The sequence below is a fragment of the Trematomus bernacchii genome, unplaced genomic scaffold (assembly GCF_902827165.1).
Source record: "Trematomus bernacchii unplaced genomic scaffold, fTreBer1.1, whole genome shotgun sequence".
NCBI lineage: Eukaryota > Metazoa > Chordata > Actinopteri > Perciformes > Nototheniidae > Trematomus > Trematomus bernacchii.
Window position 1 is genome coordinate 3,494,571 of NW_022987593.1, and position 213,230 is coordinate 3,707,800.

Below are 213,230 nucleotides of genomic sequence, written 5' to 3' on the forward strand. Positions count from 1 at the left end.
GAGCATCTTTTGGTTCTCTTCACAGTCGTTTAATACTTGTAGGCCTTTGATGTGTGGCATAGCATTGCTGCATGCTGTCAGAAAATCACTGAATTGTCTTGGTTTGATAGACTCTCTTGAGCCGATTTCGGGCCAGTTTTTCAGTTTTTCTCGGAAGGCCTGCTGGATTACAAAGGGGTGGCCATATCGTGCATTCAATGCTTTTCATGCTTGGTAATAAGCTTCATCGTCCTTTCTGTAGAAGCTTCCTTCCAACACAGATTGCGCCTCTCCACTGATGTATTTTTGTAGATAGAACAACCTGTCTGCTGAATTTGTGCAACACCGTTCTATCAAGGTCTTGAAACTTGTGCTCCACTCCAAGAAATGTAGTGGGTCTCCTGAGAAGACTGTAGGCTCAGGTGCAGGAAGCCTGGTGAGAACCATTGTGTCATGTAAGACTTGTGTCAGCAATAGTTCGTTGTTAGCACTGTTTGTTTGTATCTTTTTGCTGTTCTCACATGTTTGTTCTATTTTTAGCTCTTTATGAGGTACCTGAGAAGAGTAGGACACCTCACTGTGCACTGGTGAACCTTTGTCATGGCTTTCACTTGAGTCAGCCTCAGAGTATGCCTTTAGCTTGGCAGCTATTATTTCAATCTCTCTCTGATTCTCCAGTCGTTTAAGTTTTTGCCTTTGTGCAGCAATTACATCTTCCATCTCAATTTCAGCCTTTTTAGCAGCAAGCTTTGCAGCACAGTCTGCTCTTTTCACGGTCATTAATTGTGATTCTGATGAAAGACTTGAGCTGTGACTACGATTCGTAGTTTTGGAGGCTGAGGACTTACTATATATTGACTGTGCATAGTCTCGGTCAAGCACCATATGAAGTCTTGCATTTTCTGCCTTACCATCAAACTCCTCTTGCCCGACTTCACTCATGCGTACCTTCATTAGCCCCATTAAGTCTGCTGTTACAGCTATGCAGGAATCAATGTTCCTTCTAATGTTAGTGGAAGGTGCTGAAATGAACCGTAATTTGTCATACACATCTTTAACTCTTGTCTCCTGCTCTTCAACAGTGCCCATCATGTCACTCAAGTCATTGTCTGAGCACTCATCCTTTAGTTTGGTGCGTGTGTCTCTAACTCGATCTTTCCAATGTGTATATTGCATATTAAATTTGCTCTCTAGTTGAGACACTTCCTTTTGCTTCAACTCCAGCATTTTTGGGGTCAACGTTCTCTCTCTTGACGATTGTCTGAGTTTGGCACATTCGGAAGTGACTGAAGTGGGTTCCATTGTTACTTTCTGGATTTCAATGCTGGCATGAATATCACCAATGAGCATCTCCAATCTTTCCTTTTCAGCATCATCAGTTTGGGATTTTAGTTGCTCACTTAACCTAGTCAGTTCAGACTGAAGAAACTCACTTTGTTCCCTTAATTCACCACTGTGTGATTGTTCTCCGTGCACTGACATTTTACACTTTAAAGAAAACCCACTGTATGTGAAAACTATTATAAGTCTAACCCAGATACTGATACTGATTTACTCTAATAAAACTCTCTTTATATTATGCATAGAAATCTCAGATGAAAAACCTCATTTGACCATTAGTAACAATAATAAGCCATAAACAATGGGCTATTATTATGAACCAATAAACCAATATTAAACAAGTCTCTGCTTTTTTGTTACACATATAAAATGTCCAACACCCTGTAGGTAACACAGTCAAACCTGTGGCCGTTTGCAGAGCCGCACTCTTCTGTCTGACGCAGCGATGAGATGAAACTGATACTGCCCGTTGCAAGTCTGTAGTAAGGATGTTTGTAGAGTGAAGTCCTACACTGCCCTCTGTTGGTGAAGCCGCGCCACTCTCAGTCGGTGACAGCCAGCCTCTTTTCCGATGTCTGCCCTGGTAACCGTCGACGCGCTGTTTTAGCGACCCCTCACGGACTTCCCTTGTTTCTCTCGTTGCTCTTTACTTTCGGCCATGTTGGCGGTAAGTTTACACTGTAGCTACACCGGTCCAATAAATAAGGCCACGAACATACTGATGTCTTTTTGACAGTTTATTCTCTCCCTCTCGCTCTCATTCTCCGAAGACAACGTGTAAACTATAAGAAATGAACAGTTGAAAGTTTACATTAAATCGTAACACCTAACACATTAGCAAAATCAAAGCACACACTAAATATTAACACACATATCACAAAAGAGAAACATTTACCGTGTGCGCCTCTTGAACCCTGTAGATTATGCCAACGGCATGCGTTGCCATGGCAATGCCTTCTGACCTGACTGTGGTCATGCGACTCACCGACCACATCCCAAATGTGAACCATTCTACATTTCGCTATCCAGATAATACTCTACATTTTACAATTGTCTAATTACACTCACATTTACTAAATCATAAATTGATAAGCAAGGCACACAAATGAACATCCAAATATAAACACTTCTCAGACCGTTACAGTAGGCCTACACTAAAACTTGCACGGTTGTGATTGAAAAAATCTGTCCACATGCATTTAAACACTACACTGTAAAATGTTTGGCTGTAAAATTACAGTAAATTACTGGCTACTAGCATGGATTTCACAGTAATTTACTGTAAATATTTCACAGTAATTGACTGTAAATACTTCACAGTAATTGACTGTAGATATTTTACAGTAAATTAGAATAAAAGAACAACTAAATACTGTGACTTTACAGTTGCCATGCCCATGGAATTACTGTGATATAGCAGTACAGATCTCTGGTATTATGGTACCTTGCTGTAGGCCTACATAAATTACAGTAATTACCTGTATTTTCACACTATTACTGTAGAAGTAATGCAACACACTAGTCAGTAATTTACTGTAAATATACAAATGTAAATAATACGATAATATATTGTAAATTTGACTAGTTAACTGGGATTTTACCATAACTACACAATTCAATCAGCTCAATCAACAAAGAAAAACAAAGAAAATGCCCATTTTAACTTTGTATTACTCCATTGAAGTGCAAAGTACATTTCACAGTGTCTTGGACATGTTGTTACGGCCCCAACCTCTACTCCGCGGTAGTGGCTAGTGCTGAGACCCGCAACATGGAAGAATACACACAATAACCGGTACTTGGTAACGAGCATTTATTGATAATCAGCCGTTTGCTCACACAAGCGAAACGGGAAACAAAAAGATGTCTGGAGGACTGGCCAAAAGGAACAAACAGAAGGAGGGAACCCGAGCCAGCCACACCACGGACAGTAGGACCCAGAGCTCCCCCCCCCCCCCTAACCAGAAATCAATTATAAACCCTATGGGAAACAAAATAAAGCCGCGAAAACTGGACTACCAGAGGCCTGTACTACGAAGCCGGATTTTCCTAACCTGGATATGTTTGAGTTAGCCGGTTGGCCTAATCCAAAACATACGCGCTGTCGCTAAACTGTAGCCTACTACGACGCTGGTTATCAAGTGGATCGCTCAAGCCAGCCGTGTCCTATCTAGTTAGGTGCACGTTCACATAAAAGGGGTGGTATTTGGAGCATTCGACCAATCGGAATCATGGAGAAACCACGAGCTACTTATTTCACGGCCGAGGAGCAGACAGTGATAATGAGCCGCTACGAAGATCTGAAGCACATATTAAAAGCCAAAAGCAGTACCCTTGCGGCTGCCAAACGTCGCCAACAATGTTGGCAGGACATTGCAGACTCCGTGAATGCGTAAGTAAAATAAGTATATATATATGCAACAGCGTGCAGAGCTGCACATCTTTAAAAGTCATGTCAGGCAGTCATGTACAAAAATAAATCCGGCGCTTCCAGATTAATGTTCTAGTTTATTGGATAAATAGTCATTCAAATACCAAATTGATCATTGAGTGGCAGCCTTTTTTGCATTATAATATCATCGACCGAGGGTCACAAGTGGACTTTAAGCCTAATATTTTTGTAATCCTTTTCATTTATAGAACTTTTTTTAATTCAAGCTGTACATTACGTTATTTTTTCGTTTTTCAGATGTAACCCTAAAAGGACTTGGGAGCAAATTAGAGTAAAATATAAGAACATCATTCAATCTGGTAAATTTCCCTCTTTTGAGATCTTAAAAATAGAACTACATGTTTTGTATTGCTTCAATTAGTCTGTTTCATAACTGTATAGGAAAGCGGTCACATTTTTTCACAATTCTTGCAGCCAACAGGAAAAGAAATGAGCAGAGGAAGACAGGAGGGGGCCCTCCTCCAGCAGATATCACCCCTGCCGCTGGCCCTCAGCAAAAATGTGGGTCGGCCCTTGATGGTAGGGGTGGAAGGGGGGGGGGGTCTCTACAGACCCTGGTGGCAGCAGCTCACATCACCTTTTTATACAGGGTAAGAGTCAGGGAGCTTTAAACAGCTGGGATGCTATACAACACAATTATATATCTATTTTTGTGGGAGTAAGTGACATGTAGGCCTATTTTATTGTTCTGCAGATGATGGGGAGAACGTGGTGTTGCTGCCCCCCCCAAATCACCCACTACCTCATACAGAGGTAACGTAACCTTTGGTATGTCGCCCTATATGGTCGCTGAATATGGATAACCGACCATTTACATTTCTTCTTTTTTTCAGGAGTGCCTGGATGAAGACGAGACGCTGCGTTCTCAGAGAGCGCTCTGCCGGTACACTTTAGTATTTTGTTACCAATGATATGAACTTCTCAATTTGCCTCTAACACAGACAGAGAGGGTGTGAACACGTTGCTTTAATTGATTAATTTGATTACTTGCGCATGGTGGTGGTCTGCACATGGGACAAATGACTACTCTCTATTGAAAAGATATTTGCTTTGCTCAATTTGCAGGAAGAAGGAACTCTTCCTCCCCCGCAGCCTGGGCCCTCCACATCCAGGCCCTCATCACCACAAGTAATTAATTAAACTCAATTTAAAAGTATAGGCAACTTTAAAATGGTCAGCTTTCTTGCTGTGAGCCATGCTTGAATGTTAAAGCAACATATATGTGTTTCAGGCTGAAGCAGACTCTGAGGGCCCTTTATAAACGGACCCTAGTCCAAACGATCAAAATAAATGCCCAAACGATGGAACTAAATGCCCTACGCATAAGAAAAATGAAGTTGGAGGTTGAAAAATTGGAAAGAGAAAGACAGGTAATGTTGTAACATTGTCATTTATTTTCAAGTCAAATGAAAGGTGCATAAGGTGACCTTTATCTTTTAGGATACCTAAAAGAGAAATCCCTTTTTTCTTTACAGAAAAAGTAAACCAAAAATTATGTTTTTTTCTCTTTTTCCTTCAGGAATGGCTGACAAAATAAAAACCTACATAAATCACCCAAGGCCTCTCTCTGTGTGTTTTTTTAATGTATTATGCAAATAATACTGTGATTGCATCTCTGACAGCCCTGCCAGTAGGGTAGTCTAGGGTGATGGGGTCGACCACATCAGGAGGTTGGGGGTTTGCAGGAGGGGCCCTCTCCTTCCTCATGGTGGCGATGTTGTGCAGCACAACACAGGCAGTTATAATGCGGCAAGCTCTTTCAGGGGCCACTCTGAGCCCCCGCAGGCAGGTGAATCTGGCCTTCAGTATCCCAAAGGTAATTTCTATCCTGACCCTGGTTTTGGCATGGACCACATTGAAACTGGTTTGTGGCCCTTCACCAGGGTCAGGATACGGGGTCATAAGGAATGGCTGGCAGGCATAACCCCTGTCCCTGAGCAGCACTCCACTGAAGAGCCCTGAAGATAAAAGGAATATTTCCACAATAAGTACCACAAAAGGCAGCTTAAGAAGCACAAAACAATAAGAATGTACAGTTGCCATACCCTGCTCGAGTTTGTGACACAGTGATTACTCAGAGAAGATCCTCGATTCATGGACTGATCCAGGCCACTTTGCCTCAAGGCTGGTGATGACACACCTGTGGTCACAGGTGGCCTGCAAAAGCATGTGGGGTTAACAAGCCTACTTCCACAATAAGAGCATCATAGTCAGTGTAGCATCAATGTTCATTTGAAATGAGTTCATGTTATAGATAAAGATAGTCCAAGTGTGAAACATGTACTGTGTGAATATTTAAATGTGTGGGTTCCTTTAATCACCCAGACTTCAATGTGTGTTCTAGTGAATGTGCAAGATTTACCTGAATGTTGAGGCTGTGGATGGATTTGCGATTGACAGTCGCCTTCATTTTCTCCCAGGGACGCAGAGATCGGAATGTGTGTGCAGTAGATACAGCCAACCCTATGAAATAGTAGGCTGCATTTATTATACAACGGTGTACGAACAACATTCACTGTAAAGATATAATCACATATCAATACCTGCCAAGCTGTAAAATCCCTCTTTGATCATCTGCGTGGGACATGTGCCAGGAAACACAATAAAGGTCTGTGCGAGCCCTGTCAGAGCATGTGCGACCTTATGAATAGCACTGCAGACTGTATTCTTGCTTGGGTTATCTGCATCCCCCACGGCATAAAGAAAACTGCCGGTTGCAAAGTATCGCAAAGCAATACATACAGTCTGCGGCACTGTAAGGGCACAACTCCGATGTGTGGCATTAGCAATATATGGCTCGAGGAGCTGACACAGATAAGTCAGCCCTTCTGACGAGAACCTGTATCTTTCATACAAATACTCTTCAGGGAAAGCCAAAGGGTTTATTCTGTCCCTAAATATCCTCTCCAGCCTGTGAGCGCCGAGCTCCACAGTGTCATCCACAAATGCCTACGTCATTTTCACAGAGATTTCATTGGTCGATAGGCGGAGCTTTTATAGGCTGATCTCAGCCTGCCACCTAACCTGCTCCGGAGCAGGTTTGCCGCTCAGCATAAATTACCATGGAAATCTAGCCTGCTAAAAAGAGAACCAGCGTCGTAGGACCGGAAAGCCTGAGCTTTCCCTGAAGTTAAAAGCGAAAATCCGGCTTCGTAGTACAGGCCTCAGGTCCTCCAGGCTAAACATAAACACATCTGCAAAAATATGGCCTACAGCTCAAAATGGCAAAGAGGTATTCTGAGGAGAGTGTCTCCCGGCGTTAGGATAGGCGAGACATCCTTCTCCTCCAGCTTCTCTTTATATATACACGGCTGAGTGGAATTTGGAACACCTGGGCAGAGGCGGAGCCAGGGGCAGACCAGGTGCACCTGGGCAGAGGCGGAGCCAGGGGCAGACCAGGTGCACCTGGGCAGAGGCGGAGCCAGGGGCAGACCAGGTGCAGAAAACAAGGAGGGGAGCACGTAACACATGTCTACACAGACATCGGGTGTTTCTCAATCGCGAGTAAAGCTGCTCCAGAGCCACTATTTCAAGCATACTACGTCATCGAGTGCCGCCGAAGTACTGTTCCAATCTCCAGCATACTTGGAAATCTACCGAGCCCGGCGTACTTCGTTTGGAGAAATATCGAGGCTGCACATGAGTAGACTCCGCGGTCTTAAAATCCCCACAATGCTTTGCGCACGGACCAATTTCCCCAAATCTGTGGCGGAAGTTGTAAGGCGGGGCCTCTCATATGACGCACACCTGCACACTTGCTCGCCTGTTCCACTCTTTGTTTTCCGAATGGCAGGAAGTATTCTTGACTCGCTTCTGAAGCAAGATGCTCGGCAGACATGTGCTACCAAGCAAGCGTACTCGCGATTGAGAAACACCCATCCACTCGAAGTCAACCATTTTTCTGAAGAATGTGCTGACATGGGGGTTTAAATTGCCATGCCTCTTTTTGGCTTTCGAGCCCGTCTCAGGATTAATGCCCAGGAAGCACCTGAAAACAATAAGCCAAGACAACAATTTCAATTTTACATAGATTTATATGTTGCATCGTTTATTTTAAGGCACATGCAGCTGTGCCCCTTTCAATTTAAGTAAAACCTGCACCAAAGAAAGAAATTAGTATTTAAAGCCAAGCAAGAGCGATAAAAGCAAGAAAATCACTTAATTTGTTGTGTTATCACAGAGAATGGTGTGAATACAGTATTTTACTATGAAATAATACAGTAACATGTTGTGAAATCCTGGTAATCATTTATCCTGTACATTCACAGTAATTAACTGTGCCTGTATTGATTTCACTGTGAAATTCAAAATTACAGTATTATATTGTGAACATTACAGGTAAAGACTGTAAAGTGGTAAAACAGTAATTTATTGTAAAATATTACAGCTAAATATTGTGAAATCATGGTAATATTTTACAGTGTACGATTTCAGGATCGGGGTCTAATCGCCAAAGACTTAAAGGGGACCTATCATGCAAAATGCACTTTTGTACGTCTTTTATACATGAATATGTGTCCAGGGAACTCACCAAGTGTCAGAAAACACAACCCTCTCTATTTTCCTCCATACCCAAATCTCTAAAAAAGGGTCTGGGCCAACTCCACCAATCAGGAGGAGACAGCCACGGCCATTGCCGTTCGAAAGCGCTGGAGACACTGTAGTACATATGCCAGGCCTGTAGATGGTGCTGTTCTCACTGAATCTGCCCTTGCAAAAACAGAGCTAAAAAATGTCAAATTGAGCAAAATGAGGCATGGCTAAAATGCATGATCTGTTTGGTATTTTGAAAAAAAAAAGTATAAATATGTCTTATATAGGTATGGTCCTACACTATATTATTCAAATATAGCATGATAGGTCCACTTTAACATTTATCACATGACATGTGTCAATAAATGTTCAAACAAAATGAAGTCTCTCCTGATTGAAATATCATGTGTTGAAATAAACAACTGCAGTTCAAAATAAAAAAGTGAATTGCCTAACATTTTTGTTGTGGAATTAATTAATTTCTTTCTTTAAAGGCAAAAACATGAAAAAGCTAAAAAAAAAACTATTGAATACAATATATTTGAGCAACTTAATTGATAAATGGTTGTCAACTTAAAAACTTGTGTTCACAATGATGGTAATTAAGTATACAACTTAAAATTCCTTTTAAATAATGTGGTAAAACTAGTTGGAACAACTTGATCTTTGGAGTAATCAACTTAAAAACTTGTGTTTATGCTACCAATTATTAAAGGTGGGGTATGTAATTTATTTCAGAAACACTTTTTGTTATATTCCATGGAATGCTCTTAACATCCCGATAGCAATGAATATCTTAAGTGCTTTGACAAAAAATCCATAAAAAAATGTCATCTGTGGAAGCCGTAGTACTGTAAAAAGCACGACCAATCATTTTAGCCGGCCCGGCTAACTGCGACCTATCTGCCTGTCAGCCTTCCATCTGTGCACAAACCTATCTCGTGCCCTCATTGGTCATGTGCGCGTTCGTGTGTGTTGGAGGAGGGGCTCTGTAAGGAAGTGGCAGATTTTTTCCGGTTGTGTATTTTCAAATTCTAGCGCACTCGAGCTGGTTTCTCCAAAATTACATACCCCAAATTAAAAACACCTCTGATTGTAGAAGAAAAGCCTTCTCCCCTAACTCAAATAAGTTTGTTGGTTTAACACAATTTCATTAGATGTTGTCATAACTCAATAAACATTGATGCAAACTGTTGCGTTGATTTTCTTTGTTGAGCCAAAGCATTTGTTTTTAGAGTGTAATAAGAGCCACCTCTGCAAATATGACCTTGCCCAATCAATCAATGCGATTTACATCTGCATTGATCTTTATGTAGACATTTATGTACAGACTTTCACTGAAATATAAATGCACATTTATTAATCACTCTTTCTTTTGCTCAAAACGTATACTAACTAAACGTATATATAGTCAATACATATATGCTATATATATATACAAACATAACAATGTATGCATACACCTATCTACATTGTTGTTTACATTCTGCCTATACTTTTGCAATCACTGTCCATAGAAAATATATTCACATTGATATAATATTTTACATCGACCATCATGTCCGGCAGTAGCTCAGTCAGTAGGGGCTTGGACTGTGAGCCGTAGGGTCGCCGGTTCGATCCCTGAACAGACCTAAATATGGAGTGTGGACTGCTACTTGGAGAGGTCCCAGTTCACCTCCTGGGCCCTGCCGTGGTGCCCTTGAGCAAGGCACCGGACAACCCCCTCTACTAGACTCCTGGTAGATGGGTTAAATGCAGAGGCCAAATTTCACTCTGTGTGCTGTGTACTCTGCATGTGTGACCATTAAAGAGGGGTTTCATCCCTCCGATTCTATGTATGTATTTAACTTCTGCCCCATTTTAAGTATGAAATTAGAGTCTTTTTGATTTCTTACTTCTGGTATTTTCTTGGATAATTATTTAATACTGTAAGCATTGTTGGAGAGAGCGAGAAATCAAAGATCTTCATTAGCAAATCTCACTGTTATTGTTGTTATTAAAAATTTATAATCTGGTATTTGCCTTAGTGTACCACTAGAGGGCAGCAGACGGACTGTTTTTAACGGGCTGAACTACAGACAGTAAAGTTTAAACTGCAGCAGAGCATGCGTCAAGCCAGCACGAGACACCCACAACAACCCAGAGAAAACAGACTGTTATTGTCATAAAAACAAAAGCCTGCATTTCTTCTGGGATTTTCAGTGGGTTATGACAGTAGGGTTGGAGTAAATATGTGGCTAAAAGGTAAATGGTTAAACACAAATGATAATGAATGTATCTTCTAATACAAAAAAGATTAAGACTCAGTAGCTTACTGCTGTTTTTTTTTTCTTAATCATGGCATGGGCAACCTCTCTCTTACATGAAAATTAACAGATTGCAGAGAAAGTGGGAGAAATGGAAAGACATTTTTAATAAAGTGTAAAATAAACCCTATAAAGGCTTTGGCTGGCCTGGACCCCAAAAATACATTCTTAAAGGCAGCAAAACACAGTAGGAACAAAAGACTTGAGTTTGTGTCTTATTTTGAAATGTAACCGGATGTGGGGTGTGTTTGATTCCGTACCTCTTGACACCGGTCCGGGCAGCAGGCTGTCAGTCGCAGTTTCCCTACTTTGCTCGCACCATCCAGGCGGGTAGCTATGTGACAGAGTGGCCGCTGTTTGATCCCGGACTCCCCGCATCTCCACCGTCCGCTCAGGATGGACCAGAGGAGGGCTGAACACGGCCAGAGCACCGGTCCGGTGTCGCTGTACGGGGAATTCACGTTGACCGCTAACCGAAAAGTCAGGTGTGCAGTGAGCCTGACCGAGAAGGACCTCATCGTCCAGAGGCTCAGCTCGGCTCCTGTCGGGAGGAACAAGGTGGTGCTCAGCCTGAAGGACTGCATCGGTTGCCGGGCGTACCGGGGGGATGACACCGCGGACCCGGCTGCTTACCTGACGATTTTCTTCTACCCGCTCAAACGGCGCTGGATGAGTTCCGGGGTCTCGCGGCAGAGAGCGGAGCAGTGTTTTCGTCTCGTGGGGCTCCAGGACCCTCGCGCTAACCTGGAGGAGGCGGAGAAGTGGGCTCGCGCTGTCCGAGAACGCTCTGCACGGCAACAGTATCTAAGAGACGGTGAGTGTTCGTTAGCAACAAGAGTTCACTGTCCTGAGCCAACACTGCAGTTACATTCTACTACATTTTGAAACGTACATAGATACCAATCAACATAGGTGTAACGCTGGGAACATGTCCCCACCACTTGTTGAAATTACCAATTTTGTTCCCAACACTTTAAAAAATGTGTTTTGTAAAAAATGTAATAGATAAATAGAACACGTTAAGAAAGGTTTATTTTCACAAGAGAACAGGTACAATCTAGAGAACAGTTCGTGTGATCACACTTGGTGTATTTTTTGGGGGCCAAGTGGTGCAACTTGGACAAGTGAAACATCTAATATTAGTTATCTTTGAATAGAAAATAGAATATCAAACATAGAGGGATGGTGGTGATGATTGAAGAATCTGAATCAGAGAACTGTTGGATGTGTATGTGTGTGATATGCCATTGAGAAAGCCTACTGTAGATTGCATTATATTTGCAATCAACCCTTTACACAGGTGTTGATTGATATTGTCCTTAAGGTTGTAATGACAGCCTGTAGCCTGTCAGTGTAAATCCTTTATGAATATCTAGGCCTCCAGGTGTTGATATTGTCTGGAAGGGTATGTTTAGGCTGTGGCCTGACTTTGTAAATCCTGTGTTTACAGGTGTTGATAACAAATGGAAGGCTTACAAAAACACATCTGAAAAAAATGTTCCCTACCACTTTTCAAAACAAAGTGACACCACTGTGAATCACCTAATGATTCAATACATATGTGTTCTTGAAGTTAAATGAAAAAGAAAACAACATTGAACACCGTTCAATTTCACCACTACAAAACAAATGTCCAATGTCATCAGCTGTATTGTAAATAATAATTAGTTTCCTTTGTGGTTGATTTGCTGATTGTTTGGATCAATTAAACATGTTTAGTCAATACAAAAATCAGAAAATAGTTGAAAAAGCCATTCATAAGGTAGAAGCACAATCTCAGAAATAAAATCCTGTAAAAAAATACAGAAATCATCAAAATAGTTGTTGATTATATCAGGATCGGCACATTGATTTGTCTTTAACTCTGCTCTTTCATTAGTCACTTTAGGGGAATTCCTTCCATGAAATCAGGAGAATTCCTAGGGCTTCTACCTTTTGATTAAATAACTTGTTAACTGCAATTTTCACAGTGTGCAATTACTGCTGCTATACTACTCTCCTGTGTGCATACTTGTCTTTAACAAATCTTTAGCTGTTATTATGATGAAACTATGAGAGGTAAGGCGAGACACAATAAACCTTTATAGATTATGTGAATGTGTCATAGTGTTTCAAATTAAAGGTAGAAATACTTTTTAGTGCCTACTGACCTGTACAGTGACTGTTTTTAAAGACTGTTACCAGCAGTCATTTTATTGTACCATCCTTATCAGTTTAATCTGACATTAAAACATGTTTAAGTATTACAATATCATTTTAACCTAATCATTAACTTACATTTGAAGGCATAATTAAGGCTTCCGGGGTTATTCTTAACAGTTTTCCTTACAGATATTTAAAAAACAAATAGTATTCTCTGTTTATTTTCTATACAGAACTGGTTTCTTGTAACCTTATAAGCTCACATATACCTTTAACCTACTCCTGTGAATATAACAACAGGACTGATCAGGTACAGAGTCACATTTCAGTTCCGTTATTCAAACAAACCCTTTAACATAAAAGATGCCTGAAAACATGAGATTACTGCCATTAAGTTGACATCATTCATGTAATGAGGTCGCCTATTTTCTGTGTAGACCTGTATTATTATCTCTTATCTGTCACAGGATATCTTTACCTTTAACCTGCTCCTTAGATGAATAAAACAATAGGCGTGGTATGGAGAGTCACGTTACAGTAACTACACTCTGCAAACAAACCAGATTAACATAAAGACACCTGAGAAACGTGAGGCAATGTTACTTCTATTGAGTTCATGCAATGCCAAAAGGTATGATTACTCTGGTGGGAAACATTCTGTAATTGGAGGTTTCTAAAGATAAGTTATCTCATTGTTTGTCCTCCTCAACAAGCTGTCCCAGCTCAATGAAGAAAAAACATGAAATGCAATTTTGTTTTGCCTCACACAAACTTTTTCCTCCGCAAAGCCATGGTATCACTGTGACCCAGATAGCATTTCCCCATTTGCACAAATTTATTTTTAACGAGACAAAAATGCTGCAATTCTATACTGGCTGTCATTATCAGAAGAGGAAAGAGCTGACTTTTAGAGAGACAGTGTTATCTGCTTTGAAACATATTGTAAGTCCACATCCTGACGCTTAAACTTGAGATAGTGACCTAACAAGTTTTCAACCTTGGGACGGACAACCAAACACATCTGACCCCATATCTTCACCTGCTCTGTAGTCTTGTAACACAACTCTTCCTCCAACCAGTTGATCTAGGCTTCAAATCCCTGTAACTGGAGACATCTTTGCAAACACTTTTTTATTTCCTGCTTGTAATAAATTAGTTTATTCCTAACAGGGATGTCAGTAGACAAGTAATTGATTCAAACGTATAGGCTGTATATATTCCTGCTGCTGGGCTACCTGCCAACTGTCACATTTTGTGGCCAGTATTCTTAACTTCAAAGCTGTTTCATGCTGGGTATCTCTGGAATGTGATGACATGATTTCTGTCCTAAAAGCAGTCCGCAGTAAGTTACTCATTACGCCGGCGGCCTTGTGAACCACACTAAATCATGTTCAGGAGCTCTGCATCTTACCCATTAGTCTAAATGAGGTCAGTGCTGCCTGTCTCCATCAATATCGGTGTAATGTGTCTTCATCTTGGCTTCTGGTGTCCTCAGAATTATTCAGAAAAATCAGTTTTCTACTCATCCATTTACCTCTGACAGGTACATGGTGTTCCATTTCAAAAATGTCTTCTTTTATAAATCCATTAATTTTTGCTCGGTCTTGCATGTGATGTTCAAATACAAACAGGTGTTCGGTATGTTTGCACATGCTCAGGTTGCCAAGAGTTGCTCCTTTTCACTAAGAGTTGATTTTATCAAACTGTATGGCAAGATTGACTCCACTATCTTGATCCTTAGGGCTGTGGCAAAAATCATAATCAGGATTATCTAAGTCAATATTGAGATTGCAACTGATTAACACCATGACTTTATATAAAATTAAACTGAAACAGCTTGAAAAAAAAGAAGAAACTGAGATGATTTTGTTTTCATAAAAGTCAAACCCAAACTTATACTTTTAAATAAAATGTAATTAAACACACAACCCTAGTGCTCATGCCATCAATACTGGTTTGCATGACAATGGACATTTCCCCAAGCATCTATTAAGAAACAAGCCGTCAGTTGACCCCGGGGTCGCGTGGCTCTTCTCATGGTTTTGCGCGGCACTTTATGGTATTCGAGGCAGTTGGTGAGAGCGTTGAGTTACAGGTCACTGACAAGACAGAAATTCCATTGCAAGGAAGGGAAAAATGTTACAGCATAGTTGTCAGTTAGTAGTCAGAGCCGACTGACATTGTGTATATGTTTTGTGTTTTTGCCTTCCTTTGATTTTTATGATGACTTTCATTTCCTCACAGTGGGAGGATGTCATGTCATGTCTTCATGTCACAGTCACTTTGATGTTGGCTTTAGTCGTTGTGCTGTGCAGCGTTTAACAGGAGAGGTGAGGTCACATGAGGTGGCACTATTTCTTTGCGTATCAGGACGCTGACTCGAGATCCTCATACATTTCATCCCTTCTCTGACAACCACAACTGACAGTTCAGATGCATTGCCAAGTATCTCTTTAATAGTATTGATCCTACGTTGTCAATAAATGGATTCACTTCAGCTGTGGGCAGCATTATCATTATAATGAGTCAGGTGCTGGCAGCAGGCTGAGGGGCTTCTTCTATTGATCAAATCAATCACTCTGGGTTGTCATCTGGCTTAAGCACTTGGCTGCCACTGTCAACGGACAATCAATTGCAACACAATATGGGAATTAATTAATTGGGGTTATATCCGGTCAATCACACAGAACTGTCACTCAGCAGATACAGACCCACCAACACTGTGGTCCAACCATTTTAAGCATCTGGGTCAAACACAGTAACATTAACATGATATTATCAGATTATATATATTACCCTGCCAATGTTTTCTGTAAATGCTAGGCTTTCTAATAATGCACTAGCAGATGATTGGGATTGATATACCAATGGATTTGAATTAAAACATGTTTACAAAGCTGACAAGATATTGAGACTAACTTCCAAACTTAGAGAAATCACAGATAAGTGCATCTGGGGAGACTTTAACCTCCCAGGGATCATGACTTGTGCCAATGTCATGTAACTCAAAAAGGTTGTAAGTGAATGTGTAAAACATGGAAGCAGCAGTGATGGACACAATGAGATTTGAAACACTTCATTCAACACTCAGGGGAGACGCTGCTGCTCTTTCTGGCAGAGAGATCCAGGCCTCTGTCTGCCAGTCAATGCAATTACTGATACTTTACCTGAGGCAGAGACAGAGCTCAAGCTGGGGCTCACACCATTTCATACATGCAAAAGAAAAGGTTAATGGAAAATGATGTAGAAATGTAAGGCAATTTGAGCCTGCCTTTATAAACCTTATTGACACATTTTGAATTATTTGCACATGCATGGGATTTAAAAAAAGTTTAATCTCCATTTGTTTTGGGCTACAAAAAAACATCCAACATGTTTTGACGTTTGTTTTATAGCCATCAAAAGGAACAGGGCTGTGTCTGAAGTTGTTTTACAATATAAGACCGTGTTTCAGAGAGCCTTTCCAGGGTATTCCCACTGTATGTTCTATGTGTTCTGTGCTTGAGCTTTGGGTGTGGGAGGGTGTGTGAAGGAGATAAGCATGACGTTTGAGGGTGTACCAAAAAGAAAATATGATCATGATAATGACTAGTGTTGCAATGTTAAGTCAACTAATAGATTAGTTGATTGACAGAACATTTCTTAAAAAGCTGTTTTCAACCCTCTTAAATATGATGTAAAATGTCCTACTTTCCTTCATTTTCCATCATATTTAAGGGTACATCTTTGGGTTTTGGACTGACAAATGAAAACGTTTGAATACTGAATGTGTTTTACTTTGTTCTGACATTTCGTAACATTTTAATTTAGAAAATAACTGGCATAATAACTGATAATTTAACATAATCATCGGTATCGGCTCTAACAATGTGTAAAGTAAATACAAACGATGTCACACCCTTGTGACTAATAAGTATTGAATGGACAGAGAATGAGGAAGTGTGTGTGTGTGTGTGTGTGTGTGTGTGTGTGTGTGTGTGTGTGTGTGTGTGTGTGTGTGTGTGTGTGTGTGTGTGTGTGTGTGTGTGTGTGTGTGTGGTGTGTGTGTGTGTGGTGTGTGTGTGTGTGTGTGTGTGTGTGTGGTGTGTGTGTGTGTGTGTGTGTGTGTGTGTGTGTGTGTGTGTGTGTGTGTGTGTGTGTGTGTGTGTGTGTGTGTGTGTGTGTTTGTGTGGGTGTGTGTGTGTGTGTTGGTGTGTGTGTGTGTGTGTGTGTGTGTGTGTGTGTGTGTGTGTTGTGTGTGTGTGTGTGTGTGTGTGTGTGTGTGTGTGGTGTGTGTGTGTGTGTGTGTGTGTGTGTGGTCAGACAGCAGTGGCAGCAGCTCTCTCCCTGAGGACTCCTCCTCATTGGATATTCGCTGTGATCGAGCTTGACGTGCTGTCTAACCTCTGATTCAGCGTCTCTGGAGCTTTCTCCGGGGGCTCACAGCCGCTCTGTAATGACAGTGTCCTGCCCTCTCTCTTTTACCACGAGCAAATCTAAATGATGGAGTATGTCCGTAATATTGGGCAAAATACACTCCAGAGTAAACCCCATCAAACTTTTATATTTACATCCCGAACTGGGGGATGACTTTCTGTGCATTATATCACCAGACGTATGAAGCGTCCGGGACTCACCCAGTGTGCTATTCTCAGAAATGGCCTCTCGAGTCGCTCTATGATACGCCGACAACAACAACAACCACTAATTGAGCATTCAGGCTACAGAGCAGCTGGGTCACCTCAGAGAAAGTCTGCCTTCGCCTGGTAAAAGAACATGTGGTGGGTGTGGGTTTTTTTATGGTGGGAAGTCCATTTCCTCCATACGCTGGTGAACACCACAATGTGTATTTTTTTTTACAGTTTGCAATTATGTCATGTTTGCCCTTCTTGTGTATCTTAACAACATACAGGAATTGAATATACAGTCGACTGTACAGCCATCAGAGCTTACATTCATTCATCATTATAGCTCCAGTTCCCATTAAAGAAAGACCTAAATCAAACATTAAATGACTATCGCAAAGTTTGTTTTCATACAGCAATTTAACCTCCTCTCCCTAATCCGACCCTGCAGCCTAAAATACCCAAATGGGAGAGACAGACGGTGGTTACATCCTCTCTCTGCTCTCCCATCCCGTCTCTCTGTCTCTTAACATAATGCATCTCTCTATTATAAAATGTCAGGGGATACAGTAAAGACAAGTGGTTGACAAACAGCGCAGGATAATTGAACAAAAAACCCTCAATGTCATAAACTCTCTTGCCTTTCCTTATATAGATCAACAGCAAGTTAACCACTGCCACCTCCTCCTCCTCTCCCTCCTCTCCTTCCTCATCCTCCTCCTCCTCCTCCCTCCACACCCTTTGTGGTTCTGGCTGTGCAGAAATGTGCTGTGAGTTGGAGCTGCTTCCACTCTTTGATTTGCAGACAGCTTTAAGAACAAGAGTTGTCACCACACTGCACCCAAATGTTACTGCAGAGGAGTTGGGTAGGCAAGGTTTCTTTAGCTGTAAAAGCCAACACAAAATATTAGAAAAAAAACTCCCAAATTGATTGACAGGTCTTTAAATACAGGTTAAAACATGTTTTTCATCCATGGGAGTTCAGTCAGGTTTTGTGAAGCACAACAGTTTAAAAGGCCCACTATATCCTTGATTTGCAACTAGGGATGTAACGATATATCGAATATCGCGATATCGCGGTAAATAAATGTCTCAATACCGTCGTGAGACTGACAAAATCTACCGCGATTTTTAAATTTTTTTAAAATAATTTTCTTTCTTTTTTTAAAATAATTTTTCTTTTTTAAACCTTTATTTAACCAGATGGTCCCATTGAGATCATCCATCTCTTTTTCAAGGGAGACCTGTCCAACATGGCAGCAAGTAGGTTACAACATGAACATAAAACAACAGATAACACAAAAGGACATCGTATTTACAGGGCTACATGTACAGTACATACCTAGAGACATTGACAAGTACCAACAGTATATTTATATCTCGCCCTGTCAATAACCTCACCTTCTTGGCAAAAACTGTATTGTTTTTGAAGTGGTGGAGAGACAATGCACAGTTTTACCCACTGCTGTCTACCCATGGCCAAAGCATATCTCTCTGTCCCAGCAACATCAGTACCAAGCAACAGAGCTTTTTCCACAGCAGGGGATATTGTAAACGCCCTAACATCCCAGCTTCTACCTGGAAATGTGGACATGCTCATATTCCTAAAAGATAACCTTGATGATACTGAGTGAGTGAGTTTGAGTTGAGTTACTTGAAAAACTAAAGTGAAACTTGATTTATTCTATTGCAGGGTCTGATTATTATATTGTTGACACTTTAAAATACTACTATCCTGCTAAAATGCTGTATAAATCAGATTTATTATTTAATAAAGAAAAAAAAAAAAATTCACATTTCTTTTTCTTTATTTTTCAATATCGCGATAAATATCGTACCGTGGACTTTTTATCGCGATATTATCGTACCGTGAGTTTTTGGTATCGTTACATCCCTATTTGCAACCCTTAAAGGTGGGGTAGGTAATTTTGGAGAAACCAGCTCGAGTGCGCTAGAATTTGAAAATACACAGCCGGAAAAAATCTGCCACTTCCTTACAGAGCCCCTCCTCCAACACACACGAACGCGCACATGACCAATGAGGGCACGAGATAAGTTTGTGCACAGATGGAAGGCTGACAGGCAGGTAGGCCATCCAGTTATTTTAGCCGGGTCGGCTAAAATGATTGGTCGTGCTTTTTATAGTACTACGGCTTCCACAGATGACATTTCTTTATGGATTTTTTGTCAAAGCACTTAAGATATTCATTGCTATGGGGATGTTAAGAGCATTCCATGGAATATAACAAAAAGTGTATCTCGAGCCGGTTTCTCAAACTTACCTACCCCACCTTTAAGTAACTTTGATTACCCTTTATCTGTGTGTTTTGCTTGTGTTTCCATTGCTTGTGTTAATGTAGGTTAACTTAAAATAATTATTTTGCAACCCACACATATATATATACAAATACAAATAAAGTACTCTTTCTTATGAATGTTACATAAGGTCAGAGTTCTGGAAAATACCATGTATTGCACTGATTTATAAATAAACACATTCAAACACAGTCTCATACTGTTTATGTGCATGCACTAATGCACATTGAATCACACTAGCATTGCTGGTCTTGATGATATTGGAGTATAAGATGACTGAAAGCAGAAGTGAACCTCTCATCATGATGGAAACCTCCCAGACATTGTAATGTATCTCTAGATTACTATCATGAGGTTACAGCTGCTATGTAGTTAACTACAGTATGAAGCTCAGTTTAGAGGCATAACACTGCTATCAGATGACAATCACATCACTGCAGAAAATGATGTTTTCTTTCATAAAGTCAGCACAGCTGCTGGATTCAGCTGCTCAGTTAAAAGATGGCTCAAACTAAACGTAAAAATCAGCTTTAGTAACTGATTGCTGGCTTAAATATATGCGTTTGTTTTGTTTTGTTTGCTTAGTACTGAACACAAGATGACATACACACACATACATCAGATTACATTTGATGCAGTATACATATAGTACAGTGTATGAGAGAGTACCTGCCCCCAGCTGGCCTGTGACAAGCTAACATTAAGTAGATTGCAATTGGACATATCTATCATAATAAAGTAGAGGTTTTAAGCACCAGGTCAAATACATGATAATCCAGTAATCCCTTTAACGTGGAAACTGGATTCCCTCCTTATGGGTGTTTTTATGTTTTTAAAGCTTAGTGCCCACATCATCACTGAAACAGAAATAGAGCAGTGGGCCACAAACCAGAGGTGAGTGGGTTGCTCTAGGTCTGCTCTTTTATCAGAATACTTAAAAATATGCATGAATACCCATTTATCACAAAGTCACATGACACAAGGGCTAATTTGGAAAAAACCTTACAAATAAAATGTCTTTATTAATTGTAATGTATGTCCCTGACAGGTTGTAATGCATCCTGGTCTTGAAGCTTGGCAGTGCTCCTGCATTATCGCAATGGAGCCACACAGGTCAAACAGTCTGGACCAGATACTTCTAGCTTGGAGCTGTTTGTTAAAGCTGCCCTGAGCAAACAAGCTTCTGTTTAGTTCTCCTGTTGCTTCACTTTGTGTGCCTAATATGAAGTCAAACAAATGTGTTGATTACATTTCCTTCTTCGTAAAACATCTACAAAGCACTGCTTGCATTCATGATAACAAGTCTGAAGTGTTCTTCTTCAATGCCTTTGCTGCATTCTTTGCTCGCCCTTAGAGATCAGTAGGATAAGGTGAAACCATTCGCTTGAATATGTTTTACATCCCCATGTGCACGCATGAGAACAAACCCATCAGGGACCTGCTCTCAAAAACTCATAATTAGTTGTAATAATCGTATTACTGTTACTATTGGGCTATATTTAGGTGTAATGTCAGCGATGATTTGTTGCCGGTGGTTTGTTGACTCTTCTGTAGTTCATATGATCAATTTAGAGGTGTTCTTGCTGTCAGATTTTCTAGAGGTGAAAATCAATGTTTATATAATATCTTAAAGGTCCCCTATTATACTATTTTTCATATATATATTATAGGTCTCAGATACAGTATATACAAAACATGTCTCTGAATGGTTTGGCTCCAAATACCAAACAGATCGTGCATTGTAGCATCCCATAAACCCCTCTGTTTCAGCCCTGTTTCAAAAGTGCTGATTCTCTGTCTGTTACTTTAGATGAAAATAAGGAGCCACTCCCCACGCCCCTCTGAGAGATATTTGGTTAAAAAGAACACAATGGTGCTCTACGAGGAGATTCAGGTGATAAGGGGGGGGGGGGGGGGGGGGTTACCTTGGTTGGTTATTGGCTAATGGTAACACAAGCCAAAAAAACGTTATGACACAATAAAGTGGCCAAAATCTGATCAACTCATTTTCAGACAGGTTTTTATATAAATGGATCAGGACAAAAAGTGAGCGAATCTTTTTCCCTGAAACTTTCAGAATCTCTTTACACAGAGGGGACACATGTTTATGTATAAAAGACAAGAAAAAGTGGATTTTGCATAATGGGTGACCTTTAAAGATTTATTGTAAAAGTGGATTAACAAACATCGTCCTTTTCTATCAATAAAATTCAATTCCCAAGCAAAACCTGTCCAAATGTCACTTCTATCCATTTAAATCCCCAAATGAGACCAAATCTGGAGAGTGGGTCCCATCTGAGTCCCACATTTGTGCCGGCTGAGTGCAGTTTTGTGGGCTCAGCTGAGTGTAACGAAATCCACTTTTTCAATCAGGATTGCTTCTTCATTCCCTAATCGCAGACAGTTATTGCTATGTCATGCTTCACTGCTGATGGGGAGCTGATTTTGGGAAGTTGAGTGTGACACAAGTTAAACTGACTGACGTCTGCGCAGGTCATCACAATGAGTCAGTGTGAGTCAAGCAACAATGACACTTAAAAAGGAAAGAGTGGCCATGTAAGGTCATGGATGATGGATTTAAATAATGAGGATGAAACAGTAATGTTTGAATTTCACCCTGATTTTATATTAAAAGCCAGCATGATAATACATTGAAATATTCTTAATTATAATAACATTTGATCAAATAGTAAATCTGTCCTGTTTCATGGTGCTGAGCATTACAGTGGTTACATTTAAGGCTTATATTTCATTTCTGTGTCTGCTTAATAGAAGCTGACATCCTGCTGAATGCACTGAATGAGACAAAGCTAAGAAAGCTGTCTATTCTCAGACTCTTTAAACACCCAGATAGCTGTTATGAGGAACCTTGCTAGAAAAAAAGTGTTTTTTCCCCGGCTCGTGGGTTTTCCCCTTTCATTTGCGCTGTCATTTCCTATGGCGAGTACCTCAGTAGTGATTATTTCATTAAGATCAGGGAAAGTTCCCATGCTGTTGGTTTGAAGAGAACACATGAGACGGCTGTAATCACAGATCAAGTTAAAAGTGGAGATGCAGAGCTTTGTTGCTGAAGTGTTGTTTTTCATCCTATTTGTCCTGGCTGCTGTTTGTGATGATGATGATGATTAAGTCAGGATGAAGTAGCATCTTCCACTTTTCACTTCTTCCAGGGCAGTAATTTAAATTTTTTGTCACAATAATTATAGCCTAAGTCTTCGCCATATTTTTGGTTTAGTTAAAAAATCTGTCCATCGCAGTTTCTCAACGTCCAAGATGATGCCACTTAATGTCTTGTCAGTTCACAACCAAATGTATTAACTTAGATATGATATTAAACAGAGAAGCAGAACAAATGTCTCATTTGACTATTTGAAAACTGCATTTCTATTGATTATCAAAAAAGTTTCACTCTACTACCATTGCAGTCCTTAAACTGATAAAGCAGAAACAAACAGTTGTGATGACAAGATTTGTTAAATGATGTGTCTTTGACCTTTAAGTAGCAATGTATATCATGACTTCATAATCAGGACTACGCCCAGTCTTATACAAACAAACCAGACACATTATCTGCTGTCTTAACCCCCCATCCCCAATAATAACCTCCTTTTGGTTAAAAATACACAGTTAAAATCCCTGCATGGTGGATACAGTTTAATTATAGTAACAGTACAGGTTGTAAATTAAAGTTCTGTTGATTCTAGTCTGTCTTATTAGATGTCACTCTTTGGCTCGATGCCATGACGTCGCTGCAGCTAATGACAGGGGAGGAAACGCTGAGCGTGGACGGAGACGAGACGACAGATAGAGCCTCTGGAATGTTTGGAGAAGGGGAGGGGCGGCACACAGGAAGTGGCATGGGGTTGGATTTAGCCAACGAGCTCTGCGTGGGTGTCGGGGGGGGCAAACAGACTGCAGGTCAGCCCCTTCAGTGCCAGCTGTCCTGCCAGCTGATTCATGAGGGCACTTCTGTGGCTTTCCCTCACAAGTCCAGTCATTGCGATTTGGACAATAGCTGAACTATTTGATACACAGAAAAGATGTCGCCAATTATTCTGCTAATTGGGTAAACTTTAAAGAGATTTTTCATGCAAAAATGGCATAAAGGGATGTTTCTAACCTCTCTGAAATTGAGTTTTACTGTTTTTTTAATAATACATATTATTTAAAAAGCGTTTTTCCCAGGGCTCAAAGACGCTTGTTTTTTTATCACTCTTTTTAAAACTGTTTTTTATCATATTAAATTAATATTTTGGACAAAAAAAACATCACACTTAATTAGAGCTGTGTGACATTTTGCAGCCCTACTCTATAGAAATATTCATCATACTGTACAGAGGAAATGGCTAAACCTGTGAACTTGTTTTTGGCATTTAAAAGGTATACATACCATACCTACATCTCACCATGCTCGAAGACCGATGAGTTGAGGTTAGGTCAAGTGCACAGAAAAATGTTGAGGTGTGTTAACGTGTTTCGTTGCATGTTTTACGACATTCCAGTGGGATCCCGGTGAGCCCGCTGTGTAATATCCATTTAAGGTAATCCTGCTAATCAGGTTGAGCAGCTCAGCCCTGACTGCAGTTGATCCCGCCCATCGTTACTCACTTATCTACTGTCAGACTTGTTTGGATGGTTTTTCCTCCCTCCACGCTCACACAGTTTTGATCTTTTTTTCAAAACAGCAGACTGCAAAACCAAGTGAGGAGGAATCTCACTGCGGGTTTTCTGCCTATCCGGCTGCTTCACTGAAACAGTTTTGTTTGTTTGTTTGTTTGTTTGTGTGAGTTAACTAGGCGTGACATGGAAAGCAGTCTCACTGCAGCGTGGCGTTTCTACAACAGAGAGTGTGTACTTTTCTGTAAAGCTGTCCCACCGCTGAAACCTGTCAAATGCGCCTGATGGCTTCCCGTCACTTTTTTTTACTTGAATTCTCTCCCGGCTGAGACGTGACAACAACAGATTTAATGATAATAACTTTGCTTCACATTTCTATGGAGGGAAGGGAAAACATTCTTACATGAATCAATAATTGAGTTTCTTTAATATTTGAGTTACTGTTCATTTATTGTCATATCTTCTTTTCTCAGAACGACCAGTTCCCTGTTGAACATGAACACAGTTTAATCATTGTGCGCTTACCTTTATCATATCCATATATCATCCAATCTCACATCGTCTACTCTCAGATATTAATTTAAAACCTATTTTGGAATGGCAAAGTCTGATGCTTGCAGTTCTCGATGTATCCTCCCCAGACCAGAGCCAGCCTCTTCCAGTTCCTCCTCCTCCTCCAGCCCCCTGCTGTGCCTCTTAAAGACACTCTGGGATATAATATATTAATATGTGAGGGTTTCCATTGCAGCATTTTACCATCATTACCTCCTCTCCCCTGGTTCTGAGTTGAACTGTGGAGCTTCTTTCCTTTGGTATAATATATTCAGCTTTACAGCAACAACAACCTTTGTGCACCTCTGACTTTCCTTTGCAGCAGAATCCATAACGTCTGTTTGAAGATATAAAGGTGTTTACATTTGTGTGTCTGCAAATCCAATCTGCTGTCCTCCACTGTAGAAATGTTCCCTGCTTGTGATGCTTACTAAACCAGCCCTCCTGGGGATTAGCCTTTTTAGTGTTTGCAAACATTACTTTAATAAAATGCCAACTTCTTTAGCTAAGATATGAGATGAAAAAAAAACTTAGGTAAACATAGTCAGGTTTTTGCTGCATAGGAACTTGAGTTCCTTGTAAGAGCAAACACAAAGGTTTTACAAGAGTTCACATGTATATAAAAGACAAAAGTATGGACCTCATAGCCATGCAACGAGATAAAAGGAAAAGTAATAACTCGTAGATGAGCATCTGTGTAACGAAATATAATAATACAAAAGTACGAAAGTAAAATGTTTCCAAAAAAATGGGTGTTTGTTTGAAAAATGAAAAATAACTCTGTAGTTGTTGGAACTGAAAATCTTTAGACCCTGGCTAAGACAAGATAAAAAGTAATAAGAAAGTAAAAAAGTGCAGATGAATCAATGGTGCAAGTAAAATGTTGGAATAAGTAAACTAAATAACATATTATGTAAAATAGAAAAAGAAAACTATGTTTAACAGGAGGCAGCTGTAAGATTTACACTGTGAAGAGAGTCTGTGCCGTCAGTCCAAATGTACAAGAAAGTGTATAAGAAAGTGTTGGGTAAATATTGAATGTACTCTTCTAATATCAGAGTAGCACATGATAACAAAGGCCCTACGTAGCTGTGTATGTAGCCGGATGTATGATTACCTAGAAGAGCGTCAGGACTGTTTTAGACATATGATAGCTACTGTAGTTCCCAAAACAGTGTCCTTCAGATGCTTTATATACAAAAGAGGGTGTTATTCACTCACAAGATGTATACCGGTTCAAAGCAGTATTCTATGCTTAGTTCAGATTAGCTAAGACCCACGTCAGAAATGATCATGCTTGTCATATGTCTATCTCCATAGAGGCTAAATCATCATGTTAATCGTTATCACATACAGTAGTTGTACCATATGCTCTGTATGTGATGACTACTTCCATTCTTGCAAGCATAATAAATACATGTATCCTGATATTGAAGCTCAAGCCGGTGACGAGTGATATTTTTCTAACAGAAAGCCTTGATTTGAAACCCTTGTCTTGTGTCCTGTCCTGTAGGGGTGATGATGAGCGCGCTGTCCCGTCCCAGCCGGATGATGCTGCTGGTGAACCCACAGAGCGGGAAGGGCCAGGCGCTCACGCTCTACAACAACCACATCCAGCGCATGCTCAACGAGGCGGGGGTCACACACACTCTGGTCATCACCGGTGAGTTGGAGGATAACAGCACAGCATGAGAATAACACACAGCAGTGTTGAGCCCAGACACCATCAAGTTTTATTTGTATAAAAGTCTACTCGCACTGTTTTAAGATTCCAGATTCTGTATGAAAACTGTGAGTTAATATTATCAGAAACTAGATTTTTATACCCAACTTAGTCAAATGAGACAAGAACTCAATTTATATCTATTAAGTGGGCTGCAAAAAAAGTCATTAATAAATATATAAAATGAGGCCTGGTTACATTTTGTATGAGTAAGCAAAGATGTTTAATCCCTGCGTTAAAGGGTTGAAACATACCATAGAAATCAACAAATAGTGCAAAGTTGCCATATTAGAAACCACCATTTTCTAATAACCTTTCAAACAAAAAAGACATGTTTTCAGATTCATCCCGTCATAAGGCATGCGCATAAAAGATCTATGTAACCGTAATCTATCATTATTTCATCACCTCGACATTAAAACATTGTTCAATCTTGTCATAAAATATAACCGAGCCTCACGCATAATCAGCACTCACGAAACTCCAAACACACACAGCCCTCAGACAGTTCAGCGAAGAACACAATAACAACAACAACCAACCCCCCCCCCCCTCCAAATCTCAATACCCCTCCTCTAGTTTAAAAGCTCGTCGTGTTTTCATGCTGTCACCATCATTATGCTGATCAAGCGCCTCTGACCCATATGCATGCAGATCTGTTATGTAACAAAGTTTGTCCACACAGTCAGAGACTCACATATGGATAAAGACACGTCCATGATAAACGCACACAATCCTCTTTGGCCATGATTAGATTTGATACGATCTCTATGCATTCATAATCATCGCCATAATCTACACTGGGCTGTAACGATTATATAGTGCAGCATTAGATTTACACGCGGTGCCGTGCTCTCCGCCTCATCGTTTCTGTAACTCGCTGGTGTTCTCCCTTGTTTCACCCCGTGTCTGGCTCTGTTCGTAAATCACTGCAGAGTCAGATAAGAGACAGAAAAAGTCTTTCATCACAGTGTGAGGTGTACACGCACAGAAAGAGGGCAGAGCCGCATGGAGAATAAGCTTACTGGCACCGCTGTGCTGTGGAAAACTCACAAAAACTGATCTTTTTGTGATTTCCCAGATGTACTTTTTGACATGTTAATCCTGGGGAATACATACAAATAGAGTTAATCCCCAAAATCTACATGAAAGAGCATGACTACTGAAAGGGGAATTTAGATGCTACAGTGATAGACAATCTCTGTGACAGACTGACTTTAAAAATAAAACGTTGACTCTAATCTTTCACAACAATGCGGTGTTGGGATTTTAGATTCTTAGATGCAGTCTAGTTATTCCTCAAAAAACCGAATTGAGCTCCAGACCAGACAGAAACAAAACTGTTAACAGGTTTCACTGGACAATAATAATTGTATTTGCCGCAGGTGTAGCTGAGGATATTCTAAGGTTGACTATCGTGCTTTCATTCAATATTTACACAATGAGATTTCTGATAAGCAATCATCAGTGTTGTGGATATAATGACTTGGTGGAAACATGTAAAAAAACGATAGAAAACCACATGACTTTTCTGTAATGCAGCCTTTAAAACCCACACAAATACTGATTCTGCCGTAATATGATATCCAAAATGCATCCCAATTTAGTCTATTATCCCATTGTCAATATAATATTGATATATTGCCCAGCCCTAGGTCTCACCTGTCCATTTGATAACGCCGATAACATCTAAAAGTCTTACTAAATTAAATATATATAGAGAGAGAAATAAATAAGATGTAGGAGAAGTAAGTTTCTAATGAATGTTAATTATTTGCAAGTAAGACCTTTTCTATATGGTAGAACTATGTACTAATGCGTATACGCTCAGTTATAGGACATTCATTACATCTCGATGTTGCCAGTGTTTTGAGTGTTTAGGCAACAACTTGGACACACCCAATTTGACCAATGGAAAAAAGTGTTTTGTTATATTATGTTTGGCCATAAACGCTTGCTAAAAAACATGGCTATCTTTTCTCATGTATCTCTGTGTATCTCTCGAAGTTTATCTAAGCGGATGCTAACTAAAGTGGGCAGACTCATTATTGTATCTTTGGCTGTGCAGCAGCTGCGGGCGCTGCCAGCGGTGGAGGACAGATGAAGGATGACTGCACTGCTGTGTGTGTGTGTGTGTGTGTGTGTGTGTGTGTGTGTGTGTGTGTGTGTGTGTGTGTGTGTGTGTGTGTGTGTGTGTGTGTGTGTGTGTGTGTGTGTGTGTGTGTGTGTGTGTGGTGTGTGTGTGTGTGTGTGTGTGTGTGTGTGTGTGTGTGTGTGTGTGTTGTGTGTGTGTGTGTGTGGTGTGTGTGTGTGTGTGTGTGGTGTGTGTGTGTGTGTGTGTGTGTGTGTGTGTGTGTGTGTGTGTGTGTGTGTGTGTGTGTGTGTGTGTGTGTGTGTGTGTGTGTGTGTGTGTGTGTGTGTGTGTGTGTGTGTGTTGTGTGTGTGTGTGTGTGTGTGTGTGTGTGTCTGCGTCTCTTTGTATGGGCTTATTAGCTTCTGTTCTGCATGTGTAAAGATGGCACACTGATTCCTCTCCGGCAGACTCTGCTCGGGCATCCTAAGATGACTGTCATACAGCATTAATTAAAAGACAGCAACACGACTCATCTGCTCAATACAAATTAAATATATGTATTTAGGTGACAGATATCCCCTCCAACAACTTCTCTGTTGCTCCTTTATTTGTCTCTCAGCCGTTAGTTTTTAATGTTATGGCAACAATCTTGAGAAGTAACACAACACATTAACACAGTGTGTTGCTGTGGGGCTCCTCTGTGCCATGGTTCAAGTTAAGAAACTATTATGTGTATAAACAAGGACAGGGAACTTTGAAAACTCCTTCATCCTAAAGAATAAGCAGAAAATACATAAATAAATACGTCTATAATGCATCCAGTTGTATGAGCATCAACACCATTTCAGAACTACAATAGTGGCTAACACCTATAGACAGTCATAGTCCTTTCATTGTGGGACATTTGACTAGTGTCAAAAGTCCTGTAATTAATCGTGACGCAGCGGCAGTGCAGCGTAGTTGAAAAATGAGATATGCACCAGGCCTGGAGGGGAACATGCTTTCTGCTTCCATCATGGATTTTGAAGGGTCTAAAGTTTTTGGTGATGAGCTTATTCTACGAGGGACCAAAAGTTGGGATACCTCTGCTGCTTAAATATGGATCATCCGAGCATGGAGGCGTTGTGTTGACCTGATTATACTTTTCTAATCGAAAGGTATGATGACTGTGACCAAACAGGCTTTTTTTTAGCCGGTACTCAAGAATCAATATGCTATTCATGCTAATTTCATAAACATTTTTAAAAGGGTACGATATGTATTGGAGATATTTTGGACAGACATCTATGTGAACTGCAGCTAAGTTGACGGAGGAATTCAACTACTGTGAGGTGGTAATTCTAGTTTTAGTTTGACATTTGTAAGTCTGCCAACATTATGAGAGTGCAATACTAGATTATTGGAGTAAACCTTTCACAATATACCAAAGAAAAAAAAAAGGGAATCCTCTTTCCATGACATTTTTACTTAAATACGTATGTATATTTTAGTTTGGTACATCATGTGATTAGAAAGATTCCTGACAGACTGTTCTCTATGTCTCCCCCATTTTGTAATGAGACACAGGTTCTTTTTATTCCCACATTAAAATCTTGCTACAGTGTGACTTTTACACACAGATCACTTGTGTATTTTTTAGAGCCATCGTAGAAAAGTATTTACACCATGACCCGAAAGCAAGCATTTCCATGGTTTCACTCGTTTAATGTGGCTGTTACCACTTCATATAATTGCCACTTGGTGTAAATAAATATACTCTCTAAAGTTGAACTGTATCTGGATTGTTGCTCAATTTAGGTCGTTTTCTTCCACTGGCAGGCCGCAAAACATTTCCCATGTTTAAACTCTGGTTGGCTGATCAGGGATCAGGCCTGGCGGAGGAAACGTCCATCAGTGTGTGTGTCTATTACTGTCCCTCTAACTTCACACTGGGAAGAAATATAACTTTCGTCACATATTTTAGGACAGTGTGCTGAAAGAACACTTCCTCTTAGTGGTGATTTTCAATGGAATACATGTATTAAGAATTAAAAAGGGGCTGTTACTGTAAGGTTAATAATGCAGCGTTTCTGAGTTGAGAGAAATTAGGCTTTGGAAACATGTGCGTACATTTGACCGGTCTTATGTACACTGCGGGAGGGAAAGACGCATGCAAAGCTACTATTTTAGCAATGCAAACATGGCAGATACAGCCAGACTATTCACTGGCATCTCATGTTTACCTAAACATCGTTCTCAAAGATATTTCAGCATCAGTTAGTGAGATGAACCACTGGAAACCAACTCATGGGAAAGAGTGGGCCAAACAGAGAAAATCACACCCCTAAAAAGTTATTACATTTGACAGTGTAAACATTTAGTACAGTCTCACCTGAGGCGCTCCCTGGTGTGTGTGTGTGTGTGTGTCTGTTTGTGTGTTTGTTTGTGTGTATGTTTTTGTGTGTTTATCTGTGTGGGTACACCCTCAGGCACCTCCCTGCAGCTGACCGAGCTGTCACAGTGTTTATACTGATACGTGCGCACACACACACACACACACACACACACACACACACACACACACACACACACACACACACACACACACACACACACACACACACACACACACACACACACACACACACATACACATACACATACACACACACACACACACACACACACACATTCAGAAGGGGGTGCTGTTTAACTGTCACCACCTGCTGTCATTTAGGTGGAGGAGTGCTGCAGTTATTAGTGTGTGTTGTTTGAAGGGAGCCACAGTCAGGATGCTGGTGACAGCAGGGTGGAGAATCATCTGCAGCTGAGCGGAGGACAGAGCTTCCCGTTACCTCACCTTTAATCCATCACAAAGCAAGTGTTTTTTTCATCAATGAGAAAACGATCACCTCACTCTGCAGCTCCACTCAGTTTTTACGGAGCTTCAGAGGACTTTTCAGCTCATCTGATTGATAACAGATGCTTTGTAAAAAAAAATCGTTTTGCAAACATTGAATGTTAAAATAAGTGTTTCCTCTGCCCCCAAGTGGCCAAAAAAACAGTCCTAAGTTCAAAGTATATAAACACACTCATACAGTACATGCATTCAAATATTTGTTGGTCATAGTTGTACCCCCTACTCTCCAAGCTGGCTGTAAAGTGATCACTTTGTACTCTGATTACAATTTAAGAGCTATAGGAAAGAATTACTGTAGCATTCAAGTGCAGCTGAAGCTCTAGCTAGTAACCTGTCAAGTGTCATTCTTTATCATTTTAAACGTTTAACTACATAAAAGGCTACCCAACAAACTGTATGCTGTGCACATTGTAGGGCGAACTGTTAATGATTTATGTAATGATTGAATAATAGTTTGCTTTGAATGTCACACATTTGGAGCTCCTTGTTGCCGAGTGACACAGCATATGCCATGTAAACGTTACATCCTGGGTTCAAATCATTGGTGACCTTTGCCACATGCCACACCCCTCTCTCTCTCCCAAACAAAAACCATTTAACTGTTGCAATCATTTATCAAATGAACCAGCATGTAATCTCCTTTTCATCAACGCTGAATCCCAATGCTTGCATATTGATATGCGTTGGAAGAAGAACTGTAATCCTTACTCTGATGTGCAGTTTTTCTCATCCTCCAGGAGCTTACTCATCTTGAGGACAGTTAGAAACATGCAGCGCTGTTCAGGCTGAGAGCAGAGGCCAGTAATGAAGCAGAGATCTGCATGACTGTAAGGAGTTAGTCACACAACTCGACCCACAGAGAAACTCTGCCGCTCTCCTCTCTTTACCTCGGCAACAGAACTATACAAATAATCACGAGCACAGTGTGACTTATCTCCGACTCTGATATTCCTTTCCTCTCACTGCGACATTTTGCCATTATCAATCTGTCTGACGAGGGGGGGGGGGGGGGGGGGGGGGCTCTCAGCTCTCCTCCCACCCACTGCAGTGCCTCAGTTCTACAGCTGTGCTGCTGGTTGGGGTCCTTCAATCCTTTTCAGTGTACAGCCTCTGCATGGATACTGAAATGTGATGTGACTGGACTGATAAGGAGGAATTGATCCCTTTATTCTGAGTTTAGAGAAGGGAAGGGGAGGAATCAGATCCTCTCCAGAGGAGTGTGTGTGGTGTGTGTGTGTGTGTGTGTGTGTGTGTGTGTGTGTGTGTGTGTGTGTGTGTGTGTGTGTGTGTGTGTGTGTGTGTGTGTGTGTGTGTGTGTGTGTGTTGTGTGTGTGTGTGTGTGTGTGTGTGTGTGTGTGTGTGTGTGTGTGTGTGTGTGTGTGTGTGTGTGTGTGTGTGTGTGTGTGTGTGTGTGTGTGTGTGTGTGTGTGTGTGTGTGTGTGTGTGTGTGTGTGTGTGTGTGTGTGTGTGTGTGTGTGTGTGTGGTCTACTGGCAGCTTTAAGGGTAGACACAAGGTGGTTTCACAGAAGAGAAGACACTAGATTGCAAAAACTTGATCATTGATAGAACACAAAGTAATGAAATACTTCCATATCCTCATATAGAATATACATTTCCTAAACCTGAGGCCTGTACTACGAAGCTGGTTCAACCTAACCTGGATATGTTTGAGTTAGCCAGTTGGCCTAAGCCAAAACATACGCGCTCTCGCTAAGCTGTACTACGACACCGGTTATCAAGTGGATCGCTCAAGCCAGCCGTGTCCTATCTAGTTAGGTGCGCGTTCACATAAAAGGGGTGGTATTTGGAGCATTCGACCAATCTCAAACATGGACAAGCGTACTGACAGCGCAGCGTCATACTTCCTGAATGAAAAGTGAACTTTAATATTAGTCAAATATGAAGAAGTTAAACTTTAAACATCCATGACTTAAACACTTTATCCAGGATAAAAGCCACATAGCTGCACCTGCAAGGTGAATACTGCTGGTAAAAGAAAAAGTGTTTGAATGCGTACATTAACAGGTTTATGAAATCACTGCCCCGTCCAAGACACGAGTGGATCTGACTTTAATTACATTTGACTCGAGTGTTTCATCAACTTAATGTGTTGCTTAAAATAATACTTCTGCATACAGTATGTGACACTGTGAGTGTTGCACGGCCAGATACGGCTCAAGAAGCTGACTCAAATAAGGAAATATATGATACATTATGATGTGATATGATATGAATGATAATGGGACACATCGACGTCTGCACTCACAGTGCGACGGACTGTACTTAATGTTACTCTGATCCGGTTACTTATGTTGTGGCAGATATTTAAGTAAGCTTTCTTAACGCTAATATTATAATAGTCAGATTGCTCTGAAGATGGGAGGGGATATTCTATTAATTTTCACGTTCACACAGTCAGTTGATTTTGGCCGGCCGTCTTTCCTGCAACGGCAGTTTTTCTGTATTTCCTCTATCCTGTAATATGACTTGATAGCTTTAAACTCCGCACACGGAGCTCTGATTGGTCAGCAGGCGGTGCTTTCACTGAGTTGATCTCTTAGCCTGCAACCTAACCTCCTCCCGAGGAGGTTAGCCGCTCAGCATAAGTTACCATGGAGATCTAGCCCGCTAAAAAGAGAACCAGCGTCGTAGGACCGGAAAGCCCGAGTTTTCCCTGAAGTCAGCCGGCTAAGCGAAAATCCGGCTTCGTAGTACAGGCCTCTGTTGTTATTAATAAGTTGTTTTTGTTGTTTTTTTCCCATCCAAGTGCATTTCAGTGATTCTTGATTTTTCTGTTGTAGCTGTCTCATTTATTTTGGCCAATACTATCTATTGATTGGTACTGCTGTTAACAGCTTCCTCCAGGTAGAGCTCCTGTATCCTAGTGTCTACTGTAGATGAAACATCTTGGTTGCCTGCAGTGATTATGATAACCGCCTGCATGTTGTGAACAACAGATCAGAACTTCAGACTTAACAAACTTGAACAAAATCCACATCTGAAAACCTGATGGTCTTGCTCAGTTTAGTCAAAAAATATCAGCAGCAAAATATCTAGTCAACTCAGATATGTTTGTCTTAAATTCATACATTATGCATGAAAAAAACACTCAACGAGTTTTCTGCTTTCCTTACAGCAAGATAGGCTTTGACTGAGACTGTGCTGATAGTAACCACTATTATCCATCACCTTTTTTTTTACCAAATACTGTGTCTGTATATAAAAAATCTCAATATTCCGTCAAAAATATGAATGATGGCTGTTTCTAAAAGTAAAAGAAAATGGGTTAAAATGGTTTGAAAGAGTAGAGGGCCTGAAGGGAAGAGCTTGGGGTGTTTCTGAGCCTCAGCTGGTCAGAGAGAGTGAGAGTTGTGACTGAGTTGTGTGGCGGTCCGCTGCGCTTCACTGACTCGTCTTCACACCTCGCAGCTCTCCTCCTGCCCTCTCACCTGCAGAGAGAGAGAGACATGCATCCCTCCACACACACTGAACAGACCCTGGAGAAAACGTGATGATAATATGTCTGGAATGCAAGAAAGTAAGATGTTTGAATAAGTGACAGGTTCAGTTAAACTTCCAAAGTGAGAAAGGAGTAGCATCTTTAATAATTATATTAATAATAATAATAATACAGTCATGTTGTCATTGAGGTCTGATACAGCCTGCTTGAATGCACTGCTCTGTCCTTCAGTTCAGGTGTGATTATTAGTGATGTGTGCAATTAAAAGATAAAAACAAAGTGAGACATCATTTGAAAGGTTTCACTACAGTAGATTTGTTAACACTATATTTCACGGTTCTGTAGATTCCTAATAAGGTTTTTTTTTTATAAATTAGTAAATATTATACAGTTAAAGTCAAGTACCGGTACCTTTAAAAACCTTATTCCTCACATCTGTTCAACTGGATGATTTCATTTCATGTTATATCTTTTAATGTCTTTCTTTGATCACGTTTAGCTGACATGCCATCCACCGATTAGACCAAGACTCTCAAGCAATTAATTAATTGGAAATAATTCATTAAAAGTATGCTAATTAAAAACTTTCTAATTAGTGCTAAATTACAGAGCTCATTCCAGGAAACTTCTAGGAAATTACAAACCTGTTAAACGAAGCATTACAGTAAAAGCCATGACGCCGAGAAAGTCATGTTAAGAAAAAGTTATATTTGCAACACATTGACTTTCTGTATCTTTATTATCTGTCTCCAATAAACTTCCTCTTGTGCTGTCCACCCTGAGAGGAAGCTGTCACCAGAGCCCCACTCCATCAGATCACTCAGCCCAGGAGTAATTTGACAGAGTGCTCCTGGGTAATTTAGTTGTAACGATCTAATTGGCAGTGTTATATACGCTTCATTTAAGCCCATATATCAGCTTTCCCTCCCACGGTGATGCCTTAATTCAGAGGAGACAAAGAAAGACCATGACCAGCAGGGCTCCTCTGAGATCTTAACGCCAATGTCTTGTTTAGATAAGACACACGTATTAGTGTCATGTGTAACTTGAGGTGCTGATAGCCAACACCCGTGGAAATGTCCTCGAGTGCCTCGACACCGAATATCTTTGACACCTTCGTCAGAGTCGCTGTGACCTCTGACCTCTCTGTGGAGGCAGAGGACTGACAGGACGAGTTTCTCGGTTAATTCCTAGATTCCTTAGACAGGAACTACATGTTCATGTGTGTGTGTGTGTGTGTGTGTGCAGAGCGGCAGAACCACGCCCGAGAGCTGGTGAAGGAGGCCGACCTGTCGCAGTGGGACGCTCTGGTCATCATGTCGGGGGACGGGCTTCTGTATGAGGTAAAGAGTGACGTGTGTGTGTGTGTGTGTGTGTGTGTGTGTGTGTGTGTGTGTGTGTGTGTGTGTGTGTGTGTGTGTGTGTGTGTGTGTGTGTGTGTGTGTGTGTGTGTGTGTGTGTGTGTGTGTGTGTGTGTGTGTGTGTGTGTGTGTGTGTGTGTGTGTGTGTGTGTGTGTGTGTGTGTGTGTGTGTGTGTGTGTGTGTGTGTGTGTGCGTGCGTGCGTGCGTGCGTGCGTGCGTGCGTGCGTGCGTGCGTGCGTGCGTGCGTGCGTGCGTGCGTGCGTGCGTGCGTGCGTGCGTGCGTGCGTGCGTGCGTGCGTGCGTGCGTGCGTGCGTGCGTGCGTGCGTGCGTGCGTGCGTGCGTGCGTGCGTGCGTGCGTGCGTGTCATTATGACAGTGCATTCCTGTTAGACTTACTGTAACAGGAACTGCAGAATCTACTTTGCCAGTAGTCAAGTGTCTATGGATAGATTTTGATACCACTATAATGTCACTACCATGCGCGATGCAGTCAGACAAAGTGACCCTGCTTTGCACCCTGGCTCAGATTGGCTGTGTGATCCAATCAAAACAGGTCTCTAGCTTTTGTTAGTTTATTATTTTAAGTACTAGTATGGCTTAGTTCTTGATATCAGAGCTGAAAAAGGGGTTTTATGGTATTTATATAGTATAGCTCAGTGGTGTACATACATACATACATACATACATACATACATACATACATACATACAGTCTGAATTTGTATTAACACTAGTTATCAGGACTAATACTGATTGAGGTCTGATGCACAGCCCTGTGAGTGCTAGCAAACCCTTTCTTTCTGTCCTGCTGATAAAAGCTGTGATTCCTGTATCCTTCAGGTGATAAACGGTCTGCTGGATAGACCTGACTGGGAGAAGGCCGTCCGGACCCCTCTGGGGATCCTTCCTGGGGGGTCGGGCAACGCCTTGGCTGCATCCATACATCACTACTCTGGGTGAGCCACATGTACTATACTTTATCAAACTTTAACAGTTTATCATCCCTACGCTTTAGAGAAACGTTTGTGTGGTTATTTTATTGTTTCTCTCCTGGCTGCACACACACAGAGCTCTTCTCGCTGGATGAAGCGACAATTAAATTACTGTAGCAGAGCTTTAACGATTGAATATTAAATCACAAATATTGTGATGATTGAAAAGAGGCGTAGTAAATCTTAATTTTGTTTGATTTTGGTCTGCTGGTTAAGTAAAGCAATATATGTGTTTTATTTTATAGGTTAAATAGTCATCAGTTAATGAAGAACATGTAATAATCACGAAAATAATGAGTAGTTGCTGCCCTTTTTCGTAGTTAAGAAAAGGTGTTGCAAAATTGCCATTTTATAGCAGCTCTGCTCCACAGAGACCGGTCTAACCAGTTAGCTCACCTATTTGTGCCAGGTCATCCCAGGTGCGCTGCCCACTTAGGTTAGCATATTATGTTTATACTGCTTTAAATCAGATTATAGTTTCTGAACAACTTGATCGAGGCTCCAGAAATAAATCAGCTAATCCCCCATGAGGCAGAGCTACCTGCGGACCAGAAACAGGAAACTAATGCAGCTGTCAATAAAAGTAGTTCTGTCCATTTTGCCGTAATCCCCCTCGAGTCTGTCCACTCAGAGGAGCCTCTTCTGAGTGCAGATGGTGCACAGTGTCTGTGTGTACAAAATAACAGGTATTTCTGCTGTAGTGCAAAAGGCTGCAGACCTGGAAGGTTTCCACTAATAATTAAAGGTGGGGTATGTAATTTATTTCAGAAACACTTTTTGTTATATTCCATGGAATGCTCTTAACATCCCGATAGCAATGAATATCTTAAGTGCTTTGACAAAAAATCCATAACAAAATGTCATCTGTGGAAGCCGTAGTACTGTAAAAAGCACGACCAATCATTTTAGCCGGCCCGGATAAAATAACTGGATGGCCTACCTGCCTGTCAGCCTTCCATCTGTGCACAAACTTATCTCGTGCCCTCATTGGTCATGTGCGCGTTCGTGTGTGCGGATTTTTTCCGTTTGTGTATTTTCAAATTGTAGCGCACTCGAGCTGGTTTCTCCAAAATTACCTACCCCACCTTTAAATGATAAAAACAAATGAAATGAAGTTTATAAATTAATTTCAAAAGCATTTTTACCGATTACATTAGATAATTACTAAGGACATTTGTTACTCAGGGAGCTTAGTTTGATCTTTAGCATCTGCTGGCTGTTTCTTTTTCCTGTCCAGTCCAACATGGCTTCAAAGGCGGTTCAGAAAACCATCACGTGTATTTGAAAAAATAAATGTTTAAATCAGATCTTTCTTTAAAGAACGCTGCACATTAATATAATTGATGTGTAACAGCAGGAAAAGCGACTGCCACAACAAATACCTCCAAAAACAATTACTGTGTGAAGATATAATACTTAATTTAATTAGATGTAGTGTTTTTTATATATAGATATGGTATCCTTTGTATAACTCCTCACCTCAGAGACACACACATGCCTGCCTTCTGGTGCTTTTCAAATGCACTCATCTCATATTCATTATTAATGATTTGCTCATTTGAGGGATTGTCTGGAGTTTAATCAGCCAGAACAAAGAACACAGAGGAGAAGTTGAAGGACACAAAGAAAAGAAAGGACAACAGATCAGGTGGAGAGACTCCTGCTTAGCCTCAAAATCATCCTTCTTCACTCTTTCAGCATAACCTGTATAACAGACCCGTAGTAGTATATTCAACATTTGTACGTTATGTGTTTCGGTAAAAAGTCAACTGAAAAAAGGAAAGGTTTAGTAGTCTTGTTTAACATCCCTCTATCTACCTTTTTTCCAGCTAAATAAATGGTCCTGTTTTCTTTAGTCTGTTTTAAATACCCTGCCCTTTCTCCTCCGAAGTCACCTAGTGTTGCGTGGGGAATTGAAAAACCTCACAAAGCGCTCTGAGGCTCTTCCTTTTTAAGCTGCTCCTGCTGTGTGTAGGTCACTTTGGGCTTTATCTTGCCCTTTTACTTTTTTATTTATTTTGTCATCTGTCATTTTGTATCTCAGTGTATTTGGGGGCTTTAGCTCAGTGTCCAGTGACCTTTATGTAATCCTTTGTGCTGCAGTGTTTTGCATTCTCAGTGGGATTTCTGACTAGGTAAATGAAAGTCACAGTAAACCTTCCACTGAGGGGTCTGTCTTCACCAAAAGAGCCACATTCAGTCACCCCTTCGTCCGCCATCAGCTTCTCATCAAACAATGGTCCTCACGCCGGAGCGCCAGCAACAATGAGAGGAAGGGACCAGCAGACTCTGTATTGTTTTCTCCTCTCACACTCCGGGTGCATCCAGAAACTCTCTCTCTCTCTCTCTCTCTCTCTCTCTCTCTCTCTCTCTCTCTCTCTCTCTCTCCTCTTCTCTCTCTCTCTCTCTCTCTCTCTCTCTCTCTCTCTCTCTCTCTCTCTCTCTCTCTCTCTCTCTCTCTCTCTCTCTCTCTCTCTCTCTCTCTCTCTCGTCCTGCTGCGACCCTACCCAGAGAGTATCTGGTTATTATTCCCCGCTGAATGAAGGGTTCACTGAGGCTGCGCGGATCAAACGAGTGACAGCTAGAACCTATTTGGTTTTATGCAAAGCAGAGAACAGGTTCGCTGAGCGAGGGTTTAATGTGTTTCTGTACACAAACATAATGAGCAGGAGCTGGAACATCATCCCAGCGCTGACCGTCTCTGAAGGTGTGACACCTCGATGTGAGGCACGGTCTCCCTCCTCTGGTGGATCACAGATACTGCATAAACTGCTGATGTGGAAATATAAGACGCTTTGTGCTATAAGGAGCACAAAATACTTCCCCCCAACACACACACACACACACATGCACACACACACACACACACACACTGACAACACACACACACACACACACACACACACACACACACACACACACACACACACACACGCACACACACGTACACACACACGTACACACACACACACACACACACACACACACACACACACACACACACACACACACACACACACATTTCCTCATTCTCTGTCCATTCAATACTTATTAGTCACAAGGTGTGACATCGTTTGTATTTACTTTACACATTGTTAGAGCCGATACCGATGATTATGTTAAATTATCAGTTATTATGCCAGTTATTTTCTAAATTAAAATGTTACGAAATGTCAGAACAAAGTAAAACACATTCAGTATTCAAACGTTTTCATTTGTCAGTCCAAAACCCAAAGATGTATCCTTAAATATGATGGAACATTTTACATCATATTTAAGAGGGTTGAAAACAGCTTTTTAAGAAATGTTCTGTCAATCAACTAATCTATTAGTTGACTTAACATTGCAACACTAGTCATTATCATGATCATATTTTCTTTTTGGTACACCCTCAAACGTCATGCTTATCTCCTTCACACACCCTCCCACACCCAAAGCTCAAGCACAGAACACATAGAACATACAGTGGGAATACCCTGGAAAGGCTCTCTGAAACACGGTCTTATATTGTAAAACAACTTCAGACACAGCCCTGTTCCTTTTGACCAAATCCCCTACTGAGCAGTATTGTAAAGATCAAGGACCTCAACCTCATACTTTCAAACAGTATATGAGTTAATGTACACTCAGATGCAGCGGGCAGTTTGTAAATCTGGTTGTTTCTTGACCTTTTTACATCACAATTATTAGAGCTGCAGAAAGGTAGATGAGACTATTTGTATAATTTGACTGCTGAGTAAATTCAAGAAGATGAAAATGGAGATATGAGACATCCACCATCACTGTAATTGGCTGTGTGTGTGTGTGTGTGTGTGTGTGTGTGTGTGTGTGTGTGTGTGTGTGTGTGTGTGTGTGTGTGTGTGTGTGTGTGTGTGTGTGTGTGTGTGTGGTGTGTGTGTGTGTGTGTGTGTGTGGTGTGTGTGTGTGTGTGTGTGTGTGTGTGTGTGTGTGTGTGTGTGTGTGGTGTGTGTGTGTGTGTGTGTGTGTGTGTGTGTGTGTGTGTGTGTGTGTGCATGTGTTATCCTGACCTTCCACCCCTGTCTCCACTCTCCCAGATGGGGCTGTTCTTTGTTGTCTGACGGCCCATCAGCTGATTCTGTCCCACCTCCAGTATTTGTCCCTGAGCCTCCTGCTTTATTGACCCCCCCCCGACCCCACCCCTCGACTCACCCCTCTCCCTCCTCTATCCTCCGTGTTATTACAATACCACAGCAAGGTCACAGTTACCCCACTTTGGTATATCACTCCTGTTATAGCTCACTCCCCAAAACACACACAAGCCTCGACCCACTTCCCAAAATACTAAGGCCACGTTTACACGGAGACGAAAACGAAAACAAACCTTAGTCGATATCAAAAAAGTCTTCCATCCACACGGAATCGGCTCAAGAAACTTCCACACAAGACCGCTCGACCCGCTGGAGACGCTGGAGACGCTGTAGTACATATGCCGGGCCTGTAAGTGGCGCTGTACTTCCGCCACAAAATACACCAAAAGCAGCGAAGAAGACCCCCCCGAGCATGGTTGCCATGTTGCTGTTGCCCTTCTGTTTATTCTCCGCGGTGGATTTAGCAACATGTAGTTCATGTAGTTCTCCATGTGCACTTGTTGCTGATGGTTGTGGTAGAGGAGCTGTAGATGTTGCACTAACATCTGTAACATGGTCAGTAGCGTCTGGAGCATGAAAGCAACCCTATGATCCGCCATTGTTGTTGTTGGCGAAACACATCAGCAATGACGCGGGTGACGTGGGGGTGAGCAGCAGAGGTGGGGAGTGGCGGGGCTATGGCGTCATCGTTATCAGGAAATGATCGTATAGGACGTACAGACGGAGCCGTTTGACCCCCCAGAGCGTTTCGTCCGCAGACCTACCCACCTTGGGAGCCGTTATCGTTTGAGGGCTCCGTTTCCGCGGTTCCGTTACGGCCTCGTGTGAACGAACCGTCCATACGATAGAGAACTGTAGCGGATACAACCCGTTTCGTCTCTGTGTAAACGTGGCCTAAGTGCACTTGTTATTTTGGTGTCTGCATCTTATTTTTGCAGCTCGATTCTTACTGACTCCTCCTAGAGGACTGCTGCAGGGCTGAAATGATACATGAAGACATCGTTTATTCACAAACACGCTTATAATGTGTGAATCTGCTTTCATTTGTATTCTACCATTCTGCATTAAATGGGATTTGAAGTTTCAAAGGACAAAACTAGTTATTTTATTTATGTATATATAATATCCTGCTTTATATTTTGTTACTGTAAACAACATATATTTTCTACTTTTTTAATGCTATTTTATTTCTATTTGAGATGTTTACATTTTGGACTGCTTATTTATAGTCTTTTAATTTCTCTAATGTACAATACCTTGTCTTTTTAGGCTCCTGCAACGCAAACATTTCCCAAATTGGGATCAATAAAGTCATTCTTATCTTATCTTATGTAACCATAGGCTAGGGAAAGTATGATGACCATTATCATTTAAAAAAAATTATTTTCTTAACAATAACATCGCCTGTAAAATATACAGATATATATATATATAATATATATATGTAAATCATATCAAACCTCCAGTCCTTGTAGTTCAGATGTGACTTAAAGGCAGTGAGATGTTTCCAGCTCTTCCTAACTCTCCCCCCCCCCCCCCCTCCCTTGCAGAGCCCCCCCGGTGTTCAGCGAGGAGCTCCTGCTCAGCTGTGGCTTCCTGCTGTGTCAGCGCCTGGTGACCCGCATGGACCTGGTCTCCGTCCACCTGTCCTCCAGCCCCCGCCTCTTCTCCTTCCTCTCTCTGGCCTGGGGCTTCGTGGCGGACGTGGACATCGAAAGCGAGAAGTACCGCCACGCGGGAGCCGCTCGCTTCACCGTGGGCACGCTGGTGCGGGTGGCCTCTCTGCGCGTCTACAGAGGCACGCTCTCCTACCTGCCGGTCGCCGAGGACGACGGGGAGGAGGACGACCCGCCGCCGCACCACCAGGCCCCCCCCTCCAGAGACGCGCCCTGCCAGAACTCCTTCCACAACTCCTGCCACTCCAACAACTCCCTGAAGGTGAGGAAGGCGGAGAGCACGCCTTCTCGCAACGCCACCAAAGCCCCCAGGGGCCCCCCCGACTCCTTGCTGCTGCCCCTGGACCAGCCGTTGCCCGGCGACTGGGTGGTGGTGCCGGAGGAGGATTTTGTCCTGGTGCTGGCCATGTACCAGTCCAACCTGGCGGAGGACCTGCTGGCATCACCGGACTCCACCCCTGACGACGGCTTCATCCACCTGTTCTACGTGACGGGGGGGATATCCCGCGCCGCGCTGCTGAAGCTCTTCCTGGCGATGGAGAAGGGGTTACATCTGGCCAGCAGCTGTCAACATCTGGTGCACGCTAAGGTGCGGGCGCTCAGGCTGGAGCCGTCCTCCCCCAAAGGGGTGATCACCGTGGACGGAGAGGTGGTGGAGTACGGGCCGCTGCAGGCCGAGGTGCACCGAGGGCTGGCCAGGCTGATCACTGCATAAACTAATAGACTGATAGACTTCAAGACTCGGTCCAATAAACATATTTGAGCGTTTTTGATTCAGAAATGTCCAGGTACGGGAGCAAAGCAATGTAAGACACGTTCACTGTTAACCGCAACGTTATCTGCCTCATCGGTACAGAGAAGAGGCTTCAGTAGGAAGTGAACCTGTTGGGTATGTTTGGTGCTGATTTATCCCGTTCATGTGAATAACTGGCTTCCTATGACTTGACTGGCAGTGACTTATGAAATTACCAAATAGTTATTAGAGTTGAAGGTGGGCTCCAAAGAAAGTTATTACACTGAGGAAAGAAGACCTCCTGGAGCTGAATTGTAAACATGAGACATCAGAGGCTCCTGGACGGGTGGTTGATGTTTCAGTGCCTCCGTGTGCTCCTCCGCTGCATCCTCCACCCACAGGCTGTCCGTGTGGCAGATTTATTAACCATCACCAAGGTGTCCTTACCATTGAGCCTTAAGTCACGTTAAGCCTACCCAGGCAGCAAAGTCAGATTTTAAAATGTGTTTTTAATTGCGATCCTAATCTCTTCTGAGGTTTGTTTCTTTCATTGGACAAAAAAAAGACGTGAACACAATGAAATCAGTTTGAATCAAAGAGAAATGAACTCTGAGTGGCCTTAAACAGGGAGGGGGGGAGGGAGCTGGCGAAAACAGCATGATGGTGTGTGTAGGGAGGACATGGAGAGGGGAGAGAGAAGAGGGGAGGGGGAGATATCGACTTGTTAAATGCTGCATGAGGTAGACGAGTTATGTTCTTGACACGGCGCCGTTATTCTTCATCCTCACCACAGGAAATCATTTGGGAGCTTTAGCAAAGTGTCCTGACGCTCAGAGAGAGAGAGAGGAGTGGGTTTCACCTCGAGGCCAACGCACAGGGACAGTAACTGTACATTAGGAAATAAGGGGAGGGGGATTTCAACATTAACACCACAGCTTGTTATTTCAGTTATGCATAATATGTTTTATGTAATCAGCATGCCACATGTATGTTTGACACTGTAAAGAATTGACTTGTTAAAGACCAAAAAATATTGTATTTAAAAAGATTATTATTTTACATGATTTTGCACAATGTTAGTTTGGTGCCAAGTTTCAAGCCTTTATGGGACATGGAGGTCCATTTTCTGTTATTTTGTCCAAATGATGTTTACTCGAGTTCAGCAGACGAGCTGGAAGCACATACGATGGAAACCTTACTTGAAGACGCACCTTCCCAATTTGCTTTTGCTGTTTTATGGAGAAAATGTGATCCGTAGCACCAAAACCTGAGGTCTGGCTACTGACTGTTAAAGTGGACTGAGTGTTGATCCATCACAAACCTTTATTTGCATGGGACCCCTTAAAATGAAACGAGTATGCCAACGTGTACGTTCACCCAAAGAGAGAAAAATTACATAAAATGTAGTGGCCTTAAGATGTAAAATCATCCTAAATTAATAATAAATAATCCTTATTAATACAAACAAATGATTGGGTTGAACAAAGTAAAAACATCTTAACTTTGTGTAGGAAAAATAATATGTGTTCGCATTTAGTTTGGGATCCACAGATGTAAGGAAAAATACATGATATTATCACATTTGTTTTACCACAGTGCTACTGACCCCAAACACTTCCATACATTTGATGTTCTATGCAAAGCTAGGTGTCTGTGATGCAGTGATCCTCTGTCTGTGTGCCTTGATGTGCTGCCCCCTGCTGGCCTCAACATGCTGGTGCATCCTTAAGGAAATACACTCATTTTCCCAACATCAGTGAAAAATAAATCCGATTGGGAAAGTTAAGGTAGTCAAACATTTGCACTTATATCTGAAAAAAGGTGTAATTTTGGCACATTTTGACTCGAAAACTGTTATTACTATGGTGACACCTCTTCCTTAATCTTCAGCTTCTCACGAGGAAGAAACTGGAGCGACAGAATGATCCAGTTTCTCTCTAGGTCAGAAAATATAAATGACTTGAATCAGACGGATATGTTACAGATGATGAAGGACCTGATGTTCATTTTGTAGAAGAGAGACATATTAACTCCGTCTGATGGTTGCTCTTATCGTGTTTACCTGCTGCTTATTAACTGTTGTCTTTGTTTGTGGTGAAGGGAGGAACTCCTTTTATTTTTCTGCACACTGAAGATTGAAATGATTGATTCTTTATTCTTGAGAGATCTATTTTTCCATTTGACAAATGTCTGTATTTTTTTCTACTATAAAATCAAACATTCTGCTGGAGTGTTTCGGATTGGAAAATAAATCATGAAAAATGAACCGTCTGATTTGTTTTTTTAACAGTTTGTTTTAAAAGGCACAGTTTCCTGAACTACTGTGCACTGTTAGTTAATCAAACATGAGAAAAACGGTCTGTATTTTGGAGACTATCTTCAGCTGTGGATTCATACACATTTAGGGATATTAGTATTTAATACAAGGCTTAGTTGAATACTGGATTCTGATTGGTCAATTCGGACATTTCAGAATCAAGCTTATTGCCAGGAAAGTTTACACATACAAGGAATTTGCTTTGGTGTCTGGTGGTGCGAACATAAACAATCTATGAAAATAAGTTGTAATGGTAGGTAAAGAAAATATAAAGATAATAAAAATAAGTATTTTTAAGAAACTATTCGGCATAAAAAAATGGATACTATAGAAAAGTATTTACACCAAATTTTTGTTAAAAGCTAAAAAACAAAAACACTTGGTGCAATGAATATATGGGAATATATGGCAAACATAATTCACAGAGGTTATTAATACTCGATAAGCAAATGCTCAATATTGACCGTTGCTAAGGAGGATCAAGGGAGAAGGAAAAAGCTTGAATGGAGAGAAACTCCCTCTGGACGGAAGTTTGGTATTTTAGCTTTTGCAAACCATTTTCATGCACAAAAACCTATTTAACACGTAGTGTGTAGGAAAGGGAAAACCCCAAAAGCAGAATAGGGCCACGTTCGTTCTTAAAATGATTGTTGTTGTTTAGTGTCATCGTGTGATTTCTTAAATACCTTTTATATCACTAACTCACCCGGTTACGTTGCATTTACAAAAATAAAGTTCACTGTGTGTTCAAACAAGAACTGTTTGTCCCTCATACATCCAAGTTAACACTGGGTGAGTCATTTATCAAGAAAGATATTTTAAGTACGAAGTATTCTTAAATAGAGAAAACCTACGTGCTTTCTGCAGGCGATAGAACAGCTGACATGGATCCAAATAAATATAAGCCAGAATCTTCCTACGGTTCTGCTTGCAAAGTTTAATACATCACTATACAGTTGTCTTAACGCAACAAAAGTAAACCATTAAAAAATGAAATCATAAGTACAATACACGCTCAGCATTTTGTACAGGTATGCCCCAAGCATCCACGTGACTTGTTAGAACTCAGGTTTGTGTTAAATATATATACACTGTATGTATTTATATATATTTTAATATAGTCATGACATCTGTACAGAGGGAATCAGGCTACAAATCATAACTTTATTAGTTCTTTTTTTAATATTTCAATAACAGGCCACTGTGGAAATGTAGACATCGTACAGTCAAGTCTTGTGTAGTCCGTTCAGAAGGCTTAAAGCAACATGTTACATGCTTTGGCTGTAAAACAAACTCCTCGCAGTAATAATAATAATAATAACAATGGTTTCAATTTGAATAATATACACACATACACAGAAAATTGTACATCATGTGCTTGATATCCTGCCAGATTTGTGTTGCTTAGAGGTCTAGCGAGATAGCTTCACATTTTCTGTTTCTGCAACTTATGACACATGAAGGAGTAATGTCAGCCGTGCTCCAAACTCTTTATGAAAACACAAGGGGGGCATTTTACAAACAGCAGCAAATGGGGAGGGCAGGATGGCAAGTAAGCAAACAAGGCTACATGCCACAGCTTGGAGCAACACCTCCTGTAGCATTAAAGGCAACACAATACAAATAATAATAAAATAATTTATTCAATTCCAAGGAAGAGGACTAATGTCAGAGGCCTGGTCGCCACATCAGATACAGAAATGCCAGTTTTAAGAGTCAGGGTGTATACAAAAACAAAGTCAAAGCAAACTACCCTCATTCATGACCTTTATATGACCTTTATTCCACTTGGCTCATGGTTTTAATCCTCTCCCATCACTCAGAGCTTCACAACGTGCTCTCATTCAGAAACACTCTTCAAGTTCAAGTAAAACACAGCCAGCGCTCTCCTGTGTACAGATCCTAGCAAGCACAAGGGGTTAGTCTGAGCTGTATTAGCACATGTATATCAATGAGCATCAGAATATAGTGACAGAAAGAAAGAGCATTATGTTAGAGGTGGGATGCAGCTATTTCAAAAAAGACAAATGTAAACAAAGACTGCTCTGATCATTCCCAGGAAGCACGGATGGACCCAAAGGTGAGTTTCACTTTCTTTCACAGTTTCAGCGCAATCGGTGGCAAAGCAAGAGTTTCATGCAACTTGGTAAATAAAACCATGATTTAGTTTATCCAATTAACAAATGACAGATAGAGAAATACATGATGTCGTCTGTGTGCTGTTATTTGTGTCATTTTCTCTCACCATTCACCTTCATGGGATAAGACGCTCAAGCCAGGGTGAACACGGAATGATAGGGAAAAAATAAATAAAGCAAAACAGGATAATATAATCTAAGCTTCAGCAGCATACTTAATGTAGTTTGTAATCTGATGTTATTCAACTCTGCACGTGCAATTTGGAGAGGAACAATCAGGATACAGCTATGACCGCAGTCTGCACTATCAGAAACACTGGAGCGGGGTCTGAGTGGTTGTTGGAGTGTGTCTCGGCCTGTGTGTGTGTGTGTGTGTGTGTGTGTGTGTGTGTTAATGTTTAAAGCGTGACTCTGTACAATGATCTGAAATGATTAACAACAATTCAAGTAAGGCAACATGTTGAAATGAGATGAACGGAATGGATCCTGTATGTTTGACTTCCATTTCATCTTGAAATGGTGGCATTTGCATGTGATGTGGGTTCACGTCAGTCACAGAAGAGTGGAGCATTGTGGGTAAAGCTTGGCTCTGAAACTGTAACACTTCAAGCGTCTGTGTGTAAAACGAATTAAAAAGCGTCAAAAAGCACATGTTGCGTTTTGGTGAGGGAACACGTTTTGCTAAATCCTACGGAAAGTGAAAGGAGCTTTTGAATGCAGTTTTAAGCTTCGAGCACACACACACCTCCACGCAGAGCTGACTGTCGTCCCGGGCCTGGCTGGCTCCTCTACACACACACACACACACACACACACACGCACACACACACAGCCTGACCCCGGAGGTGATCCGTGTGTAAACTTTGTCACTCGGTGTTTGCGGCGTGGTTCAGTGCGGGTGCTTGGCGTAGGAAAATACCAGCGAGTTCACTAAAGTGGAAGAAGCGGTGAAGCTGTTGTGGTTGGCAGTTTTACTGACATTCAGTATGCTCTACTTGAATATTGTGTGTGTGTGTGTGTGTGTGTGTGTGTGTGTGTGTTTTTGGACAGAGAGCATTTGGCAGAAAGCGTACAACCAGTGATTTCTATTTAAAAAGAGTCCTCCTGGTCAGTGCGTCTCCTCTCCCAGACCAGACTGTCCGTTGGGTGTTGTAGTGCAGGACGGTGCAGAGAGGACATCAGTAGTGCTACAGAAAGACCCCCAGGAGGCGCTGGGTCTTCAGTTTTTCAGCCATCTTTGATCTCGTCCAAAATGCAGCAATGATAACAAGTCTGCTTAACAGTTTTCAGGCTGATAGAGAGTGGTTAACAAATCCCCCACACATGTGGCGGATGCTGCTGGAGGCTAGGTGGAAGAGAGTCCATGGCACTGATTCTCCGTCTCAGTCAGTTCTTTATGCGTCCAAATCAGCTCCACTAAAGTCCTGCTGAGGCCAAAAGAGAAACTTTGACCTCTGGTAGAAGCTCGTTGTTTACCTGCGTCCAGATGAGGGTTCCTGTGACGGGCAGCTCCAACAGGTTTGTGCAACTGGGTGAGGCTCGCTGCTCTTTATCCATCACACTCATCTGAAGAGTCACTGAAGGAGAACAAAGACATTATCAAGTCGGGTCAGAACCTGAATCGGTGCACTCTCCTCACCATCAGGTGCTGCTCTCCTGCAGTCATGATCCAGAGGGATTATGGGGGGGGGGGGGAAAGAGGGCAGAACATTGTGGAGTTTGGGGGAGCAGGACAGACGAGGAAAAAACGAGGACATGGACGTGGGCAGTGCTGGGGGCACAGCTCTGGACAGGGGTACAGGAGATTGAAAACAGTCGCCCCCCCCCCCCCTGCAGACAAACACGGATCCTCCTCTACGGCTGGAGGCGGATGAAAAGGTAGAAGAGAAGGAGGAAAGGAGCAGGGGACAGTGCAGAGGTTTGTCGGGGGACGGTGAGGAGGCACTTACTTGTCCTCAGTGTGCTGGGGGACGGCGGCGGCGACCAGCGCGGCGCGGTACTGCAGCAGCACCCCCCGCACGCTCTTCACAAAGCCCTTAGAGAGCGGGAAGAGCGGGAAGCCGAGGTCCGGGTACCCGCCGCCCTCCGGGAGGAAACTCCTGTAGCTCTTTCTTCGTTTCTTTGGTCGCACCACCGGCTGGCTTCCCACGGAGCCCGTCCCTCCTGCGCTGGCCGGGGCGGGCTCTGACGCCGGGCCGCGGACCACCGAGCCCGTCTTGGTCTCCCCGCCGGCAGAGGAGACCCCCTGCTGGCTGTCGCAGTCTGAGTTCTGGCTCAGCTCCTGCTGAGAGGCGGCTGTGGTGGAGGGGCTCAGCCCTGAGTCCTCCAGCTCCTCCTCAATAATACTGGTCACCCCTTTTCCTGCGACCCCCTCCTCCCCAGGCTTACTGGGGCTGCTGTGGGCCACCGCTACGGGCCCCTGCTCGTCCAGAGGCTCCACTGATGAGGGTCGGTGGGCTCTGGAGGCCATGTGCGCCGCCTGGCCCCGCTCGGCGCCTTCGTGCAGCTCCAGCCACGCCTCCAGCCGGTAGACGAGCCGCCAGCCGTTGGAGGCGAAGTGCTCCTGGATCTCCTGCTTGAAGACCTCCACCGGGTGCTGCAGCAGCTGCGTCATCGTCTGCACCATCTTGATCAGGGCCATCTCGTTGTAGCAGCGGCTGTTCTCGTATCCTTCCTGAAGGCCTCGGTCGCTGTCGAAGCCCGCCTCGTTATAGTACGGCTCGTTGACCAGGATAAGGCCTGACAAATACAAGAGACGGCAAACGGCACAAGGAGGTTCAGAGAGGACATTTCACTGTGTGGTGAAGGACTTGTTCACTTAATACACATTTCAGCTGGTCTTAGTTCAAACAAAAAGTACCCCTAAAGTAATACATAATTCACCTACCCTAATTCAATACCCATCATATGAAAGAAAGCATTTGGTTGCACATAATACCGCGAGCAAACCTTACCTATCCAAACATTTTTCAGACAAAAACATTTTTAATTCATAAAATATTTATATATATTGCACTTCAGCACAGTGCATACTTGATGGCCATTAGCTGCTGGGGAACTAGACCTATCATGTGTCACATTAGATTGAAGTGCGCTAGTGATGATTGGCTGTAAGCAAAACCACACTAAAGTGCCCATCTGGGTACAAAACGGATCAAACGAGGACGACAAGAGAAGTTTAAACTCTTATTGCTACTGGGTGGTTGATCAAGTTATTCAGTATCAACACCCAGTCCTGTTGAATCCTAGATACAGATTTGGTTTGACAAAAAGTAGTGAATTTCTGGACTCAGTTTGTCAGGCAGGCCGTATTGAAAGTGGTGTGTGTGTGTGTGTGTGTGTGTGTGTGTGTGTGTGTGTGTGTGTGTGTGTGGTGTGTGTAAGATACTGCTTGTTGAGTGACTGAGCAAAACTGCACTTGGGGGCCTTCTGAGCAAATGAACACATGAATAAAACATGTTTTTGCTGCAGAGTAGAGAAGCAGGATAGTGGAGTGTGTGTGTGTGTGTGTGTATATGTGTATATGTGTGTACGCTCTTACCTTGTATAGAGATGAGGACTTGAAGCAGACTGGACTTGCTGGTCCATCTCTCAGTGCCCTGTGGATCATCACAAACATTGATAATCATTAATCCCATTAACAATTTCTATTCAAATGTAATATATCACTTAATGTTAATTTTTCATCATTTAAAAAAGTGATTTTGAAAAGCCTTCAAATGTGTTGTTTTGTCTAACTTATCGATTTATTGCCCAATCATTTAACCACAATCTGCGCTACATTTAGTAACTATAACTGCAATTTTGACACAAAGCTTTCCAAATGCAGCTACGCATTTAGAATCAAGTCTGGTTGGAAAGAGACTAAGATGTGTTGCTTTAATGATGGTACACACAGACGTGTAAACCTGCAGGTTGTCTCTACATTTAAGTGATAAGAAGAACTGATGGATGTTTATACGTGACCCAGCAGAGCAGCACTCACCTTTCCGATCCAGGTTCCCAGCAGGCTGACGCAAACCTTGCCGTTGTCGTAGAGGTTGGGGTTGAGGCGGCCGCTGCACTGCGACAGGTAGCGGAACAGAGGCGGCACCGAGGGGTAGATGTTGGGCAGCTGGATGTCAAACACGAACAGACCGTCCTCGTAGGGCGTCCGAGTCGGACCTTTGATCAGAGCCGAGAACAGGTCCTGTGTGGAAGAAGGGAAAGAACATATCAAGATTTATGATGTATGTAAATGTGAGTATCTGCATCGTCGTAGATTTGAAATATTCAATGCAGAGATTGTTCTCAGGTTCTCAAAGCATGATATGCTTTGAGAACCTGCATAGTTCACAGGCTATGAAAATATTTCTGGACATCATTTTACAAGCTTAACATCTTGTGGTTTAAGTTTGTAATATGTGCAACTATAAAGTGAATTGTGGCCAGACAAATGTAGTAACTGTTATTGCTGCTTTGAACCCACCATGCGATCTTCAAATGTTTTGACCATGATGCCGTCGGGCAGGGACGTTGCGAGCAGAGCCATTTCCTTCCTCACTGTGCTGAAGAACTTCTTTGCCTCCGCTGGCTGAAACTCCATTTTATAAAACGATTGTGTGTCTGATAAGATGAACAGAGAGAGAACAGACATACGATGATTAAATATAAACACAGAAGGAAAGAGAAATGAAGGAATACAACTTGTGTGTTCAGGGAAGCTAAAGGATGTGTGTGTGTGTTGGTCTCAGTTTGACAAAACCCTCTCTACATGTCTCACCTGGGGCCCACTCCAGCACAGAGAACACCTCCCCCCTGGCGCTGGTGAAGGTGACGCCGGGCTTCCCTCCGCTCTGCTGGCACAGTACCGGGGTGTCACTGAGAAATTCGCTGGGCCACTCCCCTCCTCCCACCGGGGTCTGGGGGTCCTGCTGAGGCTTCTCCTCTCCCACTCGCTCTACCTGAACAGACACACATCGGCACGTGAGACACACTAATGATGCACTTTTGACCACTTACACATTCATTTGGACTGCACTGGTAGTGTTGTAGATGTATTGAGCTAACCTCTGTCGCTGCTCCTGCGCCCCCTGCCTCCACCACAGCCTCCATCTTCTCCTCCTCCACGATGGCGACGTTGTCCAGCGTCTTCCTCAGGTTCTCCTGCAGCTTCTTGATGTCGTCCAGGAAACGTTTCTCCTTGGTCGGCTTCTCTGGTACGGTGGGCGTCACTGAGCTTGCTACGCTGGTGGTGGAGGCGGGTTCAGCGGAGGTCGGGGAGGTGGGAGACCCTCCGGTCCAGAGCTGCTCCACAGTCATGTTCTTCAGGCTCTCCAGGATCTTCAGCGCCTCCTTCAGCTCCCTGAAGCCCCGAGAGGAACCCTCTTTACCGGGCTTCTCCGCTCCGTTCACTGCTCCTGGAGTGGTTCCTAGGCAGGGAGAAATTACACGTTTATTACATTCTGAGCATAATTGGAGTTGGGAACAAATGGTTGTAGAATGGTTATACGTCGAAGCATCACATTTTAATAAGTTATTTGTTGTTTTAGATTCAAGACAACAATGGATGTCATGGCAAAGAGGAATAGGCTTTATCAGGTCAGGGTACACAGGCAATACTTGTTGGTAGGATCAACTTAATGGCTTTTATTTAGGGGGTTTTTTATGATAAAAAAAAACTAAACCTAGAAACATTTAATCGTTGTCTAGAGCAAATTAAGTTTCCCTCAAAACCTAATTGACATTACAGTTTGCGTTGCATGGGACCCGTATTTTTAGAAAACCAGATGGGTTTGCTTAGGTTGATGATTAGTTTTTTTTTTGTATTCATTTATTTAACAGGGACAGTGCACATTAATTAACATTTCTGTAAATGTGCTAGAGTTAGCCAAGAGGCTATTTTTCATCTGTAGTCCCTGGACAGATTTGAAAAGTCAACCTAAAACACATTTCATTTTAAACAAGTAAATACAATACATTTAAAACATGGAACACACATTACTGGAATACTTAAATATATTATGGTGTTCTGACATGGAATCTGCAATGTCTAGGTGTTCATGAAGTTTTTGAAATGTAGCAATATCCATTTATCATTTTACTGTAAAAATGTATTCTTTGTGGTTTGCAATTAAATGCTAATCAATTGTTTTGTATAAAAAAAAATTCCTATGTGTGCCTAAAGATATACATTCCACTTTTTTTAGAGTAGCTATCAGCCGAATGCCGACACAAGATTCAAGAAGGATAATTAATGGTTTGCACTGTGGAGTCAACAGTATTCCCTTAAAGGTCCCATGTCATGGCCATTTCTACTGATCATAATTCCATTGTTGAGGTATACTAAAATAGATTTGTATTGTGCAATTTTCCAAACTGACATTGGTTTCTCATACAGCGTCTCTGTAAAGTATGTGTATTCACTCTCTGTCCTAAACGGCTTGTTGGAGCTCCTGCCCCCCCCTCCCTGTGAGCCCAGTGGCCGTCTGCGAGACAGCGAAACCCAGCCCGAAACACACACACACCCGCAGCCTGGCTGGGAGTTTGTGTGTGTGCTCAGGCTGAGTTCCGCGGTGTCTCGCTGTCTCGCCGATCCCACACCAGTGAGCCAGCTCACAGTGTCCCGCTCCTCGCAGCAGCGAGCCTCGCAACGTCCCACCGAGTGCGTGTGTGTGAGGAAGTCCGCGGATTGGTCCAAACTTAACGGCTCCGCGGACGTTACGTTACGCCACTATACCCGAAATACGTCACTATACCCAAGAAGTAAACAATGGAAAAAGAGAAATCTCCAACAAGGCGTTCTGGGGCAGCATAGACAGGTCTTTTCTGTGTTAGAGTTTTACTCCCTACAGGGTGTACTTTGAGGGTTTGTGACTCTGCAGACCGTTTACATGCAGAAAAACCTTCATAACACACAAGGGGACGGGTAATAACCGGAAAAGCATGACATGGGACCTTTAACACGAACAAGATTATAAATATTTAAAAAAAATAGTCTGCCCACCTCCAGCAGAAGCAGGGCTCGCAGCAGCTACAGACGCCTCCCCCTCCTCTCCAGTGGCCCCTTTAGAGGGGCTGGTGACCCCAGCTTTGCCTCCCTCTAGAGGGGGGATGATGAACATTGAGGAGCCGGTGGGGGTGGGGGTGGGGGTCACCGTGTCGGTGGCGTCTGTGTTGTGGATGTGGCTGTCGTCCTCCGTGGTGAGGCCGTTGTCCGTCTCCCAGCTGTCGCTCTCGTCCTCCCACTCCTCAGTGGACAGCACGCTGCTCGTCTCCTCCACCGAGTCGTAGTCCGTCTCCTCGATCTCAGACTCCACGTTGTAGAGGTGCTGCGTGTGTGATTGTTAGGAGACATTTGTTAGCAACATTTCTAGAATAAAACATTATATTTGACTTAAAGATAAACATTAACCTGTGGCAGGACGATGGTCATGGAGTTATCCGCCCACACCACCTCCACCTTGCTGCTCACATCCACCCGGGACACCTGGCCCACTGACGTCTGAGGGGAGGGTTATAAAGAGAAACGAGCATTATCAGCAAGCCCCAACACGTTATACAACATGAAAACAAGGCTACTGGATATGTTATTGTGTGTTGTACAGATTGTAAAGCCCTTAAAAAAGGTAGATTGCTTTTATCTTTCATAGACACTCTGGACATTATGCCTAACAGATCAGATGACTGAGTCCTTTTGGTTCATATTATTCTTATTGTAAGAATATTTTTGCTTACAGTTTTCCCTTATTATTATTATTTAGAATTCTTTTTTTTTGTATGCCTAATTTTGTTTCTTACCTGAGGTCGAGGCGGGATGGGGAAGGGGATGTTTAAAATAGAAAACTGAAAGTGAGCATTATGTTTCTGTCCCTTTCTTATTCTGCAATTGTATATTTTGTACTTTTAATGCTCAATAAAATATATATATAAAAAAGGTAGATTGCACTGTTTATAACTCCATAATAATAATAATACTACAATTGACATTTTTGATTCCCTTTGACTTAACATATGGTTACATGTCCATCCCTTTTCTCACCTCATTCTCACAGTCGTTGTTTCCGTTCTCCGAGTTCCATATTCTGATGACGATGTCTGTGGTGCGGAAATGGAAATCTGGATGATCTGTGATGTCGTACACGCTGACATCCTCCTCCATACCAAAAACCTGGAAGAAAAACAAAAATGTTCTGAATTATTTGATTTATACGACAGCATCAAGTTCAATTGACACGTATAGCAACACAAGAAGATCTAATGACGGTATACGAAGGAGTGTAGTGAGGTTGCTGTGGTTAAAACATACAGCTTTGCATACCTGCGTAAAAACACCTCACCCCTAAATGATCATTTGTTTATCAATTACTGACCCCGTGTTATCTTAAATTCTTGAAGAAACTGAACAAACGCAGCGAAGGCGTTGAAAAACAGCCTGGATTCTTTGTTAAATCCCAAAATGGAGAATATTCTTGTTGAATTGAAAATAAATGGGGGTCGCATTTCACAACAGCAAAGCAATGTGGTAGTTTGTTAACTGATGTTTTTATAATGTTTTGCTACTTTTAGAAATAAATATAGTTGTAACTATATCAATTCATTGGGATTGTTCTTCCAGGGTGATTCATTGATGTATAATTGGTCATTTTTAGTCATTCTTAAAAGGCCCCCTTTCCTCCCTCTATAACACTCTGTAAATCTCTGTCGTCTCGTTTCCCTGACTGACCTCCACGTCGTCGCTGCTGGAGTTGAGTTTGATCCACTTGACGACACATGTTCTGCCTTTGTGATCACCGGACTGGATCACACCGTACACCCCCGGGTCCAGGAGGGCTTGGGCTGAGAGAGCACACACACACACACACACATCAATTAGAGATACAACAAAAGGCCTTAAAAAGGTAAAGATTTACAACAGAAGGAAATGACCACTTCAGATAACAGCCTTATCATAAACTATAGATATATTTTAGTCCATTTCAAACACACATTGTCTTGGCATAGTTGAAATGACCTAGATGCTTTAGGTACTAGGTGACCTATATAATAAATCTCAATGCGGTCCAAAGGGACAGAATTCTGACACAGTGTGTCTTCACTGGTCTGAATGAGGAAAATAGAACAAAGTAAAACAACCGAATTCTCCATTAAGCTGATTTTCCTTACGTCTTTTGTCGACTACGAAGTCCCCGGGACAAAACTCATGGCTGTCGAGGTGCTGGATGGGGATGAGCTCGTTTGATCTGATCCCTTTCTCCAAGCGCCCGTCCTTCCACATCACATCAGACGTGGTCTTTGTTGATACAACTTCCACTGCAACCCTGTTCTCACACACACAAAGGGAACAGTGTTATAACTCTCCCTTGACTTTTATCCTCTAGAGGAGAGATTCCATCATGGGTTACCTACTTTTACTTATCACAAAGGAAAGTTACTGTACTGTACATTAAGATATTTCTGGTAATATTCTGGCCCTGTTCCCATTCTGTCCTCTTTTCGTATAATTTATCATTACTAAGCCTCTCTCGCTCTGTTCTTCCTGTCATCCTTTTGTCCTACCTCACTGCTATCCAATTCCTTTATGAAGAAACAGGACTGATGAGTAAACATGTAACTCAAACATCTTAGAATTAAATACCAAACACAGAATCAAACTACAGTAACTAATATGTCCCCATTATCCAAACAAGAGCCTTGTTATTTTAATAACAAAAATATATATTTTTTTGCTGCTCTCACACAAGTGTTATTGAATATAGCGGGAGACTTACAGACGCCGTTCCATGAACGACAAATATTATAAGTCTACATGTTTTGATTATGTCATTTTTTACATTACCTACCTATCCATAAATGTTATGCTTAATAAACAAATAATCATTTAACCAAATTTCTTCTAATTGTCCGGTAAATTTAAATCTTCCAAGACAAGTGGACCGGAACCAATTCTTTCTAACGGAAGCTCTGAGAGGTAGAGGGTTTGAATGGATGAAACATAGATAAAACCATTAGTACATTAATTTAGAAAGGCATCAAAGATACAGTGGAGAAGGAAAAAGACACAAATGCTGTCTGTACGGCTGCTAACCCACCGGTCACCAGGCTTGAACTCGCGGGAGAACTTGGTCCTCTTCTTCTTGTGCTTCCTCTTCAGGTTCCGGATGGAGAGAGGGACGCTCTTCTTGCGGTTTGCTCCCAGACCGCCGCTCTGAGAGGAAGCTGTGGAGCTGGCCGATGACGTCAGAGAGCTGCAACCAGGATTACAGTCACAGGTTAATGTATCATTTCATTATACCAACAGTACACACACAGAAAGGATCGTTTTAGTTTAAGATGGTCCTCTTAAGTCAGACAAAGACCCTTCAAAGTCCAAACCGATAGATATTCAGTCTAAAATCATAAATAACCTCTGAACACCTGCAAACATTTAGCAGAGAGAAGCTTGAACCAGAGAATTCTAGGTCGTTTTACTGAAAATTGCTTCAAACATTAAGCAATAATCAAAATTGTGATGCAAATTATTTTCTTTTAATCAACTATAAGCCACGTTGTTTAAGCTATACTGTTCTGTACACAGAGGAAAATAGGCTGATTTGACATTAGTCAAAAAACGGAACTGTAGACATAATTACTGGGAAATAATTGTAATAATCTAACACCCAATACATGTATAATATCAAATGTATATATGAACAGACCAGGTATCGTCAGTGTCCTCTGCAGCCTCGTCGTCAGCGTCCTGCTCGCCGTGTTCAGCCGAGCTGTCGTTGGGGTTCTGGGAGTCCGCAGGGTTCTGACCCGGGACCACGTGGCCGTTGTTGTTGTTGGGATTAGACGGGTCGTCCTGCTCCGATTTGTGCTCCCCTGGTGAGAGGTATAACAGGAGTATACATGAACACTGGTATAAACTTAAAAAACTATATTATATATTTTTTAATATGGTTTTACACAGAGAGAGACAGGGTGCAGTATGTTTCTGACCTGAAGCATAGTGGACCACGTCTCTCTCAAAAATAGAAGTACGTTTTTCACTTATTTCCTTTGATTTGTCTGATGAAAAAAAATCTAATATGATTTTCACTCCATTTGTGGAAGGATTGTGTTATGTCTCAAACTTTAAATGACTCTGCTTTGCTTTACATGGAGTCACTTCTCACTTACTTTTGGGAAGATGTTAGCATAAAGGAAAAATGTGTCATTGTGAAATGATAGAGAAAATATATTTTAAACCACCCTAAAAACCAATCTGAAGACTAACACCCCATAACACATCGGTCAATGTGTGAAAAGAAACTGAGAAGTAAAACTAAAATGAATATGTTCCCAGCTTAATTAGCAGATGAATTCAAAAGGTTATTTGTGTTGTAGTGTTGCAGTTGAATTCTCATTAGCACATCACATCACTGAGTGTTCTTGGCTGAGGGAAATTCTTCAACATTTGAGTCGCGCTGAGCTACTAATAGAGGCCACCCTGACGACATTAGAGAGCAGAAGTGTGTGTGTGATTCTGTGTTTTCTCTGCAGAGTAATGTTTGGCACCTTGTGCGTCAGCGTTCTCCGTCTTCTTCCCCGAATCTTTCTTGAACATCCTTTTCAACTGCAGGCGGCACACCATCACACGACACACAAACACACAGAGGGAGAGTTTGAAGATTATAAAAAATAAACTTGCACTTATACTGTAAAAAAAATACTGAAGTTCTCTGCACCAAATACCACAGGATCAAACATTCAAAGACAACTTTCTTAAAATACACCAGCACCGAGATCCCCCTCTGTTCGTTCACTTCTTGTGTAAAACAGCTGGTTTATTTGTTAATAAGCTCCCGAGGGGATAACAGGCGGCGTCAACTTACACTCTGACAAGTAACAAGCACTTCAGATACTGTAATAGAACAATCTATACTATGACATGTATAACCGAGTACATGTACTTAAGGATACGTTTTAGATACTTGTATTTTCATTTTATGCTACTTAATACTTCTCTGGAATTTGGATCTTTGCCCCTTCGGACTTATAATACATTATTATACACGGAAACCACTATGATTTAGCAAATTGGAAACAATGTAAAACTTTATTTATTCCTTGGTTGAATTTGAAAGCTCCTTGGCAGTGTCTGAGTTACAAATAGGCCGCACCTTTACCATCAACATCAAACTAATGTAGGTTTTTTCCAATAATAATAATAATTAAAAAATGTGATTTGAAACTAGCCCTTTCTCTATAATGAGTAGTTTTGTAACTTTGAGTATATTTTAATGCCAATACCTTTGTTCATGTACTTAAGCACCATTCTGAATGTCGTACTTTTACCTGAGTATTTATACTTACCAAGTAAAATACCTTACTTCTTACACAACAGAGATACATGTATCACATTTTATTGTCACCTTTCTAGCCACGGGGTCTTCAGGCATGACAGGGGCGCCCTCGGGTCCTTCACAGGTGATGCGGGTGGCGTCCCCCTTGGCGGGGAACACATACAGGGCCCGTTCTCCCAGCTGCCTCTGGGTGTGGTCGTAGTATCCTAGACGCCGCACCCTTCACCAAAACAACACAGTAACACCACAGTTTCAGTTTGTATCTGTTCTGCAGATTACATTAGTGTAAGAACAAACAGATGAATGTTCAGACTGACCGGCAGAGACTCTCCTGTGGGATGGTGGAGGGGGGGGGATAGACGCTGTCTGAACCTTTGGGGGAGAAGCTCTTCGTGATCCACGTCACCTTCAGCTCGACCACTTTCACCTGAGGAGAGCAGCACGGAGAAGATTTAGAGAAACACCACAACATATGAACAATTATTCAAGTATATGACCTTAACACTATTGGCCTTGGAAAAAAAAAAGTCATCTTCCTCTCACCTCTTCCACCACCACCCTGAACTTGCACTTCCTGCTGAGGACGGGTTTGACCCCCGACAGCCACTGAACGTTACAGAAGACTTTGGCGGGGCCAATCAGCACCTGACCCGGGTAGAAACCATACGCCTCGTCGAAGAAAAGACCCTGAAGAAAACACACAAACAAGGATACATTAAATATAAAGAACTGAGAACATAACAATACAGCGTTTAGATAGCAAAATGATGTATTATATTCAACAACTAGAACAAATTGATTTAAAATCAAATCCAAATCGTGAAATGTACTGCAACACATACACTTTTTTGTGAAAATGATGAAAATGAAGAATTCAACTCCCATAACGGTTGGTAGAAAAGTATAACTGAAGGGAGGGGAAAGACAGACGCTTACTCTTATTTGGAAAGATAGTTTCATCTTTTCTACTTTAATATAAAAAGACTAACAGATGGGAAGGTTATATTTTAAATTGGGGGGGTGTATTCAATACCTGTACGTTTCCTTCCTGTATAATTATATTCCAAGTGCTTCTAGTATGCTATGTTTATATGTATTGTTTTTCTCATTGCTCATCTTTCTTTGCATCCATTATTCTTATCAATATTGATGTATATTATATGAATTATTGTTTTTAGAACTGTACATTACCGAGTGTTAAAAACAGAACAATAATCTTAAAGTAGGAAGTGGCAACGCTTACAGTACTTTCTCTTGTTCTTGTTCTACACGCATGCAAATATCTTATATCACAAAAAACTAATTACACCCATAAAATAAGAATCATTTACAGACCATGAACCGGCTCTTTTGAGAGTGATCTGATCCCTGACTAACAGCGGCTCTGTAAATGGCGGATGTACCCGAGGTGACAGACAGGAGCTCATGGCTACTCACCGAGTCACTGACATGTGGACAGACGTCGTAAAGCTTCGCTCCGTCCTCCACACTCATGGAGCACCTGGAGGGAGAGAGGAGACAGGCTGACGTTCACTGGATCTGGCACTGAGGGATGTGTGCCAGCAAGCAGACATGCCAACACACTTCAACATGGACACAGTACACGCTGTTTAATCAAAGACACAGACACTCACACGCAGACACATGCAGACACACGCAGAGACACACGCAGAGACACAGACACATGCAGACACACACAGAGACACACGCAGAGACACAGACACATGCAGACACACGCAGAGACACACGCAGAGACACACTCTCTGTCTACCTTGCTCCGTTGGAGAGCTTGAGGATGATGTGATTAGTCAGGTCGTACACTTTCCCCAGCCAGAAGTCGTAGGCGATGTAATCTCCATACATAAAAGACTAGAAAAACACAATCGGGGACAAGAACACATTATATTTCATATTTAATAAAAGTATTATCAGTTACACTGTATGTGTGTACATACTAATGACTTACTGCTATGTGTCAATTAAAAGCATTAGTTTTAATGTCTAAAAAATGTATTTGTTAAAGCTTTATTTCCTTTTTTTTTTTTTTTAAAGTAATTTACTGGAAAGAACTACATTGTCGTCATCAGGCATTTGTTACTGTCGCTGTGTTGAATGCAGTTTTTTGTATGAATCAACCCTAAGTGCTGACAGTGTGTTGAAGCTGATTCTTGTTACTTTGACAATCACCTCTATGTATGAAGGTGTGCAATTTATATACAGTTATTTTCAGGAAGTAATGGACCTGTAAAATGAAGCATCATCTTACATGTATTTGTAGTTCCTGTGTGTGAGTATTAAGACCCTGCAGTCAAAAGTCTTACCCAGATGTGCTGCAGGTCTCTGCTGTTCACTGGATACAGAACACAGTTTGTTCCCACCAGTTTCACCGCACACTCGATGTCAATGTTGGTCACAATACCACACTGGTTATCCTGTAATGCAACATTCATAAGTTCAGTACACCATCATATGAATGATCATCTCTCTGCCACAGTATCCTGTTCGTCAACACTTGATTCTTGCTTATAAGCTTCAAGCCATATAAATAGATTGCCTATTTATTTTTTACTGAGCTGCATACGCAACACTGGATTGACGGTATGTGAACAAGACAACTCTTGAATTTCAACCAAAAGAAAAGATGTTGCATTTGTATTCAGAACAGGAGTTGTTGCCCCGCGTTAACACAGAAAGCCTCTTTGAAAGGGTGGAGCTGCAACAATATTCCAGTCATGTCTGATGCAGCAAATGGAACAGAGCGGTGAGCAGTGACATGACTGACAAAGAGAGAGGCTTGATTGAAATGAAGAGAGAAATAACAAGACAGAAAGAAAGGTGAGGCGAAAAAAAGTGAGAACTTTGGAAGAACGTCGACTTACATTTGAGTTGTTTCGTCGCACGATATCTCTGATGACGATGGATCGATCTTCAAGTTTCAGCTGTAAAAGAAAGGACAACAAGTTTAGAGAAAGTTGGCTAAATCCACATCTTTGAGAAATCATAAACCAACAGAAGCTGCTGCTGGGCGTCGGTCAGTGAAATTGGATCATTATTATTATCTTGTAACTCCAGAGGAGAACTCTTCACAGCTCTGACCCTGTGATAAACCCCTCCGAGAGGGACTTGGAAATGATCCAGCTACACATAAATCACATTCACACTTAGACCGTGACAACATCTCTGATATGATTTGTCACAGCCTCGTCCTGTCCCCGCTCGCAGCCTTGAAGACCGCACAATCAGCAGATCTGTAACGCCCCCCTGAGAGCAGATATATTTATTTTTCAAGTCAAACAGAGACACATCTCACCGAGCCGGCCAGCATGAGCCTCTAGAGTGAAAACACCAACCATATTGTCACCATCAATTTGTAATCAACACATTGAAATAAAAATAGGAGCTGTAAGACGACATGAACCCACAGCTTGATGAGCAGATGGAGCCAAAACAGTATTGATCAAATATTACACGCCCGGAGAGACTCAGGGTAGAAAACAGGTGCTGCTGGCATGAGATCAGCTCCTGAGTCGCAGCGGGACACCGTTTCCCGTGAGCTTAATTTTGCTGTGTCATTATGACTGTTAACAGGCCTAAAGACAGAAATAGCACTGCATTACAAATTGGCCATGTTGCTTCAGGCACCAAATAGCTGATTAAATATGATCTACTGTTTGAAAGCCAGTTTGAGTAATAGATCCATGAGAATGGAGGCTCATCAGACAGATAAACACTGAAAAGGATTTTTTTTACTGCAGTACAAAGCAGGATTTGACAACTCTGGGAAATTATCATTTTATTCTCCGTGGCAATGATCCCTGGGTACACACCAAACTCTGTGACAAATCAGTCTACCTGGTAGCCCCTTGCTAAATGACTTCACATTGCAGCAAAACATGTAGTTATGGTTTTAAAAGGTTGCCAAGGATGACCAAACTTAGACTTATTAAGGTGAATTAGGGTCTGCTTTTTCCTTGCACTGATGTTGTCCTTCTCAACACAACATTAAGCATCTTTAGTCAAAATGAATTTGTTATTAGTCATTTAAAATATGAAGCACAAAGTGTAGTATCTCATTTCACTGAAAGTATTAACTCAAGCATTGACCAGCTTTTCCTGGGACTTTTACCCATGGTTCATGCTCTTTCTTTAGTGGAGACCTTTTGATTGTACTTAAAAGCCCTATCTATTGGCTTCATACTTGATGGGGTCTGTCTGAATAAACCTTTTACTTAAGTCTGAACAGTTTTGTTCTTCTCACTGGTTTGTAGTGTACAGGGCTCAGCTACAGGGCTGGTATTATTCCTAAAAAGGAGGAAGCAGTATGAAGACTGACTCCATCTACTTTACTTGACCTACTTGAAGAAGTCAAGGGGAGCATTTACCCATCACAGAGATGACAACACAATAAGGCCAGATTTGATTAAAAGCTTGATTTCTCACATTATATAACAGACTTAAGTTTAATAAAGTTGAATAAAGCACTGAAAAAGAAAGTCGCACAAATACCATCTTTTGAAATGTACCATTTACTATTAAGTACATGAATTATCTGCACTGCATGAAGGAGGTGGGGTAGAAAATGACTAAAACATTTATTAAAGAATTACATAAACCAGTAAACCAGCAAGACAGAATGTGTGTGTTTTCTACTACTTGTACTGAATTCTAAATTAGTGTTTTGAGTTTCACTGAAAATGTGTCAGTATAATAGCAATTATTTCAAGAAACAAATCAGTTTAACATTTACTGTGTATGGTTTGTCCCTTTTCTGTACACTCTCAGCCACACAAGTGACTGATTTTAAAACCAAGTAACTTTCAAAACAGCTGAACAGACAACACAAATGAAGCCACCACAGGTCTGTGTGGCAGAAAATGAACAATAGTTTAAAAGTGTGTACATGTTATTGCTTATAAGAAGCTACCTTAGGAAGACTTGGCACCAACTCAACGAGCGACAGCACAGTCTGCTCTGCTGGCAGTGAGCAAAGTGTCGGTGAACATGAGCCACAGCCGAGGAGTTTGAGCAGAGACAGATGGAAGTACTGAGGGGGAATGTAATTAGGAGTAAATAGAGGAAAGAAATTAAAAACTCGGCAGTCTGCTGCATGTTAAGTGACTGAAGGGCGAGTGGTTATCTTATTACTGAGCTCACACCCATGTATGGCACATTCCTGAGGACATAACCAGGAGGCTATCAATTATATTCATCTCACACTTTTTTGTTTTCAGATATCAACTCTAATATATTCCTATTTATTTTCCAGGTCTCTTATTCATATCATTTTGGCCGACTATGGGTCATGGACAATTTCCGAACTCACACCATTGAAGAGATTCTGGAAACAAAGCACCGACAAACCAATGTTTGCTAACGCCCTGAAGCTTTTGAAGTAAACTATGAGTTTACATATTGTCTCTTTAGTGTGACCTATAGTATAGTGAGATTAGACACAAATATCTCCATTAAAATAGGATGCAGGTTGAAAAGCAGCAGCATTTCCTATTAAAATGATATCAAAATCAAAAATTAAACCCGTCGTATATTTTTTATGACCGTCCTCTTTTTTCCTATGTTTAAAGATATTCCAATTGTTCTGCCGAGAACAGAATAACAAGCACTCACACACTCCTGGGTACTTGGCATTGTGTGTGGAGGAGATACGATCGATGGGTCGCCATGTTCCTGTGTAATCTATTAAACAGCAGCCTGTCTGCTCCTCATGTCTCTGCTGCTGGGGGTTATCGTACAAACACACACAAGCACACAAAGAAGAAGAAAGAGAGGAGGATAGTGCTATCTCACACATCATAGTGATATGAAATTGAAGAAATATAAAAACAGGTTTTATATTCTATAACAGTTTATATAAGGTGTTTTTTTTTAATGAGATGACAACCTGTATTTACTGCTTGTGCACATGCTGCTGAGTGTGTGAGAAAGTGAGTGAGTGTTCTCGCATACTAGTTCCCTTTTTTGATGTACCCTTGGTTTGAATATTTCTGCTTTATCTGTTTGTATTTATTTTCATTTCAGGAGGAATGCAGAATTTATTTTGAAATCTCTATACTTGAGGCTCACACAATTGGAGATCATGTAATAAGATCATTTATTTCATTCAACTAAAAATCCTCCATATCAAAACTTACTGTGGTTTGTTTAGGTCAAGCTTATTATAATAAGGGAGAGTCATCCCTTGGTCTGCAAATGAAACAGATGCCTGTTGTCTGCAGAGGAGCGAGCAGGGCTCCAGAGTGCAGCCATTTGTCAAGTGTGACCAAACATTTTCATCGGTCACACCAGTGTGCCTGACATTTAACAGGGGTGTGTGTGTGTGTGTGTGTGTGTGTGTGTGTGTGTGAAACCACTCCCTTTACCTCAGCTCGAGCTACACATCAACCGGAAAACATGCCAGTTATTCAAAATGGTTAACCAATCCAGCTGTCCCTGGTCAGATGTCTGATCCTGACCAAAGGCACCGGATTTATTTCAGCAGCGAATTACCAATATGTCTGGGAACTAAGAATTAAGGTAATGCTAAAAATGTAATATTGATGTGGCAAAAGAGGAGGTGAAAATATTTGCGGGAACCTCAAATATTTGCTATCAATGCTGAAAAACAATGACTGGGGACGCTATGTAGCTCACCTATGATACACAACTCCTTGAACACAACCTGATCTGACACATATTCGCTTCCTTCAACAATAACAAAAACACATAGACTGTATGTCTGCACGTGTACTGCAGAATATTTAGAAAACTAGACATATCAGTTTCAACAAACCAGCCGACTGTTGCTATACCACGTGTAGTGATGATGAGGAGTGAGGCGGGAGGGTGGTGGTCAGACGACAAAAGAAAGAAACGGAATGCTCATTTACACAAACGTGTACGTGTGCGCGTGCGTGCGTGCGTGCGTGAGTGAAAAGAAGACAACCTTGGCTGCCTCTCCAGCTGATAAGGTAGAAGGGTCCAGATTGATTACAGGAATCGATGGAGGACAGTATTTGCTTTGACTTCCCGGCCTAATTAACACAAGTCATTATTCAGGTGCCGTACGAGGAGGAGGAGGAGGGGGGGGGGGGAGAAAGAGACACTGCAGAGGACTGCAGCTCGGGGCCACGCCTGTTCTCCACTCTGACTGACTGTGTTCTACACCAGGCTTTCTCCTCTTTCATCTCCATGCTAACAAGCTATCGGATCCCCCAAACACCACAGCAAGTCAGATATACACAAGTGGCTACAGTAGTAACAGGTGCACATAGTTTATATAACTCTACACACACATCTGCCTTTTCTGTAATTCCACCCACAGATTCTATTAAGTATGGTAAAATGAAGGTGCAGTCAGCGTACAGCGCTACATCCTCCACCTCAGCCTCAGGCTCATCACGGTTCTGCTACATCATTAGTTCTGGGGAGTTAATTATATAAATAGGAACTCACTGTTTTTCTGTAAACTATATCCACTAATGGCTTCCAATTATTTTGTATCTCCTGCAAGTATTCTAACATTGCACAGTTTTTCTGGTTATTCTGTAGTATTTATGGACATGAAAAAAACTTGATATAACTATGTACTGGTGATATTTGGGATGTGCATACAGTAGATGTGGAGATGTGGCCCTGCACACCAAAACAAGTGTCTTCAGATGTTGTGGGTAATGACAGGAGGAGAGTTAAAGTGATACTCCACCCACAATCTAAACTATCAGCATTGAATCACCTGCTGACTTGGTAGGTGGCACAACAAGTTATAAGTGTTAAAGCTAGAAATCTTAACACTTCTGTAGAAAATGTCACTTTTCTCCTGTCCATCTGCAACACATTCACAGCAAGATATTTAGACACCACGCTGCCACCATTACTCATTCACAAACCTCTAAAGCTAGTGTTTGTTGGGTTGTGCATGTTAGAGCACCAAACTCTTCCTCATCGACCTGTCGCACTTCCTGAACAAAACAATGCTCGAGGTCGACGCCCTTTAACAAAGCAAGGTTAGACATGTATACAACTCATTTTATATGAAAAAGAGATATGAAGAAGAAAAACTTGCTACATTTCCAGGGGTTTTTCTAGAAAAATATAGTATGAGGGCGCGGATGTTGTATACAAGTTCTTGCGAGAACATGATGCTCGTGTACAAGATGGCGCCACAGACTTAAACAACACATCGGCATCGCTTTAACATTTTACGGGGACACATTTTGGTATGAGTTACCCAGTTAAGACAAAACCATGATTTCCATCCACATTTTACCATAACGATAAATATTCTGCTTTGATAGGATGAAGCAATAAAACTCAAATAAATCAATAGGTCGTTTCAACCCTGGGATGATATGGCAATAAACAACTTCAATCCTGGATCGATCCTCACGCCCCGATACCTTCACCTCGCTGCTCCCCTGCCCGGAGGCTATTGATTCAGACACACGGGGGGGGGGGCACAGCTCTATTAGAAAGAGAGCAGGTACGGGGCTTTTTAGGAGACCACAAGGGAATGACAAGCAGACCACTAGCTCACAGTATCTATTATAGAGCGGGCTTCTTACTGTGGAGAAGGAGAGAAATGAGCGTAAACAAGAAGAATATGAAATGAGAGAGGAAAAGGGAGATCAAGACGCAGAGAGGCAGAGAATATAAGATGGAGACAGACTGTGGTGAAGGATGGGATGGAGAACATTCGAGAGTCAATCATGAAGATGAAGCAATAGATGGAAAAAGTCGGATGAGAAGATTGCTTGAAAGGGAGGAGGGGTAGGGTGTGACGGGGGGGGGGGGGGGGGAGAGAAAATGAAGATGAGCAGAGAACGATGCACAGAGGAGGATGCAGCCCAACAAGTGGGAGATCGAGACGGATCCCAGGAGACACACACAGAGAGTGAGGAAACAAGAAAAAAGCAAGAGCCAGAAATAGACTAGGGCACAGCAAACACAGCAGATAGCGAGATGGAAAAAAAGGGGGAGAAAGTAAAAAGGGTAGAGAGAGAGACAGAGGGAGAGGCAGAGCAGACCGTCTCTGGGTAGGGCCAATACTGCAGAGGAAAGAGAGAGGATGATGGAGGGAGAGAAAGAAGAGACAGCCGGAGAGAGGGGTGGAGAGAGGGATACAGGCTCCTTTAGTGTGTTGTGTGGTGGTGTGTGTGTGTCTGTGTGTGTGTGTGTCTGTGTGTCTGTGTGTCTGTGTGTGTGTGTGTGTCTGTGTGTGTCTGTGTGTGTGTCTGTGTGTGTCAATGCAGAGAAAGAAAGGATCAAATGAGATCCATTATCTCAGGCCAGGAGCCCATCGAGTCAGCAACACATTACGTCAACATTCTCCAACATGCTGGTCTGCTGGGACACTGAGGGGGAGAGGAAGGAGGTAAACACACGGGGAGAGGAGGAGGAGGAGGAAGAGGTCAACTGGAAGGGTTAGGAGGGGAGGAAAGAGTGGGGGAAGGTGAGAAAAGGAAAAAGCAGGGTGAGAGAGAAACAATGTGAAAGGGGGATGGAGATGAGGTTGGAAGGAGGGACGTAAAGGGCGCGGTGGGACGGTCATGTTGCGTCCCTGTCAGATCAGATTTACTGTAAAGACAAGCTGCTGACATCATCCTCTGAGTGTCAACAAGGAGTGCCACCACGGGGAATTTATTTACAAGCTCGGATTTGACCGACATGATGCTGCAGATCAACACATGAAGCCAACACGGCATAAATCCACTGTCAACATCCTAAAAATAACCCGTGATCAATAGTCATTAAGAAAACATCTGCTGCTTCACTGTGCTCTGGTTTTACTGATATTGACTATAGCTGCAAGGATTCTTTTTTTTTATTACGGATTGATCTGCCTATTATTTTCCAGATTAACCAAACGATCTACAAATGTTAATTATTAGTAAACAATGTTCATCCCCAGTTCTCAAAGGGCAAGATGTCTTTGAATGTCTTGTCAGTCCAAACTACATATTTTGATATGATATAATACCGAAAAAACAACCTGAAAATCTCCATATTTGAGAGGCTGACATTTCTGAAAACAGCATTTTCTGTTGCCAGCCAACCCCGAGCACCTGAGCAAACAGCGCTGAAAGATGACATATTAACAATCAAAACCATCTGAGGGTGTTAATGCGGTAAATATGGAGCAGAATGTGCAGTTTAAAATATCTATCAGGGAATAGGTTTTTGCTCCGGCCACTCAAATGCCGTATCTGGATGCCAAAACAGTAACTAGCTTTTCAAAAAGTAGTTCTAATCTAGGGGCATATGCAATGTGGAAGGTTAATAAAAGCATTAAATCATTAATATGATTATTTAAGAGAGAAAAGTGTACCTGGCTAAGGTGCTAAATTGATAAGGGGGCTAAACTAAGCTAAATAAATTGAAATAGCTCACTCTGGTCGGCTCAGTAGAAATCTGCTGCAGCAGCTGCACACTGCTAAAGGCTCATTTATAGGCTACACAGGTTGTGAATATCCAAGTGGAGAAGACGAGCTACAGAGAACAGATACACAGACAGATGATACACACTTCTGTCTGCCATTTTGAGGTTGTGTTTTTGTGTCCGTCTGTCAGCTGGATTACAGAAAGAAAATACTGACCCAATTTACATCACTGTATCACAGAGCAGATGAATGCATTATGTTATACTTTTGTTAACAACACATGATAGGGTATTCCCCTTGAAAGCCTTCTCAAAGCTGACAACTCACATCCTATTTGTAACGTGTGCTTCCATGTTGTTTCCATGTTGTTTTCACACTACAACTTGAAGCTCATGACCACACATCTCATAAAAGAGGAATTACGTCAAAACTCGTGAGATTGGACTTTCCAAAGAGCATGTGAATGCACCATTCACTTTAAACATAATTCAGCAGTCAGCTCTTTTAGGACAGCGATGTTTCTTGTCTGTAGTTGAATGGGGGTGCGACCTGAAGTTAGATGGATGCGGGCGGGGGGCAGGAACAGGTTGACAGACAGGAGTAACCCTGAGGTCACATCATCCAGCACCTCCAGAGCTTCAATATCTTTCCTCGGCTGTATTTACATTAATTTGTGTTATACTCCCCTATTTTATTTTTAAAGCAGATCACTTTTAAATAAGGAAAACAGTCTCTTAATCCCACCTGCTTTATTGTGCACTGCAGAAAAGACCATTTCAATTGGTACAATACCAATAAAGTTATTTTGATTTCACACAAAGATTTGCCCAAGAGCATTAGAAGTGCCAGAGAGATTGATAGCTCATGAATGACATCATGCCTGTCCATGCTTAGGTTACAGGGCAGAGGGCAGGGGTCACACAAGAGTTCATATAAGGCTTCTGCTACTACAGCTGTCCATAAACCCACAACAGACCTTTAATGTCTCCTCAGTTATTTGGCTGTGCACGAGTACTGTATAATCACAAGCTTCCCTAAATGACTTTGGCTGATGTGACAATCGTACTAGCTGAGCAGATGCTGTCTCCTTAAATAAAATAAAAAAATACAACCTCAGGAGTGTCCTTGTTCACTTCATAAAGCTGTGGACTCAATTGGTTTTATCATGTCATATTTTTTTATACCCTTGCTCAAAAATAAAAACGTTAATGCAACCTACTAAAATAAACTGCCCGTGACTTCCTGTATCAGTGGTAACTGACTGAATAAAGTATGAAATGGGCAACTAAATGTTGATGTTGGCTCATGGACCTGATAAAGCTAAGTAGAATGTATTAAACGCAAATCACAGCTATCTCATGGTGGCCAGGAAAATATAGCTTTGGGACGAGGACTGAACAATGTATAGGAAGTATAAGTCAATCACAATACTGACTTTTGCATCACATGACTCGCTGGCCAAGTACGTGTCAATTTTTGATTATTATATAAATTATCGTATATAATAAAAACAATAAATCGTAATTGCATAGTTCTTCCCACATTGTCAGCCATAATCCGGACTGCACTATAGCGCTGCCAAGTTGGGACTTGCTGCTCTGCCAGAAGGGGAATGTAAAAAGGCTCAGAGAGCAGAAGGTGGGACCTTACCATTTCAAGGACTAAAAGGCCACACATTACCATATCAGCCATCTGCTACCAAACTGTCGGCCTGCCCTATTGCATCCTTTCCAGTCAAGATGTTTTATTTAAATATCATTTCACTTTCAACTGGTATTCAATACTTGCTTTCCCCACATCTCTTCCATCCACCTCCTTAGTGTTTCTTTCTCTCTCTGCAGTGAGGGCAGCAGCAGTCAGTCCTGCTGCACCCTCCCAGTCATCATTAGAACCACACCATCCTCCTCCTGCTCCTCCTGCTCCTCCCCCACAGTCACAACGGCTGCTGCTGCCAGGGAGGAGCTGGTGTCACAGTTCACCTCAACCTCTGTCCTGACCTGTCACCTCTCAGAGCTGATCACCCTACCAGGCGTAACAGCAGGTACGGTACAGTACTTTTGGGGGTCTCAGCAGACCATTGACCAGTGTTTTAGTTTCCAAATGACTGATGGATTCCGGGACATCTGACAAATCCCGTGGGTTACTGTTCTGCGGTGCATCCCATGCGAGATACCTGCTGCTGCTGCAATGCACTTCTGTCCTCGTATGGACATGTCAAGGTTGTGCCGGAATCAACAGGGCTCTGCGTGCTGACAGGACTGTGGCGGTACATACTGTAGCAGGCGGTGAAGTCAAAGAGTTTTTCTACAAACCACATTAGTTTTAGAATGTTTAAAACACTATACTTGTTAAAAATGTATAGCAAAATGACTACCGAAAAGAACCTACTCAAAATGAATCCTAAGCATCAAAATCACTAATGGGGGGCAAAAGAATATCTAATCTAATGCCATTGTGACCACAGAATTAAAGAGAATCCTTTACTACACACGCTGCGTGTTAAAAAACTCTCACCTCTTACTACCTACACTGAGAGAAGAATACATCAACACACAAAGCCACAATGTGAAGATGCAGTTCCTCAAAACTTGCTGCTAAATGTCATGTTAGCGTATAGTCTATGCACTCACTCGATGTTTTAATTATTCCTAACTTTTAGGAATGTCTCTGCATCAAAAAGTCAAGTGTCTCAGCTTAATGCATCACTTCACTCTTGGCCATGTCGTGCAAGGTGTAACTAGGGTTGGTGTGGAGTGGAAAACAGTTAGGGGTCTTCTACTAACCTGCCCCTGTTGTAATTAAAAGTGTCAAATCAGTGAGATAACCACTTTAATCCACAGTAAAAGTACTAAGCTGCTGATGAAGCACAGAGTGTCATTTTTCCTAACTGGATTATGTATTAATTACTGTAGCTTGCTATTAAAATGCAAAAGAGGTTCAGATGAATTGATCTTCTGGTCTTCTCTGCCCTTGCCCCACAAGGTTAAAATATCGTAGGTAAATCACTTGAGGTGACAGTTATCCAGTGAGCAAACGATAACTACACCATCCAATATAGGATAATAATCTGGGCGGAGAAAGAGAAAAGGAAATGACTCTGCTAAGTACATATGAAACTAAGAGATACATGGTTATAATATTCAGTGATACTGGCGCAAATTCTCTAAGTAAATGGAAATGTAGCTTCTGACAGTCCTGGTTTGAGTTCAAATGCAAAACTGAACCGACAGTCTTCATTTACAGTGGAAACGTATGAAAAATGTAACATGACAGGTCGTGTCAATGACCTCTTCATTCCGAAAGGATTGTGGTTGTAGTACGTTTTTTGTTTAATTGGGGAAACCAGTGCTCTATTGCTACCACTTTGCCTTGCAGGCAGTGTAAATGATTCCGTCATGTTCCCGTCTGCTAGAGCTGCCCCCCACCCACTCTCTAAAGGGGGAGGGCGCAAGACACACTGTTTTGTTTTGAGTGATGAACTAACATTTGTGTTTTTAGAGAGTCTGCAAAACGCATAAACACTTTTTTATCAGCTTCAGTTGGACACACCTTCTGAATCAGCTCGCCTCAGCAACATGCTGACACATCCTCATTATGCTACTCTTTTTATTCTCTAGCCACTTCTAGAAAATCAAGTGCACACAATCAAGGTTATTATTTTTTAAATTCAAAAAGGCACTGTGTATATATTCACATATCCTTTTGCCAGAAAACATAAAGACAGGTAAATGAGAAGGGAAGATATTGGAAGCAAAGGGAACAACTTGAAACTGAGAATGGCTCAGTTTCATGAAGTGAAAGAACACATTAAGATATTTGGATTATTTATAGTTGCACCTAATTCCTGATGATATGCAAAACTATCAAAATCCTAACTCTGCTGTGAAAATGCTGGTTTTATTACAAGAGAAACTCCAACACAAGTTTCAGATTGAAGCATCAGTTCGCCTCCATAGATTTCTCCAGAGAGAAAACTGAGGTTCCTCCTGCAGAATACATATAGGTCTACATGTTGTAGAAACATAATCTTAAAAGATATTCAACTTTGCATACTGCAGGAAGTAATCATGAATTATTGATTATTCTTCACCACACTCTCAGGATATATGCAACAAGGACGGAGCCTACTGAGATGGCATGTGGCGAACGCAGATAAGCAAATGTCAAACAACCCACAACAAAGCCACATAAAACATAAACAAGAGTACTACATAATGAAATCCATACATGAGCACACTAGCTCGCACTAGATCCTCCACAGTCCACGAGGCGTGTAAACATTGGTGTCATTGTTGAACAGAGCTTTTGTTGTGACAGAGTTTCAATGACACCAGAACTTTACTCATTTAGCACAAAACACAAAGCAGGGCAACAGTGGGACCTAAAATAGGTTCCTTCTGGTCTCATCTTGTGTCTCTAAAACATGCTTTCATGAGCTTTTTCCAGAGCAGTCCTCTTTTAAACCTGGTGACCCTTCTTCACAAAGCCCAGGAGAAATCTAGAGAAGCCCTGGATAATATAGATGACAGCAGATTTCCCCACCTTTTAACTGATTAAAAATGCATTCATTATTTGTTTATGTAATTAAAAACAAGTATAACTCAGGGTGTGGTGTCCATTGATGTAGATGGTGTCTTTTACCAGTAATCTTGACACTGCCTCTCATACACTCAATATTGATGTCTGTTGAGTAGGAGGATTGACTAAAATCTAATTTCCAACAATGTGTTTGTTAATCAAATTAAGTGCTACATGATTTATAGGATGAAAACAGATCCAAGAAGCATTTCCATAACACAGTAAAACACTGAACGGGTATTTTAACATTATGTCTATTAGTCCAGATTCAAGGGGCTTTTGGTTTAACTCTTTAATTATTTGCCCTTTGAGCAGGCTAGCCAACCTAATTGGACCGCCATAATCACCTGCAATTGTTCATGAATATGTGCCAAAATAATTCACTTAACGATATACTCAAATTAGAATACTTGGTGGTTTTGTTAGTCTGCCATTACAGTAAATGAATACATTTTAATTTAGGATTGTTTGTTAGAGCTGAAATTGATGGTGTAACCTTTGGCTTTGGCGAGTTTTTAACATCTTATAAACCAAACAACTAGTCAATTAAATAAGATGCAGATTATTTAATGCACACATAAGAAGTTGCAGCCCTAGAGATTCTAAAAAATGAATACATTAAGACTTATTTTAGACGTAAAACTGGACATTACTGGTAACACTGACAGAACATCAGTGAAGATCTTATTTCTACTCATTTGTGTTGTCACTGAAGATGACAAGTAGGACTGGTTTCAAATAGGATGCATGTACATGTTGAGGAACTAAGATGTTGTGTACATCATATAAAATATAAGCTAATGTTTGACAATGCTTGGTCTCAGGCCAAGTCACACCCAGATGAGGAGCTACACGGAGTCATGGATGAGCTAATCGATGGGTGTAGGGTTGCTACAGTAGCAGAGTGCTGCACCTGCTGAAACCTGTAGTGACACTTGACTTACAGACAGAGAGATGCTACCTGGCCAGTGGTTATTTAATGCATTACTGTGTGGTCTCAGATATTTGGAACAACAACCCTGTTTAGCCTGCCAGCACCAGCTGAAAAACATGAGGCTATGAGCTACACTGCTAGCTAGCACGCTAGTGAGCTAGCAAGCGAGTTTATGCGTTTAAGGCAGATTAAGTGAACCTGAACCCTGACAGGCTAGCAACTAATTTCTTCAACAAAAAACATCATACAGTTCAAAAACACTTGTCACGCTCCGGGAATAACCGGGTCTCAGTGTAAACACATTAGCCAGTGTGTGGTACCTTTGTCTCCTTGATGTCCTGCTTTCCTCCTTCAGGGTACCACTGGACGCGGACAAATCCCCGACACAGAGGCCGACTCGGGATGTCCACAGCGCTCTCAGCGTCCGACCCACCGGGGACTCCTCGTCCTTCTCCGCCTCCTCCTCCACCACCGCCGCCGCCATCGTCATCGAGGTCCGAGTCTGAGTTAAATTCCTCCTCACCCTGGATCATCCGTACGAGGCCGAAACGGACATAGCCGCGATACCGCCCAGAGACCAGGTCGTGGGAGAAGAGCAGCCGCTGGGAGCCGTCCGCCGTGGGAGACAGAGCCAGGGAGGGAGGCTCTGATCCCGGGCTGGCTGCCGGGGAGAGGCCCGGGGTCGTGGAGGCTGCTGTGGCCACCGCATCCGATGCTGCGGGCTCCGCCATCGCTGCTGTTGTCAGGGAGTGATGCTGGAGCGCGAGCCTGACGGTGCAATGAGAAAAACGGTAACCTGGAAGCAGCGATGTGCACGTGTTTACGTCGCCGCTACGGATAGCTGCGTCACTGGCGCGGTACCGTCTGTCACCTCTGAGCGGCGTTGTGGGCCTCCAGCTGTGATGCAAAGACCACATGGTTCCCCTAATATAAATGCCTTTATTTTATTTTTTAACTGCATTTCAAAGTTTTAGCATTGTTGTAAAGTTACTAAGTAGTTTACTCAAGTACTGTAGACCTGTATTTTACTTGAGTATTTCAATGTTTCGTTACTTTGTTCTTCTACCCCACTACAATTCTACTTTTACCCCGATTCATTCATTTAATAACTTAAGTTACTTTGCAGATTTAGTTTATTGATGTGAAATATAATCAACACTTTAAAAATACTTAAGTTATACCTGGAGTAAAATTCACAAGCTACCCTGCAGTATTCAAAGTAATTAAAATTAAAGTAACTGCACCTTTACCAGCTTTGATAACACTTAAATGCAATATTGTATATATCAAAAATATATAATATATATTATTCTGAAAGGTACCAAACTGCACAATAAGTGTATTTTGATGCCAATACTTTTCTACTTTTACTTGAGTAACGTTTTGATTGCAGGACTTTTACTTTTAACAGAGTATTTCTACACTCTGGTACTTCTAGTTTTCAGTATAAGATCTGAGTACTTTTTTCTGAGTTCCTCTACTTTTTTGAAAATAAAAAACACATTACTTTACATACTAACAAATATATATTATTATTATTACATGTAATATTATTTGTATTATTACTATTATTATAATACACTTTTATTTTATTTTTAGAAATGGAAGAATTGGCAACAGACACTAACACCAAAAAAACATGAAGTTTAATAAGCATTCACAATTCTTGAGGGCATCTTAGTTGGACTCTTGAAAAAATGGTGAATCCAAAGAATATTTTCAAGCTTTTCCAAAAATCTTAAACAGTTTAACAGGGAAAGCTTTGCATAAATGAAACTCAGTGTTTATCTGGAGATAGAGATTATTTTCAGCCTTGTGACCCCTACAGGGGGTTTACTTGCATTACATTTCTGTTGATGTTGACTGGACCACTCCTAAATAAAAAGAATATGAGAAATGCAGTAAAATATAGTTATGTTGCTAGATTACTCTACTTTCCAGTTATGTGAAGAGGGTTACACTTTGTGGAAAATTTCATAAGAGAGGAAAACAGCTGCGGCTTCTTGAAATTCCTTATATGTGGCTTATAACACTGAAGAGGTGAAAAACAAACTCCTACACGCCCTGTAATCCTTTTACACATCTGGAAAAAGAAACGAGCAAAAAACGTGCATTCGATGGAAAGTTTTCTTCTGAGAGATCACATCACACATACCTCCAGGCCTTAAAATGGTAACAACCCAAGCAGACTTTGAGACCTCCAACACATGATCAGTCAAATCAAAATCTGCTGCAGGTCTGATGGTGGCATGATTGATTGATTGATTGATTGAAAAGTTTATTAACAGCTTGTATATTGGGTACAGTACAGTACAGCTCAAAACATACAATTGTTAAGGGGATGCAGACCAGAGAAAGACTTTCGTCTTGTTTACATCAGGGTCCCCCATTTCCAATTCATCATATCATTTAAGACATATAAGACATATTAGACATACCGATGGATTATTTACAACTTACATACAGGTGGTTTTTTACATACAGATGGCTTATTTACAATTTTCATTTTAGATTTTGTTCTAATACATCCTAACCGGACATTTAAGACATACCAAGTCTACAGATATACAGTTAGTAACAGAGTCTAAAATGCGAGTATATACATAGATGGGGGGGGGGGGAGCTGTCCATTGTACGACAGGTTGAGATTTGTACCATTACCGGGGCCAGTTTTGCAATGCTCTCCCCCGAAGGTGTTCTTTAAGAGAGGTTTTGAAGGTAAGTATAGTTTTACTTTCCTTTACAGTTGTGGGAAGAGCGTTCCACCTTGATGTGGCATAATTGCGAAACGTGTATTCCCCCTTTTTTGTGCCAAATCTGGGTTTTACATGATTTGTGGAGCTCCCTCTGGTGTTATGATCATGGTATTCCTTGACCTTTGGGAAGAATTTTGACATGTACATGGGTACCATAGAGGTGTAGTGGATCTTGTAGACCAGGCCCATTGCAAGTAGCTGTACTCTGTTGTCTACTCTAAGCCATCCTAGGTTGTCAAAGTGGGCAGAGGTGAGGTGGGTTCTAGATGAAAGGTCAAGCAGTAGTCTGACCAGTTTATTTTGCGATGTTTGAAGTTTTATTTTTAGCACCTTGGAGGTGCTATGGTACCATGACGTGCAAGCATAGTCATAGTACCCTTGAATGAGTGCTCCTGCCAGAGTTTTCAGGGTGTTTTTGTTTACCAGAGAGGAGATCCGGTATAGGAATCTAGTTCTTTGATTGACTTTTTTTATTACATTGGATGCCATTTTGTCACAGGAGAGGTTTGCCTCAAGAATAGATCCTAGGTATGTAATTTCCTTCTTACTTGTGACAATAATGTCACCCACTGCAACTGAGAAGTCGTCGGATTTGCTGAGATTATGTTTCGAACCGAAGAGAATGGACTCTGTTTTACCCAGGTGTAATGATAATTTATTATCGGCGAGCCAGGTGCAGATTCTGCCGAGCTCGGAGCTGAGGGTTTTTTCAACCTGCAATCTGCTCCTGTCAGAGACCAGCAGGGCTGAGTCGTCCGCGAACAGGAACAAGTTGCAGTCACATGCTGATGACATGTCATTTGCATAAATTAGGAACAGTAACGGACCTAATATGCTTCCTTGTGGAACACCACAGCTCACTGGGAGGGGGGGGGACAGAGTACCGTTTACCTCCACCATCTGTTCTCTCCCCTCCAGGTAGGATTGCATCCAGCTCACCGATAGTTTATCAAAACCAATTGCTTTTAGCTTGTCAATCAGAATGGGGTGATTGACAGTGTCGAAAGCCTTTTGTAGGTCCAGCATCACCATGCCGCAGTATTTACCCTCGTCCACCTCTTGTTTGATGTGGTCGTTCAAATAAAGAAGGCATGTGTCAGTGGAGTGGGATGTTCTAAAGCCAGATTGAAATTCATAGATTAGTTTATTTTCCGCGAGGTACTTTTCGACCTGTTCATATACTATTTTTTCCATGACTTTCGAGATGGAGGTAAGTATAGAAACAGGGCGGTAGTTGCCTGGGTCCAATTTGCTGCCCTTTTTGTGCAGGGGGGTTACTCTTGCAATTTTGAAGTCTTTGGGTACTTTTCCCTGTTTTATGGAGAGGTTAATTATGTGAGCTATGACTGGTGAGATGGCAGTTGCTGTGTCTCTGAGGAATTTGGAGGGGATATTGTCGTGGCCAGTGGCCTTGTTAGGTTTGAGGGCGCTCAGTTCAATGAGTACCTCTGCTGTTGTTACCCTTGCTAGACTGAAATCATCTTTGCGTACCCCTAGGTTTTTGTAGGTCATGATGTGATCTACTCCAAAAAGCCCTGAGTGGGAGGGTAATTTATTTACAAGAGTTGTGGCTATGTTTGTGAAAAAAATGTTCAAGTACTTGGCCACATCCAGTTTGTCTGTGATGAGCCTGTTATCTGTTTTTATGTTTAAGTTTGAAAATCTCGTTTTGAGTTTTTTACTGCAGCCAAGCTGGTTATTGAGTAATTTCCAAAGTTCACGGGGTTTATTTTTGTTTTCCTCAGTTTTGACATTGATGAAATTCTTTTTGGCAGTTTTGATCATGGAGCTTACGTCATTTCTTAGTCTGTTTCTTTCAATTTTTAGTTCCGTCACGTGGGCCTGGAGTTCACTGCTCGTGCTTTTGGAAAACATTGACTGACTTTTATGAAACTCAGAGCATTTTTTGTCTCTGGTTTTCATGGCGGTCAGTATGCCGGAGTGCATCCACGGCTCAGCGCGATTTTTTACCCTGGTTGTTCTTAGGGGGGCCAAATCATTGAGTATTGCAGAGAATTTGTTTTTGAAACCAAGCCATGTTTCTTCAACTTGTGTACCACTGAGCTCATCTGACCAGTCCAGGCTCTCCAGTTCTAGGTTAAAGGCCTCGCTAGAGTAGTTTTTGAGGTCTCTAGATATGACTGTTTTGTGACAGCCGGCCTTTTGTTTTAGCTTTTTGCGGGTACAGAATATCATATAATGATCACTTAAACCGCATGCTATAACCCAGGGGCGTCGCCTGGACCTGAAAACATTCGGGGCTTAGCCCACAGTGGCGGCGGCACTACAGTGGCATTTTTCACTGCAACACTCCCCACACGCACACACACAGTACACCCGCGACTGTTACAATGAAGGCTCGATAATCAGCTCATGGCATATAGGCAGGGGTAAAGTGGTATTTTTTCTGAGTGGGGGGCTCACCTCCTCTAGGGGGGTCCGGGGGGATGCTCCACCGGGAAGATTTTTTTTTTAAATATTGAAGTTAAATGCATCAATCTGGTGCACTTTGAGAGCAAAATGAAGAGATCTATGGATACCTCTCTCAACACCCATATGAAGCAGAACTGTAAACAGATGTACTTTTTCTTTATGGATATTTTACTAATCACTCCCCTTTTAAACTCTATTCTTGTTTTACTGCCATATAGTATTTCATAACTGTTTTTCCTTTATTCTCTTATTTTTTTTATAACTATAATGATCATATGAAGGTGTGCCGCAGAAATAATCTTTTGAATAATTTGTGACCAAACCGTTTGAGACCCACTGAGATAACTTAGACTAAAGTTAACTATCTAAACACTCAGAGAGTCCTTTAGCTCACCTGAGTCTCTCAGTCTGAGAGGAGAGGACTCTCCTCCAGCTTGTTGTGGAACAAACAGCTCCTTATGTCCGTTAGTGCAGCTAGCTAACCAGATGCTAACAACACGGTCCATGCTGGCACCGGTCCCTCCCTCCCCCTCTCTCCCTCTCAATCACACTAAATGCGCTATTGCCACACACACACACACACAGAGCCGAGCTTGAATGACACAAGCACACATTTATTTCCATGCAACTCTCTGATTGGTCTGGTGTCATGCCTCTGTTGCATTCACTGAACACGGAAAATTACAGTGCTGCCGTCCTCTCTTGTGTCATGATGAGGTTCACGTACGTAAAGCACGGTTAATGTATTATATTATTGAGGGAGAATTGTCCGGGGCTACAGAAAAAATATTCGGGGCTAAAGCCCCGGATGCCCAGGCCAGGCGACGCCACTGCTATAACCCCTTTACTGGAGATCATGGACCTGTCAGAGGTCAGAATGAGATCAATGGTAGTTTGTGTTGTTTCACATACCCGGGTGGGTTGGGTGATTAGCTGGCTGAAGCCGTGCAGATCACAAATCCTACTGAAGGACTTGAAGACGGACGTGTCTTTACGTTGCATATCCGTGTTCCAGTCTCCAATAATAATTGTCTCTCCCCCACATCAGCCAAACACCCATCTAATGTATCATAAAAGTCACTCTGTTCCGGTGGTCTATAGATTGTCCCGACTATTACAGATTTATCATTGTCAAAAAGAATTTCAACCCACACAGATTCAATATTTTCATGATGCAGGTCAGTACGGTTTTTGAAATTGGTGTCTTTATGTATGTACATGCAGACACCACCTCCATTCACGTTCCTGTACCTTCTCACTACAAAATAATCTTCAATTTCAATCTCTGAATCTGTAATGGAATTGTCCAATTTGGTCTCAGAAAAGCATAATATGCTTGCCTTACTGTTCATGAATAGTTGCCTGAGCATGACGAGGATAATGCTCACCAAACGGATATTCCACGACCTGACCCCGACTAAATATGTGTATTGTTTGATTTACTAATAGGGAATTGCAGGGTTTGGTCATCCAGCTTGCTTGGGGATTATAACCTTGCGCACCGACCGAGGGTATAAATACTGAAGGCGCGCACCTCTCTGCTCAGTCTTAACCCGCAGTCCCTTTACGCACGGATCAGGCTTTTAGACGAGGACCTAGCAGCGTTAAAGGAGAGAGAAGCAGACACGGGTCATCAGGTACAGTCTCCCATACTTTATAATTTTGTTTTCTTGGGGGGAAACACCACTTTATGTCGGTGATGAACGCAGTTCCGTTGACGAGGCCGCTCCACATGCCGTCTCCGGGGTCGAGGGGTCGCCGCCACACGCTGCCGGCCAGCGAGTTCCGCTCCCTGAGCCCCGAGGATGCCATCAGCGTGTTCGAGATTGAGAGAGAAGGTAAACTACACGTTGTGCTTTACTTAATTAAATCACGTAGTTCTGTTAAAGCTTTTAAATAACTTTACGGCAGTTAGCCTTTTCCATGCTCAGTTACGCACACAGAGAGGACATTACATTACATTGAATTTAGCTTACGCTTTTGTCCAAAGCAATACACCATACAGATTCCAACTCGTAACAACAACACAAAAAGTGCTGACATATTCACTTCAAACAAGCAAGACCATTGTAAGTGCTGGTGCTGGTGCATAAGTTAAAGTCTTAAGTGCTACTTATGCCTACTTATTTTAGGGACGTTTTCTTTCTTGTAAAGGAAATTGGGATCATTCATTGTGTCTCATGGAAAAAGCAGCCTAAGGTCATGTTTTTCTTAAACGTTAAACAAAAAACAGACATTATCAACATACCTTTAAACCTATAGTAAACTTTTTTTAAATATAGATAGGATTAATTCTGGCCAACAAATGATATTTTGTATAATTATAAAGGGTGACCTGTGATTATTCTTGTAATTATTGTTAATTAAGGGTTAGGGTTAAATCTATTTAATAATATATATTTTACTTTTACCTTCAATATTGTGTGGCCCACTACAAATATAGTTACCATGGCCATTACGATCTATCCTAAATGTGTGTGTGATATGAGTTCAGGTGTCTTTGACCTGCATAACTTCCCTGGCTGTGATCCAGCATATCCTTATTTATCAAATATGGCAGTCACATGTAAGTAGGGGGACGTTATGCCCACTTTATGTCATCCAGTTTGTATAATATTCTCCTCTCCACAGCCTTCATCTCAGTGTCCGGCGAGTGTCCTCTCCACCTGGACGAGGTGCGTCACTTCCTCACCTTGTGCCCTGAGCTGTCTCTTGGCTGGTTTGAGGGGGGACGTCTGGTGGCTTTCATCATCGGCTCACTGTGGGACCAGGAGAGGCTTACCGAGGTGAGACAGAGAGCAGGACACCTGGACAGAGACTTACCTCAGGCCTAATGGCAGGGAATATGCAGAACGAGGTTCAAAACAGATTAACAGGAGAGATTTAGGGGCATATTTATGGTATAATGTCTTCAGAAAGTCAGATGGTGTGGGTAAATGTTTCACAGATTCTCATAAATGTTCAGATGTCAGAGTACGTTTCAGCATTATTATGGCCTTGAATGTTCCTTTAATATGAAATGCAGGTTGGCACACTCTTGAGGCATATAAAGAATGATAGTTAGAAAGTAAATACCAGTTGTGAGGAAAACTGTGCAATGACGTTTTGCAATAACTCAGAGAGCAAACATTCACAGAAGACAATGTGCTTAACAAGGCCAAAGATATACAGAGTCTAGAGGTTACATTAGGTTAAACATTTTAAAAACTACAAACTATAAACCTTTTAATGCTCCAACCAAAGCTAGAGAAAACACTCTTTATTTCACATGTATACCGAAGCTGTATAGTCTTCTGTCTGTGATGACTTTTCCGTCATATATTCTATGCTAACACATAGTAACAATAGAGAATCGTAAAGTCAGCAAACATTCATCAATCATCAAGTTTGTTATCATTTGCCAACATGAGCTACTGGTCATACCAGTCCAAGTAATGTTGTATCATCAAACATCCTGAGTGTGTTGAATTAGGCAACTCTCCATTTGAATGCATACTAGTTTTCTATTGTGGGAGGAACAATGTTTTATCCATCTCAAATCAAGACTGAATGAAACATCTATCTCCCAGGCAGTAGATATAGTTGGGCACTTTTAGAATTTTTCTTTAGTAAAATAGATTTAATTCAAAGAGGGATTTTTCAGTCTTTCCCCCTATTCACACACATTGATACAGAGGCAGAGGCTGCCTTAAAAGGTGCTACCAAACATTCACACACCATTGGGAATAATTTATAGCTAAGCATCTTGCTCAAGGTCGACATGTTGACAGCAGGGGCTGATGGACGACTGCTCTACCTTTTTGGCCACAGTCTTCCAAGTATATACACTTAAACAGGTTTCTCATCAATTCCACATTTCTTACGCTTCTCCCCTCCCTCTGTATTTCCCAGGATGCCCTCACTCTCCACAAGCCTCACGGGATGACCGTCCACATCCACGTCCTGGCCGTCCACAGGACTTTCCGGCAGCAGGGCAAAGGCTCCATCCTGATGTGGCGCTACCTGCAGTACCTGCGCTGCCTGCCCTACGTCCGCCGCGCCGTGCTGATGTGTGAAGACTTCCTGGTCCCCTTCTACAGGAATTCAGGCTTCAAGGTGCAGGGCCCCAGTGAGATCTCGGTGGGACCCCTTACATTTATTGAGATGATGTTCCCGGTCAGGGGCCACGCCTACATGCGACGTAACAGTGGTTATTGAGGACAGGTGGACTTCATGTGGATTCTCCCTGGATCCTCTGGGACCTGAATCCCCTCATGGACAAAGCATTATGGGACATCTGAGCAGCTTCCAGCAGCAGCAGGGTGTGTGTGATCCTCACTTTGCATAAGACAGCTTCTGAGGAATGTGCTCTGACTGTGAGTCTGCAGACAGCCGAGTGCAAAGAGCTGCCATCCAGTTGCAAGCATCAGCAGTGTGGAAAATAGTTGAAAACTTAAAATACTGCAAGAAAAAAACGATTAATTACAGCAAAGTCCTGAAAGAATGTAAGCACTTATTTATATTTGGTTTTGTATTTAACAATGAATAATTTAAGAAATGTAATATTGTATTCAATAGAACACAGTGGCCTTGTCTTTCTGTTAGTCGTTTTTTTTATATATGTATTATTTAACCAATATAACATGGTTTCATGCTCTCTATGAAACCATTGTGTCATTAAGTATATGCCCAGTACTAATTCATTCTGCCCTTCATGGTTTGGTAAAAACATCATGCCTACCACAGCATTAGAACATTTCTGTGACACTTTGTTTAACTATGATGATGACTTTGAAGGTGACTTGCCAAAGTGAACAGCTAACTTTCAAAGCCTACGAAATAAAGATTCAAAAGGGAGTGATATCATACAATAATTTAATTTAGTAGGTTAGACCCAGCTGATTATTTTATTATATTTATGTACACATGCAATCACTTTATTTAGTATTTCAGTTTTCTAAATGTTTGCTTTCAAATGATCTCGATAGCCTCCTCTTGCCTTTCCCCTCATAGACCATCGCCGCCTCTGCCTCCCGAGTCTTGAATCAAGACAAACATGTTTTTATTTACAAAGTTTTGTTCTTCATATAATAAAGCTTCTATTTTCTAGCATGTCTGCATTGATGTCATTTTGTTTTTTTACAGTTGTTCTTACCACATGGTCCATTTAGTAACTATTTTAAGGCTTTTTATCATATTGCATTTTCTTAATACTTCTTTTACAAGAATGTGTAATTAAGTTTGTGTTGCCTTTGTACAACAGATCCACAAACATATAAGGTCAGTTATTCTCACTTTAATGTATACAAATTCAACTGTTTTTGGGTCTCAATGGTGTGGCGCCAAGTACAGAAAATAATTTGATGACAGACACAACCTCAACGTTCACTAGGTAACTGAGTGAAACTCATTTTTAATAGTGACATTTATTTTAACATAACTGTGTTAACACACATATATTTTCACATATAAAACTGAAGCAAAACAAAACAGTACCTTGAAAATGACCTGAAGTTCATTTAAAATGTTCCTTTTTCATTCCAATAATCAGAATGAGTGAATATATTTGGTCCCAAAGCAAGCACAGCAGTTGTTTCTCTTCAGGTCAAAAGGCACAGTGAAGAGGTTTCCTAAAGAGAGGTGGGGGTCATTATTTACACTGCTAGAGTCCTATGTTTTATACAGACAGCCTTTACAAATGAAATACAGTGGTGTTTGCCCAACATATAACCTTGTTGCACTTAACAACTCATGTTGTCAACATGTTGATAATCAGTGAGTCAGCCCCTTAGACACACTCTCATAATCTCATAACTCACTCAGTAACTCACATAATCCTCCAACAACAGGCTTTCCTAACAGCTCGGGCCACAACAGAATCACCAACAACAACAAACCAGCTCAAAGTGAAAAGCAGGGGGAACTGTGGGAGAAATCTTTCAATTCAGGTAAACAACTTCTGACAACCATTTATCACATTGTCATCAACAACCTAACCTGGGTCATGGATTTGAAAACCAGAGCAACCAGCTGCTAGCTCCCAGACAAAAGGTAAATAGGTGAGTTTAAATGACATGTCGTCAGGACAGTTGGCATTTAAAGAGTTATAAATTACAGTAGAAAACTTTCTTGGATTCAACAAAACGGTCTGTTTAGATGATTACTCCCATGGCAATTTTACAGTAAGCATACAAAAAGGTTTAGGCACCACTGTGTTATGAGACGTTACACATATGAGACATTATGTGGCATGGACGTAAAGAAATCTGAGGGATTGTGAAGAACAACATGCAAATACAATACAAGCATCCGATGTTGTTGCTTTGGTAGGTTTGGTGTCATGTGATCATCAGCATTCAGTTGATCACAGGCAGAATGCAAAAGTCAAATGAGGCATCTTTGTAAAATGGCATAGTCTGTTTAAGGCAACTAGTGGTTTTCGATTGAAATCTTACCTTAGTTGACCACTAATATATTTCCCTTTAACAATTTCAGCTGCACAGTTAATACTTGGAACACCTTGTTAACATTAGCCTAACATATCACGGCTCCAAAAATTAGGAACAAGCCTAGTGCATACTTACAAAAGAGCGAAGATTAAAACGTTATAACTCTGAAAGCCTTTCAAGATTGATAAAACATATAGAAGCAGCAGATCTGATTGACAGCGTTTATAGCGTCACTGAAAACATGAATGAGTGGCAGCAGGAAGCGTCTGATGTGTTTCAGTTCACCGAGGCCACAAGACACCGGAAGACCCGGAACATTCTCCCTCTCATCTCAGCGGTTTGTCCTCCATAGCATTAAAGGGACAAGGGATTGTAGGCCATTGGTGATTCTTTTGGCTTCTTTCGATTGATGTGACTTTGAGCTGAAGGAACCAAAGAGTCTCTGGCGCTGTAGAGCTTTTCCTTGAGGTCAACCCAGCTCTGCACATTTTTGACGCCCTAAGTGTCTTTTCTTGTCCTTTGAATCTGCCAGCCCACTAGCTAATTAACATGCCAGGTAGTAACACACTTGATTGAGGCTGAGTTAAGTTTTTCTGAAGTCAACAAGTCAGCAGGCCGAGGAGAAGAGATTCATTCAGTTCACTTCTCATGGATGAATTGATAATAAAAAAAAATATGATGGTCACATTTTAAAAGGCTCCCGACTGGATCTGGTGACAGCTGACCCACTCATCAGTTAGAAGCTGGTGGTCAGCATGGAGACTAGTGCACCACGTCGTTAATGTCATGGTCTATATCGTACTTTTCACAGAACTTGCTCGTGAAGGGCAGGCAGGTGAGATGCTCCAGCCAGTGCCAGTTAATCGGGTAAATGTAAAACCAAACGACGAGTGAAGACACCAGCCCGATGTACGCCAACATGGAGACAGCGATGAGGATTCGTTTCCGATACTTGTCGAAGGTCCCGAAGGTGATGTAGGGCAGGAAGGCGAAGGAGAGCAGCATGCCGCTGAGGAAGCCAAAGATGTGGGCGATGTTGTCGATCCAAGGCAGGAGGCCGCACAGGAAGAGGAAGAGCACGATGCCAGACAGCTTGAGGAAGGCTTTCCAAGGCTTCTCCAGAATCTGCCAACCTTGAAACAGCTCCACAAACAGGCAAGCAAGGAGGCCGAACTGAGACCCTGCCGGACCCACCTGGAGGAGGACAGGAGAAGACATGTTACAGACTATCCCACAATTGAATTCAAAGGAAGGATTTCAGTCCCGACTAAGGTTTGCGGTCTTTAGGATCAAATTGAGGAGTACCTATGTTTGTAATTTCCTACATTCTATTGGAAGTTTGTCATGGAGAGTAGGATGCTCACAGGTTTAGGTGATCTTAACTTTGACACTCACATAGTGGGTGTTTCTCAATCTCGAGTAAAGCTGCTCCAGAGCCACTATTTCAAGCATACTACGTCATCGAGTGCCGCCGAAGTACTGTTCCAATGTCCAGCATACTCGGAATTCTACCAAGCCCGGCGTACTTCGTTTGGAGAAATTTCGAGGCTGCACATGTGTAGACTCCGCGGTCTTAAAATCCCCACAATGCTTTGCGCACGGACCAATTTCCCCAAATCTGTGGCGGAAAATGTAAGGCGGGGCCTCTCATATGACGCACACCTGCACACTTGCTAGCCTGTTCCACTCTTCGTTTTCCGAGGCTAGGAAGTATTCTTGACTCGCTTCTGAAGCAAGTGACTCGGAAGACATGTGCTACCAAGCAAGCGTACTCGACATTGAGAAACACCCAGTGTATGCTAAAGACTCACATTCTTTAGGTGACGCGAGTTGATAGCATTGTTGCTCAATTATATTTGTTTTCAAAAAGCAATTTGACTTTCGAACAACAATTAATATACTCCCCATTTGGTAGATAACACCGGGTATTACAAAGTTATTGTACTGATTGAGTTTGAATGTGTTACAGTGGAGTTATCAATAATGTTTCGATGTCGAGTACGCTTTTCCAAGCAGAAAAAAAATTAAGAAAAGTTACAATGACAGTAATTTAGGTAACACTTATTTGAACTGAAATATCTGTAGGAGAGTTTTAGTAGCACACAGTCTCCTGTTATTTTCCATCTCTGTGGAGGAACTATACTACGAGCCGTGGTCCGGCAATAAAGTGGAGCAGATTAAAGTGACGTCTGAGTTTGAAGGCTTGGCCTGGTCAAAGGCAGATGGCTAATCTTTGACGCCGTTAACCCAAACAGAACAAACAGGAAAGGAGCACAGCCGGGCGCTCCACCCACACACTCCAGACCTGAGGACCCAGCCCCAACCGTGCGGTCACTCACTCAGATGTTAGAGGATGGCGCAGAGGACACCTAGTAGAAGTTAGCTTGTTAGAAGTGGGAATGGAAACATTATAATTTAATATGTTTTCATTCGTAATGTTAATGCCGTTACCCATTACTTTGTATGGTCTGGAAAATATTATCCTCGTCTGCACATGCTCACCCACTCAATTCAAATTAAGATGTTATTCTGGAAAAACATAATCCAAGTCTCATTTATCCAGTTTATTCAATTAGCTTTAATCGGAGAGTGTTGAGAGGGGGGGATTGTGGGATGACACGTGTAAAGGCTAAAGCTGGCGTTTATTTAAAAAGATTACACATCTCAGCCTCATCCAGTTTTTCACTTTAGCCCACATAACATTATTTGGTTAACTAATAATATTCCTCAGAAATAGTAAGATTTAGGACTAATTTATGAGTTTTAGGAACAGTTCTGTTTTACTTGTGAGGTGTAATTATTACAGTCACAGCTGCTGACACAGAGTCTCCTTAACTCAACAGTTAAAGGATAATCCACTTAAACTGCCTCCTTAAGCGCCTTGACCGCCACAGTTGTGCCTTGCGTGTGCGTCCTCCGGTTATTCCTGGTGTGTGGAGACCTGTGAGTTGGTCAGCACTAAGCAGAGCTGCATGGTGGGATTTCTGGCTCTCACGTGCGTCATACTGAGAGCCACCTCATGACACACCACGCATATATCAGACCAGAGTAATTGGTGATGGCTAATGAAGTAGATAATGACAGCTTCGATGACATCAAGACATAAATACAAGAGTGAAGACTCAAGGGAAAGTGTGTCAATGTTAAATAGTTAGGTTCTTTTTTTGTTGTTCTTGTTCATGTTCATACCAAAAAGACTCAAAGCAAGCGTCAATTCTGCATAAATGTGGTCCAAAGTGCAGTAGCTGTTTACCCGCACAATGGCACAAGACTAATCCCTTAAAAGGGAACGTGTGCTTTACACAGACACAATGAAGAGAACAGACGTGCCAGTCAGAAGTGGGTAATCCAGTTTGTTTCACACGTCCAGTGTTTGTACAGATCAACAAGTGGGTTTTTGCACAGATTCCATTTTGGATTAGAAACAGTATAACAGTAGGGTTACTCATTGTTGTAAAAGCAGATTTGTGGTGCTTTTGGAAATAAGGGCACAACAATATGAATTTAAATATCAGGGGACCTTGTGGTTCATTCTTACATTTTCTCCCTGTCAGAGAAACACTCATGAGTAATTCAGAGTGAGAGAAGATGTAGGAAAAGAGAACAGCATCGATTAATCAGAGCTATTAAAAAGCATGTACAGACACACCTTATTATTTGCAGCTGACTCAGCGACCTCTCTTAATTAATCCACTTTATTAAGCAGATTAATTAAGGTAACTATGTTTAAATATAACAGATGAAGCTTCATTTTGCAGGTTTATGTCAGCAGATTTCATTATTCAGCAAGCTCCTCTTTGATTTTTTTTCAACTGAGGACAGATGTACCCAATTTACATGATGATTAAGCTTTCACCGGAATAAGAGGTGATTATTATAATTTTTCTAAAACTTGCTCAACTTTAGCCACATAAAAATCAAAATATATCCCACATTAATAAAAAACAAATCTGCAAAATACGTTTTTTTGTTTCATGTATTAATGTGATGAAGGTAAAATCCGGATTTGGTTGCAACCAACAGAAGCCAAACCAATGACTGCCTAAAAAGTTAGATCCATTCTCAACTTTAAAGCTATGATCAGTGTTTGTAAATGTCAGCAGAGGATTTACTTCAGGTGATCCAAGATCATTAGGGAATGCTGTACTCTCTAAGGCCCCGGCTCCACGAGGACGAAAACGGGTTGAATCCGCATATTTCTCATGCGTATAGCCCTCTAAGCTCGACGACGCCGTAAGGGAAACGTAGAAACAGACCCCGCAAACGACAACGGGTCCAAAGGTGGATAGATCTGGGAACGGAGCGCTCTGGGGGGTCCAACGGGGCCGTGGAGTCGCCTATACGGTCATTCGTTTTCATAGCCCCGCCTCTCCCTGCAGGGTTGCTATCGTGCTCCAGTCGCTACTGACCATGCTACAGTTCTTTGTGCAACATCTACAGGAGCTCCTCCTTGAATTCAGATTATTTATCTTTATCTCGATATGGACATAAACGCGAGTGAAGTCTAATCTGACAGGACGGAGACACGCAGCTCCTGCCGCTGTGATGCAGCGGGAGCAAAACACACACTTCAAGTCAGATCATCACCCTTAGCTATTTTAATTACCTCTCAAACTACCTAAACTAGTTATAAATATGTTCATTTTTACTGTCGGGTCACTCATTACAGGATCAGCTGCTGCATGAGACAGACACTGACGCTGTGAGAAGAGAGGAAAAAGAGATGTATTTGATGATTATATATCATTATATAGAGTCGTTATTCATTTGTTTTAAAGCTCAATAAATAACAATGAAGACCTTTGACCGGCACTTTTATAATTTTGTCCGGAAGATTTAAACTTTAACACACGCTGACCGGCGAAAAACTCTGCCCGGTTCTGTCGGCCCCCACCGCGGAGAATACACAGAAGTGCAGCCATGACAACCATTCTTCTTCGCTGCTTTTGTGGAGGAAGTTGCTGCTTTTGTGGAGGAAGTTACAGCGCCACGTACAGGTTCGGCATATGTACTGCAGCTTTTCCAGCGTTTGGATGTAAACGGAGCCGTCTCGTGGAGCTTGACACAATCCGGTGTATATTGCGTGGGGACGGAAGGTTTTTTGCGGTTGCATTTGCGTTACTCCGATGCGTTTTGCCGTATTTGTCCTCGTGGAGCCGGGGCCTTAAACATACACCACCTGAGGAACAGTGCTCTTAGTTGGTTGGCAGTGCTCTCCTGATTGGAATTAAGCTCAGTTTCTCCAGGCACTTTAACAGTTAACACTACGAGGCGTTTGCCCCTCCAGACCTTTCTTGATTGGCGTCAGAGCTGCTTGAATAATCCCCAGTATGAGAAATTCCCTTCCAGTAAGGGAGCCAAGGTAATCTAAGGTAAGCTGACTGAGAAAAGCAGGCAAGCAGACCACAGTTACAATGGAAATTCTGATAGTTATGCCTTTTGAAAAACGTTTTGTGACAGCATCAGAAACTGCTGGAATATGGTTCATGTGGGTCATTCAGACCATATTCAGCAGCTATAAAGTCTGAATGTAGAGGCGGCCCGGAGGAAAACTGACCTCAGCTCTGTAGGGCAGGAACAGGGCGGAGGCGATGTTTCCAGTGATACCGCTGAGGATGTAAATGATGGAGATGCGGACCCAGCCTGCCAGCTTCTCCAGGTCTCTCAGGATGGTCATCTGGAAGATCACCGACACCAAGCAGTGCATCAGCCTGCACACACACACACACACACACACACACACACACACACACACACACACACACACACACACACACACACACACACACACACACACACACACACACACACACACACACACACACACACACACACACACACACACACACACACACACCACACACACACACACACACACACACACCACACACACACACACACACACACACACACACCACACACACACACACACACACACACACACACACACACACACACACACACACACACACACACACACACACACACACACACACACACACACACACACACACACACACACACACACACACACACACACACACACAGAATTTAACATACATCCAGTCTGCTGGTATTTCAGCTGGTGCTGGGCAATAATTCAATATGATAATTGATTGACCTCAATGGAGTATACTCTAAGTATATGCACTAAGTATCAGTATTCACATGAGTGAGCAGCTCACGGGCTCTTGGGGCCTCAATTAGTAATACTGCATTCAGTTTGAATCCTGAAGGATGCTGACAATGAAACCTAGTAATTATTCATAGCAAAATGACTGAGGCAGCTCATTGACTCAGCGTAATAGGCTTAACACTTTGTCAAAGCATAATATACATTCTTTCACGGCTCTTTAGCTGTTATGGAAAGTTACATGTGCAGTAGAGACATCTATACTTGAATGGCTGACTCAACTTAAATGATCAGAAAACAAGCAAACAATACTAACAAATAAGAGCCTTATCTATGTTTTGTAAAAATGATAACTTAGGATGTCTACGGATGTTTGTGAGTGTTGCGGTGCGTACCCAGCATGGAGGAAGAGAGAGAGCCAGAGCCGGTAGAACTGATCAGGAACATCAGGGTTGAGGAACGGCAACAAGCCACACACATCATCCAGACAGTGGATCTGCACAAGAGAAGCTTATGGGTTCAGAAATGTACCAACACACTGGCAGAAACACACACACAAACCTCATGCACACACACTACCTGTGAGCAGACTGTGGCTTCCTCATGGAAGTAACCATGCATGAAAGAGCAATACTCTCTGGTCGTGATCTCACATCTACAGGAGGGACAAGTAAAAAGCAATTTAAGTTTCCTCGGAGACTCTGGGATTTCAACGGATTAAGAGGTGGAACAGAGAACTAAAGGTCACACGTCTCACACGTCTCACCTGCCCTTCGTTCCTATGCAGCACGGCCGTCCCTTGATTTTACAGTCCATGTGTCTGTAGCCGGTGTGGTTCCACTGCTTTGGTAATGTACACACCTGGAGAGGGACAAGCAAGAAGCCATTACACAGAGATAATGTAAAGGCTTCAAAACAATCTTTTATTGTATTTCCTGTTGCAGACCTTAGACACAATTGATTCAAATGAGGGCTGGACTGAAAGTAATTATAGTACCGTAAGTTTGTTCTAATTAAATACCATATCTATCTGCATTCACTTGGCATGCCATGAAGACGCCATCACTTTATATATGGTGACAAAACTGGATGTCATTTAAAATGTTTAAAATAGATTTAAAAGAAAAGATAAACTCACTAAACTCAATCTAATGTATTAGTATCGAGGTTTTTCATTTATATTTTAGAGTGACAACTTCATACCTATGATAAAAAAACATAAAAATGATAATACAAAAAACCTAAATGAACCCTTCAAATTCAAAATATACATGTGGTATCACATTTGGTATATGTCTTGATAACACGAAGAACGTAAGTGTAGAAAATAAATTTCCATATTAGTAGCAGTGTGTCCCCTTACCGGCCACTTGGTGATGTCATTCAGCCACACATGAGGCTCTGCAGAGGCGGGCTCTTCACACACTCTGGTCCCAACATGCAACACACAAGACACAAAAGAGGACATTAAATTACAAGCAAATGTTGGCATTCAATTCACTTAAAATTCATAGTGAAAACGACGTGATATTTTTTTGTCCATATATCATGTGGCACAATGACCACATACGCATCATCTCACCTGGGGTCCTGGTGACAGACAGAACCAGACGACCTGTTGATGTCCACTGGCTCATCCTTCCATTTAATAAACGTGGCCAGCGTCTCCTGCATATACAGGATTTTATTTCAGCATTTGTTTACAAAAAAACTAAGGAATTCAATCTTTAAAAGAAGAATAATAATCCCCGTTTAAACCCCAATGTTTAGGGTTAAGGTGTATTTATTGGCTTGGGTTTTGGTTGTTTGCAATCTAACAGCTTTATGCATTTAATCTGTCTCACTGGAGCTTTAAGGCACTCACCAAAAATATAAACATATCAGCTTACAAAAAAATGTGATCCACCCCAAAAAATATTTTTGTATTGAAAAAGGTAATTTTTTACAATTATTACGATTATAACTACAGATTATAATCGGACATTCAAGTGTTTGTTTAGGAGCGTACGCTGTTCTAGTCTGTGTCTAACTTAATCATGAATTTCCCAAAGATGTTTTCAATTGCAATTTTTTGTACAAATTCATAAAATGTTTCTTTCCCTGACTTCTTTCTCAAATCAAAGCAAGGTTTCTTATCCTGCAGGGCTAATTAAATAAAGTTGAAGGATAATGTGCTTACGGAGCAGTCGGGCTTGAGTGTCTGCACGCATCCGGAGTTATCATTCTGAACGCAGCAGCCCGACTCTCTCTCCAGATCTCTGGCCTTCTGGATCAGACTGACTATCTGAGTGTCCTTACGGATGCACGGGGAGAACTTGGCCCCCAGGTGGATCAAGTCGTCCTGAAAAATTGAGGAATTTATTAAAAGATACTGAAACCTGGCAACCCACACAAAGTTAAGTGATTTACAGAGTAGTACAAATTAAAAACATGTTCTATATGTGCATTTTATTTAGGTGCAGATTAACTTCTCTATCTTTTGACAAGTTGTAAAGACATTTCTTCGTAATACTAGCTACTTGAAACTTAATAAAGCGAGACCTTGCATGCGGTAAACAAAAATAATCTGCAACCCATTTCACAGAGGAAGTTTAGAGCCTGATAAGTGCAACAGTGTGACAGGAAATGCAGTACGTGATAAAGTCACAAGCTTAAGGGGGTGTAACCACACATCAGGCGAGGCAAAAAGTGTGTAGTGTTACCAACGATACACAACTCTGTGAACATTTTAGAAAAAGGGTGAATATGTCTTATTTGTTTTACAATCTGGCTGTATGTAAGAATTGCCGTACAACATTTAAGGAACATTTCACTTAAGTTTCATAATCCAAGACCAAGTTTACTGTAAGAGAAATAAGTGAAAATATAGTGAAATACAGCAGCTGAACTGACACCAGCAGCAGACTCACAGAGCTGGGACCAACCCAGAAGTTCTCCTGTTGGATATACTTGACGCTCTCATAAATGCCTTTGTTCTTCAGCACCTACAGAGGGCGACAGAGGGACACCGTTGGGAAATGATCTGCTAAACACACAGCATAATTAGCAGAAAACTAAACATTTAAAATTCTTTGTTCAATATTCATTTATGAGTCTTAAATGTGACGGATTGGATTGCATCATATTGTTGAAGGTATTGCGTGTGCTTTCTTTATTTAATGCATTCAGCCATGTATTGATTGAGCAGATGATATAAGTGCACCCAGACAGCAGGTATTCCTGCATAAAAAACACTTTGGCAGTGCAGATAGCAGGATGTGTGTGTACTCTTGTTAGTCAAATGCAACCAATAATGCAAAAAAAAGTCAACTCAGTCAGTATCTCACAGTAATCCTCTAAGTTTGGAGATTCACTCACCAGTTCAGACGAAGAATGTTGTGCAAACCCCACAGGGGCAAAGCCGTATGTACAGCAGGCCAGCAATGTGATTACTATGTGGACAAACGTGATCCAGTAGGCAAAGTAAGGCCTAAAATACACAGCAGAGAAGCACCATACATTAAGTGAAGCGAACACATGGGCCAGGAGTCAAACATCACATTATATGGAAGACAAATGTATTTCTTTGTTTAAATTTGTGTAAAACTGTTCATATTGTAGCAAATTACAATAACTTGTATCTTTCTTCTCTCCAGAGGTTTAATGTCACTTTTGACTGCAAGAAATCCCCCCCACAGAAGAAAAATAGTTCCCACCAAAGGTTAGTTTTCTCTAGCTGACTGAGGTCTACTAGGTAGTTTCATTCCCGACCTGTGGCTGTGGATGTCCTCCAGCTGCTTCTGGATGTTGCTGCTGATGCTGCGTCGGTAGTTGCGGTTCAGCCACTTCCCCACAACGCCCATGCCGTACTGACGCTTTTGTTTGTCAAAGGCAAAGTGCTTGACTTGGGAGGCGATGCGACCCCCCCCGACGAGGATGGCTCTTTTCGTGGCCTGCCATCGGTGTCCTGGGTGTTCGAGAAATGTCCTTACTGGAGCGGAAGAAAGGCATTCAAGGATAATAGAGGGAGAGAGTTAGTTGTGAAGGGAGCAGTAAGGTGGCGTTCAGACAGATTAGGAAGGAGAAAAAATGGACATGTGAAAAAGAAAAGATGCATTTAAAACGTGATAAAATAATAATTTCTAATATGAAGGAAACAAAGTATGTAGGCATAACGTGTAACTCTTCTTTGTTACTAGAAAGTACTGATAAGTAGCTTCAACACGGCTTTTGTGAATGAGAAAACTAGGGATTTCTAAATATTGCACTCGGGACTAAAGGAGTGTGGGTGTTAACAGTATTCTGACTTTCCTAACGTAGCTTTTTGTGTATTTACTTACAGGCTGGGGAACTTCTGGTCTGGATACTCGCAGGGAGCAAAAGCTGCAGACATGGGCGGAGATTCAAATACGTCATCAGCCATAGAGTACAACTCACCATGGGCATCGACCTACACGGGAAAAACAATGGAGAGCAACAATTATTAGCAGCCAGGCCTCATATGTTTAAACAACAACACCCTGATCCTGCTGAAGCAAGGAGGGTGAAGAAACAGGTTATTTCTGTCAAACATCAGATTTTTGAATAGATTTGACATAAAGAAGGGGTATCAGGGTGATAGACGTTTGACCGTAATAATAATTTAGATATAAACGTATAGAAAAAGGAAGAAAGAAGGATCAACAAGGCAGAAGTGGTCGCTGAACAGACGCTGATATAAGAAATGAACAGTGAAAGTGAAACACAGTGTTGAAGAAGTGCGACTGCTGACATTACCAGAAGAAAAAAGGAAATTGCAAAAGAAAGTTGCAGCAAAGAGACAATTTGTCGCCAAAGCGCCGACAGGAGGATAGAGAGTGTGTGCTGACCTTGCTGAAGAAGAGCGACTCGGACGTGTCTGCAGAGTCCACGGTGTCATCGTCCATCCAGCTGGGCCTGATGAAGCTCCTCTTGGGGAAACTGCGACCTGTCTGCGAGCCTGCCAACCCATTACGACCCTGAACAAAATTTGTGCATTAGTTATTTTACACATGCATAATGTTTCATAAGTTCTGACCATCTTAGAAATAAAAACAATTAAAACACTAAAGGTATTTCATGTATTAGAGGTATTTGCAGAATATGAGATAACAACCGGCCAGGTATATTTTTTGGTAGCCAACCCACCTTCAGCAGGTTGGATGCGGCCCGGATGCTCATGCGGGCGACAGACTCTCTCTTGCGCCTGGGGAGGCGGCTGTAGCCGGAGCGCTGGCTGGTGAAGGAGCTGAGCGAGGTGAACCCCGGGGTGATGGGACCCCCCTGAGTGGCGTAAGGCGTCCTGGGGGAGCGACTGTCCACGTCATCTGGGCAGCGGAAGGCCCGCCCCCGTGCCAGGGGATCAACAATCTACCAGAAACAGAGAATAAATACATATTTGTACCGTCAACTTGGCTAAAACTCTCTCTCGTGTGTGTACATGTTTGTGTGTAAAGCAAATGAAAAAAATAATGGGGCTAAATAAAAACTCTCATCACTGGAAAAGTGTCAAAAAACAGGTGAACGTAGGTATGAGATAAAGAAGAAAAGGAAATAAAATAGTGGATGATTAGTAGATGAGAAGAGCTGGCAGTGACTTGATCCATCTGGAGAACAGATGGTCCACGTCTGTCACCTCACAGCTATCTACTTTATTAAATCCAGACACATTTTCCCTCTTTAAAAACTATCATTGCTATTTACTCCTGTTCTTCCAGAGAGACCTCTAAGCTTCATAAATCATACAGGTTGAACATTGTTAATGTTATGACACAATACCTAGCGAGTGGAAAGACCCCATGATTCAGACAGCTGTGTCTGTAACTTATATCCATGGTAGGATATTTTGGAATCAGGATATTAAAGATATTTCTCAACAAGTTATGTTGAATAAAACCTCACTATGTGAATAATTGGCTGGATATGAAAACGTAATTTGAGAAACACAGTATGTTTCTGTGGACCATAGATTACCTTGGGCATCTTGTATGCTGCTGGTGACTCCAGGCCCTGGTCGAAGCTGGTGGCCGTATCAGGCTCTCTGTACTGGACCTTCAGCTTACCGTAGCGCTGGCTGCAGTGGCGCAGGCTCTTCCTGTGCCATACCTGCTGCTTCGTCTCACAGTCTTCCCCCACCCCAAACCACTGGGCTGTATTCCTACACATACAGAGAGAAAAGGGATGCTGATGAATGCTGACAAATTGCTGTAAATGATTATAAACTAACTCATAATGCTGCTCTGTCCCCCATTCGCCGAATCCCTGATGTTTTCTAGAGCCTCACCGGACTCCACCCGACCTTCTTGTGAGCGTTACTAGCCTAACATGCAGCCACCACTGTAATCTAGATCTGCAAATATAATACTAATATCATTAGCGTAGCCTTATCTTATTGAAAATGCTCAGACATACTGTGTTTAATGAAAAGACATGCATTTTAGCCTTTTTGTACTGAACTCTTTCCCTTCTCACTCAATATAACTTGAGGGCTCTTGTGATCCATTCACATCATGTTTGCTTTTTCATAGACAATTCATCTGTTGTTGATCATGTCTATTGATCAGGGATCCTGAAGAGGATTTTTGCTTAGAAAGGAAAAGCACTTGCCTTTCTTGGATAATACACTTTAGTGACATGTTTTTTGAGTTTTTTTAAAAGAGCTAATGACCACTCCGACAGTTCATATTCATCGTAAGTTTCCAAGAGGTCAGAATTGACTCGAGAACAACATGAATACAAAAATAAAATAAACATGACTTAAACAACAGTTTCTTCTTTTTACCTGCGGATGCTTTGTGAGAGCGATGTTTGTCTTCCAAACTTTGCCCTTCTGTCTCTGAAAGTGAAGCCTCCGTCTCCTGCTCCGTCTCCTGCTCCGTCTCCATCTCTGGCTCCATCTCTGGCTCCATCTCTGGCTCCATCTCTGGCTCCATCTCTGGCTCCACTGATGCTCTCTGACACAGAACCAGGTGCTTGACCACCTGCGCTTTTTTTCAGGGACGGTCGTAGAGGCTGACCAGAGGAAAAGGAGAAAAAAGTAAAACAATTATCAATGTGAATAGTGCCTACACAGAGTGGACAAATGTGCTATTTATTACATTAATCTAAATAAAGCAGCAGCAGTGGGATGGATAATTATGAATGTCTACAGTACTTAACCAGCCAATTAGCAGACTGCAGGGAACACCTCCAACGATAGCATTATTCAAAACCTAAGACTATTACGAAAGTAATCATGTCATTATTGTAATGACTACAATACTCTTTCTCAGATGCAAGACTAAATCCAAGTATTGAGATATTTGGATTAAGTGCACGTTTAATGCACACAGTCGTGTTCAGTCAATATTTTGTGTGGTCGGGTATTGCTAAAAGGGCCCTGCTCTCTTAAACACCTACTTGTGTATGCTGTTTTATAGTGTTCTTCAACTATGTGGGGTGCAGTGACTCCTGTGAGTCCATTATCTTAACCGTCAGTGATTTTGCAGACGGTGAAGCTAATGGTGTTGTCATTCAGAGAGATAATGGGGCCCGAAGCAAGCGGTAAGTGAGCCATAAGCTCAGGTTGTGAAGATACACGGAGCCACTTTCAGAGTACTATGGTTGCAATTGATCAATTCTACGATCTTAGACACTTCATGCAGGATTTGTTCATTTAAATCGCTCTATAGATTTGACATTGACGAGTCAAGCTAATCAAGATGAGCATGAGTAAATCACAGGTAAATGTTGTGTTGGACTCACTTTCTGTAGATAGTCATATTTGGTGAAAGCACCAACAGACAATAAAAGCACACACAAAATAAGACTGTACTGTTATGTTTTATTGATAAGGAAAAATTATAAAAAATGTAAATGTTTTCTAATGTACATTTTAGAAGTAACTACAGTACATTGATATGTGTATTAGAATGGGAATACTACAGTTAGCAGCCTGAGTGTAGGGCCCCTGTTTATGCGTCTTCATTTCTCTTTTGTAAAAACTAAGCTACAGTACATGCCCAAGTCCACACGTTATTTGCATGTTTATTGCACTGGTTGCTCTTTAGTTTAACCATAACATGCTCGATTAAACGTACCTACTCCTTTGTGAGCTGAAATGCCATTGTATATTGTTGTGTGCATGGGGTTCACAGAGGGAAATGTATGGCCTTGTGCCCTTTAACTAGAAGACAGCTGTTTAAAATGCCTCCTGTCTGAGCAGACGGCAAATTCAGAGGTACAGGGGAAGAGAATGCTACAGCACGCTTTAATCACTTTTATACTGCTGTAAGTATTTTTGTACCTCTCTGTGCATATTGAAACTAGGGGTGGGCGATACCACAACATCTGGGTTCGATCCGATACCAAGTATTTCAGGGCCAGTATCGCCGATACTTTTTAAAATGAAAAGCGTCTTATGTACTTTCATGTAGGGGAGAGCTGCATGACATGGTTTTTGAGCTGAATGCATCATAGACTAAATCTGAATTCATTTTCATGATTAAAGACAGGACAGTTTTTATAGACAAATAAACGTTTTACTTTTGCAAATTTAAAGTGACAAACATGAAAAATAACAATACAAAGTGGCCACAGTAGCAAACTGCCTTCTTGCACACTTCACAGTTTGCTAAGTTTTCATTAACAGTTGTGATAGCTCCACACAACGCTCCTCTTTCTCTCAGCCATCATGCACGTGTGTGTGTGTGTGTGTGTGTGTGTGTGTGTGTGTGTGTGTGTGTGTGTGTGTGTGTGTGTGTGTGTGTGTGTGTGTGTGTGTGTGTGTGTGTGTGTGTGTGTGTCGCACTCGCGAGTCGCTGGCTGCTGCTGTCCTGCCCTGCTGACTGCTGATAATCGGCGTTCAGGCAGGGTGCGGCGCTGCGAGAGAAGATAGCGCATATACTTGTGTTCGTCTGCACATAGTTTTTGATGAAATTGACAAGTAGAGGAGAGGGGGGAAACAAGTATAAAAGTATCGATCCTATTGGCTCTAGTATCGATATTTTGAAACGTAACGTAATATCGGAGGTATCAATATTTTGGGATCGATCCGCCAACCCCTAATTGAAACTTGGTTTGACTGATTTGTAGGTATGGCCTCTCCTTCCAAAGAGTCCATCAACCCGAGTGAGCTAAATGACTTATGACAATAACTGCTGCAAGGACGCATGGGAATATTCACTTACATATCACACAAACAGTACAGCTATAGCCTACGATCTCAAAATTACATCACTCTGTCCGTCCCCTCAGTACGCACGGTGCTTGGGAAAAAAGCCATATCATACTCTGCCCCCTCGACCTGGAACACACTTCAGCAGGAACTTAAGCTGACCAGTTTGATACCCATCACAGATTTTAAAAAAGCTGGAGAAATCATCTGTGGGTGTTTGCACCTGCTATATCTGAATACTTTATATGGATTTAAATGACTACTTTTTTTACGATGTTGTATTTTATTGTTGCCTCTGTGTTTAGTGTCCTGTCTGTCTGTAACTTTGTGTGGTAGTGTTACCACTGAACAGGTCTCTCTTGCAAATGAGACCTTGTGTCTCAATGAGATTTTTACACCTGTATAAATAAAGGCTAAATAAAATAAAAATTCAAAAAGTATTAAAATAACTGCTAACTTTAACAACCTTATGATGTCCTGAAGTAAAAAATATATATTTGTAACTTTTCTTTTTTCAAATGTCAGGACTACTTAATTGGGTTAGGGTTAGGGTTAAACAAAAGCATAACACTAAGCACTATATAATGGCCATTTAAATAATGAACAATGAAAGCTGGGCAGAGATTATTTGTGGAATATTACTTAGACACTTTCATTCTGTCTTAAAATACTTTATGAAGAAAAGGCTGAGGTTTTCTCAGGTCAAATGTCCACCAGTTTATAAGGTAAAGACTGTAATTGCAACAGAAACACTTTTTTTATTCGCAGTCAGCAACAAGCCGTTTACTGTACATGCAAATGTATATAAATAAAGCACTATTCTTGCTGTTAATTTAAAATAGCTCAAAGCCTAGTGTCTAGCATTATAGAGGTTGCAGCCTAAGGGTGTTTTTTGATGAATTCAGTATGCATGGGAAAAAGCACCAACACTTTGAGAGGAAGTAGAGAGTCATTGTGATTCTAACACATCTTTATATATACTTTTACGTTTACACCCCAAGGAGGCGAGGCAGTGAAAGACAGGGTCCGGTCAAAACTGTCAGCCCACCTGTTTTGCCGGGTCGTGGAACATCTCTTCCTCAGGTGGAGGGATGGCGATCACAAGGCTGGGCGGCTTCTTGCTCTGCAGACGGCTATCAGACGGACCCCCGTTTGGAGGAGGCACATCGCCCCCCTGTGAGGCCATCCTGTCACAGTGCTGGAGAGGAGAACATCATAGAGGTCAAAGACAAGTATAGACAAATGCTTATAAACTTCAAAACTGAAATAAGGTTGTATCAAGTCTGACTTGTGGAGGATGTGTGCAGAGCCACCCCCTTTACTTTATTAGGCCAAACAGTAACTCAAATAAGACACTATTACTGTCTGCTAAAACAAACAGTCTCTTTAACAACAGCTGGCTCTGCTCCGGTCCAATCTGTTAAAGAAATCATTGCCTTTAAGATTACCGTCATTGGCAATTTCTTAAGTGATTCTTAAAAGGCTCTACATTCACTTCCAGCAGATGAGAAATGGTGTTATATCAAGGATAGCAACTTGCCTTGATACACAGCGCTCAGCTCATTGATCTGAGTTAATGTAATTATAGGAGAAGAGGCTGGAGGGAAGGAAGGGGGGGTGTCTGGTGGACGGTTTTACTGTGAATATGTGTCTAAAAATGGAATAAACAGAAGTTACCAAAACAATTCAAACCTATTATACTTCTGTGATTGGAAATGCTATTCTAATAGAGAAGGGTAAGTAGCAACACCAGTGCAGAAACAGTTCAATACTTTTAAATGTTTAATTCATTTAAATGTATTTACATGTAATTTGCCTCAAGGGATTGAGTGTATTTTATAGATGTATGTATATATTTGTCATTATATATTGAAGGTGCTAAGTTTAAAATGATGTAGGAAATGTTCAGGAAAATGATTAGATAATTCATTTAGTGACATAATAACCAGATGCACATGTAAGGTACGTAATAATAATAATAATGCCAAAGCACTTATAACTCTGCTTATTATTCAGCAGAATTGCCCACAAAGTAATAATAAAAGGGTTCGCTTCTATAGCATAATCCATACAGCACAATCTATATAATAACTGATCATTAAATAAAAGTATGGCATCATACAATACTGTCAATCCCAACCAGAGACCTACAATTAAATACATTTCAAATCCAAGATAAATTCAAGGACACTGGTCAGCCACTTAAATAAATCAGGTATCAATTATGCAGCACCTTATGTATGTTCTTGAACCACTAATGAAAAAGCAACTGATACACCAGCTGTAGAGGGACACCCGATGACATCACATGACGGAGATCAATATTGCTCTCAAATCATCAAGCTTCCTCCAGGAGGTTAGAAATCGACATCCTTGTCCTCCGTTTGAACTAAAAACAGCCTTGCATTAAAAAAGTACCAGTGGGTTGACTGACCAATCGAGATCAATGTGTCATACAGCCACTGTTTACAAACATCATATTTACTGAACTACATCACGTGCTCACGCTGCACACTTTGGACTACACAAATGATATGTAAATCATATCTGCAGTCCAGTTGTAATAGGATTCATAACCAATCCTTCTGCCTACCCAGGCTAAAGACCATTATTAAAACGTACTTATCCTCGTCTACGAGTCTTTACCAATCTCAGTCAAGCAGCCAGTCTATTCCTGGAGCTCAGATTGTCCCGTAGCATTACACTGCACATTTCTAGAGAAATCAAAGGCATTGCAGGCATGAACAGATAATGACAAAGGCCTTGGCCAACACATCCATTACAGTATGTCATTATCCTCTTGAAAGCTTTGAAGTTGTCCACGAGTTGTGATCTATAAAGTCAATGCGAGACCCGGGGTGTCTGTGGCAGGAATGGCAGCAGCTGGGAAATCTGACACCAGCTCAGTCAATAGCGCAGTTTCAACTGCAGAGCCAAGACACGGTCCGACAGGGCTACACATATTGTTCATGTCACTTACTCTGCCCCCCCCCCAAAAAACAGCATTTCAATAATGCCATTATGCTAATAGGGGTGTATGTTTCAATCCTGCTAACAGTCTTTTTGATTGTGTGTGATAAATATTTCACGATTGGGCAGAAAGCCTGATGGAGTCCTCTAGAGACGGAGTACAGGCTTCTGGCATCTAGCCTGTGGTTTAGTTGAGTAGTGGGTACAGGCTGGAACCCCCCCACTTACATAATGAAATAGCAAGGAATTTAGCTAATGGCAGAGCACTCGAGTGCGGGCAGACGGCTGCTGACCAAAGCTTACGAATGTAGACGGGCAACGGACGACAAATTGTATCCTCCAGAGGAAAGATAACAGGGATAGAAACCTACAGGATATGAGGCTGAAACCCGGGACAGGGAATACTTCTACAGATGTTTAGTAAAGATTTAACAACACATGAGAATAAATACTCAGCTATCTTAATGATATACATAGATTGAAACATAATCGTGATGCCAACAAAAGTTGTTGTTTTTCTCCAAAGAAGATTAAAACAATAAGAGACCTGATATATAAAACTAGCAGAGTGTTCATACCACCAAATGATAACATATCTTAGAATGAGATTGGTTATTTTCACTATACATAACCATTATTTCCCCCAGTTGTGTCTGGGGATGGTAGTGCGTCAGCGGCACCATAAGGGCATGTTAGCTCAATACACATGGACCTCTAATCATTAACCATCTGTGCACTCTCTCTGTAAACACGTCTAGCTAATGTGTGTTTCATTTCGTAAAGAATATAACTGCTTCAATAAATCTACTAATAGATGACAAAACAATTATAGCAAAATACTTTGATGCATAAAAGTTGTTGAAAAATGGAAGTAAATGCTGTTTTCAGCCTCTGAAATGTCGAGATTTCCTCTGTTTATATTATATCAAACTTAATATCTTTGTTTTTTTCACTATTTTCTGAGATTGTATATAGACCAAACAATTAACCGTAGCATTCGTTTAGAAGATAATCGTCAGAATAATAGATAGTTAAATAACCAGCAGATTAATGAATAATGATAATTATTGTTCGTTGCAGGCTGGGTTTGAGGCACAATACACACAGTTTATATATAAGATATTACCATGGATAGAATGACAAGAAATAAAAGATATAGTAACGTTAAAAAAACAAGGTAAGTTACAAAAGAAGGAAACATTAGAAACCCCGGGGAAAGATAATCGTATGAGGGATTCTCCATCCTCATGTGTCGAGGGAACCTGTCAGCTCCCTCGCTGCCACCTCAGATCTCAAAGAGTCATGTGGCAGAGGCATGTCCACGATGACATCATACATAGCGAATGTCATCACATGACATGGACAGTACCATTTCCAAGTGTCTAACAATCCCCTGGTTCATTGAAACTATTCATCACTTGACCATTAATCAGTGTCTGTCAGTGTGTGTGAGCCCCCCCCCCTTGTGTTTGGTGAATCACGTGTTCCTCTGATTGCGTGTCACCATGGTTCATCTCTCCCCCCTGAGGGAGGCCTGCCCTAATAATGAATCACTGTGTTTGTTTGTGAGTATTCCCCTTTGACTGATGCTCTGTGAACCTGGAGACGGTGCTCGTTCCCTCGGAGCTCTATAGTAGTGGAAACATGTAACATACTACAGACAAAGTGAGGACAAATTGTCCCTGTTGTGAGAGCCCCATACATAACCAGCATGCAGGGGTCAAGGGAACATATCAGGTTTCATTTTCTGCCTCACTCAATCTAGACAGCAGTGGACCGACTCCACCGCGCACACACTTACTGTGCCTTGTGTTGAGAGTGGGCAGCTCTTGACTAAAACAGGTTAGGACTTAGGAGGCTTTTCCAGGCTTGGCAACCTACGTTTATTAAGACGAGTTGTATTGTTTGTCACGACATGCCTACAGTAAAAGCAAACAAACTTGTTCTCTCGCTGTATATCTTTGGCATTAATCTGAGCCGAGAGAATTGTTGGAAATCTACACTATGCGCCTCCACAGCAAAACAAAGCTGTGCTACTGTGTGGAGAAAAGAGTGGGTGTCACCATTAAGTATTGACATGACTCTTCAGAGCTACTTGTAGTCCAGAAAGCGTAAAAAGTGACTGATTTGAACAGCTTGCAAAATGGGCTTTCATTATAAAAGATCATAAAAGCAGTTATAACTTTGAGTTGAATGATTATCTTGTCGCATGGCGGCACTTCAAACACTGATGTGAATCTGTAGAGACCTGGACTCCAGACAACAGCGCACAACAGCATCCTTTCTTTTGAAGCGGATACTTGAGACTTTGCCTTTTCTTACTTCCTTTAACTGAAGTAATAAGGAATAGGTTTGCAAAGGGCTGGCACATTTTTGGAAGTAGGTATTCATTTGCTCTTCGCTTTAACATTTTAAGTTTGAACACTGTACACATTGTCAGCTTGAAGTTATTTTCCCAATAAGTTAACTTGTAGCTCACTAACTCACCATTTGGCACATTTCACATTGTATATCATTGACCAGTTGTTGAATGAGTTTAAAGATAATGTCTGCTTAGCATATGGTAAAAGTTGTGTTTCTATCTGGATATGACATGGTCCATACAGCCTGAGCAGATAAACATCACATTTTATAGACATTAACTTTTACCCCAACATAATTGTGACCTACACCGATACAAGTCAACATCGATTGAGTCCTTTTGGGATTCGCCTTAAGTGTATAATCTTATGTTGCATGTCTAGGGCAGAAATAGCTGTTGTGGTCAGTGCTGTTAATCATTTATGCAGAAACCCTTGGAGCCTAAATGAGGAACTGACCTTCAGAGAACTGCCTCATCACTTCTTCTTCTTAACATCCACCAAGTCTCCTTTGTAGATCCAGACAATGGCATACAAAAGGATGTGTAAATGTTTGCTCACCGCCAGTGTTTATTCCATGTTCTACTCACAATCAACTTTAAACTACATCCACTCATGTGAAGCTTTTAAGAAATGACGAGAGCTGTAAAGATTTACCAACAAATTGCTTGTTAAAGGTGGGGTAGGTAATTTTGGAGAAACCAGCTCGAGTGCGCAAGAATTTGAAAATACACAACCGGAAAAAATCTGCCACTTCCTTACAGAGCCCTTCCTCCAACACACGAACGCGCACATGACCAATTAGGGCACGAGATAAGTTTGTGCACAGATGGAAGGCTGACAGGCAGGTAGGCCATCCAGTTACTTTAGCCGGGCCGGCTAAAATGATTGGTCGTGCTTTTTACAGTACTACGGCTTCCACAGATGACATTTATTAATGGATTTTTTGTCAAAGCACTTAAGATATTCATTGCTATCGGGATGTTAAGAGCATTCCATATTCCATACCCCACCTTTAAACAGCAGAAAAGCACATTTATGCATAGACACAACAATGCAAAAATCATTCAAAGATGAATTCACATGCAATTGTTCAGAGTGTGGCAAGGTGTGGGGGATTCACATTAGCGGGATTTGTAATTGTTTCATTACCAAGACTGAGGACAGCTTTGAGGGTTGAACAGAGTACACGTGATGATGTTTGGACAATGTTCACATCCTCGCACAGTCAGTCAATGTGTGCACGACTACGTCAAGCACTAATATATGCGGGGGACTTGATTACACAAACAGTGTGAGCTAGAATCGACTGTCAATTTGCTCGACAGATCATTAATTACAAAATGTTGTTGAATCCCCGACCCTCATTCTGGCACAGTCACCAGTCCAAAATGTTCCCTTCCAAAATGTCAAGCTTTGTTTTCGATTCTAATATCAGCTTTTCTTAAAGGCATAAACGCCATTGTGTAGGTCTTTTTGCTTTTCGTGGTTTCGTGACATTATCCCTGTTTTTATCCTGTGTATTTATACCGCTTTCCTAATTATGTTGTTCTCTACAAAGCTACAAGGCCTTTTATTTGTTAAATCATCATTTTCTAATCTCTTCAAAAAAGCTACAACTTTTAAAGTAGTTAAGTGAATTGTGCAAAATTGCAGCAAACAATATTTAACCCCAGAAAATGCAATCACTCGTTTCATGTTCTCCCAAATGAATTTTCATAAAGAATCTTTTCATCTCAACCGGCAGAGATGTACTCCTTTGTTCTCATGGAAGCTCAGAAAGGACTGCGAGTGCCTTCAAAATAAAGAGGAGTGTTCTGCTTTCACAAGACCTTTTAAAAAAAACAAATGTCTTTGATGGCAGCAGTGAAATTACATCCTCCTGATAAACTTCATACATACATGAGGTGGACAACATGTTTGGCCCTGATCATTACTGCACAGTCATCATGCCAGCAGAAGATTATCGGTTGAATGCTACTGAAGGCGTAGGAGTGTGTGTGAGTTTCAGTTTGTGTTTGTTTGTGTGTGTGTGCAGCCAAACAACAATTGAAACTGCCCCCTCATTCTTCACTTGCAACCACAATATTTCATGATGATGATGACTCTCTACACAAAACCTTGTTTCTTTACATATCCCATTACTCATCTTTGTCTGATAATAGCACTTTGGTGTTTCAAACAATCAATAGTTCCATTTCAAAGCTATTAGAAGGAAGACAATTCAAGTTCACTATTGAGGCATCTTGTTTGAAAACAGGGTTCCTGCAGGTTTCACCAACTCAAATTTAAGACTTAAGACCTTTTTAAGACCACTTTGAATAGAATTTAAGACCTATTTCACGGCAAGAAAGTATGAAGGAAAATTGCTATGAAAGAAGAAATACGTACATGAAATGTATTCATGTTCAACATAAGAACAATGACTGAACATAACAGCATAACAGTACACAGAACTGTGTTATCATGTTAGACAAAAAGTGTGTGTGTGTGTGTGTGTGTGTGTGTAGTGCTAGATCGTATACCTCCTGGGTTTTAGGTGGCGGAAGTGACGTAATCATGGATGAGAAGTCGGCAACTTTTGTATTAAAAGTTTAACGTTTAACATTTAAATAATAATGGTTTGATTATTAAATAATAACTTACAGTTCTTATTTGTGTTGCATTTGTGGATAAAGCCCAAAGAACATTTAGGATATATATATAAATACTGGTCAGATATCCACCAGATCTTTTAGTGATTTTTGTCTCTCGGAGAAATTAAATTGCAAAATCAAATACAAAAGTTAATCTGAAACAAACTCAAATACCATAATGAAATGAATCCACAAATTATGATTGTTATAACTTAAATGTTATACCTGGAAACACAAATACACAACCAAAAATAATACATTTAATATGCTCGTCTCTTGTCCTGGGTGGCAGATTACGTCACTTCCGCCGCCTAAAACCCAGGAGGGGATCTAGCCGCTGCTGCACTAGCTAACGCTACATTAGCAAAACAAACGCTATTTTTTTGCAAAAGTTGCAGCGGGCTTCAAACACGTTCCCCTCAACTGGTTTCAACCAAGCACTACATTTGATGTTTTCCAACCAAATATGGTTGAACTTGCACTTCCCCATATTTGTTTGTAAATAGATTCGAAGATACCTTAGTTTCTGACTGCCGCTAGCTTGGTTGCTAGGTTACTAGCTGGGTGTTCTCCGATAAGGGGCCGGGGGAAACAAAGTTAGTGATTACTGGTTCCGTGTTGATTTAATTCAATACAAATTGTTGGGGGTGGTTACTTTGCAGCCCGGACATTTCCCCCAAAACACATTTAGACGCGATCGCAACACAGAAGTACCTTTCAAATCCGATAATTTTTAAGACCTTCTAAATCATATTTAAGACCTTTCTTATTTTTGTGGTCATATTTAAGACCTTTTTAAGGCCTTAAATTCAGATGATCAAATGTAAGACTTTTTAAGACCCCGCGGGAACCCTGTGAAAAGGACCTTGGCTTAAATCCAACCATTCGAGAGACAGTTTGAAACATTGCACCATTTTCCATGAGCGTGCATGCCCAAACGTGCATAAGATGCAGCTACAATACCTGAGTAACTGCTTGGCTCCCGTGTCCAAGAATTCCTCACAGTCCTAAAGAGTTCACCTACAAATATGGTTCATACAGTGTGTGTACACATAAAAGAGTGATTTTATTACTACACTGGACAAGTAGGACATGCTACCCTGTATTTTCTTTTATTTGTGAACTGCTGAGGTGCGAACATGTATAGCAAACAGCTAACTTGTGATCGTTTGGTCAGAGAAAGTCTTGTCAACAGGCCCAGCATGGCTGTTAAAACTGAGAATGCCAAAGTAGTGTACTCTCCCTCACTGTAAGATATGAAATGAGGTGCCAGACAGAACAAGAGGAAAGACAGTTTGTCCCCTTGTGGATCTCACAAGTAACGTGAAGGAAGATTACTTGTTAAATGTCAATGGTTGTTATGACCGACTTCCTGCACTTTTGTCAGAGAATACACAGAAAGCCTTTTAAGGTTTATGAGACTTTGGACTCAAAGCATTTCCGGAGCCTCCAAATCATTTGAGATAATGTGTCATGCTCTGTGGAACGAAGGTTGGCATGCTGGGAGAAAAAGGAAATCCAACCGCCTAGCCAGCAGCCTGTGCTCCTGTTACTAGAGCGGGGTTGTTAATGTGAAAGGATAAAATGCACACTGTTTTTTGGGAGTGTGATTGCTTAGCAGTTAAACAGATAACATCATGGAAGCAAAGTGACTCAGGAAGGTGATGACAAGATTTGACACACAGGAAAACCCTGTATGCAAGTGGTAAGGCACAGGGGTTTCCGAAACCAGAAATTATAAGACCAGGGAGATAAGATATTCATTATTCAGGCACTACATTCTTGTTAGATGTGGTTTGGTATACTGGACTCAATGAGGGTAGAAAAGGAGATGTTCTTTTCTCTGTAAAGGCTTCCTTGTTTTTCTCAGCCTTTAACAAAAATTATATATGGCCACCAACTCCCTATTTCATGTTTTCACAAGGCTATTTTCAATAAATGTCAACGTTGTGTGATTATCCGGGTCATGTGATTACCTTGGCTCCCATTGGTAATTGTTACGATATATGTGAGGCCACACCCGTGTTGTCTGTTTATTTTTAGCCCTGACGAAGAGCTACAGTAGTCAAAACATGACGGCTTTCTTAACGATTTAGCCAATACAATATAGGCTTTTAAAATATGTCCTTCTTTCACTTGTTCTTATAGTTTGCATTAGTATTCCCCGTTTTCAAGGGGTAACTGACACACCGTTGACATACGCTTGAGTCTAGAGAGCAACCAGTCATCTCTTTTTTTCCTTGGATTGTAGTACAGTGTTGATGGGGACGTAACAACAAAGACACTGAAACCTCTGAGTATGCATTCTGTCACTGCACTCTCATTTATATCAAAAGAGGCAATAAGTCCTGTAAACCACTTAAATAAAAAGGACCCTGAAGATCAACATTCCCCATTGTTAGTAACTGGTGACATTTACTACACTGTTTAAAACCAGGTTTAACAACAAACCATAACTATTTTCTACAAAACGGGATCAGAAACAAGAACGTCCAAATATGTATATTTCACATGGCTTGTTTAAAGGTCCCCTATTATACTATTTTTTAGGGATGCTCCGATCGCCAATTTTGGGGCCGATAGCCGGAATCGGTATCGGCCGATACCGATCGCCGATCCGATCGAGTGGGGCCTATGGGGATCTTCCATTCACTGGCGCTTCCACAAACAACAACCAACATAATTATTACATTCAAATGAAGTACATTATTACAGTTTACATTAACTTTGGATAATAACACGGGAGAAATGAGCGGAAGCGCTCTCTTTTCCTCTCTCCCCCTCTCTCTCTCTCCTGACAGCCTGTCAGTATCTCATGCAGCTCACTGATCCAGTAATGAGGGACCCGACAGTAGGGCTGCTCGATTATGGCAAAAATCATAATCTCGATTATTTGGGTCAATAATTGATATCACGATTATTAAAAACGATTATCCATTTACTTTGAAAACATCAATTTATTGGAGAAAAAAAATGTGAACAGTATGTTTTTAACAGTTGATTACCCTGAACTTTAAGTATAATTCAACTGAAAAACTCAAAAAAAAAAAAAAAAAAAAAAAGAAAAATAATAATAATAAAAGAATAATCGTTTTATTTCGATTACGTTGTTTTCGTAATCGTTGCAAGCCATAATCGTAATCGCGATTAAAATACGATTAATTGAGCAGCCCTACCCGACAGTGAAGAATAAATATATTTATAACTAGTTTAGCTTGTTCCAGAGGTAAATAAAATAGCTAAGTGTGTTAGGTCTAACTCTTAGTGTATGTTTTGCTCCGCTCACCGGTCCGTCACAGCGGGTGGAGCTGCAGGATTTCTGCTTCACACACACGTTGCATACCACTATTTTATTGTGATTTTCGGACACCTTAAAATACTGCCAGACTGGTGAAGCCATTTTGGCAAGCTTGTTTTGCCGCGTACAGAGAAAAGTGTCATGTATTTTACGTCATGCGATCGGCTCTCGCGATCGGCATTTTTAGAGAGCACCGATCGATTGGCAGAGAGTGAGTATCGGCCGATATCGATCAGCGGCCGATCGATCGGAGCATCTCTACTATTTTTCATCAATATATTATAGATCTCAGATATATACAAAACATGTCTTTGAAGTGTTTGGCTCCAAATACCAAACAGATCATGCATTGTAGCATCCCATAAACCCCTCTGTTTCAGCCCGGTTTCAAAAGTGCTGATTCTCTGTCTGTTACTTTAGATGAAAATAAGGAGCCACTCCCCACGGCCCTCAGAGATATTTGGTTAAAAATAACAAAATGGTGCTCTAGGAGGAGATGTTACCTTGGTTGGTGATTGGCTAATGGTCACACAAGCCAAAAAATCGTTATGACATCATAAAGTGGCCAAAATCTGATCAGCTCATTTCCAGACAGGTTTTTATAGAAATGGATCAGGACAAAAAGTGAGCGATTCTTTTTTCTTGAAACTTTTAGAATCTCTTAACACAGAGGGGACACATGTTTATGTATACAATACATAAAAAAGTGGATTTTGCATAATAGGTGACCTTTAAAATCAACATGCATTTTGCTTACTTATACTGATGAGTGATGAAGCGTATACCATGAAGTCGTGTTTCCTTATAGTCACGGAGAGTTCACTTCCTAGTTTGCACGGGGTCACAGTTTTCCTTGCGGCAGCCGTTAGCTCAGTGACAGGTGTGCAGGCTACACTAATGTTGTGCCAGTTCAACAAGCAGATGCAGCTGTTGCTTAGTTGCTTGTTGTGCAATGTACAAAGAGCCTTCTATGCTTAGTATGTCGTCTTTTCCTGCATTGACTTCACAGCTGCAGGAGTCAGGACGTATGATGTGTTAAAAAAGGAGTGTATTAAAAAAACATTATGCAATAGTGCTTCCACTTTTCATTGCTTCCTCTTAAACAGATGTGTTTGAACATACAGTAAATGTAATGCATGGTTATTAGATGGGCACTTTATAATGATATAATAATGTTGGGAATTAATCTATGACACTAAACTAAGTTTATGCCCTACAAGTAAAAGGTAATATAAAAACTACCGCAACATAAGCTAAATATTTAGTCTGCATATTTAATTGTTGGTTTAATTGGCAGTTTTCATGTATACTACCATATAGTGAAAGTATAAGATTCAAATTGAGATTGCAAAAAGGACTTGTGAAATACTTTATAAAAAATAAAATGGTCATTATAAACAATGTAGTTAATAGACTAGTATGTATAAATGTTAAAGTGTTATTAAATACACAACACAATTGTTATGTTACTGTTTTATAAACTAAAAATGGTCCGTAAAAAGGAATTGTAATAATGAAACTGATCTGTGTACAGTAACACTGCCTTTGTTCACAGTTGTAATGTTTCCCACCAAACTGTTATCTAACAAGATATGGCTTTATTCATTTGCAATGTGTGACTAGCACCTTCTTCACCAGTGTCTTCTGCTCCTCCGTGTATGGAGAGTTACTAGAATAAAAGACTACTATCACTGTTAAACAAACTAATGAAAAAAGTAAATATGATGAAGAAAACACTGCATTTTTATTGGTAATGTCCTCCACACTGCCCACTTTGGTATTTATTATGTATGGGGCAAGTATCTGAACATCACTCGTTTAAATTGCACATACACCTAGAGTACATCAACTACAACATCAACATCTGCGTGAACTTAAAAGTACAAACTGACCTACTTTTTCCCCCAGTTGGCACAGTTTTAAAATGAACTGATAATTCATCATCTACTACCAAAGCAGGTGTTTCCATTTCCAAATGAAGGACATAGACTGTATGACTGATACACATTTTCGAGTCAGACACAAATCTGATATGGTTCGTTCTAATGAGACCATTCTGAGAACTTATATAGAAAAACACATACAGAATTATGTAACTCTCTGCAGAAGGTGGAGAGGCATTGGGGGACTGACAAATAAATGAAAAGTTATTTCTACATTGTGTACCTGCAGTAACTTTTAAGCAGCAATTAAATGACTAGACTGCAGTGGTGGACAAAGTTCTCAGATCTTGTACTTGTGTGAAAAACGTGCTAGGCTGTAGAAATACTCTGTTACAAGAAAAGTCCTGCAATCAAAATGTTGGTCAAGCAAAAGTACAAAAGTAGTAGCATCAAAATATACTTAAAGAACCAAAAGTAAAAGTACTCATTCTGCAGATTGCCCCATTTCAGAATAATATATATTTAATATGTTCAGCATTAAAGTGTTATCAATGCTTATAAAGGTGCGGCTAGTTTTATTTACCTTTTATTTTGCAGGGTAGCTTGTGGATTTGGTTGTTGGTTAGTGTAACTAAAGTCTTATTTAAGCGTGTTTTAATATTACACATCATTAAACTAAATCTGCTTTTTCTTTTTGTATTTACCCGAATTGAATTTTATTAGCCAAGTAGCCAGTACAAAAAATGTTTCAGGCATAATTCAGAAAGTGTCAGTGTCAGTCATTCCCCGTTAAACACAGTGTGAGAACACTCCCTCCTACGGTGTCTGATAAACAAATGGGAGGGGGTGTAGCAACACATATATTTTTCGGCACATGGTGAATACCATATAACTTCACTGGGATTACTGAGGGAAATGTGAGATGAATCGTGGTATTCGTGTACATTTGTCCCGGCGGGCTGAGCAACAAAGGGCTTGTCGAGGCATGCTTTCAGCGGCTCGTTAGATGAAAACCACCGCTGTAAACTGACAGTGTTAAATGTTATTTAGTGTCTTTTCTGCCCTTTAAAAACAGCTTTGGCTAAAATATTATACTTAAAATTAATCTCTCCCGCTACTTATGAACGGTCATTTTGAGATATTGAATATGTTTTCATTGTAAAAACTCGATAATGGCCGTTGACTCAAACACTTTAAGTAACTTTTAACGTCCCAAGACCACCTTTAAGAATCATTCACTCACCTCCAAGAAGAAGTAACCGGGTTGTAATTCATTCAGCAGAAAGGTTAATATCCGAAATGCAACGTTACTGTAAACTGCTGTCCACCAGCGTCTGAAGACTACTTCCCTCTTTCACTCTCCCAACATCCTGACTGCAGCTCCGTGGAGCAGCAGGGGGGCGGAGCTACGACCGATCCACAGAGGGCTCGAGCTGGGCCGAGTCTAGTGAGCCGCGTGTGGAAACTACAGGAGGTGGGAAGTTACTAAACATTTACTTATCTCAATTTTGAGATACTTGTACTTTACTTGAGTATTTCCATTTTACTTTGGACTTCTATCCCACTACAATTCAGAGGTAAACCGTGTACTTTTACTCCACTACATTTATGTCATACTTTTAGTTAGTTTGCAGCTGTGGAATAATGATGTTAGATATAATCAACACTTAAATAAGACTTTATATAAACCTAGAGTAAATTCACAAGCTACCCTGAAGAATACAACCTAATCTAGCTGCATCTTTTACAAGCTTTGGTAAACACAATTATGCATCAATAATTATAATCAAAACAGATAATATATTATTCTGAAATGGGCCAATTTTCATAAGTACAATAAGTATATGTTGATGCCAATACTTCTACTTGAATAACATATTTGAATGCAGGACCAACCCTCCAGCAGTTGGCAGTGTGGAAACTACAGGAGCCTGCTAACGGTCGTCATAGTTAGTGATTAACTCTTGCAAAGAGTTTTTTTTACGAGTGTATCTGTAATGCATGTGGCTGGCTTCGATGGACAGCAGGGTTACTCACTTTGCACTTGCCTCCCAATGTCATAGACCTTAGTACGGAAACAAACAATGACGATAAATGATTAAAGCTACAGAATAAAACCATGTTAAGAAATGGTTATTTTGAAATGTGGTGTCTCAATTTCAGCAACTGATTTTTTTGACTACATTTGAATTGAATACAGTTCAAGCTGGTTAAACACAGGATAAAGACAAAAAACACATCGATTATTTAGTGTTTTATTAATATAACTTACAAGTAAAATTATGTACCAACCATTAAAATCATATTGTTTAAAATCATTATTATGCAATAAAACATCACTAAGTCATTATAAATTGATAGTCTTTTCCTTACAGCAGAAGTTAACGGATTAAAAGTCAAATAAATACAAATTGGAAATACTATGACTCTTGTGAGAACACGATCAATTTATTACATTAGGAAAATATAACTTCCTCAGGCACATAATTAACTCACAAATCATCTTTACAATAAATCAGGCTTTTGATTAAAACGATCCTTTTCATCATCGCCTCAATACAGTCACTATAAATTATTCCACAGCCTTAGTATCCACTATTTATACTGTTGTATTTGATTTATCCCTGAAAAAAAAATGATCTACTGCAGGTTGAAATAAATTCACCAATTCTAAGAAATATTAAACATTTCTTCTGGTCAAGTCAGTTAATCAAAGTGTTTACTAAAACTGTTTTTGTGTCAGAAACCATAATGACAGATAGGAAAGCATTTTTCTAAATAAGTTTTAAAAAGATCCAGTTATCAAATATTTCATCATACATCAACCAGAAAAATAGAGTCAGCAGAAGTTGAACATTGGAACATAAACAATAGATTTATTTAAAGTTTGAAACATGCTTGGTTAAAAACTAGAAAAATAGGCAATGTAGATGTTGGCTGGGGCTTTTATCCTTCTTAATAATATGATCAACCCCACACAGCAGGGAGGGACACTTTTAATTCACATATACAGTGCATATGTTGCTTCTTCAGACATTCAATACAATTAAAGTACCTGCCCTCACAGGTGCTTTGACACCTCGCATTAGCTGCTTTCTGTCCCTCAAAGAAATCCAAAACATGTAGATTCATTCATTCTAATGATCAAACACACAGCTCAACAGAGAGCCGCCAAAGATCAGAAATGGAGGAAATTAGAACAAATCCCCCCCTTAGTGGTTCATTTCCAGAAAGTCTTCGTAAATCTCTTCGCTCTATAAAGTGCAGCAGGGATGACATACGTTTGTAGTCCAACCACGGAAGTTAGTATCGCCCTGGTTTCCCGGACAATGATGTATTTTTATGTCGTAAGGCAAGCTGTTAAAAACTCCTAAGCTTGTGTTAACCACAGACTTTTTCTTTCAGACATTCAAAACCCACTGAATTCCACAAAAAAGGGAACCAGAAGTTGAACAATGCTAACTAATTTACAGGTTTTATGACTCATTCCTGCAGCACTCTATTGAGCTCAGCTTCTATTCACGGAGTAAAGGTACCTAGCAGCAGCAAGGGATGTGACAAGTGTTGGGGTAAAGGCAATGAAGACAATTGTGACAGACATGAAATCTGATCGCCGTCAATTATCTCTACAAAAGGAACTACAGGCTAATTGATGTGTAAAGCATAGACATTGGGTAAGGTATCAAATTAAGGCTCAGAAGATCTGTTTAATAGCGTAAAACAGTGACTGTTAAGGAAATGTAATTCAAATTCTTGCTCCTTTAAAGCACAGTTGAACTTGATGTAAATGCAGCGGTTTGATTGAAATGGTTTCGTTACAGTATTTTATCGGGGACTATTTGTATATCTTCACTAGATGTTACTGTTGCACCTCTGCTGCAATTTTCTGGGGTTTTTTATACAGAGAAAACTCAATGACTGTCGTTTAGGTCAGTCACATTACACCATTACATTTTGTCGCCACAGATTTGTGAAGAAGAAAAGATTACAGCAAAGGATACATTTGATGGATAAATGAATGTGTCATAACAATGAAAGAATGAATTACATGCCATTTCAAATATGGTCCTTGTTGTCAGGGGAAACAACTAAAACTGATTTAGCAGTTGGTCTGTTCCCAGCCTAAAACGCTCTAACATTACATAACATTCATAACATTCTGTTCTTGTTAGAAAGAAAGAGAGCGACGGTCTTTCCATCTTGGCAGGCTATCACAAAGAAGCCATCAGGCACACGGCAGAAAGCGAAGAAAGATGAGGCAAAATGAATTAATAAGAAAGAAACTTCATAGTGGAATGTCTCTGCAGAAAACATCTAAAACTACAAATACTTGATTGTTTCAGTATTATTAAAGCTATTGTTTTGGATCTTGATTAGATTTTTTAGATAGAGATTTCCGGTTTTCCTACCATTCTCCACTGTAACTATAAAACAGCCCCCTGTAATTTCCCCCATTAATAAAGAGACCAATGTAGACCGCTCCAAACCCGACCACATATAGACAGATTGGAGAAGGGAATGCTACATTCCTTCAGATTGGTACATTTGATATGATTTTGTGGTTCAGGTTGGGCCTCTATCCGTAGAGTTGAAAGGTCGCAGCCAGGAATCACGGTGCAAGGGGGGTCAGCTCACAGTTGAGACCGCAGGGGCTTCAGGTATTTGTGGAACGATTCATGGACCTGAGAAAGGAAGAAGGAATGAAGCGTTTGTTAAGTCCTGCACAAAGGAAGCCGTTATGGATGAATAGAAAGAGCAACATTTAATTTAGAATGATTACAAAGCAATTGATAACCCTCATCCCTGAAGTACATTGGTTCCCTTTCTGTCTGTGTCAATCTGCTAACCAAAATGAACTGAAACCAACAGTTCTGCTAGGTAGCGGTAATTCAATCCATTAGATCTAACAAACAATGTTATGAGTATCACCTGTGCCGTGACATTACTCTCATTTCACCCCTGTGACCCTGACTGACCTCTGTGGCGTTTAGTGGTGAGCTACGAGCCCACTCGAACAAGTGCTCATAGACGTTCCCATCATATCTTCCCAGGACTGAATTCAGCCTCTTGTCGTTGACGTCAAAGGAGTCCACCAGTGCCACAGCGTTGGGCCTCAGCTGAGACAGCAGCTCCTTGACACGAACAGAAACCTGCAGCACCTGGGGAACACTCAGCAGACCAGCCTGGAACAAAACAGATGGAGATGAGGATGAAAACGTTTTGCAGGATGTCTCTCTTCTACCCTAACTGAGAGGGAACAGACAGGAGAGACAGCGAGGCATGACATTTTATACTTTACTAAATATATAAAGCTAAACTAATAAAACAAGCTCAATTGTCCTTTCTTAATCCGCAACAAGGCCACCAGCCATGCAGGAATACAAATCCTACAAACAAAGAACCCATTTTCTTTGCTCCGAGACAAAGAGGGAACTGAGGTCGGGAACTTCTGAATGACAGCTGTAGGGCAGCCGATTTCTTTAAATATGTATTGGTTACGTTTCCAAAACAATGAGCCACTCCTAACATCCGCATTAATTAGATCTGCCACACGGCACTTGTTTATTTAAAAAATGTTGTTTTTTTAAAGTGTTGCCTTTGCTCATTCCAAAACAGTGGTGAACATCAGGAGACTTCTTTATAACCAAATGTTGCTCCACATAAAACCTGGGCAACAATTGCTTGTTATTTTCACTTCAGAAGTCTCTTTTCTGTGCGTGTGTGTTGTGTGTTGTGTGTGAGCCCTGCAATCTGTGTAAGACTGGAACAGAAGATACTAAAGATCAGGTTACATGTTTGCAGCTGCGCTAATAACAACCGTAAATAACCCACATCACCACTGATCGGGACCATATTGTTTCTCCACGTGATGATTTTTCTGACCTGTAGGAAGTCTCCAGAGTTGTTTTTGATGCCATGCAGGGCGTACAGCAGAGCCAGGGTGGACAGCACCGAGTGTATCGCTGTGTCACCGATCTCCCCCAGCTTGTCAGTAAAGAGCTTCACTACGACATAGTGACAGTGGGCCTGGAGAAAGAAAAAAAAAAACTGATGGATGAGAAAAAAGATACTCATTGCAACAAATAAGAAATAATTGTAGAAATAATATGAACATGGGGAGGATTTGAGTTTGCTTTAAGCTGAATCAAAACAACATTTTTTATTTGGGAGCTCTGCGACAATCTTGACATTATATGTGCTGAAGTTCAGGCCATATCTTGAGTGAACAGTGTATAAATGAACTTACATCTGAGGCTCTGACCAGGTCAATGGAACTGTTGTTCCAGGCGTCCTCCTGGCACTTCCTGTGCTGCAACTCCTGCTGGATACTCTTAGCTGCCATCTCAACTAGACTACAAACACACACACATAATCTGAATTTGACTGCTCTTATTGAGTAAGATTTAAAACTTGACTATAATAAATCAAATCTTATGACAAACATAGTAGAAACTCTTCCTAACACGCAATCGTCCGACCTCTGTCCTGCTAACTTGTGAACAGGCAGACCACATGTTGTCACCCTCCACCAGTCAGGCTTAGCCGCTGTTTGTCCTCACCGCACAGCTCACACTGACTGCCAAATGGATTTAGTTGTGACTAAGGCTGACAGTATGCAGGGATGTGATCAGGACAGCGTATTATGTCCGTGATGTTAAAAAAAAGGACAAAGACAGAAATATGGTTGACAGCTGAGAGCAGCAGATTTGGGCAGATCATAGGTGAATAACATAACTGAAGCTTTGGCCAAAACCAACACCTCAGATAAAAATGTAACTGTAACAGCAGTCTTTAATTCAACATCTATCCCTACAGTACTTGTGTAAATCACTTACATTTAGCACATGCTCATGCAATATTCAAACACTGAAAGGCACATTTTATGATCTTTACTTCATACATATTACATGCAACCATGAGCCAGGGTGGAGGGGTCAAAGCAGGCTAAAGATAACTACTTGAAAATAAATAAAGCTTGAGGAAGTTTTCCCACAATCAATTGTCTAATGAATAAGAGGGAAATAATGTGAAATGGTAAAAGGCATTAAAAAACTAAAAATACAGCCCAAAGCTTGAGAAACTAGATCATATTCCAGCTGTTCCCGTGTCTTACATGGCAGCTCTCTGTTTGTAGACCTCCACCAGGCTGGACAGGTCGTTCACGTCCACCACGGTTGGCCTGGCAGCGACGGTCTGAGGCTGGACCCTCTGAAGGTTTGCGTCATTCAGATATGACACGGTGCCGCTCAGCTGCTGTCCGTCCTTAGCCTGCCGGTAGCTCTTCAACAGGTATCTGTAGAAGTGTTGAGGAGACACACAGGTGATGGTGAAACAGCTAACACAGTTGTTTAGGCATTCTGCACATGGGGCTACTGTAAATCACGTGCCCTTACATTTCATATGAAAATGGTATAGAGTAGTTGGTCTTATAACAAGTTGAATATCAAAGATAGGGTTATATATGCAGGGTTAAACCTTATTTTTTTCAAAATCATATGCAAGACATTTATAAACACAAAACCAGATTTCAAGACTTTAGACCGCCCAACAACACATGTTGTGGCATTTTTCCTCATCATACTAAATATATTCTTAGGGCATCAATGGGACATGGTGCACAAACTAGCTTCTGACCCATTTATTTTTAAAGTCCAGGAAATTAGCTGTACCCAAATGCTTTAGTTCTTAAGGTACTCTTTTTTTTTCAATTAACTTCTCTCTGCATTATTATTTATTCAACCCAAATCCAAATCTGGTTTTCTTATATCAACCTGTGGCTTGTTTCCATTCACAACACTATTTTTTGTAACTTTGTGTTCAATAACAAGCTTATTGTGTAAAGAATATTTCTGTTCACATATCCTTGCCAGGGAAACAATATCACATAGCAGCTTTTTGAAACTGCACAAATGACCTTTATAGTGCTGGTGATAAAGAAAAACATAACAGTTAACATTTAGGAATATAAAATGTCGCCCGTGTTTGTTTTGCAGTGTGGGTGTGTCCCCTGCATTTGTGGTATGAATAGTTGGCGTTTATTTATGTCTAGTTGTGTCTGTCTCGGTCTCGCTGCCATTCCATTAAAGTGAGTAACAAAATAATGTTTAAAAAAAGCTTAATGTGTTTGTGAACTTCAGTGTGAGTACCTGTACTGAAAACTTTGCGATTTATGAAGTTATCAGCTGTTACCACTATAAGTTACAAGTCGAAACATCAACTTAAAGTCATAACATCCCTCCTGCTGTGTCCCAAAACATAGTAAGACTCTACAAAGGTATTTGGTTGGCAGTATTTTAACTCGATCCTTATGAGACGTCATATTTGTATTTCTGAGTTACCTTGCGGTCTGCAGCATCATGACCGTGTTCTCTCCCTCGTAGGTGCATGCAGGGGTGAACTCGACGTAAATGTCCGGCAAGGCGCTGCTGCGGGAGTAGCCGTGGCCGCCACATGACATGCGGCAAACCTCGATGCCAGCGTTGGTGGTCCACGTGGTGAAGGCCTTCAGGCCGGCACACAGGGCATGGAGCTGTAGATATGAGAGCAAAGAGGATGAGAAGAGCACCATTCAAACTGTGGTGCCGTGTAAACAACATCAACTTACAGTATGTTAATGTGTGTACGATGATAAGCTATGAATGGCCCTGGCTAGAATACTAGAAACATTCAGTGATGGCTATGGGGTAAACATTCATATGCCTATATATAATAGTAGTTATTACTGCACAATTAAATTAACAATAAGAAGTTGTAGTTGTTATTTACCACAATAAATTAGTACCAGCTTTTAAAAGCAAAACGTTTGGAAATGTTTTTATTTGTATCTTTTTTTCATATGTATTTTATCTAATTCATATTATTGTCTGTACAGCCTCTTTGCTCTATTCTCTTGTATTATGGTAATTTAATATGCCCATTTCCTTTTGTGACATTTTTTGTAACATTGTGAAGATATGCGCTACTTATGATACTTAAGCTAATAAAATGTAAACAAACAAACGGTGTGTAGCTTGTCAACCACACAGACAGAGCGATTAAACCCTGTGTAATAAGAAGAATTTTTTGAAGAACTTGTGGCGTCTGCTTTTACACAAAATGTCCAAGCTTGCATTGATGTCAGTAAACACCACTGAAACTGTTTTTGGCTTGTACCATAGACACACCACACATACAGCTGGAAGCACTGACACCGACCTCAGTCAATATGCATCCTCCATAGTAAAACCTAGTTTACACCTTACATGTTCACGTTTAGTCAGTACCTCAGGCAGTTGACTGAAGTCCCCATCGCTGATGTCTCCACTGATGCGTTGGTAGGTCTCTCTCATGTACTGTCCGACAAAAGTGAAGGCATAGGCCGTGGCCAGCAGAGGAAACAGCTTGTACTGCTGCGTCTGGTAATCCAGGATCTGAGGCTCTGGCTCTCTGTGGGACACAAAATACCAGTTTGACTTCTCAGTATCTCAAATAAAAGTTTTACTTCCCTTTTATACATGAGGATGTGGTTAAAATCCTGATAAATGACATGTGCTATTTCCATTTCCTGTTGGAAAAACTTCGCCAATATGAACCTCTGACACAAACCAGCATGACTAATGTGAATTTCCAGTGCCTTTAAGGGAAATCTAATGTTGACCTTGCGCATGAGTTGGTTTTTTCTTGCTGTTTCTATGAGTGATGCAATGTGTGTGCAGCTGAAGTGCCTTCATGCATTCATTTGTGTTGACTGACCCGGCCCGGATCTCAGACTGGTGTCGGACGGAGCTGTAGCGGATGGCGATGATGGAGGCTTTGGAGAGAGCCCGAGCGGACTCGCCTACGATTAAGGAGCGGATGAACACCATGGTGCCGTAGGTCAGCTTGGCACTCGGGGGCTTCAAATAGGTCCCATCTGGCTCCACCTAGTGGTGAGACAGAGTCACTTTAAATACAGTATACAGTAGATACACACGTTTATTTTTACACTCTTGGATAAAAGAAATGCAGTCTAATACACCAGTTCAGGATGAATGTACTGACTGGTGTTTCTATTTGAAACAGGTTCTCCAATTATCTTCCAGCTGTATAAAGCTGAATCAGGTGCTCCTCAGTGAGAGGACAGAAAACGGGGAAAGAAGACGCTGGAGCACACTTAATGATATGCAGCATTTAACTATGCAACCAGTCTAAATGTAAAACTACTGTGTCTTCATCAGAGGCAAGGTGTATGGTTTTGGCCACTCTATTCACATCAATTAGTTAAGCTGAATATTCAACTAAACAACTCAACCAAAAATCAACTCAAAGGACATCCTCTAAAATGACCAAAGTTAAATAAACACCTCTTAAAGCTTAAACAACTGGGGTCAACCTTCGTTAAGGTCGGATTCAAAGCACGGCTGCATTATTTTTAGCTAGGTGTACTTCATTATTTTGCAACTGTGTGTACACATACCATTACTAGATTAAATATACAGTATTACTCTATACTGTCACAATGCAATTATGACATTTAAGGACAGATGGTTTTGTTAAGCAAAGGGAAAGTGCAATACACTTGTGTTTCTGTAATTGTATACAGCATGAACAATGGTAGAGTATGTCCCTTATTCCTTCATTCATTCAAAAAAACGTGTCTAATCACCTTGGCGTATTTCATAAGCATGTTGTCTCGCGGGAGTCGCACGTTCTCTAGTTTTAGAAATCCGTTGTCAACTTCACTGAAGCCAAACTTGGGACCGATATCTCCGACCACAATACCTAAAAGAGACAGAGAACAAGAGCAAAACAAAGTAAGTCAGAGACATAGAGGTGAATGAGGACTGACTTCACCACAACACCACATCCAGAGAGACGGTGGTTACCTGGCAGCGGTATGTGTGTGCTCATGTCGCGGATGGGTACGATGAAAGCATGAATACCGTGGCAGTTTCCCAGGGTATGAAGCTGGGCTAGAACTATAGCATGGTTTGACGTCTTACCAACTGGAAAGAGATAAAGAGTTAGAGGGTTAAAACTAGTTTGTTCTGAATGTCACAAGGTTTTCTTATCCTGGAAGAAAAAGAAAAAAAATCATTGTGAAACCTTGAGGGAAAGGGAAATATATATTCCTTATGCTGTCAGGAATTCTGATAATATGCCATTCAAGGCTGGGAAATGACTGTTGGTTGAATCCTGCAGAGACATGCAGGTGTCTAAGTACTTACGTCCTCCTGGCCACCATTTGATGGAGCTGATTGTGGGACTGTTCAACACAAACTCCTGCGTGGCTGGGTCGTACGTGGCTGTGGTCTCCAGCCCGCGGAGGTGTGTGCCTAGAGAGACAAAACATCAAACCCCGCCAAGCACACACATACAGAGTGCACAGTTGAAGAGCAAAAATTAATTAAAAAAGACATACAACAGAATAAACATGAAATATAAGTACAGAAAACATGTTAAATATTAAAAATGCATAATAGAAACTTTCCATGAAAAATCAAATGGATGAAAACAACATAAAAAGGAGCATAGCAGTGCACTTTGTAGGTGTTTGACAGATCTAAATGTGTATATTATATAAATATACCAACACATATCTCATGCAGTTTGTTTGATTACCTTAGAATTTTCTAACACAAAGAAAGTAGGTCTGGATGAGCTACACTGAAAAATGTGTTGCTATACCAATGTTTAAAAAACAAACAACGATCTAAGATTATTAGTTAAGGACAGTTCTGTCTAAAACACGGGGGAAGGGTAGGGTTTAAGAGCAACAGGTGGTTTGTCTAAAAGGGCAGGGAGTGTGTATTACAGACTCTATCGCAGAGGTTTGGGCATGCAGAAGAAACTTTTGATAACTTGTGGGAAGCCAGGGCTTTACTAAAAGTCATTTATTTGACATACAAAACTTTAATTACGTTTCTTCCAACTTCCCGTCTCGACCAAATTTAGTTGTATCTTACAGAAAAGATGGGAAAATATGACGAAAAATATGTGAAAAACAAGTCAGAAATAAACCTACTCAGACCTTTTAGTATGTTTTGTACTAATATTGGTGCCAATTAGGTCAACATTTTTTAATCACAGTCTTCTAAATAAAGCACAAGTCTGTTGTGTATTAAAGGGGAAATGTGTAAGAAATGGCCAGGCTAATTGTTTAAAAACTTTAAATAGCGATCCAACATCATGAATAGAATTTAAAGATGTTACAGTGTTGACTCTCCGACCGGAGGCAGTCGCACTTTTTTCCAGAGTTTAAGATACAAATGTGTCGTATTCTTGCCATGCTGTTAGTAAGATTGTTAAATTAAGGTAGTTTTAAAAGTTTTTTGCTGATAATTTTTAGAAAGTCTGGACCCAAAGGTAAAGATGAAATGATACACCAATTGGTTTTCCAGGATCAGAGCACATTGCCCCTCTAAAGAACGGGACTAAACAGATCCGATATTTTGGACTGCTCTGGTCATTTTACCGTGGCCCATCTCTGTCTGTGCGTAGGTGCCGATGATCTCTAGGTTCCAGGCAGGCATGAAGAAACGGTCCATTTGCTCTGGGGTGGCCTGGTTGAGCAGTGTGGGCAGGAACATCCCCAGGTGGAGATCCAAGGGCTCGGCCCTGTCTGGGTGAACACATCTAGACAGGGCCACGCAGCAGAGGGGCAAACGGAAGAGAAAAGCAGGTGGTGAAAGGTGGTGAAAGGGGCAAAAAGGGAGGTGCATAGGGAAGGTTTGAGCAATGTCAACGTTTTGAACCATGCAAAGAGTATATGAATGAGGAGAGAATATTGGAGCAAGTATTTTCAAAAACCCACAGAACAGATTTTTTGATAAGAATTGATATGGTCAAAATGAAGAAGCAGCGATGGAAGATATAAAGACAGAGTTTGTGATAGCAAGCAGCGAAAAGGCAGATTTGAAAAATTAACAGCTTGTGATAATATCATGCACATTGATTTGATCATATGTTCATACTTTGGCTCAAAACTCGACATTTGTCTTCAGTAGCTGCATCAATAAAGTTCCCCTGTCACATTTGAGTTGAAACACCTCCGCTATGCAAGCCAGTGTCTCAGCCAGTTAGAAGCACGCAGTCTGACCATTAGCGGCTCAAATCAAAACACCATTGAAAAGAGGTTTACTGAAATTACTTTAGGGACATTTACTGACGCCACCTTCTGCTCAAGGATGTTGAAATGGGCATTGTTCACTCTTTTTTTTTTTTTATAGACCAAACTATTAACAAAGAAATGATCAGATTCATTGATAAGGAAATCAGTCTTAAGTTGTGGCCTTACAAAAGTTGCGGAGGGAACATGAATGATACTCAAATTATACTATAAGGACTTGGCCCAAACCGACAAACACTTGATCAAAGTGTTCATTAAAGACGGAGACAGCAGTTATAAACTTTCAGTGTAGGTTTGCATGGATGAAATACTAATTCATGAGACAACAGCTTGACTTCAGCAAGGCAACAAACAATAGCTGTGGTGGCCTAGATTCTCTCAGATTACAAAGACACATTCATCCCGAACTCGGTCTCATTAAAGGATCCAACACCACATATTGTGCAGCACGTGACGTAGCTTCTCCTACTTTTGATGTGAGATACATGAAAAGCAGAACAAAATGACCAGTTTCCAGTCTGCACTAGCTACGGTCAAACGGAACCAGAAAAAAGTAGCTTTTTTGGCCACTCAAGATATAGCCAAAATATAAACAGAATTTCATTGGAAACTCATTTCACTTGCCAAGTGACTGAAAGTAATTAAGACACATCATTCAAATCCACACAAGATTCACCATTAGAGCATTATCATAAAGATGGAATAAAGGAGGTGTGGGTAGGAAATCAGTGGCACTAGCTAATGTAGATGGGAATATGTGTTGGAAAAGACCGGACAAAGCTACGTTATTTTGTTTTTAAGACACTTAAGGTGTAAGGGACAGATACTTATAGAGTGATATTAGTAAAACAGCTACATAAACAAAACTAGCCACAAATAATCTGTATTCGAACACAGCTGTCAGTACACGCATGCGACTACTTTGGAATTTCCTACATGATTTGGACATGTCAAACACATACAAGAAATCACCTTAAATTCTCCTGGTACTTATCCAAACCTGCTGTAATGGGCCCAATATAATTCCCTAAAATTCCAATAAGTGCTATGTTATAACAGCACAACAAATAGCTGCCCACTGCTCCTACTACCAGACTCCTGGTACTCGAATGGGTTAAATGCAGAGAACAAATTTCACGGTGTGTGCTGTGTGCTCTGCATGTGTGACCATTAAAGAGGGTTTCATCCCTCCGATTCTATCTATCTATCTATCTATCTATCTATCTATCTATCTATCTATCTATGGAGGGACTTAAACTACATAAAGTCGATAAATTAAAAGCTAATTCTGACTAAGGACTGACCATGACCCATCTCAGTTTGGGCATATGTGCCCAGGGCCTGGAGGGACTCTGCCAGAGGTAACCACTTCCTGGCCTGCTCAGCGTCACACTGGCTGTACAGGGTGGGTAGGAACATGGCATAGTGGAGACCAAAGGCCCATTCTTGGTGTCCTTGAACCATACTGGGTGAAGGGGAGGTATAAAGAAACACAAATTATGCTCAGACTGACTGTCACACAAACGTTGTGTAACTGATGGATCTGCTGACTCATCATGTTGTGGAAGCGCTGGCGGACATTGAATTTTAGGTTTAAGTTGAACTCACCCATGCAATTCTGGTACTTGCAGAAACAATGAACTATCTAAAGCGTCACGTTGTTTAGTTTCTATAGTTTGTTTCATATCACTCTTAAATTTGATTCTGTAAATAACTTACAGTACACATTTATTATTTCTGACTTTGCAATATTATACTACTTGTGTGCCTAAGTGGCTTCACCACTGTTACCGCATGATTATAAGGAAAACCAAACAAGTAACAAAGAAATGAAAAGGCTCAGATTAAGATACTTCATTAATTCTGGATAAAGTCGGCCCATAATTGACATTGCCTTTAAAGGTGGGGTAGGTAAGTTTGAGAAACCGGCTCGAGATACACTTTTTGTTATATTCCATGGAATGCTCTTAACATCCTGATAGCAATGAATATCTTAAGTGCTTTGACAAAAAAAAATCCATAAAAAAATGTCATCTGTGGAAGCCGTAGTACTTTAAAAAGCACGACCAATCATTTTAGCCAGCCCGGCTAAAATAACTGGATGGCCTACCTGCCTGTCAGCCTTCCATCTGTGCACAAACTTATCTCGTGCCCTCATTGGTCATGTGCGCGTTCGTGTGTGTTGGAGGAGGGGCTCTGTAAGGAAGTGGCAGATTTGTTCCGGTTGTGTATTTTCAAATTCTAGCGCACTCGAGCTGGTTTCTCCAAAATTACCTACCCCACCTTTAAGAGGTTCTTTCTGGAAAATAATCACATTTTTACTGGGACTAACATGGGATAAAGGGATAATTTTAAAACACCCACAGCATAAAATGAAAGAGGCTGACAGGAAGCTTTGGAGTTTAGGAGCACAGGACAATGTTGTCAGAACGCGCATGAGACTACTTTTGAACTGTTGATATAATTTCGATCTGTCAAACACATACAAAGATCACCTTAAATGCTCCTGGTACTAAGTTAAAGGCTAATTCCAGGACTGACCGTGACCCATCTCAGTTTGGGCATATGTGCCGATGGCCTGGAAGGACTCTGCCAGAGGTAACCACTTCCTGGCCTGCTCAGCGTCACACTGGCTGTACAGGGTGGGTAGAAACATGACAAAGTGGAGCCCCAAGGCCTCATGGAGGTTGCCTTGAACCATTCTGGGTGAAGGGAAGGTACAGGAAACACAACTTGAGTTCAGACTGGATGTCCCTCAAACGTTGTATAACTAATAGATCTGCTGACTCACTTTGTTTGAATTCTATGTCTAAGTTTATCTCACTCATGCTACTCTAAAATGTAATTCAGTGTTTAAACTGGAGGAATTGTTCGTCCTGTTACTGTTGTTTAGTTCAGTAATTCAGTGTTTAAACTGGAGGAATTGTTCGTCCTGTTACTGTTGTTTAGTTACTACGTCCAGTTTTACAATGATTTACTCCTCAAGAGGGCAATCACTTTGATTGCCCTCTTGAGGAGTAAATCATTGTAAAACTGGTGCAAGAGGTGCTTTTGTAATTCACATCTATCCTTTTTACAAGACACAGCATAAACATACAATATGTTGACAGAAAGCTTGGTAGTTCAGGAACAAAGCACAATGAACATTTAACCACATCTCTAAAATAGCAATATAACAAGTGATAATCTTTTACATTGCGTTAGGCTGTACACAGTCGACCTTTGACACAGTTTTAATCTTACATTGAACTTTGATCAGCCTACATTTATTTCCCTCTATGCCACACACGCTGATATTTACATAACCTTACAACTTTTCCCCAAAGTGATACAGAATGCAAAGCCTTCACAAAATGATTGTTCAGTTTTCTAATGTGCACACCGATGTTCCCTAAAAGTCTCATATACAGGCTGATGCCACGATAAATCATGTTCATTGACTTCAAAGATCCGCTTGTAGTATAAGGCTACGTCTCTGCATTACGATCGTTGTAGCTCACAGAAACATCACTTATTAAATCCACAACTTCTTTCTGTGGTAACTAGGATTTAGATATTGTTATTTTACCTGTATTTTAAATGTGAAATGGTAGTATATAAGCCAGGCATTGTTGAATCGCATATTTTTCTAGCCTAGTTAGCTATTATATATTATTATTGTTGGGGTTTTTCATTTTAAAATGCATTAGCACCTGCTATAAACATATAGTCCCCTGTACCTCCTGTGCTGTGCGTTATTGTGGGTCAGTAGCTGCATATAATTGCTGTTATAAACATAATAACGTCTTATGTGGTGTTTAAAACAAGTATGATAGTTGTCAAATATTAGCCTTCCCTAACCTGAGCCTCTCCCGCTGCCTATGATTGTATAGCATGTAATATGTCAGCCACTGACAAATTGCAAACTCTTGATACTGAAGGTATCCAAATAAGGTCATTGAAGTTTGCTTAAGTATAAAAGTATATTCAAATAGTACATATTGCAAAATCTAGCGTGTGGAAAACAGGATTTCATTGTTCATCACTTCCTTCTATTACATTTGGATTGTAAATGACTAACAATATGCATTTCTTATTTTTGACACTGCCATGTGATAAATGAATATCATTTTATTATATTCTTCATTTATGTTTCTTGACATTGCTTGCTAGACATGATTTTAGTGATAAAAATGGCACATTAGTAAATCTCCTCCAGCTAAAAAGGTTCAATTTGAGGTATTATGAAACAGTTGTTTCATTTAAGTCAGAGCCCTTAATTTGTAATACTTAAGATCTTTTTTTTTCTTCCACTTAACACTTTTCCCATAGGCATTTTGTGTCCGACTACCTTTGACTGTGTTGAGGCTTTTGTCCGACTACCTTTGACTGTGTTGAGGCTTTTGTCCGCCAGCTTATCTGGATCTACAGTATGTAAGCCAGACCTCACATGGACTCATCTTTACCACATACTTTTTGTAGCAGTAGATCTCTTCTGGGTCTGCAATGCCATACTCTCTGAGCTTCAGGATCATCTGGGCGCTTTTTCTAACAGCCTGGTCATAGCGGTCACTTCGAGACAGGAAGTTAGGGTCCTCCTCGCTAAAGTCCGGGTCGCTGAAAACCAGTGACTCTACATGGTGGGAATGGAATCAGAAATGTTTATTTAAGTCTACACATTCGCTGTAGTGTGTATAATACATTTCACATTTTAAATGTAGTGGACATTTTCAAAAGTCTAAGAATTTGTGACCCCTCGTGTGACTCTTTGTACGAAGATTTGTGAGTGTGTATCAACATTTGAAATGTGTAATAAGAAAATAAGTATGTAGATTTGTTCAAAAAAATAAACATAAATTTATATTTCTTCTAAGTGCCTTATAGTTCAAGAACCAACATTTCCATGCTGACGATGATCACAGTCTCTCTGCTGTACAAGATTTAAGCACATCAACTTTGAATAGCAATGAATACAATAAAAATAAGGACAACTACAAAAATACTTTTTTCTGAGGTCAAAAGAATTTTGCATAGTTTATTTTTCTAAACTGAAGGGGACTGGGTCTCCCTTACTATTGAGTTTGGTGCTTAAACCTGTCCAGACTTCTATTGTGAGCTTGATGGAACTTGCAAATATATGTACATAATTGTTATAGTATTTTAGTTGTGCCTTCTGCATATTCTTATTGTAACTTTTCAATTGTTTTCCCTTTTAATATGTTTATTGTAGGTAGCAAAGAACAGGGAAAATTCTTTGTACGTAAAACCCTCCGTGGCAATATATAAATATTCTGATTCTGTATAACTTGGTCTTCTCAATTAAATAGTTTCAACATGAATATATTTGGGGTTTGGACAGTTTTAAGACAAAAATAGACTTTTAAAGAAGTACATTTGGACTGTGTCTGGATTTTTTCACATGTTTTGTCGACAAGACAATATTCAGATTAATCTATAATGAAAATTATTATTATTTAAGGTCGTAGTAGGTTTCAATACAACTTTCTGCACAACAATACAACTTTCTGCACATTTAGGTCCAACTTAATGTACAAATAAATGTAAAATGTGAAGAGCTCAAAGCTCACCTGTTCAGATTAGCCTACTCACCCTAGCATTACACATCTAGTTTGCTCATTTAAATACTACTGTCATGTCCTTCCACATCTGTCTGCTTTTTAATCTATTGTCTATTTTTGTTTTGTCTACCCTGTAGCCTATGCATTTTATGTCTTGCTGTTAGAGTATTTATTTTATTAATAGTAAGGCGTCCTTGGGTGCCATGAAAGGCGCCTCGAAATCAACAGTATTATTATTATTATTATAAAACATCCCATATGTTTTTCTTTGCTACCTACACTGCTAGTATGTTTTGCCTGAACAAAATAAAGTAGCGTAAAGTTCACTTGTTCAAAAATAGGTGAAAATTACATAACTGGACTCTAAACTCATATATTTCAGTTTATATAATGAAAAAGTTTAGTTCAGTCTGGACAACTACAACGTTACCTAGTGGTTGTAGACAGGAAAGCTATTAGTAAACATCCATTGAAATAATTAGCTCGTTTTTCTCCCCTCAATAAGACTTTCTCAGGAAACATCCTTACCTAATCATCATATAAACGTGACGGTGTCGAGGTCAATAACACCTGATATTATAGGGCAAAGATGACACTTCAAACTCACCAATCTCTCGCCGTCTTTTGGTCTTTTCAGGCCCCCCGTCCAAAATGTACGTCAGTTTCTCGACGTCAAAAGTGGCATTTTTGCGCTCTCTCGTAATATCAGGATTCATGGTTCGGAATGCGAGTAAACACAATATTTATATTGAAAAACCTGTTAGCTGTGTTGTAGAGCCTCCTGCAACCTCAACAACCTGAAGGGTCCTCCTCACAAGGCCTCTTATTCCCACAACGCATGCGCAGAGAGGAGCGGGGAGGAGGAGACAAGTCATGTGACATGAACCCGGAAGTAGGGTATCCAAACTTTAACAGGCTTTATTGCCATGCTTTATTGTCATTATTCAACCATTTCTGAGTTTTCTTTCCAGTATGCTTCCCGCAGCTGCAGTTTTTCATTTCCCCTGGGAGATAAACAGTGGAGAAGTACAAGAAGGACTGTCAGTAAGAGTACTTGGCAGGTGGGTTTTGTTTCTGACAGACTCTTATCAGTTGTGATGCTCTGAATGCAAAACAAAATGTGTATTTTGCAACACATTTGTTTGGTACTGTTCACTCTTCTGAATGGGATTAGGAACAGTGGTATTAGTAGCAATGCAGGTTTCAAAAGTGAGATTACATTATTATTTATTTAGATCTGGTGTAATGTAAACTGAATGGAGAAAAAGCTTTGCAATCTTATTCTTTTCCGTTTTCACAGTAAGAATAAACATTTCAAAAATGTAAAAAGGGGTTTAGGCTGTCTCTAGTGTCTACTGTTCTTTATGGTGGACACACAGTTTAATCACCTCATTGTTCACCTTTTATAAACAGAATAAACCATTTCAAAATTCAAACATGGCCTAAAGCAGTCTTCGTACTCTATTCAAATCTGAACCCAACATTTCAAAAAGGATTATTGGTGAAAATGCATGCTTAGAATATCTTGTCCTGACCTCAAAGTCTTCCTTATAAAATAAAGTACACTATGGAAGTACAGCAAAAGTGTTGTTTATGCAGCAGGACGGCCCTGTCAGTATTTGATTATTACTGAAATCTGAATTGTTGAGTGTAGTTGTAGCCCGTCAGACGACTTTATGGGGTGCAATCTATAATAATGCATCATAATGTATAAGATGACCCTATTAAATGTAGGCTTCAGATAAAAGAATACATCTTAATACACCTGTTCAATTTTCCAGACTTGTCTGCTATCAGCCTGAGGAGTCCAGAGCCACGCTGTCGGCTCAGCATGCTTCAAAAGAGCATCAAGTGGTCGTCCACACGTTGTTTGTTGAGCCTTTTAACCCAATAATTGGGGCCCAGTATATTGTTCTGGGTGAGATTGAAAATGCTGAGGGTAAGTAAATACTTTCTTATCCATCTCTAATCCATCAAATTATAAATTAGATTTTTATACCAGAGTTTCTGTTTTTCTTGAGTCCATTTCAAAAAAGAAATTGACTGTTTATCTGGAAGAAGTATAGTGGTAGTAGGGCTGCTCGATTATGGCAAAAATCATAATCACGATTATTTTGGTCAATAATTGATATCACGATTATTAAATACGATTATTCATTGGCTTTGAAAACATCAATTTATTGAACTTTAAAACAAATAATAATTTGAACAGTATCTTTTTAACTGTTGATTACCCTGAACGTATAACTCAACTGAAAAACCAATACAAAAATGTATTAAATAAATGAAACATTTAAATAAATAATATAAAAATAATAAATACCAATAAACAAGATCAACAAATATTTTGGAGCGCACTTCCACAAGCTACTTAACATATATAAATAAAAATAAATTAGACTAAAATTAATTAGATCAAATATGTTGCAGTGCACTGTCACAACCTCGCAAAGCAAAATAATCGTTTTTTCGATGATGTTGTTTTTGTAATTGTGGCAGGCCAAAATCCTAATTGCGATTAAAATACGATTAATTGCACAGCCCTAAGTGGTAGTATATAATAGTATATCGTAGACATTTATACAATATAGTGTATGAGTATTATATGATTTATGATATGTTATGGGACACTAAATTCACTCTATAAGTGTAAAGATATTTATTATTGTATTATTCAGCTATCTTATAGAATTGATGTGTTGAAATAGAGCTAAAATCACAGCTCTTTAAATACTTGTGTTTGTTTATCTCAATTTCAATTACACTCTCATTAATTTCATTGTATCTTGTCATTCATAACATAAAGGAGTCTTGGTCTCTGCATCTTCTCTCCTTGTAGGGGTTGGTGCGATGGTCCGTGCCCGTGTGCTAAACTGCGTTGATGGTGTAAACGTCGCCCTTCTACAGAAAGCCATCAATGAGCAAAGGGGCTTCTTCAGGGAGAGGGAGCACACACCGGGTGATGCTGAACAAGCTGCACATGCAACCTGATCAGGGTCTCCTGAGTTTCTAAGGATGCTCGTTGAGTATCAGGACTACTGCTCTGCCTCTGAAGCTGTTTGCTAAGTAAACTTTTGGTTCACTGTAAAAGACTATCTTTTCTCTCTCTGACCATAACAGGTAGTTCATTCTGGGGTTTGCTAATTGATTATTAAGGCCCCAATGAATTTGATTAGCAAGATGGTTGGATGGTTGGTCAATGAAGAAATAAAAGCAACTGTTTTAGATCCATTACTTATGACAGGTGCAATAACGTGTTGAGACATCTGATATTATTTTAATGCTACCGTTTTATATGGTGGGACTGAGCACTTTTTTTTTACATGCTTTGAAAATTGTGTCATGTATGGGTCATGTTAGTTAGACCAGGGGTTCCCAACCCCCGGGCCGCGGACCGGTACCGGGCCGCGGAGGTGTTACTGCCGGGCCGCGAAATAGCTGTGAGTTTATCGTAATATTTGCAGAATTATAAATATATAAAAATATAATAATAATAATAATATTTTTTTCAAAAAGTGTTTAATTTTCGCGCCTATGCCACCAGTCATATTATTTCATCCAGTAGCTAATCTTTCACCAGAAAACCGTTGAAAATGGCTTTTATGATGTTCCGAGGGATTCGGCGGCTCAGTCTAAGGTCTCAGCCTCTTGTGCGCACGAGAATGTTACCGGTGCGGTCTCTTTAACATCTACATGCTACCACTGGCTCAGATAATGAAAAACAACAAAATAAGTTACCATAGCTATGCGGATGACACACAAATTTACGTAACAATTTCACCAGGAGACTATGCTCCAATTCAAACACTGAGTAAGTGCATTGAACAAATCAATGACTGGATGTGTCAGAACTTTCTCCAATTAAACAAAGATAAAACTGAGGTAATGGTTTTTGGAGCCAAGGCAGAACGTATAAAAGTTAGCGCTGAGCTTCAGTCTGCAATGTTCAAAACAACAGATAAAGCCAGAAATCTAGGTGTAGTCATGGACTCTGACCTGAGTTTCAACAGTCACATTAAAACAGTTACTAAATCAGCCTACTATCACCTAAAGAACATATCTAGGATTAAAGGACTAATGTCACAGCAGGATTTGGAAAAACTTGTCTATGCTTTTATCTTCAGTAGACTGGACTACTGTAATGGTGTCTTTACAGGTCTCACTAAAAAATCTATTAGAAAGCTGCAGCTAATTCAGAACGCCGCTGCTCGAGTCCTCACTAACACTAAGAAAGTGGATCACATCACTCCTGTTCTGAAGTCCTTACACTGGCTTCCTGTGTGTCAAAGAATAGATTTCAAAATATTGTTGCTGGTTTATAAAGCTTTGAATGGTTTAGGCCCAAAATACATGTCTGACCTACTGCTAAATTATGAACCATCCAGAACTCTCAGGTCTTCAGGGACTGGTCAGCTTTCTGTCCCCAGAGTCAGAACTAAACATGGAGAAGCAGCGTTCAGTTATTATGCTCCAAATATCTGGAACAAACTCCCAGAAACCTGCAGGTCCGCTGCAACTCTTACTACTTTTAAATCCAGGCTGAAGACTTTTCTTTTTGCCGCTGCTTTTAATTGAACTATTCAAATCTTAAACTGCACTGTAACTTTTAACTTTTATCCATGTATTTTTTCTTTTAATGTTTATTTTATTATCTTTTCTTTTTAATGACTGATTTTAAATGCCATTTTTAAAATGTCTTCCATTTTTGTAAAGCACTTTGAATTACCTTGTGTTGAAAGCAGGGGCGGACTGGGACTACAAATCAGCCCGGGACTCTCGACCGGCCCACTTCGGTACCGCCGGCCCACCTCGGTAAATGATCAACGGGGGGGTGGGGGGTGCTAGTGAGTTATCCGAGCGGCTCACCTCGGTGCCGCAAGTAAATACCGCGAGGAAATTGTCGACGGGGGGGTGCTAGTGACTTATCCGACCGGCCCACATCGTCCGACCGGCCCACTTCAGTACCGGCCCATCGGGATTCGTCCCGAACGTCCCGATGGCCAGTCCGCCCCTGGTTGAAAGGTGCTATATAAATAAACTTGCCTTGCCTTGCCTTGCCTTGCCTTGCCTTGCAGACTGTTATGTTTATGTGGGGAAATGGTGGTGCATACATTATTTGAGATATATTTCAAACTCGGACTTTATTTTAAGGACATGTCGGCCAGGGGTGTAGAGCTATTTGTTTAAGCACCGGATTGGCAAAACAGGAGAGTAAACCAGTCTGCCTTGATCTATGAATTAATGTCCGGGACTCTCACGGTATCTGCTGCCCGCAGCTGTTTTATAGAAGGAAAACCTCCTTCACTTCATGAAATGGCTGCAGCATCAGGAGGCAGCGGGACACACACACACCTCTACACAAATCGAACTGCCCGATTACTCCCCCTTTTATTAGTTTTATGAAGGAGATGTCCAGTCAGTCACCAAGGCGCATGATGTGTGTGTGTATGTGCTCTGCTCAGCTCTGAGTGTTCGGTGTGTTTGTGTCTGTCCGACACCGGCATTTGTTTTCAAACACACACACACCCACCCTTCATAATGCGACTTTTTACTTCTTACATTTTTAACACAAATACCTGTACTTTCTACTTCTTACATTTTCAAAATATGCTCGTTACTTTAGTTTTAATCTGCATTTGGTGGCGTGATCATTATTATTTAGAGTCATTGAGTGCCTATTGATTTTAACACGATGCGTGTATCCATCATTTCCTGGTCTTCTCTAAAGAAGAGGGACGGACCAATGAAAACGTTGTCGTTGTTCAGCATCGAAACATTCATTAGCTAACAATGACATTATTGTTCTATTAATATAAAGGGAGGTCAGTTACTTCTATATCTGTATCTGTACTTCTACTTGAGTAAAGGATGTGATACTTTTGCCATCTCTGTTGAGATATCAGAAGTTTACTGAATTATAAATGCTAAGCAATCCAATTGAGCACATTGTACTAAGTAAATATATAGGATATCCAAATAGGATGAAGCTGGTATTACATTAAAAGTAAATGATGAATACCCGTTGTACCTGCCTGTGTCTTCTTAAAAAAAATACAACACAACACTGAAGGTCCATGCTTTTTAACGATTATAATTGAATTTATTGATATTTGTTTCTTCATAAAGTATCAAACAAGATTGAGTTTAAAGTCAACAATGTCAAGGATAACCAATGAGTAATACAGAATCAAATCAATCTTTGTAATTAGCATTGCACCATGTCCCATTATCCCTCATAACACAATAATATCAAAGATAAACTGAATTTATATTCTCTGTTTTTAAATAAAATAAAATAAAACACATCTGCCCACATCAGATATGTTTAGTAAACAAAGGCAACACAGCAGCAAGCATTTTGGCTAGTGAGAAAGCATTGCATTAAAAGACTTTTCCTGAGTCAAAATGTACATTGTAATTATAATATCTAATAGCAGATTTTTTTTATCACATCACTCCACAGATCAGATAACTCCAACTCTGTTGTAAACACATCTAGAATCTTGCATATTTAGTAGAGTTGTAACCAGAATCTTTGGAGGAGGCAGACAGCATTGGTAAGCCTGAGACGGGGTCTTTCTTACAGCGATCCAGAGCTTGTTTGTAGTTGATCTTCTCCTTTGTGATTGGGTCTACAATATCCTTGATGTATGTCGTCTCAGCCTGCAGCTCCCTCATCATTGTGCTGTCGATCATTTTGGACCCAATGGCATCAAAGAGGCTCATTCTGCTGCCGGTAGTGGGAATGACCAGCCCACCCGTCAGGTGCTGTGCCTCCATGTAGCGGATGGCCGTGTCCTTGGGCATCCAGCCTTTCTGTACAGCTTCTCCCACGGACAAAACCTCTCTGGTCATGGGGTCTTCAACACCAGTGAAGGCCTTTTGTGCATTGAGTAGCCTCTGGACTTGACTGTCCTCAATGAGGCCTCTTGATGTTGCCTTCTGAACTGTGTATCTCTGATTGTTGCTTATGTCGATGATGCCCCCTGTTGATGCCTGTGCCTCCAGGAGTTTGTGGGCGGTTCCGGAGTCGATCAGTTTACGCAAGGTGGCGCTGCGAATTGTAAAGCAGGTGTCAGTGTTTGTGTCTATTACTCCAGCAACTGGGTAGATTTCTGTAGTGGTGGAGAGGTCCCGGGGGGCTGAATTCACTGTTGTGGAGGTTGTGTGGGTGATTGAGTTGAACTGGGGTGGCTTATTTTTATCACCCGCAACCAGCAAGGCAAACTCTGAGATGGGCATCTTGCCTTTTTTATACTGTTGTAGATCATACTCTGTCAGGCGGCCTTCCTTCAGGGCATCTTTGATTGGGTACTGCTTTCCACTTTTGCGATCTTGGAGTACAGATGTCTCCCCATCAGGTCCCAGGGAAGTAACCTCCTCCCAGTCACACTCCAGCTCCTGCAGGTTTATGTACTGTTGACGATCAATCAGGCCCTGCATGTAGGCGTCATAAGGGGACATGTCTTTGCCTGTATCTGGATCCAGAATGGTGATTTTGGTAGACACATTGGTCTCTTTGGTCCTTGTCTCTGCTTGTTCCTCTTTCTGCACGTTCGTCAGGAGCTCCCGCATCATGCTGTCTCGCTGATGGATTCTGTCTTTTTCTTCCAGGATCTCTCTCTCCAGACGTTGAGCATCAGAATCCATCTTAATGCTCTTCTGCCTTCCCATCTGCGATCTTTCACTAATTAGCCTGCTTTGCTGCTGGAAAGACAAGCTGATGTCATGTTTTGAGGCTTCGAGGGTCCTGAGTTCCCGAGTGAGGTTTTCTTTCTCCCTCTGAAAGACATCTTTGTTGGAAACAAGAGTAGATTCCTCTCTTGAAGAGCTTGATTTCCCGCTCATCAGAAGGTTGGTTTTAGAGTTGAGACGTCTGATGTTCTCTTCAAGGTCTTGTCTGTCAAATCTTTGCTGAGACATCTGTTCCCTCAGGCGATCCCTCTCGGATTCAACTGCCTGGTCTTTCTCAACACGGATAATCTCTTTGTACACTGTCTTCTCACCAGACTTTTCCCTCTGCAGGATTTCTAGCTTATGAGTGATGTTACGGATGTCTCTCTGGATGTGCAGAATATCGCTGGTTTGCTTATCCATGTCTGACCGAACACCGTTTGTCATCCTCTCCAGTTTTGGGTCTCTTTCAACCTTCAGTACTTCCTCAACAACAATACATTCCTCAACGGGAGGCGGGGCATTTTCAAGATGTGTGATGCGCAGTCGGATCTCTCTGAGTTCAAACTCAGCTTGAACCCTCTTTTGGTGCTCATCACTCTCTCTGAGGATCCTCTGTAACTCTTCCACCTTGGTCGTCAGCTGCTGCATCTCGAGGTTAACCTGGCGGCGGGTCATTACTTCGTCGTCCAGGCTCCTGCTGAGCCGATCATGCTCGAGCATCTGCCTTGGGTCCTTCTGTAAACGTACAATCTCCTGCATAACTACCTTCTCCTCAGGCTTTTGTCTCTCCAACAGGATGTACTTGTTCTGCAGATCAAACACCATCTCTTCAGTGTTGCGCCGCAGCTGTGCCTCCTCCCGCCCATCTCTTCTTAGCCGGTCAGCTTCTTTCTCCAACAGAGGATCAGGTTCATACTTGATGACTTCTCTGGTGACCACTTTTGTCTCTATCTTGGACTTCTCAGTTTTCCATTCATCCCTTTCCTTCCTGTGGAGTCTCACCTGGTCCTCGAGGGAGTTGTAGGTGTTCTCCAAATAGTTCACCTGATCAGTTAGCCTCTGAATCTCTTTCTCATTTTCAGGACTTCTTTCCTCCCTAACCACCTCTTGAAGGACTTCCTTCATCTCCACCTTGGGCTTCTCAGAGCGAAGGGTGTACACATTAGTCGTGACCGTGGTGATTTCTCTTTCCATGTCAGAGCGCTGCTTGGTGGTGTCTTGTATGTCTTTCCTGAGCCGCGTTATCTCCACCTCTGTGCTCGGGTCTATACGGTAGATCTCATTAACGATTTCCTTCACCTCGACTTTTGGCCTCCAGCCTTGAACTTCTCGGTAGCGAGTCTGGAACTCCAAAACCTCTTTGGACAAAGAATCGTTTTCAACCCTTTCATCGTCAATGCTTGTTCGAACCCTCTTAGATTCATTGATGAGCTCTGGGTCTTGTTCAATCCTTTTCACTTCCTTGGTGATGATCTTAGGCTGAATGTTAGGAATCAGCCTCTCAAGAGCATTAATCTGGCTCCTTGTCTGGAAGATTTCATCATTGATGCGCTTGGTACTCTTGTCCTCATCAGAAATTTCCGTCTCAAATGTCCGCACTGATCTCAACATCTGTGGGTCCTGTTCCACTTTCACCACTTCCTTCTTAACTATCCTCTCCTTGATGGGTTGTCTCTTCTGCTGGAGAATCGTCACTTCTGTGCTCATCTGAACATGTTCCCCATCTCTTACTCGAATTTCATCTCTCATCCTGGCTATCTCATCTCTAGTCTTAGTGGCCTCCACGTCCAGCTGAGGATCTCTCTCAAACTCTGTCACCTCTCTGGTCAACAGTTTTGGTTTATTACCTTTGAGTGTTTCCTCAAGGATGGTGATTTTCTTGTTCAATATCTCAACCTCACTGTGGGTGGTGCTACGCCTGAGGGACTCTTCATGCAGGGTTTTCTGCAGATCGACCAAATCACTTTCCAGTTTTGGGTCGCGATAGTACTGCAGTACTTCTTTCTCTTCAAGACGCTCCACTCCTCTGCGACCCTTCAGCGACATCATCCTCTCTTTAAAGGTTCTCAGCTCTGTCTCGGTATGAGTCGTCCTATCTTTCTCTTCGTCCAGGTCCTTCATCAGACCGCTGAGCTCAAAAGAACTCCTTTGCTGGCTTTCAAGCTGCACGTGTTGCTGTGCCACCAGTTGGACTTTGTCTTCATTCTGAAGCAGAGAAGCAAATTCATTTAATAAGTTAAGTGATTTGTTTTTGTGATAAGCTTTAGGTTGTTTTATGAGAAGCATATTTCATAGCAATGGGTGTTTTATGCCCTGTTTTCTTACTTTTAAAATAAGATTCTTAGTCAAACCCATCTGTTTTTGGCGCTGGGTATTTTCAGCTGTTGCTTCGGCGTAACGGTTGACCAGATCCCTTTCCTGTAATAAACAAGAGTGGCAGCAGATATGTCAGCCACCTTGATATATTCATAATAATAATTTACATTGTGTAAAATAAATCCAAATGTTACCTCTTTCTGAACAGAATCAGCCAGAGTGATTATACGAGGTTTCTTGGCCACAGTGGCGCCAGCATCCTCCAGTGTACTGTTGTATTTGTCAACATTGGTCTCGTATTCCTGCACAGATGTGAAGAAAACATCATTTATTCACTTGTCAAGTATTCTAATATTTAATAACCTTGTATTATAATGGGTTTGACACTTACATCGAGTAGACCCTGCAGGTCTTGAGACAGGTCAGACACTCTGTCAATGTCATCTCCCTTCCTCTTCAAGTCATCCACCACCCTCTGTGTGAAACAATTTTCACATGTTAATCACTGTAATCAGTTAATTATATTATATCATATTTTACAGATTTACGTATAACACAGCACATGTTTGCATGAACCACAGCCTCACCTCTTGGGAGCTCTGCTTGGCAGCGACCTGCGACAGATCATCTTTGAAGTCGACCTTGTTTTGCGGAAGGTTATCCAGGAAGGACTTCAGGGATTTGGATGTGCTCTGGAACTCCTGGTTCTTGGTTGAAGCTTCTTGTAAGAGGATTTCTCTGCAATAATTAATCAATATGACAGAAGATTTAAAAAATAACTGTGTAAAAGAACTGCATTAAGGCATTTAACATTACAAGGTTTTGTTGTCTTCTGTGCCATTTCCACAAAAAAATCACATCTGAGCTATAATTAACACAAACCTTTGCCTGATTATTTCATCTTACACATCAATTCATTTGCATATGGCTTATTACAGTATAGCCTACTGCATGTATATAGTGTAAAGGTAAGTAACCCTTTTATTTGCAAAGAAATTGCCTGTTTGAGTTAACAAAGCAGAAAAAACAAACTTCAAATTTCAAATCAAAGTATAACACTGTTTTTTTGTATCTGTGCATAGTATACAGTGTATACTATACACAATAGCATGGGCAAACCTCTCCAAGTTGTTGTTTCATTTTAGTACTTTCTATAGGACTAGAGCAAAACTATCAGCATTTCTTTAAGGAATCTCTATTTCAAATGAAGCAAAAATATGTGTATCCTAAGTTAGTTTTTTGTTATTTTGTGTAATGGATGATGACATTTGATATCCTTTTCATTATCTTTTATCATGCCACTCCTTTGGGCTGATTTGATGTCGTTTTTTTAACCATCTGATTCTCACCTCTCCTTCAGCTGGTTGGCCACGTTCCCGTAACGTGTCTGCAGCTGCTTGACCTCTGATCTCTGGCGGCGGATGTCCGGGCAGTACTCCTGGTATCCCTGCTGCAGAGAGCTGCACAGCTGCTCTGTGGTGTCCAGATCCTGACTCAGCTTCTTCATGTCGTCCTGAGCCGCTGCCACAGACCTGCGCTGGTACTGAAATACAGCAAAAGAGACATGCTATTAAAATTCTGTCAAATATAAGTTGAACCTTTGAGGAAGAGAAGTGTCTTTTATGTGGATGTAACATTTTAATGCAGATTTCCTCACCTGGATGTCATCAGCGCGGGCTTGGATTGCATTCGGCACGTCCGGAATTGGATTATCATTACTCAGATTTTTCTCAAACCCAGAGACGAGGCCGTCTACCTCCTTAATCTGGCCCTCCAGGTTAAGAGACGCATTTGCTCTAAAAAATAAATTAAAATGTATGTCATTATGAGTGCTATTTTAATTCAGTAGAACAGCTCTGACAAGAGACAAATGTAGCCATATACAAATGTGCCATGTGTTAATAATATCAGATTTTCTCTATTTATTCATTGTATATTTGGAAGGTCAGGTTTTAAATTGGAGTTTCAAAACCGGAATAACAATATATTTTCATTACAGACAAAACCCCTCCACCATGACACTGTGTAAATGTCATTTTCCAAACAAAACATGCACTTACTTCTTGGTGTAGAGGTCAGCAAGTGCTGACATGCTGTCAAACTTGTTGTTTGCACCACTCAGTTTGAGTGGCAGCTGAGAGGAGCTGGGGTCTTTGGAGAGCAGCGGCTGCATGTCCGCCTGAGCTGCCAGCTTCTGCTGCTCCAGAGACTTCAGAGCCCGGGCAGCTTCCTACAAGAGACACATAAAGATACTTTAGACATTTGTATAATGCAAATATCAAATACAATACATCAAATCCTCTAGGGTTCCTTCTTCAAACAAATGTCTACAGTATAACAATATAATCACCAGGAGTAACCTTAAAAAGGCACACGACTGATTTGGTAAATAAGAGGTATTTCACCTAAATCTAAAGAGCCGACAGTAATAAAGGCAGAAACAAGCTAACAGGAACAATGTCTGTGGCTTTATTCCTCTCACCTCCTGTTCCCTCAGCCTCTTGGCCAGATCTCCGGCCGGGTCGCTGCGGCTCAGCGGGGTACGCAGGCGGCTCAGCATGCTCTCCTCAGCGCTCGCCAGGTCACCGTCCAGCTTGTCCAGCTGCTGAGACAGAGCCTTCACTTTGGGATCCAGTGGGGCAGAAGACACCGGGGCTGACAGAGGAAACAAAGACGTTTATTGCCTGATCTGACTTTGAGACGTTTGTAGACGTATGCTATGATATATATTTGATCACCTTTGATCACCTTGGAGGCATGCAAGAAAAACAAAGTTTTCTTGAAGAATTAAAGCAAAGTAATTTATATACAAAATTAAATTGAGGATGTTTAAGGTTTTACATCTGTAGACAATTACCTGATAGTTGGGACCTGGAGAAATCCGACTTGTGATTCTTCAGCGACGCAGCCAGAGCAGCTCTTCTCTTCTTGATGTCTGCCAGATCACCACCCAACCTAAAGAATACAAATAAAAAGTAAATAGAAATAGTATTACTGAGATATTCTTGCTTTGTTTGTTGTAGATGCACACAAATAAAACGGTGCTTTACTTACAGGTCCACTTTGTCAATGGCCTCTGGATCAGGTGGGGGGATCTGGAAGCAAACTCCTGGGAAGGTTTTTGTTGCCCCGTCCGTGGAGGTGACGTCCCAGTTGTCGTCTGAGTTGGATCTCAGGGTGAACTTCTCGCCTCTTTCCAGGGAATCCTAGATGGTGATGAGAAATGATTAAATAAAACACATGCCCAAAAAGTGTACACAAGTTGTGTGTGAATAACATGTCTGGAATTAAACACTTCAGCTTTGGATATGGCCTTTCTTTGTTCTATATCTTTTTAAGTAACCTCCGTATGTGCCCATTTTAGTACTTGTATTCACTTTTGAAAGATTTCCCTGGTATATTGACTAATCTGCAGCACTATGTGACAATCTGAGGTGAAGAAGCTGCACCTTATCTGTCTCCCAGTCACACAGGGACTCCACTGTGATGGGCCGGGTGGGGGCGTTGCGTCGCAGCTTCAGAGGAGCGATGGTGGTGCTGCTTCTCCTAAGGTCGGCCAGCAGCTGTTCGCTGTTCTGAACAGCATTCTCCTCCGCCTGGTGGGGAACAGACACAGAGGGAAATCTTAATATCTTACAAATAATCATGAATTGATAGATAGTAACAAATCCTCATTGTATTCCATCATCCTAGAAATAAGACTTAATGAGTGCACTTTAGACATGTATCTCTCGATAATGCGTGAGTCAAAAACAATATCAAAATATCCTACACAATGTATATTTCTATGTTTTTAAACTTTGAAAACATTACCAATGACTTTTTGAGCTTGACTTATTAAGAATTAGCCTCTTGGGGAGTTGATGAGAGAGAGTAAGTAAAGTGAGTGTGAGTGCTAAGTGAAAAGCAAACCCTCTTTAAAATGAAAATAAAGAAATTCGTATTTATTTTGTCTGCTCTATATTAAAACTGTACCTCCAGCTGTAGCAGCGTCTCTGAGTTGCTCTTCTTGCTGATGGCCTTGGGGTCCAGGTTGTTGTTGAGTTTGGTCAGCGTCTCTGACAGCTGCTCAGTCTCCATTTGGTACTGGAAAATAAAACAAAAAACAGATTTTGACCTGGATGCGTCACACTACATACTCTCACACGAAAATGAATAATGTGTTATGATGAGTTGTGGTATATGGTGTAATATATTTACCTTTTTGTATTCCTCCAGACTGTCCAGGTGTGTCTCTTGACAAATGCAGAGGTTGAGGAATTTCTGCCACTCGTTTCGAACAGCATCTCTCTGAGCCTGGAAGTGTGACAAAATGATATTGTTATCTTATTTTGAATTAATCATTTTTGTGTGGACATTATGTTCTGATATATTGAGTGACACAAAAGAGACATTTAAACTTTCCCAATTCTGTTTGAGAAATGTATCTGAAATAGCACATATTCTCATTTTAACTGTTTTACTTATTTAGTACTTATTTGAACATGTAAGGTCAGTATACCTGTAATACAAAACAAAATCTCAAAGCTCTTCTGCTCTCATATCTATGATTTAAAAGTTCTTATCCCCTTTAGTGTGTCCCCTTAAAAGTTAACTTGACATTTTTAAAGACTTTGGCCTTTGAATCATTGCCTTTCCATTTGAAAGCAGTGTCGTCTGGGTAAATAGGCGTACCTGGATTGTGTCACTGGCAGGGTGCTTCAATCCAACAAGTCTTTCTCCTTCGTCCTGAAGTTTGTTCACCTCGCTCTCGTGGGACAGCAGGCTGTTGTTCTTAAAGTTCTGATTGAGATAAAATAAAAAGGTAGTAATGTTTGTGGTTATCAATAAATAGCTCAGTTTAGATTATTCTGGAAAAGCAGCTTCAATCTGTGATTGCTGACCTCATACTGCCTGCGGATGTCAGGCGGGTCGACCATGCGGTCGCTCCAGTCCTGCTTCTTGATCTTATCTTGCTCTTCTTCCAGGAACCCCAGCTCCTTGTTACAGCCGTGCATGTAATCATACAGGCTGTTCAGGTAGTGGCGACGCCACTTGGAGTTGTCCTGGGGAGAAATGAAATAAAACTCATTTAAACCTGAAAGATTAAAAAAAACGTGTTTTTTTATGTCAAATATACAGTGTTTTAATTTCCCCCTCATTTAATTTGATGTTATTCTAGTTGAAATGACAAAAATAAAACAAATAATATATCAGTTAGGGAGAAGAGGCAAATACCTCAACATTTATTTTGTAATTTGGATTTTAACAAGGTGCTATTACAAAGAATGCATTTTGATGCATTAACAGAAAAAGATACCATATTAAGTTTGTTGTTACATTGAAGAGAAAAGGGTTGTCTTTATGGCCAAAAAATACATATAAAACAACACAACTCACCAGCAGATTGTTGTATTGCCTTTTCAGGACGGTATATTTCTCCTAAAAGACAAGATAACAACATATAAGCCGCTGGAAACAGTTTTCCATCAGGACAAAAGAAGGCAAGCAGGACAGTAAATGTTTGTGAATATCATGTAAATGTGTTTCCATGTCTTTTCACCTTGCTGCCTGCAGAGCTGATGCAGAGCTGCGAGCTGTAGGCCTCCACCTCTTTGTGCAGGATGTTGTGAGCAGCGACCTGCTTCTCCAGGTCCGCCATGGTGGGGCCGTACTCCTCCGCGTTCACTAGTTTCTGAAAGGACAAGATTAATACAGTTAATGGGATGTAAAGACAAAATAACAAACAATGTTAAAACGGTTATCCTTTAAGATCAAGGGATTACATCAATGCTGGATCTTTAGACACCTTTGAATTTAAATGTTCAGTTTTAATCTACGTACTTGTTTCTGGTTTAAAACAGGCTCCCAGTCGATTCTTGGCATCAGCGACACGTCGTCCACCTGCTCAAAGATCTCACGGTAGAAAGTGCAGTCCTTCAACCAGCGCTCGTGGAGCAATAGGACGCTGAAGACGCAAAGAAAAACATGACTCAACATTTTACAAAAGTGCAAAAGTATTAGCATCAAAATATACTTATAGTATCAGAAGTAAAGAGTACTCGGTCAATATGCAGAAACATTTCAGAATAATATATGTTCTTAGATTAATAATTAATGTTATGTTGTTTTGCTGCGATGTTGCAGCTGGTAAAGGTGGAGCTCATTTTAATTAGGTTTTATACCAGTAGCTTTTTTACTTAGTTACTAAAGTTATCAATAAATGGAGTGACATAAAAGGCACAACCTTTGCCTCCAACATAAAGTGAACATGTATTGATTAATAGGCATTACATGGAAATAAACAATTAGTACTAGCATAAAGTGAAAATGTAATCACTACACTTGATCCAAAAATGATCAATAATCTATTTTAATTTAACTTTGTTTAGTGTGTTCATTGTAAAGCATCTTGCATGCTGTCAGTGTGTTTAACCTACATCAAAGGTGTAAGTGCACACATTTCTCCTGTAGGCAGCTACAGTGTAAATCCTCAGTGTCATATCTATCTGTCACCACTCACTCGCTCTCTATCTCTCTGGCCTGCGGGTGTTTGGACTTCTTGGCTTTGGCGACGTCGAGGAACAGATCCTGCAGCAGGCCCTCCGCCTCGCCCAGCTTGTCTGAAATCTCCGCCTGGTGCTGCAAAGGCTGCTCCTTCTTGTCATTTTCAAAGTCCTGGAGGAAGAAGACAACAGTAGGGTGGTTTATTTTAGAGAAGGCTGCATGTAGAAGTGATATACAAGTTTGTGTTGGTCTGTCAGTGTGTGTCCTCACCACAGCCAGCAGCTCTTCGGCCCGGAGGATGTCTTTCTCCACCGTGTCGGCATTCTTTTGCATCTGAGCGATCAGCAAGGCCAAGTTGCCGGTCTGCATCCTGGCGGGGGGGGGTCACAGATTAAATCACAGAAAACAATAGGAGATATGACATTTTCTCAGTGTTTCCCATCTCATGCTCCACAAGTCCCAAACCCTCATTTTCTGAATGTCAAGGATAGATAATTATCTCATAAGTTAAAGCTCCAAATTGAAATAGACTTTCAAGACAAACAGCAAAACTAGATGGAGACTAGGTGAGTAACTAGACCAGGTATTAAAAATGTTTTTTACAAAGTTTACATTAAAATCTTACATTATGAACTAAAGAGCCAACACATGTTTAAGACTATAAGGTGAACACATGTATGTTATTAAAATGTCAGGGCAGAGGCAGCTTTCTGTTGATCGGTTTTATTATTTTCTACTGTCTGTCTGATGCCAGTCTTTCACACAGCGTCTCTGTCGTAGAGTCAGTAAGGAGGAAGTGTATTTCCAGGTTCCCTAAATGCTAATCATTCCACAGCAGGGTACTATGTTTGTCCCTGTTTGTGATCCTCAGTGTGGATGCCACTGAGAAAAGGTAAAGCGATGCCTCTCACAGATAAAGGGAGGTGGGGATCCTACCGGCTGGCAACAAGAGATGAACTACGCCCATAAAACTAAAGGAGGTCTATGTGTGATTTGGAGCAAGCTATATAAATAATGTTAACACAGGATGATGTTACAATCTGAAAGTTTATCTGAAGCTTTGTGAGCTAAATATCAAAGTTACTGATGGTCAAATCAAATCAAATCATCTGCAAACGCTGAAGTCCAATGAGTTTAAACAAGGCACTGTAGTGAGCTTTGTGGTCCAATGAAAACCGCTCATTCAATTAGGCTGTTTTCTCTTTTATGTTCTAAAAATATAAAGAACATGTGTGTAACATGGGCCACGAAAGAACCCACACAACTTTGGTACAATTTATTTTAAACTTTCATAAACATTGAGTGATTGCATTCGGCCTTGGCAGAGGTCATCTGAGGTGAAGCTGATTTTTGGATATGAGTGTAAAAGCATGTTGTGAGGATGTCAAGGACTTTTACTAAAGGAAATCAGTTTTTGGAAGGTAATGTGAAGTCACAGCTGCAAAAATAGATAATTCAAAGGACATTTTACATGTTAAACTCCTGCTTTTCTGCCTCAAATACTACTACTACTACTTGTACACTACAGGGCTGATTTTACATCCGGAAAAGACTTCATTCACGCACTTCTGAAATAACGCTGATGTGTAACACAGAAACAAAGAATGTTGGCTACGATCCCGCAGGTTATTTTACACACATGCCAAAGCTACCTTGGAGTTCAAAGTTGTTACTCTTAGGAGAGAAAGCAAGCGAGTGTCATACAGAGTAGATTTACAATGGCTTAAATGGCATTTTGCAGAGCTCTTTAACGATGGAGTGACAGGAATGCAGCGTTTCTCCTCCTGCTCCGAGCTGCCAGCTGATCTCACAATGGCCGCCTTATTCCTGCTCACTCAGCAGGAGAGACAGGTACGTGCTGTACACACAGTACATGTACACAATAATTATTGCTCAGCTTTTGAGAGTGGATAACTAAGATGACGCATTATTAGAAATATATAATATTTTGTCAAATAAGAAAACTTAAAAAAGGTAAAGAAATGTCAAGAAAACAAATGTTGCTTCCTGTATGACAAAATAAAATTCAATACAGTTGGTTTCTTTTGGTTAGGTGTAATAATTTGGTCATGAGGTTGACTTTTTTCTATCAAACAAACTGGGTGTGAATTGTAGATGACATTAGTGGGATAAGTGAGGGAGGTTTGTCTGTCTCATCCATCTAGGCCTTCATCTTAATGACGGTCAGGAGCTGAATGATAGTATATGTGTGTGTGTGTATATCTGTGTACTTTTTGCTTGAACACAGTATAGTCTGTTTTAACCCTTGAAGAGTAACTGCTGTTAGTGTAGGTTTTCTGTGAGCATTTCTGTCAGTAAACACTGTGACTTTTTATGTCTGTTTAATGTGTTTATTGAGCCAAATGGCAACTTTAAAAGCCAATCAATGCACTAAACTATCAAATAACAACATACAAAGTTGTGATAATGTACTAGTGAGTATTTGGTTGCATTTACGAATGGCCATCACAGGAAAGCTAGGCAGCTAGCAGCTATGACTGACTTGACTTGAGAGTAGGATAACTGGATGACCCGCATAACTTCAAAGGGCTAGCCTGCATTTTTCTGTCAGTTGCAAGATTACAAAACTTGTACTACAAAAACACTCCCTGATTTCCCAAATGTTCTTACAGCTTACAGTTTATATTAGGATGTATACATGTATATTTTTTTAAGGGGCATAAACCCATTGAGTTTGGTGGGGTTTTTCAGCACCTTTCACTTTACAAAATGGAATTTATTTTATTTACATTAACTAATTAGATAACTACACTTAATGAAATCCTCTTTTGACCTTGAGAGCTGACAGATAACATCACTTTGTCACTAACGGCATGAGCTGGCAGGTAAATGTGTTTGGTGCTTCTAAAACTGATCAGTGCTTTTTGGCATCATGTCATCTGCCGTTATGAAGCTACCAGCAAACACAGGCTCAGACACACGCAATGATTTTAACATTTCTGACACTATAGGTGGGTCCTTAAAGTTTGACACTGCTACTGGTGTAAAACAGCAAAACCAAGTATTAGTAAAAAAAAAGTTAAATATTTGCTAGTTGATCTTAAAACGTTGGGTTATGAGACATGGTTTTCTTAATTTTCTGAAATATTATAAACAAAATATTGATCAATAGTTTGAAAGACTAATTCAAAAATGAATCAATATTGTGACATAAGTTGCAGCCCTTATTTACGGTGTCTCTATTGATTTAATTGGTGATGGAAACCTCCTCAATGTCCTGTCACTGTAAAGTACAGTTGGGAACCAACGCCCACATGAGAGAAAGAAACCAGCAGAGCAGCGGCCCGCCCTGTCCTCCTCACTCCTCACACCTCACACAACATGTCCCGGGCAGCGAGAAGGTGAAACCATCAGGTCACCTCCACCCTGAGAAACCTGTCAGTTCTGTGACAGGGACAATATGGGAAACTGTGAATAGTTTCAGCAGATGAATGTGTCTCCAGATGCTCTCTGTTATTGTGTTTAAATGAGGATTGAAAGCTGTTATGTCAAATAAATCACATTAAGTCATGTAAAGGTAAGAGTACAAACACAAAATGAACACTCCACATAACTTAAATGAGTACTGGACAGAGTGAAACCAGCTCATTATCCCTTTTTACCTGCAGTGATTTACATAAAGACAATGAATGATCATTTGCTCTTAACTGTCAATATATTCCTCGTCAAATTAAGCTTTTTAAATTATTTTCTTTATGTTTTTAAGTTGCAGCCTTCTGCCTCCACCCCCCACATTTAGAAACTGTTTCGAAACATGTGGTTTATTAGTGACACATATTTCTACATTTGGAACAGCAGCCATGCCTGACAGCACACAGAACAGCCAGATCAAACACTTCTCAGAGGATAGGTTTTCTCATTGAAACGTGATCACCAACAACAATGTTTTGCAAGCCGTCACAACTCTAAATCTCTTTGACTTTCACCTGCTTCATTAAACACATTTTTATAGTTTGACTCATGTCTTTAGCACACTTTCCCGCCTCATGTTTACAAAGTAAACCTGACCTCAGGGCTCTGTTAACAGCCGGTAACACCTTGTGAAGCTTTCACCATCACAGCGGATTAACCTTCACATAACTCAGCACTTTAAATGAGTGAAAAAACTGCCTGATCAAACCTTTAACCACACTGTAACAGGAGGGGAACCACAACACTCAGAGGGAAAGAGGACCGGGAAACATCACACAGTTCTCCGTGACATGTTCAAGATACACACACACTTACACACTCTTATGTGCATTGCATACATTAAGGGGTTTACTTACTTGCTGCTCTTGAGCAAACTGTCCTTAGATTCCTTTTTCTTAAACATCCTGGAGGTCATGGTGGGTCAGGCACAGAGAAAAAGTTTTCTCCTTTCTCTTTCTCTCACTCGCTCCTTCTTGGTCTGTGTTCCTCACCCTGTGGCTCCCACTCGCTCTCTCCTCTCCCTTTGGTTCCTCTCAAACACACATTCACGTCAGCACATTGTTTGACACCGGAAGCTCCTCCCACACAGGTTAACTCACAGGTGTGTCACCGCCCAGACAGACATCCACCTGCAGAGAGCGGACCGGACAGACCTGTTTCCTGCTCTCTCCCTTCCTCCCATCCTCGGCCCTGCCCTTCCTTTTCATCACAATCTCTCACAGGGAGCGGGGCTTCAATCAACAGAGATGCATAATTCATGGGATGGAGGGACACTGCATTCCTGTAGGGGGTTGGGAATAAAACGTTATTTATACAAATGTTACTCACAAGTAAACAGACTGATCTTTGATAATCAAGTTGTTCCAAATCTGGCGGAGTGACAAACTTTATTGGTGTGTGTTGACAATCTATGGGTCACTTTGTTGCATGTCATCTATTTACAGTCACTATGTAATAAAGGTATCACATGCACCAATTTGCAACTCCATATTATCATATCGAGTGGTAGGAAGTAACTAACTATAATGTACTTAAGTACAAATGAACAGTTTACCAATTTTGTTGGTGTAAAATCATCTTATAGTTGTAGCTTATCATATATTTGCTGTTTTTCATTTAATTTAGTTGTTTTAATAATTTATATTTTCTGCAATGAGTATTATTAAAACGTCAAGTTTTTAATACAGTACATTTTCCCGATTTTCCAATGCAGGATTTTTACATGTACACTAATGGAGTATTATAAATAATTGTACTTAGATAAACGATCTGAATACTTTCTTAAAACCACTGAGCATACCTCTGATTCAACCAATGGAGAAGACATATTCCTCTCATATTTGCTACAGAAATGTAATACAGGGTGATACATTTCATTTGTCACGCAAAAATCATTCTGGATAAAAATATGATTTAAAAAAAACTTTGCTTCATCTTTTCAACTCCATAATAGCAGCACATTCTCTGATTTGCTCCCAACTTTAATAATTGGTTACATCTATAATTAAATTATTCAAAAAGAAAGAAAGAGCTGTAGGGTGTGGTGACGAGAAACACCCCTTGCAACAAATACCATCATATTTATTTTTAAATCACCATACAGATTCCCATCACTCCTTCCATCAAGTGTAAGCTATTTGTTATAATCTTAAATAATGTCTTATACAGCAGACAGTAATGTCAGGCGTATTAGTTAGTGTTGTGTTAACCTTCTTATATTCTCATATTTCCCCATGTGGTAACGCTTTTATCCATAAAGATGAACCAGTGAAACAGTGACTTCATACTCCTGAATGGGCCTTAATGGGCAAATAACTAAATTCAAATTAAATAAACGTATACAATGATGACATGTTTTAATCTATTTTCTAAGAAGAGGAAGAATAAGAGGAAGAAGAAGAAGGGAAAATGTATTTGTTATTCCATTCAACCTGTTATAATTTGAAGTCAATGAGATGGTTAAGACCCGGACATACTCTCTGAGCTCCTAACACAATGTATACAGTCAACAATGAAAAGTTGTCTGACAACCTGTGGGCTAGACAGGAAGTTCATTACGTAATACCTCCATATTGAAACACATGTTATAACAATGTTAAAGAGAAAAGACGTCTCCATACTTTGCTAAGACCCATGTGTAATATCTATAGACACACGAGTCATTCAGGATCAGGGCGTCTCTCCAGAGCATATCAACAAAAGAAAATCATGGCGGCGAGGAATGCAGCCGGACAGCTTCCCTCACAGAGAGAGAAACAGCACAGAGGACACATTTCTGATCAGGACAGTCACACAGTCCCTTTCTCTGGGTGCGTCCACCTGTCTGTATAAACAGATACTGTTGCTAAGATATGTGGACCCATTTTTAGCGAATAAATAAAACACAAACGGCTTGTTATAATAAATATGTTTTCTGTTTTGGGGCAAGACCTGGGAGAAGCTACTCCCTGTTTAATTATACCAAAACAGAAATTGGGTGACAATAAATAATCCTCACAGGGTCCATTTGGTAGCTTTTCTTGAGCTAGTGATTGAAACATATCTTCCTCAGCATTTAGAGATTTCCCAAATATTAATATTAAGGACCTCTTGTCCATATACATTTAAAGGCCAGATATAATCCTAATTATTTACAAAACAAAAGCTCAATACCAGCTAGTTAATGAGGTGAGAATGTTTTATCAACTGCTGCCAATGTGAAAATAGACTGTAAATGTGAACTAGTATGCCAACTTGGGCAATAAAGGGATAAAAGGAAATTAGAAAATCTACAATTACCTGACAACTCCATCTTGTTATCAAAAGCTCAAAAGCAGCAAAGAGATTATTTTTATGGTACCATCGTCGACCTCTGTCTCAAATGAAATGTCGTTGTGAACATTGAAATTGTCTTGTGTATCAGCTTAAGTTAAAATTATTTCCGTTATGTTTGTTAAAATAACCTCTCTGTACCCTCAGGAATTTAACTAAGAGCAATAAGAATCACATGGCAATAGGAATTTGCTAATTGCTAAAATCAGCATGATGGCATGTTCAAGATAAAAATACTAACATGCTGATGGTTAGCAGACTGTTCACCAGGTACTACTGTACTTTACAAATTAAGGTTTGTTAATAGCACTTTAAAAAATGTGCTGGTTTGAATGTTTAAAGATAATTGCGCTCAAGTGGGACTTTTCAGATTTTCCATTATTTTGTGATTCTCCGAGACGCTTCGGAAAGGGTTAGGGGTTAAGTGGTTGCAATCTGCACCCTCACAGATTGCCAATAATCATACACACCTTTACGTTTTTGAAATGTAATTAAAGTATTCGACAAGTTAGTATCTTCTTGACTCGATGATGCTGCTACATTAGAAGTCAGGATAATCAACTTGAGGGCGACATCATTATCTAAGCCAAAAGTTCATTTTGATCGTTAACAAGGCAACATCAAACATGGCAGTGAATTATGTGCATGACTTCAGTTGAACTGAGAGTAAACAAAGGTGAGGGTGTGTCCGCCTCGTACACTTAACTACACACAGCGCACAAACACAGCATGGTTGTTGGGTTTACAGAGTCAATCCAAGAAGCTTTGATGCTTGTACCTTGGACACAAATGACACAGTACTGACAATCTACGTGACGGAAATATGTAACAACATATTTTACTGATGTGTGAAAATATTAGGTTCCGTGTCTTTCATCTAGTCATCTAACAACATTTAATTAAGGTGTGAATAAACTGAAAAACTTGTGAAAGCAGTGCGAAAGAGCTGATTAATTGAAGCTTAAAACTGTTAAGAGGTTTCTTCCTGCAGATAAACATTTATCTCCACCTCCTCAAATACCTTCATTCCATCCATGCAGGTTGCATTTCTGCGTGTTTCTGTAGCGACAATGGTATGTGTGTGTGTGTGTATAGGAAGGTGATGACAGGCAGCTATCAGGTAGAAAAGGCTTGTTTGTGATCAAAAAGTTGAAATACACTTATAACTGATATGTTAATGTAGGGACACACGGTTATTAGCATGGTTGGTGATTATACTTACAGTAATAAACACACCTATGTAATTAATATAAAAATGCATATACACAAAATAAATTGGAAAACGTTCACACCCTGCTGAGGCATCCCACGCACTCCTAACACACCCAAAACAGAGGTGCAAGGGACTTCAAACAACTATTTCCTCCACCATCATGGTCATCCAAATGTCACAGAATTGTCAATACAATAAATAAATAAATAAATAAAACAAGAAATCATCACTTGGCGCAAATATATTTTAATAATCAACCTGGAAAAGTAATCAAATCATACATTCTCATCAGTTCATTTCTCTTTCCACTTGTGTTTACAACAAATAACCATCTTGTTTTTTTCCAGGCCGATCGAGGTAAAGTGCTGGAGCTATTCCAGCACGACCGACTCAATTATTTAACATAAAACATTTAAAGAAAAAAAAAAATTAAAACCAAAGACATTGATAAAAATGAGTAAGCAAAACAGTATAATTCTTTTTGGGTGGGAGAGTGACACTGAAACAATTCTCCAGCTAGTGTTTAACCCGGCAGATCGGTCCCTTAAGGATCAGAGGAAATAATGTGGACATAGTGACTGGCAAACAAAGAGTAACAAAAGTGTTTTATAGTCACAGTTTATCCAAAGACATGGTGGTGTGATGTATGAAAGGCTGCTAAATACTCCCTTCACTCCTTAATGCTGACTGCTGTCCTATTCAATTGATTTTACTGAAATACAAATAAAAATGTTTCATGATAGTGTGAAGAGCCTGGAGACCCTTATGTAGAAAACTTGAGACACTGAGGGGTGTTAAAAAAAAAATCGCGGCTTGTGCTTCCATCTAGCAGACTGAAGCCATTGGACCCTTCTCCCAGGACAGCAGGTTTAGTGTCCAATGTGACAGGACAACATGTAGCTGACAAATTAAAACACTCAAACATTCAGCATTTAACAAACACATTTCACACCTTGGTTCATGTCTTCATCTTCCTGTTGATGCACTTGAAACTTCCAACCATCCAACTTTAACCTGACTCACTAAGTCAGTAAATGAGGTGCAGTTTTCAAACACATACAGGTTTCTTGATGCACAAAGCAGGTGAGACCAGGGCAAAGGTGGAGGGAAGAAATGGGAGGCAGCTGAAGTCTATAGTCTGAACTATTGCGATTGATAAAAAAGCCTCAGTTTGTCAAACTACACGTCGCAGGATATTAATAGTATTTTAAGCCCCCTACTTTGTGTTTTGAGTCAAAGTAGCTGCCATAACAAAACAGCACATTGTACGTTTTATATTTAAGAAAAGATGCTGAAAACATCTTTCACAAAGAAAAAAAAATGTAATTACATGAAGGCGCTTACATAAAGATTAAAAAGAAAAGAATAACTACTAATGATCCCTAAGTGGCTGAGTTTACTCTGACAGGATGGTACATCTTGGCTGTACTGAGAGACCACGGCTCGTAACCTGTAGAACCTGAAGGTGACAGACACCTCCGCGGCTCACATTCAGCCTGTTCACTGCAGCCGGATGTTATTACTCAGGGTAGCAGGTGAACTTGGGTCATATTGCTACTTGAAGTTGATTCGATTACCTTTCTTTAAGTAGGTCAAACTCACTCTGCCTTCCTCAGAACAGCAAACTCCACCCGTCTTGCACTCAGGCACTCATCATCAGACTTAAAATGAATTTAAATGACTCGAATTAACAACTGACCCAAGTCTGGTTGTTCTGTGGTGAACTCGGGGACCGTGTGGCTCTCCTGTGGAAACCACAGCCGGGCGATACATTTAGCTGCCGAAGCCAAAGATGCCCTTGATGTAGCCGGTGAGGCCGCCCTTTCCCTTCTGCTCCACCTTGTCATCCAGGGGAGGGAAGGCCACATGGTTGAGAGCGAGGTCAAAGAACAGGGGCTTGCAGGGGATTGGCTGGAAGTCGGGAGGGAACTGGACCAAGTTGGGCTGCTTTCCTACGAGGGCAGGGTCCAGGCGGAAGGTTTCCAGGCGGTTGCAGAGGGGCTGCATGATGGAGAAAGGAGTGCAAAAAGTGATGCTTACATCATAGGATAACTGCAATGGTATCAACACATTTATGAGAGACTATTGAAAGGTTTAGTCATGGTCAAATTAAGTCCTCGGAGGGCCGGTCTAACACAATATTAACCAGTTTGAGGGGCCGTAACCAAAAAGGTTATGTTATTTTGCACTATATTTGGGGCTAGTTACAATGGAAGATGGACATATTTTTTCCCGCGAGCTAAACACTGATTGATCGATAATTTCTCATACGGACACAGGCAGGATTCTATGATGAATTTCCTCCCCGTGTGTTGGTCTTGTTCTCTTACCGTGTTGTCTTTGACCTGCTGCTTGGCGGGAACTTCAGCAGTCTCTTCGGTGTCTGAAACGCAAACATTTCCAAAAGGTTTGCACAAACAACAAAGAGAGTGTGTTCTCATAAGGTTAAAGTAAATGAGTTCGCTAGACAACAGTTTGTTGCTCTCACCTAAAATAGCAGCAGCTTGAAGGGAGTATTTCTCAGCGTTGACCTCGGCAATGAGCTCCTGAACATCAGGGAGATCCTGCAGAGACACAACAGATGTTTCTGTTAGAGTACAGGTGAGGTTAAATGTTCAGAGACTTACTGCAGGTTTTCGGGTCAGTTTCAAAAGCTGAGAAATATGTTTGGATTTTGACTTTTTATTTTAACACATGTTTAAGGGGGATGTCTACATGATTCGTTGTAGATTAAATGATATTCGGTATTAAGAGTATTTTTTTTCCCAGACCAACCTTGAGGCTGTTGTTGAGGCTCTTGGCCTTAGATTGGACCTCCATGGCGTATTTCAGCACCCTCTCATACAGCACCAGGGCCTCGCTCCACTTCTTCACCAGCACATAGGACTGAGCTATGAAGAAGCACCTGTGAGGGGAACAGAGGGAAGGATACAGTGTGAGAAAAAGCTTTTAGAGAGTACTTCACCATGGACAAGTGAGTTTGGCATTTTTCACTTGTCCATAGCTATACTTTGTGCATGCTGCACCTATTTTAAATATTATTAAATATCAACATAAAGCATAGAAGAATCTGGGTTACTGTAACCAAGGTAACGTTTTATTGTTTATTTGTTCATATTTGGCAAGAAACATGCTATACAAGAATCTTCCTCTTGGGGCCACTGGAATCTTCGGCATCGTATTTTACATTTTCCCACGGTTTTACGACACCGCTAACGTAAGTGAGCGGTAAGAATTGACTGCATCACACATAGGGATGGGTATCGTTTTAACGGTACTACTACTTTTATCGATACCGCTTATCGATACTCTTATCGGTTCTTTAAAAAAAAAAAAAGGGTAAATTATCTAAACAAATTGTAAATAATGTGAATTTACAGAACTGTAAAAAACTAATAAAAAAACAAGTATTTACTGCAATAATACAGTGGTAGGGTGGGGCATACAGGTATGCTGCAAAAGGCCTTCTTCTGGAGGAAGATTGAAGTTGTGGTGGAAGATTACAGGAGATAATGTGTTGTTTAGACAAATTGCTCGTGTTACCGCCCTTACATGCTAAACTCTTATTGCACTTTTGTCTACATTGAGACGGGTAAAGTTTAACCACACCTTGGAGCACTTTGTCTCCGCCATCTCTGCCGTGTGTGTTGCATGCATGTAGCAGCCGTGTGTGTGTAAACTGCCCCGCCCCCTCACACACAGACGGGGGAGAGAGATCTCTCGTGTGGATTGGAAAGATCAAAAATACATCATAGACGCATTTTGTAGTCTTATTGCATATCAGAAACGGAGTTGGCGAAACTAAAACTGCAATATAATGTTTATGTAGCAATAATACATATGACATATTTTTTAAATGTCTCCAGTACCGATAAAAAGACAGATAACGTCGGAGCTTAACGGTACCACTGTCTTCAATAATTCCGCCCCGGGGCCCGTTTAATACCGGGGCTCGGTACCCATCCCTAATCACACATGACAAAGAAGGAAACGTAAAGCGGTCGCAAACGACAATGGCGGACACGGACAATTTGCGAATGAGTTCTGCCTTTTGTAAGCTGAATTTATCAATAATTTGTCAATAAATATGGGCAAAAAACGTCACTTGTCAGTCGGACACGTCAATGGAAAGATGTACTTGTCCGATATTGTAAATAACAGGTCCCGGACGATCGGCTGTGTGCTTTATCGCACATTGGGATAACATTAACAACACAAGAGTATGTATGTATTTTGGGGAAATTAAAACAGAACACAGAAACTGTGGGCTATCTCATGGATGTCATAGTAAAATATGGGAGCATTGACCATTTACCAGTACTGCCTCACTAACACTCTAAAAGTGGTAAAAGAACGTTTATTCTGACCTGTAGGCCTTGTAGACGAGCGTCTTCAGGGACACCTCCTTCTGGAAGGTGTGGTCGTCCTCCAGGCCCTGCAGGGTGGACAGCTCAGCCAGACTCTGGAGAGACAGACGGGCAGAGAAGGTTAAACGAGGGGGGGGGGGGGGGAGAGGCAGAGAGAGGACACGGAGAAAACGGAAGGTGAGATATGCTCTGAGAAGGAAGTGTCTGAGACTGTGGGTTAAGATAAACTACACATCACTGCTGACTACACAGATCATCAACTCCTCACAGTCCCAGCTACTGCCTGGTATACAGACACAATTAAATAGAAATAGTGGCTGCATCAATAAAAAGAAAAAGGAAAACTAAACAAAAATGTAAAAGCCAGTTAACAGTCATCAATGAATTGAGCGATTACACCTTCAAATTGTCTTGTCTTTTTAACACTAGTTAAAAAAGTAGTGCCGATCCCCACTTCTTAATGTAAACAAGGCGATGACCTTTCTTCTAAGATAAGCTGTTATTCATTTTATATAATGTATTTATGTTCATTCAATAAATTCATTTAAGATACATTTCATGTTGAGACTTTACCTGCAGGATGATGTCGTAGAGGCGGATCAGGTCTTGTGGGCGGGGTCCTCTCTTGTCCTCGTCGGCTTCAGGCTCTTTCAGTTTGGCCTGCAGAGTGTGGGCCATGCTCTCATTCCTCTTCACCAGCGTGCACAGCTTGATGTAGGTCAGGTAACTGGGAGAGGAGACCAACAGCACGTTTATTATTCACTTAAATAAGAGATACATGGAATAGAGAAATATCAGAGGGTGGAAACAAGTATTTATGCTTAGGCCTGGATATGAGCTTTTTTTGTTGTTGCAATATACGGTTTTTGATCATTGACCTAACAGAAAAGTAACATGAACAGGCCATTTACTTTATTTTTACTAGTTTTTCACAAGACTTAGAAGTCTGACCGGGCATTCACAAGCCCTAGTTATTGTATGGACTAAAGCTGATGTGTTTCTTTTACCTGTGCAGGAACTGCAGGTTGGACACCTTGCCGCTGTCACCATCTGAGCTCCTCTCTCGCTGCTTCTACAAAGACAAGCAATAAAATGTGAAACACTTTGAAAATGTTTGTTTATATGGCAGGTTTGTTGGTAAACTGTAATTAGGCAGATGTTTGTGATTTCTAGGCAAAAATGAAGGTCAATAATACCAACTAAAATTCCTCACAATCCTTGAAATATTTTAAGTGTTTATCCCTTTGTATCTTACCGCCTCACTCTTGAGTTCCTCCCTCACAGCCTGGATGGTGTCTCTGCACTCGGCCAGCAGCGTCTCGTACAGATGCTCTTTGGTCTCCTCGTTAGCCGTCTGCACAACAGAAACAGACATTTAGATTGAAAAGGGAATATTGAGGCTGTGTATCACATATCTCTCTCCCCCTTCACATCTGACAGTCTGTCTGACACAATCACTACATTCAAGTCCCATCTCAAAACCCACCTGTTCAGATCAGCCTACTCACTGCAGTGCTCCCTATCATCTGTTTCCCCTGAATAACCTGTCCCTATCATTTGTGTCCACTTTAATTGTCTTCTCCATGATGGTATGTTTGTGTTTTTATCATGTTCTGTTGCTTTTACCTATTAGAATATTTATCAAATTGTACGGTGTCCTTGGGTGTCATGAAAGGCGCCTTAAATAAAACTTATTATTATTATATGCATGCAGCTTTGGTGCAATTATGTTACAGTTGTGAAATGACTAAAGGTGTAGAAAGATTTAAGGATGAAATACAAGTCATGAAACTATGTATACAGTTTCACCAGAGAAGAATTTGGGAGGGGGAGAGACTTAAGTTTGAAGTCCTCTTTGTGCGCTTGAGAAGGAAACTTGTTACTTTTTCTTTACTACCAAATATAGCCTAAAGGTATTCACAAGGTTCACAAGGTGAAATGTTTCCCCTAGTCTAAGAGGTTACACATACAATTTTGCGTGATGGAGACATTTGCCTCAATTTGTGAATTTGACGGACTCTCAACACTTTTCACCAGTTTAAAGATACACCTGCACTGATGAAATTAAATCATGCAAACACAAATATCTCATCTGTTTAAAAGTCATATTGGTTTGATACAAAGAGAGTTTTAGCAGAGATGTGAGTGTGGCAATCTGGGGGAGAGGCACAGGTATGTGGCCCGACAGCCTGCCGAAACATTCCTGCACACATCAGCACTCGCTCTCTGGAGTTTCAGGGTTCAAATCTTTGTGAATGACAGGATTGTTCTTCACTTCACCTTTCTTTCATTAACAAAAAGTCATACAATAGGCCTGTGTCACTACACGACTCAGATGTCTACAGGGCATACTATGTTCATATTCAAAGAAAAAGGCCATGTTGTGTTACTGTAAATGTAATCATTAAATAACTGAGGTAATGTTAACACAGTTTAACTTGTTTAAATATGTCTTTTAACAATTTGATGGATGACATTGTCAAGTTCTCACCTCCTAAGGAGCAAATAAACTCTTAGCTAGCAGCACAGACAGGGGAAGAATGTTACGAGAAAATTCCTCGTAGTGATCATTGATAACACATGTATGGCTGATCTCAGCCACCCAGCAGGCTGATGTTATTTAGTGCCACACACACTCGTGCCAACACCCTGGCAACGCCTAACATGACCGGCTCAACCTGTCGAGTATTGTCTCTTGTTCGGAGTGAGGGCCGGACGGATAAACCGATTAGAGGAGGGTGGAGGTGACAAGCTTCTCGATTAGGACTTATGTATGACCCAATACGGAGCTTCCTGTCCCCAGAGGCCAAGAGCAGAGGGTTAAGGGGGTGTTTCTCAATGTCGAGGACGCTTGCTTGGTAGCACACGTCTTCCGAGTCACTTGCTTCAGAAGCGAGGCAAGAATCCTTCCTAGCCTCGGAAAACGAAGAATTGCGGAACAGGCTAACAGGTGTGCGTCATATGCGAGGCCCGGCCTTAAATGGAGCACGATTTCCGCCAAAGATTTGGAAATTGGTCCGTGCGCAATTGTGGGGGATTTTAAGACCGCGGAGTCTACACATGTGCAGCCTCGAAATTTCCCGCTACGAAGTACGCCGGCCTCGGTAGAGTTCCAAGTATGCTGGACATTGGAACAGTCCTTTGGCGGCACTCAATGACGTAGTATGCTTGAAATAGTGGCTCTGGAGCAGCCTTCCTTGACATTGAGAAACACCCAGGGGTAAACGGAGGAAAATGACGGTGGTGGTCGGCCATATTCTGTTGAGCAATCAATAACATATCTTATTTTTTACCCTTAAAGTTAGTTGATGAGGATGTTGTTTTATTATGTCATATAATATTGAGAAAAAACTGGGGTATTTCAGCTTTAAAGTGGCTTTCCACACATTCAGTTACCACCGCTTTTCGCTTAACAAAGGCCTACAGTTAAGTCCCAAAGGGGCACATTTGAAACTGAATGGGGTTTAGAGGTGATAATAGTAATCTGTCCACAGGGACCTGGTGGGTGTAGCCTCAGTATTCATGTGTGGGCTGAAATGCACAGAATGCAGTCGTGCGATGAGAGAGGCTGCATGCCAGAGACCTGAGTGGCTGAGGGTGTGACAGGTATGTCCGCAGGGCGTGCTGAGCCTTCTGGCGTTAAATCAGGAGGATTGAGCCATGGTGGCAGTGAGGGCGACACAAGAGACTGTAAAGAGGAGAGTGCCGCCCTCTGAATGTCTGAGGAACTGCATGGACTGGCCAAGGAGGAGGTGTTCTGCTTAAACTTAGGCCATAATGACAGTTTGACTATTTTCATCTGAAGCCAAGTATGATTGACACGTAACCCTGGAAAGTATGCACACTGGGATAGTAGTGGAGGACACTTTTATCACAGGTAACTACAAGTAATGGAACATTGGTCTCTTAAAAAACAACGATATTGCTTCATCCAGAATAAGTGGAACATCTGAAAAAAGGGATGATCTTTTCAGTGACCATTATTTGATTAAACTCAAAATACTGCCATTTAAGCACTGTGAAAGATGAAGATTTCACATTAAGCTACGTGCTGGAGTTGACCTATAATTTGTGATGTGTGACCAATTTATGCAGCATAATTCACCAACATAAACTGGTGAATTATGCTGCATTTCCACTGCTTGGTTCTGCAGGGCTCTGCTCAACTGAAGCCACCTTAGAATAAGTTGAGGATATGATGTAGATTTAAAGCAAATTGAGCCATAACTACAAGTAGATATTCAAACACTGCAGACGCCTGATTGGTCAGTGAGAAACGACATAAGTGCGACATGGGACATCCTGCACATATGTTTATTAAAAAGCCCACAAACCATAAATAACTAACCGCCATTTTCTTAAAGTGCTGACATGTAATTATATGGAGTAGCCAACAACAACAACATGGTCTAAACTTTGTATTTAACCCGTTCACTCAGTAACTATAAATACTGACCTGAGCGATGGCCGCCTCGTTGTCTGCCAGACCCAACAGGAAGACCCGGGCCTTGTCGATCTTGACGGGCACCGACCGCCCTCGCCACTCCACCTCACTCATGGTGGCGGCCTGCTTGGTTCTCGCCTGAGTGATCAGGGCCTGAGGAGAATAATAATTTAAAAAAAAAGGTTTGTTTTGACTTAAATATTGATTTTCTGATCTACATGAGAGAAGGTCTTTGAATATTCGAGCTTGTTCAAAAATAACAATTATATATACACACATGGATAGTTGAGGATTGTGAGTGTGTTTCACACGTTACATTGGATAAGGCCTCACCAATACAAGATGAATCATGGTACAAGCAGAAATAATAATGTACTGTTTGTTTACCTCTAGTTTCTCGGCCATCATGCCTCCTCCTCCACCAGTCAGTCGCATCTGCATCAAGTCATTGATGGCGTTCTGGTCACCTTCAATCAGCAAAGGAAAAATAATCCAGTTACATGGTGTTTGTGTATTGAAGAGAGAGGGTGGTGTGATTTGAGCTTTGGGACATTTGTAAAAAATGTCTCACGGTATGTAGACAATTTTAAGATGGCAGTCAATTATGTCGAGGGGGATACTGCGTTGTGTGCGTTACTCACCAATGTTGTAAGCACAGTAGCGGATGTTGGGGGATATCTCGTCCACACGCTGGCGATACAGCACTGCCAGCTCCTCAGTGAAAGCACTGGCCAGCTTCTCATAGATGGTCCTGGCAAGAAAAAAAAGGTTGTCAAATGTTTTAAAAAAAGGTCATGTAAAATGCATACATGACAAAAAACACTACTTATCATTGTGATTTTGTTAAAAAAAAAAACTGTAGTGATGTTTTAACTCACTTGCACTTGTTGAAGGCCTCCATGGCAAGCTTCCACTCCTGAAGTTCAAACTCCACCATACCAGTCAGGTATGCAGTGTAGGCCTGAATAATATACATGCACATTGTTAGTGGCTGTTACAAACATAAAAATATGTGTTATACTTCCTGTAACACAGCTTCAACTTCTAAATTCTACTGTAGGTATTAACAATGTATATCCTCTTTTTACACATGCACGGCAACCCTGAAATTATCTAGACATTACCTAGGAGCTGTATCTGAGAACCTACATTTCTGAATTATTAGAACCATAATCAAAAGTACTTCCAGCTCCCTTAAATGAAGTCTTTGGAATTCCTGATTGTGCAAATAGAGCTGCTCATAGTACCATTATTTGGACAATGTTCCTATGAAAAAACGGCTTTAATACTTTTGTGTCATACATCGTGACAACCAGCTTAAAAATGTGGTATTGAGTTGATAGACGATGTGAGAAAGGCTGAAAATACTTTGGTAGCTTTAAGGCTGCATTATCATGGCATATATATGTGGTCTCTGTTTACAATGCACATTCAACTGCACCCCTCAAAGCAGGTTCAAGAGGTTCTGTACCTGTGCCTCAAGTTTGGTCTTAGCATCGACACGGGGGCTCTCACAGAGCTTCTCCAGCCTTTCGCTGTGCTTGGCAGCCTTGCGAAGTCGTGCCATCAGGTGGAAGCGCTTACGTGGCTCCGTGTTGGCCTCCTGCTTCAGCTGCATGGCGTAACTCCATGCACGCTCTGCCTCCATCAAAACTAGCAAAAGATACCTGAAGAGGGGGAGGACATTGCATCAGGTGTTAAGTCACATATTTCCATTTAAAGTGGACACATTGAATTCCTCACAACATTTTTTAAGAGTCAAGTATTTAAATTCAGCAACAAAAACTTTTCTTTCAAGGTTTACTTCTGTGGTTTAGCTGAGAGGTGTACATAACTAGGTAGGACTCAAGTGTTGTGCAGATGCTTTTGTTAGGAACTGGCCGAGCTCATCTGTGAGGTGCATTTATTATCCTGCATCAAACACATGTCAATCTTTTATGATCTGTATATAAGGCTCATCAGCCAGTTAACTGCAACAGTTCAAAACTCTCCACTGACTCACCTGCTGTCAGAAATCATTTCAACAGTTATTTTCTTCCCAACAAACTTGTGTCGGTTGCCCATCTTGAAGCCAAGAGTCTTGCGCAGGCGGCGCAGTCTGCGGGAGCAGTAACCCCTGAAAAGATGTACACAAAGATGGTTACAGTATATTAAATGGAGCACATTTACATCTTCTTCATGGTCCACACAGCCAGTTCATTTTCTCCAACTTGGTTTCATAGTTTTCTTTAAAAATCTATCATCCTTAATTGTTTTAGGAAGATTTGTTATTCTCAGAGTGTGCATATTTAGTAGACACTGACAGAGGTGCCTTTTCTCAATGTATAACACAAGAGAAATACTGTTATACATTTATATATTCAGGGAATACGTAGTCCTAGGTCACCAAGTATATTTTTTAAATGAAAAACGGCGAAAGTCCTGTGCACCTCTTTGTGGACAGCCATGCAATATAAGAGAGTTAACCACAGGCATCTCTAGTCCAGTTGTTGCAGCCTGTTGACATGTAGTCAATGTCATGTAGTAAGACTGGGCACAGCTCACCTGTATCTCTGGTAGTCTCCGTGCCTGAGGCCATGCTGCTGCTGGGACTCCTTGATTATTTGCAAAACTGCAAATCAATGTTAAGGGACAACATTCTCTACATCATCACACAAATATACATGATACTCTAGCTTAACATCTGTCATTCATAATCAAGAATGTATATTACAGCCATGTTAGCACTGGACATACGGACATATTTCTTTGTACAGTGTATAGTACAGATACAGAATGACTGTGATGCTGATTTGTTGCAGAAAATCAACGTAGCAGCTTCTGAAACTCAAAGGCATCTGTTAACGTTACATGTAAATAACATGTCTAAAGTAGCCCTCGTTCATTTAAATGCATCCATGATTTAACTTCATTAGACGTCAAAATAAGTGTGTATCAACCCAATTTAATCTGCTTTTTAAGCCTGCCACTGACAGCCTGCTTCAGTGTGACACGTAGCCTTAGCTAACGTTATCCTCACAGAGCTAGCTAGCATGCTACCGTTAGCTTCTGAGTTAGACACAGATCATCCAGAGCAAATACAAAATCGCCGCTACACGTCTGCTGTTACAAAGGATACTTTCCAGTCCAATTCCTCCATCCGCTGATTTGTTTTTATTTTCATCAAGGGAGGACACTTTCGTGTCGTTTTGCTTGTCTGCGGCCATCTCTAAATGCTAACAGCTAAGCGGCACATACACATGCTCAGTCAGAAGTAGAACCAGGGAGCGACCAATGACTGCACACAGGGAGGGGCGAAGCTACATCCAAACCTCGCGAGATTTAACCTTATGTGTCTTCATGTCCACTCAACGGTGCTGACTGTTCTCGTCATTCATCCACGGTTGCTCCTAGGGAAAATCTGTAGGTTTTTCCATTATGAACTACTTTTCATTTTTAATGCACTTAACCTGTTAAGCCCCGAGCCTGTTTTTCAGGTTTCAGGCTCGAAAACAAATGACTACAACTTAACTTCTAAAAGGGTTATATGAATAATTTATTTTATCAAAGCAAGGTTACATCTGTGAGTTGGATGTAGAAGTGTCAGAATCAATATAGATTTTTCTCAGTCAGAGTAAATTCAGATGGAACATAGCAAAAAAAGGTAAATTCTTACCTCCGCCTAAAGAAAAAACATTACTTATAGTGAAAACCACCCTTGAATGATGGGATGGTAGACTAAAAGCTTTAGAAATCCAAACATATAACATAATAAGTACCCTGTATCAAGATTGAGGCAAAACAAGTTAAATTTGACCTTTTTAGAGAGGTTTAGCAAAAAAAGTTCCAGGCGGAATAAGCTTTCGGCACATTTGGGTACATCTGGTTCCATCAGTGCCATTTGACCTTTTTCAGGTACCAGACTATACAAATGGTGTATTACATTGAATTATCACCATAGGTATTCATTCCATCCAAAGAAAAAAAATTTAAATAAAAAAAATTAATAAAAAATAAAAAATTATCCATTATATTATTATTTTTTAATTTGTGAAAAAAAAAGACCCATCGACGGGGTCTTTGGGGCTTAACAGGTTAAAGGCTGCAAGTGATATACAAAACAATCCCCAATAATACAATATATTAAAGAACACTGAGAGCACTCATAAGTTTATTATCTATAATAACTTAAACTCCAAAGTTATAATGAAAAACAGCAGGGGAGGAAGTACTCATGACATAATAAGCCAGGATGCAGCTTCATGTATGGATCAATGAACTATCTAGTTGTCTTGATGTGACTATAATTGCATATTTTACCTAATATCCTCCTAAAAGTCTGTGTTGCAACAGTTTAATAAGTGTTAAATATGATGATGGTGTAATATGATTGAAAGATTATGAACAGCTATAATATAGACGTAGAGGTGGGATTCATGTGTTCTTCCAGGGTCAAGAATGATCTTAATCTCAAGGTTACTCAACTAATCTACAACACAACTAACGCAAGAGCACAAGGACAATCCCAACAAAAAAGTCAAACATTTAGGGGACATTCTGAATCCTTTAATGCTTAAAATGAGACAAAAATAAACTGACTTAACATTTATTCCAAATCTCCAACAATTCCTATACGAGTCACATGGAACTTCCAACAAAGCCTGAATTGAACTGCAGGAGATTCAAAACTAAAGCAGCACAATGTTCAGACTTTCCTTCCTGTTGCCATAACAAAAAGTCTATTCAGAGGTTGTCTGCAGCAGAAATGTATGTGGAGAGAAAGTTCTTGATTTCAGAGACGTGCTTGGTCTCTTTGATGGTGGTGTCTCTGCTGCGGACCAGAAGAAGGCCACTCTCCAGCGTGTTCTCATTGATCACCACCGTGAAAAGCACTCCCATCTCATCATACCTAAAATGCATCAACAGAGAATCAGATTAGTCCACTGACACAATGATAATTTGCACCTTATGATCAATTTAGATACTGATTTGCACTTTACTTTGTGTTCAGCTGCTCCATTGATGCTGGCATTGTTTCAAGATACCCAGGCCACGTAGAAATCTTAGCCTCCATAAACTCCTGCAGCAGCCCATCACAAACCTACAAAAAAATCAAACACTGATTAAATATAGTTCCTCTATTTCCTACAATACAAGCAAGTTGTATTAAATACTTCAGTGCTGATTATATCAATCACAAAAAAGATAATTTTTACCGAGCCCTTTCAGATATGTATACATATTTATATATAAACATTTAATCAAGATAAAAAATAACTTATCTGTGAGTCCAAGACATGTTTTTCTTACCTGTCGCAGCTCGACAGTGGCCCCCTTGCCAATATCTAAAGCCACTTTAACTGGAGCCAACACTGGGTGCAACTTCAGAACCTGAAATTAACAGTGAACCAAAATTCAGAAACACAGAAAACCACAACATAAAAGTAAGCTATAAACATCCTGATAACTGTTCTTATTTAACAGGCTCTGTGTCAGCTCTTGTTTATCACCTTTCGCTGCAGCATCTTCTTCTTGCTGTCTTCTTTCTTCAGCTGCTGGAGTGAGTTGGATAGAAAGGCCATCACACCGCGGTCCATGTTCCCAGTTACTGAGATGACGTGAGGGACTGATTTCCGACCATCTCGGCACTGTAACATGTTTAGAAAGAGAATTAACATTGTATGTGATTACACTGAGGAAAGGCAACAATAGAAGGGAATAGTTTATTGTGTGTACGAGCTTTGATAACACATTGGATGTAGCCTGATAGCCAAAGGTGTTACCGTCATTAATAATATCAATAATCACACCTATGTTTTTCCTGACTTAAAAATGTCTTCTGTAAAAAAGCTATATGAAGGGAAGTGTCAGATATTTATGGGAGACACTTCATTTCGGGGAGGTTTGTTGATCCCTAGCCTAGAACAAAGATTAAAAGAGAAGATTCTAAAAAATAACATTGTCCATTAAAAGGTGATAAAGCATGTATTATTATCTCATCATTTGGTTAAACAAAAATCAGTACATAGTTAAAAACAGTGGCTTTAAACTGTCGGAGAAGGACACTTAAAAAGAGGTAGCAGACTGACCTGCAGTTTGGCGTGGACTCCGTTGTGTGTGTGCAGCAGCTCGGTGCTTCCTCTGCTCCACAGCGTCTCCACGGGCTCCTGTCCCCACGGGAAACTGTAGAGGATCCTCACACCACGAGACGCCGCCTCCTCCAGTTCCTCCTCTGGGACGTCACTACTGCTGAAGTCTGATGGAGACAGGGCAAACTGGAAAGACAAGGTGATGAGCTGAAGTTACATGTTGACTTTAAGTAGGAGTAACTTAAGACAAATTCATTGATGTTCAATTCTTTGACTCAAACATCAGGAGCTTTCTTGGGAGAAATGTTGTGGTATGGGGCATCGTAGGACCGTCAGTGAGTATACAGTATCTTAAAGCTATAATTTTAAAGGAGAGGTGTCATGGCCATTTCCACTGATCATAATTCCATTGTTGAGGTCTACTAAAATAGATTTATATTGTGCATTTTTCCAAACTCACATTGGTTTCTCATACAGCATCTCTGTAAACTACGTGTATTAACTGAATTTCACTCTCTGCCTTTAACGGCTCGTTGTAGCTCCAATAGCTCCAGCCCCCACCCTCCCTGTGAGCACAGTGTGCTCTGATTGGTCGGGACGTTGTGAATCGCGCTGAGCTCCGTGGAGGTGTTGTTTCCTTGTTTAGGATACATAGCGAAACACAGCCAAACTCATCCTGAGCACACACAAAGTCACAGCCGAAGTAAAAACAATAAGTGTGGCTTGATATTGAGTAAGAAAAAGGTTGATAAACGCTGTGAGAATGGGTCTGCAGAGAGAATTTCGCCGCGATCCCAACTGTTTGTTATCAGCCTGCAGCCAGGGAGGAGAAATCAGCAGAGAGTGTGTGAGGAAGTCCGTGGATTGGTCAATTTGGACCAATCAGCGAGGGCTTAACGGCTCCGCGGACGTAACGTAACAGCTCCACGGATTGGTCCATTTTGTTCCGGGTACCGCATGACCGTATCGCGTCATAGCTCTGGGCGTGGCTACTGGGTGTTCACACGTCACAATGTCCAGGAAGAACATGGAAGAACATGAGAAAGTTCCAGCGAGGCGTTTTGGGGAGGTCTTTTCTGTGTTAGAGTTTTACTCCCTACAGGGTGTACTTTGAGGGTTTTTGACTCTGCAGACCATTTACATGCATAAAAACCTTCATAACACACAAGGGGACGGGTAATAACCGGAAAAGCATGACATGTCTCCTTTAAGTATCAATGATGGGGTCGAAAGATATTTAGATATTTTTAAGACACAATTTTGACAAATATTATACAGTATAACCACCATGTGATTGTAGATTTATTGTTATCCAAGCAAATCAGTAAAACATGAGAATACGTCATGTTTTCAACATTTGAATAATGTGTGTGCATCTTAGAAATGATAAGGATCTGTTTCGATTGATTCCTCTGATATACTCATATTTAACAATACTCACTTTCCTCCACCACTTGAGTCTCTGTCGGTTCCAGTGATCCAGCCACTGAGAAGAGGTTCGAGGAGGACAGAACCACACCAGAGACGCCTGGGTCACCTCAGCTGGGCTGGCGGGAAAAAATGTTTTCATTAATACTTTGGGACCCATATTTTAGCAGTTAACTGTATTAAAGAGTAATTATTTTTGTGAAATATAGCACAAATAAATACTTTTTCAAATTAAGGCAGATTACTTTGGTTATGACCAAATACTTGTCTTCATATAACATACAGGTGTTAATAACATCAACTTGTCAAGCAATACTTAGAATGAAGGGTTTCAAAATCCCATCTGGAATATGAGTAGAGCAAGAATATCCTTTTAACAAGTATACGTGTCCACCATGGTGTCCACACACCCACAGACAGGCAGTAGATGAAGCCTCACCAACCAGAGCCATCCGAGGGCTGAAAGCACAGCCCAGTCTCAGCCAGGCCGAAGGGCAGCTTCCTGTTCACCAGCTCCAACGAGGGGACAAATTGCTCCAAGGCACCTGAGAAAAAACACTTACTTAACTGGGGTTGTTTTTTTAATAAACTTATTTTACTTCTTACTCCAACAAAGTAAATGATCAGGGTGGAAAACAGGAGTTTCATTGTTTTGTTAAAAGGTAATGCTGCTTTATCTTTTCATCCCATTACAAGATGACTGGTGTAATATTTTGTAATCATCATCGTTTTCTTAGGCATAACTAGAAGATAATAGAAAAGGTTAAGACAATTTAAACTACATAAGTTGATGGCTACTGGGAAAAACAACTGATATATACTGTATGTACTCAAAGCTCTTGTGTTAATAGCGAAGACGATGATTACAATTAACTGGCTTGAGTCCAATCTGCCAAAAATATTGTCCACCTTTATTTGCATAATTAGTAAATTGAATGCATCACCTGTCTTATATCTTGGTATTGTCACGTTTTTTCCCCCTAAAAACCAACATGACTTGGTTATGTTAAGTTGCGTGAGAATTGTTTTTATTAAGTTGAAATCATTTTACTACTCAAACTTCCCCATACATCAAGTTGCAAAGATATAATAATCAAAGAGTGAATCTCTGTGGAATATGTTATGCAGAACTCTACCTTGAAGAAAGCCTGTCCTCAGTGAAGGGGACCTCTGGATGAGTGTTTGTATCTTCTGCAGGAGCTGCTGCTTGCTCAGTTCTTTCTGTTCAAATATGTGTTTTAACTGTTCACTCTCAACAATCCTCAGTCCATCTGTTGCTGTACCCTTACTGCTGCTCAGAGTGTTTATCCCAAACACCTGCTGTGTGGATCCGGTCACAGAGAGCCACCATTGCTGCAGCAGGTTTCTCCTCAGCTCCATGCCCAGAGGCCCATAACAGCAGCTCATCCCCCGCTGAAGGAGCTCCGTGTTAGGCTGACCCGGTGAAACGTAGTGCCTGTCCACACAGAGCTCCAGCAAAGTCCTCACTTGATCCACACCCTCCCCAGGGGGTGAACTGCAGAGTCTCCTGGTGTGTTGCAGAGCCAAGGTCACTCTGCACGGTGAGGGTTTCAATTTGCAAACGTTTCTGACACAGCAATATAACATGATGAGAAGGTTGAGAGGGGTTAATCCAAAGATTGTCTATTGCAGTGATAACTTCTCATGAGTAAACCCCTCCTGAAAGACCACAGACAGTCGAAATAAAACTTAAATGCCAATGTTATATAAATATTTCTTTTCAATAATTGCTAGACCTAAATCTAGCAAGTAACCGTTCTTAAAACATAAAAAAAGTGAGAGGAGGCTCCATCCTCCGTCCGGTCAGCGTTACTTTAGCTAAGCTAACGGCATGCATGCTAACGTTGCACACATCAAACTATCAGAGCATGTCAGTGCATTTACAACAACATGCACTCACCGGACAGTTTCTAACTACTGTTGTCACAGTAAATACACAAAGATAGCCGCATGATACATTTTTGAAATTCACAGGAGGTACATGTGATGACCCGGAAGTGACATATTACATCCGGGTTATGGAACATTCTTTCAGAAGGTGTTTTTTTTGTTTTTGGAAAACAGTACTGTGTCCACAAAAATATGGTTTAATAAATAATATACAATTTTAAGAAAAAATATATGCATCATAGGTCAAAAATAAATGTATCGAAAACATATATATTTTTTAAATCATAGTGCTATAAAGATTCAGTTCATTATAATGTGAATGTCCTTAAGAACATTAATAAAAATGTCTATATGAATTGCTTGCCTAGTTTTCTTTATATTATGTTGGATATACACCGTAACACACATACTGTGATTAAACAAATTACAGATTGTTTTTTCACTTCTTCAGTGTTGTCTTATAACATTTTTTAAGTCTGTTCTCCATTGACTTGGATAAAGTGCTGTTGAGGAAATTCTTAATTTATGTTTAGTTGTTTTTAAAAGTAGAAGGATACATTTAAGTAATCATTTAAAGATAGAAATGCTAATATTGCAACTAGCCATCATATATCCAAGGGGGATATTACTTAAGGACATTACCTCATTGTCCTGGTAACACTGGTGGTAACTGCAGCCCTGAACTAGTCTTAGCGTAATATGCACTTTTGCGTTCAGGTGGGTTGAAAAAGGAAGAATCGCAATATTAGTACACCAATGGTAAAGTGACTTTTTCTGTCCATCTGCCTTTGTTCCTACTCCCTTTTTAACCTTGAAGGTATTGTCACAAATCTTCTCAGGAATTAGGCATTTGTGATATAGCTAGGTTCACACATGTGGTTAAGAAGGACCAAGATCGACATAAAAAAAAATTCAGTTTTAATAGTTCTATCAACCCAACCTTCCCATACAGTAAACACAACACGCAGGTCCCATTTTCTTATTTTTATTTAAAAGGGTCACACTTACCCTTTTTAAATGATCTTCATAACACCACTATTAAAACATACGACTGAAAACTGAAAACACAGCATTACCTAGTAAAAATAAATTACTGAGGAATGTAACAAAAAACAGTCAAGGAAAAGTGCTGCAATCATAATTGCACATTAGGAGATTTTTTTTTATGACTCCAAAATAATGCTCTGGGTTTACTGGATAATTCCAACCCTGCTGTAAGCAAAACAAAGTTAAACAGTACAAAGGATAATAATAATAATAATAATAATAATAATAATAATCATACTGTAATATTTCAAGACTATACCAAAATCATGTTGGTTCAATTTATTGTGCGCATAACTTATCTACTGTGGGAAGGGTGGTGGCATGGGGTAGGGCACCATTGGTGGTGGTGGAGGCTGTTGGGCCTGTGGTGGTGGCTGAGAGTTGAATGGGAATGGTGGGTGGTTCATGCCATTCTGAGCAGCCCTCTGCATGCCCCCAAACTGAGGGGGGCCCTGGAAGCTTTGGTTTCCAAACGCACCCACCTGGTTTGTGGGGAAATTACCCTGTCCATTACTGTTGCTGTAGTTGTTGTTTCCATAGCTACCACTAGAGTTACCACTGCCTCCATAGCTGCCACCATTTTGGGCCTTATTACCACCAAAGGCACTCTTCGGCCCACCGCCAAACCCTCTATCCCCGTCCCTGTAGCTAGTACCTCCGAAGTTACTCCTCCCACCCCCAGAATACCTATCCCGACGGTCATCCTTGTAGCCACCTCTTCCACCCCTTCCACGACCTGCATGAGATAGAGACAGGAGAGTGTAAGATAAAACAAGCCCTTTCCAGAAATGGATATATCCACATCTAAAATCAAATCAACCCTCTATAGACTGATCTGACATGAGAAGAATCTCAATGATTAAAAAAAGGGGTCATTTACAGTTTGTCAGTGTTCATGGATACACATTCTAAATAAAGACGCATACAATATAAATCAGTGACACAAAGTTGAGACTAAATACCAATTCTCACATCGACTAAAAATATACTACATCTTCCTTGAAAACCATTAATAAACAGAAATGTCAAATGTTACCTCCTCTGTCCTCTGCCATTTGGATCAGCTTGGGGTTAATGGCCTGGTTGGCCTCGCGCAGCACAGCTATGAGGTCACTGGCTTGTTTCATGTTGTTAGGGGTGAAAAAGGTGTAGGCTGTGCCCGTTTTTTGACTCCGGGCTGTGCGTCCAATGCGGTGGATATAATCCTCGGAGGAGTTAGGGTAGTCATAATTGATGACAAATTTCACATCCTCCACATCTGTGAAAGTGTTGCAGTGTGGCAAAACAAAACATGGAGGCCACAAAGGATTTTGCACACCACAACAGCCAGATCAAAGGGAAAAGTTAGCAACTGTGAAAGCTGGGGGAAGAAAAAACGGTCGTTAGGCTGTGGAGGGAAAAGTGTTAATACAACATAAGATTGTGTATACATCTACTCCATGGGAATACTACTGTGGGAAGAGAGAAACGATGCACACTCCAATTGCTTACCATAATCAAAAAGATCCAAAAGACATTCACTCTCCCTTTTGTTAACCAAGGGAGAAAAACAATGGATTTAAGTCTTACCATAAAGGAGTATGCATTCACTAGTCCTTTCCCAATGCAGCGAAATCCCCCACAAATTGTCAAGTGACATCCAGGAGCTTCTACGCAGTTGGGCCTCGATGTGCACTGGGGCCTCCTCATGTGCCAATATAGGACCATTCAGGGGTACATTTTTGCAGGTCCATTTTTCCCAGTACACTCTCAAAAGAAGCTTGATATTAAAGGCCGCACTGCAAGTCTTGCCAAGATAAAATAGACCAAGTTCTAATTTGAACAGGGGCCCCTTCAAAAAAAATGACAAAGGCCCAAGCATTGAACCCTGTGGGACCCCTCACCGAGCACGGAAGAATTCCCCCTGCCCCCTTCATCAGTCTCATCAAGGCAAGATCTTCCAAGAAGCCAGTGTTCACTTGAGAAAATGTCTCTCGTTGGCAGGTCTCGACATGACTTTAAAACGCAGGCGAGGGAGGAACTTTGGTTTGAGCTGTCTCACTCTCTTTTTCCTCTCACTAGATGTTCCCACTACCCCCTAAACACATGTGCCAGGTCTCATCAATTTTCAGAGACAAATACAATATTTCAAACTGCTCTCTCCATTTCAAGAAAATCCAGCACTTTGACGGGAAAGAAAACAACTGAAAGCTTACCCATGCTATGTGATACAAGCTCCGAAAGGTAACTATTGTTCCAAATCTCAAACAAGTGACTTGCAATACAGCGCTCTCTAACACAAAAGCATGCAAGGCAAAAGTCACGACAAAGGATATATATATTTTTTCTTTTAGGTTTGAGTTGGAAACAGCTGGATGGCATTTGTCAGGTGAAATCCATGGACAGAGAACAGATGTGTGTGTCAACACCATATCAGTGACAAAGGCTTAGCCACACAGCCTTTTGAAGATCACTGGCACACAGAGCTTTCACCTCTCTAGGCCCACTGGGTGGCAAGCCAGTTGAGCACTTCCAATATGTCATCCTTCTCCCTCTCGAGGCCTGGAACTGTCATGCCTAGCGCCTGCCACAAAGACTGCACCTTAAGGTGAGAAAAACTCAGAAAATGCATAGAAAAGTTAAAGAAAGCAAACCAACTTTCTTTAAAAAAAAGTGTAACACTGATAAAAAAAAGTGGTAATACTCAATGTCATACTGACCCAAGCCACGGGAGGCCACATCGGTAGCGATGAGGATTGGAGCTTTGCCATATCTGAACTCTGAAGGGAGAGGAGCAGTATTTAATTTAAATACAGAGCAGCTTGTGAGAAGGATTAGTTAACGCTGTTATTTTTTTAATTGTAACCTGCCAAGTTATTTATTACATCTCACCATTAAGGACCCAGTCCCTCTCCTGCTGGCTCTTGTCTCCATGAATTCCCATTGCTGGCCACCTGTGACAGACATATTGGATATTAAACACTATCGAACAATAAGTAAGAGACAAGTTATCATTGGGAATAGCCTGAATGTTACCTGTCCAGATAAACAGCAGAATTAAAAAGTATATTTATTTAAGTGGATGGAAGAGGAGATCCTTACCCATCTCTTCTCATCCTCCTGGTGAGCTCATCACAACGCCTTTTGGTCTCCACAAATATAATAGTCTTGTTCTCCTTTTCACTCATTATCTCCTCCAGCAAACGGATCAGTCTGACACAGAAGAGATTAAAAAAAAGATAAGACAAAAAATATTTTTTTCACCAAATGAACATTATGTTTCTACTGATGCATTACAGTCAAACACTGAAGTAAGATTAAATAAACAATTTGTTCTTTAACTATGTGACTATGAAACAAGGTTTTCAAAGAAGAGGACTAATAGAAGGTTTTCCTCCCCCCATCACACTAATAAAAGAGGTAGGGATCCTTCACTCACTTGTCCTCCTTCTCCATGTCATTGCAAACATCAACTATCTGCAGGATGTTGTGGTTGGCACTGAGCTGCAGTGCCCCAATGTTGATCTGAACATAGTCCTTCAGGAAGTCCTCAGCCAGCTGGCGAACTTCCTTAGGCCAGGTGGCGCTCCACATCAGGGTCTGACGATCTGGCTGTTGGGACAAAAAGGATGCGGCTTGAAAGTAAGTATTTATCGGTTAAATAATTAAATGAACCAGTCCAATATATTGTATCAGTAATCTGGGTGAGTTCTGAACTACGAGTATTGGTCACAAGTGATTTGGTCAACTTGTGTGGCTATGTATTTAATTCCTAAAAATGTGTCATGAATAAAGCAGCCAGGTTATAGAAATGTTTGTAGTGAAACACTTTACTTTAGTGTGAGACCAAACCAATGAGATTATTGATCGCCCAAGGGTCAGAAAATAACACAACCTACCCGAATTTGTTCCACTATCTTGCGGATCTGAGGTTCAAATCCCATGTCCAGCATGCGGTCAGCTTCATCCAGCACCAGATAGGTACAACGACGCAAATTAGTCTTACCACACTCCAGGAAGTCAATGAGACGACCTGGGGTAGCAATGCAAATCTCTACACCTAAAAAATAAACATAGTATGATATATTTAAAATAAAAGCAATAAAATATTTAATCATAAAATCAATGACTGATGGCAGAGATGAGTCACATGAAAAGACTAATATCTACATAGTGAGAAATGATTAAGTACCCCTCTCAAGGTCCCTGATTTGTGGTCCCTTGGGCGCACCACCGTAGATGCAGGTGCTCTTGAGACGGGAGGCCCTGCCATATTCAGCAGCCACCTGTTGCACCTGCTGAGCCAGCTCACGTGTCGGCGCCAGCACCAAGCACTGAAGAAAGATGGACACAATTTTTCTAAATTATTATTTGTGTATGGCATCCATCACATAGGAAAAAAAAAGATCAAGGTAAACAAGGGTACTACCACTACTATGCTGTTTATCTTTTCATGGTAGACACTCTTCAGAAACAGCAGAGAAATAATTATCGTGCAGACCAGAACAACAACTGCCCCATTTAGACTGGCTCTGTGTTGCATGCCAACCTTTATCATTAGCAATGTATCTGCCTACCTCGAAACAGGGGTTAATAAATATATTATTTTTTGGACAACCTTGGAGCTTTTTTCCCCTTGCAACCAGGTTGCATTTAAGATAGCAGCTTCACTTGTTTTTGACTTGTTTGGCACATTATATTTGTTTTAAACAAATGTTGGCTATGCAGCGATATATAAAGGGATGCATGAATCATGATATAAAGACTGGGCATCATCTGGGCCTTTAGCTATAATATTGTGATAGCTCAAAAGTCATTTTCTGAGCTTTAAAAAAACATTTGTTGGACTATCAATATCATATTGTGCTAATAGAGACAGCAGGTCAGATGAAACAGTAGATCAATAGATAATCAAGTGTACTTACTATAGGTCCATCTCCATGCTCCAAGAATGGTTGATGTTGAATGTGCACAATTGCAGGTAGGAGATACTAAAGAAAGAAAATGAAAAGAACTAAGCTCTCAAACACATCTTGACTCATTGAGCACATGCATCAGTGATCCAATGTGCAGCCAGCTGCCTAGTAATCAATGTCTTCCACAATATGGCAGGATATATTCCTTCCCTCAGCTGACATGTTTACATTGTTTGATAACAATCTGAAATGGTTATTTATGTATTGTCCTAGTTCTGTTCAATCAGTCAATCACTCTTGGCAAAGGTGTAATGAACTTAGTTCCGCAATTAAAACACTTGTAAGCAGTCTAAGCTTTTGCCAAAAGTGTATGTCCTATCAGCCAAAAACATATGTATCTCGTATAGATGGTCGGAGAAAGAATAATTGAAAAATGATTAACTTACAGCAAGGGTTTTCCCAGACCCTGTTTGAGCGATGCCAACCATGTCTTTGCCACTCAGCGCAACTGGCCACCCCTGGGACTGAATTGGAGTTGGATCAGTCCAGTTATGATTGACAATGACTTCCATGACGTAGTCTGAAGAGGGAAGATACGTAAGGTAAATTGTTGAATGTCAAACTTTTGGACAATAACACATTGAAAAGGTAAAAAGTGGAGCATTCATTACTACTCACTTGGAAATTCAGCTTCATGGAATTTTATAATTGGCTTGGGGCAATCCCTGCCTTTGACCGTAACTTCTTTGTTTCTTCGGTACTGTTCAATCTCTTGCTGGAATTGAAAGAAGACATTAACGACCATTCAGAATAAACATACTGAAAAGCCTGCAGATAATAAAACATAGAAAATGGAAAAAGCTATAAGTGGGTCTTACAACTGGTCTGCGAGTTGAATCGGAATGTTCCTGGTAAAAGTTCTTCTGAAACTTTGGAAGCTCGTCAAGGTTCCAGTGCTTCTTCCGCAGCCTCTCACCAGGGTTGCCAAATTTTCCCGGAGGAGGTCCGCCCCTACTGCCTCCACCGCTACCACCACCAAAACGAGGGGGTCCTCCACCATACCTTGTGTGAAAGAAAGAGACACATAGATGATGTAGTGTCAGAGATCATGGACCTAATTAAAAGGGTTAATCCACAAGTCAAGTCAATTAACTAGTCGTGGATAGTACTACAAACCTGTAACAGTTGTCATGTTAAATTTCCCTGATGATCTCTACACTTTACCTCGGCTAATCGTTGGAGGCTTTGCATGGTTTGAAAGAGGAAATTATAATATTGATTGCAAAATAGGAAGGTAGCGTTTTTGTACTCTGATTCATACAATGATTTAAAAGTCAGAATATCTCTGCAATGTAATTTCTGCTTGCTTTTTAGAATTAGAATAGAATTAGTAGGGAGGAAACCCTCTTTAATGGTCACACATGCAGAGCACACAGCACACACAGTGACATTTGTTCTCTGCATTTAACCCATCCTAGTACCAGGAGTCTAGTACTAGGAGAAGTGGGCAGCTATTGTACAGAGCCCGGGGAGCAATGGGAGTGAGGGAGTGAGGGGGGAAGGGGGGTGTCCGGTGCCTTGCTCAAGGGCACCACGGCAGGGCAGGAGGCGAACAAGGACCTCTCCAAGTAGCAGTCCACACTCCATATTTAGGTCTGGTCGGGGACTTGAACCGGCGACCCGACAGCTCCCAGTCCAAGCACCTACTGACTGAGCCACTGCGGGTTACTGCATTAAATACCTGGAATGATCCTTTTACAAAGTATGGTGAAATACAGGTATCTGCAGTATTTCCACTCTCCCTGTGTTCTAGCTCCACATTGATACAAGTAAACAAATGGCTTGAGGCTTTTACCTTTGTGAGTGAGGACACAATCTTCCAAAAGATAAATAGTTAACCCATACAATTGGTTCTTAACAAACCCAACACTTGCAGTGCCACATTTGTATTTATAGACCTTGAATATTGGCGTATACAAAGCCCTTTAGGAAACATGAAACTGTCAGACTGCTGAGGTGGGATTGATATACATTATGGGGCTCAGCTTTACCTCCAGTACGGGACATTCTAGCTGACACTATTAATGGAAAAGCCCCTTGTTAAAAATAAATTGGTCGTCTGCGACACAGATATTGCTGTGTGATGAGAGCACTGACTGCGTCACATCATGGTGAGAGCAAGCCGGCTGCAGGCTGCTCTACCGCCGACACAGAGCTGTCATCAGCTGCCATTTTACCTCCAACAGACAGGGAAATAGAACACATTAAAGATATGAACAGGCAGGGACGCTTGACCGAATTAAAATGTGTGTGTTATATTTCACTGCTCAAATGTAGCCGTATAACAACTAGTGTCGAGTCTGTCGACATGGACTACAGGACAGCTGTGTTGTTTTGATCCCTGACAGCGGTGTTAAGGCTAGGCAGCTCACCTCAGTTAACGATCATAAAACCCTCCGCTGGCACTTCACTTACCCTCTATCTCGTCCACGGTCTCTGTCTGAAAATCCAGGCATTATGCGGCAAACTACTACGTTTGATGTACGCTTCGTTTAAATCCGATTAAACTAAACAAGGTTGTTCGTAGAGCTGAAATTGGCACAGGCAAAACAAAAAGAAAATGCCGGCAGACAAAAATATGTCTGGAGAGACGGATGTGAGGTCATACAGGCGGATAACATTGTATCACTGCGCGGAGTATAACATACGCGTGGCACTATTTTTTCTCCTGTTCTGCAGGTATTTAGTTGTAGAGTCCATAGAGATCTCAGATTGCTCAAAAGCTCGCAATATTTTACCCGGTCCGCTGAATGGAGACATGTTGATGGGGAATTCGTTTTTCTCATAACGACACTGATGTGTTATTCACCTCTCCTTCACATACGGTTTTCCTTATTTAGACAATTTAGATTAGATTCAATTTAGTTGTCATTGTACGTTGTACAGTAGGCCTACAACGAAAAACGAAATGTAGTTTATTGCATCTAACTGGAAAGTGCAAATAGTAGATAAAGTGCAGATAAGGTTACAGTATGTGTACACATACAGTATAAAAAAGGTTATAGTATTGTGATATATGGTTGTATACTAAGGAAAGAAAAAGTGATGTTTACAGATAAGGTGCATGGTTTCTGGATATCTCAAGAAAAAGACAAGAGAGAATGATTTTGGGCATTTTCTTGCAGGAAAGGCATCAGACCACACCGTGATGCAGTTGGTGAGTTTGCTTTCAGACATGAGTGTTTTCTAAGGCTTCTCAAAGGTAAGGCATTGTTTTGCTTCATTAACCAAACAGCATTTTTGCTAAAATGACACATGAAGCAGAATTATTTAAACTGACACTCAAGTAGCAAAACCTCAACCAATATCTGCAAATATAAGCACATTCTTAGGAAAACACTTCACACACTTCCCTGAATTGGACAAAACAATCTTACATCACTTCATGAGAAGAGTATAGACCTGCTTTTTACGAGTAATGTGGTTAGATAACTTCCTATGCTTTTGCGCGACATACAATAAATAAAGATACAAAATACGTTCCTATATGACAAGCATGGGCATAGGAGCTTGCAGTCATTGTTAACTCACCAATCAGGTTTATATAAAAATTGTAATAGTTTCATTATGCAAAAGATGTGTGAATTGTGTATAGTGTTTTAAAAAACAATCATTGCTTAAGCAATCATAAAAAACGTATGCCATTTTCTACTCATCAACTGAACTTTCTTTATTTTTATTTGACATGCTCACCTTTCACATACTTCTGATAATGTGCACAAAGTTTACCAAAGTAAGCTGAGCGTGATGAGATGAAGTGACAACACATTGATGTTACAGTTTAATGAAAGTACTACAGACCAAGTGTTTGCTACTAACATGGCACAAGTGATCATTCCAGCTGTTTCCCAAATTATTATTTTTTTCTTTCTGCGCAGTCTTCATCTCTCATCAGATTTCCATATGGCTCGTAAGGGGCCCAGTAGCTGAAACACATCCCAAAAAAAGTCAAATTAAATGTAAAACCAACATCCACTTAAATTCAAAATGTTTTCTTAACCTAATATGACCTTTACGTATGGCCTCTGATGTAATACAGTACGGTAAATAAATTATAAAATGTCCAATAACTTCAACACATACTCCATGGTCGATGGTATCCCATCCATCCACCTTTTCCCACTTGCTTTCTTCATCAGGGTGAATGATCCAGGTTCTCACAATTCATAGATGTTATACCTGCGTTTCAAAGAAGAGGACATTCAAATCAGCCCGATTAAAAAAGGAGTATTTATTTGTAACTCTCTGACATATTACAGTTTGGTTTGGTTCACCTTTCAATGTCCTAAATGCTTAACATACAATATTCAATAAAAAGGTTTGTCCTACTCGCTCAGTGGAGTAATAATAGACAGTAGGTTTACCCTTTCACGCATAGAGGTCACTACAGTGGATAGCTTTTCAAAAGGTGTTTTCTTGTATATGCATGGGTTTTGATGGCATAGTTGCACCATCAGCCACTACATAGGACCCTATTGCATAATCCCATACACTGCTACTCAGTGGAAAGTCAGTGCAAGTGCATGATAAATGTCTCTAAACCAAGATGAACGACAGAAAGCCAGATGGACCAAGTCACCTGCCGATATCCTGCCAATCCTTTCATGGAAAGCACTCCCTGCAGGTATAAAACATTTGGTGACATCAAGTAACAACTAAGGAATCATATAATTCATAAATTGTCAAAGTATTGATCTTATGTTTGCAGGAAATCATGATTATTCGCCTGTCCACTAAAGTGGACGTCATGCATCACTGGCTATATTTCAACTAAAATTAATACTGTTACTGCTACTGTTCTTCTTGAAAATACTTCATTTGCAATATCTTTTTGGGCCTTAAATATATATACTTAAAGGGGACCTATCATGCAAAATGCACTTTTGTACGTCTTTTATACATGAATATGTGTCCCCGGTGTTCCAGGGAACTCACCAAGTGTCAGAAAACACAACCCTCTCTATTTTCCTCCATACCCAAATCTCTAAAAAAGGGGCTGCAACGGATCTGATAAAAACTGATCCAGATTTGAACACTGTCCTGGCGTCAGGACGGTGGCGCTACGGCTATTGGGCCAACTCTCCACCTATCAGGGGAATGTGGGGTTGGGCCACGGCCGGCCATTGCCGCTCGAAAGCGCTGGAGACGCTGTAGTACATATGCCAGGCCTGTAAGTGGCGCTGTAGTCTGCCACAAAAGCAGCGAAGAAGACTTCCCGCGCATGGTTACCATGGTTACCCTTCTGTTTATTCTCCGCTGTGGCTTTTTTTTTCCCTCCCCGAGGCAAGCGTTTGCTCCTGCTGCTTTCATTCAATGCAATCCCTCCCCGTCGAGGCAAGCACTGTAATTCTCTCCGGTTAGTCCACCAGCAGATGACAAACACCCACCTCTCCGCCTCTTCCAAGGAACGAGGGGACCGTGCGGCAGAGTTTTAGTTCGGTCAAGATGTCCGTTAAAGTTTAAATCTTCCGGACAAAATTAGAAAAGTGCCGGTCAAAGGTCTTCTTTGTTATTTATTGAGCTTTAAAACAAATGAATAACGACTCTATATAATAATAGGCTATAATAAAACACGGAGGACGGAGATCTATTTTTCTCCCCCTCTTCTGACTTGATCAGAGCGGCTCCCCTCTCCTGCAGGGGGGCGTGGTCAGCTGCAGCTCACAGAATCAGCCCCCTGCAAAAACAGGGCTGGAGAACAGCAAATAGAGCGAAATGAGGCATGGCTAAAATGCATGATCTGTTTGGTATTTTGAAAACAGAAACGTATAAATATACCTTATATAGGTATGGCCCTACAATATATCATTTAAATATAGCATGATAGGTCCACTTTAAGTTATTATAATGTAATTTTAAGTTTGCACATCTTTATTTATCATTTTTTCCAAATTTACAAGTTTTCAGTTTAGACTTTAACGCATACTGTCCACCTGAGTGGACATATACAACATCTTTTTTCTAAATTTGAAAAAACTAGATAAAAAAAAAACTAAAGTTAAAATCTTGTTTTTAATGCCCCAAGAGCAATAAAAACACTTGGTAAAAAAATCCTGAGTGAGGCTTTCATAATTCATGCATGAAAGGGTTTTTAAGGACGTAATACAATGCTGCATTGATTTAGAGTCATTGGTTCACAGTACATGAAAATATATTGCTGTAAAATACTACTCCGGTAACGAACATCAAAATAGTACTTAAGTGCATGACTTCAATAAAAGAAGTGTTTGTATTGTGTCCGTGTTTTACATGAGGAACTACATATTAGCAGTAGGCTTGTCTGAATAGGGCGAGCACCTGGCCCTACTTCCTACTTCCTAACGCGACGAGACATCCATTCATCCAGTGATAATAATTATGCAAATTGTTGGTAAAGTGCTGTCGTTTTGTGTTTTTAATTCAAACACACCAGTGCATTCTCTATTGTTTATTCATTATGTGAAATGTTGTTTTTCAAACAGAGACTCAGAGCCAATCAATACCACAACAATTAACATCATAGCTGTCCCACCTCAGCTGGAGTACACTGTTTAGGAGATAAATGTTAATACTATTTATTTATAAACCTTACCAACAACAAATATGACTGAAACATGGAGAATCATGTATGTCATTATTTTAGCTTAAAAAAGTGTTTACTCACCACAATATTTCTTCCACAATTTGTGTATGAGCTCAGTGTTATTGCGTGTTGGGTCACAAGTTTTCTTGATATCTGCCAATATTTGGGTTATATCTCTACTGCAGTCAGCTCTGTCTTTATCTCCTATTGTAGCAAGGAACAAAACAAAACAGCAACTGAATATCTTGTCTTATTTTAACCGCTTCTTTAACTAATGGCAAACAGAATTAGTGAAAACTCACTTTGGACCCCAATGCCAATAATTCCGGCCAGGAAGAGAAGACACACCGCACAGAGAAACACTGAAAAACTTCTGAGATGACTCCTCTTTCTTGAGTTTTCAAGGACGACTGGCACAAATAATGCAATACATGAATTATGAGAACATGACATTTAAAGAGAATTTAAAATCACACTGCTGTACCACATAGAAAACTACATTCCATTTAAAAATTGATTGTATGCAAATAAAATCTGTTGTGTTTGCAAACCTACATGGTCATCATGTACCGTACCTGGGTGCTGAGTCTCTGCAGGTCCTGGTGTGTTTGGGGACATGGCCTCCACCCAGGGGCTGTCATAAACTCTCAGGCTTTCTGCACTCACATAGATGTTCACCATGCTCTCCTTGTCGTCCGGCTCAAAGTAAACCTTGTTGGCGGTGCCAGGTTTGGTGTACAGCTCCCCCGACATCTTATGGCTGTTGCAACTTGAGGATTGCTCGCAGTATTACAAAGTTTGGTTTTTATGTTGATGTATTAGCTGTGTCTGTTTTCTGAAAGAGGCTGGACATCAACACTCCGTATAAAAGGGGAAGAGTAGATAATCAGGAAGCCCTACTGTTTGGGCATGTGGTTCCCTCTAAATTCACCTGTTCATCGGTGATATAACTGATTTATTTTTTTTATAACAAAAGGTAATGGTCAAGGTTCAGTGAACCTTTTGTTGTTTGCTGAAAAGCATGTAGATGATCCAAATCATAATACCTAGAGCCCTCTGTGACTGTAGTAAAGCAGAAACATTGGGCAAAACCCTTCAATGTATAATAACATGTTTTTTTAAATGATAGGTCTATAGTTTAAGTTCTTCTTTTCACATAAAATACATTTGATGGGTTATCTTAAAAAAAAAGTGTTTGGATGATTTTTTAATTTTTTTTATGAGAGTGATTTTTAAACTGTCTGCATTATTGATAATGATTTTAGTTCCTCCAATAACTGAAGAGCAAAAACATTTCCTTGCTAAGTGTTTTCCTGTCTGAAAATATAACCTTGACAAAACATGCTACTTGCACTTGTATTACTATGAAATCAAATTGTCTACCACACGGTGTGAAATGTACCCTAATATCCAAAAGTATCAGTATGTTAGTAGTATAGGAATACAATTCGTTGCCTTCTTTTACAATGAGATGTGTTTATTTGTTCAAAAGTATTTCAATATGTTTCATTTAACAGCAGGGTTTCACAGTAGAAATGTTCCCAGCTGGCCAGCTCTGAGTAGAAGTAAAGCATCTCCAAACAGAGTCCTTGGGATTGATTGAACTGAAATCCAGAAAGCCCTCCTGCCAGAATCTAAATGACATAAGATGGAGTTAAAATATGTGTGTATTGCCTTTCATTGTTGTCTTGCATAGACTTGCCAATCGTATATTCAGAGCCCTTTCCTAAGTGTTCAATTAGTAGGTGCAAAAGGGGGATTTCCCTTTTTTCGGATGGACGCTTTGTCCAAACCAACATTTCTGCTGTGCGTTAACATCAAGATAACACTTTCCACTATTTCTTTGTTTGTTCTATTTCTTTGTCTTTGTATGATTTGTTTTAGTTTTTACATTTAGTTCTCCCTTACCCAGTCAGATCAGGGGCCTCATTTATAAAGCCTTGCGTAGGATTGACGTGGGAAGGTTGCTTACGTATAGGACAAAGCAAATAAATACGCACAGACATTTTCCGACTCATAAAAGACTGCGTACGGCACATCCCGAAATGCGGCGCAGCTTTTGCGGGCTTCACGTAACGCCCATATTTGCCTATAAATAGTCAAAGAAACACTATGGGCATAGATATGTCTCATGATTATTTGTGTGAACAGAGAAATAATTTGTGTGTAAATATGTGATTTGTAAATGTAAAACACCATCCACAAATGCATTTAAAAGATTTGCAAACTCACAAATAAATGTGCAAATGTAAAACGGATCTGCAAATACGCTAAATATTTTCACAAATAAAAAAAAGATCTGTGAATATCTCTTTAACATTGACAACTTTCGATCAGGCATTTGTGAATCCATTTTGTATTTGTCAACCAAAAATGCGCTTGTGGATCTCAAATCTCTGCTTGTGGATCTCAAATCTCTGCTCGTGGATCGTCTTTTTACACACACGGAATTTTGAGACAAATTTTCCGCCGGTCTCGGCTAAAATCTACTCGTGTCACTCGGTTATTTTCAGAAACCACGTTATGGCCTGCTGATGACGACCTTTCCGCATGATTTCAAAGTAAGAGCATGATGGTTTGTTTAATGCACTTTTTTTGTATTATAATGAACAGCGGAACGTTAGATGCATTCTTTATCACCATAGATAGATAGAATAGAATTGGGAGGGATGAAACCCTCTTTAATGGTCACACATGCAGAGCACACAGCACACACAGTGAAATTTGGCCTCTGCATTTAACCCATCCTAGTACCAGGAGTCTAGTACTAGGAGCAGTGGGCAGCTATTGTACAGCGCCCAGGGAGCATTGGGAGTGAGGGGGGAAGGGGGGTGTCCAGTGCCTTGCTCAAGGGCACCACGGCAGGGCAGGAGGTGAACTGGGACCTCTCCAAGTAGAAGTCCACACTCCATATTTAGGTCTGGTCGGGGACTTGGACCAGCGACCCTACGGCTCCCAGTCCAAGCCCCTACTGACTGAGCCACTGCCACATGTTATAGTGATACAGTTAGTTTGTGTTAGTTTATTGGTTCAATACAGCATATATCGAGCACATTCGTATGCATTGATGTTGAAGTACAGGCTACGCCACTTTCGGGTCCCGGGGGAGCAGCTGGCAGCGAAGCAGCCCAGAGATAACTCTTTCTTCATTGTTTTTTGTGTATTCAGTCAAGCGGGTCAAAGTTACAAAGCACTTCACATTTTATGAATCGGCCTAGTTGTACCAGTGGTAAGGTAATCTGTAGAAAAGCACCGTATTTAGGTCAGCCTTCATAGTAAGGCCACATTAAATGTTATAATATTCATCGTGTCCTTTCTACTGTATATGCATATATTCCTGTCTATTGCTTTCATTTGTATTTAATGTTTTTATGTTTATACTTGTTTCCATCCAGGGGCGGATCTAGACAAATATTCATGGGGTGGCAAGAGGGTGGCAGGAGAATTTGAGGGGTGGCATCCCCTGGCAGTCGGCCAAAGGCAGTCGGCAAAATAAATCACTCTGATTGGCTGATTCAGCTAGCAAATCAGTGCATGAGAAGCGAAACGGAAGTGAGGGACCCAAACAAACGATTAAGAAGGCAAATCTGAGATTTCATTTAACTCCAGCTCTCGACACAGGTTCGGGAAAGCCCCATGAGCTTCTCGTTGTAGAGTGAAAATGGAACGCACACGCTATTTGTTGTTTGTTTATATCACGCAGTCTGTTCTTCTTCTCTCGGTTATCACGCAGTCTGTCTTCCGGTTGTTGCCTCTTTTGAATGACGAATACAAACTACCGCCGCCTGCTGTAGGCAGGTGTATATATCCATCTATCTATCTCAGTGGCGAGCCGTGAGCTTTATACCTAGGCCCTCTGACCACCACCAATTCCCTCGAAAAAAAGAAAAAAAAAGAGTTATTACGTCACAGCGTATACTTCAGCGGAATATCAAAACAACGGCCCAGGGTGCAAAACGCATCAATGACAGCGACCCTCTACCACACAAAACAACACCTGGGAACCCCATTTGTGTTCTTTGACATTGAAAATGATATTGCATTGTGTTTGTTACTTTCGTTGCAGTTGTATGTCTTAAGTGTAATTTGGCATGCTTTTGTTTTGAAGGCGATTTCACGCTGTTGACAGGAAGTTGTTGTTGCTATGGAAACAAGAACAGTTTCACAGCGGGCGGAACTTGTCATAAAGTCCGCGATAATAAAACCCACCCATTTAGAGGAAAGATATGATTGGTCAATTGTACTGTCATTTGACATTACTCTCTCGTTCAGTTACTATAGCGGGCCCTCTGTGAATCGCAGAGAGGGCCAGACGAGCTTCTTTCATGTAACCCTTCACATTCAACAGAGACTGAACAGGCAGATTCGAAGGATTTATTTCTTTGGAAATGTTATTTTAAATACAATTAAATCAAGTTTTTTTTCGGTAAAAAAATATAACAAAAATAATATTAAAAAAATATTTATTTTTAAATATTATTTTTTAGAATATCTTAGGCCCTCACAGGGCCCTGACGGCTCGCCACTGATCTATCTATTTATCCATCTATCTATCTATATATCCATCTAGCCATCTATCTATCCGTCTACCTACCTACCTACCTTCCTACCTACCTACCTACCCACCTACCCACCTACCTACCTACCTACCTACCTACCTACCTACCTACCTACCTACCTACCTACCTACCTACCTACCTACCTACCTACCTACCTACCTACCTACCTACCTACCTACCTACCTACCTACCAGCGACATGCAGTCAGGGGAGGCAGGGGTCACCTGTCATACTCCAATGTAACGGAAAAACAACTAACGAAAAACTAAATAGTAATAATAATAAAATGTCTCTACTGATCTGTGTTGTAAGTGTGATTTATGTATGATTCCAATCGCTTTTTATAGTCAAAATCAGCAAATTTGCCGAGCTCCGCTACGGGAGCGATGAGAAGTGAGGCATGGACGTGCTCTGCCTCTCGTAAGCCCACAGTAACTTGCTGGAGCACGGGCACTAATTTAGCGCGGGCACTTATTTTGTGAGCGCGCTCAAGCCAGTTACTGTGGGGTAAGGTGAGGCACAGATGAGCTCTGCCTCACCTCAGAATGCGTCACCCCACAGAAACTGTCTGGAAAGCGGGCCCTAAGCGCATGCCTGTTACCATCTCACTGTAGGTCACCAATGTAATGTTTGTAGATCCCTTTATTACATTTATCCTCACCATCCATAGTCTCTAAATAACTTATTTCACGTATATATGATATTTAGGCCCGCTGGTCTCATCATACAACGGCAATGAAAAAAGCACCAGGAGAGGCAGCCATAACCTCTGCCGCACTGAAGGGGGCGCACGTGAGCCCACAGGTTTTTGTTGCTACTGTTATTCTACACAGAGACGGTAGACGCAAACAACAAACTAGACTTTTGAAACTACAGGAAGATAAGGAGGACTTTTACAAAAAAGTAATAGAGATTGTTGTCCAGAAGGATAGCATGGACTTCATCTTCAAGTCAAGGTAAGACCACATTTTTAATGAAAATGGGATCTTACTAAGAAAGAACAATCCAATATTTAGATTTTGGGTATCCTTTTGTTGAACGGTCTGTTTAAAATGAATCGAAGCATCAGACTAAAAAAGCTTTTGAAAATAACCGAATATTTCGATTAAGGTCAAAATATAATATTTGTAAATCTGACTGTCAGTGCCTAACCAGCCATGAACCTCACCGCACGTCACTGCTACCTACCTACCTACCTACCTACTTACCTACCTACCTACCTACCTACCTACCTACCTACCTACCTACCTACCTACCTACCTACCTACCTACCTACCTACCTACCTACCTGCCTGCCCGCCCGCCCGCCCCACCCTGTAGCATATCATTTTCGAATCAATCATTTTTCAAATTATGAATTTCACTGTGAAATTCATAACACTGAGGGTCCGGCCCACAGTGAGGGGAGAGAGAACAACGGAGGTTGTTCTCCCAGGAGCTGGGGAAAACCAGGGTGTCCTCACAGATTGTGAGAAGAAAGCCCCCCGCAGCAGCTGCTGCTACCGTGGTGGTGGATGGTGGACCGGACCCTCAGTGTCCTTTCCACTTTCAGTGGAAGGGTCAGAGGAACTCAAAGAAATGCTGGACTCCAGAGAGCATTCAGTGTCAGACCCCCCCTCGAACCTTGTGTCTTCTTCAGATGAGTCCTGCAGCTCGCTGGCAGATGAAGGCTGCAAGATTATTTCTGAAGTCTCTTCTGCACTGACATGCTTCTTCATTTTAGTTCCTTCTCTTTGCTCCAGGTCTTTCTCCTTCTCTGCTCACTAATGAAATAAGCCCTTGGTCAAACTGCATGTTTATCTTTGGCAGCCAGGTGCATAAACACACTAACAGTTGTTTTTTGTTTTTGAGTAATCAAGCAGCTCTTCAAAGACACATCAAACACATCCCTCAAAAGATGGCCTTTTTTTACCCATGAAATGATCCGTGCATGCTTACAGATTCTCACACATACACACACACACACACACACACACACACACACACACACACACACACACACACACACACACACACACACACACACACACACACACACACACACACACACACACACATCACTCTCGGGGCCCCCTGGTAGTCACACGGCTCATTAATATAACTGGCAAAAATGTAAGAATTTCATGCATCGGCCTACAGTGGGAAAATTGTTTAATGTGGTGGAATAGAGTAGAAATATCAAATATCACTACTTTTCTTCTAAATGAAATGCTTACATTACAAAATGCATGGTTTTATACTTCAATGGCAATAAAAACCAAAATGTGGTTTGAATGGAAGTCAATGAGGCATTTTTGAGAGAAATGAAATAATTCAAATAATGAAACAGGCATTTAAAGGGTTAAAATCCTGACAATGATGGAATGTTTGGTAGTTTTGAGTACGTTAGAAGTTGTTTAAGTGATTCATGAAAAAAATGGAAATAAATATTGATGTATGATGATTTAATAGCAGTTGTTTGGGGCGTGTACATTTTTGCCACAAAGGTGTCCAGAGGGTGCAAAATGCATCACGAGAGTATACAAAACATGTAAGAGTAAACGACATTGGATTTCAAAAATTTGACTCAAAAGAAGACTTCTTGCAAAAATGCATGCCAAAAGCTGTAACACAGCTGAAATGATCACCAAATCAAAAAGAAAAAAGTCAGGAAAAATGTACAAAAATGCCAGAGGAGGGCATAGGGGTTAACAAGAGAACATAATCGAGGGGTGATCAATAACATTTCCGTATTTATTTATTTCTCCAAGTTATGTTTTTGTGTGCACTGAGGAGTCTCTAACAGGCATTTGTTAAATCATTTTAAGATTGGCTTTAATCAATTTGTGAAAATGAATTCTTCATATATGATAAATGAGAGGTAACATTCTATTTATGGTATTATTTCCACATATTTCTCTCCATTCTTCCTTCTGCCAACGCAGTTTCTCGTCTCTCCCGTTTTTGTGCTTAGTGCGTACGCATGGATCAGAGTTTGCGTGGAGGACCGCACATTTTCCTGTCAAGTTTGTTTTTTATAAATCGCAAACATTGCGTAGAAACTGGCGTACGCCATCTTTTGAGCGTATGCACCGTTTATAAATGAGGCCCACACACACACACACACACACACACACACACACACACACACACACACACACACACACACACACACACACACGCATCTTTACTCTGACAGTCTTTCCTGCTGTCCTCCCAAGTCTTCCCCTCATTGGAGAGGAAGTAAAATCTGGAGTTAATCTCTGTCCAACCTGCAGGACACGCCTGAGAGGACACACCACTCAACTCTGGAGGATGAAATATAAAAAATTCCATCAGAAATTACACTAATTGATATATTCAAGGGAATACACATTGGACTTCAATTTTGACAATTCCTTTATTTAAGTGTTCTATTCATTAAACATTTTAATAAGTACATAAAAGCTTACAACTACAAATGCATTCATCAATTATAAAGACATATTGATATCTAAATTATATATTTAAACAATGTTTTCTCACCTAAAACCCCTCGTGCAAGTATCACAAAAAAACATCTGATGCTAATCAGGTTACATATTTTGTATTTGCTGTTCTAGATGGCATTGGTTGTCCAAAAAACTAAACAAAAACATTACAATTCAAGGTTCAGTAAGTAAAGGAGGAAGGAATTGAAGGAAACAAAAGAGAGTAAGAACACTTAGAGGAATTTCTTCTATTCTTTCTTCAGCCTGTTGATCTCATCCTCCAGATTCCTTATCCTGTTGTTCAGTTCAGTGTTTCTGTTTACACACTCGTTTTGGTCTCTGGTCAAGGCATTGAATCTTTCTTGAAGAAGGTTGTACTTCTCCTGATCAGTGACACCAGTTGCGTTGCATTCCAAAGGACTTGGTCCCCTGTACACTGATAGTGTAAAAATAGTATTAAAATATATTTATTAATAAGTTAAATGAACTAATGTATTCAGTTTTTCAGACAAATAATTGTGAAAAGGTTTTGAAAGCAAGATTAAAAACTACTAGGTGTGTGTATCAGCAATATTGTGTTGCAATTGTGATGCAACTGTCTTTGTACATTTTATTTTTACACAATGCCAAGAAACCATACTCACACGAGAGGCGTAGAGAAACGTTGAGTATGGCTTGTATCATACACAGCACGCCAAAGATTAGGAAAATCAGCCGACATCGTCTTCTGTCTGGGAAACCAATACACATAGAAAGACAACAGTATGAGTGTACGATAACAGTCATGAGACGCTCTCTAGTCTGCTATTAACTTTAAGTATATAATGTTAAGTTTCTTAAGTTAATTAACCAACCCAAGAAATAATTGTTGGCATCCTAATGGTTCCCTAAATGGATAGTTACATTTGTAACAACTTGGGTCTTATTCTTTAATCCTCTGCCTTCAGACCCATTTTTAATCCAAATGAAGGGTTGTTACAATTACGTCAAATAAAAAGTGGAGTTTTTAACAATACATAAACGTTTTTCCTGCTATGGTTTAAAATCGCTGTTCAGAAGAGGGGTTTAACAAACATTATATTAACATGCTGAATACAATGTTAGTCTGATTTTCTTTGGCCAAGCCTACAAAAATGTTTTGTCTAGCAGTTCTTAAACAATAAAATAATGTGTGTTGTTACCTGTTCGATACGCATCCCCACTGCGTTTCTGCTCACGTCTTGGTCGCTCATTAACATAATCTGCTACTTCTATTTGCTGCATCCTCCTGTTCTCCTTAATGTTTGCTGAATGGATGTTCACACTTACTGTCTTCTTCAAGAGTGAGCAAATAAGCCCATTACCACCGCGACCAGATTTAGAAGATGTCACAAACAGGAAGAAACAAGTGTGTGACAAGTCTGTTTCACTAGAACAACTGAAAGCTCTTTATAATTATACTGTATGATCAAAACCTTTCATAAATGCCATTTCTTCATCACCCTTTTACCTTTGAATATAAAGTACAACACAACTCACAAGGAACAACTTATTTCACCTAAAGCCGTATATTTTAAATATATCAATCTGAAAAGCATGTTGAAAAATTAAGTGTTTTAGTGTGCATTTAATATTTTTATTATTGAATCGGGAGTACTAATTTCTCCTTTTCATTATCAAATGAATATCACAAAAGCAGTACATTTCCTCCAGGTTTCTCAAAATATTCTGTTTCCCTTTTTGTTTATACGTCACTTTTTCTAAAGAAATAGTTTAACCTATAGCCAAATATGTAACAGGTTTTTTTCTCATTTTACAAAACACTAATATCAATCTCTTGGCATATTATATAAACAATTTAATAGGAAGCGGTTTAATCATGGTTTTCCTGTTCGAGGTTTTTATCATTGCTTAAGCACAATTTTTAATTTTAAAAGCTTAAAAGCTGAGAGGAAAGCTTAGGTACAACTGTTAAAGTGTTAAAATCTCCAGTACACAGTGAATACACTTTATTTGTCTATGGATAGATTGATACAAGATGGGTGTTGGGTATGTGATTTGGGGGGAGAACAAAGCACTGAGATATAAAATACCTGACAAAAAGAGTTCTACTTTGTTGTACTTTGTTGTGACACACTTCTGCTTTGTATCAGGAAACAGTCAACTTTGAGAGCATCTCAAGGGCAGTGATGACATGTTCTGTTTCCACACAATGTGACACATGTTGTGGAGGTTTGTTGTGTCAGGCTGCATCTTTAGGGACATATGTTGCATTTATAAATGTCAACACCTCCACACAGAGCCGGGACAAATAACTAACCCCTCTATGTCAACAGAAACTGAACATCCTAGGCATTATAACACTATAGCAGAAAAGTTGTATTTGATTGCGTTAGATTATACAGGTGTACCTACCAATCACATGTAATAGGTGGATAAATTACTGAAAGGAATAACAAAATGTAGTTTAAAACCCTTTTTAAAAAAAAGTTTGTTGTTAATTCCTCTTTTGAAAAAAACGGATAAAGTCCTGAAATTATAAATCGATCAATTCAATTTTATTTATATAGCCTAAAATGACAAATAAGAATGTGCCTGATGCAGACTGTCCTTAAACCCTTGCAGATAACAAGAAAAAACTCCCCAAAAAATTGGGGACATGTTGTTTTGAATTGTGAGCTTTATAATGCTTACATTTGATTCAATTGAATTCATCAATTCATAATTGCTTTTCAAATGTGTAAATTGTACAGTCACATAAGTTAATTCCTGAGATATTAAAGTTTTCTTTGTTGTGGTCCCACAGATCACTTTTTCCAACAAGGCTGGGTGTATATCCGTCCCAGTTTCTATTACATTCCTTCTTTCAGGAAAACGTGGCTAGAAAGCAGAGCTGACTGTCTGCAGAGAGGTGCGGACCTCGTGATCATCAACAGCAAAGCAGAGCAGAGGCCTGTACTACGAAGCTGGTTCAACCTAACCTGGATATGTTGGAGTTAGCCGGTTGGCCTAAGCCAAAACATACGCGCTGGCGCTAAACTGTACTACGACGCTGGTTATCAAGTGGATCGCTCAAGCCAGCCGTGTCCTATCTAGTTAGGTGCGCGTTCACATGAAAAGGGTGGTATTTGGAGCATTCGACCAATCTCAAACACGGAGAAGCGTACTGACAGCGCAGCGTCATACTTCCTGAATGAAAAGTGAACTTTAATATTAGTCAAATATGAAGAAGTTAAACTTTAAACATCATGACTTAAACACTTTATCCAGGATAAAAGCCACATAGCTGCACCTGCAAGGTGAATACAGCTGGTAAAAGAAAAAGTGTTTGAATGCGTACATTAACAGGTTTATGAAATCACTGCCCCGTCCATGACACGAGTGGATCTGACTTTAATTAGGAGAATTTGACTCGAGTGTTTCGTCAACTTAATGTGTTGCTTAAAATAATACTTCTGCATACAGTATGTGACACTGTGAGTGTTGCACGGCCAGATACGGCTCAGCTGACTCAGATAAGGAAATATATGATACATTATGATGTGATATGATATGAATGATAATGGGACACATCGACGTCTGCACTCACAGTGCCGCGGACTGTACTTAATGTTACTTTGATCCGGTTACTTATGTCGTGGCAGATATTTAAGTAAGCTTTCTTAACGCTAATATTATAATAGTCAGATTGCTCTGAAGATGGGAGGGGATATTCTATTAATTTTCACGTTCACACAGTCAGTTGATTTTGGCCGGCAGTCTTTCCTGCAACGGCAGTTTTTCTGTATTTCCTCTATCCTGTAATATGACTTGATAGCTTTAAACTCCGCACACGGAGCTCTGATTGGTCAGCAGGCGGTGCTTTCACTGAGTTGATCTCTTAGCCTGCCACCTAACCTGGGGGGTATACTACGAATCAAGATTTTCGTTTAGCAAGCTAACTTCAGGGGTTTCCGGTCCTACGAAGCTGGTTCACTTTTTAGCGGGCTAGATAACTTATTCTGAACGGCTATCCTCCGGAGCAGGATAGGTTCCAGGATAAAAGCACTGCCTGCTGACCAATCAGAGCTCAGTGTGCGGAGTTTAAAGCGATCAATTCATATGACAGGAGGAGAAAGGAAATACAGTTTAAACTGCCGTTGCAGGAAAGACGGCCGGCCAAAATCACCGACTGTGTGAGCGTGAAAATTAATAGAATATCCCCTCCCATCTTCAGAGCAATCTGACTATTATAACATTAGCGTTAAGAAAGCTTACTTAAATATCTGCCACAACATAAGTAACCGGATCAAAGTAACATTACGTAGCCTATACAGTCCGCGGCACTGTGAGTGCAGACAGCGATGTGTGCCATTATCATTCATATCACATGATATCACATCATAATGTATCATATATTTCCTTATCTGAGTCAGCTTCTTGAGCCGTATCTGGCGTGCAACACTCACAGTGTCACATACTGTATGCAGAAGTATTATTTTAAGCAACACATTAAGTTGACGAAACACTCGAGTCAAATGTAATTAAAGTCAGATCCACTTGTGTCTTAGACGGGGCAGCAGTGATATCATAAAACTGTTAATGTACGCATTCAAACACTTTTTCTTTTACCAGCAGTATTCACCTTGCAGGTGCAGCTATGTGGCTTTTATCCTGGATAAAGTGTTTAAGTCATGTGAAGAGTTTATCACCGGCCACTAGAGGGCAGCGTGTCACTGCTGTCGCACAGGATATGCCGTGCTCTGACCCGGTAGTACTGAGCAGCCATTTTAGTTCAAACATTGTTCATTCACTCCGCCTCGTGTCGAGACGTTCATCCACTCACACATGTAAGACTGTTCCCACTATTGTTGGTGTATATATACGTGGTGTCGTAGCATATATTTGTGTTGTGTTAATGATGACATGCATGTATGTAACACTTTGTCAGCTTACCTCGCTGTATTAATCTGTTTCAGGGTGTCGTCATCTTTGTCATTAAAACACTGAAACTGACATTGAGGAGTGTGTTTCTTCATGACGACACCATGGTCGTTGTTGGATGCCCTGCCCCCGGCTGCGAGTTCAAATCCGAAGACGTATCTGAAGCACTCGTCATTGCCCTATTGACGATTCATGGATTTAGCCACCAGCACGCAGCGCCTGTCATGGCCGCGCCAGCCCAGGCCCCAGCCCCTCACGGCCCGAGACTCGATCGGCCCAAAGTTGATGTGGGCGTATCGATAGAGGAATGGAACGTGTTCATCCGCTGTTGGAATGTATTCCGCGCCGGCTCAGGCATAGGGAATGCCCAGGCCCCATTCCAGCTGTTTCAGTGCGCTGGGCCTGTACTTGGAGACAGCCTGTTGAAAGCCGTCCCCGACGCCGCTTCCGGACCCTTGCCAGATCTGATCGCCGTCATGCGTTCCCTAGCTGTCATCCCAGTCGCTACATGCGTCCTGCGCACCGAGCTACTCCAGTTACGCCAGGAACGCGACGAGACATTCCGCGCATTCGCTGCCAGAGTGCGGGGTAAAGCAGAGACATGCGCTTATAATGCGGTATGCGAGTGTGGTAAAGACGTGGACTATACCGACCACATTATCCGTGATGTTTTGCTCAATGGCATCTATGACTCGGACATACGCCGCGAGACGCTGGGGACATCTGATGTCCTGGTCAAGCCAGTTAACGATGTAATTGCACTCGTCGAGAACAAAGAGATGGCCCGTAACGCTCTCCCGTCGTCTTCCCTATCAGCCATGTCGTCATTCCGGCGCCTGCAGACGACTCCACAGACGAGCCCCGCCCCGAGCCCTGCGGCCGGGGCTAAACGTGCCTCGTGCCCGGAATGTAAGAGCGTCTTCAACGTCTTCACGGAGGGGCCTCGCGGGTGGAATCCGAAGCCTCACCTGGTGTGCATCGGCTGCTACAGGGCCCGCCGACGACAGAGGCGTCCACAGCCGTCATCCGACAGTCAACATGCCGCCATGGGGTCGGAGCTGGTCTCCCAGGTCTCGTCGGTGCGAGCTGGAGCCCGCCCTGGCCGACGTCACGGGAGCCATCGCCGACGCCGCGCCCCTACGTCGCACGGCTGTCTCAACAAGCCTGCACCTATCAGACTCGAGCACCACATCTTCTCCAAAGGCGAATGGAGACGAGCCAGGATGAGAGACCACCCCCGAGCATTGATCACCATCTCGATGGACTCGCCAGTCGGGCTGAGGGATGGCACCAGCAACCGGGGCTCGGCCGACGGAGCTCGGATATCCGCCGTCGCGGACACTGGCGCGCAGTCGGACCTTTGGTCTCTGGAGGAGTTCCTGGCCTGCGGTTTCGCACGGGACGACTTGCGACCCGTCAGCCTCAGCCTGTCGGCCGCCAACCGCTCCCCTATAGCCATCGAGGGAGCGTTCTTTGCCAGGCTCTCGACGACCTGCAGCGGGGGGCGTGTTACATCCTGCCGTTCCATGGTATACGTGAGCAGCTCAGTCCGGGCCATGTACCTATCCTACGAGTCGTTGCTCAACCTCGGCCTCTTGCCCGTGGGCTTCCCGTCGGACGACATTGCAGGGGGGCCCCAGGACGGGTGTGGCCCTGACACGGCTGACACGCCAGACCAGCCCTTATCCGTCAATGCGACGAGGTCAACCAACGGCTGCGTGGGGCCAGGTGACGCCCAGGACGCCCAGTGCTCATGTCCTCAGCGCACGGTCCCCCCGGCGCGCCCCGCAGCTCTGCCGTTCCCTTGTACGCCAGAGAACAACAGCCGGATGAAAGGTTGGCTGCTCGGGAGATATGCCTCGTCGACATTCAATACTTGCCCCCATCGGGCACTACCATGCATGGAGGGGCCACCTATCGAGATGCACGTGGACCCCGCAGCTACGCCTAAGGCATGCCACACCGCAGCTACAGTGCCTCTACACTGGCAGCGGAGGGTCCACGATGACCTCCTGCGGGACGAAGCCCTCGGGGTCATTGAACGCGTACCATACGGCGAGCCAGTGGCGTGGTGCCATCGCATGGTAGTCACTCGGAAGCACGACGGTTCCCCCCGCAGGACCGTGGACCTCTCCCCCCTCAACAAGTTCTGCCAACGTGAGACCTTCGCCACTGAGTCCCCGTTCCACCTTGCACGCCGCGTCCCGAAGGGCACCTGGAAGACCGTCACGGATGCCTGGAACGGCTACCACAGCGTCCCCCTGCGTGAGTCGGATCGCCACCTCACTACCTTCATCACGCCCTTCGGCCGTTGGCGCTACACCAGGGCACCACAGGGTTTCCTGTCATCAGGGGATGGCTACAACCGTCGGTTTGACGCCGTCCTCTCAGACTATGAACGCAAGGAACGTTGTGTGGATGACACCATCCACTATGACACCGACCTGGAGCAACACTGGTGGAGGACCATCGACTTCCTGACGCGTGTCGGCCGGTCGGGCATCGTGTTGAACCCGGACAAGCTTCAGTTCGCGGAGAGGTGTGTCGACTTCGCCGGCTTCAGGGTGTCGGAATCTACCATCGAACCGCTCCCGAAATACTTGGACGCCATCCGGGACTTCCCCACCCCAGGCTCCACGACGGACATCAGGAGTTGGTTTGGCCTCGTCAACCAGGTGGCTAACTACGCCCAGCTGCGTGACACGATGGCCCCATTTAAGCCGTTCCTCAGCCCGCGCTGTGTGTTCCTATGGTCCCCCGTTCTGGAGGAGGCCTTCCAGACGTCCAAGCAAGCCATAATGGAGGCCATCCGCGAGGGCGTGGAGATCTACGACATGCAGAAGCGTACCTGCCTCCGCCCTGACTGGTCCATGCGTGGCATTGGCTACTTCCTGCTCCAGTAACATTGTCACTGTGCCTCGGGCATACCGGACTGCTGTCGAGGAGGATGGAGGATCACCCTCGCGGGTTCGCGTTTCCTGTCCCCTGCGGAGCAGCGCTATGCGGCCGTCGAGGGAGAGGCCCTAGCTGTGGCCTGGGGTCTGGAACAGACGCGGTACTTCACGCAGGGGTCCGACAACCTCGTCGTGGTCACCGACCATAAGCCATTGGTGAAGATCTTTAGTGACCGTACGCTGGATGAGATAACAAACTCGCGTCTGTTTAGACTCAAGCAGCGCACCCTCCCATGGCGCTTCGACATTGTGCATCTGCCTGGCAAGAGCAACTATGCCGCTGATGCCACGTCAAGGCATCCTTCCCCCTCGGGCTCAGCGAACGGCCTCTCACTGGGGCTGCCGAGCGGGCCTGACGCCGTGGAGTCAGCACTCATGGCCTCCATCCGCGACGACGCACGGGAGCTCGGAGCCGTCTCTTGGCCCCTCCTCGCACGGGAGACAGCGGCTGACGGATGCCTCGGCCACCTCCTCCAACTCATCGAGCAGGAGGGTGGGATTGACGTTAACGACCCTGCCCTGGCGAGTCTGTCATCGGTCTGTGAGTCCGTCTACGCACAGGACGGCGTCCTGCTCTATCGGGACCGCGTCGTGGTCCCCCCATCCCTCCGTGGGAGAGTCCTTCGGCATCTCCATGCCGCTCACCAGGGGACCTCAACGATGGGGCAGCATGCCCGAGCCATAGTTTACTGGCCCGGGATGTCCGGGGACATTCAGGCCACCAGGGACGGGTGTGCAGACTGCAACCGCAATGCTCCATCACAGGCGGCTACACCCCCCTTGCCGTCACCACCCCCGTCCACGCCATTCGAGGCGGTGTTTGCTGACTTCTTCGACTATGGGGGCCGCCACTACCTAGTTGTCGGGGATCGGCTTTCGGGCTGGGTAGAGGTCCTGAGTTCTACGGCGGGTACTGCCCTGGCGGGCTCAGCTGGCCTGGTCCAACACCTCCGCTCGTTCTTCGCTACCTTCGGCGTACCGGAGGAGCTCTCGAGCGACGGTGGTCCGGAATTCAAGGCGAGCCACACTGAGGACTTCCTCCGCTTATGGCACGTCAAACACCGTGTGTCCTCCGTTAGCTTTCCGCAGTCGAATGGGAGGGCGGAAGTTGCGGTTAAGACTGCTAAGCGCCTCCTGATGTCCAACACCGGCCCGTCGGGCAGCCTTGATCAGGACCGCTTCCTGCGTGCTATGCTGCAGTTGCGGAACACGCCTGACCCCGACTGCAACCTCTCGCCGGCGCAGATCATCTTCGGCCGCCCCCTTCGTGGCTCGCTCTCCTTCGTGAACCGCCTCGAGAAGTTCTCGAACCCGCATATCCGCCCGCTATGGCGCGAGGCATGGGCGGCGAAGGAGGACGCCCTTCGGACCCGTATGTCCCGTACCACCGAGTCTCTGGGGACTCACTCAAGACCGCTCCGCCCATTGGCACTCGGCGAAAGGGTATTCCTCCAGAACCAGCAAGGCCCGAGCCCCCGCAAATGGGACAGGTCAGGGATCGTGGTGGAGTCGCTGGACCATGACCAGTATCGGATCAGGGTTGACGGTTCGGGACGTCTGACACTGTGCAACCGGCGGTTCCTCCGTGCCTACACGCCGGCCACACCCTGCGCCCATGAGCAGTCGGCCACACCGTCGCCGCCGCCCGCTGCCCTGGGACATCAGCCCCCACCTATCCGCCCGGGCTGGGCGACGCCCCAGGGGCTTGCTCAGCGGCCGGCTGATGGTCCCCGCGACTCGGCTATGGGCGCTTCCCCACCGGCGCTTGCTGATGAGGCGTCCTCTGACCTCACCGTTCCTACGGGTGCCTTCCTGGGCGCACCGCCCAGATTCGTAGTATACCCCCCAGGGGGCTATACTACGAATCAAGATTTTCGTTTAGCAAGCTAACTTCAGGGGTTTCCGGTCCTACGAAGCTGGTTCACTTTTTAGCAGGCTAGATAACTTATTCTGAACGGCTAGCCTCCGGAGCAGGATAGGTTCCAGGATAAAAGCACTGCCTGCTGACCAATCAGAGCTCAGTGTGCGGAGTTTAAAGCGATCAATTCATATGACAGGAGGAGAAAGGAAATACAGTTTAAACTGCCGTTGCAGGAAAGACAGCCGGCCAAAATCACCGACTGTGTGAACGTGAAAATTAATAGAATATCCCCTCCCATCTTCAGAGCAATCTGACTATTATAACATTAGCGTTAAGAAAGCTTACTTAAATATCTGCCACGACATAAGTAACCGGATCAGAGTAACATTAAGTACAGTCCGCGGCACTGTGAGTGCAGACGTAGATGTGTCCCATTATCATTCATATCATATCACATCATAATGTATCATATATTTCCTTATTTGAGTCAGCTTCTTGAGCCGTATCTGGCCGTGCAACACTCACAGTGTCACATACTGTATGCAGAAGTATTATTTTAAGCAACACATTAAATTGACGAAACACTCGAGTCAAATTCTCCTAATTAAAGTCAGATCCACTCGTGTCTTGGACGGGGCAGTGATTTCATAAACCTGTTAATGTACGCATTCAAACACTTTTTCTTTTACCAGCTGTATTCACCTTGCAGGTGCAGCTATGTGGCTTTTATCCTGGGTAAAGTGTTTAAGTCATGGATGTTTAAAGTTTAACTTCCTCATATTTGACTAATATTAAAGTTCACTTTTAATTCAGGAAGTATGACGCTGCGCTGTCAGTACGCTTCTCCGTGTTTGAGATTGGTCGAATGCTCCCCTTTCATGTGAACGCGCACCTAACTAGATAGGACACGGCGGCTTGAGCGATCCACTTGATATTCAGCGTCGTAGTACAGTTTAGCGCCAGCGCGTATGTTTTGGATTACGCCAACCGGCTAACTCCAACATATCCAGGTTAAATTGAACCAGCTTCGTAGTACAGGCCTCTGGTGTGTGTGTGTGTGTGTGTGTGTGTGTGTGTGTGTGTGTGTGTGTGTGTGTGTGTGTGTGTGTGTGTGTGTGTGTGTGTGTGTGTGTGTGTGTGTTGTGTACACATTTTCTGTTAAAATCTCCTGAATTTTGAATCGTGTGATGGATCATATTACGACCTAAATAAAAACACAACAATCAATATATACAAAATAACAGTCACTTCAATATTTTGAGAATGTACATCAGTGCAAATTGTCCATAGAATGTGCATTGTTGCAATATTGTCCATAGCAGCGTAAAAAGTGTCCGGTGTCAAGGCCACCGTCCATTTCTGCTGATGATTGACGATAAGTGTTTTTCTCTGTAAACCAGGATTTCATAACAAAATTCAACAGACTCACATGGATTGGACTGACGTAAAAAACGAAGATACTTGGAAGTGGGTGGATGGCACTCCACTCAACAAAAGGTTAGCTCATAGCTTTTTTTTCAAATGACATTAAATCAAAAAAGCGTCTTGTAGATGTTCATGTTAGATTAATAAATATATCTAAAATGATTCAAAGGGAACATTTAATTGTGCAATTTAAACCAGTTTATCAGATGCATCTTGTGTTATGTTTGTTGTTAAAGAGGATTTGTGTTTTGGTTTCAGCTACTGGGGACCCGAGGAGCCGAACAGCTTTGAAGACAATGTGGAGGACTGTGTAGAAATAAGGTTTTTTGACCTGGAGAACAGCTGGAATGATATTCAATGTGGAGATCAAAACTTCTGGATCTGTGAAAAGATGTTAGCTATATAACGCAACATAATAATGAAATAAACTCCACTTCAAAAACAGACAAGGAGGCACATGCGCAGATACAGATAGAGAAGCAAACCAGATTTAAAGTCTTTAGGAATATCTGATTTGTGGCTTTGTAAGGAAGGAAATGTTTTGAGCGCGTTTGACCTCAACAGCACTCTCAGTGCATGTACATGTCTGTTTGTTTAAAATACATTTATTACACTGGCTTATTTGTATTTATACCATTACTGAAAGTGAAAGCAATGGAATAACCTAAGCTGTTTGAATTAAGATCATTCCTATTGAACTAGATGTATGTTTAAAGTCTTGTTTCTGCAGATGCTCTAAACCCCATCTGATAATTCAATGGATGGTTGCCAATATTTACAAATAATCATGTGATAATAATTGAAATGTGTGTAATGATTGCTTGGCATTATGTCTGGGAAGGAGAATAAAACTAATAGAGTTTTACCTATTCTCTGGCACAATAAATTAATCAATTAAATGTTAAAATGTCAAGTATTCGGTATTGCATTAAACAACAGTTTACTGTATTGTTTTTTTTTTATTCAAATAATAATAAACCACCAGCTGTCATGCAGCTTTACTTCAATACTTTGTCAGTGCTGCAGCTACAAATATTCACCTTCTGAGCACATCTATCTTTCAGTCTACAGATAGATGGATGGGTATAGATAGCTATACTAGATAGATAGATAGATAGATAGATCGATCGATCGATCGATAGATACATAGATAGATAGATAGATATATATTAGATAGATAGATAGATACATAGATAGATACATAGATACATAGATAGATACATAGATAGATGTGAACTGTGACATTAAAACATTTTGTGATAATAGAAAGCCCCACCATGTAGTTTGAGGGTCACCTAACACCTTTCAAACCACCAGCCCTCAGTTTCCTGATGACGTGGCAAACACATGCGTAAATAGAAATGATAGTTACTTTCCGTGCACAGTTGAGGGTGATGAATGTCAAACGCACACGCTGCAGACTTTGATGACATCAGGCAGCACGGACCAAACTGCACCTTCAGTACAGCTGGACACCATGGGTGAAATGTCCATCTTTATGAATGTAGAGGAATTATCGGTTTACCACAGCCGGAGCAAAAGGGAGACAAAATGAACAGAAAATATTTATGAAAATGTGTCTATCCTTAATCAGGGGCCACACAGACCTGGAACTGCACCCTCAGGTAATAAACATATTACATTGTTTTACACACAGGCACACAAACAGGACAAGACTATATTAGTTTAATATAGTCAAGGTGTGACTTTTGCTCACAAACCCTTTTTACTTGTGGTACTCTTTCCAAGCACTTTCTGTATCCTTTAATTTACTTGAACCTGAAATACAAAGAAGCACATTGTAAACATTACATTTTACCTTCAGATGCTAAAGAGGTGAAGCGTAGTTCCTGCAGAGCTGCTGAAGTTTTTCTGCGTCTATTCCTTTCTGACTGGACTCATACCCTCTGGTTTACCTTTGTGAGTACTTTGTTAGCTTGATTATAAAACACAAAAGGAGTTTACTGGTTGTCAGTGTTTCTTTATGCATTTGTTTATGTGTCAAACACAGTAATTAACAGCAACTCGGAGTGGAAAATGGAGATGGCCCTGTTACAAAACAGTTACAACAACCTGACAATACAGAAAGATCAGCTACAGACAAGTTACAACATCCTGTCTGAAGAAAGAGAGAAACAAATCATATACCTGACCAGTGAAATAAATGATCTTCAGATGAAAACTTCAAGGTAATTACAAGTGTAAATGTTCAGTGTTTAAGAGTTAGGTGCCGAGGAAGAAAGATTACATTTCTGTGGCAAAGAAATGCCATCAATAATCTGTCTCCTCTACTCTCAACGCAGAGAAACCAGTCGCAGCGTTGCCTGAGAAGAAGTTCAGAGGACATCAAGAAGAAATCGGGAAAGATCAATGATGTCTCTCACATCCGGCGACAGATACTTTTGAGCAACAGGGAGGGACGGGGGTAACCATATCCCACCCATGTGCAAACAAACTGTAACAATATTGCTTGAATTAGGTAGACAGGACACTTTTTTTATATTTACATTACCCACCCTAGCTTTTAAAAATGACTCGTAGTAATTAATGTGTCCTCCTAAACCATGACACCCTGACAGTGAGCCAGCATGCATGATACCAGGACCTTCAAACTGAAGCAGAATGTTAAAGGTAGGGTAGGTAATTCACTTCAGAAACACTTTTTGTCATATTCCATGGAATGCTCTTAACATCCCGATAGCAATGAATACATTAAATAATTTGACAATAAATACATTAAAAAAATGTAATCTGTGGAAGCCGTGGCGCTGTAAAAAGCATGACCAATCATCTGAGCAGGCCCGGCTAAAATAACTGGATGGCCTACCTGCCTGTCAGCCTTCAATCTCGTGCACAAACTTATCTCGTGCCCTCATTGGTCATGTGCGCGTTCGTGTGTGTTGGAGGAGGGGCTCTGTAAGGACTCTGAAGGAAGGGACCGTTTTTTTTCGGCTGCATACTTTCAAATTCTAGCGCACTCGAGCTGGTTTCTCCATTCTTACCTACCCTACCTTTAAAGGGGACCTATCAAATGCACTTTTGTACGTCTTTTATACATGAATATGTGTCCCCGGTGTTCCAGGGAACTCACCAAGTGTCAGAAAACACAACCCTCTCTATTTTCCTCCATACCCAAATCTCTAAAAACGGGGCTGCAACGGATCTGATCAAAACTGATCCAGATTTGAACACTGTCCTGACGTCAGGACGGTGGCGCTACGGCTATTGGGCCAACTCTCCACCTATCAGGGGAATGTGGGGTTGGGCCACGGCCGGCCATTGCCGCTCGAAAGCGCTGGAGACGCTGTAGTACATATGCCAGGCCTGTAAGTGGCGCTGTAGTCTGCCACAAAAGCAGCGAAGAAAAACTTTCCCGCGCATGGTTGCCATGGTTGCCCTTCTGTTTATTCTCCGCTGTGGCTTTTTTTCTCCCTCCCCGAGGCAAGCGTTTGCTCCCGCTGCTGTAATTCAATGCAATCCCTCCCCGTCGAGGCAAGCACTGTAATTCTCTCCGGTTAGTCCACCAGCAGATGACAAACACCCACCTCTCCGCCTCTTCCAAGGAACGAGGGGACCGTGCGGCAGAGTTTCAATTTCAGTTAGATTTTTTTTCGCCGGTCAAGATGTCCGTTAAAGTTTAAATCTTCCGG

The 213,230-nt window shown here is 41.3% G+C and overlaps 10 protein-coding genes and 1 pseudogene across 12 annotated transcripts; 3 read left to right on the forward strand and 8 right to left on the reverse strand.

Moving 5' to 3' along the window:
• Positions 1-5,359: 5,359 nt before the first annotated feature.
• On the reverse strand, positions 5,360-10,992 carry LOC117481924 (annotated as a pseudogene).
• Positions 10,893-46,140, forward strand: LOC117482322 (sphingosine kinase 1-like). The gene is made up of 5 exons (XM_034130413.1): positions 10,893-11,428; positions 26,359-26,508; positions 36,251-36,345; positions 37,204-37,319; positions 43,016-46,140. The coding sequence occupies exons 1-5, from the start codon at positions 11,011-11,013 to the stop codon at positions 43,854-43,856; spliced, it is 1,620 nt and encodes a 539-aa protein (XP_033986304.1). The 5' UTR covers positions 10,893-11,010; the 3' UTR covers positions 43,857-46,140.
• Positions 46,141-47,108: 968 nt separating this feature from the next.
• On the reverse strand, positions 47,109-77,367 carry ube2o (ubiquitin-conjugating enzyme E2O). Its single transcript, XM_034130414.1, has 23 exons — positions 76,840-77,367; positions 63,514-63,573; positions 62,956-63,066; positions 62,406-62,503; positions 62,072-62,135; positions 61,178-61,321; positions 60,952-61,061; positions 60,704-60,854; positions 59,847-59,904; positions 59,006-59,171; positions 58,400-58,555; positions 57,474-57,628; positions 57,034-57,146; positions 56,350-56,478; positions 55,723-55,812; positions 55,315-55,639; positions 53,379-53,740; positions 53,092-53,272; positions 52,798-52,934; positions 52,315-52,518; positions 51,871-51,928; positions 50,279-51,068; positions 47,109-49,906 (listed from the first exon to the last, which is right to left on the reverse strand). Exons 1-23 carry the CDS (start codon positions 77,248-77,250, stop codon positions 49,879-49,881), a joined length of 4,101 nt encoding a protein of 1,366 aa, XP_033986305.1. The 5' UTR covers positions 77,251-77,367; the 3' UTR covers positions 47,109-49,878.
• A 5,893-nt stretch (positions 77,368-83,260) lies between these two features.
• On the forward strand, positions 83,261-86,880 carry aanat1 (arylalkylamine N-acetyltransferase 1). Its single transcript, XM_034130415.1, has 3 exons — positions 83,261-83,546; positions 84,340-84,494; positions 85,600-86,880. The coding sequence occupies exons 1-3, from the start codon at positions 83,399-83,401 to the stop codon at positions 85,903-85,905; spliced, it is 609 nt and encodes a 202-aa protein (XP_033986306.1). The 5' UTR covers positions 83,261-83,398; the 3' UTR covers positions 85,906-86,880.
• Positions 86,881-87,065: 185 nt separating this feature from the next.
• On the reverse strand, positions 87,066-117,936 carry LOC117482325 (inactive rhomboid protein 2-like). Its single transcript, XM_034130416.1, is given in 19 exon segments — positions 87,066-89,330; positions 93,694-93,847; positions 94,665-94,765; positions 94,849-94,924; positions 95,036-95,130; positions 95,633-95,696; positions 95,852-95,937; positions 96,449-96,610; positions 97,179-97,253; positions 97,627-97,738; positions 98,020-98,174; positions 98,176-98,239; positions 98,589-98,698; positions 99,117-99,245; positions 99,415-99,636; positions 100,240-100,423; positions 101,048-101,277; positions 104,469-104,618; positions 117,811-117,936. Coding segments are annotated over 18 exon segments (2,589 nt in total). The 5' UTR covers positions 104,607-104,618; positions 117,811-117,936; the 3' UTR covers positions 87,066-88,898.
• Positions 117,937-118,808: 872 nt separating this feature from the next.
• Positions 118,809-136,043, reverse strand: acox1 (acyl-CoA oxidase 1, palmitoyl). 2 transcript variants are annotated; one of them, XM_034129340.1, is made up of 14 exons: positions 135,820-136,043; positions 134,107-134,266; positions 129,001-129,161; positions 127,754-127,861; positions 127,412-127,531; positions 127,192-127,307; positions 126,300-126,469; positions 125,831-125,993; positions 124,907-125,097; positions 123,682-123,861; positions 122,815-122,920; positions 122,451-122,594; positions 121,544-121,750; positions 118,809-121,249 (listed from the first exon to the last, which is right to left on the reverse strand). In XM_034129340.1, exons 1-14 carry the CDS (start codon positions 135,926-135,928, stop codon positions 121,199-121,201), a joined length of 1,986 nt encoding a protein of 661 aa, XP_033985231.1. In that variant the 5' UTR covers positions 135,929-136,043; the 3' UTR covers positions 118,809-121,198. The 2 variants fall into 2 exon arrangements, with proteins under 2 accessions (XP_033985231.1, XP_033985232.1); XM_034129341.1 differs by lacking the exon at positions 129,001-129,161 and adding an exon at positions 132,196-132,356.
• Positions 136,044-136,113: 70 nt separating this feature from the next.
• On the forward strand, positions 136,114-138,645 carry ten1 (TEN1 subunit of CST complex). Its single transcript, XM_034130322.1, has 3 exons — positions 136,114-136,273; positions 136,994-137,151; positions 138,052-138,645. The coding sequence occupies exons 1-3, from the start codon at positions 136,185-136,187 to the stop codon at positions 138,201-138,203; spliced, it is 399 nt and encodes a 132-aa protein (XP_033986213.1). The 5' UTR covers positions 136,114-136,184; the 3' UTR covers positions 138,204-138,645.
• Positions 138,646-141,282: 2,637 nt separating this feature from the next.
• evpla (envoplakin a) lies at positions 141,283-156,160 on the reverse strand. Its single transcript, XM_034129548.1, has 22 exons — positions 155,981-156,160; positions 151,962-152,061; positions 151,708-151,862; positions 151,029-151,152; positions 150,748-150,879; positions 150,585-150,626; positions 150,089-150,250; positions 149,880-149,987; positions 149,406-149,501; positions 149,181-149,291; positions 148,655-148,801; positions 148,260-148,411; positions 148,063-148,160; positions 147,688-147,860; positions 147,266-147,435; positions 146,863-147,001; positions 146,555-146,748; positions 145,793-145,943; positions 145,597-145,680; positions 145,400-145,507; positions 145,215-145,307; positions 141,283-145,094 (listed from the first exon to the last, which is right to left on the reverse strand). Exons 1-22 carry the CDS (start codon positions 156,037-156,039, stop codon positions 141,708-141,710), a joined length of 5,985 nt encoding a protein of 1,994 aa, XP_033985439.1. The 5' UTR covers positions 156,040-156,160; the 3' UTR covers positions 141,283-141,707.
• A 3,716-nt stretch (positions 156,161-159,876) lies between these two features.
• srp68 (signal recognition particle 68) lies at positions 159,877-171,737 on the reverse strand. Its single transcript, XM_034130138.1, has 16 exons — positions 171,578-171,737; positions 171,004-171,070; positions 170,462-170,575; positions 169,931-170,126; positions 169,338-169,420; positions 169,101-169,210; positions 168,847-168,926; positions 168,472-168,612; positions 165,271-165,369; positions 165,023-165,087; positions 164,589-164,742; positions 164,016-164,110; positions 162,424-162,553; positions 162,137-162,212; positions 161,979-162,031; positions 159,877-161,649 (listed from the first exon to the last, which is right to left on the reverse strand). The coding sequence occupies exons 1-16, from the start codon at positions 171,663-171,665 to the stop codon at positions 161,422-161,424; spliced, it is 1,779 nt and encodes a 592-aa protein (XP_033986029.1). The 5' UTR covers positions 171,666-171,737; the 3' UTR covers positions 159,877-161,421.
• A 1,444-nt stretch (positions 171,738-173,181) lies between these two features.
• On the reverse strand, positions 173,182-177,956 carry polg2 (polymerase (DNA directed), gamma 2, accessory subunit). 2 transcript variants are annotated; one of them, XM_034129260.1, is made up of 8 exons: positions 177,092-177,956; positions 176,399-176,500; positions 175,969-176,069; positions 174,528-174,713; positions 173,949-174,086; positions 173,749-173,829; positions 173,439-173,539; positions 173,182-173,347 (listed from the first exon to the last, which is right to left on the reverse strand). In XM_034129260.1, exons 1-8 carry the CDS (start codon positions 177,561-177,563, stop codon positions 173,182-173,184), a joined length of 1,347 nt encoding a protein of 448 aa, XP_033985151.1. In that variant the 5' UTR covers positions 177,564-177,956. The 2 variants fall into 2 exon arrangements, with proteins under 2 accessions (XP_033985151.1, XP_033985150.1); XM_034129259.1 differs by having other exon boundaries at positions 175,969-176,074; positions 176,395-176,500.
• An 879-nt stretch (positions 177,957-178,835) lies between these two features.
• Positions 178,836-186,469, reverse strand: LOC117482021 (probable ATP-dependent RNA helicase DDX5). Its single transcript, XM_034129971.1, has 13 exons — positions 186,284-186,469; positions 184,687-184,870; positions 184,487-184,583; positions 184,255-184,388; positions 183,818-183,883; positions 183,085-183,226; positions 182,792-182,952; positions 182,332-182,504; positions 181,995-182,105; positions 181,785-181,846; positions 181,613-181,672; positions 179,950-180,171; positions 178,836-179,649 (listed from the first exon to the last, which is right to left on the reverse strand). Exons 1-13 carry the CDS (start codon positions 186,322-186,324, stop codon positions 179,213-179,215), a joined length of 1,890 nt encoding a protein of 629 aa, XP_033985862.1. The 5' UTR covers positions 186,325-186,469; the 3' UTR covers positions 178,836-179,212.
• Positions 186,470-213,230: the final 26,761 nt, after the last annotated feature.

Coding starts and splice junctions, on each gene's coding strand:
- LOC117482322 (XM_034130413.1), top strand. CDS start 11,011: ATGGACCAGAGGAGGGCTGAACACGGCCAGAGCACCGGTCCGGTGTCG. Junction 11,429..26,358: donor GCAACAGTATCTAAGAGACG/GTGAGTGTTCGT, acceptor CCTGTCCTGTAG/GGGTGATGATGAGCGCGCTG. Junction 37,320..43,015: donor TCCATACATCACTACTCTGG/GTGAGCCACATG, acceptor CCTCCCTTGCAG/AGCCCCCCCGGTGTTCAGCG.
- ube2o (XM_034130414.1), bottom strand. CDS start 77,250: ATGGCGGAGCCCGCAGCATCGGATGCGGTGGCCACAGCAGCCTCCACG. Junction 60,855..60,951: donor CCACAGGAGAGTCTCTGCCG/GTCAGTCTGAAC, acceptor GTTTTGGTGAAG/GGTGCGGCGTCTAGGATACT. Junction 53,741..55,314: donor GAGCCCTGCTTCTGCTGGAG/GTGGGCAGACTA, acceptor CTCCCTGCCTAG/GAACCACTCCAGGAGCAGTG.
- aanat1 (XM_034130415.1), top strand. CDS start 83,399: ATGTCGGTGATGAACGCAGTTCCGTTGACGAGGCCGCTCCACATGCCG. Junction 83,547..84,339: donor GTTCGAGATTGAGAGAGAAG/GTAAACTACACG, acceptor TCCTCTCCACAG/CCTTCATCTCAGTGTCCGGC. Junction 84,495..85,599: donor ACCAGGAGAGGCTTACCGAG/GTGAGACAGAGA, acceptor TGTATTTCCCAG/GATGCCCTCACTCTCCACAA.
- acox1 (XM_034129340.1), bottom strand. CDS start 135,928: ATGAATCCTGATATTACGAGAGAGCGCAAAAATGCCACTTTTGACGTC. Junction 134,267..135,819: donor CAAAAGACGGCGAGAGATTG/GTGAGTTTGAAG, acceptor CCCACCATGTAG/AGTCACTGGTTTTCAGCGAC. Junction 123,862..124,906: donor ATGATGCTGCAGACCGCAAG/GTAACTCAGAAA, acceptor ACACTTCTACAG/ATACCTGTTGAAGAGCTACC.
- ten1 (XM_034130322.1), top strand. CDS start 136,185: ATGCTTCCCGCAGCTGCAGTTTTTCATTTCCCCTGGGAGATAAACAGT. Junction 136,274..136,993: donor TCAGTAAGAGTACTTGGCAG/GTGGGTTTTGTT, acceptor TCAATTTTCCAG/ACTTGTCTGCTATCAGCCTG. Junction 137,152..138,051: donor TGAGATTGAAAATGCTGAGG/GTAAGTAAATAC, acceptor CTCTCCTTGTAG/GGGTTGGTGCGATGGTCCGT.
- evpla (XM_034129548.1), bottom strand. CDS start 156,039: ATGACCTCCAGGATGTTTAAGAAAAAGGAATCTAAGGACAGTTTGCTC. Junction 147,861..148,062: donor CTCCAGGTCCCAACTATCAG/GTAATTGTCTAC, acceptor TTCCTCTGTCAG/CCCCGGTGTCTTCTGCCCCA. Junction 145,095..145,214: donor CTAAGAATCTTATTTTAAAA/GTAAGAAAACAG, acceptor TCTCTGCTTCAG/AATGAAGACAAAGTCCAACT.
- srp68 (XM_034130138.1), bottom strand. CDS start 171,665: ATGGCCGCAGACAAGCAAAACGACACGAAAGTGTCCTCCCTTGATGAA. Junction 168,613..168,846: donor TGATGGCCGAGAAACTAGAG/GTAAACAAACAG, acceptor TATTCTCCTCAG/GCCCTGATCACTCAGGCGAG. Junction 161,650..161,978: donor AGCAGGTCAAAGACAACACG/GTAAGAGAACAA, acceptor TCCATCATGCAG/CCCCTCTGCAACCGCCTGGA.
- polg2 (XM_034129259.1), bottom strand. CDS start 177,563: ATGTTATATTGCTGTGTCAGAAACGTTTGCAAATTGAAACCCTCACCG. Junction 174,087..174,527: donor GAGTCCACGCCAAACTGCAG/GTCAGTCTGCTA, acceptor AACATGTTACAG/TGCCGAGATGGTCGGAAATC. Junction 173,830..173,948: donor AGAAGATGCTGCAGCGAAAG/GTGATAAACAAG, acceptor TGTTAATTTCAG/GTTCTGAAGTTGCACCCAGT.
- LOC117482021 (XM_034129971.1), bottom strand. CDS start 186,324: ATGCCTGGATTTTCAGACAGAGACCGTGGACGAGATAGAGG. Junction 183,227..183,817: donor AGCATGGAGATGGACCTATA/GTAAGTACACTT, acceptor ATCTTTCTTCAG/TGCTTGGTGCTGGCGCCGAC. Junction 181,673..181,784: donor GAGGGACTGGGTCCTTAATG/GTGAGATGTAAT, acceptor CTCTCCCTTCAG/AGTTCAGATATGGCAAAGCT.